The following is a 288,358-nucleotide window of genomic DNA, read 5'->3' on the forward strand; positions in this document are numbered from 1 at the left end:
TTGTATTAGGATGTTGTCTCAGTGACTAGGAGAGCTTGATCCCCCAATTTGACATGGTATCAGAGCTTAGGTCTAGTCTCCTAGATTAGGTGTAGGCTTGCCTTAGGAGCACATGTTTTCTCCTAGGTTAGATTTTAGGATTTAGATTGAAAGAATTCTGTCCATGAGAGTTAAAAATTTTCGTTCATATACTCTTTCCTTTGTGAGAGATAGATAGGGAAAGAATAGACATTCTAGTTTGAGGGAAATCTTGTCACCTTTCATCTCCATCCCTAAAGAGCTATGACACAGCAAAGAAAGTGCTATCTACAAGCTTTACAAGCTCCCAATCTTGAACCATGACGACGGCCAATGCGCAAAGTGCTTCAACCTTCTGCAGAGGCTTCAATGTGCACACACTTCAGCAGATGCTACGACTGTAGCAAAGCCTCCTTCAGTGAGACTAGCACCTCCCAAAGCCTTCTACGAGGCCCTTATCTACTAGCCCACAGCTCCAAACAGCTCATAGTCTTTTGCAACGCCATTGCCAGCCAGCCCACCGATAGAGAGACGAATGACAACTAGGGCCGTGCAACCGCAGCTCAAAGGCTCTCCAAGGCTTCAGATCTCACAAAGCGCCTGGCTCTACGTCTCTTTCTCCTCCAACTTCTTCCCAATAGCAACGAGCACAACAGCTAGAGTTAAGGTAGCATCGGGAAGGCTCTCTGCATCGGATTGCTCCAAAGCCTTCACAGCCCGCTTGCAGATGAATTCATCCAATTGAGCATCGCAACGCACACGCAACAAGAGTATTGTGTAAACGAGGCATTAATCAAGTGATCAGAAGATGCATACCTACCCATGAACAAGAAGTTGTCCTAACAGAGGCTCATGAGGGGGCAGCAGGGGGTCACTTCTCAGGAGAGATTACAAAAAGAAAAATTATGCAAGTTGGCCTATGGTGGCCAACAATATTCAAAGATGCACATCAATACACCAAGGAATGCTACCATGCCAAAGGGATGGAAGACCCATGGATGTTGATAGGATGCCACACCAACCAATCCTGCCACTCAAACCCTGTCAAAAATCAGGACTCAACTTTATTGGTCCAATCAAACCTCCAGCAAAGTACACAAAAAACCAGTATATATTGCATGAAGTGGGTCGAAGCTATTGCTCTCAAAGATAACAAGGCGAGTAGTGTGGAAAAATTTCTATATTAAAACATTATTACAAGATTTGGAGTTCCAATCAAAATTGTTTGAGATCAGGGCACACATTTCATAAACAAGGTCATCGAAAAGCTTACAAAACTTCACATGATTATTCACAAGAAATCTACAACATACTACCCTAAGGGAAACGGCCAAACAGAGAGTTCTAACAAGATTATGAAGAAGATTCATAGAAGAACCATTTCAGACAATCTGACAAATTGGGACCAAATGCTTGATTCCGTGCCATGGGCCTTCCACACAGCATTCAAAGTCACCACCACTAGGATGAAGCCATTCATACTAGTCCACATAGCATTCAAAGTCACCACTAGGATGAAGCCATTCAGACTAGTCTATGGGACTGAGGCTATTGCACCAATGGAGTTTATCATTGGGAGCCTCAGAATTGCTCTTAAAAATAGATTATCCAGAAGATTCACTACATCACTGCATTAAACAATTGCTCAAGTTGGATGAGGACAGAATACAGAGATCTGCTATTTTCGAGGCCATCCAGAAAAGAAGACAAGGCTGGGTCGATCGAAATGTTAAGTTTAAAATATTCCAAAAGGATGACTTGGTACTGATGTACAACTCTAAATTGGGACTATGACTAGGGAAGTTCAAACTAAGGTATGACGGTCCTTTTAGAATCACTGAAGTGATGCCTCAAGGTGTGTTCCTTTTATCAGACCTACACAATAACCATGGGCAAACCAGTAAATGGTTTTTGATTGAAACCATATGCTGGACCTGATCCAACCACAACGCCTGTCAATATAGTGCAATCTCATAGCTTTGAAATAGTGGAGATCAACATGTTGGAAGCATATTTCCATCCTCAAATCTAGCTCACATTGCAAAAGCTCAATGGGCTAGTTCGACCAACTGATGTAGTCCGTGGTAATCCGCGGACCAGTCCGATGAAGTTCCTCCCAAGAGCACTAGTAATAATACCTAATCAATCTCAACAACGGCACGGCCTATAGTAAAATTGATTGGTCACCCGAGCACATCATTACGACCTATTTCGATCACCCCTTTCAACAGTTCAATCAGCTGATGATGAGTCGATGACCCACGGTGAACACACACCAGGTATTAACATTCTTGCATGACCAATTCTATAATCAATGCAGATGGAGTATTATAGCACTAGCAGTATCAAACTCGAGAAGACTGAATGAGGGAGATCTTACAACAAATAGAATGAAAGGTCCACCACAGTTCTGATTGCAGCAAAGTTTTACAACAGGGTTCATGTAGATAGACAACTGTCTAACATGGACCCAATTACTCCATGGTCCGACTAGCTGCATAACAACGACCAGTGGTTCGACCACCTTCACCAACCCAAACTCAAGTCCAACAAGCTTCGCCGACTCAAACTGGAGTTTGACCATCTTTGCCGACCCAAACTCGATTCCAACCACCTTCACACACTTAAACTCCAGTCTGATCTCTCTAAATCTCCTCATAATATTCAACTAGTGAACAGAGAGATAGTTGTTGCACTTATCATATTACCATGACTATGTTTTGTAAAAGTATAAATAGTTATAACTGCCCATACGACTGTTTTCCCCACTACTACTATTACTTATGTTGATTACAAAAGTGTGTTCCACTTGGTTTTGGTTTATCCTAACACCTGGCACTCCCGGTGGACCACTTTTCTTGACACAAAAAAGTGTTGACTTGAACCGCGGAGAATATTTTCTTTACATGAAATATTATTTGACATGTTTCAAGTCAACTTTCTAGGTACACATGATTTTAAGGTCTTCCTTCATGTTCAGCAAGTCTGCGGGCTCTACTATGGGAATCTCTGGATGTGGGACTGTTGCAGCACAGTGTCTGCCCTATTGTTCAGTCTCCATGCTTTGGTCCACTGAATTGGTGTCTTCCATGCCCCCGTTCGAGGATTCTTTCTCCTCAAGTTTGTTATTTTCAGGACCCTATGTGTCATTATGAATCTCTTCCCCTTGAGTTAGTGGTGAAGCATCTCTTATATCTGCCATGGCGTCTAGGCTGTGCAGTATATCTTCTCTGTGTGGCTCTTCTACAATGGACATGTTAATATGTATATTCTTCTCTGTGTTGTCCTCTTGGGCTGTGGCATAAGCAGCTAACACTTCTAGCTTGTCTGAATCAGTAGGATCAATTTGTTGTAGTGTCTCTAAGTCTGTAAGGCGATCAGTAAGATGCTAGATTGTTTCTATCAGTTCAGTAAGCTATGAGGCCATGATGTCATGGGTGTAGGCAGCCGAGGAGAACTCCTCATAGGGCCTCTTAGCAATAATCATCATTCTGATCTTGATGGTAGCCCACAGTCCTTGTGAAGTTGCCAACAATTGGATCCTCATATCATTCAGCTCCAAAGGTGACATGAAGACACCATTAATCTCTACATCTTCCTCAGTCATTTTTTAAAGTTGTTATTCCACAACTTCCAAGGCCTTGACTCTGTCCTTCAGTAGTGTGTTCTCCACCTGGATGTGCATGTAGTCACTTGTGAGCCTTTTAAATTGCAAAAAAACTTGGATTTCATTTCGGCAAGCCAGCTTGTGACTGTTGGGAGGTGCTCTGGTTGCAGTGTCACTTGACTTTTAAATAGCTGCACTTGGGCCTACTTGACTACCATTGCCTCTTCATGGGCTTTTGTTTATGTTGTTATCTTCTCTTGTAGCTTGGTCAGCTGATCACCCTACTTTTCTAATTCTACAATGCAAGATAACAATTGTTGTTTCTCTTCTCTGTCGGTATGTGTCTACTTGAGGAATTTTTCCCAAATGTTGTTCTATTGCTAGTGGAATACATGGACAATTCCCCTTGCATATTCAAGCTATACTATGTTGAGTAAGATAGATTTGATTGTCGGTCTCGAGGCTGAAGGCCGAGTTGGGGCTGTTGGGGTTTCACTAAGCGTCTGGGCATTGGAAAATATGTCATGAAGGTTGGTTGTTGTAGATTTCTTCAAATTAACTATGATCCATTTGTCTTTCTTGGTGCTTGGTGTTCTGTAAAAAGGTCTCTTTCTCCAAGAGGTAGTTCCCATAAGGACTTTTCTAAAAGTCTGTTGAAGACCATTTGATGTGCTTGGTCGATGCTATAATTGACAGCTGTGAGGTCTTTTATTATCTGCCATTTCCTGGCCTCTTTGTCTATATCCTGTTTGTTCTTGGAGCATAGCTTTGCATTGGGAATTTCCTTGATTCGCACTAATGAGACTGCCGACGGAATTCAAAGAGAGATGAAATAAATGGCCTGATCTTAGAGTATTGGTTAGACGTAGATAACTCCTTCCTGGTCACCTCGGCCATCACTCATTTGTAGAGGACATTGGCCCATGAAATCTGATCACCCTTCTCTGCGGCTTGGATAATGGCATAGCTCTCCCAAGACATTGTATTCATCTTCACGAGTAGCTACATCTGCTCAAGATACTGTTCCAACTGTTGTCGTCAAACAGGGTCCTCCACCTTGTACAGTAAGAAGTATTTCTTTGTAGATTTGGGTTCCCCAAATTCTCATAACATATTTGCCTTGACTTCCTTTTCTACCATATCTTCCTCATAGACCACTTGAGAGATGATACATGGATTCACCATCACACCAAGTGCAAGCATCCCACTTGTCCGTTGAAATTTTTCATACTGTTCTAGGGTGCCAGAATAGCTCCTTCATATCTACCAAGGGAGTGTGGCATAGTCCATCAACCTAACAATTGTGAGCCATTTGCTGTGTCTTTTGAGATCGACGCTGATGGCGAACGTTTTTAGTGACGATGGCATGGAAGTTTTCCCTAGGCTTTGCACAAATTGCTTCTTGGTGACTAGCATTGTATCGTCATCTATTTTGTTGTCCATCGAATTGTCAACAATCGGAATGGTTGTGACCTCCGCTTGCGTGCATTGGCTCGGGTTGGATGGTTTTGGAGCTCTTCTTGGCTGCATGCTTGCCTCCCATGTTGCTGTCTTTATTGTTGCCAGTGGTGAGGAGAGGAGTTGTGGGAGTAGGATTGTGAGAGCTTGGACCGTGGACGAAGGTTTTGTCGTATTGGTTGTTGGAAAAAGAAATATTTTTTCTCCTATCTTTCTCTTTTATGTCTACTTTTGCCTTGAATGATACATTTTTGAGTTAGTACACAGTTTGACTTGTATTTGACTACCTTTTGTTTTCTCCATTGTAATGTTGCCTTGCATAGCTGATACATCTTTCTAGTCTAGGTAAGTTTAGCCCATAATAGTGTATTAAAATATATTTATGAGTGAAAATTCTATCCATAATCATGAAGACAGTCTAGTGTATATGACTACATAAAGTATGAGTACAACTGCATGTCATATAATACAAAAAATGTAGGCTTTAGTGCATAGTAGTAGTCTACATAGATATTCATACATTAAAATGCTCTTATATATACTCTTATGTACGCTATTAAGAGTACATTTATTAAGTATACGTAGGAAAATATTTATGAGTAGATTATTATATATGTTTTCATGAAGAAAGTCTTGTGTATATGACTACAGGTATAGACGAATAATGGATATGACTACATGTATAAAAGAATAATGTATGAGTGCATAGGAGTACACATAATACTCTTTATATATGTATGAGTGCAATTGGAGGTATACGTACATATCTGGATCTCCATATATGAAACATATGTGAGTCCTCTTTTAAGAGTCTACACACACACACACACACACACACAAACATATATTGCAAAAATATGTAAAGAAAGAATCCTTCCCTTGAGTTAGATGGAGGGTTTTTTGTGCTTTTGGTGGTGAGGAAAAGAAAGTCCAATCCTATAGGAAACATAGAACAACTTTGAGCCTTAAAATTTGTCTAAGATATAACAAGAGAAAAGAGAGGGAATACCAAAGAGTAGATGATTAAGGGTTACCTTTACAGGTCTGCTTGTAGAGGTTTGAGTTCAACAAATCCATGACTTGGAGAGGCAAGGGATCATAGGGCTTCTTGGAGACAACAAGGGAGGTGGGGAGCCAAGTGGAAATCAAGGGGCACAGTGAGGAGGGAAGGAGGGAGTGGTTCAAGGAGTGGAAAGAGAAATTGGAGGGAGGGAGGGAAGGAGGGAGGGGCTGCTATGACGGGAATGAGGGGAAGAGATGGGAGGGGGCAAGTGGAAGAGTGGGATGGGGAGGGAGTGGAAGAGTGGGACAGTAAGGGTAGGGAGCAAGGATGTTTTTATCGAAGCTATGCTTATATATTAATATCAAATCTTGGCGAAAGTTTTCAAGATCGTTTTTTTAGTTTCACAATATTAGTAGGATGTAGTACTTTTTTATATATATTCTTTGGAATTTTGAAGGGAAAAATGTAAATCTTGGTGAAAGTTTAATTTTTTTTGCATAAAAGTTTCAAATTCAGGCGAATGCTTCAAACATTTATTTTTCTTAGGGCATACAAACTTTCAATTCCAATATAAAAGTTTAGCTTCTTAACGAAACTAACTTGAAAAAATCATCCTTAGTAGGGAGTTGAAGAGTGGAGGAGGAGAGAGAGAGAGATAAGGGAGGGGTTGAGAGAGGGGGAGGGTGAGACAAGGTGAGGGGGTGGGTGAGAGGAAGGGAGTGAGAGATCCAAGGTAAGGGGGAGAGAGAGGGGGCGGGTGAGAGGAAGAAAGAGAGAAAGATGGAAAATTTCATGAGTATGAAAGGATTGACAAAAGATGTACGCTATGTTCCAAACCTCAATAAGGACCTCTTGTCAATTGGGCAAATGCCAAAAATCAACTATCAAGTCATCTTTGATGGAGAAGAATGCACAAATAGGGATATTAAATGCTTCTTCACAATTCTAGCATCAATATCAGACTTGCATGCCACAACAACCACTACCACTTTCTACAATTCTGCATAAGAGATATGGAGATGTGTATTTTGAAAGCTTGATGTCACTAAGAAATTAAAATATGGCACTTTACATTCTAAAAATTTAGAATCTAGGAAAAGTTTGCAAAGCATATTGCTTCCTCAAACAAAAGAGAACAAATTTTGGCAAAATCACCCCTTGAGCAAGAGGTATTCTTGATTTGATACATATATATGTATGGGGTTACTACAACATCAATAGTTCACTATACTACTTGATTTTCATCATCAACAAAACTACAATAGATATTATTGGGTCTAGTTTTTGAAAGAGAAATATGTAGTATTTTCTAGATTTCAAAAATTGAAATCCATGGTTGAGAACTAGAAGAAGCAAAAAGATCAAAGTCAAGAGATAAGACAGAGGAGGTGAATACATGTCTTCAACAAATTTCATAAACTTCTATAGTAATAATACATATGTAGATACTCCTCGGTAGAATACAATAGCTAAAAGGAACAATGGGATTAAATTAGTGGACAATGATAGAGCAATGCTCACTAAGAAGAATCTTCCAAATCAATATTGGATAGAAGAAATTTTCACTATAAACTACTTGCTTAATTGGCTTCTTACCAAACTGATTCGGGGTATGACACCTTATGATGCATTCACTGATACAAACCATGAATTGGAAATCTTCGCATATTTGGTTTCATATCATATACCCACATACATTAGGATCATCATAGAAAGTTGGATGTTAAGTCACACAAATCGATCATGGTTGGCTATAGTGAAGAAAGCAAAGAGCAAGTTCTATGGTCCCATAAACCGCAAGGTCATAATCTCTAGAGATGTAATCTTTGATAAAGAATCATAATGGAAAACATCAAATACACATGAGATGGTCGCACCGATTACTCAGTCACCTTCAGTAATAGTTGATGAAGAGGAGCAAGAATTGCTAGAGAATCCACCAGAAGAGTAGCAACTTAGAAAGTCTACCAGAGAAAGCAGACGACCAGAAAGATTCACATATGCTAAGAAAGACAAAGAACTTTAGATTGAAATAACCAATTATGCTCTTATGACTATCATCATGGGCATATAAAAGCCAGTGTGCTTTGAAGATGTAGTTGACAAGCTGGAATGGCAAATTGCTATGAATGAAGAGATGGAAGCTTTGTACAAAAACACCTCATAAACAACACTTGGGATTTATGTGACCTTCCACTAGGAAAGAAGGCCATTCCAAACAAATGGGTTTACAAAGTGAATTACAATCCAGATGGAAGCATTTAAAGATATAAGGCCAGACTAGTTGCAAAAGAATTTGCACACTAAAATGTTCAAGTTTATGATGAGACTTATGCTCTAGTAGCAAATATGGATTTCATAAGATTTTTGACATCATTAGTGACACTCAACATATGAAATGTGTACCAGCTAGATGTCAATATTTCTTTTCTCAATGGTTACCTCGGCAAGGAAGTCCACATATAGCAACTAGCAGTATATGTTAAACTAGGGAAAGAGAATCATGCTTGCCATCTTAAGAAAATTCTCTACAGCTTAAAGCAAGAGCCCTGAAGTTGGTATAGCATGATTGACATGTATTTTGCTAATATGTGATACATGAAGTCATATGCAGATCATACTCTTTACTACAAAGTTCAAGGGGAAGACATCACTTTTGCACTTTTGTATGTAAATGATCTGATTGTGAGAGGAAGCAATGATAGCTTCATTATCAAGCTGAAACAAGACTTATCTGAAAGAGTTTGATATGAAAGATCTTGGATATATGCACTTTTGTCTTGGTATTGAGTTTTAGAGGGAAAGCCTACTTCATGATGTTGAGTCCTTCCATTCCCCATAATCATCATCTTGAGGGAAGGCTTACTTCATGATGTTTATCTTGAGGGATGCGTTGAGGATCGATCTCAATATCATGTATTATCACATGTGTATAACACCTCCATAAGGGAAGGCTTACTTCATGATGTTTATCTTGAGGAAATGTGTTAAGGATTCATCTCAATATCATGTATCATTACACTAACCAAAAGAGTGCTAAAAGGCAACAAGGGTTGGAAAACCTAACCCTAACCCCAACCCTAAAGGGATTCGTATATATTCATTATTTTCAACTCAACCTAGTGTATAGTTAGTCATTTGTGGTGTGCTCTCTAGCTGTTCCCTCCCTCCTCATCTCCACTCTTCTCATCTCTACCCTTCTCTTCCTCTCTCCATATTTGTTCACCCTCCCCTCCTTCAATAGCCATTGTGTGAATCTCACGACAACATGAATGGACTAATATGCTAGTGGACATGTCTATGCCATACGCACAAGTGCAAAGCACCCATATCTACCAATATGCTAGTGGACATGTCTATGCCATACGTGCAAGTGCAAAGCCATCATACTACCAATGGCCTTCCAATTGATGAGCCACGAGTATGTTCATGCCATCATACATGTGTGTACAACGCCCTTGTGATGCCATATCTACCATATTTTAGAGTTTTGAAACTCTAAAAGCTATTTATTAACATCGTTATGATGTCTTGGAGATTTTAGAGGAATCTTATAATGGTAAATTGATGTCACCTTAACAACACACACACACACACACATAAATTTAATGCATTTAAATTATCTTTATTAATTTAAATTGTTGATAAGTTTAAAAAAAGTTAAGTTCAAAGGAATATTCTTTAAAAGTAAAATTTATGCTAGAGTAAGGTGTGAATTATATTTCCTAGTTTTTTCATTAGTAGTGCAAAATGATTGTGTGAGTAAATAAACTTTTTGTGTGGAAAGGATACGCCATAAAATACACTTTTGATTTGGGAAGGATAATTACACAAAGTAAACTTTTCATTTGGGAAGAATTTTTTAACAAAGTTCAAATAGAAAAAAATAGTCCATAATTAATGAATTCAATGTTTACTACCCCTTAAACACTCAATGTTTACTACCCCTCAAACACTTTGTGACACATCACAAGACCAAATAATATGCAAAATTTCTTGTAAGGCTCTTCCACCCCACACAGAGGGCATAGAGGACTAGCCTTTGACCACCTTTGCATTTTTCCCCTCACTGGTAACCACTTATGCATTATCTTCTACAAAAGGAGGTTTATGAACTTAATTCTTGGTTCCTATTGAATGAAATTATCCTTGAAATACATTTTCATGATTTTTCACGACTAAGACATGAAATCATAAAGATTGAAGATAAGAAGACGAGAACGTCATATAAATTTTGGAAAAAATGGCTAGCTCAAAATTTTACTAAAAATGGTTTGGAAAAAAACCTTATTTAAAAAAAAGTACACATTCTAGAAGCTCATAGATTCTCCAAACTCCCCATTATTCTATTGACCTCTTTCCCAAAATCCCTAGGCCACTCTCTTGCATCCTCACAAATCTCATCACAAACTTTGCACACCAAATTCTTACTATTCTCTTAGTCCTTAAATGCACAGAGTAACTCCTTTTATGAGATTCATCTTCCTCATTTGAATCTTTATGGTGGTAAACACATTCTTGGGCATCAATCATCATTAGCACAGGAAACCATATCTTAAGTAAGACAAACAACTAGATCCATGGAACAAAAGAAAATTGTAACTAGGAGAAAATTCACCCTCTCTGCCTACTTTAGGTCAAAAAACCAATTGCAAAGAGAGTTCTCCTTATAGCTTATATTCTCCCTCTTTTGTGCATCTCATTCATATTCAATGTCTCTCAAAAGCAATATTAGATAGAATAGTAGTTTGTTGAAGGTTTTGGGGTAGGCCATCCTAGTTTTTGGAAAGTTTGGGTGTATTTTAATAAGCATAGTGATATCTAGAGTTTGCAATGGGTTCTCGAATCTCTCACTTACACCCAAATCATCCTCCTAATGGTGTCACTTCCACATCTTTTAGCTCAACTGGTACTCAATCCTCTTGGCATATCTCTTCTCCATGTCTTTTGGTGATAAGAATGAGTTTTGCTCTATAGAACTAAATCTAGTGTGCTTTTGGTCCATCCATCACATCAAGCCATTCTATGTCTATAGTATGCATCCCAAGAAAGAAAACATTAAGGAAGGGGAGTTAAATACAATGGAAGCTATATTGGGATGCAATGGAAGATGTATTGGGATTCTCGAGTACTTGTGGAGATGCAGAGGGCAATGGGCATATCTACCCTTGCCAATGGTGTCACTTCTAGAGCTTTCAGATCAAGTCGTACTCAAGAAAGATTAATTTTCTATGTAGAAGCACCTAGAGAGAGAGGAGCAAGAGAAAATAAGATACAGAGTGGGACAAAAACCTAGAGAGGGTATCCGTTGATTCGATACCAGGTGGTTTCTTTCCAAAAAGCAAGATTAAGTTGAGCTATTGATGTACCCTAATGAACCTGAATAGGTGAATTTTCTTCTTTCTTCACATACCACAATTATCACCATGCATCTTTCCTCTATCTTGTTTGTGGCTTCCATAATGGTATGGTTGCTCTATCAACATCTAAATCTAGGGGTGTTGAAACCATCACCCAAAACAAGGATCTTGGAGCAAAACCACGTGGAGAGTAGTTTACATTCTCAAACCATATTCAACATGTTGATAATTAGTTGGTCTCATGGACATGTTACTGTTGAATATAAAATTATGTCATGAACTCTAATCATATTGTTTTTCCACTCAAAAGGAAAAACTAAAGTATTGAAAAAGACTAATACTACAATTTTCACAATTTATTTGGTATTAAAATCAAAGGTTGTCAATCATGCATTGCTTTTTCTTTTTTCGATATCAACGCATGCTATTGCTAGACTAAAGATGAGTACAATGATCATATATTTTTATCTCCTCTTAACTTTCAAATATATATCTCTTGGACTTGAAACTGTGCCCCATAAACATATTAGATATCAAAAAAATATTGTAGTTTTAAGTGCATAAATGTCCGCTTTTTGCTTAACCCTAACACGAGTCAACATAGTGAATTCTTTCTAGCCCATACCTATGTGTAGTTGGAACACAAACTTTGTTTGAATTTCCCATAGGACCAACATAACCGTAACCCAGACATAAGTCCATTAGGTGCCAACATAGAAGGAAGTGGGTGGCTTCACCTGTCATAAGTAGCAACCCGCAGGATCCAATGAAGAAGTGCAATTTCTTGATTGCAAACTGTACCTTCCTACACACCTCTCGAGAAATGTAGAAGTTCTGCATAAGATGTCTTACAACCTCCATAGACCTACCACAAAGTGGACACATTGGTGAAAGGGGTAGGTGTTTTGCTAGCTTCTCCATGACAAAGAAGCCATTTTTGGTACTTTTCACAATAAAAACTTTGCTTTTCTAGCTACACAATGTTTCTAAATCTCTCAAAACCTCTGGTCCAGCCCCTTGTCAAGGGACACTTGGAATTTAAATTAGGAACTAGTGGCTTCTCCCAAGTTAAATAGCAATACCCAAGTGCCACTGTGTCACTTGCCAATAGGAAGACTGTACACAATTCAATAGCCACTATTATTAAATTCGCTCCAACACTCCATAGATTAAATCAATTTCCCCCAATTGATGCTAGATGTAGTCTAAATAGTCCTAATCTCACTGATTCTAGTATTCTATATATTCGTTCAGGCACCCTAATGCTCTTTTTGAATATGTCACGAGCTCTAACAGGGTTCATGGAGTGAAAACGGTTCTTTCCTAAAAGCCAAACTCCACCATAGGCATTCAAATAGGCTTGCATTCCCCCCTCAACCCATCTCGTCCTTTCCATGAAAGCATTTCGATATGCTCCTTTCAAGCTGAAGCTAGACTTGAAATTAAATCCAAACTAAAAACATGGAGAGGAAAACGTGAATAAAGTCAGTCACCAAGATATGTCACTTGCCAATAGGAAGACTGTACACAATTCAATAGCCACTGTTATTGAATTCGCTCCAACACTCCATAGATTAGATCAATTTCCCCCAATTGATGCTAGATGTAGTCTAAATAGTCCTAATCGCACTGATTCTAGTATTCTATATATTCGTTCAGGCACCCTAATGCTCTTTTTGAATATGTCACGAGCTCTAACAGGGTTTATGGAGTGAAAACGGTTCTTTCCTAAAAGCCAAACTCCACCATAGGCATTCAAATAGGCTTGCATTCCCCCCTCAGCCCATCTCGTCCTTTCCATGAAAGCATTTTGATATGCTCCTTTCAAGCTGAAGCTAGACTTGAAATTAAATCCAAACTAAAAACATGGAGAGGAAAACGTGAATAAAGTCAGTCACCAAGATATCCCTAGCCAAGTCCCTACCCCTTTTCTCTTTTTTATTCTCAATTAAAGCCTTAACAATTTCAAACCAAGGAGATTAATAGCCAAATAGTCTAGATAGTGACTTACAATCCAAAGAGATGTCAGGGATGCCTAGCCGACCTTGGAGTTTTGCGGCCTTTGGAGGCTCACATGGTATGTGATGCATCCTCCACTTGTTCCCATCCTTAGCCCAAATTTTCCACATTCAAGAGGCATAGGTTGTTAGTACTAAAGTGAAAATGGAGGAAAATTGCAAAAATTAAAGAAAGAGATTTCCCTCCAATCTCCCCTACCCAACAAATGCTAGGACTGTATCTTGCATAGGCTATTTTGTGGCCCACGAAAATTGTCCCTCAAACTTGTCAAGAATCATGAATTTGTAACACTCACTAGAGTGAAAAAATGGTGAGTAGTAGTCACATAGCTCTCACATTATGAGACACATGGGCACATGGGTTTCATGAAACTTGTTTGTTGTACTTATGGTCTTGGATAAAAACAAGTGTATGGATATTCTATAACCACGTGGGTGGAACTCTTGGATCTATTTAAAACATCCCAAGAGAGTCTTTCTTGTGGATGAAATACAAGGAACTTAATCCTTTTTATATTCAAGGGCTTCGCACCATCCACATCTTCCTTCTCCTTTGTCCACGTGATTTCTCCCTCTTGCAAGCTTCTTGGTTCTATGCTCAGCTTCTAGGACTTCTCGCATCATATTCACCGCTTACTAGAGACATCTAAAACTATTTGCTAGTTGCCTTTACCTCATTGTCTAATCAAGTAGAGGTATTTAGAGATGTTGAAGCATAGATCCAATGTAACCTAAGCTAAACAAGATTCGTGCAATGGTCCTTACATAGATATGGAAGGCCTTCAAGACTAAAAGCTTCAAGAAAAGCTCGTAAAAGGTGGCCAAAATCTGTGAAGACAAAGCAAACTAGTAGAGGCATTGAAAAGGATGAAGAGAAGAAGCTCCAAACAATAACAAAAGAAGTTGGCTATGTAATCCTTCATTAATAGAAGCGAAATATGCCTGAGCACTAGTAGGCAATGCTAGCAGCAACTTTCAAGACAAAGATCCACAATTTCCTTCCCAACTATATATGGCTACGAGCGAGATTCTTGGTGGCATCCTCTTTTCCACCAGTAAGCAAGGAAGTAGGTAGTGCAATGTGCCCAGCAATGGGGCATCCAAGTGACCAAGGGAGCAATTGAAGTAGAGAATAAGAGCAACTGTAAACATCAAATTAGTTCCCGCAAAAAGGAGATCATTCAACCATTGTCAGAATAGCGTTAGAACAAATCAATATTGAAGGAAGCAATTTCTCAATCTTACTTATCTTGGCAAGTTCTTGAGGAGTCTCAAAGAAGGCATTTGAGGGTAGAACAGTCCAAGCAAGCCTGATTAGAGCAGTAGCCACATCGTGTTCTGGAATCCACAGGTAGAGAGCACATTTCCAAATCTCTTTGTTCCATTGTGTTTGGAAGGGTCTAAAACCCTTTGATGCAACCCACAATCTCTGGTTTCTTTTAACCAGTGTAAGCTTCAGGGTGTGGCAAATTCTTCATGGATGCATGACATAGCTTCTCTATTTCCTCACAAAATTTTGATAAGCCAAGGTTGAAGAAGGGATCCCACATGCCTTTTTTTCATTAACCATTTTTTCTCAAAGGCTTAAAGTAATTTTTTGCACTCAAGGATCCTTTTCCTTTTTACTAAGCAAGAGGGAAGATGCCTCTAGCATTGTTGTAAAAGGACAAACATTGCCAAGCAATCCATAAGCCAATAAGACCTCCTTCCAATGGACAGAGAAATATATTTGATCAAACAATTTAACAGAGAGGGTTTCATTCATGGCAAACCCAAGTTAAATACCTCTTTATGTTTAAGGGATTATGGCCATACGTAAATGGAAGAAAAACCTTGGACCTAAGCCAATCAGATGAGGTTGAAGATGATGAAGGGTGCAAGCCTCTACACATGAGATCAGTGAGGTAGTTCTTCATGGCAAAGAGATACTTTGTATATCCACATCTTTGCCAAGTAGAGCAATAGACCATTTCCTACTGGCACGACCATAGTTTTTGGTTGCCATATGAAATCCTCACTCTAATACCTGCGAATTCAAAGAAATAGACAACAAAATAGTCAGACATTATACTTTATCACTCTGAAGTATTTTGCCCAACGTAGTCGACGTTTAAAAAAAAAAACTGAACAAAACTCCTACAAAACTCAGAACAAGCGAATGAAAGGTGAAAGGAGCTTATTGTCTTGAAAGTTTAAGAGCATCACAACAACAGTAATGCAAGGAGGAATGCTTATCGAAGAGAGAATGGAATGGCTCGTGGTGGCGAAAGTAGAGGAATGCTTGTTGAAGAGAGAATGGTGCCTGAGAACAAGAGAAAGTGGATGGTTGTTTTGGGTCGCCACACAGGAAGGTTTCAAAATAGAGTTTTATTTCGATTTTGGGTCCACATCTCTTGATAGGGACAGGAAAACCGTAAAAGAATAAAAAACAAATCTTCTCATTAATGCCACACGCTTGTAGCAACATAAAGTACTTTTTTTTCTCATAATTTTACCTTTTTTTGGTGGAATTTCTATGTTGCGTTGGCCTTCTCCTCATTGGTTCAAAGACATTTTTCCCAAACCCTAAAAGGCCCCAAAATCAGCTCCATTTTTTCGTGATGATCCTAGGTATTGAGGACTAACATAAGTTGAATACAAGAAGATCCCTCTATACAAGGCATTATACGCCTTTAATTGCACACATTTCAACATTTTTAGGCATGACTAAAGAATACGGCATTTGCCCAAGTAGTGCATTTGACACAAGCATTTCGCGTATGGCCTTCACTAGTGTCCTTTTATGAGACATTGGTCACATGTTTCACTCTAAAGACACAGTTGTCAAATCTCTAAATGAAAGATGGTGATCTAGTGATGGATATCCTTAAAGATAGTGATTGAGAATGGATTTGAAATGCAAGACTTATAGCTTTAGTTGAGAGTATACCGTCATCCTTTGCTAGCCACAATGTGGTAAAGATTGCCAGAGGCATGATTATTAGTGGAACGATCTCATAAGCCTATCGATCCAAGAGGAGGATCAAAGAAGAGGATTAGGGAAAGACCATGTTAAAGATTCATGCAAATATGTGTTATATGCACTTCAAATGCATGGAGCCTTAGAAGAATGCAAAATATGGTGGAAGTTCTTGGTCCAAGGTAAATAAAACAAAGACAATAGCTTTATGCAAGTCTAGGAACAAAACGACGCAACTCCCACATGCATCAAATGCATGCATTGAAACTCCCCTACAACAGCGAATGAAATTGAAGAATTTTTTGAGATCCAAAAACCCCTATTTTTCCTTTTTGAAAGAACTCGAACCGTCACTAAGACGTTAGTAAAGGGCAGGCCAAAAAAGAGAAGAGAGAGACGCCGCGTATGAGGGGTGGGAGGTTGAAAAGTATGGGTGCAAGTTTGAAAGGTAAAAAAAAAGAGAAGGTTCGAGGAATACAAACACACACAAAAACAGCTGCTTCCCATTAAAACACCGCGTCCGCAGCACTGAGCAGCCTCTTCTATTCTGTCCACAGCCTGGGCTCCACAAATCCCCACACATTCTCTCGACTCCCACTCTACACCAGAACCGCCATTCCCCTTCCCTATATATACTCTCCTTCATCACTTGCTTTCTCTCCACCACCTTCTTCTCATTTCCATTGCCTGTCGCCTCCCTCCCCTCCTCCTCCTTCCCTCCTTTGCCTGCCTTGCCTCCGCATCTTCTCCCCCATTCCTCTGCCTCTTCCTGCTCCCCATGTCACCTCCTTCCATCCTCCTCCTCCTCCTTGCTGTCCTCTCTTTGCTTGCACCCCTCCCTCTCCAAACCTCTGCCCTTGCCTCCTCCTTCACGGACGACTTCTATGTCACCTACGGCAATGCAGACCACGCCAGGACTGTCGACAATGGCCGCGTGATGCAGCTCTCGTTGGACCAATTTTCAGGTACCGTTCTTGCTCTTCGGGATAGCTTTTCGCCCACTTTGAGTATTGCTTTAGACAGGGCACGACAAGCAGCGATGACGAAATATGTGGCAGCGTAACAGTTGCTCATGTTCGTACTTTTCTCCTCTTGATCGATGCAGCGTCCGGGTTTGCCTCCAAGAATCGATACCTGTTCGGAAGCATTGATATGCAAATCAAGCTCGTTCCTGGCAATTCTGCCGGCACTGTCACCGCCTACTATGTCAGTTCTCCTCCAAACTCAAACATGTTCTTGTATACGCTGCCTTCCTTTCTTGTTGGCCCCCACGCAACGCTGTTTGCTAAATAGTCACTCGTGGGTCTTGCAGCTGTCGTCCGAGACTACCAATCATGACGAACTGGATTTCGAGTTCCTGGGCAACGTTTCCGGCCAGCCTTATATCCTGCAGACCAACGTCTTTTCCAATGGCGTGGGTGGGAGGGAACAACGAATCTATTTGTGGTTCGACCCTACGACCGACTTCCACACATACTCTGTGCTATGGAATCCTCAGCACATCATGTAAGTCCCTTCCCCTCAACTTGCTCTGCACCAGCGATAGCAATCGCTCTTTTTACTTGCTCCTGACGCTCGCATTTCCTCTGAATGCAGTGTCGCTGTGGATGGAACTCCTATCCGAACGTTCGCCAACAATGAAGCGGTTGGCGTCCCCTATCTTAATAAGCAACCAATGCGGATATATTCCAGCATCTGGAACGGAGATAGCTGGGCAACCAGGGGTGGATTAGTCAAAATCGATTGGACCCAAGCACCTTTCGTTGCATCCTTCACCAACTACAAGTTGGATGCGTGCGTAGAATCCGCAGCTCCAACGTGTTCTTCTGGAAAATGGTGGAACCAGGCGACCTATCAGACGCTGGATACTGAGCAGGAAAGTAAACTTCAATGGGTGGAACAAAATTACATGATATACAACTACTGCACTGATGTGAAAAGATATCCCGTCGCCCCTGCAGAATGCACGCGAACGCCTCAATGAGCCTCAATGCTGGCGCCTCAATGAGCCCAAATGACCAGCATTAAAAACAGCGGGTAGCTCCCAGTTTTGACCAATGGGTGTAGGAAATTATATGTTATACAACTATTTGGTGCACTCGGATTACGTCGGTAGCTCCCAGTTTTGATCGTGGATTCTTTTGATTCAAAACACAATAAAATTGAGGGTAGAAAACCCTTGTAGCCAATGTATATCGACATGATTTGAAATATAGCCCATTCTTTTAGGATTCATTCCTGCTACACCTACCCGAAAAAAATGTCCTTTATTGCATTTAGCACCATCTAAAATTTCTGAGTCTTCATAATACCAAGTAAGGTTTTGAATAATCTAGTAGCAAAATTGACCAATGTGTGTGAACGGTTGGAGGGTGGTATGAAATTGACTAATGTGTATTTTGTAGTATTAAAACTGACTAATGTGTGTTTTGAAATGGAAAGGTTTGGAGGGTGTCCTAATTAAGATTGGCTAAAAAAAGGCTTTTGGCTCCTCAAGTGTATTGAATGTAGAGAGTATAGTGATATCTTCAACTTGTCTCCCTCTTTTCCCTCATCCCCCCCCCCCAAAAAAAAAAATTTGACACAATTGGAAGCCTCCATTCATTAAAGCATTCAAAGTTCTCAATTGCACTTAATGAACATTTTTAGGGGTTTAAAAAAAAGAAAAACTTAGTCATAACCCTCTCTCCTATTGTTATCTCCTCACCCCCCCTTGCCCTTATTCTTTTTAGTTTCAAAATTCTCAATTGCATTTACTAAAGACAAACTCTTTTCTGTATTTTGAGAATGAAACGGTTGGTCAAAACTTGAAAAAAGTTCAAGATCTACATAAAAAGGACAGCAAACAAAACATGCTCAGCAACTTCATACACCAACTTAGAGCGTCCAAATAAGAGCTTGTTGACGACATGAATTTTGCCTTTGATAACCCAATTATAACAACGAAAAGTTTTTTTAGTCCAACCAAAAGGTTAAGCTCGTCACTAAAAGACTTACCCCTAACGTCAAAGGCCATCAATAACACGAGAGTTTCTCCAAACAAGAAGGATGTCTATAGGTTGTGGAGTTGATGCAAGCAAGAACGAGAGCACATCATACACATGGTTGGCACAAGACACATCAATAGTAGTCAGACTTCCTATGCTATCTTTGGCTATCTTTTTTCCTCGCAAATCATGATGCTGGTCAATTTCCATTTACATCTTATGTTTTATTTATTTATTTATATGTATATATTTTTAGAGAGAGAGAGAGAGAGAGAGAGAGAGAGTAATGGTTGGAATAACAATCACCGTGCTAGTCCTAGTTGGGGATCTTTATAAGTGTGATACATTGAATGTGCTATGTGGTCTAAAGTCCCAATTCTAGCACATGAAAAGAAACCCCCAACCGAGCCACAATAGCAAATTGCTTGTGTTGCTGGTTAGGAATCTTGACTATGCATAACAATGATTAGTCATAGGATGTCTTCTTTCATGACTAGGGGCCAATGCATAATTAGGTGTAGCCATTTTTTGTGACGTTAGGGTGATTATGGATCAGAGCCAATATTCATTTGCTAGTTTCAGACACCATGCCGGGTGCATTGGTTGCAAAGGAAGATACACAAGTTTGACACACTATCTTTGTATGAAAGCCAGTGGATTAACCATATGGAGATTTTAAGTGGCACTTGATTGAGTGCATTCGTGGAAAACTCCCACAATGTGATGTAAAGGATGGTGTGAAGGAGAAGCAATTTCTCTACGCAAATGAATTCAAGAAAGAAAACCCTGTGGAAATAAAATGGAGAAAATATGAAATGTCCCAGGTTGTAGGATTGACAAGAAGAGATGGATATTCACATATAATACCACTCCATCGTGGGAGCTTATCGACCACATAGGAACATCCATCCCAAAATATGTGGTTCATAATTTTAGGGGATGGCCAAAATTTGAGCGACTATGTTTGAGTGAGGGCTCTTGTTTATTTTTATATTCTAATGCCTGATTTATGTTGCAAAAGCAGCATGCATTTTTGTCTTTTATGTTTGATGTAAGAATTTCTCTTATTCAATTTACCTATATGTTGAATAGAGTGGAAAATATGATATTGTCTTTGCATTTGTTAGACCTTTGCCACTAGAACTTTTTGCACACACATAGAGAAGATGCATTTCATTTGGACTTATTATTTTCTCTCGGATCATTTGAGGAGGAAGTATAGTGAGCTTCAAGAATCCTCTCTTGAAAGGATTTACCCAGCTTAGATCTCCACTCCACTATTCTATTATTGCACTGGCTAGGCCAAACATGACTCATTGCTGGGGGCACATTCAAACTTTCATTCTCCTTAGCTTTTTGCAACTGATCCTTTTCAAGATTTTTAATAAAAGTTCAAAAAAATTCCCACATAATTTTTCCTATATCTAGGTGAACGACCAACACACGAAGGATAGATAGATCCACAATCCATGTATGGGCTATAGACGTATTGAACTATGTAAAACCTAGTATGTTCACCTAATATTGAGAATTCAAGAATATTACGTTAGAACAATTTTACCAAATATAGAATAAGTCCTTAGCTCAACCCTCTATATGGAATATCTACAAGAGGCATGTGATACATATTTTGCATGATTGTGCTACACTCCAATAAGGACAGATGTTGAATTTTCTTCTATAATAAAGGGGAGCAAGTGCAGTACTCTTAATTTTCTCAAGAGTGATCAAACTTTTTCCAGCCTTAAAATTTAAGGAAAATAACTTTGATTTCCATATATCTCGTAGTAGCTAAGGGTCAAAGCACTGAAGGACCTATATGACATCAACTTAGGAGTCAAAAAGCTCAAGATTCTTATGCTATCAATTATAATAGTTGAATGCCAAACAAAGAGTGTACTTTAACCTACCCATCTGATCTAATATTCTTCTTTACCCTACCCCTTCTTTTGTCAGCTTTTATCTCATCCATGGAAACTATAGCTGTAATCCTCTCTAGTGATTTCTTAACATCCTTACTAAATTCAACCTATACCACATTGCAAAAGCAAAGAGAGTGTACCACCATACAAAGATACATAATTTATGAGACAATAACCCAAAAAATCAACATGGTCCATGGAAATTAGAAAAGACAATGGCATTTCTCTCTACTTTAAGGGTACCATCCTACATTCCCTTTCAACTCCCTATTCTTGAATTGTTTATGACACTGTTAATTTCAGTGACATCAGTCTTTAAACCCATAAATCTAGCATAATATGTAATAGGTCACATAATAGATTTAGGAATATTATGCCCGCACAAGAGATTTTGGAATATTATGAGTGCCCAAGGGACTCTTGTGTCTATACCTAAGACTCTCTATACATAAACTAAATTGTGTATCTTTATCACCATATGTATTCATGTAGATCATTTCCATTAACTTTGTCATCATACTCATTGTCCTCCATTGTTTTCCCATTTTTTGACCATTCCCCCTCTAAAAATGTACCTCCTTTCCTTGCCTTTCTTAGGTTTCCCATCATCTTCCACGTCAAGATGTACCTCCTTCCCTTGTCTCCCTTAGCATTCCCATCATCCTCCATCTCAAGATATACCTCTTTTCCTTGCCTCCCTTAGCTTACCATCATCCTCCAACCTCCTCTCCGTGTCTCCCTTAGCTTTCCCATCATCCTCCATACATTCATATATGCCTTAGGATCTTTGAAAATCTGATTTCAATGGCTTTGGTACTGACATAATGAAAACGAGTGTCCCAACCTATGGCTATGCATTGCATGAACTCTAGATTGATGTTGTAAGATGATCTTCTTGTCCACATGATCATATTGCACTAGACTCCCTTGTTTTTTGACATCTGTAGCTCTTTGCCTCCCCTTTGTCCCCTCTCTCAATTCTTAGTGTTCACCAACAAGCACCACCACCAGCTCCACACAAAGGTACATGAGTGCATTGGCCCTCAACTACACACAACATGAGCACAAGGTTCATTACTATATTGGATCAACAAACACCTTCATGGGCACTAACAATGCTTTGTACCAGTTAATCACTCATAGTATGACTCTCAGAAAAGTCTCGTTGCCTCTCACACTCGACCTATTACCTCTAACTTTCACACTGACTCATACTCTCTAACTTGACCTATTACCACTAACTTTCACACTGACTCACACTTTCTAACTTACAACCTCATTTTGACTCTCTTGCTCTCACTTTCTCTCTCTCGTTCTCTAAGTCTCTCCTTGATTCTCACTCTTGAGCTCCCCTCATTATCACTTTTGCTCTCTCACTCCTCTACTCCCTCATTCACTCTCCAACATGTACTCACTCCCTCGCTCATGCTGACTCTCTCAATCTCGCTCACTCTCACACTCTCCCTCCTCCCCATTCTCACTCTTGCTGCTTCCACACTCTCATACTCCATACAACTTGCTCTTGCTCCCTCCCACTCACTATTCCAATTTCCTTGACTCTTGCCTCCCTCACTCTACCTTTGGCCTTGTTCCACTCGGCCAAGCTCGGTGGCCTCTACCCTCGATCTTGTTCCATACTCATCCAAGCTCGATGGCCTCCCACATCTTGGATCCATTGGGGCCTGCCCTCCCTCCCATTACTCAACTAGATCAATTGGCGCGACTTAGGGATTTCTAATTTTTGAGCAAAACCATCTGAGCATTTGAGCAAATTGGATCAGAATGTAGTTTTTTTGTGTCAAAGTTTATGAAAACAATCCAAGTGTATGGACCCCTTTTGTAAAGAAAGGGGTCATATTGCTTAAGAAAAGAAATGGATATCCTCACTTCTGACTAAACAAGTTTTCTAACTCTTGAAGTTCATGAAATGAGCCCATGATTATGAAATCGTTTTGTAAATGAAGGGTCCATATTGCTCAATAAAAGAAGTGGTTATCCTTGTAAACTAATAAACCACAACAACCAATAACCAAAAAACAAATCTTCAAATAAGTTTTCAATCTATGCAAATGAAAATGAAGACATGATTTATCACAGAAGACATGTTCAAACTTTTGTGATGTAAAATCATCCTTCAAAATGTCCTACCACAATTATCAAGTGGAGAATAATTAGCACACTATCCTTGTGGTTCAAATTACTTATGGAAAAAAGGATTTCTTATATCCAATCCAAGGTGCAAAAGGAAATGTAACAAATATAGCCAAATTTTAAGTCAATATTTTACACTCATAGTTTGGTATTTTGCTACTAGTTGTGTTGAGTTCATGTTATTTCAAATAAGTTTCCTACAAAGCATCCTGCCACAATTACCAACAAGTGGAGAAACAAACCAAAAATTTACACAAGGAGAAATGCAAAAGGCTCCAAAAACATTGTTCTTGTGGTTCAAAATCTTCATGGAAAAAAGGATTATTATAGATATCTTTTCATTTTGTATTCAACATCATGAAGGTTCAGTCTTCAAAAAAATACTATTTTTGTGGTTCAAAATCCTCATGGAAAAAGGATTATTATAATAGCCCTTCCATTTTCTGTTGACCATCATGAAAGTACAGTCTTCAAAAACTAAACCTCAAGGCATGCGGGACAATGCCTGGAATATCTTTTTTTACTCAGGGTGGCTTAGTGAACAAACATATTATTTCTACTATCCAATCCAAGGTATGAAAGGAAGATGTAATAAATATGTTTGCATGGAATATAGGCATCCAATTTGCATGATCATCCAATGAAGTCTTCACAATTGTAAGAAGGAAATGGAGAAATGTCAACCTTGTATTCAATACCTTTTTGCATTGATCCTTCTGTAGAAACAATGAACTCAGCATGCTCCATGGCCTTCACGACTGTTGCGTCCTTAACAATGCATTTCATGACCAATGACCTCTGAATTCTATCTTCCATTTCTTTGGAGATTTTGTTTTGCCATCTAATTGCTTTGCCATCTTGACGCCGAGGTCGATCTTCATGCAATACTATTGTTTCATCATGGGCTTGAATTGGTGAAGCACAACTTGCACCCACCATCGGAGTTGACACTCCTAATATGACAAACCCCGAGCTTGTCAACCTGGCAATCTCTACACTTGTCAAGGATGTTCCTGATTGAACCTTCCACCTTCCTGGTGATGGTCCTGGAATACCTATAATGCTAGTTGATGGCTTCCACGTGTGGGTTACATCATTTCCACAAAACCAAATCATTTGGGAGCACACTCCAATTGGTGTTTGAATCCTCCCAAAGAATGATGGTGCAACAACTCCACGTCGACTTTCACGATCCTTTATATTGACAAGCTTGCTACATTTTCCTCCTTGTCCAAGCCAATCCTAGCAATGGACTTGGCTTGTTACCGGAACTCTTCATAATGCCCAATTTGCATCATGCACTTTATATTCTTGTACACTCTTGGAATCATCATCCTCAAAACTCTCTGTTGCAAATTTAGTACTAGATTTTGGAGACATGGAGTATCTTTTCTTATTTGCATAATTGTACTCAGGGCGGTGACTATCATCCTCACATATATTTGAAGGCATTGACTTTGGCCTTTTCCTTCGCACAGTCTTGTCATCTCCATCATTAAAACATACTTCAGATGCAACACCCATTTCCTTTGCAACATCACTTGTTAGATCAACAATTGTTTTGGCACTAATGTCAATCCGAGATTTTGAAGATCTTTTTTAAGGTCTCTAGACTCGGTCCACTTTCGATGAACTGGCCCTTCGAAAAAGATGTGTATCTAGAGCTTTGTAAAATTGCATTTGAGAGGTCACTAATAGAGGCATTGTAGAGACCAACATACTTGACATGGTTCAATCCAGCCCTCCAACTACCATGAATAGACTCTGCTAGATTTGTTCGAGGTATCAAGTACTTCTCGTTATCTAACATACTCTGCAAACCAAGAATTGCAGAGATATTGTAATGGCAAAATTACATTATTAACATGATTTTAAAAAAATTCAAGAGAAAGACAAAACCAACCTCTATAATGTAGTGGCCCCAATGGGAAATCCTAGCATGCCACCATGCAAACCAAGTTTCAAGCCATGGCAAGTCTGAATCACTTGCATGGCCTGCATTCCACCATGCCCTTAGGCTTCTCATTTCGACTTCTGCAGCTTACTCTATAGAGGCATCCTTCCAACGTCTACATCAGATTTTAAATTCCTCTTGGCTGCCAACTTTTATACATGCCTTTGCATGGGAATGAAGACTTTGCTCCCAATGGAAAAGGCAAGAACACTCTTTCCCTTCCATTATATTGTCAGGGCCACCATTGAAAGTGGCACGCATAGCTCTCTAGTTGGCTTGGGCCTCATCTGCCATGAACTTTTTGAAATCTACATTGTCAAACCCTTCTGAAACCATTACTTTGTTGAGAGTATCCCAAAATAGAATTTGTGCGTTAGTATCTTCCACCTTGAAGTCACAAGTTGCAATTGTTTACAACTCTTGGATAAAAGGATTATACACATGGCAAGCCATGGTAGTCCAATCTTTCATTCACTTCAAAAAGTCAAACAACACCCAACAATAACCCAATTCTCCTTCGGGTCTCATTTTATTTATCAAATCAACCCTTGAACGAGAACCTTGGGTAGACATTTTAAATACATGACACCTGCTGAATGAACTATGTTGCAATTGTCTAGGAAACACTACACTTTGGAAATAATTATATCTACAATGTCTTTTCAAGTATAAAATTCCATCTAGCCCATCTGACACAGGTCGAGAGTCACGTCGACCCTTCTCAATCCATCTTGATAATCTATACACAGACATAAAGTTGGTCAATATTCATTGTAATAACATACTTTAATAAACCAATGCAATAACAAATATTATGGTAATTACCTTCTTTTGTCAAGCAAAGGTTCACATTGTTTTAGCAAATCTTGTAGCTCAACATCTGACATCTTAATCCCATCTTGCACTTTCTTAGACAATAAAGTTTCCATAATAATGTCTTGGACAATTATATTTTGTATCCCTTTAGGGCGTACAGCACCACCAACCCTCACCATTTCAGAAACTTTGGTTTTAATGGCATCCTTTGTTCTCCTAGTCAAACCATCTCCAATGGGATGGTTATGATGGCCATGGTGTATGACTGCATGAGTAAGATTCACACCATCTCTACATTCTTGCATGCAGAGTAACATTTCACAGTAACATCTCTCCAAGCAAATTGGTGGACGACCACATTGTATACATGATAAGGAGCCATATGATTCAATTGACACATTTGTTGGGGCCACTCTAATCAATCTCCCATCCCATTGTGTCTCATTCTCTATCCCAATTCTTGTTTTATAACCACAAGTTGCATTTATACAATGGAGGTCACCTCCACATTCCTTTCTATGAACCACACCAGGAAATACTATATTTTTTGTAATAGGATCACTCCAAACATGACCATGAAATTTTGACTCCGTACCTTTTGTGCAATGTTTCACTGAAGTAGCTGGTAACTCAAAGAAAACATCACCATCATAAGTAGAAGGCAACTCATCCACAGTGACATGCATTTCAACCTTCTCATAGGCCTCACACAATCTATTCTTTATAGGTAGTTGCATAATAATCTCAATGACACTATGTTGTTTGTCATTCTCAATGTTGCTAGCTGAATCATGTTTCCTTGCCTCATCATTTTTGTTGCAAACAGAGTAGAAATCTTTTTTGTTTACGTGCACTAGAGTCTTCTAAAGTTCATTGTCATCAAGCTTGAATCTTTCTCCCTTCATGGTGAAAATATCACAAACTGCGCATCAAGGTGAAACATTTTGTATCCATCATCATGGACTTCATATTGTAGCTCCATTGTCAAATTAGACCCATTATCACCAAAGTGTTGATGGACAGATATGGACCCAAGTGTGAATTGAAAATGGCTAGCAAGCACCATCTCTGACAACACTCCTCTACTTACGGAAGCGCGAACAAACATATGCAAAGATCTATCCTCATTCTGAATTGTGACAGATTCCATAAGAACGGAATGGTTAAGCTGTGCAACTCAATGAGATGAAGCCTAAAGGGTGAGATCAAGAGCAAAGTGTTCGTTTCAAGAACTCATTTGAAACAAGAGTCTACCGCAAGAAAAGTTGCTCACAAATGCTTTGCACACATTGCCCATTGTTTATACTTACAACTTTGTAAGATAATTCTTGTGAAAGTCGGCACAAGTGTGACAATGGTACTGAACCATGATGTAAATTTTAGCCATCATTTGTTAACAACAATACTATAATACCATGGACTCTTAGACCTTTTAATCCCCAACCTTTCTTTGACACGTATGGGAGTTATTGCAAGCCATTCTTGCTAGCAATGACATTTCATAATTGCTACATATTCATTCTGACAATTTGACATAAGTATTTTAAAGTTGATAGATAGATATAAATTATAATTGTGGTGAATAAGAAATGGTTGATCAGTAATTTTCAAAAACAATTATGAAAATTTATCAACCTCACATAGTAATGATGTTTAATTAAATGATCACTCATCATTGCTGCATTCTCATGAGCAATCGAATTCGTATGATAATCATTATAAGTCATGGTTCCTATTAACATCATAGTGTGGTAGCATTTCTATAGCCAGTATATCGTCCCGTCATGGTGAATAAAATAAACGCATTAATTGTATGTCGTCCCATCATGTGTGGTAAGGAGTGCTAGCTAATAAAGAGCCCTCATGAAAATGAAAGGCCCATAGACCGATGAAAGGGGTCTATCGGCCTTTCATTTTCATGAGTTTATTAAGAAAATGAAAGGCCAATAGACCCCTTTCATCGACGAAAGGGGTCTATTGGCCTTTCATTTTCATGAGAGCCCTTAAGCCCTTAAGAAATATAAAAGCCAATAGACCCCTTTCATTGACGAAAGGGGTCTATTGGCCTTTTAAGCCCTTAAGAAATATAAAAGCCAAAGCCCTTAAGAAATGCCAATAGACCCCTTTCATCGAGGAAAGGGGTCTATTGGCCTTTTAAGCCCTTAAGAAATATAAAATCCAAAGCCCTTATGAAATATAAAAGCCAATAGACCCCTTTTGTTGATGAAAGGGGTCTATTGGCCTTTCATTTTCTTAATTAAACTCATGAAAATGAAAGCCCTTAAGAAATATAAAGGCCAATAGACCCCTTTCATCGACGAAAGGGGTCTATTGGCCTTTTAAGCCCTTAAGAAATATAAAAGCCAATAGACCCCTTTCGTCGATGAAAGGGGTCTATTGGCCTTTTAAGCCCTTAAGAAATATAAAAGCCAAAGCCCTTAAGAAATATAAAAGCCAATAGACCCTTTTCGTCGACGAAAGGGGTCTATTGGCCTTTCATTTTCTTAATTAAACTCATGAAAATGAAAGGCCAATAGACCCCTTTTATCGATGAAAGGGGTCTAGGGGCCTTTCATTTTCATGAGTTTAATTATCTCCCTCCCTCCCTCGCTCTGCCTCCGTCACCTTGCCTCCCTCCCTCGCTCCCTCCGTCCCTCCCTCGCTCTGCCTCCGTCACCTTGCCTCCCTCCCTCGCTCCCTCCCTCCCTCGCTCGCCTCGCCTCCCTCTCGCGTGTTGCCTCCCTCCTGCGCCTCACTCCCTTGCTCCTTCCCTCTGGCTCTTTCTCCCTCCCTCTGGCTCTTTCTCCCTCCCTCGCTCTACCTCCCTCCCTCGCCCGCTCGACTCGCCTCCCTCCCGCATGCAGCCTCCCTCCCTCGCCTCACTCCCTTGCTCCTTCCCTCTCGCTCTGCCTCCCTCCCTCACTCTGCCTCCCTCACCTCGCCTCCCTCCCTCGCTCGCCTCGTTTGCCTCCCTACCGTGTGTAGCCTCCCTCCCTCACCTCGCTCCTTCCCTCTCGCTCTGCCTCTGTCCCTCCCTCCCTTGCTCTACCTTCCTCACCTCGCTCCCCTCCCTCCCTCCCTCCCTCCCTCGCTCGCCTCGCCTCCCTCCCGCATGCAGCCTCCCTCCCATGAAACGGGCCACAGTTATACATGTAGAAAAGGGTTCTTCCTTATTATGGGGCCATTTTTTCTTCATGGTTGCAGTGGTGGGAGTGATGCATTTGTGTATACGAGCTTTGGATGAAAGACTTGTATCCACACGATTTCATGGAGAGGTAACTATAGACTGTATTGCTGCATTTACACTTATGATTCATGGGATTCCTAGAATGTTAGCAGCAAACACAAGACCACTACAAGAGTACTTTGAACACCACTACCCTGGCAAAATATATCGTGTTGTTGTGCCCCTAGATCTGTCTTCTTTTAGATGTCATGGTTGCAAGCAGAGCTTTTCGGGGATTACAAAGAGGATGCAAACGGTTTTGTGAATTTGGCAGGGGCACGAAGGAGTAGGTTTGCGGGGTTGAGGGAGGGTTGGCATTTATGAAAGCTTATTCTAGAGATGCTGCTGGTTCGACCTTCCAAGGCTACTGGTATTCGTGATAACCAAGTAAGAATTTCGCAATAGAGAATAATTGAAAAAAGAAGGGGTTGCGAAGGTTTTCCAAATTATACTCTTGATCTAATACAATTTTCATTCTCACAAAAAAAAAGAAAGTAATGTAAAGCCAATTTTATGTTGAGCTCAAAAAAGGCAGGTCTAAGAAAGGCTTTGAAGGGTGCATAAATTTGTCACTGGTGTCTTGCCCCTGAAGCCGCTCCCATTTGATCTTCTTGTCCTACATCAGCCGTGATATGCTACCAACAACCATCTGCCTCCCTCCCTCCCTCTCTTTGTCCCTCTGTGTGGCTCCCTCCCTCGCTCGCCTCCCTCCCTCCCTCTGCCTCACCTCCCTCCCTTGCCTCTGTAACCTCTTTGTTTCCCTCCCTCCCTCGCCTCGCTCCTTCTTCCCTTGCCTTGCTTTCTCCATCACGTCGTAAGTTCTTCTCACCGATTTTTGTCACGTTGGCAGGATGGTAAAAATAAGAACTTCTGAGAGAAGAATCTACACCAAATTTAGAGATTCAAAAAGAGGTTGAAATTGGAGTTGAAGAGGATAAGGAGATTGAAGACTTTGAAGACACTACTATAATTGTGGAGGAACCTTCTAAGAAGAGAAAGAAAGAGGATAAACAACTAGATGCGGAGTTTGAGCAAGAGTTTCCTGCTGCACTTGATATTGGCCAGGGGAAGGATGTTATTGAATCTCTTGCAATCAATCCTGGAAAGATTGCTCCCTTGATCCCTTTATGTCGTTGTGTTGTAAACACAAGAGTGAGAGGCCTACGAACTGATATCGATAGCCTAAAGCAAGCTCTAGAGGTAGAAAAATATATTCAACAGAAAGGAATGTTTATTTTATCTACAACACTTCCGGATGGTGTTTCGCAAGAGGTGACAGATGAAATTAAACAATCATGGGATTCTTATTGGAGGGATGTAAATGCAGAATTTGAGGCACAGATTGTTGATGATGATGAATGGTCATTTTTGTCTCGAAAGATGTTTTTTGTGTGGGAGGGGAATCACTGTACTATTGCATGGATGTCTCTAATTGAAGAGAAATTCAAGACATCAAAGGCATGGAATATTCAAGTTTTAGCAAGTTTTATTACTCTAGAGAAAGAAACAGAAATGAAGCTAATAGCTGCTCTTCAAAGATTCAATCTGTAAGTGCGAGTTCTTGCTTATATGTGTTACCTTTTTTCGAGCTTTTAAGGGTTTTGTGAACAATTCTTAATATGTTTGAAGCTATGTATTTTTTATTTTTCAACCTTAATGAAACAACAATTATTAAAACAAATCTCAAGGATTATTTGTACAACACAAAGACAATGTGTCTGTGTGATGAGAATGAGTACTTATCACTATTTTCTGAGGAAGAAAAAAAGACACTTGAAAAGCATAGGGCAAATGAAAGCCTCGGGGGGGTCACTCATCATATGTAATCCTATCACGTGAGTTCAACAGAAGGATAATTTTTATTTCTAAAATTTACATAAATAAATATACATAAGGGACTATTTAAAATAGTTTTGGGAAAAATTTACAGATTTGTATAGAAAAGGGGTACATTTTATTAATGAAAAATTTACAGATAAGGGATTTTAGAAATAGGCCTTGAACGCACGTGGTATAGAGGGTTTATACATAGTGACCCCCCTGAGATGAAAGCAGTAAAGGATCAAGTACTTGGTATCCTTTGACATCTCTGATGCTAGGGAGAATGGTATTTATAGTAAGTTCCATACCATTTGTCATGGATGTCTTTTGAATTAGAACTAACTAATTCATTGTACTCATTCATTTCTTTGGAATATATTTTAGCCACTATACAAGCAAGATTATGAGGCAAAGCTAAAGGAACTTCAGCCAAATTTGAGTGTTGCTGATATGGAGATAGCACTTAAAAGTATTCGAAAGGATGTGAATCTCAAGTATGGTTGAAAAATGAACAAGGTATGGTTAATTTAATGATTCTTAACATAAAGTTGACTTTTTAAAGTGTTCAAGTGTTTTTTGAGATTGGTCATATGATGTTTGTTTACAAAATGATCAAGGTATGGGATATGCATGTATTGTATGACTAAAAATTACAGTTGAGTGTGACGATTGCATGTATTGTTTATATGTAGATTCTGTCTATTGTCAAACCAACAAATGGTGAAGATTGGTTTAATATCTTGTGGAGCCTCCCATTTGATGATAAATCGTCCATTGTCACATTGGAAAAGTTGTATAACATCTCCATTGCAAAAGTCTCAAAGGAGACACAACTAGCAACCCTCAGAATCTTAGGGTCAGATTCAAATTTGAGAACAAGTTATGGGATGCCAAAAGCTGATAGAGAATTCATAAAGTGGATGGCGAAATAGAAAAAGAAGGGAAGCAAGTGTTCTCTGAGTGGGAGAGAAAGAACTACCCGTGGTGGCTCAATATGAAAAAAGGATGTTGCATCGAGGAGGAGGTAGAGCTATACATACAGCATAAAAAGGGAGAGATGGGTTCATCAAGCTCAAATTCAGTCCACGAGGATGATGCAGTCATTGAGGTTCAAAAAACACTTGAGAAGATGACTAAAAAGGACAAAGATTCAAGTATGGAACTAAAGAAGGGTGGTAGGCCACCAAAAAATCCTGGTACTAATAATGGTAAGTTCTCTTGATCTTTTTTCAAGCTGTTATTTGTTTGTGTAACATATGTTGTTATCACTTTGTGTCTTTACATATGTGGTGTGGGTACAGATGTGCAGGTACTGCAGTCTACACTCATTTTGAAAGGATGTAAATGGAAAGATAGGTCTGTCTGCTTTTTGTACATTCCATTGACCTCTCTAGCTTTGAATCAGAGTGGCACATGTGATGCTTCACATTGCAAGGTTTGGTGCTATGATTATGTCGAGTTTGGGAAGCAATTGTCTGTCTCAAACTTCACACAAGCTTATATAGACATGAAGGAATACTTTGTGGGTCTTGGAGGTGAAAGAAAAACAAGAAATGGTAAGAGTGTTGCTTGGGCTGCAGGTTTTGTCATTATTGATCTGCCTACACAGCTAGAAGCTCTTGGAGTAGAGGATTCCATATCTCCATCTTGGAATTTATTAACAGAGGACCATGTACGTACTCCTTGCTAGTAGCGGCCATAGTTGTTTCAGATTCTGGCTGGATCCTAGTTATGTGTGCTCCTCATGTTCTTCATTTGGTTGAGCATTATGCTAGGATCAGTAGATTGGAGTTTGCATGTCAAATGTACATGCAATGTTTGGATGCACATTGTATAATCAAAGTTGGTGGTATTGATCATAAGGTGAGACAATTGTTATACAATGACCTGCTAAAAGAATTTATGCTCTTGTATAATGAAATGGCTTGTACTAAGTATACGTTTAATTCTTTTCTTGTCTTTAGGTGGATGTTGTGGTTTTATGCCTTCTTCATCGGGCTGGTATGTCTTGTGTTTGTAATCCTAGAAATGCTTCCGTGGTTGGTACTATTAGCCGGAAAAGAAATCGAGACCAGAGGCTAGAGGCTAAGCATGGCGACGCTCAAGGGCCATAGAGAAAAGGAGATCATGAGGGCGAACGGTTGTCATAGGAGGGAAAAAGGAATTAGAAGTGGAGGGAAGGAAGAGGGAGACTATGACACAAGGGGAAAAGGAGAGGGGGAAGAGAAACATGTACATGATAGGAGGAGGAATGTAGAGATGGAGACATCAAGGGAAGAGAACCATACTTTATTTGGAAGAAGGGATGAGAGGGAAATATCAAAATACTAGCTAGGTGGCTTTACAAGAAGGAGTGTGTCTCATCAAGGAATAGCCCCTTCCTTTTATAGCCAAAAGAGGGGGTCTCTCCCCATTAATGTATCCTCCCACATGCATGGTGTGTGTGGAAAAGTCTCCCATGTGGGCTAGGCGGTTACGCACTCTCAATTGTGTGCGACAACCCTTTGCCTCAATTTTCCACATAAATCAAGCCCCATATCTCAAGTCTATGATACTCCCTTGGTCTCTTTCCAATTTTATAATATGTTCAAACCTCTAGGAGGACAAGTGGAGGGTTGACACAAGGAATCTTGCCACCTCATCCTACTTTCCCCATTATTTAACTTGCTCTCTTGGACCTTCTATACCTCCCCCACATGGGCCTATCCCATATGGAGGGAATAACTCAATATAATAGCCATCTCCACCTATTTTATATTGCTTCTCCCATGGACTTTGAGCCATATCTCACTAAATGCAACCTAGGTGGAGGGGTGGCACATGGAGGAGCCATGCCACCTTACATTTTATAATATTACTATCATGGATTATGTACAACACACCTTATGGGTCCTCTTACATGGAAGGGTGGCACATGGTCATGCCCTGCCACCTCAACCTTGGGCCCTATGCACACCATATTTTATTATACTATTGCCACATATACAAACACACATACATATTAATGCCTTTTTCCTTAGACAATTTTATCCATAACAGTTCCCCCCCCAGGCAGGGAATGCACAGCATTTCCATGCCTGGGTCCATCACGCACAAAGAAAGGCTTGAGGTAACGCTTGTTGATCACCTTCTTGCCATATGGTTCATGCAGCTCCTGAACTTGTACAGACCCATTGCTATGTTCTTTGATGACTTTGTATGGATCAGCCCACAGTGGCAGAAGCTTCTTATCCATTTGGTGGTCCAATCTGTTATCAAAGCATAGCACAACATCCCCCTCAGCAAAGTATCTTTCCCATCCCTTGCGAATCTTAGCATCCAAGCGGGCCTTTTGTGTTGGGATATCTCAAGGTGTATGCCTCAGGCACACCTTATGTTTCTATGTGTGAGTGCTAGAGGCACAGTTAGGTGCCCACAAGCACAGTTAGGTGGTGGAAAAGCCACATAGGATGATTGAGTGAATCTAGGAGCAGATTGAGGAGATGATTGTGGAGCTTTGAGGTCATCAGTGATGTCAGTGACCTTGTATGAGGTGCCTACTTAAGGACCTCTTTCTTCTTCATTCTATAAGCAAGTATTCTGATTTTGTGTCCACTCTACTCTTTCCTTTCAGTATTCCAACATTTTGTCGATTCTTGTGGATCTCTGTTTGGTGTAGTGCAAGGCGTCGGGTTTCATCTAACTTCTCAAGTTGTACCAATCTGGCCTCTACATGTTCATCTTCTGTCATCCTCTGTTCCTGTGCCAATCTCAAGGCTGGAATCTCTATCTCTAGTGGTAAAACTGCCTCAGTACCATACACCAACTCAAAAGGAGTGTGACCTGTAGATGTTTTATGAGTTATGTTGTAAGCCCACATAGCTTCAGTGACCTTCTGATCCCATTGGCTCCTATTCCCTGTGGCCATTTTTCCCATGGTTTTACAAAGGAGGCCATTGGTCCGCTCTGTTTAACCCATGGATGCTAGATAATAGATGCTAGAAGTGTGATGATCAATACCCATGCGATCCATGAGTAACTCCACTGCTTCATTTAAGAATGGACTTCCATGGTCAGAGACTATCTCCATGGGTATCCCAAACCTTGTGCAAATACGTTCAAATATGAAATTTGAAACTGCCTTGCCATTTGTAGCAGGGAGGGCGATAGCTTCAGCCCACTTAGTGACATATTGAGTGGCTACCAAAAGATACTTCTTTTTGTGGGCAGTCATGGGCAAGGGCCTGACAAAATCTATTCCCCACTTCTAAAACGAATGGATGGACATCACTGGGTGATGTTGCCCAGGACGCAAATCCTTCCTACCAAAGAATTGACATGGTTCACAGGTTTTACAATACAAAGTGACATCCTTGAACAAGGTCGGCCAATAGTATCCAACATGTAAAATCTTCTTAGCTGTATAGTCATTGGCATAGTGACCTCCACAAAATCCATCATGATAATGCTTCAATACCTTAGGCACTTCATCTACATCAATGGCCCATCTTAGTACCCCATCCATGCCTTGACGGTACAACACCCCATCAAGGAGGGTGTAGCGCCTACTATCTCTGTGGATCTTCTTTCTCTCATAGCTAGTACTTTCTGAAGGAAAGGAGAAAGCATTCAAAAACTTGTAGATACCACCATACCATGGATCCCCAACTTCTATGGCTGCTACAAGGGTTACATCAAGGCACTCCTCTAAATCAATCAAAGCATTCTTCAAGTTGGAACAACCCCCTTTTACAATTTTGAAAGAAAAATCATATTCTTGTAGAATTGCCAACCATTTGGCCAACCGGCCCATGGGATTTGGTGATTGAAGAACTTGCTTTGCAAGACCAGTGCCAGTGAGTATAAAGAAGGACTTTCCAGCCACATAATGCTTAAATTTCTCAATGCAAAACACCAAAGACAAGGCATGCTTGTCAGCCTCTGAATAGCGTCGCTCAGTGTCGAGCAATTGTCGAGAAGCAAATCGAACGGGATACATGAACCAATCCTCCCCTTGCTAGAGAAGAATACCTACCAAAGTGTGCTCACCAAACCCAAGATTGATATAGAAGGTCTTTGACCAATCTGGATTGCGTAGAATGGGTTCTGAAGCCAGAGCATTCTTGATTTGTGCAAACCCATGATCACAATCCTCATCCCAAGAGAAATCAACCCCATCTTTTAATAGCATAGTCATGGGTCATGTCAAAGCAGCATATTGATTAATGAAGCAGTGATAGTATCCTGCTAGATTGACAAATGAGCGTACCTGACATTTGGTTGTAGGTGGGGAGTGCTTGAGGATGGCTTCTACCTTCTCGGGGTCAGGCTTGACGCCCTTGGATGAGACAACATGTCCCAATAACCTCCCTTGAGTGGCTCCAATGGTGCATTTCTCAGGGTTGAGACTGCCATTTGCATCATTGACCCTTTGGAAGGCCAATCTAGCCTTCATGATGTGCTCCTTACGTGACGAGAATATACAAAAATCATCTAAAAACACCTCTAAGAAATCCCCCAAATAAGGAGCAAACACCATCTGCATAAATCTTTGAAAGGTAGCAGGAGCATTGGTGAGGCCAAATGGCATTACTTTGAATGCAAATGTCCCCCAGGGTGTGGCAAATGTGGTTTTAAGCACATCTTCCTCGGCAATTCTGATTTGATAAAACCTAGAGTAACCATCACAGAAAGTATACATCTCATGACCACTTACCTTCTCAAGAATGAGGTCTTGAAAGGACAGAGGATGATGATCCCTCTTGGTGGCAGCATTGAGCTTCTTATAGTCGATGCAGACCCGCCACTTGTTGTTTTTCTTTGGGATGACTACCACTGGTGAAACCCATTTAGTATTGTGAACCGAAACAATAAACCCAGCCTCTACAAGCTTCTGCAACTCTGAGCACAAAGCATCGGTATGCAGGGGCCCTAATCTCCGATAGTTTTGAGCCACAGGCTTCGCATCAGGCTTCAGCTCTATCTTGTGCTCTATGGCAGTCACATGGCGAAGGTGGCGGTAGCTAGTTGCAAAGAGGTCAGGGAAATCTTTGAACATTTCTAGAAACTCATCTTTCTCACTTGGAATGAGATCTGGGGAAAGCATAGATTCAAGCTGTTAAGGATTAGCTGTTATCTTTTCTATAGGTGGCAGGGTCGGAGACACCCCCATCATGTAAACTTCCTCCTCTGAGAATTCCTCCCCCCCGTTTGTTTCTTCCATGGACTCAGACACTGAGGATGAGAGAGTATCACTGTCATGCTCCTCTTCTTCTTCCGGTTCCATGGCACCAGGTTGCACCAGGATCTTCTCCTTAGAAGCACCAAAAGACATGTGTCCTATCTTCCAATAGCTGACTGCATCACTTTTTCTCAACCATGGTCTCCTGAGTATGGCTGGGTAACTTCTACCTGTATCTTCAATGTCCACTACATAGAAATTGATAGTGGTGGTCACCCCATTGATAGTGATGGGCAAATCCTCAATGACTCCCATGGTGGCGAGTCGTCGACCATCTGCTACCTTGATTCGAGTGGAGGAACGCCTTGTACATTTCAAATTCAATTTCTTCATGATTCGGGGCACCATGATATTACATGCAGCTCCCCCATCAACACACACATTTTTGACACGGCAATTATCTATGATGACATCTACTGTATGTGGGTGCCGATCAATTTCTTTAGAGATAGAAGATACCTCTCGTACCTTTCCCTTTTTCTTGCTCTTCCTTGTTGAGAGACCTTGCTCCAGCTCACGTCTCACCTTAGGGCTTAATGCTATTAGTTGAGGGAGTGTGATGCTCAAAGATCGATGAGCAAGGTCCTGAACAACCGAATAGTCCTCTTGCCCTGAGCCGATGGGAAAATCTGAGGGTGACCACTTACTCCTACGAGATCTTTTAGTCTTCTCTGTTGGTGGGTCTGCCATCTCAACATCTGAGGGCTCTGAGAAGGACACCTTCTTCCTGGGGCGGCCCGGTCCACGGTTTGGAGAGGGGTTCGAGGTGGCACGACTTCTTTTCCCGAGGTCAAGGATCTCTACATCAGAATCCTCAGTGCCCGACTCACTTAGAAGATTCACCCTTGGAATATTGGGGCATTCTGTGTGATAATGACCCTTCTGGTGGCACTCGTAGCATACAACATTAGCACGGTCTCTTGGAGGGCGGTTGGCTTGATTTCTGATGCCCACCATCTCAAGCCGAAGATTATTCAGGGCCTTAGCTAGGTCATTGACTCCAGGTTCTGTTGCAGGGGGGGCCTCTTTAGTTGGAGGGGCCATGGGAGTAGAGAGGAGGAGGGCTCGTGTGCGAGGCTGGGGAAATCTTCGAGGCGGAGGGTGAGGATATACACCTTGTTGAGGGTAAGCATCTAAGGGAGGACCATACATTTGAGGTGGAGGTGGTGGATACATCCTTGATGAGGGGTGGGGGTATGCCCCTGAGTTAGCCCCCCCAGGTTGTTGTTACAGGAATTGAGGGGGTTGCGGAGGGACAATCGTCTTCTTTGAAGCAGGGTCAGAAGCAGGGTCAGACTGAACTTTATCAAACTTTTGAGCAATCTTATGTGCTAGCACCATAGTTTCTGGATTCTCCCATTTAAGCTTGAGGCGGAATTCATCACTCGCTCCTGCTACAAGGTAGCCCAGCACATGCTGAGTCATTCCAACTCGAAATCCGGCATTGTCCTCCTGTGTGGCAATCAAACGGTCCAGGAGCACGGCTGCTCGATCCACATATCGACATGCCGTCTCACCTTCTGACTGCTTCAAGTTTGCCACCTGTAGGTACACATTCTCTAGCTCCTCTTCTTTGCCGAAATACTCAATCATCGCTGCTGTCAACCTTGGCCAGCTTTGGCGAACGTCTTCAGCTTACTTCTCATACCACACTTGAGCCAAACCCTCTAGAAATGTGGGAAGAACCAATAGCCATCTGTCTTCAGTAAGAAAGTTGAGAGAAACACAACGGTGATACTCATTTGGATTTTCTTCCACCCGTCCACAAAACACGGGAATGTCAGCCATGCTTGGAAGATGGAAAAGAGAGGCTTATCTATGGACGAACAATAGTAAGAGGAAGCTTGAACTGAAAATCGGGTGAAGATACATCCACAAAGCACACATAGGCAGGGTAGGGTGTGACTGGTGTAGTGTGAAATACTACACGAGAAGAATCTTCAACATAGAATAGCACATAGACAATCTTAAAAGGACCAACCCTCATGATATCACATCGATCTTTACAAGCGAGGGTTAGAGGCATGGCGTTGCATGAGGTTGTTCATCAAGGCAAACAAGAATGCCATGACAAATGTCAACAGTTGGAGAGCTTGCACATCACCTTCAGCTTCTTCCAATTCTTGTAGTCGCCATGCTATTTCTTCGAGGGGTGTGTGGTCTGGAATCCTTCTTTTGAGAAATGTCCTTGAGAACCCTCCTAATGATCTTCCGAAGTTGGTGAACTCGTATCAAGTATGCCCAACACTTAGTTTCATGATGACCACAACCTTTGCATTCCTTACAAATGATCACCCTCCTTTGTGGCTTGCGGCTTTGTTGGGGTGGCGCTTCCACTCGCGTCATGCGTGATTGAAGTACAAGCTTCACGTGCCAAGAAATCAGCAACAAGATTTCGAGCTCGAGGAATATGCTGAATTTTTACCTCTTCAAATTGGTTGCAAAGTTCCAATGCTTGTTGATGTCATGGAACCAAGCCTTTGCTCTGCACCTTCCACTAACTTGTTCACACACTAGTTGAGAATCTCCTTGCACCTCCAATTGCTTGGCATGATGTTCTTGTGTCTTTTGTAGCCCAAAAATGAGCGCCGAGTACTCAGCTTGATTGCAAGTATTTGCGGGTGAAGACTTGCTGTAACAATACTCCTCACCACCCGGTGAAGTGAGCTTCACACCCACGCCAGCCGCCTTGGTCGAAGGTTTGTAAGCTCCATCAAATTGAAGAATCCAAGATGTCATCACACCAAGACTAAAATTCGAACATCCCAAGTTTCTCGGTAGTCCAAGATAGGTAGGAGGAGAGGGTGGGGAGAATTCAACACTTGAGCCAAACGTTCAGCACCAAATAAACTTGCAATCCTTTGTTGATAGTTTATCTTAAGACCAAAAAGAATTACAACTTGAAGCTCGAAATGAGGCACAAAAGGTTGATTAGGTACAAATGGATTCCTTGGTCGAAACATTACCAACCATAGCCGAGGCCTAGAAACCTTTGTAGTGAGATTGTGAATATACCATTTAGGACGAGCTTATCCACAGGAATCAACAAGCAGATGTGCCAAATCGCCCCCCAAGCTTGGGGAGCATCCCACCCTTCGATGAAGGACATCGTTTTAATTACCTCTGAAGCAGCAAGTAGTTCGATCACCGCACAATGAGTAGAAGTAAAATCAAAATCCTCCCAGCATATCAGTAGTTCTTCACCATGAATCATCCACAGTGTATCATTCCACCCGTCATCTCCTTCAACAATGCACTGGTCGACATGAAGATCAAGGAAGACATCTCGTGCATTGGTAGCCGTAAGGTGCGGAGGACCAGGCACCAATTCCTTAAACGCGTGCATTGGTAGCCGTAAGGTGCGGAGGACCAGGCACCAATTCCGTAAGATCAGCCGTTGAAGGTCGACATGAAGATCAAGGAAGACATCTCGTGCATTGGTAGCCGTAAGGTGCGGAGGACCAGGCACCAATTCCTTAAACGCGTCGAGAAGTGACATAAATGTCCACCCTCCTCGTGTGGCATGCATCCGTGAAGTGAGCTTGGAGAAGTTTTGAATCGGCGATCTAGTAGGAGATGTGGATAGAGCACATAAAATGAAGTATTTTTGCTTTTTATAGCAAGAGAAAACTCCCTACGGTTAGAGAGTTACAGTTCCCGCGATTTCAATATATGAACAAAAATCATTACATTTTTACCACTTGCAACTTGTTGGCCCAATGATAAGTCTTTCTTTTGTGAAGGGGGAGATCTTGGGTTCAAATCCTACTCTTTAATAAAAAGAGAGGAGAGGAGAGGAGAAGGAGAAGAGAAAGAGAAGAAGAAGAAGAGAAGAGAGAGGGGGGTGCAGGATCTGCTGTTACAGTTTTGCAGGAACTCAGAAAACTGTCCGCGACCAGAAGCCGCAGCAATCCAGAGAACTATCGGAACTGTCACGCAGGTGAACGCAGAAAACTGTCCGCAACCAGAAGTTGCAGTAGCCTAGAAGATTGTCGCACGAGTGAACACAATAGACAGGCAAAATGAGAAAAGTGTCGCGACCAGAAGTTGCAGCAGCCCAGAAAACTGTTGCACGGTCAAACATAGGAGATGCGCGAATCGAATGCATGCGCAGTAGCTTAGAAAGAGCACAGATGGTATAGTTTTATAGATGTGACCAGTACGAGTAGAAGATTCACCACTAGCCGTGGAGATTCGTATCCCAGCAGCCACACCAATTCTATTAGCCGGAAAAGAAATCAAGACCAGAGGCTAGAGGCTAAGCATGGCGACGCTCAAGGGCCATAGAGAAAAGGAGATCATGAGGGCGAACGGTTGTCATAGGAGGGAAAAAGGAATTAGAAGTGGAGGGAAGGAAGAGGGAGACTATGACACAAGGGGAAAAGGAGAGGGGGAAGAGAAACATGTACATGATAGGAGGAGGAATGTAGAGATGGAGACATCAAGGGAAGAGAACCATACTTTATTTGGAAGAAGGGATGAGAGGGAAATATCAAAATACTAGCTAGGTGGCTTTACAAGAATGAGCGTGTCTCATCAAGGAATAGCCCCTTCCTTTTATAGCCAAAAGAGGGGGTCTCTCCCCATTAATGTATCCTCCCACATGCATGGTGTGTGTGGAAAAGTCTCCCATGTGGGCTAGGCGGTTACGCACTCTCAATTGTGTGCGACAACCCTTTGCCTCAATTTTCCACATAAATCAAGCCCCATATCTCAAGTCTATGATACTCCCTTGGTCTCTTTCCAATTTTATAATATGTTTAAACCTCTAGGAGGACAAGTGGAGGGTTGGCACAAGGAATCTTGCCACCTCCTCCTACTTTCCCCATTATTTAACTTGCTCTCTTGGACCTTCTATACCTCCCCCACATGGGCCTATCCCATATGGAGGGAATAACTCAATATAATAGCCATCTCCACCTATTTTATATTGCTTCTCCCATGGACTTTGAGCCATATCTCACTAAATGCAGCCTAGGTGGAGGGGTGGCACATGGAGGAGCCATGCCACCTTACATTTTATAATATTACTATCATGGATTATGTACAACACACCTTATGGGTCCTCTTACATGGAAGGGTGGCACATGGTTATGCCCTGCCACCTCAACCTTGGGCCCTATGCACACCATATTTTATTATACTATTGCCACATATACAAACACACATACATATTAATGCCTTTTTCCTTAGACAATTTTATCCATAACAGTACCAAATTGGGCATTGCTTTTGGAAGTAGTTTGTTTCATCATTATTTACCAACAAGTGAGCAGACTATAAAACATGGAGAGAGTATTCCATGGAGAGGTGCATTGAAGAAGGCTCCATGCATGATGTTGTACTTCTTAGAGTTCTTGTGTCCAATTTCTAGACATGTGGTGGACTTAGATGCTGGGACTGGTTCTATGCAAAAAGCATGCGTGCATTCTAGGAGAGCATGCTTATCTATTGAGAATGATCCTGACATTTGCAATTCTATATTGCAACCATTTTTGGATGGACAGAAAGGAAAGGGAAATGTGTTAAGCAACTATGGGACTCTAAATGTTTCCGAATATGTGGAAATGGTTGTTAATCTTCCAGATGACTAGTAAGTATGTTACTCTCATGTTTTATCTTTTTAAACCTATTTGTTGGAGAATATTATTATCAATGAGGCATTGATATTGATTGATCTATTTTAGCTTTTTGCCTTCTTATGCAGGTGCTATGGCTGAGATGATGTGTAATGACATTGCATTCGATGCCCCCATCAAAGAGAGAAAGCATCATCGCAGTATCTATGTGGATGACATCAGTAAAGAAGATTGAGTCTAGTGATTTGACATGAACTTTTCCCTTCAAGCAATTCGTTTTGCTTGTGATGCCCTAGTATTAAACATGCATAACTTTTGTGGTGTCTTGCACCTATTTCATTTGCTAGAGATGTAGTAATCATATTGAAGAACTATTAGTACATCATGTGAGTACCCACCATGAATATTAATCTCAATATCGCATATTCAATTTTGAGCATGTTGGTTTCATAAAACTTTTTCTATTTGCTAGAGATGTGACAATCATGTCATATCTCAGTTAAGGTTTGCATGTCAAAACTATTAGTTGTGTACAAATGATCATCATGGTGAATTGAATCTTAAAGTATCTCCTTGATGCAACTAATAAATGTTTTGGCATAGATGCATGCAAATTTGCACCCTAAATTCGTCACCATGTGACTTGCAATCATTTCATCGATAAATCACTATCTATCATGATAGTATGAATGATGGATGATATAGGTGGAGGGTGTTGAAATGAAGTAGACATGAAAAGTAGTTTTGTGAATAAAGGGATCTTATAAGCCCTAAATACTATTGGAAAGAAATGTAATTAAATGTATATAACAACTTTGTGGGGTAGTTATATGACTAAAGGGTGTGTGATGTTAGCGGCATCTTTGTGGGGTAGAAATGTATATAGTATCTTCTTAGGGTAGTTTTATGACTAAATGGTGTGTGATGTTATGATAAAATTGTCTACGAAATCACAATATAGGCCATGCTCAGAAAAATGTGCTCAGACCAAGACGCTCAGAGAAAAGACGTACCCGCGCATGTTGATGTCATTCATCACTCGTTCTCCACTTCCTTCACCAAGTGATTCTTCAATTGTTCTCTATCTTGAAGGTTCAAAAAAATTAACAACGGAGGCTTGAAAGGTACTATAATATCACTTCTCATCCAAATCGGAGGCCAAAATCTTGTTGCATTTGATGTGTTTTATTCCATTTAAAAAATGAGCATTGGAGGCTTCACGGAGCCCGTGATATTGCGGTGGAGTCCTCTCCACTCTTTTTTTTTGCCCTCCAAAATCTGCCTTAAGAGAGAAAATCCATTACCCACCATCATGGATAATAGTTAAGGGAAATATTCTTGGAAACCTATTTGGCAATTTGAGGGATGGGTCGAACACTTAAATGCAGCATAAGTGTCATTGTTGGATACAAAAGGAGATCTCAATTAAATGTTGTGTAAGTGTCATGGTTGCATAGCAAAGATAGATAAGAAAATGGATAATTGGGGCTTGAAGGAGACAGCGATGTTGCAGCCTCCTAGAAATACTCTGCGACCAATTTTTTGGCCAATTTTTTGACCTCAAAGAGCTAGCTTTAGCCTCCAAATGAGCCCAACAACTACGCACCTTTTTTACTTTTCTTTTTGTGAATTCCCATTCACATAAATGATCTTTGGAAACGTTCCTTGGGCCCTTTTTTTGGTTGCTTGGAAGAGGTGGAATTACATAATAGAAGTCAAGGTTTGAAAGCCCAAAAAAAAAGCAAATGGAGGTTCCAAGGAGGCTATGACATTGCGGCCTCCAAATACCTCATTTTGCCTTTATTTTCACCATCTTATTGGTTTTTTAGGCCCATCCATGGCCAAAAAAATAGGTAAAGGGGACTCCCAAGAGGCCACAATATCACAACCTCCTAGGAGCCCCCTTTACCTATTTTTGGGCCCCTATGGAGGCAAAAGCTTTGCCTAAATGGTAAAAGAAGAATGCCCATTGGAGTAGCTAATGCAACAACAATAATTGGTAGCACATGATATTAAACAAAGAGAAGTATTTTAAGCAAAAATTTCAAAACTTATAGAATTTTCACACTCTTATATGCAAAATGGCTTCATTCAGTTTATTCCAATCGTTTTGACTATAAATATGACCCTATTTAAAGTCCTATTGACAAAGTTATGGATGAAGTAAAATTGGCAAGAGGAGCATCCCAAGAGGCCATGACATCGTGACCTCCTTGGAGCCCCTTTGCCTATTTTTTAACCCTTATGAGGGATCCCTTCAATTCCCATAGCTTATTTATTTCGGGTTATGACATGCTTTGGTCAAGGACCTACAAACTCTATATGAGAAGAATCCATGCTCATAAGAAAATCTAGAGTTTGATCTGGTCTAGCTCTCATGAAACGAAGATAAGTATTTTAAACATAACTTTCTAAGCTTGTAGATTTTTCACACTCTAACATGCAAAATGGCTTCACTCATATCATTCCAATCGTTTTGACTATAAACATGACCATATTTGTTCAGTCCTATCAAAAGCGACAAAATTTGGCTGAATTAAAATTGGCAGGAGGAGCCTCCTAGGAGGCTGCAATATAGCAGCCTCCTTTGAGCCCCCTTTGCCTATTTTTTAACCCTTATGAGGTCTCGCTGCAATGCCGATAGCTTATATATCCTTGGGTGGGATACTTCGTTCAAATATGAAAACTACCATGTAGTCTCAAGGCCATCATTTTCCAACCCACACTAAGTCCATTTCAATTCTCCATGGCAGTTTTATGCTTGTCATCCTCTATCTCGATGACCTCAACCAAAAGTAATCTTGGAGGTTCTCATAGAATAATGCAAGGCTAAGTGAATATAGGGCATTTGCAATAATTTTTATATATTAAAAAAGTCTTTGAAACACCCTTTGAAGAGAAATCCTAAGGCCCTTTGAATGGCAAAACAAGGTCTCACAAATGACCAAAAAAAGGGTAGAGGGGCCTCACAAAAGGCCGTGATATTGTGGCCTCCTATGAAGCCCCTTTGCCCTTTTTTTTATCTTTCATATATTCCCTTTACTCCATTTAAAAAAATGAGAAAATGGGGCTTCACGAAGTCCATGATATCACAGCCTCCAATGAGTCCTCTCCACTCATTCCTTTTTACCTCCACAAAAGCTACCTTAAGAACGGAAAATTCCATTTCCCATCATGAACATCAATCTTGTTGTGGTGATAAGAGTGCTTGTACATTGATTTCCTAGATGCACATTTGCATCCTTCATAGGCACAAAGCAAATGAAGGGCCATACAAATGAAGGACAAAGCATTCCTTCATGCCACTTTAGCCCCTTATGAAAACTTTTTGAAGGGGGGGAAATTTGAGCAAAGGGGGATCCTTGGAAACCTTGATATCGTGGCATCTAGGAAGCCCCCTTCTCATTTTTTCCTCCTTTCATAGGGCATTTGTAACAGCATATTGCACCTTCAAATCTATTAAAAGTCATGCACCAAAAAAGGACCATATAGTGTCTTCCATAAGGCGGAGACATTAGGAAAAAAAGGAGCTCATTTTGAGGCCTTTTAGGGTTTAGAAGATAGGCTCTCGACCAATCAAAAGAGGGCCAATGTAACGTTGGAAAATACCAAAAACCATGTAAATTTTAAAAATAAGTCATTCAAAATCTTTTTCTCTTATTATGTCTGACATATGTGATCTTCAAAAGATGATTTTCTGTGCAAAATTTGGTGATTTTGACATCGCTAGTGCATCCGAAGCAGGCTAAACCCCCAAAGCGATCCCAGAGACACCGAAAACTGATGCCTAAAACCCAGAAAAGGGCCGAAATGCCCATAATGGTGGATTTGTAGTAATCCCCCATTTTGGGTATTTTGGCCCTTTTTCGAGCCTCCAAGCGTCAGTTTTCGCTGTCTCCAAGGTCGATGTGTGGGTGTAGGCCTGCTCTGGACATGTTGGCAATGCCAGAATCAGCAAATTTTGCACAAAATATCAAGGATCTTATATATGCATTTAATGTGAAGCCTGATTACTCAGTAAGAAACAATCAACAGTGGATTGGAACTGTCTTGTCTTTTCGTGCATTCAACTTCTATCCATCCTGAATTGGCAAAGCGAGAAGTAGTATCTTTTTACATTGGAAGGGAGAAGATATGCCTCTAGCTTTCTGCGCTGCTGCCACATAAGATACTGTGGCCCCCCCTCTCCTAGCTCGGAGAGCTGACGAGGAGTGTCCATTTTTGTCATGTGGTGTTGGAGCTTCTTTCAAGATGGAAGATGCTCTGACTTGCTAAGGGCCCCTGTATCACTTTTTAGAACTGACTGGCGGCGTTCAGAGGAGAAAGTATTCTCTTTGGCAAGTTCAGGGAAAGTGTCCTCAAATGTCAAATCAGCATACCATTTTTTATGGGATCGAAGATCCGGACGTGACAGGCCGCCACTTCTATCTTCTTCTTCCATGTCATCATCAAAGTATTTTCCAAGGTCTTTTCAAAAATCAAGTCTAAGTGGTGGGTGGGGGAATCTAGCCTCTAGATCTCTATCCCCATCTTCATCTCCATCCTTTATTTCCATCCTCTTCCAATTGTTTCTCTTTGATGCACTTTAGTACTACATCCAACTTGAGACATTTGGAAGTACATATTATAGGAAACAATGATGTGTCGGTAAAATTGAAATAGGAGTTAAAAATGGGTTAATTTAAGTGGGAAGAATGTTACCTGAATCATTTTGTGCCAATCATGTGAGCTTTAGACCACTTGGTTTTCCATTTGAAGTAAATGCACCCTTTAAGTTATTCATGTACCCAGTTGAGAATTTCACACCCACAATAACACTCTTCTCCTCTGCTTTTGTCAACACCCTTGATGGCATTAGTAAAATCACCTTATCAATGTGGTTTTGTTTTTGTCCAAAAGACTCTTTTGGTTTTTTTCACTTTCAAGTTAGGTCATGCCTTTGGGTTGTCTCTATCAATCATATGTTTCCACAAACTTTTTGACACATTTTTGAATACATGCGTTGGGTCCAATAGATATGTGACTTTATGTTGCCTCCCAATCCAGCTCCGTTAACCCACTATGAGAAGGATGACTTTGCTTGTCAAAAGGGCTTAGAGGAGGAGAAAAAAAAAGTATGGCTACTAGTGAAATAGATAAATTGCAGTCATATAGGAGAGAGCTGACAGACTTTCAAAGTGAGATATCTTCACGTGTGGCTCACTATGGAAGATTTCCACCCCAGGAAGTGCAAGCCATTTGGAATAAACAAAGTGTTATGCAGGAGAAAATTCATCAATCCTTACTTCTCTTCTATAATCTTAACTACATCGATGAGGATGAGATGAGCTCAACTCTTGAATGGGTTGAATTTAGGATAGAGAGAGAAAATAGATATGCCTTCCAGTGAGAGGCTTATTGTAACTTTTGGTGTTTTTCAACACCTTTATAAATATTGTGAAAGTTTGCTACTTCCACTTGTAACTTTTGAAAGTGTTCCCTAAACACTATTGCAAATATGAAGAGAGTTTACAATTTCTGAATCTTATTTTTTTGTGTAACTTATCTCAGGCTTATTGTAACTTTTGGTGTTTGTCAACACCTTTATAAATATGGTGAGAGTTTCCTTAATACTATAACTTTTGAAGGTGTCTATTAACACCATTAAATATTAAGAGAGTTTACAACTGCTAAATCTTATTTTTTCGTGTAGCTTATCTAGGCTACGTTAAATTTTATAATTTTAGTTTCATCTCCTTTAAAACTATATGAAAAAATGCTTGTTTTTATGTTTTTATATATGCTTTGAAGATTGGGTTTCTCTTAAATTTTATCCGAAAACTAGTCCAAAAGTATATGTAAAAATGAATTTATACATTGACAAGTCCAAAATTAATGAAATAAGTGTTTATCGAGGTCAGATGGCTAGTGGCCAGTTGGCCAGATGAAGGTGCCAGAGCTCATTTGCATAGCGTTTTGTATAAAACTTTGTTTGGTGGTTTTTGAGTAATATATGAGTAGACCTCCTCAATTTTTTTAAAAAAACCACAGCCATATATCATAATTTATGACAATGTATTATGCTTTATGGCTCACTAAAAGGCAACCCAGCCTTGCAATGAACTTTAAATTTGAAGAATGTTTCAACCCTTTAGCAAATTTAGGGCCAGTATTCATTTTCATTGGCCAATACACAAGGACATTAGGCTACACAATTAGATTTATGGATAACGCTAATTGGCTATGTAAGGTACATGATGTGCCATAATGTGGATAGTACCAAACTACACATGCTATGTGTCCAACTAAAATCAGCTCAATGTGCATGAAAAAACTTATGTACAATAGGATTATTGCAATGGTTGATGTGGCTAATTTGAGCCATTTTGGCCACTAGTTTGAGCCACTACTGATGGTTGGTTTGAGCCATCGTGATGGTTGTTGTGGCTAGCTAGGGCCATTGTTGTGCATTAGGAGAGAAATGGGGTCTCAAAAGGGCCTCGTAAGTAAAGGATTAACAAATGGATTAAGGCTAATGAAAGGTCCATGGTATGGTCCAAAAGAGTCCTAACCCCCCCCTACCTAGGTCGGTTAAGCCCACAAGCCTACCCCACCTCTTAGGGTTAATGTTTGCTTGGGTGTAGCAATTTTTTGTGAGGTTCAGGGCATCTTTTGTATATAGTTATTTTGCTTAACCCATAACTTAGGCATTGCTCAATGGAATTTGGCAAACTTGTTCTTCAAGTGAAAGTTCACATTCCAAACTTGAACATGAGACCAGCACAATATGTAATAAAGATTTGGAATGAGATCATTAAAGCATTACAAGTGCTACCTTGCATGTGAACCATGCATCCTAAAGAGTATAGGATATAATAATTTATTCAAAAGTTTACATCAAAAATTTGTTCCACACATACATGCAACCAAGTAATCATTCAAAAGTAAACTACATGAGGTTCTTCTCAACCAAATGACACACCCAATTGAGAACATTAGGTATGGTTTAAGGGGCCTCCAATGTTGTGCTAAAATTATGCATACCCATTTGAGGGAACACTCTGTAACTTTTTCTTGATTTGTTGAAATTCAAAACGATTGAAAAAATGAAACCCAAACTAGTGGGATTACTACATGGTGGTCTTAAAACATTGATAGTTAGTGATAGTGGTATTTAGATTCACCCTAGAATGGAAGAATTTGAAAATTCCTGGTGGAAGGTCACATAATTCCCAAGTATTATTCTTGTACAAAGCTTCCATTTCTTCATTCATAGTAGTTTGCTATTCTGGCTTGTCAATTGCATCTTCGAAGTACACTGGCTCTTTTGTAGCCATGATGGTAGTCATAAGAGCATAATTGGTGGTTTCAACCTAAATTTCTTTGCCTTTCTGAGCATATGTCAATTTGGCTGGGGGTCTGATTTCCCTAGTAGACTGACTGAGTTGTTGTTGTGGTTCTTCTCAGGATGCTTTTGGCAATTCTTTCTCTTCTTCATCAACCTTTTCTATAAATAACTATGTAATGGGTGCATCTATCCCCTGTGTATTTGAGGGTTCCATTTTGATTCCTCATCAAAGATTACATCCCATGAGATAACGACCTTTCGGTTGATGGGATCATACAATTTGTATGCTTTATTTTCTTCACTGTAGCCAACCATGATGCATTTACGTGACTTTGTATCCAATTTCCTACGATGGTCGTCATGTATGTGGGCATATAATATGCGGAGATGCCCAATGTGTGGCTTGTGTCCAGTGAATGCTTCATAAGGTGTCATACCCTGAATTGGTTTGGTCGGAAGCTGATTAAGCAAGTAGTTTGGAGTGGTTATTGCTTTTACCCAATACTGATTTGGAAGATGCCTTTCACTGAGCATTGCTCTAGCATTGTTTGATAAAGTACCATTCTTCTTTCAGAACTTACATTCTGTTGAGGAGTATCTGCACATGTGAATTGTCTTCAAATGCCATTGCTTCTGCAAAACTTCATGAATGCTAAAGACATGTATTCACCTCCTGTGTCAGACCTCATGACTTCGATCTTTCTAGCTATCTGGTTTTCTACCATGGCTTTGAATCTAGAAAAGACTTCAAATTTCTCTTTCAGAAAGTAGACTTAACAAAATTTACTGTAGTCATCGATGAAAGTCAAGTAGTAAAGATGACCATTGATGTTGTGGGTCTGGGGCGGGTCTGGGGATAACCCCATACATCTGAGGATAACCCCATACATCTATGTGTATCAAATCAAGAATACCTCTTGCTTGAGAGGTAATTCTGCCAAAGTTGGTTTGCTTTTGTTTACCGAAGCAGCATGCTTCACAAAATTTTCCAAGAAACTGAAGCTTAGGAATTCCAATTGCCATATTCTGATTTTTGAGCTCTATTAAGCTTTTGAAATTGACATGTCCATATCTCTTATGCCATTTTGTAGAAAGTGGAATCTGTTGTGGTTGAGCTGACATGGAATGCAAATCTGGTACTATAGTAGCTAGCATTTTGAACAAGCATCCTTCCTTGACTACTTTTCCTACTAGCTGATATCCTCTAAATTTGTTTCTGATTGTGCATTCATCTCCATCGAAGATGACTTGATAATTGTGTTCCGTCATTTGACCTACTGACAAGAGGTTCTTGCTGAGCTTTGGAACATAGAGTACATCTTTCACCAATTCTTTCGTACCAATGAAATTGTTCATAGGGACAATGCCTTTCCCTTGAATGGGATTCGGTGTATTATCTACTATGTAGATGACATTCTTCTCTCCTTCCAATGGTTTGGTCTCTACTATGAACCAGGGCTTGCTTTTTTGTCATATGAGATGATGCACCACTGTCAATGTACCAAGGATCGTGATTTGGTTGATCGACTTGACAACTTAATTTCTCTTGTGAATTGCAATCTTTGTCAAGATATACTATTTTAGTCTTCTGCATATCGTCGTTTGCAAGGAACATATTCTCAGTTTCATTTACATAATGACCGTGAATAGAATGTCCACCATGATGATTTACTCTTCCTCAAAAATTCCCTCGATTGCTGCTAGATTGATCGCCTTGGTTGTACTGCTTCTTGTGGCAATCTCTTTCATAGTGTCCAAACTTATGACAGTAATTTCACTAAATGTTTAACACATTGGTGGATGCATTTCCTTATCCTTGGAATCTTCCTTGGGTAGAATGATTTTCTCTTTGCTGATGCTGATGTTGCTAATGCTGATTCTGACTTTAATGCTGACTTTGTTGTTGATGATGAACACCTCCTTGGATTGATCTACCTCTGCCTCTACCTCTGCCTTTGCTTCTATCTGAAGCTATCACTGGAATGACCTTTGCATGTGTGAATGGCTTGCGTCCTGAGTTCTTTACCAAGTAGTAGTTCTTCCAGTGTCGGAATTTGCCATTGGATGGCAATACTCTGGACTAGATTCTCGTATCCCTCTCCTAGTCCACTGCGGATGACTTGAACCATTTATGTTGGATTCATGGTCTCTCATGTTGTGCTACTGTGAGTTGATTGTTGTAATCTTTGATCCTGAGTACATAAGAATGACCAGTTTCATGTTGTTGTGGAAACTCTGGTTGACTTGGTTTCTCAGTGTGATAATCCTGGAAGTGTTCTTGGACTCATAGAGAGCTACGAACATATCCTGTGCTTCTTTTGATGTCTTGATGGTGTTGAGCTGTCCTAGCATGACATCTTGCATATTCTGCTTGATCAAATGATGTGCATACTTGTATTTCTTGTCCCATTCTACCTATCCTTGGGCAATGGCAGGATCTGCTACAAGTGTGGACATTGTTGGTGTAGCTAGAGATCCCACTACTAGTGCTGTGACAACAAGTGGAGTAGAGGAGCTACTGGTTAGATCGTCCAACAATCTAGGTGTAGATCCATCGACATACTCCCATTTTTCTTGAAGTACAATAATGGTCTCCATTCGGTATTTCCATGCGCCGTAATTGGAGTTGTCTAGCTTAGAAGATGCCTCCATTGCTAGTCATACACATGGTGCAAGAAATCTACTCAAAGTGTCTGTGAAATCACTAACTAAATCAACTGCAAAACACTAATTGTATCAAGTGAAATATGAACCATTGGAGAAGATAAAACTTCAAAATATAATCCAATCTATTACAAGGCTTGTGGCAAAGGATGTTAGGAATAGCCAAAAGACTTTACAAGACTTGATATAACGTGCAAAATACCGGAAAATAGCCAAATAGGCTTTACAATGATGGCATGTGTGTGTAAAATCAAATCATGTGCAATCTGTCTACTGAACAATTGGTTAATGTCTCTGAACACTTTGAATTCTGCTCATGAACTATGGAACGCCAGGTCTTAGGTAATGTGATGATGAGAAACCACATGTGAGCATTGGGACTAACTCTGAATAGGAACTATTTAGAAATTTTTTGTCATGGCTTCGATGTTAGAACAAATTGATGAAGGTATACCTATGTTTGTGTGTGCTTGTGTGTCCACGTGTGTGACCACCTATGTGGTGAGTGTGCTTGTAGTAGGTGTGATTGATGATGTGTCAGTCAGTAGGTGTGAGGTTGGAAGGTTCTAGTGGATGATTGAGAGATTTATAGAGAGATTAGTGGAGTGATTTGTGGATCTGGGATGCTCTCTCTTAAGCTCACATACAATGTATCACTGGCCTATATATTCGTACTTACTCTCATGAATAAATAACACTTTCTCCTTCATTGTTGATCTCATCATGTCTTCCTTTGATTTACTTCATTTGGTGTCAGAGCAATATGATCCACCATGAGCCTAGTATCCCAAATCCTAGTTAGATGCCATGTCATCATCCCTACCAAACCTCTTTCTTCCTCTTCACCATTTTCCCCAAATTTGAGCTGACCTTGGGAGCTCAAATTCTTAGCATATACTACACCATTTGGAGCGTCCTTCTAGCTATAGAACCTTCATGATAAGATGAACTTTTGGCTAAGAGAGATTTTAGAATAGACGCTTCTATTGCTCATGCCGCATCTCTTCCTACTCGGCAAAATTGCATCTCATCTAGGACCTATGGTTGCAATCTCTAAAATTCCTTCCGGCTTGGGTTTAGCAATTTTGTGAGGAGGCTTCAGCTCAAAGCTGAGCTCATTTGGTCGCTTACCCAAGCCGGCAAAGTTCAGGTTTGCTATTGCTGCCCCTGGAAGAAGTGTGACATATTTTGCCCATGCTTTGCTGAGCACCTTCTTTGATGAACCAGGCTCCTTTCTACTACGAAAGCCCTCTGAGATCTTGCTCCATCAGGTCAAATTTCATGGTCAAAGGAGTGTTGCAATTTCTTCTATGATTTTGGTCAAAATCTGTTGCAAAAGGTGTTTACTAGCCAACAAAAATTGGGGCTTTTACTATTTTCTAGAAGTATACTGAGTATTTGTGTTGCTTGAAGCAGTTGTTGATGCATGACAAGTACATAATCATCATTATGTTCAAGATACGTCTACTCAAAACTTGATAAGTTTGAGAGAGGGACACTTGTAGCTTGGACACTTGTAGATTGGCAAACTAGAATCAAGTTTGTCCTCATGACTATCTTTGATGAATGTTTCTTTGATCACCTCATGACTATCTTTGATGAATGTTTCTTTGATCATCTTCTATTGTTGCTTGAAATGAATGTCATATATATGGATGACATAATCATGGCATTTGTGCCACTTTTTGTAAAGGGAGTAGACACTACCTACAAAGGTAAGACCTTCCTTATGACTACTGGAGGTAATTATCCATTATTGGTTTCATTACTCACAAATCAAGGGAAATATTTGAAGATCAATATGAGTGTTGAAGATGCAGTAAAGGACAAGGATCAGAAGGGCTACACCAAGAACCTCTCCAATGATCATGTACCCCACACTATGGTAGCTTGGAAGAGAAGAAGAAAAAGGACAAGACATGCCACCAAAGGGGGATATTTCCCCACATCTTCAATTTAGAATTTTTGTGTGTGTGGTCAATAAGGGTTCTCTGCCTTAGGATGTCCCCCTAAAAATATTGTATTGGGTTTTGTAAGGGTTGCTAGTTATTTTGTCAAGAAATCTCCAAGAGAGATTGTAAACTAGGGACCAAAATTGGAGTGAGATCATGTTGGAGCTAGGGTGTCCAAATTAGTCTACTGCCAATGGAACTTAGAGTGAGTCTAGGTTGGGATCATGTGTGTTTCCACAAGAGATGGGCAAGCCATGAAGTTTCCCATAGACTACTGCTAGGGGTCAAGGTCATCAATTTGTGGAGGGTGTTAGAACAAATTGATGAAGGTATACCTATGTTTGTGTGTGCTTGTGTGTCCATGTGTGTGACCACCTATGTGGTGAGTGTGCCTGTAGTAGGTGTGATTGATGATGTGTCAGTCATCAATAGGTGTGTGTGGAAGGTTCTAGTGGATGATTGAGAGATTCATGGAGAGATCAGTGGAGTGATTTGTGAATCTGGGATGCTCTCTCTTGAGCTCACATACAATGTATCGCTAGCGTATATATTGGTACTTCCTCTCATGAATAAATAACACTTTCTCCTTCATTGTTGATCTCATCATGTCTTCCTTTGAGTTACTTCATTCGATTGGCTGCTTTGGAGTTCTCTCCACTATGGATGATCTAATCTACTCTAAACTAGAACTAGACCAACTATCGAGCAATGAAAAAGCAGCAAATAATTTCTTTTCTTTAGGTGCTGGGTCAGATGTGTCGATGTAGAGGCCGATGTACATGAAGGAAGTGGATTTGTCATCGAGTCTCAAAAGTGTGTGATACTTGTGCCAAAATGTGCATGTGATGTAACAAGCACGTAGAGCACAAAAAAATTGAGTGTTTTTCCTTTGTCAAGCACCCTCAAACTATTCTTGGATCAAGAGATATCACTTGATCTAGGTCGAGGGGTAAAAGGAATGAAAATGATGATGTGTGTGTGGGTTTTGGCGGTGACTCACGTGTCATGGGGATGTTGAAGAGATTGCGATGAAACCTCCACTCCAAGCTACTCCTTGTGAGAGCAATGCAATGCATGAGCCATCCACAAGTGTCACTCAAGCAGCCTCCGAATTGTTGCAATGTGTTTCCACGTGAGAAAGAGGGAAGGGGAAGAGGGGAGAAGAGAAGGGAGAAGGGAAGGGGATGGAGAAGGAGAAGGGAAAAGGAGAGTGAAGGGGGATGGAGTGGCAAACACGAGGGCACTACAATGGAAACAAGAGAACACCCGAAATACTCTCTTGGAAGAGAAGAGGAGCTTGTAGTCAAACTTGTGCAAAAAACAATGAAGACCAAAGTCAACAATTTGGCCTCGTTAGGGGAGAAATGGGTGTTAGATATCAATGCTCCACTCTCGTGTAACTACGGGGGAACCAGCTAACTCTACTTGTAAGCCCCCCATATGAGGAGAAGGCATTTGAGTAGCTCGATTATCTGGTAGGTCCTAGTTTGGACACCAGATGGGGGCCATGTATGGCCTGATGGCTAGATGGAGTTGGTACACTATCAACTAGGCTACATGCAAGTGCAGGAAGGCATCCCATGACTGACTGCGTTGAGGGTAGATGGAGCATTTCGTGAGGCAACCCACTCTCGGGTTGCGGGGCCTTGGAGCCCAAATGATCCCGGATGGCCGAATGGAGACCATAGGTTAGTTGCTCTATTTTATGCCACAGTTCTATCGTGTGGTCGGTGGCCTATTTCGAGACTGACCCCCAATCGACCGTTTTGGGCGGACTGGGTCGGTCACCCAATTGGGTCCAATTGACTATGACTAGTGGCTATATAAGAGCAAGCTCGTGAAGCCCATTTCATCACTGGCTATAGTAACCTTGATTCCTTAGCATCCAACCTCTGTCCTCTACTTTTTCCAGCTTGCCATCGAAGCTTCTTTCATAGGAGTGCACGGCTGGGAGGCAGCGCCATCTATTGTATCAGTTCTATAGTAATCAAATTTTTGATTCTCCATACTATCTATTTTTCTCTCTTGCATACAAGATCCTATTATCTGTTGAGCACAGATGTTGTATTGTTATCTTACATGGTATCAGAGCCTGGACTCTAGCAAGAAGATTTGGTAGTGTGTTTCTGTTTGCGAGCAGATTGTGAGAGATGGCCCAATCCACATGACTGCGAATCCTACCATTCGGCGAAAGTAGAAAGTTGGATGGCTCTAACTATCCACTCTGGAAGTTCAAGATGAAGACCATCCTAAGTGCATACGAGCTTTGGGATACTGCTACTGGGGTGGATGTGAGGCCGGTTGTGAGATCGAATCCAGCCAATGCAGGACAACAGATAGTACCAACTGTGGATGAGATTCTCGCATGGACAAGAAGAAATGCAGATGCACTGTGTTCTATTGTCTGCAGTGTAAGTGATTCCGTCATGGCGTTAATGTCACCATAGCGGAGGAGGCATGGACAGTCTTGAAAAATCAGTACGAGACCATGAATCAGATGTGGATTCAGAATCTGGAGACTCAACTCACGAATGAAAAATTGTTTGAGTCTGAAGCGGCAGAGAAGTTCATCACTAGGGTGAAGAATCTGCGCGATTAGATGACTGCGATTGGCATCACCATCACCAGTGAGAATCTAGCATGAAGGTGCATACAAATCCTCTCACCAAAGTACGATGGTCTTGTTACGACACTGAATACGCAGAACCAAAATCCACCCCTCAACTTTTAGGATTTCAGTGCGATGCTTTTGGAGGAAGAGATGCGTCAAAAGATGAGGACTAGAGAAGATTCGCGGCTTTCTGGACCAGATCAAAGAAAGGTAAGGGTAAGGACTCTGGTAACCCATTTTCTTCTAATGATAAAAAGAGAAAGAAGAAGATCAAGCGCTTCTATTGCAATAAGGCAGGGCACAAGCAGAATGAGTGCCGAAAGGAGATTGCAGATGAGAAGAATGGAGTAATGAAAGAGTCAAGCAACAGTGCGCAGGCAGTACTAGTAGAGTTGTTCGTAGCAATTGAGGAGATTTGCACGGAAGCAATTCATGTACCTGCAAATGAACATTGGATTATTGACAGTGGTGCATCACACCACATGATCAGTCAGAAGGATTGGTATACCTCTCGACAGCCGGTGGGGAATGACATCCTGGTAGTAGTCGGCAATGATGCAAAATGTCCAGCAAAAGGAAAAGGTACGATTGCTCTCAAGTTAGATGGAGTTGTAAAACAGTTGTCCGATGTTCTTTATGTGCCAGATATCAAGAGAAACTTCTTGTCCATTTCTGCGATTATAGATCGGGACCTCAAAGTTCAATTCGATAAGAATGGTGCACAGATTTTGGATCTTCAAGGGAAGGTCGTTGGTAAAGGTACACGGTGCAACAACATCTATGAACTCTCAGCTTTCAGTGCTCGAGCCAATGTGTAGAACAGTAAGCTGTGGCATGAGAGGTTTGGGCATCTAAACCTTAGTTCTTTGAAGGAGATGGTATAAAGCAGCAATATTCATGCAGTCATACCCCACAGCAAAATGGAATTGCAGAAAGAAAAAACAGGCATATTGGAGAGGTATCTCGGGCTATGCTAAATGAAAAAGATCTACCAGATTATTATTGGGCTGAAGCAGTTGCTACAGCAGTCTATATAATGAACAGGACAGTGGGAGTCCTGTTCATTATATAGACTGCTGTAGCAACTGCTTCAGCCCAATAATAATCTGGTAGATCTTTTTCATTTAGCATAGCCCGAGATACCTCTCCAATATGCCTGTTTTTTCTTTCTGCAATTCCATTTTGCTGTGGGGTATGACTGCATGAATATTGCTGCTTTATAGATCGAACTCCCCCAATGGTGCTTGGGAGGATTCAAGATAAAGAACAGGAAGAAGAGCCTACAGAACCACAACGGCAATGGCCATTCTCGAAGTGGGTAAAGCAGCTTTTGGACGGCAGAGAACCTCCAGCCATTGAGGAGGAAACATCCAAACACCGCCGGTCCAAGAGATTAGAGGAGCAAAGAAGGGCGCAAGAACACTTGGTCAACTACGCTTTGATGACAAAGGTGATTCGTGCTGATGAACCCAAGTGTCTTGAAGAGGCACAGGGTGATGATAGGTGGATGGAGGCTATGCAGTCGGAGTATGGCTCCATAATGAAGAACAACACTTGGGACCTTGTGGATCATCCACCAAAACGCAAGGTAATCGGCACCAAGTGGGTGTACAAGACCAAGTACAAGTCCGACGGCATGGATAAGTACAAGGCTCTCGGCTCGTGGCAAAAGGATTCACACAGGACATGGTTTTGATTATCAGGATCCTTTTGCTCCCATAGCTCGACTAACCACAATTCGTAGTGTTTTGCCTTTAGCAGCACAGGAAAGTTGGCCCGTGTTTTAGATGGATGTAAAATCCGCCTTTCTGAATGGAGATCTCAAGGAGGAGGTATACGTGGAACAACCACCAGGTTTTGTGATCCCCGGTTCAGAAGGTAAAGTCTATAAACTGAAGAAGGCACTTTACGGGCTGAAACAGGCCCCACGAGTGTGGTACCAGTGAATTAATGCCTACTTTCTACAAAACGGGTTCAGGAGGAGCCCATCTCATGCAAATTTGTATATCTTTAGAGAAGGAGGCAAGTGTATGATCGTGGTCCTTTATGTGGACGACCTTGTCATAACAGGGAACCATGAAGAGAAGATCTCGCAAACAAAGCATTTGCTAGGAAGAGAGTTTGACATGACAAATCTCGGACTGATGCATTTCCGTTTGGGGATTGAAGTTTGGCAAGAGCCGAAACAAATCTTCATTCCACAACTGAAGTATGCTGGAGAGATACTAAAGGCATTTGGCATGGCTGAGTGCAAGATAGTTGGTACCCCTATGAAGGTTGACGTGAAGCTCTCAAACGAGGATTCATCACCACTGGTGGATGAAGCGAAGTACAGAAGACTTGTGGGCAGTTTGATTTACTTGTGCAACACGCGGCCGAACATCAGCTTTGTGACTGGTGTACTAAGCAGGTTTTCCAATAAGCTCCGAGAGAACCATTGGAGCGCAGGGATGCAGGTTATGGCATCACCTATACCAAGGGCAACATCTTGACCAGATTCTGTGACTCGAATTGGGCAGGAGACATGGACAGCAGGAGCTTAGTGACAAGTTATTGTTTCTCACTTGGATCTGGAGCTGTGTCATGGGTCAGCAAGAAGCAACCCACAGCTGCTCTTTCTTCTACCGAGGCTGAGTACAAATCAGCATGCTTTGCTTCTTGCAAGGCAGTGTGGTTAAGGAGGATTTTAGGGGACATGGGTGCAATGCAAAACAAGCCTACGCAGTTATCATGTGACAATCAGAGTAGCATGGCGATTGTAAAGAACCCTGTGTTCCACGCTCACACAAAACACATTGAGATTCAATATCACTTTGTACGCGAGCTCATCATGGATGGAGAGGTCGACTTGGTGTACTATCCGACTATAGAGAATGCTGCAGACATCTTCACGAGGCTCTTGGAAGAGACTTGCTGGAGAGGCATCTTCATCGACTTGGCATTGGGCCGAAAAACTAAGTTCACTTGCGGGTGGACATTGAGGGGGGGTGTTAGATATCAATGCTCCACTCTCGTGTAACTATGCGGGAACCAGCTAACTCTACTTGTAAGCCCCCCATATGAGGAGAAGGAATTTGAGTAGCTCAGTTATCCGGTAGGTCTTGGTTTGGACACCAGATGGGAGCCATGTGTGGCCTGATGGCTGGATAGAGTTGGCACACTGCCAACTAGGCTACATGCAAGTGCAGGAAGGCATCCCATGACTGACCACATTGAGGGTAGATGGAGCATTTCCTGAGGCAACCCACTCTCAGGTTGCGGGGCCCGTTTGGAGCCCCAAATGATCTCGGATGGCTCTAGGCCCAAATGGAGACCATAGCTTAGTTGCTTTATCTTTCGGGACCGACCCCCAGTCGATAGTTTTGGGCGGACTGGGTCGGTCACCCAATTGGGTCCAACTGACTACGACTAGTGGCTATATAAGAGCAAGCCCGTGAAGCCCATTTCATCACTCTGGCTACAGTAACCCTAATTCCTTAGCATCTAGCCTCCGTCCTCTACTGTTTCTAGCTCACCATCGAAGCTTCTTTCATAGGAGTGCATGGCTAGGAGGCAACGCCATCTATTGTATCAGTTCTACAGTAATCAAATTTTTGATTCTCCATACTATCTGTTTTTCTCTCTTGCATACGAGATCCTATTATCTGTTGAGCACAGACATTGTATTGTTTTCTTACAATGGGGTCTCAAAAGGGCCTCCAATTAGTGTTTCGTAATTTCAAGGGATTAGAGAGGGATTTGAGGTGTACCAATGAGTGCTCCTTTGTGTGGGGCAATGGTATGTTGAGGTGGAGGGATGGCAGGCATGCAGAGATCCCCTATTGGCTATTCCTCTTACATTTGAATTATAGAATAGTGACAAATAGTTTACTAGTTTATTTTAAATTTTATGTAGGAAGCAATGTGAAGAAAGTAAAAGTTTATGATTGCCAAGTTAAAAAATGAGTTCAAAATAAGCTAGAGCCATTACACACTTCTCATGAGTCATGGAGATGTGGAAGCTTCTATAGCATAGACATGACAATGGTAGGTACATCTAGTTATACTTGAATCTAATTTGCTACATTTGGTCTTTTTTTGATGAAAAGCCAAAGGGGGGAGAGAGGGAGATGGTGGATTAGATTTATATTAAAATCTATTAAGGACCCAATAACTTCCATATTCAATTACTTTTAGAAGATTAATCATTGTCCCTTTTCATGTCCATATACCATCATACATACACCATCCTTGAAATTTGGCATCATAGGAAAGTCATGAAAGAGTCATGAAAGTCATGCTAACTTGTTTTCAGGATAGTCTAGTAAAAATCACCCACTTATGGTACTAATGATCTAGACCCATCCTATCTCAAAAGGAAATACAAAGCCCAACTCAAAAAAGGATGCAAAGAAAATGCTTGCATCATTATGAATGGATTACAAGTCAATTCATGCATGTCCCAATGATTGTACTCTTTAAAGAGGAACATACTAGCACTCTACAACTTGCCCACATTGTGGTGCACCTTGCGACAAGACACATAAGGACAAATGTTTTTGGGAAAGGTACTGCGATACATGCCCATCTTAACATGCATCTCACACTGGTTTTGTTGTGGATTGTCAATTGGGGAGTTATGGATTGGCATTCTTGCAACCACTCCATGGATGGAATATTAAGGATCTCTATAGATGGAAAGGCTCGGGGAAATGTAGAAAAGAAGTGGCCTAATTTTGGACTTGAGCCTAATCATTTGCATCTTGGGCTAGTTTGGATGGTGTTAATCCTTTTGGACATCAGTCCACATCATGATCCATGTGGCCAGTCATAGTCATAATACACAACCTTGGTTGACCATAAAGAAGGGGCATTTCATGTTGGCACTCATTGTGCCAAGCAAGAACAAGGTGAAGAACATGGATTTGTATGTAGCCCCTTTGGTGGAAAAGTGGCAAATTTTATGGAATGGCATGCAGGTTAATTACATTCCAAGCCTTTCAGTCAACGTCATTTTAACATGGACCATGCATGATTATCTTGGATTGCATGATTGCTCATGTACAAAAATTATATTCCTTGTAGCTCACCAAAATTGATTTGCAATTGACTGTATTTGTATTTCACTTCTCAAGGATCTATCTTGTGTTCTTGCATTTTAATAGGTTAGCAAGTGCCCGGTAGGTACAAATTGTGAGATAGTTTTTGTAGTCGATACTCAAAAGATATTTTGAAGATAGTACACAAGAAGCACAGGAAGTTTCTTCCTATGGGCCATCTATATCATTTGGATCCTATCTTTTGGGGAGTAAGAATTAGCTCCTATTCCTCCAGTTATTAGATCTTGCAATTCTGGACTCATAATGTGAGATGAAAGATTTAGAATAAAGAATTGGTAGAGGCTGAGATGACTAGATTACTAAAGTAACAGATGCAAGACCATAATGCGAGACATGTGAGACATGTAAGATGGTGAGTACATTGAAATCTATAAAATAAAATGATGGAACACAAGAATGATATAATTATTAGAATCTCATCATGAGATATTCTTTTAATATAATAAGTTAGACTTGCTGATGCAAGACCGTAATGTAAGACATGTGCGATGATAGATTTTGAGTACATTGAAATCTATAAAACAAAGTGATGGAACACAAGAATGATATAATTATTAGATTCTCATCCTCAGATATTTATTGTATATAATAAGTTAGACTTCAAAAAAAGTAAAACCGATTTAATAAATTTAGAGAGGTGAGTTGTTCATTGAGTGAAGTAAAAAATGAAAGACCGTAAATGTGAGAGACACATGAGATGATAGATTTTGAATCGATTTAAATCTATAAAATAAAGTGATTGAAGACAAGAATAATATAATTAAACTCCCTTCTTTCATCCATCCTAGTCCTTCTACAAGAACATTCTTTGTTTATCACTCTTAATTTATCATCTCTCCACCCACCATGGATGTCCTTAGCATCATCGACGAAGATGTGGAGTCTTGAACCGACAGTCTCAAACAATGGGTTGCTGACCAAGGAGCAAGGAGAGATGCAAGAATTCGACAAGGCTCTCCACTGACACGGATGGAGAGAGAGGAATTTGATGCACAGAGGTGGACAGAGAGGGAGGAGACTCATCAGAAGATAGAAGAGAGTGAAAGACTTTAATAATGTATTATAAAAGCACGACAAGATCTCTTGGACTTCTTAAGCAACCTACTTATCGAAGCACTCAGTATGGCCGATTTGATCGGGATACTGAAAGAACAATAAAGGCCTCCCAAAGAGATTATAAACAAAAAATCTGTGACTGCTTGAATTTCTTCCTTCATTGTAATTATGTTGAGGATACGGAAGTGGAGTCCGTGGAAGATTGGATTGTTGAGAAGATAAGAGATACTAATGATAAGATCTTCTAGTGTGATCTCGGCCTCTATGTTCTGTCCATCATGACTGCTTGAATTTCTTCCTTCATTGTAATTATGTTGAGGATACGGACGTGGAGTCCGTGGAAGATTGGATTGTTGAGAAGATAAGAGATACTAATGATAAGATCTTCTAGTGTGATCTCGGCCTCTGTGGCTTGTAATAGTTTTGTATTCTCTGCAACAAGCTTGGTAGGGATGAGCAGATCATATTAGAATTGCTAATACAATTTATTTTTTTAGAATTGCTAATACAATAATAATACAAATTGAATAAATATCATAAGTAAATATCCTAATGTATTGTAACATTTAACATAAGTCTAAAAAGCACTATCATTAGTCAACACAAACAAGATAAAAATATTCCAGAACTCATGTTTCTTTCTACATGCTTTACAACTGAATAGAGTCTAATGAGTCCTCTTGAGGCTACGATGCTCTAAGAGTACATTGAGTCTCTACTTCTTGTGTGGATGGTGTACATTGAGTTTCTACTTCTGGTGCAATCGGGATAAACTCAATCTCTTCCTCCTTTGCAAGATGTGATGTTGTAGATGCACATTGAGTCTCTACTTCTTGTGTAGGAAGAATGTCTTGAGTCTCTAATTCAAGTGGAGACTGTAATACTTCTACTTGAGGCTCTGATGCAGAAGGAGACTGAATTGTCTCTTGTTTTTTTTGGCTCCCTCGGGTTCTTCATTGAGTCCATCATGTTGTTTCCCAATGGTAGCAGTTAGGTAGTGAACAGTCTTAGCCATAAAATCTTGTAGCTCGAGCTTTGTATATGCTTCTATTGAGACATGTTCAAAATTTTCATTGAGGGACAACATGAAGCTATAGGAAACTCTCCACCCATGACTAAACTTGTCTTTTTGCTCCACTGTGAGGCGTGTCTGATTGGTCTTGATGCTCCCTGATTTTCATAATCACAGATACTAACTTGTTTGCAGACCTGTCCATCATCACATATGACAAAGTGAATTTGTGTAGTAAATAGTAAGATGCATGTTCATAATGATATGATAAAAGAACACTTACTTGAACACCCTGTGAAAGCCTGTAAATGAATTGACAAACCAACAATGGTTGTCATCAAGATCCCATACTATCAGGCTCTAATGTGAGCTACATCACCAATAAAGAGCGATGAGATTTATCACAATATTAAGTATTAATTGACACAATATTACAAATAAAAGAGTAAAAGAAAGATTGAGATGATAATACTTCTCATAATATGGCGTAAAGATGACTAGCATGCCATCCAAGTCTAAAGGTTGTAGCATTGAACAAACATCATCTACCTTCTTCTTGGTATCACTATGTACAGCTAAAAGGAGAGAATCGAGCATACATACGCGATTCTGTACTAATCTAGGAAAGTGAGATATAACTGTAGTACAGTAATAAATAAACAAATGTTAGAAGTAGATTGAATCAAATGATTGAAATATCAAGCCAAGAGATGTTCATATCAAACATGAGGATGGCCATCATGACTTTGTCATTAGCCTCTTTCAAAGGTTCAGAGAGGATTGTAACTTTCTCGCTACCAAATGTCAAAATATGAGGTGGCTTGCTAATGATAACCCTGACCTCAGAAGAGCTCCCCATTTCATCTAATACGGCGGTTACATTAGGACAACTTATGGGCGTAGCAACCAATGTTTCCTCTGGATGCTCCACCATGTTATCAATAAATGCCTTAATGATAGATGACATAAATGCATGTAGATGCAAGTCTGTATATGTCGACAATGAGGTTTCACTGCCGCTCAAATTAAATATTTTAGCAAGGAGCAAAAAGCAGTTATATCCGACTCTCCACCCACAACTGTGGCCATCATTCTGCTTCATTGCGGGGCATGTTACATACTCTATTTGATCTTCTAAGTCACCTTCTATTTGCATAAGTGCATCTATAGCACCTACCAACTTCCGAGCCGATCTACACATCAAAATAGATAACATAAATGAATGTGCGCATTGCATAGGATGCATCTCATTGACGTAATTGTGACACAGGTAGGTTATACTTCTTCTGACACACTGCCATGGATAGATGCTATTAAATTGACAAAGAAACATTGCTTGGCTAAGATGTCCACAGTCACCAAGCTCCAATGTGAGTTGCATTATCCAATTAAGAATAATTATTATTTGACATAATCCTCCACAATGTAAGAGATAAGCTAAGTAGGGATTGATACTCACTCCTCATGATATGCAATAAAGATAACTCATACTGCAGTCAAATCAATAGGTTGCAACCACTTAAAAACATCATCTATGGTCTTTTGCTTATTGCTAAGTTTTTAGAAACAAGAGGATCGACCATAAATGCACATCTCTGTATATATATAGGGGAAGCTATTCTAAAACCATACTGCAATAAAAAGAAAAGAATATTAGTTCATTTGATCCAATGGAAATACAAAAGCATAAAGTCAAGAAAAAGTTTGGACCACATTCTCTCTTGTCCCTCTTTCTTGAGTATATACCATTGTAAATCTTAAGCTCATTGCCATATTGTTTTTCTAGGGTAGCAGACATTTTTTCCTTGTCATCTTTATCAGCAAATATGACTATGTTACATAGTCCCACTCTACCAATGGTGGTATGTAATATTCTGTCAAGGAGTTAACGAATGTCATCCGGTGATATTTCATAGACAAAGAAAAGCTGAGGCCTCCCCCAAGCAGTGTCATCAGACAAGAAATCATTCAATGAAACTCCCTTGCACTCAACACTCTTTCCAGACTCTGAAATGATCTCATGTATGAAAAAAAAGCCCTTGTTCAAAGTTTTTTCTTTTCTGAGAGTGTGCTTATTGATGAATTTTTGTGCATATGCATACACATTTTCCGGAATGTCACTTGCCATAGAAGGAATAATTTTAGATCCATCATCTTCTACCTTCACCCATTTATGCACCCAAGCCTTCTGTTTAGCCCACAGTAAAGTTGATGCCATCTGCCTCACAATGCTATGATCAATTTTACATTGGCTAATTGAAATATTTTTTTCTGCCAGCAAATATTCAATTGCACTCTTTACTGCATCACGGTTGACCTGTTGGATGATGCAATCTTCCATGCAATGATCTTAATTTTTTTTGCCAAAAAACCATTCTTTGAACATTAATTTCTCTGCAGCAAGACTTGCGTATTTGTCTGGCAAGTTTCTTAGAGGCCTCCACATCCAAGCCGTCATCTCTTTTTTCTCAATCTTCTTTGCCTTGTCTTTAATCAATGATGGAGTCTCATATGTGACATCTCCCTTCTCACATGCAAGACACACGTCTTTTATCTTATTAAAAACTTCATCACTACGGAAAAGTATGCTTGTGTAGTCTTGATACATGTCCCTTACTGTCTTAAATCTTGTAATCACCTCTGTCCTTTCCTGCTTTCCCCTTGGTATAATGGCACATAAGCATGTGTAGAAGTCAACAAGATTATCCACTTCCACTTTAGTTGCAGTTCTTTTGAGAGTGGTCATAGGAGAATGAAAAGCTCTCCATATGGTCCTAGCTTTGAGCAACATCTCTGAAGCGGAATTGATCTTTTGTAGTGCATGAATGTCATGATTAAGTCTTTTCGACTCAATCAAATATTTTTTCTCGTTCTTGAAGATACAAATGCATGTAGAATAGCAGTGGAATTGAGGCACACTCGTGAAGGTTTGATAAGTAATTTCTCCTTTGTTGTATGCCTCTCTAGAACGCTCATTACAAGCATAGGCATAGTGTTGACCATCTATTGCCTCAAATGTGCAATGAGCTAAGAAATTTCTCTTGGCATCCTTTATATGTCGTTCTGGATCATTCACTAAACTCTGCCCTTCTTGAAGTGAGGGAACTTGTTTTCCGAGGAACTTAGTGAATTGCATCTCAAAATCTATAGGCTGAAAGAAATTGATGGATTGACTAGAATCTCCTTTGACTGGCCAAAATGCCCTTAGACGGAGTACCAAATTAGAAACAACTAGTTTTTTTCCATCAATCAAAGCCTGAAAAATCTTTTCAGCATAGACAATATCTAAGGTCCTGCTGTTGGTGAAGATGCTTGCTTTGACCACCATTGAAGCATCTATAACTTGAGTCTTCTAGCCCCATATATATCATGGATCCTCATCTGCAGCCTCATTCAAGCAAAGATTTAGATTCTTTATTGATAACATTTCTGCTTCTGAATCTAACTCCATTTCAAGACACTTCGCATCGTCTTCGTGTTCTTCCTCTTCTCTTCTTTGCCCTTTCTTTGTATATGAATGACCTCTTTTTTGAGTTATAGGACTTGGAACTGTAGCTCGTGAAGTACTCGCCTTTTGCATTTGACATCGAGGTTTATTTTTTAGGGGCTCTATGTGAACCGCTTTAGATCGCCCTACTTCTTCTTCTATTGCCTCAACTTCAGGTATACTCAAGCGATACACTTGTTCTGTTATTCCATCAACTTCATGAGTTACACCATCTAAGTGAGCAATACCATGAATGAGAGATGCATGTGCATGTCCTTTGTCTCATCTGATGCATGTCGTGTCTCAGCCAATTCAATTCCTGTCTGAGATGCATGTGCATGTTCTGTATCATTTGATGCATGTCGTGTCTTAGCCAATTTAATTCCTATCTCAGATGTAGATCCCTTGTAAACATCCATGTGTACAAGACCCTCATCCAATGCTACAATGTGTTCTGTCTGATCCACTCTAGTTCCTCTCTCATTTGTATTACGATGAACCAGGTCTACATGGCGTGTCTCATCACTTCCTTTCTCATGTGTGGATTCTTGCACCTTAGATCCCTCCAATGAAGTTGAACCTTGTTTAATGACACCCTGAAAGTATTCAAAGATTCTCTTTGACTGCGTTTTTCTTGCTTCCTCAATGGGAAATTCCTCCCACACATGTTGGAGGATCTCCCATGCAGGAACCAATTCAGGAAATCTAGGAGCTTTTGGTGGCGGCATCACAAAGTGCACTACATCTTTCTTTGAAAGAAGAAACAATCTGTTGCTCATTCTTGACTTTGTGTAAATCATCATTGTATTGGTATCTTTTTCAATTTTTATTCCTAGTAAGGTGCCCCCTTGAATCAAATTACTCTTTGAGAACGATACATCTCTGATGCCCACTCATCTTTCTCCAACTCTCTCTTTGTCATCACTAGAATGAGATTTCCTTTGCTCAGTACCAAGAACCATGCTTTCTTTGTTGTGTCAACAACAGCCCAGTTTGTGAAGTCCTTTGGGGCATAAATTCTTTTGTATTTCAATGTCATACCATTGACAAATGCTATAGCCTCAAGATCCATCCTATATTAAAGCACAACAAAAATTTTAGGTACAAAAAATATAATACTTTTGCATGAAAACTACAATGACTTTGATAAATCAAAAGTACAATGAGTCCCATTGATACACCTCAAGTTTTCATTCTTCCCAATCATATAAGTGTCAATTTCATGCTTTGGGAATAGCCTAAAAGGCTTTACAAGGCTTAGATACATGCATAAATGTGAAAAAAAATGAGGATTTACAATGAACTTGTGGATAGTGTAAAATGAAATAAAGTACAATCGAATACAAATCTGAAGTCTGTTTGATATAAGTGTAATATGCTCTATCAACTCCCACAACTGGTACAAATATAATCTGCTCTGTCCAATCCCATAACTGATTCAACTGTAATCTGTCCTGTCCACTGATACAACTTCCAATCATCTTAAAAGTTTTAAAACCTTAATCCTTGCTTAAATGGTAGGGTTGTTGTGAGTGTGAGACTGAATGTGAACGAATGGACTGACTTTGATTAGGAACTAGTCGGGAAATTTTGAGCATGGCTTTGATTGGTTTTTTTCGAGTTCTCTCCTCTAAGGGCAACTAATCTATTCTAATCTAGACTACACCAACTATCGAAGTGAAGAAAAGCAAGAAATAATTTCTTTTCCATTGTTCTTTTTAATATGCTTAGGTTACGAGTTAAAAGCAAGAAATAATCTATTTTCCATTGTTCTTTTTGGTTGCGACTTTAAAAAAGATAAAATTTTTATTTATAAAAACTAATTTACTTACAACTCATAAGAATTTAACATTCACATTAATAAGAAGTTAAAATCTTAATAAATTTAAATTTGACTTTATGAAAAATAACAAAAACTAAAAATTTAAATTGACTCCAAACCCTAAACCCTAACCCCTAATCCCCAATTCTGAAACCCAAACCCTCAAACCCCAAAGGAGATAGAGCAACTGAAGAATGCCCATGATAACACCATTTAAATATTGAGAAAGAGTGAAGGTGGTGGTGGTGGTCAGATGAGAGTGAATGAAGATGGCACCCAAGTGACAAGTGACGACAGAAAGGACATTCTGAACAATCAAATATTTGGATCGCTCATTTCTGTGATGATAGAAAAGGACATTCAAACAAGCAAATGTTTGGATCGCCCATTTGTACTAAACTCACTGTAAAGGAAAAAATAAATTATTGAAAAGGCCACAACAGATCCTTTGTACAAAGACTCATCCAGAGCAATATTTCTTGTAAAACTTATGATAATGTAAATTTGCAAGCACAGCTATTGGTATTTTTTGGAGTACAAAAGAGGCTTCCATCATGTCTCATGTCTATATAAACCTTTTAATTTCTTGAATATTCAAGAGTGTTATAGTTTTTTGCATTGAAAGTAAAAAGAGTCGTGCAAGTCTCTTGTGTAGATTTTTTTTAAATTTTGCAAATCCTCAATAGCATGGTTTTTTCATGGATTTAAACTAATAACTCAGATTTTTTAATTTAAGAATACGATTCTTATACAAGAAATACAAATTTAGGATTTAATAGTAGTTTTTGCAATATTAGTGCAACATTGTAGAGAGATATTTTGAAATGTATTATGTGGAAATGACAGTGCCAGAAAGTAAACTTTTGATTCTTGAATGACATTTTCATAAAGTAAACTTTTCTTTTGGGAAGGATTTTAAGGAATAGTCCAAATGTAGACATATGAGTCCAAAATTAATGAAATAAGTGTTGATAGTAGCATCCATAACAGCCTGCTTACTGGACAGGGAAAAAACAGCATTCCTACTAACCGAAGCCTCATATGTGGCTACCCAAATCCTATGTAGTATCGCGTATCTGATAATGTTCCATAGTTCAGTTCTATCCGCTCCTAGATCCACGCCAAACATAGCAGCTCCCTTGGATATGAACTCCAAACCCAGCGTCTTAGCACAGAGTGTTCGAACGGTGCTCCACACATTTTTCACCCACAGGCACCCCCAAAATAGGTGCGTAATGGTTTCAGCAAAGGATCTACAGATCTAACATCTATCATCCACCTGTAGCCAAGGGACATGGCTGCCAACCGGGAAGTGGCCACCCACTATTCTCCACATAAGAAAGTTCTTCTTACTAAAGGGGGTAGCTTTCCAGGCCCGTTCTACTCTTCCTCTCCAAGTGTGCTTCAAATCACTTCTTAGCCATCTGTCATTGGCCTTCTGGAACCAATCCTCATTATGCGTTAGGAGTCTGTCCATTATCTTCGCAGTTAGCTTATGAAGGGGTATTCCCAGCCGCCATTCCCACTTGTCCGCTATGGAACCAATCGAGGGCTGAGCATTAGAGGGCCATTCACGTGGGATCCTACTCAAGTGTGTTTAATCCTAACTATTTTCATTAAGGCATTAAGCGTCATAGACAATGACTAATTACAACCAAGGGAGAAGTGAAATTTTATGATCATTTAACCATGTATTAAGATATGACAATTTGATATATGAATAGTTCCGTTCACATTTAAGCCATCCGTAGTTTCATATGGTCTTTATATTGGATTTTCATACTTATGGCCCCTTAGGAATGTTATTTATGGCCATTATGACTCAAACGTCCTAACTTGAGATATAATAGTCCTTAAGACTTTAGGGCCATCTGTGGCTCAGTGGAAAGCCAGCCTTTGTTATGCTCATGTGCCGTCCAGAGCCGTCTTTTAGTTTAGTCGGGAACTCTGCGGGGTGTTGCATAAAATCGTTGCGGATGCTGGCAATTGAACTAACCTTATATTAAGGTTGTCGAGTGCATTCTGTAGGCGCAACTGCATATCTCTTCACATCAGTGCAGTAGTTGTAAATCATATAATTTTGCTTCACCCATTTAAGTTTGCTTTGCTGCTCTGTATCCAAGGTTTGGTATGTTGCTTTGTTCCACCATTTTCCAGAGGAGCAGCTCGGAGTTGCAGATTCCGTGCAGGCGTCCAGTTTGTAATTGGTGTAGGATACAGCGAAAGGTGCTTGTGTCCAATTGATCTTGACAAGTCCACCTCTAGTTGCCCAGTTGTCTCCGTTCCAAATGCTGGAATATATTCTCATGGGCTGCTTGTTGAGATAGGGAACGCCAGCGGCTTCGTTATTGGCGAATTGTCGGATAGGAACTCCATCTACTGAAAAGCTGCATTCCATCACTTCAGAGCGTCAGATTGTGTAAGGGAGTTTCCTTAATGGCTGGCGAATACGGCAACTTGTATTGAAGATGCAGTGCAGCGGACGGAGGCGTACACGATTTGTTCTGGATTCCAAAGCACAGAGTACATGTGAAAGTGGGCAGTAGGATCGAACCACAAGTAGGTTCGTTGCTCCCTACCACCCACCCCATTGGAAAAGACGTTGGTTTGTAGGATGTAAGGTTCGCCGGACACGTTACCGAGAAATTCAAAATCCAGTTCATCGTGATTGGAAGTCCGAGAAGCGAACTGCAAGCGCCAGTCAGCAAACGCTTTAGATCCAGAAGGCAAGCATGCGAGAAGAAAACAAACTTAGAAAGGTCTATAAGCGTGTAAGCGGTGAACAAAATGATACAGAACTTACATAGTAGGCCGTGACGGTGCCGGCTGAATTGCCAGCAACGAGTTTGATTTGCATATCAAAGTTTCCAAATAGATATCTGACTTTGGATGCAAACCCGGACGCTGCATTCATAAAAAAATAAACATGCAAAGAGGTAAAGGGTGAATTCGCTACTATCTTTAGGAATCACTAGACCTGATAAGCTCTTTAGAAAGGCTGGAAACATTATCATGATAAGCTGTTCTAAATGGCTGGAAACGTTACCATGGGAAGGCTAGAAGATTACCAGACGATTGGTCCAATGAGAGCTGCATAACTTGGCCATTGTTGAAGGTCTTAGCGTGGTCTGGAGCGCCATGGGTGATATAAAAATCGTCAGTGAAGAGAGTGGCAGAATTGCCATGGAGGGCGGCAAGGAAAGCGAGGAAAGGGAAGAGGAGGGGCGCAAGACCAAGTGACATGAAGGGAAGCAAAGGAAGCTAGCTGAGGAGGTGGGTGGCGGACAATGTTTAGCGTAAGGTTGATAGAATATGGGATTTATATATAGAGCGTGGGAATATTCATACCTTGAAGATGGTGGAATCCAGCCTGCCCTTCTCTAAATTGACTTACACTTATTTTCTTTTTCACGCGGTATTCTAGCCACTTTATGCTCACCAGCTGGCTCTCCTTGAAATTGAAATTTGAGGAAGAACCTTGAGACCCATAAGATCTAGACCCACTAAATCAAAGCTTGTCGCTCTTTTCCCACAAAAGATCTAGACATGCTAGATCAAAGCATTTTCCAATACAACAAACCTCCTTTAATGAAAGGAATTCTAAGGAGAAAGGCAACCTTTAATGACCATTAACAACTAGCAGAAAATTAAACACTAACCTACTTTTAATAAGGTGATCTTGAAAAAAAGAAAAGAAAAACTTACCCTGCCCTAGATTAGATTTTAAAAAGAGTACTTTTCATAGACCCTTAGTAGGGCCAAAAAACTTTGTAGGTGCATACTAGGGGCTAAAATTAGCGAGGGGGATACTGCACCTCCACAGCCTCCAAGACACAAAAGAATGCCTTAGCGTTGGATATTCCCTTTGAGAAAATTGAATCCCAGCTACTTGCTATTTCTCTCTAGGGAGTATCCTCTCCAAGGAAATCCCCTTATACATCACCGAGACATAACCATCATAAGGGGGCTACAGCTCCACTGAGCTAAACAATCTAAAAATACCCAAAAATATTTTCCTAATAGTGCTCTAACTACAACTAGTCACTATTTTCCAAGAATCATCCATGTTAGGTGATGTCAACGTTGCAGGTTGCGTGGTGCACTTGGATTTATCACACTATTTCCTCTCCATTGAATACTACCAGTGAATATTTTCATGTGAATACTATCGATGAAAATTTTCCAAGAATCATCCATGTTATAGGCTATGACAATTGCAGATCACATGGTGGTAATTGGATCCATCACATTACCTTCCTCCAAATGCTGGCCACGTGACAAAACCCAACAACATTAAAGGTTTCTCTCCAATACAACTTCACCCATTTTGAGATTTCATGCTTCCTCTTCCATCAATTCTTGGAAACAAATTGTGGACAATTAGCTTTGGGAAATAAATTATTGTTCTCTACTCTAAATTAAAGCACATTTGTTGAAGAAAATCTTGCATCGGGATCTTTGCCTAGATTGGTTTCCAAACAAGAATTTAGGTCAATTGGGCAATTTGGAAGGATGGAACACCAATCCTAACATTGCAAAATGACACACATATTTTGAAGGTTTTAATAAGAGCATGCTACATGCACTATTAGAGAACCTTAAATCATTGGTATCCTAAGAATCAATTTGGAAAGACCCTTTTACACAGGCTATCTTACACGTTCCTTAGATATCATGACCTCCTTGGGTCCATACCATCTCATTGAGGTCTCATTTAGCCACTATACGGTCACACAACTATTTGCCACTACTTGCAGTGCATGTTTAATCATGGGCCTCCAATTACCCTTATTCTACCATTGCCACATAATGGGTCTCTAGTTACCCTTATCACATCAACATATACATAATTTTCAATAGATGTTAAAGGTGGTTAAAGGCTCACTCTTGCTTACCAATCATTCAAGTCATGGAACCTTAGGTCATTGATCCACTAACCCTCCTCATTCAAAGTTAATTGAGAAATGCTAATCACAACACCTGAATGTTTTATTAGTGGACCACAACAAAAACTAAGTCAAGCCTATCATAAGTGACTATCAAATTTATGAATGCGTCTAGGCCATGCGCCTAATATGATGATCCTAATTGCACGTGCTCTTACACAAATTTCAGTGTCATACAACCACTTTATGCAAACTTGGGGCTTCTTCAAAAGCAATGGTAAGCTCACCTAGAATTTAAACTCTAAAAAAACAATTACTTTGAGTTTCGCTCCTATGTCTAAGACTATAGTAAAATGATGTAGACTAAATGATGCACTTGCAAGCCATAAGGGCTACATCTCCACTTGTATCAATTAGTGGGGTAATAGTGCTTCCACCATAACATTTTACGTGGCTCTCTCTCTCTCTCTCTCTCTCTCTCTCTCTCTCTCTCTCTCTCTCTCTCTCTCTCTCTCTCTCTCTCTCTCTCTCTCTCTCTCTCTCTCTCTCTCACACACACACACACACACACAAGCACGCACTCACGCATGCATGCATGCATGCACATGTGTGTCCATTCATGCGTAGAGCATATGCGCATGCGCGCACACACACACTTGTTGAGATTTGAGATGGATCTATAATGAATGATGCAGGGTATTACACATTCCAACATACTGGGTTCAATTAAAGTCCACTAAGAAAAGCCATAGTATGAAGAATAGATCATCAAGATTTAAAAACCTTACATTAAAAATTTCTATATTTTGAAAATCTCAGAGTCAAACATCATTCATATGAGTTTGTATGGTTGTAAGACTTGTATCAACAATTATTCAATAGTATACGCTAGAGCATATTATTGTCTTTGATACCCTCAACCATCTTGTACAATGCCTAACATTATGATCTTTAAAGTTTATCCCATGTCTACTCAAGAAAGCAGCATGTCTAATAAGTACATATGTACTTTCCACCAAATATAAGAAAGAAAAAGCCATTTTTTATGGGCCAATAAGTCTTTTAAAGCATTTTGTAATACATCTATGTCGTCATCATGAACTTTATGGTGAGAGGTCATGAGCACACTCTTCACGGTTGTGTACATAAATGGGTATGGATTAATTCCCCAGACACATCAAGAAGGCTCCATTTAAAATAATACCACATGCATGTAGATAGCTTTGTGCCTGATTCTTTTCAACAAGCAACGTTTTTTAAAACCTCTTGCAAATATGTACTTGATGAATTTTCTCCATTTGGAATGCCCCATCCCAATACTAAAATTTTTCAATGGATTGAAAAAGTGGGCATTTATATACTTGATTTCAAACCATGAAACTTGATAAGACTTTTTCCATGTTTGTCCCAAAGCATGTTTTTTTGTGGATAATCCTTAAAATAATGACCCCTATATGGACTACATCATTAAGAAAAACCAAATGTATACAACAATTTCTTATTTGTAGTCAAACCTCTTCTTTACTACATAATGTCACATGTAGGTTAAAAAGTCATGACTAGTATATTTGAAAGTATCTATGATTATTAATCATGACCTATGGATGTATCATAATCAATGTGGAGGAATTGCAAATGCGATGCACATGTTTGATGGCCCATAAATCTTTTCTAGATAGACTTTTATTGTATTTTTCAACAGCATAAAGTTTGAGATCATCATATACATTTATAATACATTATTATATGCACTTTTAATAAATTTGCAATGCACAAAAATGAGGATTTTATGTCTATATTATCACATGTGAAAACTATTCTCTACCCTTTTCTAGTATTTTCTTTCAAAGAGACTCATGAATTCAAGACTTCACTTTAAACTAAAAGAAATTTCTAGATCTCAAATATCTCTACTAGCAACTCTTTCCAAATAATTTTCTTTTTAAAAGGCTAAAGTAAGTCAAAGCGGAGTCCCAAATAATGCCACGTTAGTGAGAATTTGTAGCTATCATGCTGGAAACCATTCATTTAAATGTTATATAGTTTACATTGGCATAAAGATCATAATTCACCTTTATTGAATTTGAGGCATTGTGAACATTATTGACACATTGTTCTAGCTTGAAATGTAAACTTTGGCAATTTAAATTTACAGTTGTTAATTATCAAACAAGGAAACATGCTCAAGTAGTAAAACAAGCAGGATGATTTGAAACTTTTGTACCTGAGAGTTTTTAACAAGTTTTTGTTCACATTTTAAAAGGAATAGATATACTAGTTTTCCTTATCAATATTGAGAAGACAAAAGTCTCCCTGAGGATGCATCCCATGATATTTGACCCTAGGATGTAGTTCAAAAAATGTAGGGTAACGGTTAGTCCCCTAGTGTACTAACACAAGCCACACACTAACCTATATAGACCATGTGATCTAGGGATGTCTTGATCTAAGATATGGTAATATAGTGCTATAACAAACTAGTAAAGCTTTCCATAGCTTATTCTTTAATATTGTAACCATTGGTGAATTTCATATTTTGTTAGAATTTTTGTTTCAAAATTTGGCAAAATATTCTCAAGCATTCAAAAAATTTTCACCAAACTTAAAAAAGAAATAATACTAGAAGCTACCACTTTTTATCATTCATAGGACACAATCCATGAACTAGGTAACATTCATTATGTTGTACAAATTGTTTGAGGATAACGATTTGACTTTTACAAGCATTCTAATAGTGAAATTCTAGATCATGTCAAAAGACTGATGTGTTGCTAAGGCTATATTACACAAATATGCATCAATTAGATGAATTAATTTTCATAAGCATTCTTCCACGAGAATCACAAACCATTGCCAAAGATTGTAGTGCTTCTAAGGCTAGATTTCCCAAATACACTTCAATGAGATGAATTGGTTTTCACAAGCATTCTGGCAAAGGAACTATAGACGATATCGAAAGGATGGAGTGCTTCAAAGGCTAGATTGTAGAGATAGAATTCAACGAGATGAATTCATTTTCACAAGCACAAGGGAATTATAGACATGTCAAAAGAGTGGAGTGCTCTTGATAGATTGCACAAGTGCACTTCAATTATATGAATTGACTTTCACAAGAATTCCCTCGTGGGAATTGTAGGCCATGTCAGTGGACTAGAGTGCTCCTAAGGCTAGATTTCAGGGTAAAGAATAAGAAGGGAACATAGTTATGGTAGTGTAGGTCATTGGGAAAAGATTTTAGGAACATAGATTTGGAACAATATGTCATTCAATATAAAGTTACAAATATTAGACCATGCTGCCATTTTCAAGGATTCAATGGGTATACAAGTTTTTATAAGCTCAAATTTCAAAAACCTTATAGATAGGTTTAAATAACTTGTGTTGATCGATTTAAGTACTAGGAGGGCTGAATTTGGAGCTTGTATGAAAGAATTATGTCAATTTTTTGGCATTTTATCAAATTTAACGCGATAAATATTTTTGGAGCTTATATGAGAAAATTATGTTAATTTTTTTACTTTTTTATCAAATTTAAAGAGATAAATATAAGCCGAGGAAACTTGGAAAGGCCCTGGATTCACCATAGGTCTAATATATGCCCCTATTTTTCTCCTTTTTTAAACCTTTGCTAGATCATAGAAATCACTTTAATAAGATGAGTTGTTACATTCTTAAATTTATGCCACCTTGCACACTCCCTTTCATACAATACATGTGAGCTACTTACTATGTGAGCTTGGTAATTAACCTAGTAGTCGTGATCATGGCTACAGTTCAACACCCCCCTTACACATAGCTAATCAATCAAAATTTGAGCCGCATAGTTGTGTCTAATGCATGCCAACTAGCTACTTACTCTACAAGAAAGCCCAGTGGTTCATTATACTTAAATTGGTGCCACCCTTGTAGAATCCCTTGCACTCAGCCATCTTACTCCCTAGCACACTCCCTTGCAGTATACTCCCTTACACTCAGCCATCTTGCAACTTCGATCCCCTTAGTCTCACAATGGATCCCTTAGGGTACAACAAGTTCCAAGACTTTCCACCCAACCACTTCTCCCCAAAGGATCCCTCTGGCTTTCCATCCATCCCCTCCTTCCCAATGAATCACTCGAGCTCGCCATCTAGCTGCTCCCATCTTGAAATCATGAGACATGATCCCATCCAACTTCCCTCCAATCTTGAAATGGTGAGACAAAGTCCCATCCAGCTTCATATTCCCAATCTGGGCTCTCTTATCAATGCCACCAACATGACAAAAGAAGTGAATGTGAAGGAGGGATATATGTCTATCATACTCAAAAGTTTATATTAATGCAAGGATGATTGAAAAGGTGCTCAACATCCTTGGAGGGAGTTTGCAAGGTTGTTACTTTGAGAAGGCATGGAATAAAAAGGACCTTTTAGATTTATTCCCCAAATCTCAGATTAGTTGAGATGGTGGATTCAAGGCTTTGAGGTTTCCAGCAAATGTTTAGGCTTTTTTGAAGGAGAAAAGGCATTTCTTTCCTAACACAAGAGTAGAGAAATTGAATGGACATCCTGTGTCTTTCTCAAGGGAGATCTCCAAGAGCATGCTAAACAACTTGAAGAAGGTGAAGGATGGAAAATCCTTGAAATTGACATCTGAGCTAGTGTTACAACACCTAGTAGAGGAGGAAAAAGAAAAGGCTATGCAAGCACAATAGCAAGCTGAGGCCATTGAGGACCAAGAAAGAGAAGCTTTAAAAATGGTTGAGAAGGAAAGGGAGGGGAGAGAAGTTGCAAAGAGGCAGGTCAACACCTTGAAGGCACTAGAATGGATGAGAACCAATTAGAGGCCGATCGAGAAAAAAGGCCTACGCTAAAGTTACTGAAGAATTTCAAGACGTTGAACTAGAGATAATAGAATCAAATAGAGCTTTTACCATTAGTGAGAGCAAAATGGAGGAGTTGAAGGAGAACATCTGCGCTCTCAATATGAGGTAGGAAGACATCAAGAAACAACTTGCCCATATACAAGGTGAGATTGTGCTATTGACAGCCACATTAACTCCTGATCATGTAGCACTCATCATTGTCCAAAGCCTCTTTTAAAAAATCCTGAGCTATTACTGTAAGGTCAGTGCTAGTTTCATTGCGATCCTGCAATATGGTTAAACCAATATGGTTAAACCAGAGGAATATCCTCTTATGATGTGCAAGGCCATATGAACATGCACACTCTACCGTGGGCACATTATAGATGAGTGATAGATCCGATAGCCCTAGTGTGGCCACCCTATGCATGTGTTTTACTTTGGGGTGTTTGTGCATGCAACTTGTGTATGCAAAGATTGTCATATGCCAATGCTTAATACATTGAGTTTAGACCAATTGTCCCTACCTATTAGAACTATCTATCCAAAGAAAGCATAGGTGTCGCATGCATTGGCCACAAAAGAAAGGCTCCCTTTAATGAAGGGAAGATACAACCCCCTAATGAAAGGAAGAAGGAGCCCTTGTTTGATCAAGGGAAGATATAGCCCCCTAATGAAAGGAAGAAAATCCCATTGATGAAGGAAAAAAACAACATCAAAGAAGAGGCCCTTGCTTGATGAAGGGAAGGTACAGACCCCTAGTGAAAGGAAGAAGAAGCTCATTGATGATGAAAGAAGAAGCCCATTGATGAAGGGTTCTTCCCATTAGCTTCGAGCCATCCTCATGGTTTTACAGTACATTTTGAGATGCATGTTTTATTTTCATTACTTTTAATGAAACCACTTTGTTAGAGTTCTTGTATTTTTAAGATCTTCTAGACCAATTTTTAGCACTTTTGAACACATTTCTAGCACTGTTTAACTAGTTTGTAGCACTATTTTAGCACTATTTGACCACAATAAGTCTATGATTTAGCGGATAAGCATAATTCCAACTGGGGCGGTGGATTTAAAATTAACATAAATATTAATTTCAAACACGTTGTTCCCAACCCCACTAGTCTAGTCTTAAACATTAAATTAAACATGTTGTTCCAACCATTCGACTGGTTTTAAAATATTAATTAAACTATAGCAAGTTCCAACCACTCGAGCTGGTTCAAACATTGGCTAGATGTATGATAAGACCATAAATTATTAAACTATAAAAAAATGCATCTAACAACCACTGGTTTTAAACTATTAATTACACTCTCATTTCACTAGAACAACATGCTATTCCAACCATTGGGTTGGTTTAAATAACAAGTTTGTTTTAAACCTGTGATGGCACGCTAAGAATATAAGTTAGAAAAAATGTAATTGCATCAACCACCAAAGCTGGTAAGGTAACAAAGAAAATCAATTAGACTATAACAAATCATAATAGATGGTGGTTGTTTACTTCTGGCAAACTGTGAATGTAGCTTGTTAATATGGCCCTTGTCCCTAAAGGGGACCCCTCAAGGCTATATTGACTTTGGCCCTGTGTGAAATATAGCAGTGACATCATATGATGCAAAATATATACAAAGCTCATTACAGTTTTGTATATATTAACAATCTTGTATTCATAAGACCTACTGCAACCACCATGCTAGCTGGTGATGCAAAATACATGGCACTGCACGCGACCATTACAATGGCTAAAATTATTGTAGGCATTGTTGCCCATGTCAACCACCACGATGGTCGAGCGCACCAACCAAATGCATACAAAAGAATTTTTGAAGCCCTCAAATTAAGGCCAATCCTAACAAGACCAAAAGACCTTAAAGGTAATCCTAAAGCTTCACTGGAATTGGTAAATATCAGGATGTTTCAAATAAGACGAGCAAGTATTCATAAGATTGAAATTCATAACAAGGTTGTATATATTAACAAGCTTATATCACAAAAGGTGTTTTGTTGATAAAATTGCATCATTCATAAGACCAAGATTCATAATAATTTTGTATGTATTAACAAGCTTATATTACAATGTGTTATGTTGATACAAGTATGCTCAGTGAATCTTCTACTGAAACCCTAACAGTCGCTTCTGAACCTCGACGAAGGAGCAGGGTGGGTCCGTCCTGCTGCCCAAGTCATAAAATGCACAGCTTGCCTTGGCTCACAATCTTGCAACATTAAACTAGTCGTATCCATGATCAAAGGAGTTGCAAGTTAAGGAGACAAGAAAAATGGATCCTGCTAGGCACCAGTGGGCTACCTAATCACATGAGGCAGTAAGCACCATAGCCATGACCAAAAAAGTTGCAAGATGAGAAACCAACAGACAAGTCCCATTTATGCACGGGCGTCATACTATGACAAACGGGCTAAAATGTTAGATGGTGAAATTAGTTACCATAGCAAGTGCAACAACATCAAGAAGAATGACTAGTTACTCCCTCTTTTCCATGACCCATCATCTCTTCTTCTCCGAAACACTAAGGATGATGAGGTCAAAGCCTTCAACTATGGCAAAAGCAAGAGGCATGAAAGCTCAACCTTCAAGCAGTCACTGTTGCAAGTGCCATCAACAATAGGACAAAAGACACTGAGATTCTTTTAGGCGGGACATGAAAGTTGGTAGCTAGATTAGTATAAAAGGTTATTCTTATATGGAGTGTAGCCTGAGCACTATTGTAATCTAGCCATTCGGCTCCATGTAACTGAAGCTCTCTCTCTCTCTCTCTCTCTCTCTCTCTCTCTCTCTCTCTATGAAATTCTGGGAAAGAATCCCTATGTTTCTTTCCAAGACAACATGATTTACAAGCTTTCTTGACTTTATTAGTCACATGTGATAGTCCATACAATCATCAACTCCCTATGTAGCTTCACCAAACTTTAAAATTAACATGTCCAAATATTATGTGCCAAAGTTTAGTTTGATCAAATCTGACTAATAGCAACAAAATCATGCATGCAACTAGCACATAAAACATACTATGTTATATATTTGAGGTCACCATCAGGTAACCAATTGGAATATCATAGGTTCTCTCTATTACAAGCTTCTAACAATTCCCATAAGTCACATTGGGATCTTTCAATTGAATGTATGTACCAAGTAAGACTAAACCCTCTTAAGTATCATACGACAAGAGGAACTTGAATCCACCAACCATGACTTAGCACTTGAAAAAAACTATGAATCCTCCTTTTAATTTGAAGAAGAAGAGAACCTAGGCATATCAATGGCATGCCCCTTAGGGCAAGTCCAGTAAGTAACCTCAAGAAATACTAGAAACAATTCTTATCATTTTTAATAGGTCCATGAGATTCATCGTCAGCATACCCCTGGCTCTACATCTACCTCTACTAATAGGTGCATTGGCATTGCTTCCTCTTCGGCTATCTTTGCCTCTACCTATAAAGGTTACTTCACCCATGTAAGGCTTCAACTCGATGACATGGATTACTGCAATAAAATCATGGCTTTCTTTTCTTTGCATCACTTTTTGGTGATTGCACCTAGTATTTTCCTTTAGCAATTAAAGCATTGTCTTCTATGGCATTTTCAAGATTGGCACTCACTTGCTCCCTATGTTCTTCCTAAAGAAGATAACCAATTAGTTGTTCCCTTGCAGTAAGACTTGACACATATCATTGAAATGAATGATCCCTCCCATTTAAAAAGGAATGATTAAGTCTAAATCTTCAAATTTCTCCTTCACCTTAGTATCATGTGTTTAATACAACTTGGGGGTATAAATCCTAATTTTCATTTTAGTCACATAAAAATCCTACAAAGCCTTCCAACCCTTTGAAGTAGCTTTACATTACCCTCTCTTTCAAAAATATGACTCAATATGTAGAAGAACACGAAATAATTTGGTTCACTGTATGAATGCAAGAAAATAATTTATTGGGTTCCATATCTTGGGAAGAAGGGACTTTCTTAGTTAGCATGAAAGAAATGATATTTAGAGTGCTCAACACCGAGTGGAAAATATCTAACTGCAAGCAATGGTGGAATAATGGAGTAATAGATTTGGAAGAATCTGGAGTTGGTCTATTCTAAAAAAAATGTCTGCTCTTCTTTAGTTAATACTATATAAAGCAGTGTGGATTAACTCTAGAAGGAAGAGTATTGGTAAGGGAGATGGCAAACATGAAAGGTGATCTGGTCACAGAGCGGATAACTTTCACTTGTTTGTGGCTTGTCTCAATGCAAGAGGGTATGGAAGGCAACATAGATACACCTAGGAGAACCAATAAATTGTAAGAGAGTTTTACTTGGGAAACCTACATAGGTTAAATGGCAACTATGGGCTTCATAGAAGCTCATGTTTTGGTTTATTAGAAACTATTTTCATTTTAATTATAAGTTTTGATGCTGATTTTTTGTCCTTGAATTGGTTTAATAAGAAAAGAGTAGAATTCAGAAAGTTGCAATGACTTATAATGAAGCACATGACAATTGCTTAAAAAATTAGATGAACATGAAGCTTAGTAACAAGTAAATAGTTCCCATGTTGAGAAACAGAAGAGACTGGACACTTCTTGAAGGATCATCTAGTGTTTTGGGTTTACTTATTGACAAGGAGAGGAGACAAACCCCCCTAGTATACCTATTGTATCTAGATGTATCCAGTGTTATGCACTACTAGAGATGTTTATGTTGAGGATTCATCTCAACATCATGCAGTATCATATGTGCATAGCACCAACACATAGAGTGCTAAAAAGTCACAAGGGTTGGAAACCCTAATCCTAACCCTAAAGGGTTTTGTATATATTTATTATTTTCAACTAATATAGTGTACAGCTAGTCATTTGTGGTGTCATGTGTTCTCTCTAGTTGTTCCCTCTCTACTCATCTCCACTCTTCTCCTCTCCCACTTCATATTTGCTCATGGTATCAAAGCATGGTTACGCCTTTCGCTGAGGCAACATCCTTGTTGAAATTGTGAGAGAGATTGAGATTGAGAGCTTATCTTCTATCATTCCATTAGTGAGAGATATTTCTATCATTTCCAATTTTTCATTCATTTTCTCTTGAGAGATTTCTTTGAGAGAGAGTTAGTGGTCCTAAGGGAGAGAAAGAAAGAAAAGAAAATGAGAGAAAGAAATTTGTCTATTGCATATCGAGAGAGACACACATCATCATTGCCACATCACCCTTTTGGTCGCTCCACCTTGATCAAGGTGTATCTCTTGTTCCAAGATGAATTTGAGGGTACTCCAAAAAGGATAATCAATCAATTTTTTTGAGATCTACGCACTTGTTACATCATACACAGGTTTTGACACTTACATCACATACCTTTTAGCCTCGACACCAAATCCACTTCTTTAACATATTGAAGCCTCTTCGTCAATGCATCTGACCCCAACACCTAAAAGGAACACAGGAAAATAAACTATTTCTTGATTTTCATCACTCAACGGTTGGTCTAGCATAGATTAGTTTACCATAGGATAGACGTTTGAATTTTTCCAAGAAGCCAATCAAATCCATGCCCAAAAATTCCCGACTGGTTTCTACTCAGAGTCAGTCCCTTTGCACACATGTGATTTCACATCATAACATTTTCCTAAAACCCTACCGTCTACAGATCAATGAGTATATTTTAGATTTTTCAAAGGTATTGGCAGATTGTTCAGTTGGGAGATTGCACATGATTTCATTTTGCCCTCACATGCCGTCATAGTAAAGACTTATTGGCTATTTTCAATACTTATACATGCTGTTTGAGCCTTGTAAAGCCTCTCGACTACTCTCAACATCATTTGCCACATAAGCCTTGTAATAGATTGGATATATATTACAATTCTAGCTTCACCAACAATTTTAATTGCTGATACAGATAGTGTTTTTCACACACTTTTTGAGTACTATTTTGCATCATGTCTACCACTAGCAACCTCAATTTGGAGGCATCTGCTAAGCTGGACAACTCCAATTATAGTACATGGAAGTATCAAATGGAGACAATTCTTGTACTTCAAGTCAATTAAATTATGTAGATGGGTCTACACCAAGACCATCTAGTGAACCAACAACATCTCCCGCCATTGCCTGAACATAAACGGAAGGGTCTACACCTGCACCAATTGGGTCTACACTTGCACTAGATCTTGCCATTGCCTGAGCGTAGGCATATTGGGACAAGGAAGACAAGTATGCATATCATTTGGTCAAACAGAACGTGCAAGATGTCATGCTTGGACAATTCAATATAGTCAAGACATCAAAAGAAGTATGGATACGTTTGCAACTCTTTATGAGTGTTAGAACGCTTCCAGGATTCTAACACTCAGAAACTAGATCAACTAGAGTTTCTGCAACATCAATGAGTGGTCATGCTTATGTACTCAAGAATAAGGATTACAACAATCAACTTGCAGCAGTAGGAGAGACTTTGAAACACGGTTCCATCCTGAATGGACTAGGAGATGGATACAAGACTCTAAAGTATTGCCATTCAAAGGCAAATTCCAACCGTGGAAGAGATACAATCAGTGTTACTTGGTGAGGAACTCAGGACGTAGGCCATTCAAGCAAGGAAAGTTATAATAAAAATTATATTTCTGATATATATCTTGCTTTGGACATTATTATTGTAGTCGAGTGTGACTATGGCAGAGTACTCCATAGGAGCGCACCGGACGTGACGGGGGTCCTAGTGGATACTTTATGTGGTTAGTTGGGGACGCCTGACTAGCTGTGTTTTGCCATGCTAGATGGTCGGTATTGTGGGTGATTCCATTTTAATACTGATGTCACTAGTGTTATTAGTGTTGTGCTTGATTATTGTGCTTTGTGCGCGGTTATGTTGGGATCGGTTGATTCAGTGATTCGTTCAATCGATTGTTAATAACTAATGTAATTGGCGGCTTGAGTACAGGTGATGGAACTCATAATGAGGATTGGAGTAAGTGCGAGGGTACTGATCGAGGTGTCGCAAGTGCGAGGGTACTGATCGAGGTGTCGCATAGCGCATTATATATGGCCATGGGCCAATTTTGTATTTGTTTTATTATTGCAAGTTTGAACAATATATTTTGTAGTGGACATATTTCATTTTAGGCCCTAAGATGGCTATGTAAAGCAAATCCCTCATTTTTGGATGAGGGGGATAATTTTGGCTCCTTGGTGCTTTTATGAAATATCATAAATACTCTAGATGAGGAAGCGTGAGCCACTCATCTAGGGGGGAGATTGTGCCCAGTCTGCTGTCGCTCTCGTGCTGTGATTGTGCTCTTCTTCTCCAATTGATTAAGTGGTCAATTTGTGTGTTGAAAAGATTACCTTTTGGTTTCAGTGGTATTAGAGCCTTGGTGACGCTCTTGTGAAGGAGGAAGGCTACCTCATGGTTCGTGTGAGAAGAAAAAGACACCTTGGAGAAAGAAGTTTTGTGGAGATTCCTAGAGGACAAGTTCATTTCTGTGCAGAATCAGAGCTCGTGGGGAAAGAAACTCAAAAAAAAAAAAAAAGATTGGCTGCGCATGTGTTTTGAAGGACAACAAAGCGTCGTCTGTGGTGCCTTGAATCAAAATTTTCAAGGAGCTCGAAAGCTCTACTAAAGGCTAAGGACTTCAACTTTTTCTTTGCCCACATGCCGTGTCAACTTGCATGCCTTGTTCCTTGCGCTTGTGACAGTCGCCTGCAGTCTGCAACAACTAAGGAGCCTAGAGTCCTCTACTCTAGAGTCTACGGCTGAGCGGCTCTATATCGAGCCCCACTGCCCCAACATCAAGGCAGTATCTGGCGCTCTGCCATCACGGACAGCAAACAGCAACGCGCAGCCATGCAGAGGCTATCCGAGCCTCTATCTCTACACCTTAGATATCTGTCAACGCGGTGCAGTCCTGAAGTATTCATAACTCCGCCATTTTATTTTTGGGAGAAGCAGCTTTACAGCGCATTCGCATGACGCCAGAGGCTATCTGAGCCTTTATTATTTGTTGGCAGTCCCCTAGAGACCTTGGTAGTCTCTTTTCTTCCTGCGCGACCCCGTTCGCAGGACCTGCAGCCGCCTGCAGGATTTTTGGCTTGCATGCCATCTCGAATTCCAGCCCTTGAGACCCGCGCTACCCTGCATCGCTTTCATAGCCTTGTATTAAAAGAAAAAGAGAGCTTTGAGTCCAGCTTGCAATCAAGCAGCCATCGCACGTCACCTCAGTAGATTTTTGGCTTAAATACTCTTGGACTCTAAATTCTGAACAGAAGTATAGTGAAGTAGGGACTCTACCCATTGCATGACGCACTGAGATTTGAAGGCTTGTTGAAGACAACGTATCAAGTCCAAGGATGCTTTGACTATACATAAGGTTCAAAAGGCCCTTTAAAGAGGTTTTTTTTTTTTTAAGAAAAAGAAGAAGAGAAAAATTCAACAAGCTACAGGGCTCCTATTAGCAATCGGAGCTCAACAAGGCAAAGATCAATACCAATTCTGAACGCTTGAATTAGGAAGGCGATTGGAACCACGAATCACCGAGCAATTAATTGGAGATCAGTCGAGCGCGGAGACGACTATGAGCGACATCATTGGTCATATATCTCCCACTCTAGTTCTTCTTTCCTCCAATCAAAGAGCGAGATAAGTGATTTCTTTGCTTTATATTTCATACACTTAGTATCTTTATCTTTCTCCGCTCTGCTTTATTTGTACTTATCGCATTATCATGGCACATTAGCCACAGCCACCCACGCTCCAAGAGCAACTAGATGCACTTCAGGCACAGTTGGCCAATGAGTGTGAGCATAGGGAGAGATTGGAAAAGAAAATCAATGGTAAGAAAAGGAAGAGACATTCATCTGATGATGAGTCATCCGACGATGATTCCGACGATGATACTATTATCAAGACAGTCAAAGCCACACTAAGAGCACAAAATTCGAGAAAGGAAAGCAAGATAAGTAGAAAAGCTTTCTCATTTCAAAATTTCGATGGAAAGAAAGAAGCACGCATTGTCTTGTCTTGGATCAGTCAGCTAGATGATTATTTTTCAGGGGAGAAATTCTTTGAAAAAGACAAGATAAAATGTGCTGCAAAACATTTAGTAGAGAGTGATGCACTTTGGTGGAACATCACTAAGCATAGTAAAAGGTGACCAAAATCTTGGAAGTGTTTTCAAAAGCTCATCAAGAGAGATTTTCTTCCCTCACATTTCAAAGCAAAAGCTAGACAACAGTGGGATACTTTCAGGCAATTCGATAAGGAAACAATCTCCGCATACACTGATAGGTTTTGGTAAACGTTGATCCAATTACAGTCCTTAGAGAAAGTTAATGAGCGAGATCAACGCAGAAAGTATGTGGCAGGTCTAAAGTCTAAGTTGAGAGCCGAGATTAACATGTTTCATCCTCGCTCACTGAGCTCTGCAATTTCTCTTGCAATGAATTGTGAAAGGAAGAATGGGATCCCAAAAGAAGGGAAAGATTCAGAACGGCATGTACCTTTCCATAAGAAAAAGAGATTTGATAAAAAGCCTTTCTTTAAATCTAAAAATGGTTTTGCTCCACAGAAGGCAGATTCTTCTTCAAAGCCGAACAGTGGAAATTTTCCAAAGAAAGAAATAAGGTGTTTCAAGTGCAACAAGGTGGGACACATAGCCACTGAGTGTCCTGAAAGAAAGAAGACCCCGAGAGCGAAAGTGCACATGATTGACGACAAAGCAGCCAAGCAAGAAGGAGGTAAGTATAATTGTCATGCTCTTCTAAAAATGAAAGGTTTCATTAATGACAAAGAGGTTGTTATTTTGTAAGATGATGGTAGTACTCATGATTTCATTTCGGAAAGAACCTTAGCAAAGCTAAACCTAGAGTCTTTCCCATCTAACTATAAGGTCAAAGCTGCTTTTACCAAAACAAAGTACAATTGTACTAGAGAAGTCAAGAATCTTGAAATCTCAATCAAACCTTACAAGGATACACGAGACTTTCTAGTGGCACCCCTACAGGGAGTGGACATCATCTTAGGAATGCCATGGAGGCATCAATACAATCCTAAGATAGACTACGATTCACATCAGATGTGGTAGTACTCATGATTTCATTTCGGAAAGAACCTTAGCAAAGCTAAACCTAGAGTCTTTCCCATCTAACTATAAGGTCAAAGCTGCTTTTACCAAAACAAAGTACAATTGTACTAGAGAAGTCAAGAATCTTGATATCTCAATCAAACCTTACAAGGATACACGAGACTTTCTAGTGGCACCCCTATAGGGAGTGGACATCATCTTAGGAATCCCATGGAGGCATCAATACAATCCTAAGATAGACTACGATTCACATCAGATGTGGATTGAGGAGGACAGACAAGAAATATGTCTAAAAAGCTCAATGAAACCTAAGATCAGTCCTTTACTCAACCACACACAAGCCAAAAGAGCAATTAGGAAATGTGAGAAGACATATTTGATTTTGGTGAATACGGTAACGGCTACTCAGCCAAACACTAAGCCTACACACCAAAAGTTTCTTTCTCAATTTTCTGATTGTTTCTTAGAGGATTTATCGCCTGGACTACCATGTTCTCGACCTGAAGATCATAGGATAGAAATCCTACTGGGCAATACTGTGCCTTGCAAAGCTCCTTATAGAGTCAATCAGCTAGAATAAAAGGAAATTCAAAAGCAAGTGGAGGAGCTGATAGAGAGAGGATTGATAAGACCCAGCAATTCACCTTATGGAGCACCTGTCTTATTCATCAAAAAGAAAAATAGAACTTATCGAATGTGCATAGACTATCATGCACTAAACAAAACACAGTGAAGAACAAATATCCAATCCCTAGGATTGATGATCTTTTGGACAAATTGAAAGGGGCTAAGATCTTCAGTAAGATAGATCTCAAATCTAGCTATCATCTAGTTCGTATGGTAGAAGAGGATATATACAAGACTACCTTTAGAACTCAAACAGGACATTATGAGTTCTTAGTTATGCCTTTTGGGCTAACTAATGCTCCAGCTACTTTTAGTAGAATGATGAACCGAATCCTTCTTAAACACCAAGATTGTGTGGTAGTATTTTTTGATTATATTCTAGTGTTTAGCAAAGATGTTAAGGAGCATAAGGAACATCTGAAGCTAGTCTTTTCACTCTTGCAAGAAAATCAATTGTACATAAATCCTGAAAAGAGCAATTTTTTTCAAGATCAAATAGAGTTTCTAGACCTCTTGGTCCTAATTTCTCAAAATGTCATTACTCAACCAAACCCATAGACTCCCCCCATCCAGAGTACGGTACTAGAAACCAAGGCATTTGGATATCTAGATTTTTGTACCTTGCTCTTTAAATTACTCCACGAAAACCCTAGCTCCAAACCTCATTGGACCTTGAACGACTTAGCTTCCCATATCTTTTAATATATGACTTGACCCCAAACTAGAGCCAGCTAAGTATATGGGGCCGCTCGTAAGTATATGGGCTATTGTAAGTAGCCAATAATAGGCCGGTTATCTAATGGCTTAGAATGTGTCACATGGCTTCGTAGGATTTTTGAGTTTCATAAAACGCTCCAGTGCTGGCCAAGTAAAAATGATCAAGGTCACCTACCTCCTAGATGATGATGTGGAATTGGCCTTGGATCTCTCCCAAAATTCTCATCTTAGATTATCTCTGGATCTTGGGACCACTTTGAAAATCAAATGACTATCAACACTTCGAAACCAAGGTCATGGACCTTGGATCTATCCCAAAACTCCTATCTCGGATTATCAAAAATTGAATGACTATCAACTCTTCAAAACCAAGGTCCTAGACCTTGGTTCTTTTTTAGATCCTTGCTCCAAAATCAAACTGAATGAACTGGATTACTTCTTGACTCCATATTGAACCTCCACCATCCTTTCATATTCAACCTTGAAAAAGGCATTGTAATACTTGAAAATTGATCTCCAACAATCACAACATAACACACTGGCTCATATGGGCAAGCCAAGACCCTTTTAAGAATGGATCTTCGTTTAGCCCCATTGTGCAATAGTAAAGGAAGTGCACTGAGTAAAAAGGTTGGACATGAATGCATAAGAATGCAACTTGGATGGACACATGCATAATGCAATGACAAAAAACAAGGAACAGCCCATCCATAGACACTCTTTCTGGCCAGGATGCTACTGTGAGTAGTGCTCCAAGGCATGAGTGCAAAACAAACAACAATCATACCCACCTGCAAATGTCCAAGGTAGATCAAGAGCAACTCCAACTTACCATCTCACATTCTCTTATCTCAATGCAACTCCACTCTACAACTCCTTACCATGTCTCTAATAACCTAGCCTCTGTCACAATTATATGCGTACTCATCTCAGGCAACCCTAAATATCACCCACAAAAACCTTGAGCCATAGTGCACAACATGCTAGCACCCTGTGAATAACAAGAGAACTATGCAAGTCCTCAATTAATGAATGACAAGTGTCGTGTAAGTGTAATACTGTGAGCAACCCCAAACCAATGAGTACATATTGGGAACCCCTTCAAGAGCCTAACAATAACTCACTCATTCACTCTCGTTCACTTCAATTCGAAGCTCAAACACCTGTGACCATGGTTAATCCATCCCTTGGGCATCTAAACCCGCATTCAACTCCAAAACAAGTTGATATCCCATAAATACTCCGTAATAACATGCCGTTTCAACTCAAAAACTTGAGAAACTCAAACAAGTAAGCAAATCATAAAATCCACAACAAGCAAGAGCTTGTGTCAATTAATGAAGCTATCAAAAGCCAAGAATGGCAAGGTGCCATGGGTTTAACTCAATGAAAGATTGAGCATTGGAGTTTCGTGAGTTACCACATGATAATCAAACATAAGCACAAAATTTGTTAATAAGATCAAGAGGACTTTGATGAAAATTTTCAGAAATAAGATTGCAAGGGCTATAGTCAAAGATAAGGCAATGATTATTCAAAGATCTTTCCACCTGTGGTGTGGAACCCAACGCTATTAGAACACTACGTTTTATAGGTACGCAAAAGAGCTAGCCTCTCCTAGATGGATGCAAAATGGGCATTAAATAGCTTAAGAGTTTTGTTCAAAAAAGGCAAAAAAAAGCTTGAAGGCTCTTCATGGCTTAAAGAGCGAGCACCCAAGGCATGGTATGACAAGATAGATGGACATTTCCTTTAGAGAGAATTTGAAAAAATTATTGTTAATCCCAATTTGTATTATTTCGAAGTAGGGGGGGGGGGGGGGGGGGGGGCGGGGGCATTCTAGTGTGTTAGTTTGTACGTGAATGACATGCTCATAGCTAGCACATATTGCAACAACACAATTATGCTAGACTAGGATTAAAGAACTATTGCTTGGGCTTTGAGATATGGCTACTATTTAGAGCATGCTCTCCCAAGTAGATATTTTAAAGAGATTTAATATATAAAAATAAAATCCTATAAAGATGCCCATAGGTGACAGCAACAAGCTGATAATGTATGACATCTTAGCTTTGGTTGATGCCAATTTACATAGGTAGCTTGTGGTCAGCCTTATCCACTTGACCACTACAAGGCTTCATATTAGTTAATAATCCAAAAAGTCAGTTTATGCAGGAACCCCCGGAACTACAAAAGAAAGTAGCCAAAAAGATATAGAGATGTCTAAAAGGTACAATGTAGTATGGGCTGCAAAAGCTGAAGACATGGATATTCATGACTTTACAGATGCAACATCTTCATAGATTTACAAATACAAATTGGGCAGGTTCAGTGAATGGCAAAAAGTCTACAATAAAATATCTGTTCTCTCTTAGCTCAGGTGCAATTACTTGGAGTATAAGAAGAAACACACAGTTGCATTGTCTTCCAATGAAGCAGGGTACAAACAGTCAGCATGGCAATATGAGAAGGCCCATGGGTAGAGCTTCCTCTCGAAAAAACTAAGAAAGGATGATAGTACAAGTATGCTCTGTGACAACAGAACTTTTGTAATAAATCCTGTCTTTCATGCTAGTTCTAAGCACATTAAAATCAAGTTCCATTTCAGTAGGGAAACGCTTGCTTCACAAATGGATCTCGTATTTCGCCCCACAATCAGCTAGGTGCTAATAGTTCCACAAAGCCATTAGGCAACAGAAAGTTTGAATGGTGCAGAGACATAAGCTTAGGCTGTAGGACATCAATTGAGAATTGAGAGAGAGTGTGTCAGAGGTTAATGCTCAAATGATGCTCTTTTACCTCATTTCTGGACCAACCAGTGGTTCGTTTTAAAATCTGACATCAACCCTGCTTTTGTGCCTACATGAGTTTGTTGCATTTTCTTCATATGTGTACTTCTCAAACACGTTTTATATGCTATCCCCCTCTAATTGCGAGAGTCCACTTGCTTCACGCTGTTCCAACATTGGAGGCATATGCTATCCCTCTCTAATTGTGAGAGTTTCATCAATACAAGCCATCATTTCCACTTGCTGCCCACCTGTTCCAACATTGAAGGCATAGTCATCTGAAACTGATTTTTTATTCCATTAGTTTTAGAAAAGGACAAAGCACTAAACGCAATCTTAGCCAAAGAACAGTAGTAACATACACCTTGAAGACGTACTTAGATATACAATTTCTATTCTGAATCATGCACAACAGCAGGTAAACCAAGTAACATCATGAGTAAAACAGCTTTTGAATGATGACAAGTTTTAGTAAATAATTCTCTGCTATGTATTCCCTACCTTTTTATCCCAACAATGTTTGACACGTCTACAACTACTTATACAATTTTCACAGTATGTGATTTGAAAATGGGGTCATCAGTGGTCTAAAATTAAATAAGTGTACTAGACAATTATTACAGTAGAACTACCATCAAAATTGAACAGAGCTTGCTATATCTATCTGTATAAAACCTGACGGTGCAATGTTGCAACCTGAATAATGGGTATAAGAAAACTTATAGATCACTTAGGTGCTTTCCCTTTATAAACTCCAAAACTTGTTTTGAAGTGTTCAATAGTTCAAGCGACGCGGTAGACAGATTTTCTAAAAACTCCTCTGAAGTAGGTCTACCACCATCCACAATGTCGGAGACCACTTTTATTAGTATCACAGGTACGGCAAGAAGATTTGCAACATAGAGGATTGCAGCACCCTGAAATACAAGTCGTGTATGAGCCAAATTAAGGTAAGCGCAAATTACTGATCTTTATAACCATCCTGCCTTTAATTAAGGGCTAAATTCCCTTCCACTCCAAGGGTCTTCAAAATAGTATCATATACTCCAGCAGGAAGCTCACTTGGGCAGGCATTGGGACACTGCATTATACATACCTCCATGTCCTTGACAGACGCATCATTTGCTTTAATGATCTCCTCGTCCTGGGGTGTCATATCTAGCGAGTTACCAGTGGACAATTTGCCTTCCTGAGAAACATTACTGCTGCTTTATTAAAATAAACTACTCAGTTGCAGGAACATGCCTCCAGATTTTAATATCTACAGATTCGGCCAAAAACAAATGAAATTCAGACCCATGCTCACATTTCAAACCCCACCTATTTTCTTCCATGTATTTCTCAAATTTCCCTTCTGCTCAGGTTTGGAGAAAATGCTCACCAACCGAAAGTGAAACAGGGAGCAAGATTCAGGTAAAGACCTTCAATTGTAGAGCTTTGATCAAGTTTGGAGTGGGAGTAGCAGATATAGCACCAATGCCATAATTATCAAATATCTGCGAAAGTTATGATCTGTTATAGCATTATCCAATAGACACGACAGGTTTGCACAGTGGAGATCCAAACCCCATAAATTATCTTGAGCTTGGAAATATACAGGAGGCTAGCTTCTTGATACAACTGTTAAGACTGCACATGTATTACAGTTAGCATCCTTTTGTAGAATAACTTTTATCCAACTTACTTCCTAAAGACAAACCCTAGTTCAAACCAATGTTTGGATTGTACATACAGGTATTGGTATTCTCCGATCGTGGTTGACTGCTTCTGTTGCTACAAAAGTATCACCAATCCTTGCACCTTTGGCCTATCCAACACAATGAGGAACTAATAGGTTAAAAGCTTCAAGGGATTATTAAACCTTTGACAGCAAATAAAAAGAATATAAAATGCTATTTATTTACAGCAGGGGAACCATCTACTTTCCGACAGCAAGATAAGAAAGGAAAAAGCAAAGCCATCAACTGAAGAATTGCTGATCGGAAGAATTGCTGATTGGAGAGGATGGTGGCATCAGGCTGAGGACATTATTACACATACAGATCTTGTAAGATCTCTTTCTCCATGGTGACGTATATCATCAGCATGTTCTTTGAAGATGTTGTCCACAATCAGCACAAGCAGAAGACAATCGAAAACAGAGGAAGATTGTCCTGAACATGGCGGGGCCGAGTAGTGCAATAGCTGAATGACAAGCAGAAGGGAGGTAGAATATTAGAGATCCTCCATTGATAACAGTAGCACCTGAAGCGGCAAAGTTTAGTAAGGGAGTAAAGCTGAAGGTGTATGCACGCAGGCAATGGCAAAGAGAAGCTGCAGAGATACGGGCAGTTCGAGAAGAAAAACATGTTGGGTGAAGGAAGGCTTGAACTTGCTCTAATACGATGTTAGAATCCATGGTCAGAGAGAGAGGGAGAAAGAGAGAGAAGCGAGGTCAAAGACTGATGTGATAGATGATAATGGGGCAAGTAGAATGGCCTCATTCATAGGCTGGGCAAGCCTCACATTCTACATCACAAGTCAGGTCACTGGAGGAATATATCCCAACCTCACATATAATGCCACACATTTGAATCTAATCTAGACTGGACTTGGTCCACTTGCACAAGCGGCCCAAGGACTCTTCACACCCACACAACTTTAGGACAATCTAACTGTAGGACTCTAGGACACTCGCACTAGTACTCAGATTTCCAACAACGGTAGCCTGGCTTCGGAGGGGCAGCACACTGTCTCCAGAGACGATATCCCTGCTTACTCAATTGAGTGAGAAATCAGTCACACATCAAGAGATCCATAATGCCACTCCTCCCTCCAAGACGCACCCCTCCAGTTTTCCGAAGGACAGTCTAGGAGACTGTTTCTAATCACAATACTGCCTTTTCAGGATGCCTCCAGCAACTTTAATTACCTTTGAGTTTTCCTAGTCATTTCGCATAGCGCTTTTCTGTCATGGGTGCTTACAACTGTCAAGGTGCTATAAGATCATAAGCCAGCTGCTAGTGCCTTCCAGCCATAGTTACCAGGGAATGGGAATGTTCCGGAAACTCAGGTAACAATATGGGAACGTTTCAGCAAGGGGGACCAGGAGAACGGGAACCGCAACGCCATGTCATATGACACATCATCAATTCATATGGAAATATACCAAATTGTGAAAAGAAAACCCCGTTTAGCAGCTCTAAATTTTCCATTTCAGCTTTAGACTATTAAAGACACTCTTAGAAAACTTAGAAGAGGAGGCTGATAGAGTGGGATGAGAGAACTTAGAAGGGGGAGAGAGTGGGCTGAGAGAAGAGGGAGAGAGTGGATAGAAGGGGGGACTGATAGAGTGGGCTGAGAGAATAGGGAGAGAGTGGAGAGAAGGGGGCTGAAGCCTAAAGCTTGAGAAAGAAAGATATATTGACATCCACGGGAGGCCTTACAGGCCTATGGGACAAAGTACACAGAAAAAAAGCGAACTCATACAAGCCTCAGTGAGCTGAAGCAAAGGGTACGCTAGGACCCTTGCTGAGTACTAATCTATGCTAACAGAAACATAATCAGAGTGGGCCATATCAATCAATCTATCCAGGCTCTGGGACGAAACCGAAGCCTGGTACAGTGATGGCTCTCTGGTGGCTGCGAAGATGTCTCGTATCTGCGTCTATCGAGCTGTCTCGCATGAAGAGAAGGGGAGGGGTTGAGAGAGTGGAGGGGAGGAGGGGCTCAGAGGAGAGGGGCCAAGGGGGCTTGGAAGAGGGATGAGGTAGCGTAGGAGCTGGAGGACAAAGGAGCAGCCAAGGAAAAGGCGCGGTTCGGGAGTTTTGATCCAAGCCACGTGGTTATCTGTGCATACCATGCCATATCAATACCGCTCTCTGCTAGTCGCTTGGAGGACTCTAATGCTAACCAAGGTAATCTCCACTGGGGTAAGGCCCAAACTTTATGGAGGAACGCCATTGTTTGAAAGAGAGGGGTCATGACAAACTCTGCCTGTATAATCTAATGGGGGACTGAGGGTTTACTCCGAATCATCCTGGATCCCATAGTCACCTGTAGCCTCTCAAATCTCCTCCACTCTGTCGCTGAAATATCACTCCCCCAAAAAGGTGCGGCATACATGGTAGTCGGTCTCATCAACGTGTCAAAAAGCCAACCCTTTGCCGGAAGGTCCTATAAGTGTGCCTGGAAGCATCGCCTCTGTTGGGGTAAAGGCACTGGCCACCCTATGTAAATAGTAACTTTATGTTGTACTTTAGTGTAGGACACTTAAGTAAGCTAAGTACACATTTGTACTTAGCTTTACTTAAGGGTTACTACCATAATATAAAAGTGTGTGCTTGGGGAGGTACCACTCACTCATTGTGATTATCCCCACAAGTGTGTGTGTGCAGTGAGTCTCCTCACTCCCGACTCTATCCCCCTCTCTCCATCGATCTATCAACTGGTATCAGAGCCAACGGGCTCTCTCCCCTCCTCTCATCCTCACGGGCATTGCGGGTTCTCTCTCTCTCTCTGCCAACGGGCTGGAACAGGGACGCATTGCGGGTTCTCTCTCTCTCTCTCTGCCAACGGGCTGGAACAGGGACGCATTGCGGGTTCTCTCTCTCTCAGCCAACGGGCTGGAACAGGGAGCTCATTCTCTCTCATCGCGATGGCAAAGGCACGTGAACAGTGCGCGAGCTAAGGCGGGCGACATACACGTAGACAGCGCGAGTAGAGAGCGGGTCAGCGCTGCAAGGCTGAGCGGGAGAGGCGTGGGCGAGCTGCAAGGCCGAGCGGGAGAGACGTGGGCGAGCTGCAGCGCGCGGCCCAGCGAGCACGGCTGCAAGGCCGATAGTCGTCGGCCACCAGGGCCGACACCAAGTCGGCCAGGCCGTCGCCATCCTTCAGCTATACGCCTTTCCACCCTCCCTCATCCTCGATTACAACTCCCAGTCGTCGGCCACCAGGGCCGACACCAAGTCGGCCAGGCCGTCGCCATCCTTCAGCTATACGCCTTTCCACCCTCCCTCGTCCTCGATTACAACTCCCAGTCGTCGGCCACCAGGGCCGACACCAAGTCGGCCAGGCCATCGCCTCCTTCAGCCATACGCCGTACCAGCCCTTCCCTTTTTTTCTCTTCAGCCTCTAATAGGCAGGGCACCGTGCAAAGGTACACAGGGTAAGACTGCTGTACTTTCTTGCACTTCGACAGCACATTTTTTTTATTTTTTGTGCTTTCCCGCACATCGAGGAGGATCTTTGAGTCTCACTGGGCTCATACATTGAGGAGAAATTCTTTACTGTTTATTCGTTGTCCACGGGACAGCACTGTTTTTCGCCATTGGCATATGAGCCAGGTGTTCTACTTGGGGCAGGGCTTACACTCGCACTGAGGCATTATGCCGCAAACAGTGTTGAGACAGGTCTTATCACTTGGCCAGTGATTGTACACAGTGTTGGCACTGGGTATATGCATGGTCAGATCTGTTTAGACACATGCAGTGTATGCCATTGGATGCAGGTCAAACCACATGCAGTCACATGCCTTGTGAGCAGTATCAGTTGATGCCATTTACTGTGTTAATGCACGGAATGTGCCGTCAATTCAAGGGGCTTTTGATGCTATTATGCGTGGGACAAATGCTTTAGTTTGTTGCTGCAAGTACATCCACATTTGGTACAGATTTGGTCGATTTTGACCAAGTTTGACTTTCGTCAAATTTGGGGCTTTTGTTGCCTGACCGGCAATCTGTCAAGTGGAAGCACTCTACATGCATCAGACTATCTCGTGGAGCACTACTATGCTTTGAAAGTACAAATTTGACTTACAGTGTTTGGTCAAAGGTCAATTTTTTCCAGATTGGATGTCAAATCTCTGATTTTCTTCATGCATTCAAAGGGCTTTTGAGCCACCTCACTTCCAAACTGTAAATTCAGTTGGGGGGGAAGTTTCTGAAGCATATGGAGGTCTAAAATCAGGGATTTTCATCAAAAATCAGAGATTTACAGTTCCTTTTTTTTTGACAGTCCGGGACTGTCAAACATCAGGTTTGACCATCTTTGACTATCAAAAAGTCAAAAAGTACTGCTGTTTTTTTTTTTTATATCAGTTCTGGGATTTTTCTGGAGCGATTTGACGCAGCCGTACCGCACTTTCGCCAGCGAAAAAGACAGGAACAGTTTGCTGTACTGTTTCTGCAGCAAGTGGGAGAAAAATATTCAGTTGGTTTTGTGCCACTGAAACAGTACCAAATTCACTTTTGATCGTACTTCCGCTGCGGGGAAATTTTCTTGGAGTGACTAGTGCTTAATTGCACGACTACAGGGAGTCAGGCGGTTCCATTGAGGAACAAACTCTACTTTCTTTACCATGAGTTCCGGCAGCGACGTGTCGTCCTTGTTCCAGATAAAGAAGCTCGAAGGAGCTAAAAACTACGACATATGGAGGACACAATGCTACAATGTGTTGATGCAGAAGGACCAGTACAAGCCTATAAAGGAGAAGGGTGTTAAGCCCTCCAACGTTACTGATGAGCAGTGGGAGAAGATGGACAACTTGGCCATGTCGACCATTATGCTTACAGTTGTTGATTCACTGGTTGTAGGCATCAGGGATGAACCTACTGCGTGGAAGATGTGGAAACGTCTTGAGGATACTTATGCCAAGAAAAGTGCCACGGGAAAAGCTTACTGGCTGAAAAAGCTTGTTGGTCTTCAAATGAAGGAGGGGACACCTATGTCCACTCATATTATTGAGTTTAACAGCATATTCAGCCAGGTGATCAACCAGGGGTTGAAGCTTGATGATGAGCTGAAAGCTACACTCATCCTATGTTCTCTACCTCAGTCATGGGACACATTCAGGACTTCTACCAGCAACTCAAATGCCATTCTGTTATTTGCAGATGTGGAGAGTGCTCTTCTACAGGAAGAGATGAATAGAAAGAACAATGTTGTTGGGAAGTCGAATGCTTTGAATGCACGCAGCAGGTCCAAGACACGTGGAAACTACAAAGAAAGAGAGAGGAGCAAGTCCCGCTCTAAAAGTGATCTTGTATGCAACTATTGCGGCAAAAAGGGACATATTGAGAAAAAGTGTTTTCAAAAGAAGAACGACCTGAGAGCCAAAGAAGGCAAGACTCAAGGCAAGTCTAAGGGCAAGGAAAAAGAGGAGCTGCATGTTACTTATGTTAGTGACAGTGACAGTGGACGTGAGATATGTTTCACCTCTTCACTGGAGGCTCATACACTTCATGCTGGTGATGGATCAGATATGCTTTCCTGGATTATAGATTCAGGTGCTTCCTTTCATGTTACACCCTACAGAGATCTGTTTGTCAGATATGCAGGAGGGCAGAAGGGAGTTGTCTTTCTTGGTGATAATCATGCATGTTCAATCATTGGCATAGGTGATGTCAGGCTTGTTCTTGAAAATGGTCAACAGTTAATGCTCAAAGGAGTCAGGCATGTCCCTGAAGTGAAGAAGAACTTGATTTCCACAGGTTTATTGGATGACGATGGTTATCAGACCACCTTTGGCAGTCAGAAATGGAAAATCAGCAAAGGGGCAATGGCTATTGCCAGGGGTCCTAAGGTTGATACTTTGTATTCACTTCATGCTGGACATTGTCCGCATTCCGATGTAAATGCCGCCGAGCTGCCAAAGATTTCATTGTGGCATAGCCGGCTTGGCCATATGAGTATTAAGGGAATGGAGCAATTGGCTCATTTTGGTTACTTGCCGAGTCTAAAATTTTCAGATTTAAAGAAATGTGAATTTCGTCTCTACGGTCGTCAAGTACAAATACCTCATAAGAGAAGGTCAGATCAGAAATTACAGCTCTTGGAGCTTGTACATACAGATGTGTGTGAGATGCCTATACTCTCTTTAGGAGGTTCTAAGTACATACTGTCATTCATAGATGACGCCACCCGCAAAGTGTGGGTTTACACTCTCAAAAAGAAGAGTGATACGTTCAAGGCTTTCACTAAGTTTGTTGCAATGGTCGAAAATGAGACAAGCAATAAACTGAAAGCTTTACGATCTGACAATGGTGGAGAGTATTTGTCCAAAGAGTTTCAAGAATTCTGTGAGGCAAAAGGTATTCAAAGGGTGTTGTCTGCACCATATGATCCTCCACAGAATGGTACCGCTGAAAAAATGTTCAGGACCATTCAAGAGAAAGTCAGATCCATGTTGTCACATGCTGCACTGCCCCACACATTTTGGGCTGAAGCTGCAAAGACAGCTGTGCACCTTATTAATAGGTCACCAAACAAGAGACTATGTGGCGGCGTGCCTGAACAGGCATGGACGGGTAAGCCTCCGTCTTACAAACACCTACGGGTCTTTGGTTGTGTCGCGTATGTGCATGTACGCAGGGAAGACAGAACTAAACTGGATCCAAAGTCTCTTAAATGCATATTCCTAGGTTACGGTGACAAAGGTGAGATGGGCTACAGGATTTGGGATCCCAAGAACAGAAAACTTATACGCAGCAATGATGTCGTGTTTGATGAAACCATCATGTTCAAGGAACCTGTTGTACAGCAGGGACCTTTAAAAGTAACTATTGATGATGACAGGCATCATGGGCAACACGAACAGGCTATAAATCAGCCACAACAGCAGCATAACCAGCCATTAAATGATGCTGCAGCAGGTCCTAATGGACAGCCAGGTATGGCAGAAGACATCCCAATGGATGAGGCACAGTTAGGTGATCTTCCTGACATGCAAATGCAGCCAGGAGACATGGGACAGCCACCTTATCTGGGTGATGAACAGGCTGGACAGCCAGCTCAAGACGATGGTCATTGGGTTAGAAGGTCAACCAGACCGACGCGGCAGCCAGAAAGATTTGTTCCAGGCATTGATTATTTGATGCTCACTGATTGTGGAGAGCCTTCATGCTACAGAGAGGCTAGGCAGAGGGCAGACAAGGTTCAATGGGATCTTGCTATGAAGGCTGAAATGGACAGCCTTCACAAGAATGGCACTTGGGAATTGGTATCCTTGCCTACTGGTAAGAAGGTACTGCCATGCAAATGGGTTTATCGACTTAAAGTCACACCTGGTGAAAAGCCAAGGCATAAAGCCAGACTGGTTGCCAAGGGGTTCAAGCAGGAATATGGTGTTGACTTTGATGAGATATTCTCTCCTGTCGTTAAGATGACAACACTCAGAACTGTATTAGCATTGGTTGCACATGCAGATATGGACTTGGTCCAAATGGATGTCAAGACGGCATTTCTTCATGGTGATTTACATGAAGAGATTTTTATGCAGCAGCCAGAAGGTTTTACAGTAAAGGGAAAAGAGAAGCTTGTGTGCAGACTGAAGAAAAGTCTTTATGGTCTTAAGCAGGCACCCAGAGAATGGTATCATAAGTTTGATACATTCATGCGAATCCAAGGTTATAGGAGAAGTGACATTGATCACCGCTTGTATACCAAGAAAGCTTCAGATGGCAGTTTACTGATCCTCATTTTGTATGTGGATGATATGTTGATTGCTGGAAAATCTCATAAGGAGATCAATGCCTTGAAGAAAAGATTGCACCAAACCTTTGATATGAAGGATCTTGGTGATGCCAACCATATACTGGGCATGCGGATACTTCGGGATAGGGAAAAGCGGTTGCTATACTTGTCTCAGAAGGAATACATTGGCAAGGTCTTGCAGAGATTTCACATGGAAGGGGGGAAGAGTATTGGTACTCCATTGCCTCCTTATGTGAAAATCAGTGCTTTGGACAGCCCTCAGACAGATGCTGAGAGAGCTGAGATGTCAAAGATCCCGTATGCATCAGCGTGTGGCAGTCTCATGTATGCTATGGTTGCAACCAGGCCCGATATTGCGTTTGCAGTGGGAGTGGTTAGTAGATACATGGCAAACCCCGGCAAGAAGCATTGGAATGCAGTGAAAGGTGTCATGCGATACCTGAAGGGTACACAAGATTTGTGTATATGTTTCGGCAGTCAAGATGCAAAAGTGCAAGGTTATACAGACTCTGATTATGCCGGTCACCCTGATACCCAGAAGTCTACTACCGGATATGTTTTCACTTTCACTGGAGGTGCAGTGTCGTGGGTATCTAGAATGCAGCAATGCATTGCTTTGTCTACCACAGAAGCTGAATATATTGCAGCCACTGAGGCATGCAAGGAGGCTATATGGCTATCTCGGTTAGTGGCAGATTTGGGTTATCCATTGGAGATTCCATTGTTGCATTGTGACAGTCAAAGTGCCATACAGTTGGCACGTAATCCTGTCTTTCATGCAAAGACGAAGCACATAGATGTGAAATATCACTTCATCAGGGAGGTGCTTGAGAACAAGCAAATTCAGCTTGTTAAGGTGCATACAGATGACAATCCGGCAGATCTGTTAACCAAAGGGTTAGCTGCAGAGAGGTTTGCACACTACAGATCTCTTATGGGTATTGGTTGAGGCCAATATTCTTTCTCTCCTTGAGGGCACACTGCCTTTAAGTGGGAGGTTGTTGGGGTAAAGGCACTGGCCACCCTATGTAAATAGTACTTTATGTTGTACTTTAGTGTAGGACACTTAAGTAAGCTAAGTACACATTTGTACTTAGCTTTACTTAAGGGTTACTACCATAATATAAAAGTGTGTGCTTGGGGAGGTACCACTCACTCATTGTGACTATCCCCACAAGTGTGTGTGTGCAGTGAGTCTCCTCACTCCCGACTCTATCCCCCTCTCTCCATCAATCTATCAGCCTCTCTAGTCGGGCCAGAGCACCCCGTCCTCGTGTGAGTCGTGCCATACCCGCATGGATCATCGTGAAACCTGGTCTGGTGAACACTATCCCCAAATATGTGTAAGACAGCAGTATCTCCACAGGCTCGTCACGATATGTGAAGCTATGGCGACGGGACACTACCCGCATAAGGACTATGTCATCGGCGTACAACAATATCTGCACCATCAAGTCAGCTAGAAGCGAACCCTCTCCACCTAGGCGATTGACAAAACAAATGATCTCATCGATAAAGAGCTCGAAAAGAGTCGGTGATAGGGAGCAGCCTTGCTTTACTCCGATAGTCTCTCAACCCAATCTAATAGGCCTCTTGGGGCACGTACCCTCCCTTTGACGGACTCATGCAGACCCATGACCCCCCAAATCATGATCTGTGGACACTGCAACTCCAGTAACCTCCTGATTAGGCAAGAGCATGGGACAGTATCAAATGCCTTACAAGTCTACGAAGCAAGTGTAGTCTTTCTTATGCCTCGACTTCGCCTTCTCAATAATAGCCCTAAGGATGAAAATGTGGTCCATGGTGGAGTGTTGTCTCCAAAAACTTGCCTGCCCAAGTGCCCGCTACCCGTGACCCTCTGTGTAGTTGTTGATCTCCCTCTCGAGTACCGACCCATATATCTTAGCCAAAGTTAGGCCTTTCATAAGAGTGCGGTAGTTTCCAGTGCCCATGGGATCACCTGCCTTGTGTATCGGTACTACGGTGGTGGTGCTCCAGGTAAGTGGGAAGCCATGGCATACAGCTTGGTTGAACGGCTGTGCTAGGATCGGGGTCAAGATCTCTTGTCCATGCGCAAAATGCTCAATGCGTAGTTCGTGATGATCTGGTGATCTCCAGTTATGCTAAAAAGCCAAGAGGCTCACGTACACCGGGGCAAGAACACGGTCAAAATGAGAGAGAGAGAGAGAGAGAGAGAGAGAGAGAGAGAGAGAGAGAGAGAGAGAGACTCACACACAAACCAAACTGAGAAGGAGAGAAAGGAGAGAAAGGCACGAGAGAACTGCAACTGATCTCTGGAGAAAACCCTGCTACAACTGGGGGAAAAACCTCGGAACAAACGGGCTGCTCAAGAGTTCAGACGGACAGCTCAACAACCACAAGAACGGGAGGCACATAGAGTGGAAGAACTGCTCCATACGTCTGCCCTAGGACTGCTCCTGAGGTGCTACACTGGGCTGGATATCCTGCTCCACCAGGTACCACATTCAATGGCTCAAAACAAGTGGGAGGGGGCTATATATAGCCCTCCAGCCTCCTAGTCAGCCAGCAAGGGGCAGGGTCGACCAGCCTGCTGATGTGGGTTGACCCCTCCAGCCCCCTATATAGGGCTGCACAAGGCCCAAAGCATGGGCCTGACAACCGACAGCTAGGGCTCTAGGGCCAACTGCCCCTAGCCCTCCACAAGGAGCTGCATTAGCCTATATGAGGGGCTATGCCCTCTGCCCTCCAGCCGACCTGCGAATTTGGGAGCCGACATGACAAGCTAGGAGAAGGCTAGACTCTACCCTTGGTAGTCACGGCATTCAGATGGACAGACTTCCCCCTTTCAGTACAGTTTGTATGCACCACCCAAGATGATCCCACAAGATGAGATCAACCCTATCATACGGTTGGACCTCCTCCAGCTCCATACATCTAGGGCTTGGGGGGGGGGAGGAGTTCTCCACCAAGATCCAGTTCTACCATGACCACTGCCTGAGGGTCTCAGAGCACGGTCTTGTCATCAAACCTCAGTATCTCAAGGACAGGAGAGTCTCACATGCACTGAGGGTCACCATCAGTCACTTGCGAGTCTCATCACATCAGCTGCGGATTGAGGCAGGGAGATCTGTGGTATTTTGCTTTTGCTACTCTAGTATTTTGACACTTGATTCACTAGTATTTTGCCTTTGCTACTCTAGTATTTTGACACTTGATTCACTAGTTTAGCACTTTAGCTTTCAGCGAGGGTCTTAGTGAACCCTTTGCTTCGGCCCTCAATGGCTTGTATGAGTTACTTTTTGGCTTGTACTTTGTCTTATAGGCCCACGAGGCCTCTTGCAAACGTTAATACATCTTTCTTTCTTTTTTCTCTCCCCCATTCATTTCCGCTGCACTTCTCACAAAGGCCTCACCCCAGGAGTGAAGCCCTGAAGCCTACTCCAGCAATGGCTTCTTGAAAATGTGCCTCACACCGGCCGACAGTGAATGCGAAGCCTCTATAGAGTGTGGCAAAGAATGGCAGGAGGACTCATTGCGCTAGGTCGTCTTGCAAAGAGGAGTTTGAGAGAAAGCCGTTCATCTGGCACCCAGAGGTCAGGGACTCGGAGGGACGCATGCTTGTGCACAGCAGACTCATATCGGTTGGGCACAGTGGGACAGCGGACTGGCCAAATCCTTCGAGACATGGAGACGACTTTCTAGAGAGACTGAGGAGCAGGCAACAGGATGCAAGAGATTGAGGAGGTGATCCTAAACTCTTGGTGGGAGGGATTACGGAGCCCTTGGACCCCCCATTGCTGGTCAAGACAGTTCTCGCGGAATGGGGTACCGCTTCTTTCAGGAGTCTCCCAGTCTCACTTCTATCGGGTGGGACTGCGGAAGGCTCATTGCAGATGAAATCGGAGATGGATGAGGAGACAGAGGTGCACTTGGAGGACTTGGAGTGGCAGAGGGTCAGAATAGTGGGCCGCTTGGGCAGGACTTGGTACATCGTGTCTCGCCTTTGGATCTGGGAGGGCAGACCCCTGTGTGATATTCAGTGGGATCCAGGTTTTGGGCCGCTTGGGCAGGACTTGGTACATCGATCCCTCCGTAGTCTTATCAACCCCAGAGGGAGCAATGCGGCGCCTTTGGATCTAGGAGGGCAGACCCCTGTGTGATATTTAGTGGGATCCAGAGGAGCGGTTTTGGCCTACCCGCATTGGGCATTCAGACCAGGTGGAGGATGTTTCCTTCTTCGCGTACACCACTCACATCAGGTGTCATCTACAGCTTAAGGCAGCAGCATGGTCCCCCATGAGAGAGCGCCATTGGCTAGAGCACGATGTCCCGAGGGAGGTCATAGGCCCTTTTGACCCCACCTTTGGACGAGTTTGCGCCCACGAAAGATTTCTTATTTCTTCAGGCTATTGACGCATGGGGGCCTGCCCATCGGCCCTTGGCTAGAGTAGATACGAATAGATGGTAGATGTCCTGGTTGCGTGGATGGAGTTTTGGAGACGGTTCCGCACTGTCTATGGGGCTGCCCTATTGCACAGCGGATTTGGCTGGCTTCCTTCACGATTGTTGCTAGCACACAAAGGTTGAGCAGCGATTTCACGCGGCCTAGCTCATGGAGGGAGGCCATGCCTTTGTGATCGACCCTGTCACGCCGGCCTACAAGTTACATGGACAGCAAGTTTCCCGGATTGATATTCATGACGCAGTTCGGCCCTCCCGGAAGATGGTGTTTGGGAGACTTTTTCCACCATCACTACCTGGAACGTCTGGGTGGCTCGATGCAGCCGGGTGATGGGAGGCCAGACAATCTCTCCGACGGCTATCCTAGTAGCGATTTAGCAAGATGTCATCTTCACCTTGCGCACCATTTGGGAGAGTGGTACTCGAGGCTCGAGACTCGAGAGCGACTGTCGAGAGGGGGGAGCGCTTTCGCAAGATATGGCCGGCAGGAGTATTCTACGCCCTTTCGCTAGGGAAATTCGCTGGTATATAGACCACCATCATGGTTGCTAGCTCCTGTTCGGAATCTCTCTAGGCAATGAGCCATGAGATCCAAAAACGGGTGCTTGTTCTTGTAGCTTGCAACCAGTTTTTCTTGTTTTGATCGACAGCTCCTTTTGAAAGTTGGTTGTATGGTTTTTCAAACATTAATAGAGTTTACCTTTTTTTGGGAAAAAAAAAACAAAAAAACCTGAGTACTTTGCACGCTTCTCCAATTTACTCAGAGACATTGACCACATACCACTCTTAAAGGATCAAGCCACCCTGATAACACACCACACGATCCACACGTCCCCCCACCTCTCAGCTAAGTACCCTGCAATAGCTGGTATGATCATGAGTGTAAGCCTTTACGCTGACAGCTACGACTTGAAGCTAAGCATCCTCTTCTGAGTGAGGCAGAGAAGATATGTGAGTACCATCGTCTGGCTCACCGGAAGAAGCAAGCTTTCGTTCATCGAAACGAGGAGTTAATAAGCATTTTCTTTAGTACAACTCTAACAACTTCTGGAGGTTCCTTGAGCCGCACGCCCCATCTCCTCTCATGGACACCAAAACCTAGCACTCCTATGCACACACACTATATGATGTCACTAACCAACCAGCACCTAATCTCACATGTACCGCCCCACTTCATGCACGCTTTTCACAACTGATGGTGTCAAACACGAATCCATGAAGTTTCACAGTGGCCTAGCGAAAGATCATGAGGGCCTACGAACTAAATTCATTGCATACGGGATAAATACCTTGGCCTTGATCTTAGCGAAGCTCTTCAGCGAAGCGGTTTGCATAGGCTTCCGACACATGTGGACCCTTAACACCATCACCCCATACACAAGGCAGGAGATACCATTAGCTCGGAAAACTATAGGACCATGTCATGTCCAAGATCTATACATCCGTACTCGACATGGAGGTTAGCCTGGTCATAGAGCTTCAGGGATTCAAAGCCGTGGGACAGGGCAGGCTTCCAGATAGATCACAGGACCATGGATCATATACTTACTCAAGGGGTTGAGGAGGCCAGGGCACGGAGAAAGAGGATCTATTGCTGCTTTGTGGATTTCCACAAGGCTTTTGACAGAAGGCCAAAAGCCCAACTCATCAAACGTCTACAAGAGCTGGGAGACAATCAGGAGATCACTTGGGCAGCATTACAATACAAGGGTTGAGGAGGCTAGGGCACCGGAGAAAGAGGATCTATTGCTACTTTGTGGATTTCCACAAGGCTTCTGACAGAAGGCCAAAAGCCCAACTCATCAAACGTCTACAGGAGCTGGGAGACAATCAGGAGATCACTTGGACACTCATGACACTTTATGGGAGAGCCTCAGGTAGGGTTCGGAAGGTGAAGGGTGAATAGAGGAGATCATGAGCACCATGGGGTCAAACAAGGTTGTATGTTATCACCAACCTTGTTCAGCCTGTACATAGATGAGCTTGAGACCTTTATTGGGACCCTAGGAGGGGTTGGTTGCTCTCTAGCCGCATCCTTGCTCTAGATTCTCCTATACAAAGATGATGTGGTCTTACTCTCTTCCTCAGCAGAGAGTAGCTAGCAACACTTGGATACGCTTCATACCTTTTGTGTGACTTGAAAATCAACCTTGGTAAAACCAAGGTCATGAACTTCAACACGTCCCAGGCAGCATGCACAGAGATCTGACTCAATCTCACTCTCACTTCCAAAACCCTCTACTCGCTGACTCTTTGGTCCGACCAACACGTATGTATTGCAAAACCTATCAGAGACAGATTGGGCTCGAGTTGAGAGGCTCCAGGTTCTCATGCTTTCATGGATGATTCGTAATAAGCCTTTAGACCCACATCAATAGCCCTCGCTAAGTTTGGGGCATCCCCACTACTGCTCGATGCAACATTCCAAGTCATCACATATCTCTACCGCATTAGACAGTCTGGGTCTTGCACCACAAGGGGAAGTAGGCTTGGTTGCTTTATCCTCCTCCATGGCACTAGCAGCAAAGAGTGACCAAACGTGTTGGTATGCACATACATGCAGATGGTTTGAGAGCCGAGAAGGGCTTCACATAGACAGGTTACCTCCCTTTCAGTATAGCGTTGAGGCCCCCTTAATCCCACTCTCACATCACAAGGTGAACCAAGTCATCCGAGAGGGTCTTTTACAATTACACACATTCTAGACCTGGTTGGCACCCTGCAAGCTCCGTGTGAAGCTTAGTTTATACAAATACCATTGCCTACAAATTTCAGCAAAGGGTTCCATTGATCCACCAGGGTACACACAGATCCACCTCCCCCACTCCCTGAGTACATCTATCGAGTGCAACTCATTGTCTTGCAGCTTCAGGAACATATGATCAGTTCATACTGACATCGCATTGAGAGCAGACAAGCACAAAGTATACCTAGAGAGGGTCGCATCTACACCCTATGCGATCATCAAGAGATCGAGTCGGAGGAGCATTTCACTTTCAAATGCCCAGTGTATTATGCAATCACAGGCCGCTATCACTATTCGTGATGCTTTCGGATCTCTATCCAGCCTTTTGTCTTACCCAGATCAGAGGTGCTTGGCAGCCGTCATCCATAAGCTCATCTGACACATGGAGCATTTGCTCAGATCATCTGACACATGGAGCATTTGCTCAGATCACAAAGGCGAAACGAAGACGCACAACCAGACTCCACGCAGAGTATAATCACTAAGTTTTTCCAGCCAGACAGCACTGACCAGCAGTGCTTAGGGAGACAGCATACCTGTGGACCAAAGGAGGAGGGACGTCAAACTCACCAGCGGGGACTAGGGGACCTTCCTTCCTTGCTCATCAAATCGGAGACACGGCTGACCGACGTGACAGTGGCATTGGTTCATCACGGGGCCATGCTAGGAGACCACAGTGAACCACACATACTAACAGTCGTTAGCGCCCCGTCACAGGTTTAATGCCACCACACCAGCCTTGCACACCGCCGACCCTCTCTTATGCTCGATTTCCCCACCACCCCTCCCCGAATGGCCGCTAGCCCTCACCTCTCCATGAGCTCAGAGAGTTCTCTCTCTTTATGTATTGGTGTTGCTATGATCATGGTTTTTCTTTTGTTCATCGCGGGTGTAGATACCTGTTTAGAGGCTCCACCCCTCAACTCATTGTATCATGTCTTTTTTAGTCGCATGGAACCTTTGGCCTTCCAAAGACTTTTAACAAACTCTCTCTCTCTCTCTCTCTCTCTCTCTCTCTCTCTCCCCTGTCCTACCTAAATGAGAAAATGTCTTGCGGCTTTCATCCATGGGGCCGCCTGAGACAAGGAGCATTTTTCAGCATATGTAGGCGAGATCAGGATGCACAGCCAGACCCCACTCAAGGCATGATCAAATGAGTTTTACCAGCCAGACAGCCCCGACTAACAGGAGTCACGGAGACAGCAGATCCGAGGACCAGAGTGAGAGACATGAGACTCGCCAGCGGGTCAAGGCATAGATCAGACTAGGGGACCTTCCCTCCATGCTCACCGGATCGGAAGCATGGCAGATAGGAGTGACAGTGGCACTTGTTCGTCACAGGGCCATAGCTAGGAGACCACAGGGGACCACACAGGTTGACAGCCGTCAGCGCTCTGTCACAGATTTCATGCCACCACAGCAGCCTCACACATCGCTGATCCCTTCTTAGATTGACATCTCTGCTAGCTTCCAAATGATTGCTAATTGCTACAGTGCCACCAGTCCCCCATCCTCACCATGAACTCAGTGATCTCTCTCAATGTATCGGTATCGTTATGATTATGGGTTTCGTTTGTATTCGTCTTGGGTGTTCATGCCCACTTAGAGGCTCCACCCCCCTGTTCATTGTATCAAGTGTAGACCCTTTGGTCTTCCGAAGACTTTAATAAACTTTCTTTCTGGTGCACTTTGACAAATCATCATCCCTCTTCCACTTGTGCACATGTGCAGCTACATTCTTATGCTTGAGGTTAAGAAGGAACCGGATTGTCTGCAGGTAAAAGCAACTAATCACCTTAAAACCACCAGCAGTGCCCATATTGATAAGGAGATCTGGGTGTAAGGCTTGTATAGCAGCATACGTCAGCAAAGCCCCAGGCACAGTTCCTACATTGTCAACACCTGCACACATCACAAGTAAATAAGTAAAACAGCATGATATAAATAAGAATAGAGCCTTTGTAACCATGTGCAAAACTAGGTATAACTCCATGTAAAGAGAGGCATGTTCTTTATATGCAGAAATTTCTAGGGATCGACTGTTTGCCTCATTCTCACTTCCCTCCAGCTCTGCTAAGAATTGACCATGCCAGAAACAGTCCTAGCATAGCTCTCTCTTCTGAAACTGATCCATACAAGTATGGACCCCTGCATACATGTTGCAAACTTGCAGTAGAAATATCACTGCGATAGGAAGCTATCAAAATTATTCATGAGAAATTCTGGAGAAAGAAACATTAGAAGATAAAGGAGGCATGGAGTAAAATCCTGGATCATCTAGTTATGTTACACATCTGCAGAGAGATCAACACCATCAACATTTTTTTAACACCCAAAGAAAGGACCCCAAAAAAACATTCACTGAGCCAAAACCAATTGTCTACATATTTCAAAAACTAAAAGCAAAAGACACCTCACTCACCAAAAATCAGGCATTTCCCTGGCACCACTACATTAATGTTCAAGCCCTCATGGATTCCATAGTATCTGACCCAGGGAACGCCTTGAGGAAATCTGCTATGAGGAAGGCAATAATCATATCAATGGCAAATCAATCTCTCTCTCTCTCTCTCTCTCTCTCACTCTCACACACACAAAGTGTGTACATGCACGGCTGCATGCCCACATGTACGGCACATGCACACACACTACTTTTATTTTTATTTGTTTAAACCAACCTTCACATGCCTCTCTCACTGTGGAGCATGCACATCAGTCTGACATCAACACAATGACTTCACTGTCTGCATATCCAACCAGGAGAGCAACTCTTGTTACCTGATGTGCTTCACCTGACTCTGACTCCTCTTTGCCAAATTGTCGTCCTTTTTATCTGATCTGCCTTCTTGCAGTCTTGTGCAAAATGTTCCACCTTGTCACAAAAGAGACACTACTTTTTCTTGTCCCCACTACCTAAAGAGTTCCCTGCCTCATCTGATCTGAGGAATCGTGTCATTATCCTTTCCCTTGGGCTTACTCTGTTCAGGCTTACCACAGTCCTTGCCTTTGCCATGGCAACAGGGACTTCTCATCACCACCTCCATCTTACTGCTTCTCTCGAGCCTGTTCTCCAGCTGCAATGATTGTGACTAATGCCCAAGTCCTCCTTGGGAGCTTAATGATCACATGCATGGCTAACTCGCTAGTAGCTACCTTTTGACCAACTGTTGCCAGCTGATCTATGAGAATCTTCACTTTGAACAGTGGGACATTGGCAGAGTCTCCTTTCTCCATCATCATGGTGAACTATGAATCCTCAAGATTGTCCACACCTCAAACGTAGGTTCCAATAATCAAGGAAAGTGCTTCAGCATCCCTATGCACCTAATCTCTAACTGTTACCAAGTGCTTCAGCATCCCTGTGCCCTGACCTCTTTTACCAATCTGCACACGTGGTAACCTTATCCATGGAATCTGTTCACATCCTTGGGCTTTAACTCCAATCCTCCCATCCCAAATTAACCCTTGTCACCAGATGGTTCCGAATCTTGGCCTTCAAAACCAAATAGTTGGTCCCATCCAGCTTTCCCATCTCACCAACCTTAAGGGTTGTCATGGAGGTTGTCATTAGATCTCCTTGGCCCTGATACCATGTGAGAGAGTACATATGCTTCCTTCTACAACTAAACCCTCCCAACAGGAAGTTGCTACAGACCACACCACTACTCAATATCCCACCCACAGGATTGTGCACAAGAGTAAACCATAGAGCACTTACAGATCTTAAAGGAAGAGACAACATGTAGGTAGCAAACTGTTGCCTTTATTATCTTTCACAATAGTGGACAGAATGGTGCAGCAAAAGAGCCTCACTGTGTACCTCATGCCTACAACAAGGGACTGCTCAAGACTGGAGACCAAATGCTCCTACACAGCGGAAATCTCCCTCTAACTACCAAGTCCCCTCAAGGGCTTCAAGTAGCTACTGCTTGATGGGAGACTAAGACCCATGAGGCCCCATTTAAAGTGGTGGTTGCTAGCCAGCTCCCCCACCTATCCAGATTCCAATGGTTGATTGGGTCAGTGAAAGTTAAGCAAACCGACAAGGCCTAGACCTAGCCAGACCAGGACTGATGGAGCTTTGTGAGAAGGAGAAGCAAGCTAGAAATCAGATCGCACCTGAAACAACATGAGTGCCCTGAGAGAAAACATATACCTTTGTACGAGTAGAATATATCCAATCGTACAAATTTAGATTTTTTGTTGTTCTAAAGTTCAAAATTCTGCAAAGAAAATAAAAGAGAAAATGAAAGAGAATAAAAATGAGGTAACAAAATTTTGAAGAACAAAGGTAGACATACTTAGCAAGCAAAGCAACACTTACGTCGTCATCACTGCCCAAGCATAAGCAGCTATAATGGGTTTCTAAAGACCCACGGAGTCTCTTGGGCAAACCCCGTGCTTACTAAAATGCGTCAAATATACAAAAGAGAAAGATAACAAGAAATAAAGAAGATGATCAAATCCTTTTGAGAAACTAAGGCAAGGGCGTAAGTTTTGGCAAACGAGTTCACTTCTCTCAAAAGACATTTAAGTAAAACTTTTTGCAAATAAAAACAGAGTTATTGAAACATTTGTCCATATAAGATATGACAAAATTCCTTAGTTTTGAAAGAAGAGTTTCATCTTATTTAAACAGATGGTTACTTTGCTATGAGCAATTAACTGAAGGGACTTCTTCTAGGTTCAAAGCAACTTTCTTCAAAAGAGACCTTTTCATGAAAGGCATGAAATTTCGATTGTACTCTTCAAAAGAGTCTTGCCTTTAAAAAGTTATTGATAAGGGAATCTCAAAGTTTGCTTTGCAAATAGAAGAAAGATGTGTTGGGCAAATAGGTCTACTGCATATACAGAGAGACAGTACACAAGTGAGACTGAGATGGAGCCCAAGGAGGTAGAGAGAGAGAGAGAGACACACACACACACACACAGGGCTTGATGTAGAGTATGGAGTTAAGGTGACATCAAATTGTACAATACAATGAGAGAAATCGCTTTTGCACTTCTCCAATAGGCCTCCTTTTAGCCCATTAGGCCTAGCCCCCACTAACTAAGTCTCCTCCATCGAGTTAAGGTGACATCAAATTGTACAATACAATGAGTGAAATCGCTTATGCACTTCTCCAATAGGGCCTCCTTTTAGAGCATTAGTCCTAACCCCAACTAACTAAGTCTCCTCCTACAAAAAGAAAAACAAGGTGGCAAAACCACTATGGCCCTGCTTTAATGAAAGGAAGAGTAGTTGAGGTAGTACTAAAGAAAGGCAACCTTTAATGCCTATTCACAACTACTTTCCATAATGGCCAATGGCCGTTTTTATGTCTATGATCATCCCAAACAGCTGGTCAAAAGTATCACTACTCTCCATCATAGTGGAATGGTTTCTGCCGGCTCAGCCTGAAAACCAACGGGACCCCGTGGCTGAATTCAACATACAGTACTCAGTGCTTTCTTCTAGCAACTAGTCTCCTATCCCTTCTACTGTCGAAATGGAACACTGGAATCATGAATGCATCCTTTTGAACAGCGACTCTAGAAGCTTACTCACGGCATACATGCGTGCTCACATGGACACACACAAATCCTTCGTACGGAACCTTCAAATCCTTCGTACGGAACCTTCAAAGTGGAATTCGAAAGTATCCAAACGCTGCATCTGTCGCGTTCAGATTGCCGAATCTTCCTGACGCTCAAGGTCGATGGAGCGTATCGCACAGCACGTGAAGAAACTCGTGTAAAGCATAAAGTAAGCCGTGTTTTTAGCTTCAGCTGCTGAATTTCTTAGTTTACTTGGTTTGCTTCGGTGATGTGCCTGGCTGATAGTCAAAAGCACATCGGGACGCTGTAACATGCAATCGGTCAAGAAGGTTCGCTCAATCGACGTTCACTGAGAAACAGTTGACGAAAAACAAAAGCAAAGCTTGATCTTACATGGAACTGTCGTCTTGCTCGAGCTTAAGGGATTCCACCAGAGGAAGAGCTTCCGCTTGCATAGCTGAAGCCATTCAAAAACAGTAGATGAAAATGCTGATTCTGAGTTGGAGTGTGAGCTCTCTCGCTCTCTCCCTCTCTCCCTCCTCTTTTCCTCTCTCAAGGCATCTGCGACCTCAAAGTATACGTACCAACAACAAAGACGATCGTGGAAATGGATTTTGAGTCAGCTTGAGCGATTTCGTCTGCTGGAGGAGGGGAGTCAACAGAAGGGGGAGCCATGAGGCCAGAACGAGCCTGGGCTTAGAGGGGGCGCGCAAGGCAATGGAGCCAAAGCTTACAGAGAATCAAAGATGCAAATCAAGCATCGGAAATCCAACTGTGTGAAGAAGGCAATTCTAATTGAATAAGCCCAGAGGGAATAAAAGTTGAAGGATGTTGAAGATAAGCATTTGAGCAAAAGAGTGGGCAAACGGTCCCAAAGTTGACCTTTGTATCTAAGGAAAACTTTTGTCAATTTATAGGGGGACATACTCATGGATGTTTCTAGACTCACTTGAGGCACACCTCCCACCGCCACTGGCCCCAGCCCAGATGCAATCCATGCGCCATGGCAGCTCTAGTCTCTACGACAACGTTCCCACGTCGATGCCATTTTGGAGGAGGATTTTATGGTTCACCATCGTGAGAACACGAAAAAGTTTTTCTCCTCCTGTTGCCCCCCTTTGTCTCCCACTGCTCTCACACGCTCGTCAAAGCTTGCCATTCCCGAAATCCTCCGAATTCTTAGGTGTACACCTAGCATCGCCATAATCATCGATGTTAGCGAGCACTCTTCTACAACCGAGCTAGGCGGCAAAGTTCTTGGAGAATGACTATATTTCTCCTCCCCACCGCAGAAATAGAACGTAAGATTTCGAGACATGGGAATGCCCTCTAAACAACCTAAGGCACTTAGTGTGCACTATAGAGCCTCTTGCTCTTGTGGTGGTGAAATTTCAATTAATGTCAAAAAGTGCTCACCCGTCTCTGATGTGCAACATCTCGTCCACCATCAAGACAGTGCCCAATGTATCGACCAAGAAAAAAAAATTGTAGATTTGACTCTCCATTTGTCGGCCTACATCCCCCTTTGTGTGAATGGAATGTCCATCCGAATGGAGATACTCAATTCACTCGGCCACCTATGTGCGAAACCTGCCTAAGGGTTATTTTGTCAACAAAATTGAATCATTCGGTAAATCCCTTCATAAGCACATCAAAAACCATTTCACCCATTGGATAATTCACTTTTAGAAACATTACAATTTCATCCATTGGATAGTTGCTTCATAAGCACATCAACAACCAATTCATCCATTGAACAAATTGAGTTTTACAATTATTTATTTTAAAATCAATTAAAAACTACACACCATGCGTTCTCGTGTTAAGGTTACAAAAGAAGCCATTTGGATCTTAAGCTTGAAGTATGGACTTAAACCTTGTAACATATCAAAATTCTTACTAAGACCACTTATTGTATGATTAAGGTAGCTTTAATGTTAATTAATTTGTTTACGTACCTAATCCAACCTTTCCCAATCATATTTCACTATGCATTAATTTATTTATGTGCCCTCTACCCTCCATCGCTTGGTGTCATATTCTGATAATGTTTCATAGTCTTCAAATTCAACACTTGTTGTCAACCAGTAGATCCCTCTTGATTTGGTAGCTTGGATTTTTGTGACTTACTCTCCCTCACACGTACTTTGATCTCTCTTGATCTTGCAGCTCAAATTTTCATAGTCATGCTAATGTAGCCCTGCCTCATGCACACTTATTCCTCACCATTGGATACTCTAGATCTAATGCTCTGAAATTGTCTAGACAATCATTCCTACTCCTTAATGTCTATAAATCCAATGCCTCAGATGATCTTGCTCCAAGACAATCTTCAACGCTAGTCAATGGTCCCATTACAAAAATCTCCCCATTACAATAATATTATTCATTTTGAAGTCTCTGTCATCATAAAATCAATCTATCTTTTACTCTTTACATTATTTTCGACACATTTATGTCTCATTTGCAATGGTAGGATGTCGGCCTACATCCCCCTTTGTGTGAATGGAATGTCCATCCGAATGGAGATACTCAATTCACTCGGCCACCTATGTGCGAAACCTGCCTAAGGGTTATTTTGTCAACAAAATTGAATCATTCGATAAATCCCTTCATAAGCACATCAAAAACCATTTCACCCATTGGATAATTCACTTTTAGAAACATTACAATTTCATCCATTGGATAGTTGCTTCATAAGCATATCAACAACCAATTCATCCATTGAACAAATTGAGTTTTACAATTATTTATTTTAAAATCAATTAAAAACTACACACCATGCGTTCTCGTGTTAAGGTTACAAAAGAAGCCATTTGGATCTTAAGCTTGAAGTATGGACTTAAACCTTGTAACATATCAAAATTCTTACTAAGACCACTTATTGTATGATTAAGGTAGCTTTAATGTTAATTAATTTGTTTACGTACCTAATCCCAATCATATTTCACTATGCATTAATTTATTTATGTGCCCTCTACCCTCCATCGCTTGGTGTCATATTCTGATAATGTTTCATAGTCTTCAAATTCAACACTTGTTGTCAACCAGTAGATCCCTCTTGATTTGGTAGCTTGGATTTTTGTGACTTACTCTCCCTCACACGTACTTTGATCTCTCTTGATCTTGCAGCTCAAATTTTCAGTCATGCTAATGTAGCCCTGCCTCATGCACACTTATTCCTCACCATTGGATACTCTAGATCTAATGCTCTGAAATTGTCTAGACAATCATTCCTACTCCTTAATGTCTATAAATCCAATGCCTCAGATGATCTTGCTCCAAGACAATCTTCAACGCTAGTCAATGGTCCCATTACAAAAATCTCCCCATTACAATAATATTATTCATTTTGAAGTCTCTGTCATCATAAAATCAATCTATCTTTTACTCTTTACATTATTTTCGACACATTTATGTCTCATTTGCAATCGTAGGATGTTTCAATATGGTACATATTACAAATTTGAGAAGTTGGGATACGTATTTCACATTCAAAAGAAAAAATCAAATTCTCCAAGACTTCTTATTCATGGCATGCTTGACTTCAATTAATAGTTCTTGCAAAAAATTCTAGAGAAACCTAGGATAAAGTGATAATACATGAAATAACTATTTTGGCAATCTATTTAAATTCATTTTTCTAGTAGCTTTGAATAGGATATTCTCTTCATTATTTTTAACATAAGATTGATACTCTCTTTAAAAGGTTCAAAATCAATATGTGCCCATGACTATTAGTAAGCCTCAATGTGGTACTTCTAAGCATTGAAAGAGGGACCAAGCTATTTGTTTATTAATTGCAACTATGCTTTTTGCATGCATCAATTTTCTTGTGGATCGACATGTAAATTGTTAAAATAGTGTTCTAAAAGATCCCCATGAGACGTCATATGCATCATATTACGTCCTTGCTATTGCTTTGTATTGCATTGTCAATCCATGCAACAAACTAAACCACACACTTTCTGTATTATTGCTATTATGTTAAAAGCGTGACATCGCTATATCTTGTGGGTTGCATCTATTTATCATAGTTGGCAAAGGGGGTGTGTGTGTGTGCGCGCGCACGCGCGCATGCATGCATGTATACATACATGCATGTGTGTGTGTGTGTGTGTGTGTGTGTGTGTGTGTGTGTGTGTGTGCATGTGCGTGTGCGTGTGCGTGTGCATGTGTGCATGTGTGTGTGTGCACACGTGTGCATTGCATTCCCACCATCTACCTATCACTACTAACTATCTATCAATGTCAACTCTAACATAATATGTTCAAGGTTATTCATAAGTTAAGTTAAAGTGCCATAAAAAGACATCACCTTGTTTGCAAGGAGCAAGTAATGAAGTATCCATGGAGTAAACAAATGATTTTCTGATCATTATCTAGGCTCAATAGATCCATTCCCAGAATAAAGTGTAAGTACCATGTTATCTATATATCCAAAGTACATCAAACATTATAAAAAAGTATGACACAAGTCAATTCATAATAAGATATTCATTCTGTCTTCCAGATAGAACTTGGCAAGACCATATTAGGCTCTGAAATATTGACTGCCCATCAACATTTGCTTTCAATTTTATGCATTACAGCAATCTACAGTAGTGGCTCAACCTCTAGCTTCATTATCTTCATTATGACTGACCCGCACCCCACGTGACAGCAGAGTGTCATTCTCTAAAGGAACTCTTGACCTCATGCATGTATCTAGGCCGACAACGCTGAGTTTCCTAGCAACATTATAAACACAATAACTCATCAACTAAAGTATCGTGTGATGAAACCCTTCGCAGGCGGTGCTGGTTCAACCATTTTTGTATTCTTAACATATCAACAGCCATTAAGGCCATTCGCTACTTGTTCCCTCTGGTGGAGCAATACCTTCGAGGGCACCAAGTCATTCTTTAACTATGATACTGTAGTCATTCGAGCCCAGTCATTCCATAAAACAAGCGTAACCATGTCTATTCTACTGGCCGAACATGGTGTGCTTCGCCGTGGGCCAAAGCATCATGAGTGGGAGAAAATAGTATGCAGTAACATATCCACCCCCCTTTCATAGAATGGTTATAAACATGCTTGGGTCCAAAGCATAGCTAAAAACAACCTCTGACAAAATATATGGATCCACAAACAACACTATCTCAAGTTTAGCTCCTAGTACTGCATTAGCTCAAATGCCCTATATCAATTTAGAGAATCGTGATTTTCAAGATGTGGTTGCTTTGCTTTAAGCAAGGAAAGGAGAACAGAGTCTAGTCTACTAGGTGGATAGTTGGCATATAGCATGAAGAATAATGAAGGGAAGTTGAAGGGCAAAGAAAAGCCAAATAAACTAAAATGTGAGTATTGTGGTAAATACAAGAACTGAGAGAACTATTGCTACAAAGAGTAGCATGACATGTAATTCAAAGGACAAGCACACATGGTTGAAGAATCAATGCCTGCTGATGCATTTGTGAGACTGGCCCTTTGTGTAACCATGATTCTTTCACTTTAAATGCCTTAACTCTTTGCAAGTGGATCATCGACATAGTGTAGGTGTTTCAAAGATGTTATCAAAGATGGTATCAAAGACAAGTTGTAGGATATGGAAAACAAGTCCAACTCTACAAAGCTTGACATGTTCAATGGAGCAAATTTTCTAGTATGGTAGCTTTGTTTGCATCTATACCTCATGGAGAACGGTTTATGCCAGTTTCTTCTGGATCTAAGAATTCAAGGTACTCTTCGCGAGATTGGAACCCATGCAATGCATGTATGAATTCCAAAGACAAACATGTTTCTAGAAAATTCACTGCTTGTTCATCATTATTTTGCAAAGATGCTATAAATTTTTGACCTGCTGCAACACAAAGCTCCTCAGATGTCAAACTTTTTTGTAGTAGAAACATTATTGTGTCAAACAATTGTCACCTACTATATCTTCATAATTACTTACAAGGAATAGGCCCTGTAATGTGTCAAACAACTATCACCTACCATATATTCATAATTGCCTATAAGGTATAGGCCTTGCTTTTGCATCACATGAGTGCGAAGTGTTGGGGGTGCAAATGGTGCTCTAGTCACCTAAAGACTGACTCTCTATGGAAGGGACTCTTAGTGGACCACCTATTATCACCTAGATCCAAGGAATATGAGTGGAATCAATCTTGCGAGGACTTAGTGTACCTAGCATCTCTCCAAGCCGCATATTTGCTAAGTGCGCCAGCAAAGAGGGCAGAGAGTTGTGCCTTGGTTGGAGTTATGAATGGATGCTAATTTCAGCTCATCCTTGTCGAGTTGCATGGGTTGGGAACCAACATCTATCAAAAGCAGTATGGCTTGAAGGTCATGATAAACTTAAGGGAGTGCTTGGGATTCCATGGCACTTGTGGAAATGTTGGTGCTTGTGGTTAGTACCTCCCCCATAAGGATGTTGGTGGTTTCTTGTGGTGCTTCTCCCTTCTTAGGAGCAGGTTCTTGTGTATCCATCGTGATAGCCATTGATGTGGGAGTAGAAGTAGAGGCCAGACTTAATGACTTTTTCTTGGGCACCCATCGGGAGTAGCATTGAGCTTTCAGTAACCACTTAGGAATCCATCCAGAAGCGGTCTCATTGGTGAACCTTGTCTGAGGCCCCCCTCACAGGGAAGGGCCCCCTATTGATGTGGAGTCTTGACAGGATCTGGTAGTGGTTAGCAAGAGGACTCATTCAGGCTCGCCCTCAATGTAGGAAGGAGTTTGAGCGCTAGCCTCTTATTTGGCACCCAGAGATTCATGAGTAGGATGGTCTCATGCCAATTCAATAGACTCACATAGGCTAGGCACAGTGGGCTAGTGGCCTATTGTGATCAGCCTAGATATCTTGTGTGAGACTACCAGAAGAAGAAAGCGGATCAAAAAAAGGGCAACTAGCCCAAATCAAAAGACTCTATTGGTGATCTAGCTCAGTTGGTATAAAGAAAGGGGAGTTCTTCTTGATGGTTATATGCAATAGCCCAAAGAGAAAATTCATTGATCCGGGATCAAATGGGGATGCTGTGGTCTTTGATGTTCACCCTGGGTGCAGGCTGTTTAGATCTACAATGATATTCTTATGCATATTGCATTTCAACCTTTTAGGGTTGTTGGTCATGTGGAGCATATTTTTTGGGAGTTAGGATGGTACTTAGACCCTACCCCACGTCACATTCCCTTGGAATCATGGAGAAGTTGACTTTATGGAGGTGTGCCAAAAAGTATCTATAGAGGGAATGGGAATGGATTGATGTAGGGCACCGAGAGAAGAGCCTCCCCTTCGTAGAAATTCTTTTGGAAGAGTCTCTAGAAATCTCTCAAGAATAGAAAAATCACTCTTTTCTTTTGGCTCTCTATTCATGGAGAGATCGTAGTGAACCAGTGGGGGTCAAGGTTTAGGGCAGATTCCACTTGTTCTCATTGCCGCTCTGTTGATGAGTCTATTCAACATTGCCTATGGGACTACAAACAAGCAAGGATCATTTGGAAGGGGATCGCTATACTTTTGAGCATCTTTATGCGTTCTCCTTTCCTCATGACCTGGGGCTCATTACCCATTCAAGTCATGAACATGCTGGAGTCTTCAAGATACCTAGGCATTATCAAGTAGGCACGGATTGGATCTTGTCAGTTACCAAAACTTGTTCCATTTCAAGCTGCATCCGCAACCTCAATCCACAAAATTGGTACACGAGGATTCTTGTGGCCACCAACAGGCTTCCGTCTAAAGCTCTAGAATTGCTTTAGAATGAAGTTCTTGTCGAGATTCACTCAAGTTCTACTCCTAAATCAATTAAGGTAACCTATAATCCCTCCTATTCTCTTGGCTTCCCGATCTCTAACACTAAAAGACCCACATTTTCGCCATCTCTCACTCTTGCCTTGAGAATTCCCACTCTATCTATTTGGAAGACTTTCACCTTCCACCTAGACAAAGACCATGACTTAGTATGCAATTGAAATCAACATCAACATACCCTGGTCCATCGTTTTGCTTGCCATCACAGCAAGCCATCCACCTTATCGAAGTACCCACCCAAACAACTTCCTGTTAATTCTCTGGATCCTCATATCCATCTATGTTTTTTATTCCCTCACATTTCATTTGAAGCTGACCTTCTACATCCTTGTTTTCAACATGATATGAGCAACATTTGTTGTCCTCCACCTCACAAAAGAATCTAGATCCTTTGACCGCTACTCCTTTAAGGCGGACATATTCACAGTCACACTTGGGTCAATGAATTCTTTTTCCCCCCCCCCCCAAAACGAGACCTCTATTAAGTATGAATAAAACTATAAGACCAAAGCTCAAGGGAGAAGTTCATCATGCAAAGCACGAGAGGACCAAATAAATTCAAGCCTGTAGTAAAAGAGCTAGGAAATAACCAAGGTTGTGCCATGTCAACCCGGTGGGGGCTTCCAAGAAGAAAGGGGGCCCGCTCCATTCCCTCAAGAAAACCTTCCTCCAAGTAGAGGCTAGTTGTGAAGGCTCCTGCATGGACCCCAATATCCAAATATGCCATTCTACTATGCTCACCAAAATCTCCCATGAAGTATCCTCAGATGCATGCGCAGGTTTGTACCGAGAACCCGAAACATTGTCTATAAAACATGACTCAACTAAATGCAATCGAATCAAAAGAGCCCAAGTCGCTCATAAGACCCCTGAGGCTCTGAAAGAGAGAGCCATGCTACTACCACGGGTATTTGGTGCAATGATGGTATCAATGTTCCAAACTGGTTTTGATTGTTCCTGTACAATACACAGCAAAACCTAGAGGTACTAGGGGTGCAGGTTCTTGGACCAAATGATAACATTGTCGGCTTGTTCCTGTGAGACTTTGATTGGGACTTGACGGAGCTTCTCTTCGACAGAGTCGGTATTAGACCGTAGTGGGTCATTGAGAGGGGGCCTTGGACTCTAGGGTTGATGCCCCACATGTGTTGCCATATTAGCACATGTGAAACGTTGGCACGTCGGCACAAGACTGGAACATGAAGAGGGAGAAAGAGGAGCTGCCATGTGGGCGGGAAACGAGCTGCAACATGGGTAGAATGCACACATCCCTCTTATGTTTCTTTTAGGGAAGCCATGTGACCTACCTAGGCCAGCACACAGGCTTGGCAATAGCACCTGGTATAGGGCAGGCACTGGGGCTGGTATGCACCCAGCCATAAGCCCTAGTAGGGGGCAGATGGGCTGGGAAAGAACGAGCAGAATGGCGCCCACTGGAAGGCCTATTTTTAGGCAAAGGCAGAGAGTCTGACTGGTCAGCAGTCAGTCAGGTGGGCCTCCTCATTGGTACCAGAGCCACTATCTTGGCCTTCTCCCAGCTCCTTCATCTGCTCCTTGCTTGCCCCTGTTTCTTTCTACATTCTGCTCTCTCCTTTCCCTATATTTTCCAAGTTCCTCCTCTCATTCTTCTCATCCTCCATTGCTCCCTCTTTCTCTGCCCCATAGCTTCTCATTCTCCCTTGGCATCTTTTCTCTTTCTCCTCCCTCCCCCCTCTACTCTATCCTTTCTCTTGCGCCTCCCCCCACTCCTATATTCTTCCTCTATCCTCTTCTGCTTCCTCTGTCTACTTATTCTCCCTCCTTCCTTGCGTACGTTTATTCCCATAATCTCCCTTCTCACACCTTCGTTCCCTCACAATTATCACCCCCCCCTGTGTTCCCACTCACCATATCCGCCAGGCAGCCTCAACACATTTTCCCATCCCTTCACAATTCACGCCGCCTCTACCACCTCCTTCCAACCATGCCTCACCACGCTCCATTGCCACTCTCACACAACGCTTCACAGCCACTCACACCTTATCCAATCTTTGGGCACCTTACCACCCCCTCAGCCTCACCTGAGCTAACTCTTCCCAAACGAGCTCTCACCCGCTTGGCTGTCCCACCTGCTCAGCCTTCCCTCACTCCTCCTGTAATTCATTTTCCCCCATCCTCCTCACCAATTTTTCGCTTCATCCTATCAGACCTCAGCAATCACGAGGTCGTCAAAGTCAAACGAAGGGGGTCCATTAATGTAGTGCCTGCATCCGCTCTTAGACGATATGCAAGCCCGAAACCCACTCCCTGGTTCAGGGTCAAGGGACGGGGCTAGGTTTATCCAAGGTCAAGCTAACACGTCAGTTAAAAAGAGTAAGCTGATCAAGGGTTAATCTGACCCAAGTTTTTAAAGAAGAAGAAGAAGAGCAGCAGCAGCCAGAAGCAATCACCTAGCAGACGACGACAACTTACAAATGCCCACAACTCAATCTGAGCATTTCAACAGGCAACCATCGATTTGCAAGGATGGACTGTCAATGATGGATGCTATAGCACTAGATATTTAATTTCTGAACATAATGGAGATGCAAGCAAATGGGGTGCTTCTTTAGAAAGGATAGCTGGCTGCAGATTACCTCGATCTTCTTGGGATCTATTGAGATGCAATTCGAAGAGATGATGTCTCCCAAATACTCCAGTTTGGTGCACAAGAACCCACTCTTTTCGACATTGATGTCAAGCTAGCTTGCAAAGAGCAAGAAATACCTATTGGAGATGCTTTTTATGTTGAACCAAGGATCGGCTGATTTGGGTCGATGATGACAAAATTAGGCTGTAAAATGTCGTTCTAAAGGTCATGAATGTGGCTGAGCATTGTTTAATCCAAAAGGCATGACTTTCGTGCAATTTATGACTCCACAATAATAAATATGCCTCCTTAAAATCGAACACCAAGCTAGCACGTACACATTATGAACATCAGGTAGAGTTGGGAAAGTAGCATATAATTGGAGCTACAGCCCATTTCAAAAATTCATGACATGTTTCATGTCTCTCTCCTAATACTGCCTCTGGGTGAAAATGTGGAAGTCTTTTCTAAGCTACCAGACCACAATCATCATGGGCTTCAAAAGTCATGTCCTTCGTAACAAGGTCTACATATAGTATCTCATTAAATAGAAGGGCCTGCCTGAAGATGAGAAATCATGGCAGCATCCTGCAGGTGCACCCAGATTGATAAGAAGCATTTGTTGCTTTGGACATTCCTTAATGGAAAGCCAGCATAAATTATTTGAGGAAGGGGACAATTATGCTAACTTAGTAAAGTTAGCAATAGGAGAGGGCTAAATAGAAGACTAAAGAGGAGGTCTATAAAAGACTCAATGCCACTCCATTGTACTCAGAGTTGATGTAACACCTCAATTCCCTAATCTACTCCAGCTCACTGCTGCTCTCCTTTCAGCCTCAACGTCCCTCTCTCTCTCTCCCCCCCACTTAACCTTTCATTATCATATCCTCCTTTTCCCCCTTCCAGAGTCCAGACAAAGTTACGTCGACCTGCGCATGCCTTGAGTCCATTTGTGGCTCTAACTCTACTTTCAAACAAATGCTTTCAAGCTCAATCTTAGCAGTACACGCAAAATCCCTCATATTTAAGTCCCCGCACATTGCAGCTGGAGCATTCTGACCTGAATGTGGCGTGGAATTGATTCTAGAGGCTACATGTGTAGCTCTAAGAGAAACAAGCAATCTCAAAGTGACACTCGGTTTTGATCTTTATGATGCTATGTTGATGATTCAATGTTACATTGACTGGTGCATGCCTTGAGTCATTCTGTGGCTCTCAACCTCAAAGTTAAAGCATATGCTTTCAAGCTAATCTTAGCATGTGCACGCATAATCCCTCATATTTTAGTTACCACGCATTGCATTCTGGGCTGAATGAGGTGTGGAATGCATTCTAGAGGCTACCTGTGGAGCTCTAAGAGTAACAAACATAATGGGTTTTGGATCTCTGATTGAGGGTAAGTTTATGGCCTCTAGATGGTTGAATGAGGCGTGCAATGGATTCTAGAGGCTACATGTCGTGCAGCTCTATGAGAAAGAAACCTATGGGTTTTTGGATCTCTAGTTAGAGGGTAATTCTATGGCCTCTAAATGGCTTACAATATACATGGAAGGATGTCGTATTAAGGGGACTATGTAAGGGGGAATGGAGCATGAGAAGGTCCATTCTGCTGGCGGCTGCGCTTCAGATTCTAGCTATCCAACGGGCTGCCATGATAGAGCAACGAAGTGTGGCTGGCAATATATGGCCTGAAATAGTGTAAATTATCGTAATTGGGCTCAATGTGAAATAGACTCAGGGCATCACTTAAGTTGAATTCGGTCCTCAAGCCAAATAACAGTTATCTTTGCCCTCCTTGGCCTTAAATATCCTGTGCTAAAACAGCGCGACTCATGTCGGCCGGGTGCTTTGGTTGAGAAGCACTATTTGATCGGGACGCTGAAGAGGGTCTCTGACTTGCAGAAGAGAACGTGCAAGTATTTGGTAAAAGAGCTTCCAAATAAGGTGAAACAGAATAAAAAGCCAACAATATCATATGCCAAACAGATCTCACAGAGCAACATGAAGACCCGATTACCTGAAGATGATGTTAAAATAAGCCACAACGGTAATCCTACGATAGATGACGATCAGGAACAATCCTCCTTGGGGTTTTGAATTGTGAGGTCCGAGCCTTGGGCGGACCTTCCAGAAATTCTCTACGTCCCCGTGAGGGGCGCGTAGAGGGGGGTTGGAAATAGTTTTCAACCAGCAATTGACGCGTCTCGGAATAACCTCACTAACTGCGTCATTGCCCCAAGCGCAAAGATAATCTCAGAGATGCAGCGGACGTGATCTATATAGTTCTTTCTCGTTGCAAATTTAGCCATTTCATTTACGGGACTTCACGTTCATCCCTCCACGTGCCACATCGAGATTGCTCTCACAATTGCTTTTTGGCTTCCATACTAGGTCAATTTAAATTCATAATTAGATAAGGAAAAATAAATAAACTAGGTGAAATACGTCACTAGGCCTCCTAGGTGCAGGTGCTTGAATGGTGATAAAATGTCGGATGATTGCACCAGCGTGCCTCGGATGATTGCCCGTCCATCCATGCTGGTCCAGATGTGGTCTAATGTGGATCCATAAATTCTAGTCAGCTCGTTGATCAATTGCGTGCATGAGATTTGCTTGAGAGCAGGGACGACAAGAGCAATAGCTTGCGCTGGTCGCGGCTACTAGTCGGCATTGAAGTTGCCGATGATGATAATTACTTTAATGAAATTTGGTTTGGTGATGTCGAAGCTTAGGATGAGTTCATGCAAGGCTGTTGTAAAGCTTATGGTGCTTGACTTGGGCGATTTATATGCAGCCAGAATTTGTATTTTGTCATGTGTTTCATTCTTTAAAGCTGCACTGATTAGCTCCTTGCCATTTTTTGCTACACATGTGCTCAACAGAAGATGCTACATTCCCTTATACAAGAGAGAGAGAGAGAGAGAGAGAGAGAGAGAGAGAGAGAGAGTCAGCAATGGTCACAACATCATAGCTCATGTAAGCCATGCAATGCAGTTGGAGTTGTCGTTTTCTTCTTTGTTTCTTGTAGATAGAGAATGTCGATGGCCATGAGGTTGTTGTCTGCTTCTATGTCTTCACGATGTGTGTTGAAGGAGATAGTGTTTATGGATTCGATGATGATGTGGGAGTTATTGTGTGATAGGACATTCTTTTGGAGACACCCCCATCTTGCTGATGTTTACAGTTGTCACATCTTTGCAACAATGCTTTTGTTAACCTTGATGTCGATCTTCTCCAATGGAGCACAAAACAATTTGAGAGGGAGTTGTGTATGCCAAGCCATGTGTACAGATCTTCATTGGGTCGAATGCGACACTCAACGTTGACTGGAATCGCATGTAGGATGGGCATATAGGAATTGCATCTAGCATGTGCATATAAGTAGGATTTGTGAGATAGATTCTTGAGAGATTATTCCTAGGCACATGTAAGTACAAGTGGAGGTTCGCCACCACTCTGCACACACAGTTGACATAGTTCACTAAGTCCTTGCTAACATGATGTTGACAAGAGTAGCCAACCTCTAGGAAAGATGACTACTGTTGGTTTAGGTTCGCCACCACTCTGCACACACAGTTGACATAGTTCACTAAGTCCTTGCTAACATGATGTTGACAAGAGTAGCCAACCTCTAGGAAAGATGACTACTATTGGTTTAGGTAGTTACATATCAGCCACTATAGATGAGTCTATTGAATGGCTGCATTCCCATGCATCAGTTATTTTTTTTCCTAGGTTCTCATCCTTCAACTGTTGTCCTTGAAGCTTGGGTGAGGAATAACTAGGTTAGAAAGGGTCTCCCTATGACAAATGCTACATTCCTTAGTAAGGGATATCATGTTTTCCTTTTTGAGAGAGCATACATGGCTACGAGTGCATTACATCCAAGCCTATGGACAATTAGGAACCACCTTGTGCTCTACAAAATCCATCCTTGACCAGCAAAGGTCTACAAAAATGCGTATTTGGGTGGAGTTTCTACACTTGGCTCTTTCTCTGTGTAATCAAGCAATAGCACTTTGTAGTGGCCTAGGGGAAGTTGTAGGAGTCGAGAAGGAACAATTCATAAACACAAGGGGAAATTTGTGTTTGACTAGATGTGGTTGAGGATCTATGACAAATCTACCTAGCACTTTAGTTATCCTCAACAAGAGGGGGGATGTTTTTAAGGAACAACAATTGATTTACATGAACCTCCCTAGAACATGTTTTTTGTGTGGGTTATCTAACCACAAAGTAAAAAACAATCCCAAAAAAAAGACAATAGGTACGCCCATCATGGCAGCCTCGTCTCCTCCATTGGTCCCAAGAGACAAGTGGGTCTGAAAACCTAACCAACCTCAGGTTTGCCCATACCCTAATCAATACAAAAAATTTTATGAATATTTGGTAGACCAAGAGATAGATTTATGGATCCATGAACATCAAGATGAATTTGATGTCATAGAGGTCAAACCTAGGTGGTCCAAGGATTTTGAAATAATATAGTGTGGATGCAATGGTTACTGAAAGAAATGAGGACAATGAATCTAAGGAAGAGCTCCCAAATCCTTTGGCAAGAGAGAAAGATTATGCTATTCAACATAAGGTGTTTAGCTATTATGCAAAGCAAGAGTAGGATATCCCAGGTAAAAGAGCTATCCTCATAAGTGAGAAGCCCAAACCCTAGGGCAAAAGAAGGGGAAAAAGAAGAATGGTACATAAATCAATATCTTTTATCACACAATGTGTGTGGCCTTATAAGACCCTTCAGAGGGAAGTTTCTTCCCAGCTAGCTAAGCACGCTAAATCAGTCTATCCTACCTTTCTAGCAATCCAAAAGTCCATGGTCACAATTCATACTTTAAAATCTAGACTAAAGTCCATAGACAAAGGGAGACTATGATTCTATACTAAGCATGAAGAGCTCAGGGGTGGTGGTACTTCCATAAGAATGATTTCACGATTTATGGAGGGTATAATTAGAGAGATGAGAGATAGAAATAAAAGGTGGATTGCTTTATAGTGTGTCATGAAAGGTCTACACCACACAGTTCTTCTAGTTTATGCCCCTACTAGTATGCAATGCACAACAAATACTTGGGATCCTTTGACAATGATAAATGGAAGTACCTTTGTACTATGAGATTTTAATATGGTTGAGGATAAAAAAGATAGATGGCTAGGTAAGGGAACAATGATGAGCGGGACTAAATTACATGCATGAGAAAAGCTTAAGGACACACTTAGATTGATTGAGTCAAGAAGACATGGTATTTTCACTTGGATAATAGATAAGTAAAAGATCACAAAAGTAAGGCAAGATTAGCTAGGCTTACGTCTATGAAGTTATTCTAAGTAGATCTAGTAGGATCACATCTCAAATTTCTTCTTCCCTCACATTGTTAGACCATAAACCCCTCTATGTGGTCCATGACTTTGGTTGGGAACAAAGAGTGCCCTCTTGGTTAAAGCAGACCCTAGCTTATTTTGGCTAAGTGTTCAAGAGAAAAAATTTGAGGTTTTGATAGCAACCTTTGCAACTCCTAGACTTGCTTCTATTTGCTGGTAGTCAATAGTAGAAGCACTCACATGCTACTAAAAAACACCAAAAGAGATAGGGCTAAAATCAGAGCAAAAAGAATAGAGCATATTGTAGCCACTATTGAAAGCTTGGAAAATTCAGCAAAACAAGGTGACACTAGGGCACATGAGGAACTTACCTTGGCAAAAAGAAAGTTCATAAGGCAATATCAAATCAAGATAAATGGTTCTAAGCTTTTAATCATCTTTAGGGTAGGGAAAAAAGACAGGCCCACCAATGAAACCTTCAAATCTATCAAAAGAAAGAGAGTCAATGAGGAAGCCCCCATTCTAATCAGGAGTGATAACTATCAAGCTACCACATTTGAGGAAAACTTATAGATAATACACTAGCACTTTTACGCTCTTCTCTCCGTAGTTGTCAAAGCCAATGATAAGGTTAAACGTCAAGAGTGAGGGAGATAATTGCATAAAATTTTGACAGTTTTTTTCTTAAAACCCCCCTTACTCTTAAGGAAATCAAGGAGGACGTTGAGGTCATGGGCAAATCGAAAAACCCCTAGGGAGGACATTTTAAATGCTTAGAGAGCTTTATAAATTCTTTTAAGATATAATTCGTCCTTATCTTCTATTAGTATAGTAGGAAAGAAAGCTTACAACAATAGCAACTCCCTAGCTAGATTAAGAAAGACTTATTCATCTCATTCTAAAAGAGGGAAGAACTTTAATTTGAACTGTAGTTATAAGATTTTCTCCAAACCCCTTGCTCCAAGGATCCTAAAAAAGGATAGACACCTAGGCCTCTAGGACTAGAAATGCTTTATCAAAGAGAGACACTTATTTGAAGCAATCGTAAACCTGTGAGAATGGAAGAGACATACATTGAGATATGTGTTTCCCAAAGGTGGAATTCGATAAGGCCTATGATAGATTAAATATTCAAGCACTCTAGGACATGGGGCTAGGACCCATTTTTGTATCCTACATCAAGATCTTGTTGGGGAGTGGGAGAGTAGAAGTGCATCATGGAAAGAGGGAGTGGGAACCTTGTACTACATAATCACCTGTGTCATGGTCCAAACACCTCATAGCACTAAGTGTGCTTCACAAAATCACACACACATGATCATATGACTACTACTAGAGTAGCCCTTGATCACACAATTCCCAACATACCCCCCCTCAAGGATTTGCCTCATGCTATATCATCTAGTCACATAGTTTCACAGGCCATCTCATGGTGGTCAACGATAAATCTATGGCTAGGATCTCATGCTAGCAAAGGTGCCCAAGGGGCAAGATTTACAAAATGGGATATACCCCCCCAAATGGTTATCTCCCCAAAGCGATATACCCCCCCAAATGGTTATCTCCCTTGCATATACAAGGATTAATCTTAGGCCTTTGTGTGGATCTAATTTCTCATGTCTGCAAGAGGTACCATGGAGGAAAAGACATATCACATGGCCTACATCATATGCTGACCATAAGTGATTTACAAAGACTATAAGGACAAAAACACAACATTCTTTTTGGAGTACTAGTCCAAGTAGAGAACCTCAAAATTGACTACATGACTAAGTGATGACAAAAGCTCAAAGATATTGAGCCTTAAAAGATACAATTTTTATTTTCTTCAACTACAAAATTTGTTACTTCATTTGTTGATGGAGTTCTTTATTTAACCAGATTGGCCTTGCCTTTCTTCTTTTCAATGCAAAACTTCTTAGAGTGATTGTTTTTGCCACAATAAGTGCAAGGATTGATCTTATAGCAATCTTTTTCCAGATGATTAGTCTTTCCACAATGCTTGCATGCTTTGTACTTGCTTTTTGAAAACTTCACTGTAAGTGCTTGAGTTTGATCTTCGACCTTCCTTGAAGTCTTCTTTCTCTCTTCTTCTTGTAGAGCACTGATGATGCCCTCTAATGTTGGTTGGGGAAGATTCTTCAAAGTAGTCACAACATAGTCAAAATCCTGAGGCACACTCTTCAAGAGCACAGCCATTGCATCATCTTCAATGACTGGAGAGTTGATTGAGGCCAATTGTGTCATAAGACTCCTCATAGTGTTAACATGAGCTGCAATAGTGTCTCCATCCATCTTAAGTTCAAAGAACTTGATTTTTAAATTCAACTTAGAAGTATGAGAGCTATCACCAAATAACACATCTAACTTATGCCAAGTCTCAAAAGGAGATTCCAAATATGAAATATGATGCACATAATCATATCCCAAACCTAATGCAATAATTGCATAAGATTTCTCTAGCCTTTTAGCATCTAATGGTGTAGTTGAAGTAGATTCACTTGCCTTCCCTTTACCTTTGGTTGTGGTGGATTCTCCTTCTTGTGAGATGATTGATTCCCTAGCATGACTAAATCTCACAAATTCTCCTTCATAGGCAAAAATTTGATTTTCATTTGCCAAGTATGGAAGCCTTGGCCATTGAATTTGTCTATCTTAAAGGTGGCCATGAGAGGGTCTTACCTTTATGTTTAGGCAGTGTTTGCTCTCTTACAAATGGCTATGAGTCTCAACCATAGCATATTGCAAGCCATAAAATCAGAAAATTTTAATCTTTTTGCATCAAAATAATAATATGGTTTATATGACTTTTCCTTCACAAGTTTTGTTACCTTCCTATTGACATATCTAGGTGCTTGTTTCTTCTTCTTTGCTTTCACATATGAAGCATTGTAAGAAGAAAAAGAGCTAAGCATTTTGAAAAACTTGACTAAATGAAAGTGTTACTAACAGTAAATCATCCTCAACACCCACATGAACTGAGTTTTATCATCAAATGCCAAAGTGACTTGTAGAATACTAGATCAACTTGGAGGGTAGAATGCACACAACCAGAAGGGGATTTCTATGCAAAAGTGAAGCTTGTATACCAAAGGAAATCCAGCAGAGAGCATTGGTGAAATTGTGTCTGGAAGAAGTGCGCCATTTCAGACTGCTCTTTTGCTTGTTTCTCCATGCTTACTGTACCATTTCATCTCCAAATTGGACAGCAAGCTCCTTATAGCATTGCAATACTGTGGCTTGAAGCAATTAGCACAATTGCACTCTAGCACGGAGAATTTAATGAAAGTTTGCCAAACTGAGATAGTGTCTGACATGTGCAGCAAGCTCTGCAAATTTTGAAGAAAGAGGATGCAAAATGGGGAAGAAAGTGGAGGGTGGAGAAGAAGATGACAAGGTGGCATTTTGGAGCTAGAATGGGCTTAGATCAAGGTGGCTCTGATACCACATGTTGGGGAGTGGGAGAGTAGAAGTGCATCATGTAAAGAAATTCAGAGGCTACTTATTGGATGTCAGTTACACCTAGCCCCACGTTCTTATTTAAGCCTTGTGCAAAATTTCCACAACTTTGGAAATTATTTTATTACTTCCCCATAAAAAAGACATGTATCTGCTCATGAACTTGTTAAGATCTATTTTGGAGGGGGAGCAACACGACAAATAGAAAATGGATATGAGGTAAATGTAGTGATTCAATACCATCGTTCTTGTTGCTAGATTTTCTTGAAACCCTTCCCATCTATCTAGCTTCTTACTAAATATCTCCATGAAACAATCCCATCTAACCTTCATTGTCATCTCAAATCCCATAGGGATACCAAGAAGTCTAAAAATACCCCCTTTTTGTAGTCAAACTACTCTAGAATCATTAATCCCTTTCACCAAGAGTTGCATACCAGACTTTGCACGATTGATAACTGAACTTGAGTCTCTACAAAAATGTTGAGGCCCTCTATACATCTCTTGACATCTTGTTCATCATTTTGTGGAGTAAAGTTAGTGTCATCTGCAAACTATTGATTGACCAATTGCTTACCTGAGGGAAGTTCAATGCCTTTTAATCACCCATCCTGCACTTTTTCTTAAAGAAGAAACCCAAGGAATTAGTAGCCACAAAAAATAGAAGGGGAGCTAGAGTGTAGCCTTATCTAATGGACCTCCTTCTAAGAGGGAATGTCTAGGTTAGACATAGACTTTAGCTATGGCATTCATAAGGGTGATCTGTTGGGAATTGTGTGATCAAGGGCTTGCTCTAGTAGCAGTCATATGATCATGCGTCTATGTGTGTGTGTGTGTGTGTGTGTGTGTGTGTGAAGCACACTTAGTGCCACGAGGTCTGGAGGTCTGGACCATGACACAGGTGATGATGTAGTACAAGGTTCCCACTCTTGGTAGCCTGTTGGATTATTAAAGCCATACCCACTCTAGAGCTTGACAAGTCCTATTAAGGAGCTTGTTCCTCACACGTGTCCATCTTGTAAGGGCCTAGAACTTGAAAAACTACTTTATGTCTGCCTTCTGCAATCCTAAACCCTGTTGCATGAAAGACAATTCACTTTGGAGGTCACTAAGGATTGCTTTTCAATTTGGAGGTCACAAAGGATTGCTTTTGAGGCAATCATGCATCAAGTCATATCCTTAGGAAAGGGGGAATTTATGAGCCTAGATTCTATCTGGGTGTCTCTCATACACAAAAATCCCCTATTAGTGATGGGAATTATATCACAACCACCCTACTATTCAAAAAGAGACTACAATGTTGGGGCCGGTTGTGAGATAGAGAATTGTTTAGTGGGGAAACATGGCTAGAAATAAGGACAAAATTGAGATTACCAATCAAGAAGTTGAGATAGTCAAGCACAAAATGGATCTTTGGTCTAGAAACATTCAATGGAAAGGGGGCTCTTCCTTGGTCTATAAGAAAGAACTTACTTGGGTGGGATACCCCCATTCCTACCCCTTCAAATGACATTGAAGAAATCTTCAAAGTGTTGAACTCTACCTAGAGTTTGGTAGACAGAAGGTACCACTATTTAACTAGACTTGAAAGAATATGGTTAAGTCCATTCTAGAAAAAATGTATGCTCTCCTTTAGCTACTTCTTCATGAAGCAATTTGGATAACTGCTATAGGGGAAAGAATTGGAAAGGGAGATGGAAAATGTAAAATGTTGCCCATGAATAGAGAGGATATCTTTCATCTTTTTGTTGCTTTTCCCAATGCCAAAAGAGTTTGGAAGTTAATGCAACTACATTTAGGTGAGCCAATCAGTTGGAAGACATCTTTGCTTTGAAACTAGCACGTGTCAAACACGATGTGTGGATACATGTTCTTAAGGAGGCTCCCTTCTTTCACCATATGTCACCTTCAAAGTTGAAGGCCATAATAGGATTATCATTAAGTTTTTACCTTCACATCCCATCTTTGCTTGTCTAGCCTAGTGGTAAATGCCTTAACCTATATGGAAGGATCTTGAATTCAAGTCCACATAGTACACTTTAGGAGACCATTTTGCATGGTGTAAGATTTGGAACACATATTATGAAAAATCCTCTATGTGGAGGCTCCATTCCTCAAAACTCCATCAACAAAAGTTGATCTTCACCCAACGAAAACCAAAATTCGATTCTTCATGTATGTAAAGGAGGTGATCACTTAAAAGAGCATACTTGCCTTGTCTTTGGCATAAAAACGAATCAACATTCATAGGGGCACAACTTTTTTCATAGAACTTAGAATTTAGAGCTTTTAAAACCAATCTTGCTCTTCATTGTGCATTGCTCATTTGGCATTTTTGAGTAGCTTAGTGGGTACGAAAATCAGAAGAGCAAGTATTAGTGTGCTCGTGGATATAACTTGTGTAATCCAAGTGCTTGAGTCATCACCAAGATGACATCAGTGGTAGAATTTTTTGTGCCAGACGGTTTAGTATTTGATGGCAATAACTTCTACATCTAGACGTATTGGATAAATAATCTCTTTGTAGGGTGAAAGTATGGGCGCTTGTTGATAAGGAAGTGCCACACACCACACTCATCACTCACCTGCCCCTTAGGGAGGTGTGTATCTTTAAAATGTCAAAAGCCCCGCGAGTAGGGGAGGTACCATCCAGTACTCCTCGCTTTAGTAGTGGCCCCCCTTACTTGGCCTAAGCATTGGCTCTAAGAGTTCTCTATGTTCCACAAAGTTTTCGAAAAATTTTAAAACAAAAATTAGGTCATAGTTATGAGTCGATGACCGTAATAACGGAATTAACAAAGGCCATTTCCACCATGCATTAGTGCTAACAAGATTTTAGCCCTCCATAATACGGGCCCCCTTTCCCAGGTGGTCCATTAGGTTTTGGGGTAGGCGAACCAAGAAGAGAGAGAGAGAGAGAAGTTTTCAGGGGTAGGACTCGGGAGGTTGAAAAGTATGGGCGTTGTGTTGGCAACTTGCAAGTTTGAACGGTAAAAAAAAAGAGAAGGTTCGAGGGGGGTGAACTCTTATGAATACAAACACACACAAAAACAGCTGCTTCCCATTAAAACACCGCGTCCGCAGCAGCCTCTTCATTCTGTCCACAGCCTGGACTCCACCAATCCACACACATTCTCTCGACTCCCCACTCTACACCATAACCGCCATTCCCCTTCCCTATATATACTCTCCTTCATACTTTCTTCTTCTGCATCACCACCTTCTCATATCCATTGCTACTCGCCTCCATCCCCTCCTCCTCCTTCCCTCCTTTGCCTGCCTTGCCTCTGCATCTTCTCCGCCCATTGCTCTGCCTCTTCCTGCTCCCCATGTCACCTCCTTCCATCCTCCTCCTCCTCCTTGCTGCCGTCTCTTTGCTTGCACCCCTCCCTCTCCTAACCTCTGCCCTTGGCTCCTCCTTCACGGACGACTTCTATGTCACCTACGGCAATGCAGACCACGCCAGGACTGTCGACAATGGCCGAGTGATGCAGCTCTCGTTGGATCAATCTTCAGGTACCGTTCTTGCCCTTCGGGATAGCTTTACGCCCACTTGAGTTTCGCTTTAGACAGGGCACGACGATCAGCGATGACGAAATATGTGGCAGCGTATGCTCATGGTCGTACTTTTCTCCTCTTGATCGATGCAGCGTCCGGGTTTGCCTCCAAGAATCGATACCTGTTCGGAAGCATTGATATGCAAATCAAGCTCGTTCCTGGCAATTCTGCCGGCACTGTCACCGCCTACTATGTCAGTTCTCCTCCATACTCAAACATGTTCTTGTATACGCTGCTTTCCTTTCTTGTTGGCCCCCACGCAACGCTGTTTGCTAAATAGTTACTCGTGGGTCTTGCAGCTGTCGTCCGAGACTACCAATCATGACGAACTGGACTTCGAGTTCCTGGGCAACGTTTCCGGCCAGCCTTATATCCTGCAGACCAACGTCTTTTCCAATGGCGTGGGTGGGAGGGAACAACGAATCTATTTGTGGTTTGACCCTACGACCGACTTCCACACATACTCTGTGCTATGGAATCCTCAGCACATCATGTAAGTCCCTTCCCCTCAACTTGCTCTGCACCAGCGATAGCAATCGCTCTTTTTACTTGCTCCTGACGCTCGCATTTCCTCTGAATGCAGTGTCGCTGTGGATGGAACTCCTATCCGAACGTTCGCCAACAATGAAGCGGTTGGCGTCCCCTATCTTAATAAGCAACCAATGAGGATATATTCCAGCATCTGGAACGGAGATAGCTGGGCAACCAGGGGTGGATTAGTCAAAATTGATTGGACCCAAGCACCTTTCGTTGCATCCTTCACCAACTACAAACTGGATGCGTGCGTAGAATCCGCAGCTCCAACGTGTTCCTCTGGAAAATGGTGGAACCAGGCGACCTATGAGACGCTAGATACTGAGCAGCAGAGTAAACTTCAATGGGTGGAACAAAATTACATGATATACAACTACTGCACCGATGTGAAAAGATATCCCGTTGCCCCTGCAGAATGCACGCGATCACCTTAATGAGACTCAATGATCAGCATTGAGAACAGCGGCTAGCTCCCAGTTTTGATCAATGGGTGGAGCAAATTACATGTTATACAATTATTGGTGCACTCGGATTACCTCAATGTCCAGCATTGAGAATGGCGGGTAGCTCCCAGTTTTGGTCTTGGATTCTTTTCATTCAAAACACAATAAGATTGAGGGTAGAAAACTCTTGTAACCCATGTATATCGACATGATTTGAAATATAACCCATTCTTTTGAGATTCATTACTGCCACACAAGCCAGGAAAAACCGTTTTATTGCATTTCGCATCGAATCTTCATAAATACACATTAAGAGAGGTTTCACAAACAAGCACCTCGACTTTGGACCATGGCCCCTACATGTTCTACGCCCAAGGAGGAGTTAGGGCATAAGCACCTTCACATATGGTTGTTATATCTTTACTATCAAGCAAATGAGAAGTGGCTAAGTACTTATCATGGCAAATTCTCTACTCTTGAATGCCTCTAATTTTTTATTGGTGGTCTTCAACTTCCGCTCAAGAAAAATCTTCCGCCCAAACTTTATTTGGATGCCACTAAATGTGTCTGCACCCATTTGTGAAACCATTTGAGGAAAGACACACAGAGAGTGTATTGAGGTCTTCAACTTTGCCTCCCTCATCTTCCCCTACCCCCCAAACGAACCCAACACACACAAATATATTGACATAATTAGAAACCTCCATTCACTTCTCAATTGCACTTAATTAAAATTTTGGGGGGTTTTAAAAAAAGAAAAAAATTAGTCATAACCCTGGCTCCTCATCCCCCCCCCCCCCCCCTTGCCCCACACACACATGCAAGCACATAGGAAAATGTATTATGTAGATACAAATATACAATTGCCATTCCTTTTAGATTCACAGTTCTGAATTCCATTTACTAAAGACAATCTCTCGTGTATTTTGAAAATTGAAAATGTTGGGCAAAAATTGAAAAAAGTTTTGAAAGTTGGAATGGTTGGGCAAAACTTGAAAAAAGTTCGAGATGTATAAGAAAAGGACAAACATAATCTTAAACATGCTAGGCAGCTTCAGACACCAACTTAGAGAGTTCGAACAAGAGTTTGTTGACCGCCTGAATTTGGCCCTTCATAATCCAATTATAATTAACAAAAAGTCTCTTTAGTCCACCCAAAAGGTTAAGCCCATCACTAAAAGACTTACCCCTAATGATAAAGGCCATCGCGTGCGCTCACCTAAATATCTAATAACATGGCACCATGCACATAAAGTGGAAAATCTATCAAAATTGGATATCTTGAGAGTCACCAATAAGTATTGTCTTCCAACCCAATTGGCTACCACTTGCAAAGAAAAGTCCAACAAGGCATAACACACAGTGAACACAATGCCTCATACCCCCTATGTCCACACAAGGCTATTGTAGTAAGGACTGAAGTAGCTACATGATGTTGGACGACATGCTCAAAATAATGACTATCTTAAGACACGATGACATGAGCACAAATAGTATTTGTGTTAGTCCAAGATAGGGTATTAAAGAGAGGGTACATCTACAATTGCTAAAGGTTAGGCCCTATTGATGGGTCATGCCAAGAAGAAGTTAGTTAATGGGTTGAAGTGTAATTTTGCAAAAGAAGGATCATTAGTTTCACATTGTTTCTTAAAAGATCCTTCACCAAAAAAATGTCATCATTATGGTGAAATAGGTCATCTTGTAAGAGGTTGCAAGAAACTTCATGAAGCAGGTAGCTTTGTAAGTTGGAATCCTTAAAGTGTAAGAGGAACATGTATGTTGTAACATTGGCATTATGAACATATGTTCTTGCCACATGAAATGTAATCTTGTATGCAATACTCAATATGTGGGTACCACATGTTGGCATTGAGAAGGGATGTTAGAATCTCCTTAGAATGTAATCAAGAAGAGTGCATGGGTCAGTGGGATTTTGGCTAAGCATGTGAGGAGCCAATGAGATGCAAGTTTGTATGGGGACACTAATCCAACATCATTTTTAAGAACATGCATTGATGGAGTGAGCAATGGTGGAATGAAATCAAACTGAGTTGGATAAACTTGACTCTCTCTCTCTCTCTCTCTCTCTCTCTCACACACACACACACACACACACACACACACACACACACACACACACACACACATACACACACACACACACACACACACATTTGGTTCAAGAGCCTCGTTCTTCTTGTGAGCTTCTCACATCTTGTTTTAGAGACCCTTTCATCTTGTTAACTTCCACTGCTTTGAGAACTTCTCTCCTTTGCCCTTTGGCTTTTCTATAGAGACTGCGTACTAGATGTAGATGACCCAAATCAAGGAATAGAAGACATGGGATAGAGATGCTAAGAGGCTACATTTGCATCCATGACATTATTTTAATGTTAGAGCTCATACGACATTACCTTAAGTTTTCTTAAATTTAAAGTCATTCATCCTAACCAAATAAAAATAATGATTCATATTACTAAGGACATGCATATCACTTTATCTCATGTGCAATTAGGAGAAAGCATACAATGTTTTATGTTTGCAAAGAAAACAGTTGCATCCCAAAATTTTAATACATCAAAAGGGACCAATGCATGATTGGGTGTAGCCATTTTTTGTGAAGTTCATGGTATATATTGTATGTGGCTAACTTGCTCAAACTATGCATTTTTCAATAAAATTTGACAAACTTGGTGTCTAAACTAATCTACACATTCAGAACTTGAATTTGAGATAAAAAGATTACACAATTGGCAACTTGAGAGATCGTTAAACTATTGCAAATGCCATAATGCCTATGCAGCATGCATCTCCAAAAACATTTAAAAATATCAAATAATTGGTCTACACACATATGGAAACAATTGTTTGTTTTAAAGTTCACTACTTGAGCTTCCCACAAACTGAAGGAGGCAACCAATTGATAACCTTTGCTATGGTTTTAGGGGTCTCCTATACTATGCTGCAATTATGTGCCGCACATTTGAGGGCAAGCTCAATAACTTTTTCTCCTTTGGTCGGGAATGCAAATTCTTTAAAAAAATGTACTCCATGAATTATGGAGCTAGTACATGGTGGTCTTAAAGCTTGGTATTTTGTGAATTTTGTAGCTTAGTTTACCCATAAATGGATGCACGAGAAAAAACCAAGTTCATAAATGTGCAATGCTTTTTGAACAAGGGTGCATGTATGCATGAAAGCACTTGGCTCCAACTTGTGAGTTTTACGGCTCTTTAGACACTGTCGATTGTTTAGTAAGAATAATTTTAAAAAACCTCTTTGAGGACTCGCAAGATCCGTTAGGCTTTGCCAAGGTTCTATAGCTATTTGCATGCTCTCACATTGATTGCAAAGCCACTGTCTTTTTTATTAAAAAAACTATAAATTAAAACTAGAAGGTAAATCGACATTATTTTCCTTGCAAGTTTTATGAATGATACCTGTAAAGTTTTGATGTCAACTTTCTGGGGTTTTTTTAAGCTTTATTTTTATAAACAAATCTAGTAGATGACAATCTCTTCATCATCAGGCATAAAGCTCGTTTGGTTGGCATAAAGCCCTTTCAACAAGAAAATGATTTTTTTAAAATAGGCGAACCTACTTTTCTGGCAAACAGCTTTCTGGATAGCAATTCTTTTTTTCCAGGAAACGGCTTCAATAGTTAACAGGCGAACCGGCTTTTTCTGGCAAATGGTTCTTGGGATAGTAATTTGTTTTTTTCAGGCAATGGATTTAGCAGTCGTCCTCAACTTCTAAATCCTGCAAGGCACATTCATTTTTAGGATCTCATTGTAAGTAAATGGAAGATACTCAAGGGCCACCACATATTGCCTTAGTTTTGCAAACAGATTGCTAAAAAATCTTGCAAAGCATCCATCTGCTTCCCGAAGATTCATATGCCAGTATCAGAAATTGAGAGTTAATTGAACTAGGGTGCTTGAACGATAATTGTTTACTTATGATAATCTGATAGAGTAATAGATGTGCGTAAGGTTCTCACATTGATTCCTGACTTGCAGGAGCCTTCTTGATGGAAACAAACACATGAATTTGGTATCGCCTTGCTCACAAATGAGCACGCGAGACTTGGATGAGAGACCGAAAAGCTTGAAGTGACTTGAAGACTTGTAGCTTGAGGAAGCCAAGGCAATCGTTCTAGGAAGAGCTCAAGCATGGACGGAGAGTGGAGCCCCTGAATTGATTTATAGCCATGTTGGAGGGGGGTCAAAAGTACACACAAGCTAAAAGCTGAAAAGCCAACAACCACACACAAGGTAAAAGCTGAAAAGAAGCCAACCATCTAAAAGTAGAGGTTAAGAATTTTTAAAATTCCTAATAAAAATTCCTAAAAACTAAGAATAATCACAAAACTCCCACTCAACTCAATCCTAAAACACTATCTCTAGGAGAGCCAGTGCTAATAAATCCCACATTATTTATCATTTTGCATTAGTTCCTTTTAGAGTCACTACCTTGCAATGAGGCCCACAAGCATGTAAAAAGTTGTTCCATTTCTTAATCCATAGCGTCAAACGTGCTGGCGATCCATTTTGCCTTTTTCTTTTTTTAAGCCATTTTGAGCCTCTTTGCACTCATTTAGGAGGCACAATTTGGTGATATGTAAGGCCGAAAGCAGCAAAACATGGCCATTGTTTTTCCCAATTTGACAACTCTTGTTATTGCAATTAAATTTTTTACTAAATTTACTTCTCTTGTGCTAGTAAGTCCTAAATAAAGTAGACCCATATGTCTTTTGTGTCCTGGCCTATCACTCCATCACCTAAACATTCTCCTAGAATCCAATTCACTTGCATCAGTGACCTCATCTTCTTTCCCTCTCTGCTTATTTTTGAAAATTGTTTTCCTTGGTTCCCTCCTCCTTGGGGGCAGGCTCTCCATGCTTCTTGGGGTCTCTTGGAAGTTGGAATGTGCATGAGTTTTGAATCCTGAAATGAAGCTTTTAGGCGAGTCCTTGTTCCTCTTCACAAGATTGCTGTCTAATAAAATAAGTCTCTTCATGTTTCTTTGTTCACTTTCCTTACTTAAAATAAAGAACCACATGGCTCGATGCAATTTGTCATGGGTTGCAAGAGAACTACACAGAGGCTATACAATAGGAAAGTTGATACAGTTGGTCAAGGTATGAGGAGGAAGTTGAAGGCCATGAAAACTGTTGATACAATATCCAAATGGCAATGGAAGGCACATTTACAACGAATGAGAATGGAGAGACAATGCTAGAAAAAATGATTCCTTGCTAAGCAGCTAGCTTTAGAGGTAGCAAATGCACCCATTTGGGTAGTGCCATCAAAACGAAGAACACAACCTGTGTATTCGAGGCAGCTACATTAAATCATTTAGGGGACTACTAGGCTTGTGTCCTTAAAAGCTTTACCCTGCACCCGAGGATTCATTGAGTGTCATTTCTTCCAATGCCCTAGGAATTGCATGCCCCAAGAGGTCAACTCTTTAACTTGAGGGATGGCCTCGACAATGTGAAAGGGGTGCATAGCTTAGATTAGTGAGCTCCAAAGAGAGCGACATTAGCTATGTTATTTTTCTATGAAGTAAACATGAAACAGCTTGGGTGCACAACGTCGAAGATGTTGTCCATTAGAAGGACCAATGGGATTCTAGTGATTGGCCATCGAGTGGGGTAGTCATGCGTGATGTGAGAAGCCTGTGGGCATCAAAGTTAATCAAAAGAAATGGAGAGACTGCTTAATTGAGAAAGTCATTGCAACAGTGATTTTATATTCTGGCACAAGAGTGATCAAATTTTGCCTTAAAATTCAAGGAAAATAACTTTGATTTCCATATATCTCACAGTTGAGGTTCAAAGCAATGAAGGACCCATATGACATTAACTTACGAGTCAAAAAGCTCAAGATTCTTATGCTATCCATTATAGTTGAATGCCAAACAAAGAGTGTACTTTACCCTACCCATCCAATCTAATATTATTCTTCGCCCTACATCAATCTCCTTCTTTTGTGAGCTCCTATCTCCTCCATGGAAACTGTAGCTTTGATCCTCTCTAGTGCTTTCTTAACATCCTTGTTAAATTCAACTTGTACCGCATTGAAAAAGCAAAGAGAATGTACCACCATACAAAGATACACAATTTATGAGACTTTAACCCAAAAAATCAACATGGAAATTAGAAAAGACAATGGCATTGCTCTCTCTACTTAAAGGGTGCCATCCTACATTTCCTTTCAACTCCCTAGTTCTTGCATTGTTTATGACTTGGTACTCCTAGGGATTCAAGGAGCTCATCAACTCTTCAGCATCGCACTCACAAATGTTATCCCTCTCTCAAGCTTTAGATGGTGGCTTTTTCTTTTTGGTTCAAGGTTGAGTAAAACATTTACATAGTGCTTGTTTACATAGTGATTGAGTTGATTGTTTACATAGTGCTCGTTCAATCTACAAACATAAAATTTTAAACAAAATAAATCAATAAAATTTCAAACATAAGTGTGAACAAATATGGAGAGAGGAGATGAGGAGAGAGGGCACAACTAGAGACTATATACAAACCCCTTTAGGCTTAGGGTTAGGGTTTTTAGCCCTTTCCTTTATAGCACTCTATTTGGTTAGTGCTATGCACATACCAAACATATGATGTTGAGATGGTTGCCCAACACCTTCCCTCAAGATCAACATCATAGAGTAGGCCTTCCCTCAAGATGATGATTCTGTTGAATCAAAGAAGGACTAAACATTACATTCCATTACACCCCTTTAATGGGAATGTCCTTCCTTGCTTTAAGCTACAGAGACTTTTCTGAGATGGCAAACCTGATTCTCTTTCCCTGGCTCAATATAACCTTTTGGTTGTTGCATGTAGATGTCCTTTTCTTGGTAACCATTGAGAAAAGCATTCTTGACATCTAGCTAGTACACATTCCATCTGCTGAGTGTCGGTAGTGATATTAAGAACCATATGGAATCCATCTTTGCTATTGGAGCATAAGTCTCATCATAGTCTTGACCATATACTAGTCTGGCTTTGTATCTTTCAATGCTTCCATCTAGATTCTACTTCACTCCGTAAACCCATTTGTTTGCTATGGCTATCTTTCCTGGTGGAAGGTTGCATAATTCCCAAGTGTTGTTTTTGTACAAAGCTTCTATTTATTCATTCATAGTAGTTTTCCATTCTAGCTTATCAAAAATGTGCTTTTGCTGTCAGTAGAGGTATTCTCTTGGGACATATTATCTCACAAGAAGGCATGGAGATTGACCCTAACAAGGTCTCAGCAATCCACAATGCTAAAGCTCCCAAAAATGTCAAGCAACTACATAGATTCATTCGCCAAATAAAATGGCACTACAGATTTTTGAGATACCTTGCTGATATCTGTTATCCTCTTACTAAACTCACACGGAATAATGAACCATTCATTTAGGACACTCCTCAAGAACAAGCTTTCAACATTCTCAAGAAAATATTGATGGTTGCTCCTATATTACAACCAACATTCTCAAGAAAATATTGATGGTTGCTCTTGTATTACAGCCTCCTGATTGGTCTCTCCCTTTTGAAGTCTTTGTGGATGCATCAGATTCAGCAGTGGGAGCAGTCCTCATGCAACAACAATCACCGAAGTGGTTCAGACCTATATATTATGCAAGCAGGATCCTGACAAAACACGAAAAGAACTATGTAACAACAAAAAGAGAAGCACTTGGTACGGTATATGCTTTGAATAAATTCAGACATTATCTTTTGGCTAACAAAGTACATTTTCATGTTGACCACTAGGCTTTAATTTACTTGCTTAACAAACAGCATCTAACAGGAAGATTAGCAAGATGGATGCTATTGTTGTGAGAGTTTGACTACACAATTGTCCATAGACCAGGGAAACAGCATCCAATTGCAGATTATCTGAGTAGGCTACAGTCAGGAGAGCCTCCAATAGGTATACCAGATGAACTTCCTGATGCAAATTTGTTCATGGTACGAATTGAGGAGTAGCCAAACTAGTATGACAAAATGTTATTTTTTCTCACTGATGAACTAATCCCAAAAACAATGAATCAAGATCAAAGAAAGAAGTTGGTGTTACAAAGTAGACCTTTTCTTATCATTATTGGAGTGTTGTACAGAAGGGGCATTGACTAGGTCATCAGGAGATGTGTCCAGGACCATGAGCACAAAGTTGTATTAACAAAAGCACATGGAGGTGCAGCAAGAGGTCATTTCTCAAGAGATATCACAGGCAAGAAAATCTTGCAGGCTAGATTATGGTGGCCCATAGTGTTAAAGGATGCCCACAAATATGCGAATTCATGCCTACCTTGCCAAAGAGATGATAAACCAATGGATAGTGATAGGTTGTCACACCAACCCATCCTTCCATTGGGTCCATTTCAAAAGTGGGGATTGGACTTTATTGGACCAATCAAGCCTCTAGCAAAATATTTCGGTAATCAATATATACTTGGTGCTACTGATTATTGCACAAAATGGGTAGAGGCTATTGCACTCAAAACATGTAAAGCTAGAACAGTTGCACATTTTCTATACCATAATATTGTTACCAGATTTGGTATTCCAATTGAGATTGTATCTGATAGAGGGACCCATTTCATAAACAAAACAATCAGAAAGATGACAAAAATGTACATGATGTTGCACAAAAAGTCTACAGCATATTACCCACAAGCCAATGGTTTGGTTGAGAGTACAAACAAGTTAATGAAAAAGGTTTATAGAAGAACCATAGCTGATCATCCAGAGGAGTTGGGATCAGCGTTTAGACTCAGTACTTTGGGCACTAAGGATAGCTCACAAAGTAGCCACAGGATTGACACCTTTCAAGCTAGTGTATGGATGTGAGGCAGTAGTACCCATGGAATTTATTGCAGGCAGTCTCAGAGTAGCAATTGAAAACAAACTTTTCGAAGAAGACTCCATAAATGCAAGATTGGAGTAGCTTTTACAATTGGATGAGGATAGATTGACAAGCTCTCACACAGTTGACATCATTCAAAGAAGAAGAGTAGCATGGATAAATAGAAACATAAAGTTTAAGCTTTTCAAAAATGGAGATTTAGTGTTGATGTTCAACACCAAATGCGGAAAAATGCCAGAAAAATTCAAGCTCAGATATGATGGTCCATTTAGAGTACTTGAGGCATATGAACAAGGAACATTTCTTCTCTCAGATCTCCATGGTAATCCATTTGACAAACCTGTAAATGGCTTCAGGCTAAAACCATACATTGACAACCCTACAACAAAGGCAAAAGTAAATATAGTTTCTCTGCATGATTCTATAAATACAACATAATATTTTCATTCTGTTTCAACATTTCAGGTTACCAAAGTACCAAGCATCTCCAAAGTACAAATGCTATGTATATCACATAGCCAAGGATCTACAGAAGAATGTCACTTACAAGGATTTAAGAGATTACAACTGTTCAGTCTACAGAAAATCAAAGCAGAACTATCTCTACTGACAAATAAAGACAATAATGAAATATCAGAATTATTTTACACACCGACAGATGGAAGAAATCAAGAGCAGCAACTAAAGAGCACTATGCAAGGCAGCAGCAACAAAGATTACTACAAAATCAGCAGCAATAGCAGACATCTCTCTGCCACTCTAATAGAATGGCTATGACATCCAGCAGTAGCCCACCCTGCAGGACGCTGAAACCAACTACAAAGCATCAAAATATCTACTCAAGTAATTTTATTTTCTCTTGGCAAACAAGGGGTTGATTATAATGTCATCACAGGAGAGCTGGAACATACACAAAAGCTATATGCAATCGAAGTAGCAGTCTTTGACTCCCTGGACAACGCGGTTCGACATGCATCCAACTAGGTTGGGCGCAGTCCGACAGGCATCCGACAGCACATCCGGCTTAGTCAAATTTATGCGACTCACGTCCGTAGGCACTCTGCCACAATTTGTCCAGCCAAATTCCATTTGATCCTAAGGCAACGTGTCATGTCCGCTTGACACATACAAGGTCCGGCCCTTCTTCCGACTAAAGGTTCGCACATCGCCAAGCATCCGACTTCGCCATGACTCTAGTCAGTCAAACATCCGCACCCTCGACTATCACACGCCGACTATCCATTGCCAAGGGAATTTTGTCCCATCTGATGCACGATTCGCAAGATTCATCGTACTCTTGCCTCTAAATGCGAGCATACGACCTCACCATCCACACTATGTGGATAATTCCCCACTTTCATGCAAAGCTTCAGTCTCGGCGTAGCCAATCATGGCACTTACAAATGACACTGATGCAATCCTCACAAGGACTCTCATAATCCGACGATGGGAGCTCGATGCAACTCTCCCCCAATCACCGACTTTGACTGCTAGTTGACAACAAGCAAACTCCACAAACATCAGCCAGAAAACGCTAATTCCTGCAAGCTCTACGCCACACGAATTGGTACATATGGCACCAAAATGTAAGTCCTGCCCCATAACCCCGATCTCTTCTCAGCCTCAACAGCCATCCCTCGACCTCCTCATCTCTACCGCCATCCTCGACTCCGACATGGCTCCTAGGAAGAAGCTGATGACCCCCGCACGAAAGAGCCCACTCCAGAGCCCTGCTGTAGAGAAAACCACCATGGTGGAAGCAAACGAAGATAGAGAGAGTGACTATGAGATGCCACAGCTAACACTAAAGAAGCAAATAATTATCTTGAAAGGTGAATAGCCTTAAAGAGTCATTTTTGGGTGTGAAGTCTTAGTTTCCTAGATTCGACCTATAAAAAATGCACAGCATAGGAATGCCCAGCCTTTTGTCATTTTACACCCACCCCCAAATATTCCTCACAGAGATGTAGGTATAGCTCTTTAAAATTCCTCACCCTTTTGGTTTCTTACACCCACCCCCCAAAATTTCCTCACGTATTACCTTTTATCTTGATAAGTTGCAATTATCTTGTGATGCAAGATTAACTTCCAAAAGGTAAAAGGTCTTTGAAAACTCAACATTTCTCCTTTTTATGGCACTAGTGTTTGTTGACATCTTAATACAAAGTTATGAACTTGTGAATTGGAGGTGTGCTCACGAATGCCATTAAAATAGTGTTTCCAAAAGTTTGCCATTGCCCATTCTAGAATATGATCTCACAAAGTTGAAGATTGTGAAAAAAGATCACTTGCCCCTTTGATAGCATTGGCATTTAACACTCTAACCAAAAGTTGTGACCTCTCAAATAAAACTTTTGACCTCTCGCATAAAAACACATTAAACATAAAATGGTGGAGTTATCACATGGTCATATAGAAGGATACCACGTGTCAATTAGAAAGCTCATGGGTCTACCACATGGAATTTTGTGGGTCTTCCACATGGTTGTGTAAGGTTTGGTATGTTTCTTTTCTTTTCTTTCCCACCATCGTAGTCCTAGGGGAGAGGGTGGGGTGGCAGAAAAACCATGAGGAGTCACCAAAGGACGCTAGATGTTGAGGGAGAGAGGTAGGATGAGAGGGCTAGGGGGTCACCAAGAGGGACATGAGAGGGAATGGGGTCCGCTATGGTGAGGGGGGTTGAGCAACTATGTGAAGGGGTGTTGAGTGAGGTAAAGAGAGGGGGAGAGAGTGGCACAAAGAAAGGGGGTTGGGGTTAGACTCAGGTTAGCTAACTGGCACAAAGAAAGGGGGTTGGGCTCTACTAAAAGTGGCACAAAGAAAGGGGTTGGGGTCTGCTAAGTGGATGACTATGAGGGGGTTACAGGAAAGCCTCAGTAGACACCTGAGGGGGTAGTGAGGGGAGAGGGGGTGAGGAAGCACAAGGAATGAGAGGGGTGAGGAAGCATAGGAAATAATGTTGTGAGTGAATGAGGTGGGGAGGGATTGTGGGGAGTAAAATGTGTAGACAGTGGTGGCAGGGGGGAGGAGAGCTAGTGGGATTGTCATGCAGGGAGGGGGAATGGGCAAGGAGAGAGAGACACCAAGAGAGGGCTACAGGTGGTGGAGAGGGAGTGTATGGAGTAGCAGAGAGGGGGGGAGGGCTGGTGAGAAAAATCATCCTATAGGGAGAGAGAGAGAGAGAGAGAGAGAGAGAGAGAGAGAGAGAGAGAGAGAGAGAGGGGGTCAACGTTTGCTTGGGTGTAGCCAATCGTGAAACTATTTTCGGGGCCATTTTGGGGCCGCGATACAATGCGCTTCTAGGTGAATATTTGAATTTTGCATGGACCGCCAAAAAATTTTCCAATGCCATGAAGGTGCACTGGCGTAATAATGAGATGCAATCTATTTGTTCTGAATACCACATAGCTCAACACACGGCATCTCTGCACTGCTTCGCGCAGCATAGTCTCTGGCCTAAGCTGCCTGACCACTTATCATCACACAACCTTTTGCCACATAGCTTTGCCACCTGTCGCTGGGCATCGCACCCATGCAGATCATTAAAATTTAAGGTTGTCTTGGAGAGACCACCACATTGGTTCTTGGCGTAATAATTAGATGCAATCTATCATTCTGAACACCGCCACAGTGCATTCTCTGGCCTGACCACCTGCCATCATGCAGCTTTTTGCCGCATCTTTGCTCGTAGCCCATGCAAATCATAGGTTGGCTTGGAGAGACCACCGCACTAGTTTTTGGTATAATAATGAGACACAATCTATCATTTTGAGCATCACCTCAATGTATTCTCTAGCCTGATGACCTATCATCACCGAGAATTCAAGGTTGTCTTGGAGAGACCACAGCATTGGTTCTTGGAGTTATAGCTCCATTACCTATTTTTACGTATTACAGGAGGAGGTCTATGATGACTAGCACGCTGGCAAACAAAAAGAGATCTATGATAGCCACTGCGTTGGTTCTTGGAGTTATATATTTGTGTACCAAGGAAAATGTATTCTGTTGTGCAACCAAGCAAAATGCAATTGACAATATGGCCCTTGAGGGGTCCCCGCTAGGGGCATGGGCCATATTGACATGCCATTTCTATCCAGTGGCATCCTAGATATTGTAGGGATATTGTATAATGCATGTCGATATGGCCCGTGCCCCTAAAGGGGACCCCTCAAGGCCCATATCGTCAATTGTATTTTTCTAGATGTATGTCCATGCAACCATAACGGTGGGTTGTTGGAGTTATTTTAACGTTATTTTGGTCATAAACCAAGAAAATTGTAGTCCTTCTTTCCTGGTATTTTAGTCCTTGTTGTAGTCAATATAAATGAGGGCAAAAGTGCAATTTATCGAGTGAAAATTGAGCAAAAGAGATTATAATGTACATCTTTGTCCAATAACAGGTTATATAAAAATTAACAACTTATACCTAGCAAAATTCAAAGAGGATCTTACATTTATAAAAACTCAGCAATTGCTGAGAGCCTTAAAGGCCAAAAGATTATAGCTAGCGACCATAACCATTCAAATTTAAAAATTAACAATAGTGCATACTAAGAGCCTCAAATTGAACAAAAAAGAGATTACATAAATATAATAAAATCTCAGCAATTGCTAAGAGCCCCGAGCTGAGAGCCTTAAAGAGCAAAACATTATATCTAGTGAGCCAAAAGATCATTGAGAGTCTTAGAGGCCAAAAGATTACATCCAGCCATTGCTGAGAGCCTCATTTGAGCAAGAGGAAATTCATACAACTCAATTTTCTGCCAGTCTAGCTTGTTGCATTAAAAATTTTTAGGGAGCCAAAGGAGGATACGACGGAGAGGGTGAAGACCATGCACATTGCCAAGACTCAGATTATGGCCCCCCCCAACAAGTCGAGAGTACTTTGCTCTAAAAATACCGAGGCCTTTATCGACATCTAGGGGGAACCCAAACAACACAGCCATAAAGAGGCCCTCTGTGAGCATGTCATCTAAGGTGGTGACATGCAAATGTGTGGGGAATCGACTGTGGGAACGAAGGGTCTCCACTAGTGCTAGTATTTCTAATCCAGGTGAGTGCAACACAATCACCTTATATGAGAAGGCAGATAACATTGGGATCACAGAGCATCGAGGTGGGGTGGCAGTAGGCATGGTGAAGATGAGTGGGTGAGCAACAGATGAGCAGGGGAGCAGATGAGTTACGAGAGTTGGAGGAGGGAGCATGGAGAAAAGTAGAGCAAGGGTGGAAAAGAGCTGAAGGAGGGGTGTGGAGCAAAGTAGCAGAGTGTGTGGATCAAAGTAGCAGAGCAGGGGCGGATGAGAGCAACGTAGTAAAATGCCAAATGCCACAGATCTTATATATATTATAAAGTTTGAGCCACTGTGGTGGCTGGAGCCTGCTGGGTTCCATCCATATTTATTGTAGGCCACCACGGTGGAATCTTAGGTGCCACCCTAGATGGGATGGTAATCATGAAGCAGACGCCATGTGGTGGGTGATCAGGCCACTCCGATGGCTGGTAATTAACTACCAGCTCAGTGGAATCCTAGCCACGATGGACGTGGTTGATGAGAGCCACCACCACCGGGCAGTAATTCCCACAAATGTAAATCATGAAGCTCTAATCACTCATTACCATGCACTCTAGTTCTCTACTAAGCATGTGAGCCCTATGACTGGTAATTTTTACTACTCTCATAGTGATCATGCATGCTTAAGCTCGGTGGTGGGTGAGCGGTGGCTGGTAATTTTAACTGCCAACCCAATGGAATTGTAGCCACGACAGATGTGGCTGTAATCACTCATTACCATCATGCACTCTGGTACTCTACTAAGCATGCGAGCTCGATGATTGGTAATTTTTGTTGCACTCGTAGTGATCATGCATGCTTAAGCCTGGTGGTAGCAGTGGTTGGTAATTTTAACTGCCAACCCGGTGGAAGCCATGACAGACATGGCTGATGACAGCCACCACCACTGGGCAAAGGAAAGGAGTCTTTGAGATGTAATCTGTGTGTAATCTATTGAATTGTTAATCTTCTCCAGAGTTTACTTGGGCAATGTTTTCTCAGCTATGTGACTAAATAGTATCCTTTGATCCACGCCAGCGCGGTGATAATAGTGAGACAAAAGATTTTGATTTGACAAGTAATGTGAGACGAAAGGTTTCGATTAGACAACTAATGTGAGATGAAAGATTTCGATTAGACAACTAACATGAGACTGAAGAATGAGAAGGTCAGCTCAATGAACTCAAAGATTTTGATTACCAAACTAACATGAGACTGAAGATTGAGAAGGTCAGGCTCAATGAACTCTCTCCCTATTTAAGTGCAGTGTAGACACAACTAAGAGTCCATTATGAAATCTAGCCCCAAATCTCGGTACACCAATCCAAACTCTGTACACCGATTCACCTATTGCTGATCCACCTACAACTAATATATGGCATACCCAAATAACTTTGGAATGCTTTTGTTCTATCTGAAAACGATGTTGGATGGCATCCTCATAGAGAAACAAGCCCGGAGAAGGAGGAAAATAGTTGGAAGGAGGACATGCTTCGGTGGTGGGTGTATTACTTGGAGTCGACAAAGACGATAAATATTAATTTCCCTGGCTATTGTTTTTCTTGCTCCTTTAAGGTACTTGTCAAGCTCATGATGTAGGTTTCTTTTGGCAGGACATGATAGAGGTGCAAAGATGTATAGAGCGCAAAGACCAGGATGAAGAGGACCCCCAGTGAAAGGAGGAGTTACTATGGGCAGATAAGTCGGCAGAGTCAAGCAAGCAGTGTGTAATTTGAGTGTGTGAAGAGGTCTGCCAATGTGCATCAGGCTGGCCTAAAGAGCTGGGAGATGCTTGCTATAGAGAGGCTAATGAGATAGTTGGGAGTCTGGAATTTCCTTGAGCCGCAAAATGTCGTATTTTGAAAAAATAAAAATCTTGCAGACATTTCTTGGACTTGTGGACTTTCTCATGGTACTCGTAATACGTGATTTTGTATCGACCTACTTCCATGTTAGTACTTAAATGTGTGCAACAAATTTTAGGATAGCACAACAGTAGTGTAGGGATAGCACGTTAGTAATGGAGGATAAGTTATCACCAATGTGGTGGTTGGTTGCACTAGGATATTAACAACCACTAGCCTAGTGGTTTTCTTCTATTATTACAAGATGAATGGATTTGTAGGATGTTCGGATTCATTATGGGAAACCAACGTAGAGGTGGTTGGGATATACTAAAAACAAGCATGGGATGAAATCTGATGGTTAACGAAACAATAAACAGTCTAAAGGGCATTGTTTTAGTATAGCGCTGTGCAACAAATTTTAGGATAGCATGGCAGTAGTGTAGGGATAGCACGGTAGTAGTGCAAGATAAGTTATTGCCAGCGCAGTGGGTGGTTGCACTAGGATATTAACAGCCACCAACGCGGTGGTTTGCTTCTATTATTACAAGATGAATGGATTTGTAGGATGTGTGGATTCATTATGGGAAACCAGCACGGGGGTTGTTGGGATATACTAAAAACAAGCATGGGATTTACAAAAAAAAACTGCAATGCTTGCATGTGCCGTGAATGCATTCAATCCTATGCCACTCATGGTCTCCCTGGCTCCCACAGAGACCTTAGGCTATAAAACCTGCCCTCCCTTGCAACACATGAGGAGGATCCAGGTGGCCTACATAATGTGCATTCATCGGGGAGGCATGGGCATCAATCCCCATGGAGCAATGCTCCAACACAACCAGATCTCAAGTCATTCATAGCTTGCCGAGCTAGGTCAAAGTCTATGTGTGTTTTGCAACAACAACATTCCTCTCTTTGAGTTTCCTGACGTACCGAGGCTTACAATGCTCAAAGCTCCTCTGCCCAATTAAAATGTCTGGATTCTTATTCATAAAATTGAGATACAACTCCGTCTGTTGACCCAACATGCGGGAACAATAGAACAGTGAGCCCCCTTTTTACTACTACTAAAAGAAGACAAAACATAGTCTAATTAAAGTATATAATGAAGCAAAACAATTTTCAACCACCGCACTGGTTTAGGATAGTCACAATTTCAATCATCGGACTAGTTTAGGACACGTTTAGGACAGTCACAATTTCAACCACCGAGATGGTTTAGCCTGACGGTCTCAACTTCACATATTAGACAATAACAAGTATATTGCTTTTCATTTCTGAATTTCACCATTAGAAAATAATAATATATTTCTTTTCATTTCTGAATTTCACAATTTAACTGTGGTATATGACCTGAATAGCAAGAAATTAAATTTAACGAATTTAAGTACTAAGAAACACAATAATTTCAACCACCGCGTTGGTCAATAACTAATGTCTGCTCAACCACGCTAGTTCAGGACAATCACATAATTGGTGATTGAGCTGAAGCAGCCACAGTTGCATGATGTTTCAACCATCGGGCTGGTTTAGTAAAATAACAATATATTGCGAAATATATTGATGTTAATTTTTGCTCAACCATGCCACCGGGCTGGACAACAACTAATGTCTGTTCAACCACGCTCGTTCAGGACAATCACATAACTGGCGATTGAGCTGAACCAGCCTACGGTTGCATGATGTTCCAACCACCGGGCTGGTTTAGGACAATCACATTTAGTCCAAGCGTTTAAGAAATAAGACAAGTAAACTATCCCAAAGCTCAATCACAAACAACCAGTGGGCTGGTTTTAGGCACCACTGACCTGCTTTGTATCTAGCATGTGTATGATGTGCTCCACACCTTGTGTCCCGTCCGCTTCTTACAGACGTCCTTTCTATTTAGAGAAACTCTCGTATTTTTGTGCTAAAACATCATCACTATAGTAAGGACTTTTGCACTTAGGCTGTCTCTCCTTTTCTTGCATTTAGTTGAAGCCCTAGTTGAAGCCCATAGACTTCTCGGATCGGGATGATCGTGCATTGCTTCTGCTCTATGTTCAATCACTGGAGCCACGTTGGTCCTTCTAATTGACAACATCTTCGACATTGTGCACCAAGCTATTTCTCCTTTGTTTCAGGGGACAGCAACATAGCTAATGTTGCCCTCTTTGTAGCTACTAGATCTAAGCTGTGCACCCCTTTCACTTTTTGTAGGCCATTTCTTAGGTTAGAGAGCATCGCCTCTTGGACGTGCATATCCCGAGGTGTTGGTAGGGTTGTTACTCTATGAATATTAGGGTGCAGGCTAAAGCTTGTGAAGACTCGAGATTGGTAATCACCTGAATGACCCAATGTTGCTGCCTCAAATGCTCCCACCAATCGTGACACCACAACTCGTGTTCTCTCCATGAGGCAAGTTTTCATGAGCAAGTTTCACTGTTATAGCAAGTCCGATTCAGACGGGCACCGTGAAGGGGTAGGATGTCCCTAGCAGGGCAGTGCGAATCCGGTCGTACTCACTGAACCCATGTCAGACGTGTATGAAACCTCGGAAGCAAGAAGTGGGGGGGTGTCTATGAAGGAGGAAGATTCCATTAACTAGCGGAGCAGTGCGAATGAAAGGGCCGGATGGGGATATACGCACTGAACCGATGTGAGGCGTGTTTGAAACCCGGGAAGCAAGACAAGTGGGGGGGGTCTTGAAGGAGGAAGATTTGAGGAAAGAGGGGGGACTTTCCGTGTCCGGTGAAGGGTGAGGGGGTTTTCAGTTGGAAGGTAAAATATGTAGCATAAACATAAAAACAAACAAATAAGCAAGCCTTCCTATCATATCACTGCGCCAACAATCATCGTTTTTGCAGCACCATTCTCATCTCCCTCTCTTGCAGAGAATTCTCTTTGCTTTCTCATCATAACTTCAGCATTTCCTTTCAAGGTACGCGTTTCCACACAGACTTGCCATAAATGGCCCCTCCTGGTTTTTGGGTGCCCCCATGTCGATTCGTGCCCTTCTTTATGATCGCTGCTAGCTTCCATAGTTGCCTTTACTTCGGAGCACATGCCCACCATACGACTATTGCCCGTTCTGACAACCACGTCTTATCTTTCAATTCTTTCATTTGTGCATGTATTGTCGCTTTGCCCCTCCAACGTGCCTGGAATGAGACAGAAACTAACACTCTGCGGTTGATGTATCGGAAGATAAACATTAGTTGGAACTACGGCGACGAGCCCACATTTGTTGTGCATTGGGTGCTGCATGGTATTTTACTCTTGGCTTTTCGACCAACGGTGCGGTCAAAACGTTTGCGTCTAGACGTTAGACCATAGCATTGAAGTTTTGTCTAAGTCTAATAACCTACAGTATGTAAAGACTTCGTTTTTACGTGCGAATACCAGACAACATCAGTCTCGTTCACTTTAGATAACTATTTGGCGGGTTAGACCATGCTATAAAAACGAAAATTTCTTAAACCCTTTGTGCGCATGCCTTTTTTGTCTCGCCTTATATCTTTGGTCCTATCCTAGGGAGTTCATTGTGTCTATCCTTGGTTGCACGAAATGGAATGCTTATTCAGATGGTTACGTGACATGTGAAACCTTAATGTAAAAAGTCACTCTGTACGTTGTAAACCAGCATTTAGAGCATGAAAACATGCAAGTCATTATGTAAATGCAAACCCAGATTAGTCCTTGATCAGGGATCAAAATATTTGTAGTCTTTCATCCAAATATGGAACATGCTTACTTGCAGGCAGAATCTGTCGATGTCAGAGCTGCTTATGAGCATGCCACATGGTAGGATTCGCTAATTGGATCCTCTGAGCAGGGTTCATTATGGCAGATATACCTACAGATCAGGTTGTGGACACTCTCAGTAGCTCCGACAATGAAGACAAGAAATATGATAACGACGACCATGACATTGATAGCAAGGATGTAAATAGCGATGGAGGATCCAGGGACGTATGTTTAGCTGATGTAGCTGATTCCAGGGGTAACCCGGCAACCATTGATGATACTTATGAATCAAAGAAAATGATTCTGGATGAAAGTTTAGGTGAGGCTTTCAGGGGAAAAGAAATTCATTTTAGCAGAGGGAGTACACCAGAATCAGACATATCAACTCAGTGTATGAGGATTCCGTTCAACAATGCAAGGGCTGCGAAATCTGGTTTGAAAACAACAAGCAATGTGGATAGAGGTTCAGGTGGTACAGCAGATGGTCACTCAGAAGCACCTTCCAGTAGCTGGGCATTTTCTGCCAGGGCTTCTATTGCTCCTTCCAAGTTTGACCATATGGCTACTTTGAAGATGACTTACTCTGCTTATAAAGAGAACAATGAAGAAAAGGAAGGGGTGCCTTTATCTCTGGTAGATTCTCTAACTATCTCTGTTTATTCAATGATACCAAATGTATTGACGTGTGAAAATAACTTGGGAAAGCAGTAAGATTGCCCTTTTGTCCTTCATTGGTTTCACAGAAAGAAAATGGGAGCAAAGAGATTAAGAATATAGCTTTGGACAACCAATATTTTTGCATCATGAGCCTTTTTTCTCTTTTCTGGACATACACAGATTTACTATCGGCAAAGTTTGGGTTGCTTCTATTAACAATAAAACCAAGTGTATTGACGAGTTTCATAATTTCTTTCCAATGATGTCACCTACCTAGAATTCATGTTCTGATGAGATTCACGAGCGAAATAGGGTGCTTAGAACTCAAACTTAGAACCATGCACTTATCTGAAAAGGAGGTCCCTATTTTAACACATCTAGGATGCAAGTGCCGTAAGTTTCTGAAATTGAGGATGGACGTCTTCCTTGCCTGAGAATGCAACTCAGCAAGACAGTTTAGTAACCCAAAACCTACCTGGGATTTACTTTTCTCAGGCAACGCCCCTACAATCATTAACTCCTTACTCTGTATCTACCCCAAAGTTACTATACCAGTTGCATCCCTAAGAAGCAGGCAAAGTGTCAAGTGGGGTACAATTTTTCTATGTTTTAACTGGAGGTGTGAGTGCCTTAGTCTACGCAGCCCCATTTCTTTAACTCATGCAAGAATCATGAGAGGCAGTATAGGTTTTTATGTCTAAGTGGGCAGGCTTATACTATAACAGGAGCTTGCTTCACCGAATCCATGCTGATATATATATATATATATAGAGAGAGAGAGAGAGAGAGAGGGTATGATATGATGTGTTAAATTCCACTTGAGACCTTTCAGGATCTATGGGACTGGTAACCACTATTGACAAATAGTCTTTCACATCCAAAAAATGAAAAGAAATCTTTACAAAGCTTGCTATGTTGTGAGTATTTCCCTAGCTAATTGATGTGCCAGCCTGAGGACTTTGTTGCAGTGTCCCAAAACTTTCTTTAGGTAGCCCCCAGCAGTTTGGCTGGTTGTTTCAAGAGGGTTTTTAGGTTGTCATTGCTGCTGCTATTTTCCCCCCCGATGTGTGCATAGGCTCAACACTGTAGGAGCACATGCTACTCATTTTCTATCTCCCCTGTGGGGCAGATTTGCAGATTCTTGCATCCCTTGGGATCCTGGGTCTTGCCCACCTGCCCCTTTCCACTTCTAGGTCATGGGAGCTGGCTCTGATTTTGCAGATTAAATGCCTTTTGAATAGTCATATATCCTCCTCCAGTTTTTTCCCCCTTATATGTCCATAGGGTTAATTTCCTGTTTCTAGAGCTGCATTTTTGCTCCCGTGTCTTGCCATAGTCTCTGTAGCATTTTTATGTGAGCAAATTTCTGATTTTCCCCATATCTTTTGGGATATCAGCAGGCTGTATGATCCGTAACTCCATCCATTTCCCCCCTACCTGTGCCATCCATTGGTCTCTGTAGCCTCCATTGCGTTGCATGGGATCCTACTTGCATCCATCTTCTCGAGCTTGTTGAGGTAGACCATGTATTGGGCATAATGCTTCCCCTTCGAGAGGTATATATCAGTCTCAGCCAACTGGATGGGATAGGGTGTTTGTACCTTGGTCCCTAGTTTTCCTGAACGCATTCATTTAATATTTCTTTCTTCTCAACAAGCTCTAGAGAGTCTGGGTGCACAAGTTGGGCATCCATAGAGATCATTGTTGCACAAGCATGGTGTAGGAACTTTCTTATTAGTTCCATATGAATGCCTTCCTGCACTTATTTTGGAAGGTGTATAGAGCTATAGCAAGGTCCACCTGGCTTAGATTTCCCCTTCACAGCAAGGAGTGATGAGGTGTGGTCTCCGCATACTTTTGACTGGATTTTTAGAGATTAGATGTTGTTCTTTATGGGACACTGGTTAGGGGCAACGGGGCATGCCATGTGGATTATGTATGGGGATAAGGCAAAGGGTGAGAGCTGACCTTTTTTTCGGACATGCCTAGTATGGGTAGTTGTCGATTGCTGACTGAGTGGACAATGCCCTCCCTAGGCCTCTCCGAATGGTGGTTTTTGACCTCCTCAAGCGGTGGGGTCTCACCTTAGGGAAGCGTACACAGATCTGTTAACTTGGGCCCACAAGTTTGGCATGACATCTATGATACCTCTTTCCAGGCAACGGATGGACTGGGACTACCTGCCAAGGCAGGCCGCTCAGAGCATTCGATGACATAGGCTTCTAGCTCTAGGAAGATTCTATTCTCTAGCCCATGAGTTGGACAATAGTGAGCTGGAATGTGCATGGATTTCATGACTGTGTACGTCAGCACCCACAGAGGTTGATTGTGAGCAGAGAGTTGTAGCCATCCTTGGTTGTGTGGTCGGTAGATGTAGAAAAGGGGTAGGGGTCAGATTGGAGAAAGGGGGATTAAGGAGAGGAAGGGGGAGAGAGAAAGGGAGAGAAGGAAGGAGAAGGGGTAGGAGAGAGAGGGAAAGAGGTGGGAAGAGGAAAGAGAGAGAGGGGGGGATTGGGAGAGAGAGAGAGAGAGAATAGGCTGGAAGGAGGAGGAAGGAGGGAGTAGATAGAATTAAATGCCACATCAAAAGGTACAAATTGAGGGTTGGATGGGGACTTACATAGTCCCTCCCCCATTCCCACCTAAAGGACCACTAACATAGCCCTTTCTCCCCCTTCATTACAACCATCCCTTCATTACAGCCATCCCTTCCCATAGAATTTTGCCCTCAAAATTACATGTACTGGCTGCTACGCAGGTCCTAGGACATCCAAGTGATGCTGATCAGCCTGGTAAAAGATAGGGGTATGACCTGTGGGTAATTGGCTGTCCACTTTATTCTGTTGGCAAGGCAAGTCTTAGGGACACCCGCATGTCCAGCCATGGGAGAGGAGTGCATTTCTTGCAAAACCAGCTGTCTATATTGTGAGTCTGGCAATAAATAAATCCTATCCTTGCAGCACGACAGCCCATTATGCAAATTGAATTCTGGGTGACCCTGGCTAGAAGGCTTCTGCATATCTGAAAATATGGGAGCTGCCTTAGAATTCTGCATATACTCTTCCTGAATGCCATGAATCCACTCCTGATATATGCTACAGATAGCAGTCAAATTGCAAGCCCACATTCTAGATAAGGCATCTGCAACCACATTATCCTTTCCTTTTCTGTACTCAATGTCAAAATCATAGGACTGAACTGCAGCCAACCACCTCTTCTACTTATATGACAAATTTGGCTAGAGTGAGGAAGATTCTGAGTGTCCTATGATCTGTTTTCACCTTAATTTTGCTCCCCTACAGATAGTGGTGCCGTTTCTTGAAAGCATGCAAGATACCCAACATCTCTTGATCATAAACACGGTGCTTTCAAAGGCTGCTACCCCATGTTTCTGCCTCAAAACAACCCCCAATCCTTTGCCACTGGCATCTGCCTCCACACTAAAAGGACGTGAAAAATTAGGACACACCAAACACACCAAGACATGTGCATGAGTGCGAGCAAATTTCAGATCTTTGAAACTGCATTGTGCGTCCTTTGACCACTTTAAAGCATCCTTCTTCAAGAGGTCAGTAAGAGGAGCTGCCCTCTTGGCAAATTTGCAAATAAAGTGCGTGTAGAAGGAAGCAAGAGCTAAAAATCCTCTCTACTAGGTGGAGTTTTGTGGCTGTGGCTAATCTTTAATGCATTTCACCTTTGCGGGATCTACCCAAATGTCATGTCTATTGACAATATGCCCCAGGTACTCAACCTCCTTTGCCATAAAAGTGCATTTGCTGGCCTTTGCATACAGCTAGTGCATCCTCAGAATTTCCCAGCACCTGCTTCACATGCTTAATGTGCTCTTGCCTATCCTTGCTAAAATGAGGATATTATCAACGAAAATGTGGAAGGAGTGGTTGCAATATCTTGCTTCATGAGCGTCTGGAAGGTGGCCAGTGCATTAGTCAACCCATAAGCAATCACCTTGAATTCATACAAGCCCCGTTTTGTGCGGAAGTCCGTCTTGTGCTCATCTCCTTCTTTCACCCTGATTCGATGGTAGCCAGACCTCAAATCTATCTTCGTGAAAACTGAGCACGCTTGAGTTCATCCAACGGGTCATCAATCCTGGGAATAGGAAACCTGTTCTTGATAGTGGCCTTGTTATGATCCCTGTAATCAATGCACATGCGGTACTTTCCATATTTCTTCTTTCCCAAAAGCACTTGGGAGGCAAAAGGAGAAGTGCTATAAGAGATGAAGTTCTTCTCAAGCAATTCCCGCACCTGTACTGCCACGTCGTCCTCTCAACTTTAGAAAGATGTTATGGGGCTTTGTTTATGGGCTTACTATTAGGCTCCAGAACAATGGCATGATCCACATCCCTCTTGGGAGGTGGGATGACATATCAGCAAATTCAGAGAGCAATTTCTACATATCGAAGTCATCCACATGGGGAATGCTTCCCTTCTGAGCTGCTACAAACACATTCGGGGCATAGATGGCATTTTCGTTCTTGAGCTCTCTGGCCAACTGTCTTGCTGAAATGACGTGCATTTTCGGGGCTGTCATGCCCTGTAATACCACTTCCAAGATTTGATGGACAAGAGGTGTGAAAAATCAAAATTCGCGAGAATACCAAAATTTCAACCGTCGGTTTTTTCCCTCCGACGATACACGTCAACAGAATCAGATATCCCAAACAAGTGCAATCTGGTCTAAAATGCTTCAAAACACAAATAGGCCAAAGGGCACGCTATCGGGTTTGATGCTGTGTATTATTAAATGCAATGACCTTTGGCATGCTTATGAGCCATATAGTAAGCGAGTGCATGGAACAAGAAACAATTCAAAATTGTAAATAGTGTTGGATTTATTAAAATATCTTTGCACATGCACAAATTGCACTATCAATACCAATACCAATAACTATCAATGTTTTAAGACCACCATGCACTATTTGCTTACCCCTGAGTTAAAAGTCGAGTGTCAAGGCATTCAAATTCATGCTGAATTTTCCCATAGATTTCATCCAGCTGTAGCCCAGTCCAGTACAAAAAGATCTCCTACGAAATCATAGTCATCAGAGAGCCTAATCCTTGTGCCTTGGCAACAGAGTCTACTAATTATATGCTGTCCATTAGCCACTTCCACTCCCAGACCGTAGCAATCAGTCCCACCTTCTGCAAGGTCTTGGTGGTCTATCTCTATAGCAATCAGCCCCACCTTCTGTAAGGTTTTGGTGTTGATAAAGCTGTGAGTGCTCCCGCTATCCACAAGCATGTGAACAGTCCGGCCCTTGATCTCACCCTTTAATCTGATAGTGTCAGCACTCCCGGCATCCATCGATGCATCAGGTGACATAGCATATAGTTCTGGCTGAGCATCCCAATAAATCTCCTCCTCAGCCACAGTAGCATTCCCATCTGCATCATCCCGTGCATGGAATGGCATGGCAACATGATGCTCCACAAAAGAGGCTCTAGGCATCAATCCCACCTTTCTGCAAGGTCTTGGTGGTCTATCTTTGTAGCAATCACCACCTTCTGCAAGGTCTTGGTGTTGATAAAGCTGTAAGTGCTCTTGCTATCCACAAGCATGTGAACTGTCCAGCCCTTGATCTCACCCTTCAATCTGATTGTCTCAGCACTCCTGGCACCCATCAATGCATCAGGGCACATAGCATATAGTGCTGGCTGAGCATCCCAATAAATCTCCTCCTCAGCCACAGGACCATTCCCATCTGTGTCATCCTGTGCATGGAATGGCATGGCAACATGATGCTCCACAAAAGAGGCTCTAGGCATCAGTCCCACCTTCTGCAAGGTCTGGGTGGTCTATCTCTGTAGCAATCAGCCCCACATTTCTGCAAGGTCTTGGTGTTGCTAAAGCTGTGAGTGCTCCCGCTATCCACAAGCATGTGAACAGTCCGGCCCTTGATGAGTTTTTAGAGGATGAGTTTGGGATTGTTCCTGGATTCATCTAGGTATATGTGAACAGTCTGGCCCTTGATCTTTGGTGGGACATAGGGCATTACTGTTAAAGTTGCCATTGAACTCTCTATCATCCTAGCCCAATCAGTCCCGAGTCACCACTCACAAAGCTGAGAGAGTCTCGACTCCCCACTTGCTGAAGGCCAGGTAGCTCAAGGTGGACATACGGTCGTTAGGCTTTAGTTTCGTCAACAGTTGGAGGGCTGGCTGTATGGCTGGAACTTGTACGGAAATGTGCACGTTACGGCTGGTTGGAGGGTGGAGGAACGCGCCTCGAAATGCAAACGAATGCCCATACGGACGGCGTCACTTGCTTGTCATTCAATTTTTTGGCCAAAAAACGTTGATAAAAGAAAAGGGGGAAAACCGGACAGCCCCTAAGCAATCTAGAATAGCTCGATGACCTTACCCACTCCTCCCAAACCAAAGGAAATGCTCCCTCACTAACAAGACTTCAGATATTTTATCCAATAGTGAAACATTTAACAGGAAAAAAAAGTGATAGGTTTCCAGATAAAAGACACTTGATTTATTCAAGAGAGGTTCTCTTCATTACAAGATTGAAACACTCCAAAGAACACTTCATGTACTTAAGGACATAACTCAAGGAATAAATATATCACACCATTTCCGAAGTACACCTTGGAATGAATGAACTGAGCCGGGAATCAAGTAGATTAGAACACCAAGTGAGGCTCTCAAGACTAGAGCCCTTACACCACTTCAGAGCAAAGTATCCGGGCACCACTACCACAAGACTCCCTCACAACAAATAATCACAAGACAACACAGATCTTGCTGTTAATTCAGGAAAACAATCCCCAAAACAGAGAGCACTCAATCCACCAATGAATCCCACTCCTACGATCAAAATTCCCAAGTCGTCAGTTCAGAAAAAAACAGTGAATCCTTTGCAGATTTGAAGGTACTCCAGCCTGTCAACACCAAATGAGAACTCCAGCCAGAGATAGGCTGAATCAAACTATTTGATTCTGAAAACTCAGCAGCTTCACACCAACAAACGGTCCTCCTCCTGACTGCCAGGAGTCACAGAACAGCAGCAAGTCGATACACGATTCCAAGGCCCAAACGTATTTTTCAACGCAACATCAACTAGAAGCGATCAGCCTAGAAGAATCGAAACGCTTTCTCTGAGTAGCATCAATCACAACTGACTCTCGTACAACTTGCTCGATCAACAGAAAGAAATGGGAATCAGCTCCTTTAGATTCTCGTTCCTTCTTTCCTAACGAACTCTGCACGCCCTCTTTGCAGCAGCAAATTGATGCAGACCAACAAGGTACTTCATTCGTCAAAAACCCACGTACATATCAAGAGATGAATACCTTCGGGACCAAAATGATGAGCGATGGCTTCGCTTTCTTGCTGGTGTCCAGAGAATGTAGAAAAAAAGCCACCTCCTTTGGTAAGAGATGTCGATCAAGCCCACAATTCCTCCTTGCAATCTTCCACAATCAGTAACACCATTGCATGGCTTCCAACAACCACATCAGGTGTCGATTCTTCCCCCAGGTGGAGCACTGAAATCAGCACGTCGATCATCCTTCTCCACATCGCACAGGTTTCTGGAATTCTTTTACCCACATATCATTTTCGATTTCTTCCTTGCCTAGAGTAACCTTGGCATACATTCTCATTTTTCTCCAAAGGTTTTTTACCACTCTCCTTTGCTTACATAGAATCACCCCATGGCAAATTTAATTGCACATTTGGCCCCCTAGGCACACTTTCTACACACACTTTTCACATGCAATTTTTGCCCTGTATGCAAACCCACATGAACCAGCTAAAAGCCCCTTGACTTGGCAACAAAAAACCCCATAATCCCATCCCATCATGAACATGGTGACCCGGAAAAAACCCCACAATTACACACAATTTTGGACATGTGACCCCCAACACGTGACCCTTGGATACCCTTGCTTCGATGTGATTGGTGTACCACTTGAAGATTCATCATCTCCCATTGGGGCCCTTGTAGAGTTTTATTCAACTTTAAAAAAATATTTACATCACATCATATATATTTTTTTGAAAAATGTTATTGGAACAAAAAAGCTCCATCATTTGCTAGCTAAGTGTACCTATGTGCCTACCCCTTATTATGTACAGTGCACAAGAGCTTACTACATTTTTTGACCTATCATATTTGCCCACACCCAAGACTGCAGACATTCATGCCTTGCAGCTAGGAGTCGAACATGTGCTTCAACTCAAATGAAACATTTTCATCCGTAAGCCTTTCTGCTTTATCTGCTACTAAACATTGGTCCACACAAGCTTACTTGCATGATCCTGACAACATATTTCTTCAATCTTAAACCATTAACCCGATTCTTATGCGTCTTGCCATCCAAGTCTTCAAGCTGATACGAGCCATTGGAGTACCTCTTCAACACACGGTACGGTCCTTCCCACTTGGTCACAAACCTTGTCTTGAATGTAAAGTCCAGCTTACTATCATAACGCAGAACTAAATCCCCTTCCTTGATCTTTTTATCCTTGCATTTCAGATTTACCTTTTGCTGCTTTTGCTCCTGAGCCATGGCATGGTGTTCTACAGCTTTTTGCCTATCCAACTGAGCTTCCTGCATGTCAAGCAATTGATTCTGATAAGCTGTACTTGGCTTTTCTTCCATCTTCATTAGCATCTGGAGAGCTGGAATCTCTACCTCTAGTGGCAATAGTGCTTCCTTCCCATAAATTAAATAAAAAGGTGAAAATTGAGTTCCCTCTTTTACTGCAATCTTGTATGCCCACAAAGCTGAAGGTAAAGCCTGATCCCAACTCTTCTCATTAGTCCTCATCATCTTAGCCATGATATTTGAAACTTCCCCATTAAAATGCTAATTCATAGCATTACATTGGGGGTAATAAGGAGTAGCATATCTGTGCTTGATTTTCAGTTTTTCACAAAGCAAATCCATTAATTCACTCCTAAAGCCTGGTCCTCTGTCAGACACCAATTCTAAGGGCATGCCATAATGACAACAGATATCCTCATACACAAACTTGCAAACTGATTTTGTATTTACTGCTTGTACCACTTTTGCTTCAGCCCATCGAGACAAATAATCAACAGCTGTGAATAGGTAACAGTTCCCTCTCGCTGTCATTGGTAGTGGACCAACAGCGTCGATTCCCCACTTCTCAAAAATAGTAAAAGCAATCACTACATTTCTTAGTTTTGGATGCAAGATCCTCTTTCCCATTTGTTGACACTGAAAACAAGACATACACCAATGTCTTATATCTCTTTGTAAGGAAGGCCAAACATAGCCTCCTGTCAAAATCTTCCTTAACATGATCTTAAATGCAAAATGGCCACCACAGATGCCTTCATGATTTGCTTCCAGTATATGCTGGATGTCATCATGCCAAGGTACTCTTCTGAGTATCAAGTCAGCTCCTTTCATGTATAAAACATCACCAATCAAACAATAAGGCTGACTTGTCTTCACGAACCTATATCTCTTTTGTTTGGGAACTTCTTCAGAAACTTTTCTAGACAACAAAAACTTTTCCACCAAAGCTAAGAATTCTCTACCCCTATAAAGAGGTTCCTGTACTCTCACTGCTTGTATATGTGGCTCAGCCAACTCTTGGGCAGCATTATGAGCCTCCAAGTTTAGACAACAAAAACTTTTCCACCAAAGCTAAGAATTCTCCAAGTTTAGACAACAAAAACTTTTCTAGACAACAAAAACTTTTCCACCAAAGCTAAGAATTCTCTACCCCTATAAAGAGGTTCCTGTACTCTCACTGCTTGTATATGTGGCTCAGCCAACTCTTGGGCAGCATTATGAGCCTCCAAGTTTAGACTCCTCTCTACATGATGCAAGCTCCAGGCCTCAAGCTGTTTTAACTGCTTCCTAATGACATTCAGCCAACTCCTTAAATGCAAATGCTTTGTCTTCCAGACTCCGAAGATTTTCTTGACAACTATTAATGCATCACCCTTGATCATTAATCTCTTGATTCCAAACTGATGCATACCTTCAAGCTTTCATATAATGCTGCATATTCAGCTTCATTATTACTGCATGCTTTAAGCTGAATACCCAATTTATGAATCTGCCTCCCATCTGGATCTCATGCACAACAACACCTCTTGAGGCTTTATTCAAGCTCTTCTTAAAAGACCCATCAAAAAACAGGGTATATGCATTATCTAATGGCTGCTCTTCCTCCTTTGCAGTATGCTCCTCAACTTCCTTCACCAGAATCGGACTTTCTTTGTAAGTAAGCAATTCAGCCAGCGTAGCCCTGGTAGAGTCTTCAACAAGAAAAGTAAATGAAAACTCCTAAAGTTCAGTAATCCACTTAATCATGCTTCTTGAGAGGTAGGTGCTGTTCAACAAATGAGGAAGTAAAGAGGAATTAGTGAGAACCACAAAAGTTTGAGACAACAGATAGGAACGAAACCTTCTACAAGCATAAACCAAGCTGGCCAGAATCAATGGAGTTGCTGTGAATCCTCTTTCAACCTCACTTTTTACCCTACTTGCATAATAAACTGGCCTCATATACCTTGAGCCCTCTCCTTGCTGTAAAAGTATACCCCCAATAGCATCGGGACCCACCGAAGGATTCACATAAAAAGTTTTTTGGAAGTCTGGTACCTTCAAACTTGAAATATGACCAAGCATCTCCTTCACTGCTTCAAATACTTCTTCACTTTCACTTGTCCATTTCAGTGGCTCATGCTTCTTCACCACCTGTCGAAGAGGATATAACACCTGAGATAACATATGAATAAAACGAGACAAGTATTTCACCTTTTGCAAAAATGTGTGTAACTGTTTAGTGTTTGTGGGAGCATCAAGCATAATCAACGCCTTGATTTTACTTGGGTTGTGGATCAGAAATTTTTGCCCTACTAACCATATCAAATCTCATTCTCTTTCCTGAAAGAGCATGAACAGTAATCACCCCATTTTTCCAATCTTGAATTGCCCCCACCTTGCGTAACCAAGGTCTCCAAAGAATCAGAGGATAAGCCCCTAAACCAGCTGGCATCACATGGAAATCCATCTTGCAATGCACCTTAAAAGCTTCCACATCCAATTCAGCCACAATCCCCAAAGTCTTGACTTTTGCATGGTTAGCCATCCGAATCTGAAACCTTGAAGGAGAAGAGATCTATAATCCTAATTTGCCTGAGTCATCACACATATTTGGGCTCCCCCATCAATATATGCCTCACCAAGTTCTTTCCCTTTATGCTAGGCCTCCATTGAGGGCAAAATATCTGAAAGCTCAGACATGAACATCAACTTCACTGTCTTCTTTCGGGCAGCCCTATTGTCAAGATTCACTGCTCGCCTCCATTCCTTCTTCAATTTGGGACACAAGCTGATCATTTGCCCAAAAGTAATATCAGGCTTTCTCCTAGAGAGATCTCCCACAAGATCATATTCTCCTTGTTCTCTTCCAATAGGATAATCAAACACCTTGTATTTTCTTCTGGGATTCTTAGCTCTTCTGCTCTTCTTCCTTTGATAAGTGACCATCTCTTTAGCATGCTCTTCCTGCCTTGCACTCGGACTGGCTTCTTCTTCACGGACTCTTTTCCCTGCAAGCATAACATCTGCATGATCCTCCTCTATTCTAAGTAAACTCACAAGCTTTCCTTTGCCCTTTTCTTCAGCAGTGAATTTACCATTACCACTTGATTGACCTGCTTCCTTCACCTCCACACTATGATCATCACTCCTGTTATTCAGCCCTAGTGGCAGTGGATAAATATCTCCCCCCTCTCGAGGTGTGTTATCACATTGTGAACTATAATGACCCATAACTCCACTCTTAAAACATTGCACATTGGGAGCATAAACCCCTCGTCCTCTTCCTGCTTGCCACGGAGCTGAACCACCAGGTAAAGGCAATCTACCTATACCTCTCCCTGCTGGAGCCCTACCTCTTCCCCTACCACTCATCAGATTTAGAGAAAGATTCTTCATAAGTTCTGACATTTCATGAATCTCTTCCTTCATGGATTCTTCCTTTTTGGGTTCTGACTTAAATGGCTCATCCGGCAAAGGAAATGTAGCAGTAGGATTAGCCTGTGCCATAGGAAGATCAATACTAAGCTGTATCAATCTCTTTTGTTTCCTTTCCTTTTCCCTAGCTACTCGCAGAGCATCCTCAAAAGTGGGCAATTTCTTACATTCCACCTTAATTCGAATTTCAGACTTCAGTCTAGTTATGAACCTGTCCTTCTTTATCACCCGAGGAGGCACCTCTGGCAACAAAGCAGTCTGCCATCTATTCCACAAGATACTAAACCTTATTCATCCATCACCACTGACTGGTACGAGTTCTGTTGCAAAGCACATAGCTCTCTCCACAACCCATCAGCATCACGCACACATGCGAACCGTGCCAAAAAGGCAGCCCTCACCTCAGCATAACTCGGATTTCTATGAACCCTTGGCTCATCTTGGCAACCAGCTTGGAACTCTAACTCTATTCCTCAGTAGTGCTCTGACTTGCAGCTAACTCAGATCTCTGTTTCTTCAGGGCAATCTTCTTGAGAACTTTCTTAATTATTGCTTGGAGACGAATCACTCGAAGCTTGTGATCAATGCAATTCTGCCTTCTATGCCCACACCCACTACATAACTCACAATGTATCACCCGCATGCGAGGCATTGTCTTCATAGCTCATCAATTACACCCAAGATTCAGAAGAGAATCTTCAACCAACCCACAAAAAACAGATTAAATCTCACCCAACCCTTCCAGGCTGTCTTGTTTCGAGTGCACACTATCTCAATCCAAGACCCAGAGTGTTTTTGTGTGTCCCTTAGCAGGATCGCCAAAAAAGATGATAAAAGAAAAGGGGAAAAACTAGACAGCCCCTAAGCAATCTAGAATAGCTCGATGACCTTACCCACTCCTCCCAAACCAAAGGAAATGCTCCCTCACTAACAAGACTTCAGATATTTTATCCAAGAGTAAAACATTTAACGGGAAAAAAAAGTGACAGGTTTCCAGATAAAAGACACTTGATTTATTCAAGAGAGGTTCTCTTCATTACAAGATTGAAACACTCCAAAGAACACTTCATGTACTTTAGGACATAACTCAAAGAATAAGTATATCACACCATTTCCGAAGTACACCTTGGAATGAATGAACTGAGCCAGGAATCAAGTAGATCAGAACACCAAGTGAGGCTCTCAAGACTAGAGCCCTTACACCACTTCAGAGCAAGGTATCCGGGCACCACTACCACAAGACTCCCTCACAACAAATAATCACAAGACAACACAGATCTTGCTGTTAATTCAGGAAAACAATCCCCAGAACAGAGAGCACTCAATCCACCAATGAATCCCACTCCTACAATCAAAATTCCCAAGTCGTCAGTTCAGAAAAAAACAGTGAATCCTTTGCAGATTTGAAGGTACTCTAGCCTTTCAACACCAAATGAGAACTCTAGCCAGAGATAGGCTGAATCAAACTATTTGATTTCGGAAACTCAGCAGCTTCACACCAACAAACGATCCTTCTCCTGACTGCCAAGAGTCACAGAATAGCAAGTAGATACCCGATCCTAAGGCCCAAACGACTTTTTCAACGCAACATCAACTAGAAGCGATCAGCCCAGAAGAATCGAAACGCTTTCTCTGAGTAACATCAATCACAACTGACTCTCGTACAAATGGGAATCAGCTCCTTTAGATTCTCGTTCCTTTTTTCCTAACGAACTCTTCACGCCCTCTTGGCAGCAGCAAATTGATGCAGACCAGCAAGCTACTTCATTTGTCAAGAACCCATGTACATATCAAGAGATGAATACCTTCAGGACCGAAATGATGAGCGATGGCTTCGCTTTCTTGCTGGTGTCTAGAGAATGAAGAAAAAAAGCCACCTCCTTTGGTAAGAGATGTCGATCAAGCCCACAATTTCTCCTTGCAATCTTCCACAATCAGTAACATCACTGCATGGCTTCTAGCAACTACATCAGGTGTCGATTCTTCCCCCAGGTGGAGCATTGAAATCAGCACGTTGATCATCCTTCTCCACATGGCACAGGTTTCCGGAATTATTTTACCCACGTATCATTTTCGATTTGAGCTTTGGGATAGTTTACTTGTTTTATTTCTTGATACAATGCAGGTCAGTGGTTGCCTAAACCAGCCCGGTTGTTTGTGATTTCGGGATAGTTTACTAGGCTGGCTTGGACTTAATGTAATTGTCCTAAGCTAGCCCGGTGGTTGGAATATCAGGCAACCATGGCTGGTTCAACTCAAACACCAGAACTAGGCTAGCTTGGACTTAATGTAATTGTCCTAAACCAGCCCGGTGGTTGGAGCATCATGCAATGGTGGTTGGGTCAGCTCAAACAGCAGTTATGTGATTGTCCTAAACCAGTTGAACAAAAAGTAGCAGCAATATATTCTCCCTCCCTCCCTCCCTCTGTGTGTGTGTGTGTGCATGCGTGCGCAATTTCTTCCTTGCCTGGAGTAACCTTGGCATACATTCTCATTTTTCTCCAAAGGTTTTTGCTTACGTAGAATCACCCCATGGCAAATTTAATTGCACATTTGGCCCCCTAGGCACACTTTTCACATGCAATTTTGCCATGTATGCAAACCCACATAACCAGCTAAAAGCCCCTTGACTTGGCAACAAAAAAACCCATAATCCCATCCCATCATGAACACGGTGACCCGGAAAAAACCCCACAATTACACATAATTTTGGACATGTGACCCCCAACACGTGACCCTTGGATACCCTTGCTCTAATGTGATTGGTGTACCACTTGGAGATTCATCATCTCCCATTGGGGCCCTTGCAGAGTTTTATTCAACTTTTCAAAAAAAAAAGTCCTTGGAACAAAAAAGCCCCATCATCTGCTAGCTAAGTGTACCTATGTGCCTACCCCTTATTATGTACAGTGCACAAGAGCTTACTACATTTTTTGACCTATCAACGTGTACGGAATCGTATTCTGTACGCGTATGGAATCCATGTATGAATCCGTACGGTACAGTCAACTGTACGCATATGGTTCCAACCATGCTTCTTAAGATATCAAAGGTTTTCTATAGACTTTTTGCAAATTTTCAGCTGTTTAGGTGTTCTTGCTAGTGTTTCGGAGGGTTTTCTACATATTGTATGGATTTTTTGCAAAAGTTATGGCATTGAGATCTACCCAACTGCTCTCTAGATCTGTTACACTTTTGAATTGTTTCTGGAGGTGTTTTCACAATTTGTAGGCTATTTTTGATCTGCTTTTAGGGTTTCAAGCTTGCTGCAAAAACAGATTCCAAGGTTTGCGCATTTATCTAAAGTAGTCCATACAGTTGATCATTTTAGGTGTAGCATTTGGAAGCAGATTTTCTGCTGTTTTTGATAGCTGTTCTGCGTTTTGGAACTGTATAGGTCAATTGTGACATATTGCAGCCTCATTTCTGGAGTAGGTTGCACTCTTGTTGAGGGCCTGCAAGATATGGAACAATTTCTACAGTTTGCTGCAAATTCTTGATGCCTTTGGAGTTGTTTTTGTCCAAGGAACATGCTGCTATTAGTGAATAAAATAAAATTTAAACGTGAATTTAATTAGAGGACTAAGGGGGTTAAGGGGAGCCTAAGGGAATAGTTAAGGAGGGGTGGTTAAGGGGTCAAGTGGTGGTTAAGGAGGGGGTGGTTAAAGAAAGGTCTAAGGGGTGGTTAAAGAGGGAGTGGTTAAATAGGGGTCTAGAGAGTGGTTAAAGGAAAGTGTTTAATGAGGGGTGCTTAAGGGTTGTTCTGAAGGAATGAGTGTTACTTGGTGACATCATATTGCAACATTGTGACAACAAAGAGAGTGGGCACATGTGATTCTGGATCGGTACTGCTCAGTGCTCAAACAGTCCACTTTTTCAGTTCAAAACATAGGATGCATTTTTCAAGCCGAGTATTGGCTTGTAGAATGCTCTTCTGTTGGTGCAATGTAAAAATTCACAATAGGTGAAATTTTGGGACTATTTGTGCATTCATTTTTAAAGATGGCTCAGGATATAAATCTGGGAGATGCTTTTGGATTGCCAGCCTAGAAGTATAAATTGGATGGCACCAATTATTCCCTATGGAGCTTTACGGAAAAGAGTCTATGGGGTTTTGTTATAGGTGAAGATGCCTGTCCTGGAGGTGCACTTCGAACACTTTAGCAAGGGATAATCCACATGATAGACAACAGCTCAAGTGAGGCCACAGCTACACCAGTTGCATTTGCTGCCCAGGCTTTGTTAGTCCTGCTTTGCCTATTAAAGTGGTTCATCATACCTCATATCCATTTCTCTAGGACTTCCAAGCAAGCTTGGGATACCCTGGAGAATATGTATTAGGCAGGGAATGAGGCCAGGGTCTCTTACTTGAAAAGATAGCTTGACAATGCCAAGATGCTGAAGGGTGACTCAATGTTAGATCATTTGACTAAGATCCGGGTTTTAGAGAACAACTAGCGGAGATTGATAAAGATATAGCTGATAGTTAACTTATATCTACAACTTTGAATTCTTTCCCAAAGACTGTTTGTCTTTTCCTACTTGTCTGATATTGTCCATGAGGGGTAGTATTGTTCCACTTAATTTTTAGGAACTTGTGAGGCCATTATTATAGATGGAACATACAAGGAAAATTATGTCTGTTGATGTGCATGATGGTGATCAAGCCTTGTTGGCTAAAGTCAGAAATAAGCCTCATTTTGGTGACTCTCAGTGTAGGACTGATTTAGCTCAGCCATCCAAAAAATGTAGGTCAGCCCAATGTGTAAATGCCATTTTTACTGAAGCTCAAACACCACATCAAGGTTGGAGAAAGAAAGGACAAAGAATAAAGCTAGAATGATTCCATTGCATCAGATGCAAGGAGGGAAGTGCTTCAACAAACCTTGTTATTGAAGATTTTTTTGGTTTGCAGTTATGATGCCGGGTGAGGTTGCCTCACTTAGTGTGAATGATGCTTCAGATGCAGTTTGGTAATTTGATGTCAAAGTTGTGCTTATGCGAAAGCATGTTTCAAAGGATTTATTTAATAAAGAATAAGAAATTCATAACTATGAACTGAAAATTAATATTACCACATCACATTCATCACACATAGTCATGAAACTGAAAATAAAGAATGGATCACAAAAAAAGCAAGCCCACGTGGGGTGTGAACAAGGGTCACCCTCAAGCTCTTGCCATATTTCTGCATCCTAGTAATGTTGAATCTTAGTACAAAAGTATTCCGGAATTTAGGGTGGAACCTCTAAAAATTTTAGGATAACATAAAATGAAACACCACTCCTTTGCAGATGGAGGAGGGAGTTGCAATGCTTCCATGAGTTGAACAACAATAAAAGATGAAGTTTGTACCTTGGTATCTCTGTCAGATGCCCAAAGCTCAGCCAATAGAGCAGGCTGAAATCAAAGTCCTCATGCTTCCATGATCCCCCTATCAAGAAGACATTGTCACAATCACTTCCCATGTTAGAAGAGTTAGGAATCCAATTCCCACAAATGAATTCAAGTAAAGACACTGGAAACCTGTCCAAGTTTTTGAATAGAAACTAGTCCACAGCCTCAACCTCAGTTCAGCAATGAGATAGTCAATCAAAAAGAGCCCAATTGATGTCCGAACCGAAGATTATCAACCCAATAGTGACGAGAAGGTGTCCTGGAAGTGAAAGACATCAACTGAATGGAGGAATCTGTCGAATCACAATACCGGATGACGCTTGAAATGTGACCAGATCACAGAAATAGGAACTTGGATCAAATGGCGATTGATATGGGGCTGTTTCCAGCAAATCGCGATTTTGCGAGATGTTGATCTTGTGAATAACCTGGCTGAAACAGTGCTAGTTTCCCAGCCACTTGATGAATTTCAACATTTCCTTTTCCGGGTGTTAAAATAAAAAATGAAATCGATTTGCGATGATGCTAAATATTAACAACTGAAACAAGAAACGTGGAAAGAGTGGAATTTGTTAAAATCAGCGACTAAATAAGCTCCAAGATCAATTGCAATTTTTCTAGAGTAGGATTTCAGCTTGCAGGCAATGTCTAGTGGTTTGCTTCCGTTTTGTGGTGAAACCTGGCGCCGAACAGCAACAATAGGCTGGAAATTCAGTCACAATTTTTGCCTAGAGGTATTTGCTGCATGAAATTGGAGCCTAGGAGTTAGCAAGAGGCAAGAATTCAATGCAAGTTTGCTATTTTAGAATTCAATAGCTTCAAAACCGAGGAAGCATGCTCTCTGGCGCTACCCATGCTCTCTTGCTAATGTTCTTGCCTCATCCTTTAGAGCTGTGCATGCATCTCTATGGACCCTTCTTAGGAGATATTGGCGAGTATTGCAGCATGGCATATTTGGAGACCTAGATGCAGAGAGGCATTGGATGGGTCCCAAGTCCACCCTTCTCATACTTTGGCCAGTATATGGACGGACGCTATACATACACTAATGACCATTTGGGTGACCATGTAGTGATCCTCTCGGGCTAGGAAGGCTATGGTTTTTAGAGATGGGGGCCTCCCCCTTCTTCTCTGAGACTTACCACTGGCCTGAAAAGGTAGATATGGAGCAGCACTAGATGGTGGAGTGACGTCTGGAAGTGACACAATATATGACGGAATATCTGCAGCAGGGTCAATGATAGATAGGTAGGTTTGGGCTGGACAACCAGGTCTAGAATGGTGCAGACCAGGGGCATCCAATGGGCCAGGTGCTAAGCAAAGGGAGGGGCTGCAAGTGGGCAGCACCCTGCCCTTATATAGGGCCAAGAAGGCTGGTCGGCTGGCCAACCAAGTCGGCCAGCCCACAGCCCCATATAGGGGAGCTGGTGGGGTCGGTTGGGGACAGGTTGAGTCGGCAAGAAGGGGCTGCTAGTTGGTATTTATGGAGCCCCCTTGGGGCCTATAAAAGGAGCCCTTTGGCAGGGCATTACACATCCAGCAGCCAACAGTTTTGGGGAGCAGCAGGAGCAGCAGCAGAAGACACATCATCAGGCCTACATCCAACAGGCAGGGGAGTCCTAGTGGTGCTGCAGACTGAGCTCATCTAGGGCTGGAGCTTAGGCTGGAGACATCCGGCAGATAGTTGAAGTACTTGGTCAGAGGACCACATCCTCGTGGGATTCTAGATCTATCTTTTGTATTGTGTCCATAGCTTTGGACGGAAATATATTGTTTTGGTGGTTTCTATATCTGGCTGGATCTTTGTCTATTTACTAGTCTGCATATTTATTTGAAGCACATAAAGTTAAGAAGTTTATGAATCCATCCACCACACACACTGGGTGAGCTCTTGGGCTATTCTATGAGTCTTCCGCTGTGCATACCTTCTGTTGGTTGATTTCTAACATTGTATCAGAGCACAAATAGGAGGCTCACAAGTGCGGGACCTTGAAGGTAAGGGGTCAGGACCTTGCTAAAGGATGACCCTGATTCAAAGGCACTAGGGAATCGACTTCCACGACTAGAGGACTGTGTCCTTGTGAGAAGGAGGGTGACTCAGGTTCAGTCAGGTGTGTACAGAGTTCTGGTCTACAGACGATTGAGTTTGCTTTTCAATTTTGCTATATGCCCAGTCGAGTTCCTTCTTTCACCATCCCTAACTTTGGAGAGTCCAGGAAATTGGATGGGACTAACTACCCTATCTAGAAGGTGAAGATCCGGAGTCATTTAGTGGCTTGGAAATTGTGGAAGTTGACAACAGGAGCAGAGACGAAGCCGAAGGATATGATAGACAAAAGGGGGAGGATACTTATACTGGTAGATGGAGAGGAACTCCAAGCATGGGAGGATAGAGATGCCCATGCCTTGTCATTGATCATAGGGACTATGGTGGACTCTATGATTCCTCACATCCAGATGCTTGGCCAAAAGCTACTGGTAAACTTGTTAGCTTTTGGATGAAAACAATTAGCTTCTAGATGTGGATAGCTTGGGGGCAAAGCTGGAATTTCCCCCAAGTTCTCAAATAATGCTCGCCAAAACTGGTAAAGTTATTATCATTATCAGAACGTAGGTCTTGGGAACTCCATGATGTACAAAAATGTGTTTAATACATAAAGAGGTGGCTTTTGTAGATTTTAGAGTTTTCTTACATAGAATGAAGTGAGCTTGCTTACTGAACCTATCAATAACTATCCATATCATGTCATGTCCGTGGGGAGATCGCAGAAAATCTGTGACAAAGTTGGAAAGCTTGTGACAAAGTTCATTGTTCGCAATGTCCTCTCAAGGTGCCTTTGGAACTTGTAATAACCCTTATGGTTTTGTCCAATCATACTTTAGTCTTTTGGCAAATTGGACAAGATGCCACATACTGAAAAAGACAAATAAAAGTAACGTTCAAGTTGAGCCAATGTGGGAGACATACCTCCATGATCGGCAAAGGGTGGATTATGGAATTCCTCCATTGCCTTCTATCATGTGCGTGGTAACAAAGATACAATTTTGATTCCAAAAATATCCATCACGCAAAGAATAATCTTTATGCCCATTGCCTACACTCAAAATCCATACATGAAAGAAATCTAGATTTCTTTGCATGCATCTTTAATGGTAGCCAATCATGACGAGCTTCAAGATGGCATGAACCTATGGCCTCCAAGATAGAGTATCTGCTACAACATCATCTTGGAGTATGATGTATTAAATGTCACTAGAAAATCTGCCCATCTCATGTGTTTCTCCCTTACCAATGGGTGTTAAGAAAGTAACGCGCACTTTGGTAGTTAGTCTGAATCAAGTCCCAAAAGATAATGCTTCCAAACTCCAAGTGCATGTACCACTATAGGTAGTTCTTTTTTATACACATCATAATTGAGCTCAACATCATTCAAGGACTATCATATGCTATAACATGACCTTCTTGCAAGCAATTTGCTCCAAAACATCCTCCACTAGCATCTACTTAAACCACAAAAGGTTTTTGCAAATCTTGCATGACTAAGACTAGGATGAAGTAAGAGACTTCTTAAAGTATTCAAAAGCTGACTCTTTCCCTCTTTCCAAACAAAAGCTCTAGTAGTTCTGTCAAATTATGCAAAGGAGAAGCTTTATGAACAAATTCATGGATGAACCTCCTACAAAATAAACAAAATCCTAGGAAAGATCTGACTTCATGTACACTTTTTAAGTCTGGCCATTCAAGTATTACTTTCAGCTTCTTTGGATCGGTTTTAATTTTACCTTCAGCTACTATATGTCCAAGAAACTGTATAAAAAACTCACTCTTCTTAGCGTTTATGAATAACTAATTCTTTTTCAGGAGAAACCTTCAAATGTCTTCTATGTTCCTCGTCATGCTTGCTAAAAACAACGACATCATTAAAGAATGTCCCTAGAATAATCTATGTTTCTGAAAAGATAGCTGGAGCATTACTTAAACCAAAAGGTACTACAAATACTCAGTGATGTTTGAAAAGCAACTTTATGAATACCTTCAGGTGCTATCCTTGATGATAACCACTCTTCAAATCAATGTTGCTGAAAACACATGTTCCCCTTAAGCTGTCAAGTTTCTCATCAATCCAAGGGATTGGAAGCGTAGTGTAGATAATCATGTTATTTAGAGCTCTGTAGTCCAAAACATACGCCAAGACCCATCTTTCTTGAAAGATAGAAGAATTGGTGAATAGAAAATTGAACTGCTACGTCTTATCAACCCATTCTCAACAATTCTTGAACTCCTTTTTGAATTTCGTCATGTTGCCCTCACCCTATACGGAGATCTGTTAGGAGGTGTGCTCCCTGGAATGAGGTCTATGGATAAATCCTCCGCAGTAAAGTCCTAGGCAAATTTCTAGAAAGAAATCAGCATATTCCATTAGGAATTGTCTCCTCTTTGTAGTTTGACTATCTTCATTACCTTCCTTATCTACTTCCCTTTCATAAATGAAGTAAGCGCAAACAACATTCTTAAAAACTTTTGGTACTTGGACATGGCTCACCATAGAATAAGACTTCTTGTGACTCTGGCTGTAATAGTGATGTCACGTCCATTATGTCAAAGTGTTACTGTCTTTTCTCACTAATCATATGAAGGCTATGTCTGAAAATGCCATGGCTGTCCCAAAATGACCAATGGACCTAACAGAAAATCCAAATGATCCAAGCATCCCTGGAAACACTATCAAGCTAGTACGTCTATCACTTCCTTATTCATGTACCTTCCTTGTGTCTCACTCCTCTTTAATAATTTTCAACATTTGTGCTCCTCTTTTCAAGCCTGTATCTTCTGCCTCCAGCCGATCTAACTTACAACTGTGAATGGAACCTTAATTCATATTTTTTATTTAAGGCATGGTGTCTTCGAGAAGAAACCGAGGCGTTTTAGTGCTATCACTATCTCAGCTGGTTATATCTGTAGTCTATGTGCATATAGGCCCAATAATCCTGTGATGAATGTACATTGATAAAATTTTGTTGGAGATATCGTATGGTTCACTTTACTTACCTGCAGTTAAAATTACTATGCTTAAGTATGGAAATATAATAAGGTTACATATATATTTTTAGATCTTGTGGTGCCTTTTATTTGCGTTACTAAATGTGATTAATATTATGCCTATTGAAAGCTGCCAGAGATCCTTGAGTCAGCAAGATTTATGGTTCCCCCACCTCGAGAACTTGTTCCGTTACTGCAAAGGATTGATGTAGAATATAAACCACGAGAACTAGTGAGATGGAGTTTGCTTCAAAACCTTGCTTTGCAAATTGAACGCAAAGAAGCCAGATACCCATCTGTTTTCAACCCAAGGTATTCATAGTCACATCAGTCCTACTACAGTGGGAAGTGGCTTTACAACAACTAAGTCATTGATTATGGCTATCAGAAGTATAAGTTAATTTGTTGGCAGAACAGTGCTTACCTTTAATAAAAGAATTATCAATAACTCACTGAGTTTGATAACTTATTGTTCACTAACTGAAGAAGAATTCTTCCCAATTACAGATGTGGTGTAGCGAGGACAAGAAGCACTTCACCAAACAGTTGGAAGGCGTTGCAAAGGAGTCCCAGCCGAAGGACCCATCCCGAAGATGATTGTCCCGAATTGGAACCTGAGGTTGTCTATTAAACGCATGTGCAGATATGGTTTTGACTCTAATGACTACGTTGAGGCTTCAGAAAATGGAAGTTTTCAGTTTGGCATTATAATCATGTTCTTTAGATTGGAAAGAAGTGGCTGAATAATTTTTGAATTGAGACGTAAAAGAGGTGAAAATAGGAGAACATATTATGCAGATAAAAAAAGAAGATATCTGAAAGGTGGTTCCTATAGAATTATCTGCAATAGGGCCAAAGTATATGGCTGGAAGTTCTCTTTCCTTTTTTAGGGAGAGTAATATTCCCTATACATTTTACAATCCTCTAATTTTCGTATTCTTCCAAAGCAGCCTTCATGTCCTGGGAAATATAGTAGCCTCGGTTGGCTTTGAATGCTGTCAAATCCTATTATAACTGCAATTCTTGCATCTGTTCCTGTCATTGGAGCTGGCTACGATCAGACCTTGAGGCTACGAATTTCATGCTTCACTTTTTGAATTTCTTGAAATTCTTGGAGATTAAAATGACCTCACCTAAACATCAACAAGACTCAATTGGAAAGTTGAGAAGAAGGATGCACATTTAGAAACTCTCCGTCCCCTGATCCCTCTTTGCAACTATGCCCTCTCTGTTAACCTCTAGCCCTTTGTGCTGCTATGGGGTTGCCATTTTTCTGGTAGTTCTCCAATCTTTTTCAAGCACCCCTCTGTTCATCCCTCTTTTCTTCTCCCTGCTCTTCCTCTTCAAAACTTTCCTCTTCTCTCCATTCTCCGTTTTGCATGCAACTCTTCCTGCATGCACAATTCTTTCGCCTTGTCTATGATGTCCTTCTGGTTTTCTTCCCTCTGTCCACTGTATCCTCCTCCTTTTGAAAAATCCCTTATCCATGGACAGTTCTCTGCTCTTACCAATAACCTGCACAGTCTCCTCAACTCTCCCATCTTTAACGTGCTGATTTTCTGAAAAATACATTATTGATCTTTCTCGTATTTGCTTGCACCCCCCACCCCCCCTTCCCCCCCCCCCCCTTTGTAATATTGATTTCCAGGAATAATATTCAATTTAATAATACAGATTCACAATCTCACAAAAGGGGCATCAGGCCTTCCTTAAAGTACTGCTGAGACCATTCTGTTCATGGGTGGCTTGTTTCTACCGAGGAGACACATGTGGTTTTCTAATTTTGAGTTGACAGTTTTTTATTTGTGAAGAAAGTAGTTCAATCATTATAGGGCAGAGTAGTGGTAGGCAGGATAGTTGTCTCAGGCCAACCAAGAGCCATGTATGTGATTGGATTTAGGCGAACTTAGCATTGGATGGAGACCATATAGAGGAGGTTACCATTAATGGCAGAGGGGTTTTCCTTCTCCATTTGAGCTCCCCCGACACCACCCGGTCATTTGTGGACTGGAGCCCCCTTTTACAGGGCCCGCATCTCCTCTTCCTTATCCCTTGGCACCATGGGTTTACTGTTGATGACATGCACTCGACTCGACCCATCAGGTGCCTCATTTTCCCATGACGTTCCTTTTTCCGGGGCTGCCCAAGGAGTATAGATCCATCCTTCACTCTATTGGTTGTGCCTTTGGCACGGTGGTGGAGTCGCCACCTCAGACAACAACGTCAGTGGATGATGGCGTCCCCATGCTGAGGTTGATTGTGGAGTGTCCCGAGACTCTTCCAGAGGAGATCTTTGTAGAGACCCTAGACGGTGCCGAGCTGAGATAGCATATAGAGATGTCGAGGCTGCTAGGCTAGTGCTTATGATTCAGGCAAATCGGACACCGGCTAGGGACTGCAGGAGGGGTTTGGGCAGAGAGATTCCCCCCAGCCGCCAGGAGCAGAGGGATGCTCGTCTAGAGGGAGCGCAGCATGAAACAAGCTATTGGATGGAGTCTTAGACACTCTAGGTAGAGCCTTCAGGTGGGGCTTGGACAAGGATGAAGTGCAAGAAGTCCACACAGGGCCATGGTTGGCCGCTCAGTGGAAACTTTTTGATCTAGGAACATATGTTTTCAGTAGCATATATCAGCCGAAGACATCATCTTTTGCCTGGGCGAGGCCCAGAGGTGTGGTCTCCAACAGTAGGCAGGAATGGAGGGGTCTACATCTCAACATTGTAAGCGGTGGCAACAGATGTCCTTTACCAGAGGGAGTTGATTAGAGGTAGGTGTTGGAATACTGAAAGGAAAGAGGAGAGTGGACACAAAATCAGAATACTTGCCTTTGGAATGAAGAAAAGTGAGGTCCTTAAGCAGGCACCTCATACAAGCTCACTGACATCACTGATGACCTCAGAGCTCCACAATCATCTCCTCAATCTGCTCCTAGATTCTCTCAATCATCCTATGTGGCTTTTCCACCACCTAACTGTGCTTGTGGGCACCTAACTGTGCCTCTAGCACTCACACATAGAAACATAAGGTGCGCCTGAGGCATACACCTTGAGATATCCCAACAAACCCCCCCTCAAGGAAATGCCTCAGGCTATGTCAAGGATACATCTAGTCTCATAGTTTCTCATGCCATCTCATGGTGGTCAAGGATAAATCTATGGCTAGGTTCTCATGCTAGCAAGGGTTCCCTTGGGTGTAAGGTAAACAAAAAAGGGATACAAAAAGACCTTCCAATGGTTATCTCCCCTACATGTACATGCACACAATGTCTGCAGGAGGTACCATGGAGCAAAACATACACATGGCCTACATCATAAGGTGACCAGAGGTGTTTACAAAACACACAAAAACACAATAGTTTATTTCATTCATTTTGGAGGACTATCCACGCTGAGTATCTTGACATAAAAAGAGAGATCTGGAGCATACATAGAGATGTTTAAAATGCATAATCTTCATGGGATGCCTCATCTTGTGGAGGCAAAATATCCATGTCAAGGCAAGGTCTTACCACATGGGTAGTGTCTAGTGCCTTATAAGATGGTACTATGATAGAACAAGTGGATCTGAAAGTCATATCCTTCAAGAGAACAATTATCTTGTCATCTCCATAGTTGTGTAGAGAAGCATATCTTAGGTATCTGACCTTCATCTTTTTCTTGTACTTGGAGTCAAATAAAAGTTCCATGAGAGGGTAGATCTCTGTAGTTGCTTCCTTTTTGGCAACCATTGTTTTGGCAATCTTCAACAAGGAAGTCAGGTTGGCATTTTCATCCTTTGTAGCATAACAAGACATTGCTTTATGTTTTGGCTTTTCACATATTTTGCATAAGCAAGCCATGAGAGGCTCTAACCCAAGTATTGGGTAGTGTCTTATCTCTTACAGGGCTTAGAATAACAACTGAAATGCTTCAAAATATAAGCATTTAATGTAGCAAAGTCTTGTGACCAAATTTCAAACAATGATGCTTTCACTTACATGCTTCATAGAAGTGGCTAAAATGAATACTTTCCAGTCAAAACCAGGTCTAGTAATTCAAAACAAAACTGAAGCCACATTTGTACTGAAGTTATTGAAAGCTTCAAAAAACCAGAAATGCTAGAGTAGCATTTTATGTAGCATCATCTTCAAAAACTTGTCCAAAACTGTCAAAACTGAAAAGCTGAACTTGGAGAGCTTGTAGCTCACTCTTCAAAGCAAGGAAAAGAGGGCTTTCTGAAGCAAAAGAAAGCTCATATACCAGAGAAGGTCCAGCACAGAGGGTTGGACGAAATGGTGCGCACTTTTGCCCGGGAGAGTTGCTACAGGCTGAAACTGAGTTTTGATGATTTCTCCCTCGTTACTGAACCAAATGACTTGAAAAATGGCTCAAAATCTTCGTCTTGAGGTCGCCCATCTACTCCTAAGAGGGCTCAGGCAATGGCGGAGCAGGCAGGGAGTATTGAGCAACAGAATAAATTCGCTATTTGGAGAATGGCAGCCACCACAGACGTTTTTTCTTCAATTGCTTGCAGGTGGAAGTTCACCCATACTAGAGGAGTTTCCAGCTCAGAGGGTTTGGGCAATGGTTGTTTGTAGATGGAGAACCAAGCTCTCAAAGATTTTGGGAAGAAAGAGGAAAATGGAGAAGAAGAAGATGATGATGTGGCAGAAATGGGCTCAAGGGGGATCAAAGGGCTCTGATACCATGTTGGAAAACTGAAAGGAAAGAGTAGAGTGGACACAAAATCAGAATACTTGCTTTTGGAATGAAGAAAAGTGAGGTCCTTAAGTAGGCACCTCATACAAGCTCACTGACATCACTGATGACCTCAGAGCTCCACAATCATCTCCTCAATCTGCTCCTAGATTCTCTCAATCATCCTATGTGGCTTTTCCACCACCTAACTGTGCTTGTGGGCACCTAACTGTGCCTCTAGCACTCACACATAGAAACATAAGGTGTGCCTGAGGCATACACCTTGAGATATCCCAACAGTAGGGCGGCTTGGATGGGGATCCTCTTGTTTTTCAAGCATTAATAGAAGCTTCATTTTTTTGGAGATGAGACTCCAGGATAGGCATGTTGAATGTCTACGCCCTCGCTTGTAGGCAGCATCGGCCCCTTTTGGAGGGCCCAGGCCAAAGCCATGAGTAAGGAGCTCCGTAATTAGGCCAATAGGGAAAGGACAGCTGTGTCCTACTCTAAGGGCAAGGGTTGAGCGAATGCAATTAAAGTGGGCCCGCGCATAGTGACACCTGGCCTGAAAGAGAAGTTGAGTTTTTGGAAAACTCTACCTCTCTCCAGAGATCATGAAAATGAACTGATCCCATGTGCTCCTCTCTATAGTTCTTTTGTGAGTCTCATGATTTGAAGGTCAACCTGGGTAAAACCAAGGTCATGATCTTCAATACATCTCGAGCCATCATGCGTCAGGAGCAATTCACATTTGAGGGGTCACTTATTGAGATAGTTTCATCATACGCTTATCTTGGCGTTATCTTTTCCGGACCCAGCTTCACTATGAGACCCGCGATGCAGGCGAGCTTGAGCAGAGGGTATGCTTCATTGGCTAGACTAGAGAGGCAGTGCTTCTGCTCGCACTTTCAGGATGCACGCACCAAGGGGTTGCTTTTTGACTCCTTGGTTCGTCCAACGGGGATGTACGACAGCCCTTGTTGGGGGCCAGACTTGTCGGATACAGAGTGGGCCTGTGTGGAGTGGCTACAGGTTCTCATGTTATCACGGATGATTCGCGGTAAGCCATCCGTTCCTCACTAGATCATTCAGGCTGAGTTTGGGTCACCCCTTTACGGCTAGATGTTGCATTTCAGGTCATCACGTATCCGTACCGAGTTATGGAATATGGGGATTACACCTTGGGGTATAGCAGGCTACCATGGATAGCTCTATCCTCTTCTATGGCACTTGCAGTAGGAGGGGACCAGAGGTGCTGGTATGCACGTACAGAGATGCTTACCTTGCTCTTCTGCTTCTCCCCTTCGGCTCCTCTTCTGTCTGCCAGCAAGAAAGACAACTCTTGCGATTGCTACAGCTCCTCTCTCCCTCTGTCTGTACTCTCCTCTCAATTCACCTCGGTCAACTACCGCATGCAACAAGAGAACTGGCTTTTTGAGGAACGAATAGATTCGCCTGCCCGCTTGAAATCCAAAGAGCACAAGCTCACGAACAACAATGGCTACTCAATCATCCAAGTAAGAAAACGAAAGAAATCGAAAGTGTACCTAATTCTTGCATGTTCTCTATCTTTTCCATTTTGAAACACCACGATTTGAAAGCAAGAGTCTTGTAAAAGGAGGAATCTCGAAGTGTGATTTGAAAGTAGGGTCTTTAGTATATGATTTGACTTTTAGATCTTGAAATTTAAAATTTGAAATTTGAATTTTGTATCTAAGATTCAGAATTTGAATTTTGAATCTTGAATTTTGAATTTCGAATTTTAAATCTAAGATTTTGAATTTTGAATTTTGAATTTTCAGACTTGAAATTTGAATCTTAAGATTTGAATTTTGAATTTTAAATGGGGAGATTTGGCCATGTGGCCAAATCTTCTTGGCTTCTTTCAAAACATACAAGCAGCCAAATCTCCTAGATGGTTTGAGCGACTGGGGCTCCACATGGATAGACTACCTCCCTTCCAGTGCAGCATGGATGCTCCGTTTTCTCCCCTTCTATCACACGAGGTCAACTAGGTTATCCATGAGGATCTACTACAACTACACACACTTTGGACCTGGTTGGGACCGAGTGAACTCCCAGTGAAGCTTAGCTTCTACAGAGATCACTTCTTACATATCACAGCATAGGGTTTCATTGACCCACCAGGATACACGCAGATTCACCTACCCCACTCGCTGAGGATCTCTCTTGGGCAGTTCCAAGTCTCTTCACATAGACTTCGCATCGAGAGCGGCAGAGCAAAGCAACTACCTAGGGAGAGGCACATATGCACACTGTGTGACATGCATGAGGTTGAGACAAAGGAGCATTTCATCTTCAGGTGTCCTGTTTACTATGAGATCTAAGGGCGTTTCCACTGCCTCTTCAAGGATAGTTATGGGATTTTGGCCCATTTCCTCTCCTACCCAGACCAGCGGTGTTTGGCAGATTTCATTCATGAGGCACTTAGACACCGTGAGAGGATACTCTGAGCATGGAGACAGGAGTAGACTTCTTCCTCGGCAAATACCTCTCAGAGCTCTATCATAGAGTTCATTCAGCTAGATCACATGGACCCCCACGAGACGAGGCCTCGACATGACCGTGACCTGAAGCCTGTGGCCCGACAGCTCAAACAGAGGGTCGACACACAAATCACACTTGGGGACATCCCCTCCTTGTTTAGAGTCGGAGCCCGACTGACGGGGGTCACAGTAGCCCTGGTCAGACGCAGAGTTACGACCAGGAGACGTGCTAGGACCGCACCTCTAAGTGGCTGCTGACAACACTCTATTGCCGACTTAATGCCTCCACTGCCTCATCCATCTTGATATCTTGCTTCTGCCGATGATGATGATGATGCTGAGATTGATATATAGTCAACCATCGACATGACTATGTTGTACTTAGGACTTAGTACTGCCATTCTGCATTTTTGCATTTTGCATTGGTATGGATGCTCGTTTAGTAGCTCCACTACCACAGCTTGTTGTATCAGGATTTTCACAGTCTCATAGACCCATCGGTCTTCCGAAATCTTTCTTTCTTTCTTTCTTTCTACCACAGGCATCTCCGCAAAGGAGGTTCCATAGACCACAATGCTTGTCCTTTCCGAACTCTAGATTGTTGAAGTCCCCTTCAACAATCCAGGAGTCGACATCAAGGACTTGTGCTTGGTGCTGGTGATGTGATAGAGGGGCACTGGGAAACAATGGTAGGGAGGGCTAACAGGGTACGATAGGCCTTGAGTATCCAAGGACTTGCATGAGGGACAATTGCACAACCTGCATGGGGAGGAAGGGTAACCCACAGGGGAAGTATGCTGAGCACAGCCCATGGGTAGGGAAGAGAGGGGTGGGGCATATTAAAGTAAGATGAGCTGGGTGGTGCAGCAAACCCAATCAGGAGATGGGCAAAGAGAGGGCGCATGGACAGGAAGTTGAAGAGGGCAGTTGCACGGGTTGCATAGGCAGGTAAGGGGTTGGTCAGAGGGGGGAGGCAGAGCGTGGAGTAGGCTGGGTTGAGTCAGGCGATGCCTAGTAGGAGAGAAACAGAGGGAGTTCACTATGAGTATTGTTGAGTGGTCCTCCTAAAAAGGCACTATGCTCCTAGGTTGTAGCCAACTTTGGGTGTGCTGGGTTTCTACTGTATACATCCATTCTTGTAATAGAATCTTGAGGGAGGGGACATGAGCCCTCCCTTCAAGGTTCCTAGATTGGTCAAATGGGGGGCTCCTTACATTGTCCTCTTTGTACGTGAGGCAATTGTCTATTGCATGAGAGGAGCCAAGGTTCCTTAGGAGGCACTTCAGTCCCACTAGATGAGGAGCTTCTGGGCTTAGGTTTGTAGATGATGATGCAGTTCATTCACAGGGTAACAGGTCTGCTTTGGACCAGGTGAAGCATGCAATAGACCTTTATTACTTGGTTCTAGGAGGCAAAGTCAGAAATGGCAGAAGAGCATTTGCATGACTTTAGCCTTGGAAGCAGCTCTTTCTTCATGGCTACAGATCTTCCATCATGGAGGTTAGTTCGTTCCTCCTCCTTTTATTATCCTTGTAAAGAGAGCAGATTCACAGACAGTCTTTGTTTTGAAATTCGCTCATTCTAATCGATGGACATCCAGTGGGCTGAAAGTTGAGAGCATGATTTTGTGTGCGCAAAAAATAGACTGCTATTAAGCATGAAAGAACATCCGAGAGCAAATCTCAGTGGAGTTAAGTGCATGTTGGGATTTATGAGGTAGAGGTTCTACTTCCTCAGTGGGGTGACTGGTTTCAGTGTGGTCGTGGTCTTTCTGAACACCTTATGTATGCCGACTTACTATAAGATAATTATTGTAATGGTACAGACCCACAGCTTGGTCATTCAGACAGCTCTTCTCAGGATTAGTGACAGACTTAACCACTTTTCTCGGAATCACTCACCCAGATCCAGCTCTTAATACTGCTTTCATCCTCTCTTTAACATTGTAAGTCTGCATTTTTTTTTACATGGAGTCTTTTATCTCTGCCAAATTTATAGATTGCTTTTGATTTTTCTCTCTATGCTTCTGCCTAAAACTCGTTAGCTATTCTTCCAAACTCATTGAATACTTGTTTGATGCAGAGTATATGATGCTATCAGGTTACTTCTTTTCTGTGCAGGTTTATGAAATGATGAGGGAAATTGATAATCACAGGCGCAAGTCTGTGAAAGAAGGCAATTACTTGGCTGCAGATGCTGCAGCTCAACGTCTACTTGAACTCAAAGTGTGTCCTGTTCCTCTTAATTTTTAAGAGAATTTGGCAAACACAAATTGGACTACCATGACTTGATTGAAAGTGTGCTCTTTATAACAGTTTCTTTATCTGTATTTCAAGGACTAGGCCTGGTTAGTGTAACGTTATTCCCTTGTAAAAATGTCATTTTTAAATATTTGGTTTATTTGTTGTGTATTGGCTTGTATTACTTGCAGCTATTTGAAGATAACAAGAGGAGGGCAGCCATGCTAGAAAGGCATGCTCAAGAAAGGGAACAAGCTGAAAAAGCCTACAAGGAAGAGCTTCAAGAAAGAAATCGTGTATGTTTTTCATCTAGAGTTGTTACACCTGTGAACATTGGATGAGTATCAACATCATAACTCTTATCTTAAAACCGCTTTCTTCATAAATGCTGGGATCAGCCTTGCATGGGATGACTTTCACCCTTTTAGAGCTTATTTTCATATGGTGCTGGGAAGACAGTTGTTACATGTCATCTTGGAGCAGGAGGCGATGCTATACTTTTCTAGTTACATTTTTACGTCAGTTGGTGTTATTGCTGGTGGAGATTTCTCAGTTATGGAATCTGAGTCAAGAAAGTTTCATCCTGGGACTGTGGCATACAGCACGGCCACTTTAGCAGGCAGAGTACCAGCAAGAAAGAAGAAAAGGGCTTCACATCTATCCAATCTTCTTCTCCCCACACATAAAATTTATCGATGCAATTCAAGGACACAAACTTGTGCATTATTTGCAAATGGTTTCTTCCAAGTTTCTAGAATGACTTATTCTTGTATCTCAGGCTTGGGAGGGTGGGGCACGAGAGAGGGGGGGCAGCGGCGGGGAGGGGTGGAAGGGCCACTAGAGCAAAAGGGGAGCATAGTTAGCTTTGACAGAAGGGGAACAAGCAACAGAAGGGCAGTAGTAGGAGGCGGGTGGAGGCAGAAGGGAGGAAGACATAGGAAGGAAGAGACGGGGCCGTCATGCAGGTGCTCACAAGCTCATAGGTGCCATCCGGACTTACCTGTAAGCCACCATATTGTGTCAGTACACCCCAGCAAGGAGATTCAAAGCAAGAAGAGTCTTTAGAGAATCATTTGATCATCCAAGTAGTTCACGGTTACTGCTCGCGTGTGATACTCCTCATAAGAAGGGATGAATACATGGCATTAGACAAAAGTATACATAAACACTAGATAGTCAGTTAGAACTCTGTGTGTTAGTGAAGTTTTAAATAGAATGTGAGTGTCTAGACTAAGTTATGACCCTAGAAAGTCTAGAATAGGTAGATGTCCTTTGTAGGTTAATTGTTTCGTGACATGAAATTTCGGGTAATGGAACTTTATATACTTCATAGCTCCTTGCTTCTCTGAAGTCCATCAAGTTTACTTACCTCTTTTTTCTTTCCATGAAAATTTACTCTCAATGTGTACCCAACATGTGAGCTTAACATATTTTGACACTTTAGAAGTGATCCTTAACCTAGATCTAGTTTCTCGCAATCTTTTTCTTGCTTGCACAAACTATAGGAGAGCAAACCCTTATTAATGCAGGGCTACTTAAATCCTATAACACACCTGTCAACTCCAAGAGGGGCATGTAGCGAGGGATTCTATAGTCGATTTATGAACGGTACTCAACATTCCTTTATTTGCTAAATCTGCTTGTAAGTTTGTGTATGAGGACATCTGCTGCCGCTATGGAATGCCCTTGGAGTTGATGTCTGACAGAGGGCCTGGCTTTAGGAGTGAACTCATGGACTTGCTTTGTAATTAAAAATCAAGCACAGGTATGTCACTCCTCACTATCCTCAGTGCAATGCAATGAATGAGCATTTCAATGGTGAGGTCTCAAATATTATAGGCAAAATGATGAGGTCGCATGGGAAGAGTTTGGATCTTTCTTTGCCTGGTGCTCTGTGGGCTTACAGGATTGCTGTGAAGGAAGGCACTCAATTCTCCCCTTTTCATTTGGTATTTGGGAAAGAGGCTTTGATACATCTAGAGGTTGAGATTCCAGCTTTGCAGATGTTAATTAAAATGGATGAGAAGCCAAATTCAGCCTTGAAGAGTAGGCTGCTGGATTTACAGGAGGCTCAAATGGACAGGATGATAGCAGTTGAGCACTATGCCTTAACACAGAAAAGGAACCAGTTGGGGGGTAATTTGAAATTCAAAGATAAGAAAATTAACGAGGGGGACTTGGTCCTTCGTTATAACAGTAAGCTTGATCATACCTTTAGAAAAAGGCTTGTGACTAAGTGGGAAGGTCATTTTTGTGTAGTGAAATGTTTTTCAAATGGGTCATATCAGTTGGCAGACTTGGATGGCAGCCATCATAGAAATAGGGTGAATGGCTTAAGGTTGAAGAAATACTTTGTGAGGATCATGCAAGTGAGCACATGCAGACCTGCTATGAAGATAAAGAATAAAGCTGAGAGTCTTGTTGATGAAGATATATGAGATGAACTGCAACATATGTTCTTGGAACTGCAAGATATGACTGTCTGCAGCCAAGGGGTGGGAATAATATGATAAGACAAAAATGTATTTGGATTTTGTGCACCATCTTGTAGATATGGGTAGGCACTTAGAGTATGCACTGAGCCAGGGGATAGGCTTTGGGGGCACTAGGAGTTAGTTTTTCTCATTTGATCATGCTGATGTAAATATTTCAAAAATGAATATAATGTGTTTCTTGTAGGTTCTCGGGGAAACGATGAGCATAGGTGATGTGGGCCCAAGGTCTCCAATGTACTGGGTATTCATTGTTCAGGTGTTGATTTGTTGGCTTGTATGTGAAAATGGATAATAATATATGTGTGGAGTGATGTTTTGAAAGGGTTAGGTCCCTTGGCATTTTTCTTGTAAAGGAAATGCTTGGAGGGGTGAAAGGGGTGTTATGGGTTCTGCATGGGATTATTAGGTGGCAAAGAATGTTATCTTGGTGGATTGACGTGTTGACAGCGTTCGCGAGCTTGGTAACAGGGAGAGGATTTTGGATAGTGAGTTGGCAATGGTACGTGGTGATTACATTGAAGGAGAGTTCCAGACTTTGGATCGAAGAAGGAAAGGAGAGCATTTTGCTGGATCGTTCCTGGCCTTTGGAGGCTTAGATGACGGTGTTGAGGGTGCTACAGGAATTACAGTATCATAGAGGGAGGTGAGGATTGACAACCTCCTTCACATCATTCCATTGAGCTATTGACAATCCCCTTCACATCATTCCATTGAGCAGCTCATCCATGATAGTGGTGGTCCAATGCATGGTAGAGGAGACTGTAGAGCAGTTAGTTACATTAGGGAGCAACAGGCTCGAAGAGCCATGTCTAAGACTTCTCTCTCCCTTCCTCTAGGAGAGTCTATCCTTTTTATTTGGGTTACTTATAGGTGTTGGGAAGCCAACTTTGTATTTTGTAGTTCTAAAGTAATTTGTATCAAGTTTCTATAGTTGACACATTTCTGTAGTACTTTTTGTTCTTTTTTTGGGGGGGTTGGGGATATACTTGAGGTTATGTATCTCAGTTTAGTTGCTTCCTTTGCCAATACAAATTGTCATAAGTTTCTTTTCTCAAAAATAAAAAAATTAAGAGAAAAGAAAGAAAAAGCATAGGGATCGGTACATCTGTTTGTCAAGATGGTACATGTTAGAAATGAGGAATCTATACAAGAGGTACGAATAGTGAAGCGAAAGACAGAGAGGAAGTGTTTATCTGCGAATCACACAGTTGGAGAGTGGCTTGGCAACAAGCCATATTGGAGGGGCTCAGCATTGAGCAAAGTGCGTTGGACATCAATGCCTCACAGGGCAGATTGATGATGTGGCATTGAGGGATGACCTAGCAATGGACTGAGATTGGGCTTGCAAGGCTAATTAGAGAAGGTCTGCCTGATGGCAAAAACGGATAAACTCCCTTGAGAGGAAGGGGGAAACAACTTAGATAGGTTGAACGTGGAGATTTGGGGTTGGGAAAGGGGGAAGGGGGGGGAGATAGCTTGGAGAGCTTGGGAGTAGAAGATTGACAGGGAGGAGCATGGATTGGAGGTAATGACTCCCTTTGGTACAATGTTCTTTGGCCACAAGCAGCACCATGATGGCCCGATGGCCAGGAAGAGCATTTGAACGGGGCAAACTAGGCAAGGCTTCCAGTGGCACTTTCCTACTTTCATTATGCAATAGTTTCTTTAACTTTATGGAAAATGTCAAGTGGGTTGAGCGGAAGTTTTACTGCTGGCCTAGGGCCGCTTGCTCAAGGAGGTGCTCAAGCGATCAAGTGTAACTGAGATCTATGGAGACGTGGAGAATACAAAGCTTGAAGGGATTGTGTCCTAAAGAGGAAGGGAAGAACGTCTAAACAGGATTGTGAAGGAATGGAATAACATCCAGTGCTCAGCAGTTCTCAGCACCTTATGTATCAATCAAAGTAAATTTGACTCCACAAATGGATTCTGCTATGAGCGACAAGCCTGCCCCTTGTTTCATTCATCCACCTAGGAGATTACTACATCAAAAGTGCTCTCCATATCAACAGCCTGAACTCTAAATATGTCAGTGTTCTTTTTTTTAAAACACACCACCTCTTTTCATTTTACATAGTTTTGGGTGTCCTACAAGGTCATATTGCCCTCCCCTCTTTCTAAGACCATTTCATTGAGATGACATTTTCTGTAAAATAAATGTATTGATGGCATACACATTTTAATTTAAGTGGTTACCACAATCACAGACTGAACTCTAAATATGTCAGTGTTCTTTTTTTTAAAACACACCACCTCTTTTTATTTTACATAGTTTTGGGTGTCCTACAAGGTCATATTGCCCTCCCCTCTTTCTAAGACCTTTTCATTGAGATGACATTTTCTGTAAAATAAATGTATTGATGGCATACACATTTTAATTTAAGTGGTTACCACAATCACAGACTGTTCAGAATGTAGTGACCAAGTAAGATGTTTGGGCCTTCAATCTGCTTGGATCTTGGAATATTTGGAGTCATAAAATCCTGAATCTATATCACACAAGAGTTTGAGTATATTTTGCAGTATCATTACTTTTTGTATAAAATATGCAATCAGCGTTAATAAAGCTATGTCATTCTTTCTTAAATGTAACATGTTGTAGTACGTCATGCAGCTTTGGGAGGACAGGTTGAAGAAATTTCAGAAGGAAGTGATAGACCATGCTCAACGTCTAAAACAACAACAAATGGCTGCATTGCAGCAGTTTAAAGATAACATGACATCTAAGGCTCCCACTAAAGCACAATGGTCAAAAGAACTACTGAAACAACGGCGCATCCAGGTGGGATCTTTTACCAATTTCTGACTGTTCATGTTTCTACAGCTTTGTTGCTCTCAATAAGAAACTCCTTTAATTCTACATTGCAATTCTTGCCTTCAATAAAGAATTCTTGTCAGATTGTTAATGCCATTGATATGATGTCTTTGATTTGAGTCTTGGACACTTGAATTAGTCCTCTATAGATGCTTGAATGGTAGAAACTATGTTTTTAGAACATTAAATATATGCAACATTTAAGGTCTGTAAAGTTTTAAATAGCTCATGTTTCACGTACCAATGTTTTTGTGTACATATGCTATTACGAAGGTTTCACATTCCCCAGAACCTTTCTTTCTTCTCCCATATCTAAAGAAGGGACTTGGAATTGGTTGAGAGGGGCATGCATACACAAACATAAACATACATACAGACATGTCTAACAGCTGGCACACCAGATCCTGTAGGTAAATATGTTAGAGAGAATGTTGCTTCATCCTTTGTAATCAGCAAAGGTATTCTTTTGTTAGAGAAAGGTATGGATCAATGGTGGGATAAGCAGCCAAGTTTCAATGTTATTTGGAGAATTAGCATTCCGTCCAAATATGATTGTCGTGTTCATGATCTGATATCGATGTGTACCAAACATCATTACTTAGTCCCTGCCAGTGTTTGGTCAATCGGCATGGTGCGCCATATAACAGCTTAGGTACTTTAATCATTTCTCAGGCTGTTTTCTATGTAGGCGAAGAATACCCAATTACTTGTTCTTGAGAGAGTAGATCCACAAAGTTTTTCTTATATCATTGATGAATATGAAATGTTTGGTGGCACAATAATTTGTCGTCTCTTATGAAGCATGCAAGCCTCATGCACATACACAAGCCTCATGCACATGACACACACTCATGAGGCCATACAATGTTGTTGGGAGAGGGGGCAGGCAGAGGTGAGACGGGTTGAGGGTAAGGGAAACAGAGCAGTAGGCTATGGAAAGGGGGAGCAGCTCAAGTCTGAGACATGTTCACTTGACTCTACTCTTGAATTATAGCTCTTTTTATTTCTCTATAAACTTATCCTAGGCCTAGGTCAATGCAGAGATGTTGACAAGGAGGGGTTGTTCCATTCCTAAATCCCAGCTATAGGCATATGAGGCGTCTTTGCATGATTTACTAGGTTTTTGATTGGCTCCTATATGGCTCTATATTTTATTGTCTTATCGCCTTCTTTCATAGCTGTACCTTCTTGGGATAAATTCTAGGGTCTTATTGCCATATCATCTTTCTATGCACATTCATTTTCTCTTTCATCTTTAGTCCATCAGCCCTCCTTTAGTGACTTCGTAAATGTGTTCTCATCATAAAGCAAGTTTCTGTTCTGGAAACACAATTTGGACTGCACCTTATTTGCTATTTTAATGGCTTCAAACTCAGATCATTTGATTAAGAAAACACACTCTTGGAATTGGATGCTATATTTTGATTGCTTATGCTGATTGAGCATAACTTTCAAGCCCTATAGAAGAGGAAGGCTTTGCAATTGTTGACAAGGGTAAAATTATTAACCTTGCCTCGGTGAGAGATATAATAAGACAACCATAATGAAGACGCTTACTTTCCATTCTGGATTCGGTTGTGTTGGCCCTTAAGCTTTTGTTATTGGGTTTCATTCCTCTTTTGCAAGAAGATGATTTGTTTTTGTCCGTGAAATACGCTTCCATAAAGTATGGAAGAAACGAGAGAAGAAACTCAAGGCATATCATGCGGAGCATGAAAAACTGTGGTAAAATACCACTGAAAAAGTTTGAGCAATTGAAAAAACTGATAAGAACTAGGATTGTAGTTATTCCATGTCATGCGTGTGATGGCATCAAAAAAGAAAGGGCAATTGCTCCACTCTCTGAGAAAAGTCATCCTCCTGGCCAAAGCAGACCTAGAAGATCCCAGCATCCTCAACCAAATAGCCATTAGAGCGTGTACAATATCTGTATAGATATTGGGCAAGGTAAAAGCTGGGTGAGCTTCAGTGCCATCAACAGCCTCTTTGGATCTCCGAATGTGCTAGGTATTGATGCTCACTGTAATCTCCCAACGTCCACTGATGCATGTGCTGGTCTATACTCAGAGACAGGGATGGCATGAAGTCCAAAAAACTGTACATCAAGGTGTCAAACCATGATAGCCTAGGAGTCCTGACTCTCATAGAATACCTGAGGCCAAAGCTAGGTCACTGAACTAATGAAAAAAGGGGAGGAGAAAAATCTGCACAAGTTTCTAAACTATCCTTATCCAAATTATCCAAAAATGCTCTAGACAGCCAAAAGGGAAGGCTTTCAAATTATCCTGATCTGTTTCCACTCCCATAGGCAGTGCTGAATAGAGTCTTGAATTGATAAGCATCGACGACAAGAGGCATGAGCTCCAAAAATGCTACAGACAGCCTAAAGGGAAGGCTTTCAGATTGCTAGGCATCCCTATGGGTAACCGTGAAGGATAGATGGGACCGGTTTCTAGAGAAATTTAAAAAGATGGACAAGTGAAGAAGCCATCAAACCAGCTTGGCAAGTAGGAAATTAGTGCTGAATCATTATATTTACCGTGCGTCAGTATTTTGCCTCTCTTGATGGTGTCCCTCTCCTTCTAGCCTTAGAAATTCATTGGGCTATGTAGGGCCTTTCTTTGTGAAGGATCTATTGGCAGAAGGTATATCTCTTTGGTTGGATGGACCAAGGCAAAGGGTGAAGGAGGTTAGAGGATAATTGATATTCGCCAAGAAGCCTTCCAACTGTCTGCCTCTTGGATTATCAAATTGTGCTGAATCCCGACTCTACATGGCCTCAACTCCTACTAAGGGACTTCTCCACAATCAGACCACTAAGGGGCTAGTAGAGAGCTGAGATCGAAGACTAAGCTGAGAATTTTGCCTATCCAATTAGGACTAACAGCTGGTGACAAGCAAATTGGATCTTTGGCAGGGCAACACCCAATGGAAAGGGGCAGATGCCCTGGATTTCTAGACACAGGTTGCAGCTTACCAATGTGAATGTTAACACTGATTAAAGTTTAAACAGGAAAAATCGAGGCTGATTCAGGAAATACAGAAGTTAAATGATCATCTCTCTTACTGAGCCTTATGACAAGCTCTCTTTGTTTCCAGAAAAAAAGAACGTTCTATTAGAAACTTTGAGAAAAACAAATTCAGCTCTCCAAAAAGGGAAATGAAGGGTGCTGGTTGACCTACGGTTACCTCTCAGCGTCTCAGCTCACTACTTAGAGTACCGCTGAAGCAACATGAGGGGGGGGGGGGGGGATTTAAACAACCAGCAGATACCTCAATCCGTGAAAAAGTAGAAGGTGCCTGTAGGCCAAGAACCACACACGCCTTTGGGCTCTCTTCCTAGAATCCTCTGGACCAAATGGTCCGCAAGGTATAGATTCGAGTCTCTTGCCTTCCCATGACAAGGCTGCAGACAGCAAGCCACCCGAATATGCTAGGCTTTGATGCTAGCAATAGTCTACCAAGCACTGTCCTTTGACGAGGGATCAGGATTCAGGATCTCCATCTAATCAAGGGACAGGCACAAGCATGTCTTGGCTAGTGAACCACTCTGCATCAATGAGGTAAGCTGGCGATGTAGCCTCGACGGCGGAGAAGGCATGCCTCTCCATCCAAGGCACCATGAAATGCTGACGGACCCTCCTCTTTGGCCAAGATCCTAAGAGATCCCAACCAAATCCTTTGAGCTGTGGGGTGGATCCACAACATTAGTTCCTACAAATGCCATTTCGAAAGGTCCAAAACGGTATTGGCATTTCTGAAACACAAAATGGCATTTTGGATAGGCTCTTTTCTTCCCCTAGTTTTCCCACACAGTGCCTGACAGACCATTTCCCTGTGTCGGTGAATCGTGATTTCTGCACCTTCCTCTCTCCTTTGCTTCTTCCTCCTCTGCTTGTCCCTTTCCTTCACCTGCACCACTTTAGGCTTCTCTCCCTGTTCTTTTCTTTCACCTGCATCAAGCCCGGATGTGGTCCTTTTCCTGTGCTTGAATCTCCACCTTCCTTCCAAGTTCCTTTACTTCCTAAATCCTCTATTAGTGATCTTCCTCTTCCTCTGCCCTACTACGCTTTCCCTCTTTGAATTTGATAAAAAATGTATCTCAAGATTTTGTAGTGTTTTCATTAGTGATATATGTATGTATAATATATAATATATACATTATTAACCTTAAAAATAGACTCTCCGTTTCCAGTGTTTCTTGAAAATGTCCATGCAAACAAGAAGTGTCAAACAAGGTTAAACAACATGCAATGGAGAAGTTTCGCACAAATTGAAAGTTGGTGGACAAACAAGCCACAATGTGAAAGAAAATGACGAATTGGAACCCACTGTCCACAAATGGAGCATGTGAGGACGAAGTCAATGGCAAGTTAGTACCCAACTCATGATTGAGGGGGGCTGTCGAAATGTGCAATCATGAGTGCATGAGTTCATAGAAGGGAGAGGGCAACTAGGACCTCACCCACGGGTGACACGTGGAAAATATGCAAAGGGTATAATCCCCACATACAAATTGGGTGTCAAGGTACATAATCCTTGGATGGAGAGGAACCCCACTACCCCAAATTCATTTTGAGGGGTCAAAGTCCTTGGAGTGGCTAGGTGGCTGATGGGTTGGGGCACACTTGGACCATTAACACTATCTCACCCATCCACAAGGTAGGGGATCCCATGAGCCTGGAGAACTACAGGACCATTATGATTGGACATGTCATGTCCAAGATTTATGCATCAATACTTGACTCCGAGGTTAGCAGACTTGCAAAGTGTCGAGGACTTAGAGCAGCAGGACAGGCCGGATTCCGGCGTTATCATGGAACCATGGACCACATTCTCACGCTTAGATGTATCATCGAGGAGGCGAGGTCACGGAAGCAAAGGGTTTATTATTGCTTTGTGGATTTCTGCAAGGCATTTGACACGGTTCCGAGAGCCCGCCTCATACGGCGCCTACAGGACTTGGGTTATGACCAGGAGATCATTGGGGCTGTCATGGCACTTTACGAGAGAGTTTCAGGCAGAGTTCGGGCAAGAACCGGATGGACAGACGAGATCATGAGTACCATCGGGGTCAAACAAGGGTGTCCTTTGTCGCCTACCTTGTTTGGCCTTTACATTGACGAGCTTGAGACAGTGATGCAGACACAGGGGGGTGTAGGTTGCTCTCTTGCGGGCACGCTAATCCAGATTTTGCTCTACGCAGATGACGTGGCTCTCTTGTCTTTCTCAACAGAGGGGCTTTAGAGACACCTAGACGCACTACAGTCCTTTTGTGAGTCTCATGATTTGAAGGTCAACCTAGGTAAAACCAAGGTCATGATCTTCAATAGATCTCGAGCCATCATGCATCAGGAGCAGTTCACATTTGCGGGGTCATTTGTTGAGATAGTTTCATACCCACTACTGTGAGAAGCCGAGTCACCTCATGGCCCCCTCCAAAAAAGGCCTCATCCACCCAGTCATAGGCCTTTTCTAAATCCAAGAAAATAGCAAGTGGCTGAAGCTCCTGATGTGCTCACGCGGTGGCTTGCCAGAAAGTGAAGACATTGTCCATGATACAGCCAGGAATGATTGCCATGAATGTTGTCTAGCTGTGGGAGCAACCAGAAAGTCAAGACCTTGCCCAAGGTCTTGTATGCAGTGCCTAAGTGACTGGGTAAACTGTCAAATGTTGGTCCGATACCCTCCCTTTGGGATCAAACACAACTTACCCAAGGGCAAGAGATAGGGGCAGATTCCCTGAATTGAAAATCTCCTGAAATGCTAGGTGCAGTGAGGTGATTAATCATTACATGCTCCCAAAAGGTGCGGACGAAGAGTGGCGAGGGACCATCTTCCCCTGGGCACTTCTGTATGGGGACGACCTTGAGGGCCTCCAAAAGCTCATGATCTGTGAAGAGGGTCTCTAATTGCCTCATCAAACATGCCTGCCAAGATGCCTATGGATTCTCCTCTATGCAGAGCCAAACCAATGTGGAATCTGTCCAGTTGGTCCCCACTGTTGGGACCCGAATGCTGTATTCATGAGGACTTATCACATGGTAAAGTGATCGAAATCTCATACTGGACCTTGTTGGATGCCACATACGTTTGGAGAAAGAGGCTCACTAGCTCCTGTAATTAGAAATGAGAGCAACACCTACTTAGCTTTTGGAGTGTCGGATTATGATTCATGCCTATGGTTTGTGGACTGGGAATACTAGAGTTATGCTCTTGCCATTTGTAGTCATTGATGTAGTCTCATTTGTGAGGATGCCATGCACGTACAGATGAATTCGTTTTTTCCAGAGCATGTTGAGAGCGAATCGGCTGCATCATTTTCTTTCACGGATTAGTTTTGGAGGCAGAGATTTTATCTCAACGAAGAATCTGTGAAAAAAGCTACTCTTAAGGGAGGGTGAAGGAGTACTCCCAGGAATTTTTCACACATTGTACAAGTGATGTTTGGAGGGGCATATTTGTACTGCACACATCTGATTGTTTGAAAATAGAAGCTGCATTCTCATTTGGAGTAATGATAACAATAGACTAAACATGATATTTCTTGGATGCCTTTCCAAAGTCTCAATGCAGTCAATAGTACCGATTTTCTCTTTATAGAAATCACCCCTCATATTTTTTGATGCAAGGTTTACTGGCACAAGGTAAAAAATCTTTTTTTTTGTGAGATGTCGAGTAAGTCCTTTCAAAAAAAATAAGGGGTGTTGGATGAAATGAGGGTTTGTATATTTATTATAGAATTTCGTTTTATAATCTTACTAAATTTTTTTTTTCCAGGTCCACCTTGGAAAGCAAGGCAAGTACTTGGAAGCTCAAGAAGTAAAACAGAGTGCTGACCGAATGGAGCAAGCAGAGTTGCAGGCAGCTATAGCAGCATTTCAAGCTGAAGTTATTGGCAAGGAACAAAATCTTAGAGTAAAGCAACAAACAGAAATGGATATTTTGTTGCAAAGAGCAGCTCGAACTCGTGATGAAATAAGAAAGAGTAGAACTTCTGATCTCCAACGTTGTCACCAGGCAAGCATAAGAATCCCACTTTACTCTTCCATGCTACACTCGTGATAAGTTACAACCTTAATAGATGTCCTTTTCAATTCTTATTTACTGTACTGAGAATAGAAAATGTAAACATGCGAAATATAATAAATGATCAATTAAGTATAAGAAGATTTGATGTGGCTGCAGAGACATAAGAATGTTATGAGAGAACTTGCAGCAATACAGAAACAAGAAGTTTTTCGCTTTGATCAGCTCATGCAGAAGAAGGTACAGAACCAGTATTCAGGCATTATATGCAATCAGCGCCTTTCACAGTCTCCTTCGTCAAGGTCTCCAGGAAACGCTCCTGTATTTAGTACAGACGATGCTTTTTATTCTGGTGGTGATGAAGACTATCCTGCAGAGGGATGATAGTTATCTACTATTTGCCTTTCTATGCTTATCTGACAGAAAGGGCTTGAATTCCCCAGCATAGATAATAAGGCAGTCTGTTTCGACTAGTCTAGTTTTGGAAATTAGCTCCTCTGTGCTGGGATCTATAGAGTATAACTCTGCGGTAATAAAATAAGTTTAGTGAAAGCTGAAAAGCTGTGTTTCGATGTCTACTCTTGCTGAGTTTTCCAGTATCCTGAGGGCTATCCTACCAGTCTCTTTTGGAGTGCAAGAATGCCATGTTTTCTCAGAAATTGGGCTTCCCAACATTATTGCAAAGCAAGTTCTAGGTACATGTACCATGTTGAAAAATGTCTCATTAATGAGCAATGATGAGAAAACCATTTGTCTGATATTTATGTTGAGAAGTCCCATTCTACAGCATCTGTTTTGTAGCACATGCTTTAGTGCTGTTCGAAAGGCATCAGAGAGAAATATCAGCCTCTGTAAAGGACACTGTTAATAGGGTCGTGTTGATGATTTAGTTATACAGACTTGCAATTGCTTGCGTTATGGTGTCATTGTGTGATGTACTTTTAATTTTGCAAGAAAATCAATTAATGTAACTGATCCGTGAGCACCCTCTTTTGGATTGCTTAGCTCTTCTTCAAGACAACAGTGGAGCTTGTGTATCTCTTATTTTAATTCTGGGAAAAAGATCCTTCTAACAAAAAAAGGAAAACCCTTGTTCACACAAAAGATAGGCTACCTAAGGGAAAAAGATAACAACCCATTGAAAAGGTTGCATAAATGTTGACTCTAATTGTTGGCAATCTGGGAAATTGTAGAAGCAAAGTAATGAACAATGTTAGTGACAGTCAACACGAGGAGAGTTATACCAATCAAGTTATGCACACCAGGGGTCAAAATAAAGTGTGATGCGTATTTTGAAGGACTAATCTTATCGACCTTGGGACTATTAGATATCAATGCTCCACTCTCGTGTAACTACGCGGGAACCAGCTAACTCTACTTGTAAGCCCCCCATATGAGGAGAAGGCATTTGAGTAGCTCGGTTATCCGGTAGGTCTTGGTTTGGACACCAGATGGGGACCATGTGTGGCCTGATGGCTGGACGGCTTCAGATAGAGTTGGCACACCGCCAACTAGGCTACATGCAAGTGCGGGAAGGCATCCCTTGACTGACTGCACTGAGGGTAGACGGAGCATTTCCTGGGGCAGCCCACTCTCGAGATGTGGGGCCCGTTTAGAGCCTTAGATGATCCCGGATGGCTCTGGGCTGAACGGGGTCCGTAGGTTAGTTGCTCTGTTTTGCGCACTGGTTCTATCGTATGGTCGGTGGCCTATTTCGGGACCGACCCCCAGTCAACCGTTTTTGGCGGATTGGGTCGGTCACCCAATTGAGCCTAATCAACTATGACTGGTGGCTATATAAGAGCAAGCCCGTGAAGCCCATTTTATCACTGGCTACAGCAACCCTGATTCCTTAGCATCCAACCTCCGTCTTCTACTGTTTCCAGCACACCATCGAAGCTTCTTTCACAGGAGCGCACGGTTGGGAGGCAGCGCCATCTATTGTATCAGGCTACAGTAATCAAAATTTTGATTCTCCATACTATCTTGTTTTCTCTCTTGCGTACGAGATCCTGTTATCTGTTGAGCATAGACGTTGTATTATTTTCTTACATGGTATCAGAGCCTGGACTCTAGCAAGAAGATTTGGTAGTGTATTTCTGTTTGCGAGCAGATTGTGAGAGATGGCCCAGCCCGCAAGACTATGAATCCCACCGTTCGGCGAAAGCGGAAAGTTGGACGGCTCTAACTATCCTCTCTGGAAGTTCAAGATGAAGACCATCCTAAGCGCATATGAGCTTTGGGACACTACTACTGGGGTGGACGTGAGGCCGGTTCCGAGACCGGATCCAGCCAATGCAGGACAACAGATAGTACCAACTGCGGATGAGATTCTCACGTGGACAAGAAGAAATGCATATGCGCTGTGTTCTATTGTCTGCAGTGTTAGTGATTCCGTCATGGCGTGAATTCAACATGTCACCACAGCGGAGGAGGCATGGACGGTCTTGAAAAATCAGTACGAGACCACGAATCATACGCGGATTCAGAATCTGGAGACTCAACTCGCGAATGAGAAGTCGTCTGAGTCTGAAGCGGCAGAGAAGTTCATCACCAGGGTGAAGAATCTGCGTGATCAGATGACTGCGATTGACATCACCATCACCAGCGAGAATCTAGCACGAAGGTGCATACGGATTCTCCCACCAAAGTACGACGGTCTTGTTACGGCACTAAATACGCAGAACAGAAATCCGCCCCTCAACTTTGAGGATTTCAGCGCGATGCTTCTGGAGGAGGAGATGCGTCAAAAGACGAGGACTGGAGAAGATTCAGCTTTCTGGACCGGATCAAAGAAAGGTAAGGGTAAGGACTCTGGTAACCCATCTTCTTTTGATGATAAAAAGAGAGAGAAGAAGATCAAGTGCTTCTATTGCAACAAGGCAGGGCACAAGCAGAATGAGTGCCGAAAGAAGATTGTAGATGAGAAGAACGGAGTGAAGAAAGAGTCCAGCAACATCGCGCAGGCAGTACCAATAGAGCTGTTCGTCGCAATTGAGGAGATTTGCACGGAGGCAGTTCATGTACCTGCGGATGAACCTTGGATCATTGACAGTGGTGCATCACGCCGCATGACCAATCGAAAGGATTGGTATACCTCTCTACAGCCGGTAGGGAATGACATCCTGGTAGCAGTCGGCAACGATGCAAAATGTCTAGCAAAAGAAAAAGGTACGATTGCTCTCAAGTCAGATGGAGTTGTAAAACAGTTGTCCGATGTTCTTTATGTGCCAGATATCAAGAGGAACTTGTTGTCCGTTTCTACGATCACGGATCAGGACCTCAAAGTTCAATTCGATAAGAATGGTGCACAGATCCTGGATCTTCAAGGAAAGGTCGTTGGTAAAGGTACACGGCGCAACAACATTTACGAACTCTCAGCTTTCAGTGCTCGAGCGGATGTGAAGAACACTAAGCTGTGGCATGAGAGGTTTGGTCATCTAAACCTTAGTTCTTTGAAGGAGATGCATAAAAGTGGAATGATTGCAGACCTACCAGAAATTTCAGATCTGCCAGATGTATGTGAAGCTTGCATGATGGGCAAGCAGCATCGGCAGCCCTTTCCTAAAGAGGCCAGCAGGGCAAAGGCTCCTCTAGAGCTCGTTCACACGGACCTCTGCGGAAAGATGGAGACGGAAGCTTTGGTCCTACTACTTCATGACGCTGATCGACGACTACAGTAGAAGGATATGGATATACTTCCTGAAGACGACAGACGAGGGTTTCAGTAGGTTCAAGGAATGGCATGTAATGGTCGAGAAAGAATCGGGGAGGAAGGTGAAGAAGCTGAGATCAGACAGAGGTGGAGAGTTCACATCGACTGAATTTGAAAGTTACTGCAAAAGTCACGGAATCAAGAGGCAGAAACCCCCGCCACATACATCACAGCAAAATGGAGTAGCAGAACGCAAGATGCGCGTCATCTGCGAAATGGGCCGGAGTATGATGAAAGGGAAAGATTTGCTAAAGACTTTCTTGGCTGAAGCATGTAACACTACAGTTTACATTCTCAATCGTAGCTACACGAAGGCTGTGAACAGGATGACTCCACTGCAGGCCTTTTCTGGTAAGAAACCTTCAGCTGCACATTTCAGAGTTTTTGGATGTGACTGTTTTGTGCATGTCCCTGATGCTACTAGGACCAAATGGGAACCGAAGAGCCGGAAGTGTATTTTCTTGCGCTACAGTGAAGAGGCGAAGGGTTACTGTCTCTATAACCCTGTTACCAAGAAGGTAATTGTAAGTCGCGATGTGGTCTTCTCAGAACAGCCGCATCAATTGGAGGAGGATGCTTCCTTCCCAAACAACCAGGACCAGGATATCCATCCAGTACCGCCACCAACAGCAGACCGAACTCCCCCAACGGTGCTTGGGAGGATTCAAGACAAAGAAGATGAAGAAGAGCCTGCAGAACCACAATGGCAACGGCCATTCTCGAAGTGGATAAAGCAGCTTTTGGACAGCAGAGAACCTCCAACCATTGAGGAGGAACCATCCGAACACCGCCGGTCCAAGAGATTAGAGGAGCAAAGAAGGACGTAGGAACACTTGGTCAACTATGCTTTGATGACAGAAGTCATCCGTGCTGATGAACCCAAGTGTCTTGAAGAGGCACAGGGCGATGATAGGTGGATGGAGACTATGCAGTCGGAGTATGGCTCCATAATGAAGAACAACACTTGGGACCTTGTGGATCGACCACCAAAACGCAAGGTAATCGGAACCAAGTGGGTGTACAAGACCAAGTACAAGTCCGACGGCACGCTGGATAAGTACAAGGCTCGGCTCGTGGCAAAAGGATTTGCACAGGTACATGGTTTTGATTATCAAGATACTTTTGCTCCCACAGCTCGACTAACCACAATTCACAGTGTTTTGGCTTTAGCTGCCCAAGGAAGTTGGCCCGTGTTTCAGATGGATGTGAAATCCGCCTTTCTGAATGGAGATCTCAAGGAGGAGGTATACATGGAACAACCACCAGGTTTTGAGATCCCCGGTTCAGAAGGTAAAGTTTGCAAACTGAAGAAGGTACTTTACGGGCTGAAACAGGCCCCACGAGCATGGTACCAACGAATTGATGCCTACTTTCTACAAAACGGGTTCAGGAGGAGCCCATCTGATGCAAATTTGTATATCTTCAGAGAAGGAGGCAAGTGTATGATCGTGGTTCTTTATGTGGACGACCTTGTCATAACAGGGAACCATGAAGAGAAGATCTCGCAGACGAAGCATTTGCTAGGAAAAGAGTTTGAAATGAAAGACCTCGGACTGATGCATTTTTGTTTGGGGATTGAAGTTTGGCAGGAGCCAAAACAGATCTTCATTTCACAGCTGAAGTATGTTGGAGAGATACTGAAGGCATTTGGCATGGCTGAGTGCAAAACAATTGGTACCCCTATGGAGGTTGACGCGAAGCTCTCAAACGAGGATTCATCACCACTGGTGGACGAAGTGAAGTATAAAAGGCTTGTGGGCAGCTTGATTTACATGTGCAACACACGGCCGGACATCAACTTTGCGACTGGTGTACTTAGCAGGTTTTTCAATAAGCCCCGGGATAACCATTGGAGGGTAGGGATGCAGGTGCTGAAATACATCAAAGGCACACTTGATTATGGCATCACCTATACCAAGGGCAACATCTTGACCGGATTCTGTGACTCGGATTGGGCAGGAGACGTGGACAGCAGGAGATCAGTGACAGGGTACTGTTTCTCACTTGGATCTGGAGTTGTGTCATGGGTCAGCAAGAAGCAACCCACAGTTGCTCTTTCTTCTACCGAGGCCGAGTACAAATCTGCATGCTTTGCTTCTTGCAAGGCAGTGTGGTTGAGGAGGATTTTGGGAGACATGGGTGCAGTGCAAAACAAGCCTACGCAGTTATCATGTGACAATCAGAGTTGCATGGCGATTGCAAAGAACCCGGTGTTCCACGCTCTCACAAAACACATTGAGATTCAGTATCACTTTGTACGCGAGCTCATCATGGATGGAGAGGTCGACTTGGTGTACTGTCCGACTACAGAGAATGCTGCGGACATCTTTACGAAGGCTCTTGGAAGAGACTTGCTGGACAGGCATCTTCATCGACTTGGCATTGGGCCGAAAAAAGTAAGTTCACTTGCGGGTGGACATTGAGGGGGGGTGTTAGATATCAATGCTCCACTCTCGTGTAACTATGCGGGAACCAGCTAACTCTACCTATAAGCCCCCCATATGAGGAGAAGGCATTTGAGTAGCTTGGTTATCCGGTAGGTCTTGGTTTGGACACCAGATGGGGGCCATGTGTGGCCTGATGGCTGGACGGCTTCAGATAGAGTTGGCACACCGCCAACTAGGCTACATGCAAGTGCGGGAAGGCATCCCTTGACTGACCGCACTGAGGGTAGACGGAGCATTTTCCGGGGCAGCCCACTCTCGGGTTGTGGGGCCCGTTTGGAGCCTCAGATGATCCCGGATGGCTCTGGGCCACGCACCGGTTCTATCGTATGGTCGGTGGCCTATTTCGACCCCCAGTCGACCGTTTTGGGCGGACTGGGTCGGTCACTCAATTGAGCCTAACCGACTACGACTGGTGGCTATATAAGAGCAAGCTCGTGAAGCCCATTTTATCACTGGCTACAGCAACCCTGATTCCTTAGCATCCAGCCTCCGTCTTCTACTGTTTCCAGCACGCCATCGAAGCTTCTTTCACAGGAGCGCACGGTTGGGAGGCAGCGCCATCTATTGTATCAGTTCTACAGTAATCAAATTTTTGATTCTCCATACTATCTTGTTTTCTCTCTTGCGTACGAGATCCTGTTATCTGTTGAGCACAGAGGTGGTATTATTTTCTTACAGGGACACCATGAACTCACTGGCAGTGGCAGGATAACAAGACCAGTGCCATGTTTGTAGACTTCTCAGGTAGAAGAAGCTCATGTCCCCCTCGAGACGACAGGGTACTTCCACTGCTCCTGCACCTCCTTGGCAGAGTGTGGGATGGCAGGTTTACAGTTTCAGATCCACTACATCAGGATCTGCTAATTCTGTTCAGCCATAGTCATCCCAGCCTCAGCACCACCCTTCTCCCTCCAGCACAGCAGGTGTTCCTTTAGTGGAGGCTCCCCCTGACCTTTGCTCCAAGAGAGAGGCCCATTGACATTCCTACCAGGGCAGTCTTTTGTTCTTTCGAATTTGTCTACCACTCCTTGGGCTTTGGCCCATGATCACTCCCTTTTCTTATGCAGCGTAGTGCTTTCTCCCCTTTGGCTGATGGTGGAGCCTTGATGGATTTTTTCCCTTCCTCGTTCCCCTTGTTATGCAGTTTTAGATCCTTCTCCTTTCGCTGGCAACATCAGCAGGTTGTTTTTCTTTCTCTAGTGGACTTCCCCTCGGCCCCCTTATGCGAGAAGATTAGGTGCACATGGGGCGGATGCTTCCACAACTAGGTCAGGGAAGCTGTTCCAAGCTTCTTCCTATATCCATGAGGATTGCTAGTTCAAAGATTCAGGGTCTTGGCTGTATTCCTTATCGCCACCATAGAAAGGTGATACGCAATCAACTTCATCCAGGCTCTCGGGGGGACCCATTGAGGTTTCCTTTATCGAGGAGCACAAACTGGATGAAGGGGATTCTAGGAAGCAGATTCCCTTTTGGTTGTACTTTTTGGTGGCATTAGAGGAGGAACTTGAATGTTTCAGTTTCAGCCACTATTCTCCCCCGTGTAACCGGTTGGCCATGACATCATTGTTCCTTCTAGAGCATAGTGGATTATCCTTTTGATTGATGGGGCCAAGATTGGATTTCTTAAGATGCATGTAGAGCATTGATTTGGGCGGGGGAGGCAGAAGGAGGGGAGTGGGGGGGGGGAGTGGTCTTCTCATTCTTAAGACTCGAATTGCACCTTTCCCTTCTACGCTCTGTCTACATCCACGTATATGTAGCACTCACCTCTCATAGACTGACAATCCCTCTCTCCACATGTACATTGGTTAAACCACCCTAGTTGCTATAGACCGTGGTGATTGATATCATGTGGCTACCTTACATGTTTAAGCACAAATTGCCTCTCACTAGAGCATCAAATGAGGCCATTGGCCTAGATGAGCTCCAACATCATTATGCATTGAAGCCTAAGCCATGTCCATATGCACCACACCAAACAGCTTGGTTAGAACCGTCTGGTGAGGAAAAATAACCATTGCTGCACTTTGGGATGAGCCCTTGCATCATTGTGCATTGAAGTCTAGTCCGCGTCCATAAGTACCACACCACCAACTTGATTCAAACCGTTCTGTGAGTTAAAACAATCATTGCAACACTTTGGGACTATACAATTTGGCATGTCTTTTGAAATACCAAAGTTTTGATTGTGAAGAAAAAACAGTTATCTCACATCTTGCAAATTGACTCAAGGCACTTTTTAAACCAAGACGACACCTATAGGCCACATTAATTGTTCATCTCTTTACACATAATTTGAAGCATTAGAACAAGAAGCTCACGTCACCATGTGTAATTGCTACATAAAGTACCACTTGTCACTACCACACCATCTTATCATCACATCAACATATTTCACCCTAAAGTGCCATGTCATCCATCTATTTTTAGGTAAATTCACTTGGTTAGTGGAATTGTCATTAGTATTGCTATGGTGGCAATCAACCATGGTCATTCAAGTAGGTTAGGACAACGAAATCAAGTTCTCACAATTGAATCTAGATTGTAATTAGCTATGTAAAACCTCGTCTTTAGGTCTACATACACAAGGACTTCAACCACCAAATTTTGGCACTTTTAAAAGGTTTTTTCAAGCATGTTTAATTCTTTTTAAAATCATAATTCAATGCTGTATGCACTATCCAATCCAAACTGTTACAAGGATTTTCGATAAATTTTCAAGCAGTGATAGAAGTTTTTTTTCAAATCATTAATCATCATTCTTTTAGACACTTGGATGATGAGGTCATTAAGTGTTACCTACTTTTTGGGCCTACCCTAAAATTTGGAGTTAAGCATGGTAGGTATTTTTCAGGAGGGAGAAATGGAAACTAGTCCTAGGGTTAATCATGTGCATGGTTTTGCCAAGATACCAAGAAGCAACTAAATCATCGACACATTTAGAACGTTCTTCCTTTTTACTTTGCTGTGATCCGAGTTACTTTTAAAAGTTACGGTACTTTAAAGTTGTATGATTTAAGAAGGAATTGGACCATCCTGCAAGAGGGGTCAAATGGTAAGGAAACTGAGGTTTGTGACCATCCCACGTGCCAAAGGTCCAAAGGGCATGGGTTGATTCTCGTAGTTTCTAGTTATGTGGTGTTAATCGCGGATTGGTACTTGAGCGCTGCGGATGTTCGCTAGGGGTTGTAAGCCCTTGGAAGATACGTCCTCCTTTGCTAGGAAACGCCATCGCTTCTCCAGCTCTGGCAACCAGCGTGATCAGGAACAGTGTGGAAACCAGTGCACCCAGGAATGGTTAATGTACAATCACGAAGCGTTGATGCAAACTCCACGACTAACAGCGACAACCCAAAACGGCAATCAAACAACACCCAGTCGTAGCTGCGCAATCTAGAGTGTAAGAAGCAAGAATCTGATCCGATTCAACTCAGATACATGAGATATGGTGTAGACCATCAATAAAAGGCTGAAGCTTGTGAAGGAATAGTGGGCGTTTACGAGGAAACAGAACCACTTGAAACCTGTCCCGCAATTCATCACAAAAACATGCCTATTTGATGCTGAGTGCACCTCCAAGCTATCAAACAACTCCCAAATACACTTCTCTATACTAGAGCAACGCAGCCTCTCCAACGACCTTGCAGAACCTATGTGGCACCGTTTGAATTTGAATTAGCAGCAATTACCCAAGGATTACAAACACTTCAAATCGATGAAGAGCTAGGAGAAAAGAGCATGGCTCCGGTTTGTGAGTCTCTAGACACCTTGAAGACTTATTAGGCTATGTAGTGCCGATCAAATTGATTAGGGTAGGAAGTTTTTTGTTTGAAGGCTAGTAAAGCTGGTGCTTTTATAAAAAAAAAGAAAATCTAAATATTGGAAGGTAATTGAGAGCTTTGATCATTGGCAACCGCGCTCGGAACCGGCATGCAATGTAGATGGGGTCATGATCAGACCAGTACGTTTGCGTTGTTCCGTAGTAACTACACGTCAAAGGTGCGTTTGTCCAAATGTGGTCCGTAAATAGTTGTGGAGGTTTTGTTCACTAATAGTAGGTGATTTTCTTCCATGAGATTTTGTAGTTGCAGTTGCTTTTGAGAAGTCTATAGCATATTAATGTTGAAATCCCCCAGCACGAAAGTTGGATAGAGTGATGGCCTTTATTGTAACACACATTCGAGGAAACTCTGGAGGTTGCATGCCTCGGTACGGTATATTGCCACTATAAACATTGCTTGCCTCAGATTCGGTCAAAAGTGAGCCATGATCATTTCGAGGCCGGCCATTATAAATGTTTCGTGTGAAACCAAAGAAAGCTTGTGTTTGTATAAAAGTGATGTACCGATTTCTGCAAGTGCTGTAATAGTAGAGAATGTTGTTGTGTTGATATAGTCTTCTGTGTCTATGATTCTAGCTTCATTAAGGCAAAGCAAGTCAAAGGCTTGGATGCTATAGTATGTGTTAATATCCTCATAATATAGTTGTAAAGAGCGAGTATTTAAGGTTTATATAATGGTATGTGTTCGGCTCCAGTTTTTGAGACAAGGGACGTCGAATTGCCAAGCTACATTTGTAAGGAGTCGTTCCATTTCAGTGGCCACAGTTATGTCCACATGCAATGCCGTGTTGTGGACGGCCTGTAGGTTTGAAACACAATGTTTCTAGTGTTCAGCCCTATGCACGATGAACGGTTCTTGCTGAAGTCGGTTGAATTGGGAACTGTGTTCGTGAAATGACGTAGTTGCTATTCCTCCCTATTTTGTATTTCCTTTGTGATTGGCAATATTGTAGTCCAAGATTGCTCAATATGATTTTCGTACAAGTGCCGAGTTTGCTGACGTGTGCATGCTCTGGCGGTGGGGCTAGAGAATTGCACCCACATAACTACTTTTGAGCTGGACGTTATTATAGCCTCAAGTGGCTGACGGCCCCATTCACAAGACCATCAGCTGTGTCATAGTCCCCCTGCACATAGCTCGACAATAATATTTGGTTTTAGCTTTATTTTTTTGTGCAAGCCAGCAGTTTTGCTAGGGTCATTCGTAAGGAAAGAGTGCTGGGGCAATTGCCATGTGTGTTATCCACTACTTGAAAAGTGTAAATGTTACCGGCTGTATGATAGAACACCATTTTATTATGCGTACGCACTAGTTTGTTTGTGCAAAACATATGATGCATTGTCAAAGTCTAGTGTTGGCTTAAGGTAACATACTGAATTGATTGTGTCAATGTCTAGTTGACTTTGTGTGTTTGTTCGAAATTTGTTTAAGATGTTAGTGAACAATAAACATTTTGGTGCATGACAATGATGAGTTGGTAACACTTGATCTGTTCTTTCCCAAAAAAAATCTTTAAAGGGTTTCGATGTTAGAATACGCACTTATCAAAGGCAGGGGGTAACTAGTATAGGTCTCCTGTTATTAAAACATCCAAGCCCCCAAATGGAATGTTGTGAATGCGCTTGATGGCACGCAACCACTTATCCCTGATGGCATGCAACCACTTATCCCTGATGGCATGCAACCACTTATCCCCACAAAGTTAAGTATGTGTTTCCCAATGAGTCCAGGATAGCAGTTCGAAGGTCCAAGTATTGTTATGTGAGCCTATCTAGCTTGTGCGCTACCAATTCAGGCAAGTTTTTATAGTTTATCGATATATTCAACGTGGAATGGAGAGTAGCACCATTCATACGGCAAGCGGCCCTTCTTGTGTAAGCCATTTTTAATATTTTCGCAATCAATGGGTCAGAGGTAGAACCTTTATTATACAAACGCAGTAGCTCTTGGTGAAGAGCGTGTATGAGCATTATCTTGCTTGCTCCAAATCCTCTAGTCAAGAATATCTAAATTGGCTCATCTAGTCTATTTTTAATTTTCCACATTATGTTGTCAAACACATGCCTTTGTTTTGCATTTAGTTGTCATCCTTGGGAGTAATGCTTTAACCCTGCTGATGGATGTAGATACTAGTAAGTGTCAGCACCTTCTCTAATTTTTATCGTTTCTTGTTTCTAGAGAAGAACGTCAATTGGTTGATCTTCGACACAATCGTAGTGCGTCAGGTCTACCATATCGAATGAGTCCAACAAAATGGCATTGTTGAATTTTTCATCCCATACATTATCATTTGCGTTCATAGCGATCTCATGCACTTGTTGCTCGAAGTTTGTTCAAGCTTCCACATTTTGATCGTTCGGATCTATCCGAAAATTGGTTCTTTTACACACGTCGTCAAACTGATGGGTGTGTTTGCTGTAAGCTTCTTGCCATGTTTCGTGTGGCCGTTGTAAGGTTTCTTTTAATTTGCGGTAAGGAATGTAGAGCATCAACTACTCTGTGTAATAGTTTTCTGGGTATCGATGCTGATCGAAATGTGTGAACCTAATCACTTGCAATTTCTTTAGCCTTTTGTACATTGTCCTGTTGTATTCCTATACAAATTCGGCAAGCGGAATTGGCCCAAGACTTACTGGTCATGCGGCGTACCGATCTGTAATTGAAGCACACATGATGTCGGTTGAGTCATTGGGTAATGTTTGCAAGAATTTATCAGGTTTTAGCACATCTACATGCTACTACAATGGTGTTGTATTTATGAACTGTACTATACGAGAAGTGTGGTGCATTGGTGGTGAAAGGATTAGGTAGACTGCCTACTATGCCAACATCTGTTACAAGTTTAAAAATAAAGCTCCCATTTTCTTGATTCGTTCAACCATGTCATTGCTATCTTGGTTTGATTTCTTTATTATCTCATTAAATGCTCTAGCTATTGTGTTTACTACCTTTGTGAGGTACGAAGTGCAGTATGCGGCCGCTGCATATGGGTCTAATATGAATTGAGCAGCATCAGTGTTGGCATCCCATAATGGTGCCAGCAACTTTGCAAAATGGGTTTGCCCAAGCATCTGATGTCTTCCTCTGTAGAAAGAGTGTTAGTGGCCGCTTTAAATTTGCTCGCAAACACAGCATATATTCTTTCTTGATTAGTCTGAATTTATTTAAAAAATCTATGAAATTGTCCAATGAAGCAGAGTTCCAGTCGTTCAGCTCCCTATACATGCTCGCAAGGTTAGATTTGATATGCAAGGAGTTATCATGGAGAGGTTCCAAGATTATTGTTTCATCCATTAGTGGTATTGGAAAATGAAACCTGCAAATTGCCTTGCCTTTTTTTTGGCATGTGCATGTATGTCTATGGCGTTGTGCTACTTGCAATGACTTGGGGAGAAATGCCAGAAAGGATATGTATTGATCCACAAACCCTATTACTGGCTCACTTGATTTACCATCGAAAATAGGGGACCCCTCCACCCAAAGCAGGGCATGATCATGGTTTGCTACCACGGTTTTGAAATTCTGTCACAAAGTAGAAATCTGTTATCTTCTCAAAGAACTATGAATCAGCCTTCAAAAGCTTTCTTAAGGCTTTCATACGGTGATCATAATACTGCACACAAGTGACAAGGTCATCACGGATCAACTGGTGCGTTGGAATTTATGCCTTTTGCATACGAATCCATACTAAACTAGCAACAAAGTGTATCCTACTTTGAAGAAAAGGTTTTGGATGTGAGTTGCAAAGCATCGGTCCCTATACAGGATCTCCCATTGGGCAACTTTTTGGTAATTGAGGATATTGAGCATATGGTCATAACTTGGAAACCGTTATGACTCTCTAGAAACACCCTTTCAGGGCCAAGCACTACCGTATATTATTAGCTCAAGATGTCTGTTTTGAATGCTCTCTAAGTTAATTGCAACAGTTATGATACTCCCTTTTAATTAATACTGGCCAAATTATAAATATTATCGTATTTGGCCAAAAGTTGCTTGTGGTTTAGCGAGCCTTTCTTCAAGTTCAGTAAGTAGTTGTACTTGCTTGATTTTGTATTCCTGGGCGATGCTAAAGTAGGCACTTGGCCATGCTCAACTTGCCGCTTAAAGCTAGAACATATAGAATTAAATTTTACAAGGGTGATATGTGAATTACAAATAAGTGCAACTATGCTATATCTAAAAGTGCATCAGTCTACAAAGTGAATCATTGACATGGTGAACTGCCCATTGTAATGATATTGGTGTGGTGTTGGATGTATTAATATGAAAAACAATTATATATATAATGGGACTAATGCCAATAGGAATTAATATGGTGTTTTAGGTAAGGGATTACTTTGGCCCTTGTCTATGAGGAGTTTGATCTCCTCTAGAGATATGCTAGTCTATACTTAGACAACATGTTGAGATGAGAAATGCAGAAAGATATTTTCATTTCTTTGTTCTTTTTAAGTGCGGGTGGTTTGGTTAGTGAAGAGGCTTCAATGAATAAAGATATGGGTTTGGTATGATGAAGCTAAATAAAATTGCAAGGTGATATGGTCAAAATGCACATCTAAGGTGATTAAAAAAAGAAAATGAAATGTCGTACACTTCTTCTTTCCACAACACCTCAAGATGTTTTATATGAAAAAGTCATAGAAAATGAAATGTTCCGCACTTCTTCTTTCCACAACACCTCAAAATGTTTTAGATGAAAAAGTCATAAATTTTTTAGAGATAGACAACCCAGTGAATAGAAATTCTAGAAATAGAACACGTAGAGATAGAAATTTAGAGATAGAACACGTAGAAATAGAACACATGTATAAATATATCCTAATGGAATGAAGCCCACACTCGATGGGGGGGTTCAATGTTCACTTCACTTCATGTGTTTATGTCCTTGATCTCCTTGTTCCCATGTTCCCTTACACTCTCAACATGCATTAGCATTCTCTCACCCTTCACTCCATATTATTGCACTCCCTCCACTCCCTCTTTTCCTCCTCCATCTCCTCCCACTCCTCCTTGCCCTATCTCTCTCTTTCCGCTCCTCCCCCTTCCCTCCCTTCTCCTCCTACTCCTCCTAATCCTCCTTCCTCCCTCTTGGTATATTGTCCCTACCTCCTCTTGCACCTTCACTACTAACCCCTCTTTTCCTCATGCTAACACTATTGGCTCTTTCCCATGGCTTCCTATGTCCAAAAGCATGTCCTAACCTTGAAACTCCTCCTCCCCTCTCCTCCGACCTTGCAACCCATCCTCTCCCTCTTCTCCTCCTCCACCTCCTCCCTTATCGTCCTCTCTCCTCCTCCTCCTCCTCTACCCCCTCTTCCTCCCTTATCCTCCTTCCTCCTCCTCCTCCTCCTCCTCTCCCTCCTCCTCCTCCCTTCTCCTTCTTCCTCCTCCCCCGTCCTCCTCCTCCCTCCTCCCTCCTCCTGTCCCTTCTCCTCCCTCCTCCTCCTCCCCATGCTCTTACACCTTCTTCCTCTCCCACTCTTATGCTCCCCCTAAACCCTTGACCTCCATGATCTACGAGGGAGACGAGTTCTCTGCCATGTTGTACTCTACCCTGAACCTTAGATCCTCCTTCTAACCCTTAAACCCTTCTAAAACCCTGGAACCTCACTCTAAACCTTGGAACCTCCTTATAAACCTCTAAACTGCTCTCTAATCCTCAAACTCCTCCTAAACCCTTCAACACCCAATGAAGGAAAAATCATTCATTACTTCAATCATGATGATGCACGTCCCTTTCATACATGCATGCACTATGTTTGCTTACCACACTTAAGCCTAGGTCTTTCACTGAAATATGACCCGAGGTCCTAACCTACACTTATACTACAAGGAAGAATAGACACTTGGAGATAATTGCTTGGAATACAATGCCCCAAAGAGTGTGGGCTTCATTCTATTATGGGGTATTTATACAAGTTGAAGAGCTTCTCTCTCTACATATAGGAATTGTAAGACATTCTCTCTCTACATGTAGAACTTGCATATAGAAGTTGCATGTAGGACTCGCATGTAGAAGTTGCATGTAGGACTCACATGTAGAAGTTGCATATAGGACTCGCATGTAGAAGTTGCATATAGAAGTTGCATGTAGGAGTTGGAAGTTGCATGTAGAACTTGCATGTTGCATGTAGGAGTTGCATGTAGAACTCACATGTTGCATGTAGAACTCGCATGTTGCATGTAGGAGTTGCATGTAGAACTTGCATGTAGAACATGCATGTAGGAATCGTATGTAGAACTTGCATGTAGAACATGCAAGTTGGATTCCTAAGAGGATTATTCCTAGCCTTATGCAAGTAGAAGCGGATCTTTGCCGCTACTCTACACACACATTCTGTGCTACCTAAGTCCATGTTGGCACAGAGACAACATACTCCCAGATCCATTTTATTACCCGTCCTTGAGGTATGGCTTATTTTGATTTCGGAGTTGGGATGCCATGCGTGTAGCCCAGTGTGGCTATTGAGCTTGTGGCATGCCAGTCGCTCCTGCTGTAATGCTTTTGCACCATACAATTTTTGGTATGTAATCAAGAAGCTTATCTCCACTTGAGGGAGGTAGACGACTATGAATTTTGGAGGGGATCTCATTGTTGCTAAGGCTATAGACTCTATCATCGAATCTTTTTGGGAAGAGGTTTGGTGGGGTTCTCATTGCCGAGGCTAGAAATTCTTGCTATCTTGTATTCATGTTGGATGTGATTGCACTTGGATCATTGAACTTTAGATCCTTTTGTATGCAAGTGTGATATTTGTGCATTTAGGAGACGGCTGTGATGTTTGGCGGGGGTCTCCTTGTTGTTGAGGCTATAGAGTCTTTTGACAATTCATCTTGAGTTTTGGCATAGCTTCTTGTCCTGCTTGTGAATTCATTGCATGCTTTGGGAGTATGGAATGAAAGTGTGTGATACTGTTATTGATGCAATCTATTATGTGCCTATGCAAAATCGTGTGAGTGCATGTGATCTGTCGATTAGGTAGGGACTAACGATATCCTTATTTGTGGGATTTCATAGGGCAACTAAGACTCAATCATCCCTAAGTGGAAATTGATTAGGTCTTCCTAAATGTGCAAAAACGTGCATATGCCCTGAGTGAGTGTGCATGTAACAATCTAGTGCAAACTATATGTGCAAAAATGTGCATATGCTAGTGAGTGCACGTGTAACAATATAGTGCTAACTATTGAAGAGTTGGGGCTCCCCAAACTTCATTATTGTCGAGGATGGCTTGCGTGTTGATGTAGTATCGCTTCAATCGGCTCCTGTTTATGGTTGTGTTGAATTGGAATCCATCTAATGTTTCTAGCAGCACAACTCTGATGGGATTCATTTTTCTTACTTGATAGGGTCCTTGACCTAGATACTTGAGTTTTCCCTTGTGTACTTTGGCATTGTATAACAAGACCAGGTCACCTTCCTTGATGTCTTTGGCTTTAAGATTTTTGTCAAACCATGTCTTTCTTCTGCATTTTTTTGTTGTCATGGCATGGTAGGTGACTAATCTGGTATCTGTATGCTTCTCCAATTGATAGAGTCTTTCTTTCAGGAATGTATGATCTCCCATGTGTTCCTGTATTGCTATGTGCAGGCTTGGTATTACAAATTTGAGTGGGACCATAGCTTCAAGCCCATACACCAATTGAAAAAGTGTATACCCTATACTGACCTTGAATGTGGTTCGGTATGCCCATAAGGTTGCATTTAGTTTCTATGCCCAATCAGAATGTTGTGGTTCTACTACCTTGGTGAGGATAATGCATAATATTTTGTTCGTGGATTCGGCCTATCCATTCCCTTGCGGGTTGTAGGGTGTGCTTTTTCTATGGATTACCATAAAGCCAGACAGGAGTTCTTGGATTACCTCACAAAATGTGTGCCTCTATCTGACAGAATTTCAATGGGGCATCCAAACCGGCGGGTGATCACATTCTCTATAAGAATCTTGTTGTGCGGTGTGCTTTTTCTATGGATTACCATAAAGCCAGACAAGAGTTATTGGATTACCTCATTGACAAAATGTGTGCCTCTATCCGACACAATTTCAATGGGGCATCCAATATGGGTGATCACATTCTTGTATAAGAATCTTGCTGTGCATCTGGCATCTACCTTTTTGACTGCTTTAGCTTAAGCACATTTGGTAAAGTAATCAGTGGCCACAATGACATAATGTGCCTGTGTCCCCTTCAATCCCCCATTTTTCAAATGGTTTTTGTATAACAATTGTTGTTAGGGGATTGAAGTCCTTGTGTTGTGGTTTAGTAGTCCATTGGCAACCACCAGTAGCCTATGAGGAGGACTTTTCTTGCTATGGCTTCCCCTTGGAAGTGTCCTCCTACAATACCCTCATGGACTTCACTCAAGATTGGCATGATCTCATGAGGCAACATTACACATCTTCTTAAAACCTGGTCCTTGCCCATCTTGTACAGTTGTCCTCTGCAATGAGTTGATAGGGTGCAACTTTTAAAATTGGTTTTTTAGAATCCACTGCTTTCATTTCAGGGGGTGGTCTACCTGCCATTAAGTACCCAATGATATTTGCATACCAATCTGAAACAACATCTATCTAAAACAGCGTGGCATCTCACAAGTCATTTCTACTCCAGTGGCTTCTTCTCCTAACTTAACACGAGACATGTGATCGGCAATGTAGTGTAGGGCACCTTTGCGAACAAATATTTTGAAGTTGAATTCTTGAAGCGAGAGGAGCCATTTGGTTATTCTTCCTATTGTACGCACGGATGGTTCACAAGATAAAGCAATGCTTGATGGTCGTTGTAGAAGACAAAATCATTTTCCAATAGATAGTGCCAAAATTTCTTAACACTATACACCATTGCTAGGGCTTCTCTTTCTGTGGTGGTATAGTTGATCTCCACATCATTGAGTTGTCAACTGGCAAAGTAGAATGGGTAGTCTTTCTTATGTTCTCCAAGTTGGCAAAGCACACTCCCAATTGCATACTTGGATCCATCAATATGAACATGAAAATCAACATCCCAATTGGTAGATATAAGGATGGGTGCTATGATTAGGTGCCACTTTAAAATATCAAAGGCTTGGTCGCACTCTTCTATCCATAAGAATTCCACTATAATAATTTGTAAAGTGGCTTGGCTATAATGGTATACCGCAAGATAAATCTTCTATAATAGCCGACATATCCCATAAAGACTTGTACACCTTTGGAATTTGTAGGAGGAGGCAATTACATAATGATTTTGATTTTGTCCATGTCAATTGCAATTCCATGTTGAGAAACGATGTGTCACAAAACAACATTATGGGTGACCATGACCTAGCATTTTGTTGGATTTTGGGAGATGCCATACTCCCTGTATTTGATTAGAACTGCTTCAAGACATTTGAAGTGATATTTTTTGTTTGAGTGGATGCACAAATCATCCAAGAACACTTGTAGAAACTTATTCAAAAATGACTTGATAGCTTTGAACATGACTCTTTGGAATGTGGCCGGGGCATTACAAAGGCCGAATGGCATGACTCTATAAGCAAATATACCCCATTCTATGGCAAATAATGTTTTTGATTGGTCTGCAGGAGCAATTTGCACTTGGTTATAGCCACTAAAGCCATCTAATAAGCTATATATCTCGGAACCTACCACCTTTTCCAACACTGTTTCTGTTAAGGGTAGGAGATAGTGATCCTTGATTGTGGTGGCATTCACATTCTTTAAGTTAACGCATATTCTTAGCTTCTTGTTACATTTAGGCATGATGATGATGGGTGAAACTCAATCCGTGTGCTCAATCTCATAGATGAATCCAACATCTAAGAGTTTTTCCAATTCATCATAAACCATGCCAGTGCCATATTTTGGATTTGTTCAATAAGGTCCACATACCTTAGGGTGGGCACCTTCCCTTATAGGTATCGCGTGTACTGCCACCACTTCTGGTGAAATTCCTTTCATTTCCTTGTATGACCATGCTAGGGAGTCTCGGTATTCCATTAGGAGTGCTTTGAGCTTGGTTTCATTGACCTGTGTAAGATGTTTCCCAATGAAAACCAAATTTTCTTCCTCCCCTTCAAGGGCGAGGTTTATTGTTTGAGTTTTTTCCAATCCCTCATAGATTGGAGTCTCTCCAATGCTATCAGTTTCTTGAACTTCAAATTCTCTTAGTGGTCTTGGCATTGCTATGGGGACACTACCACTTGTGTAGTTCTTGAAGTACTCTGGCACCTCTCGAAGATCAGCCTCTGATAGTGTTGAACTAGCCTAACATGTGCTATGAGTACTACATGGCATAGTATCATTAACCAATTTTTGAGGCTCTTGGGAACTTTCTTTTCTGAAGTCTCTTGATCGAGCTGCATCTGCACATGTGGCTTACACTTTTGAAACTTCTTACATTGGGAACTATGGCATAACTTTTCCACTAACAAAGTATTCCTAAGTAAGGGTTCATTTGCTGTGCATACTCCTTCAAGTCCATCAGTTGACCATTCAAGAGGAGGTGGCTCAGATTTTGAGGTAGTTGGCTTGGTAAGATACAATTTGATGATCCTAGTTTGGACTCGTTCAAACTCATTGAAGTGTTTGGCCTTAGCTTTGCGGTGATATCTTCCTTCAGCTTTCTTGTGGGATCTTTTGCCTGCTATTCAACTTTGGAGTTTCAACTTTGGGAAGCTCGACCACCATTAGGGCATGCAAAATGGCTGTGTCATTGTCAAAGACTTGATCTTCAAATTGAGCATTCTCAACCTGAGTTTTAAGGTCCCAAGGAAAATCTGAGTCTTTGTTGGTTTGGGTACCTTCTTCAGGTTCATTATTCCAGTCAAGGTCAACCATAAAGAATGGCACCTCTAGATCGATTGGTTCTTCATGTGCGAGTGGAGGATCTACCTGCATGACCTTAGCATCAATCTGCGAGAAGATGGGGTCTACTGAATGGCAGTTGTCAATGGTTGCCAATGCGTGTATCCAATTATTGACATTGCTTTGTGTATCGCCCGCTATGGCATGCTATCGCAGGGGAGCTGATTTGCTTGAGATCATCATTGAAGAGGTTTCATCCAACGCTCTAGGCACAATTGGTTTTATTGCTCTTGTCCCCACATTGACACTTACTATGGTGTCGCGATTTTGGATTGTCAGTCTATCAGTTCCCCACTCATGGAGGACTGATGCTTTCCACAAACAAGGACGTCCCAGCAAGATTTGATAGGATTTGTTGGGGAGATCCAAGATTGTGAATTCAAGGACTCTTGCAACTTTTGTTGAGATGCCATTCACTATTCCCAAGGGTTTTGCCTCTGAATCATTGGCAAGGTGTATGTTGAAATTAGCCTTTCGCATTGGTGGGAGACCCCATTCATCGTAGAGTTCCTTAAATAGGACATTCACACCTGCTCCACCATCCACTATGGCTTGGACTTCATCATGTGCCTTGTGGATCAAAGGCACAGTGATGTTGCATATGTCATCTCTCTCACCCATCCGCACAAGGATATCTTCTATGTCTTCCATAAGTGGAGGGGGATTTGCAAGTTGAATCCAGCCTTCGAAACTCTCCTAGATATTGGGTCGATTCTGTAATAGGATTCCAATGGAGATTCACACAAGGCAACTTAGAATGCTAGAGAGTGCAGCTCCTTTAAGTTGGCATGGCGGTACATTATGTTGTAGATTATGTTGTTGGAACAGAGTCTTGAGTACAGTATCAATACTCAGTAGGGCCAAGTTAGGGATTGGATCTTGTGCTTGCTTCTCAGCCTCAAATTGAGCTTGTTCCTTTTGTACCCATTGTTGAAGTGCCTAAAATTGAGCCTTCTCCACTTCTGCATTTGGGTATGGAGATTCTTTTATTTGAGGATCGGGAGCTGATGTGGATGAGCTTGGCTGCTCATTGCTTGGCAGAGGTAGAGGCACTTGTGCCTTCTTTTAAAGAAGTCGTCTTGATTCAATTGGAATATTAGGGTCCTTGGTGGCCTCTTTTTGTTGGCATGTAATTACATTCACAGGTTTTGATATTATGCTTGCTGGCCCTAGACTTTGTTGGTCCACCCCAATAATTCCGATTGGGACATTAAGCTTAGCCTCATTTTCTTGTGGGACCTTATTTTTTTAGATATTAGGCTTACTGGCCCTAGATGTCAAGCTTAGCCTCATTTTGTCATGGGACCTTTTTTTTTCATGGGACAATCCATACAGGCATGGCCTATGCCACAGTCTCTGTAGAGTGGTTGGAAAATAACGGGGCTAGCACGATGAGGGCACTTTGCGATTTGGCGATTCTCTCCCCACAACCGTAGCACATTGGCGCTTGGTATGTATTGGACCAAACTTGATTCGCATAGACTGGTATTAAACCTTCTTCTCCTTCCACATAGTACACTGGGTACTCAGCTTCATACTCAAATGGTGAATCCACCTTCTCAGCTTGAAGTTGTTGTATTGGAACTACCAGAGTAGCTGGATTTGGCGCTCTTGGATATGGTCGTGGATTTGGATTCTTGAGTAATTGCAAAACTTCGGTCTGGATGGGAACAAGATTCAGCCTCGGAGCTAGGGGTGCTTGTGCAAGTGCTGATTTCCTGTACACTGGGATGGGTGTTAGTTGGTATTGTTAAGGTCAAGGCAGGTTATTGCGCATGTAGAATATGTAATTATTTATGTCATGACCACCACAATGACTAAGCAAATATGGCACCACAACCTAGGCGATGGATTTACTTGTGCAGTGATCCTGGCTCTTAGGACCGGGCATTCATTTATTGTATGATTGGCCATGTAGTGTAGACACCATACATTTTCTCGCCGTGGATAAGTCTGAGGTGGTGGCTAAGACATGTGAAGCTTTTATTCCATTGCCTGCATCATTTCTTCTTTTAGCTTCATGGTCATGGCCTCTAGGCGATCTTCATTAGATGTTTTAGCAGTGGACTTGGATTTTTCCTTTTTAGAGTGCTTATCTCATGCACTGAATCTTCCATCATCACTGCTGGTGTCAGAGTCAGTCATACCATCCTCCATGTCAATGGCTACTGAATGAGAAACACTGAATGTTTCCTAACTGCTAATCTTTTTCATGTCTTTGTGGATTTTCTTCTGTAGCCTGTGCATCTAGACTTGCTCGTCTAAGTAGGCATTGAGAAAAGCATTTTTGACATCTAATTGGTACACTTTCTAGCCACTTAATGTGGCTAGAGATATAAATAATCTTATGGATATATCTTTGCTTCTTGGTGCATATGTTTCATAAATTAAATAATCTTTCTGATACTATTGTGCAAAACCTTTGTGATTAGTCTACCTCCATATCTTTCAAGGATACCATCTCAATTGTACTTGACTCTGTAAATCTACTTTTTGGAAATCGCCTTTGTTCCTAGTGGTATGGCACATAAGTATCAAGTGTTGTTTTTGTACAAAGTGTCTATTTCTTTGTCCATGGTAGTTTGCCATTCTAGCTAGTCAACTGCACCTTCTAAGTGCACTGGCTCTTTTGTAGCCATGATTGTAGTCTTACGAGCATGATTAGTGCTTTCATATTTAATTGCTTTGCCTTTCTAATAATATGTTAACATGGGTGGTGGTCTTTGTTATCTTGTATGCCACCAAAGTCACTTCTCTTCTTGGGGATCTTCTAGAAACACTTGCTCTTATTCATTAACCTTCTCTAGATGTAACTAAGAAGTCAGTGTGATTATCTTTTGTCTGTTTGATAACTTACATTTTTTGATTCTTTGTAAATAGTACATTTCTCAAGATAATGAAGTTTCACTTCATGGGATCATACAATTGTATGTTTTGTTCTCACCACTATAGCCAAATATGATGCATTTAGGCTCCATTTATGTGACTTTACATCTAATTTCCTAGATGATCATCATGTATGCGGGCATATGCTATGCATTAAAATATGCAAAGATACCTAATTGGTCTCATATAGTCTTACCTTAAGTTGGTTTGGTTAGAAGCATATTAAGTAAGTAGCTTGCAGTGTGGATTGCTTCCTCCCAATAGCAACTTGGAAGATGTTTCTCATTGAGAATTTCTCTAACACTTTCTGTTGAAGTCTTGTTCTTCCTTTTAGCTACTTCATTTTGTTGAGGATTATACATGTATGTGAATCTCTTTCTATCTCCCTCTCACTCTCCCTATCCCTATGATTCTCCCTCTCTTTCTGTCTTTTATAGTTATCTAGTGATTGAAGTTTACTCTAGGCTCTGAGGCTGAACCTTATGTGTGTGTTCTTATTATTTCCATGGGAAATATTGCAATAGAAAGGTACAAAGTACTGTAGTGATTGAAGTTTACTCTAGACTCTGAGGCCAAAACCTATGCGTGTGTTCTTATTATTTCCTTGGGAAAGATTGCAATAGAAAGGTACTAAGTACTTACTTCATTCTCTTCATCATCTATCTCCATAGCTACAAATAGGTGTGCATATACAATGAATCAAGGATATTGCTCTCAAGGGTACCGATGACTCCATCCTTAACAAATATTTTACCTTGTGTTGAGGATAGGTGAATTCTTGGAGTAGCAACATCAACCTCATCACCATCAACATAGGATAGTAATGTCTAGACTTTTTCATGTTGTATATCATGCCCAAAGGTCCTCTTTTAGTGGTGATGTACTTTTTTGACTGATTGAAATCCTTCTTGCATAGAAAATGCAGTCCCTTTCCCTCTCTCCCTCTCCCTCTCCCTCTCCATTTGCCTCTCCCTCTCCCTCTCTTTCTATACCCCTCTACTTTTCCTCTCCACACAGATTGTAAATCACAAATATTTATATACTTATCCCTCGTACACCATAGAGAGCCATCAATTAAAAGTCTTAAATGACTTAACACAATGAATGAAACGTTATGTTGCATTATTTGTTCTATTCATACATTTAAAAATGCCTTATGGCCAAGTGCATTGTTCAAGAACTGAGAATCCAAACACTTATCTCAAATCTCTGGAACAAAAAACATGATCCCCTTCCATTATGTTTCTATTATTTCAAGAGTATGTGGGGACAACAATTCTTATAAAGGATGTTTGTCTCATCCCTATATCTAACTTTTCGATTGCCAAGTCTAAAAGAGTAGTCCTATGAATGAATGAAACATCACTTTGTATTATTTTTTATGTTCATACACCTAACAATGCCTCATATTTTTTTCGGTTCATATTTTTTTTGCTCATACACCTAAAAATGCCTCATGGCCAAGTGCATTCTTGAAGCACTAAGAATCCAAACACTTGATCTCAAATCTCTGGAACAAAAAATATGAGCCCTTGCCATCATGTTTCTATTATCTCAAGAGTATGTAGGGGGACAACAATTCTTACAAAGGATGTTTGTGTAAAAGTGAGGGATCAAGGAGGATCAAAACACCAAAAGAGAGACATAAGGTATAAAACACTCAATCTATTGCAGTATATATAAACAATACAAAGATAGGCTTCTTACATAGAGAGAGCCTTTAGAATAGTCAACACTTCTGGGATCCTCTGATCCACATCTCTCCTAGTGGATGTCATTGCTCCACATCTTCACATCATGTAGTCCACATCCTTGGGTGGATAATTTAATACATTCCTACAGCATACCTTAGCCTATATCTCAACACCTTCCCTTGGTGCCATGATCCATTGGCTACCGCAAGGTGTTCAGATGTGAATTACAAGTCCATCACCTCCCCTTAGTGAATACCTTGCTACTTAAGGTGGTCAAGTGTGGTTTTTACATGTCAATACCTCCCCTGAGTGCTTGTATGGCTACTTGTAGGTGGTCAAGTTTGATTATAAGAACATAGGCTAAAGGTGGAAAAGGATTTTGCTTCTCAATACATGCTATTCTTATCATTCTTCTCAGGGCTTGATAATGACTCCACGTAGTTGACCTACTAGTTTATCAATCTGCAGTATTCTTCTTTGTGTCCTAGCATCTTGCACTGGTGACACTTTGGTTTATTCTTTAGTCTGTAGTCACTTTGATAGTGACCCATCCTTCCACAATGGTAACACTTCATTGATGCTTTGCTGAACAATGCTTGTTCTTCATCATTGCTGTTGCGTGTTGATGTAGATGTCAATGTCGATGCCTTCAACTCTCTTTCTTTCGATACACATTCCTCAAACCTTGGATTTGGAAGATTCTTCAAGGTGGTTGTCAGTGCATTGTACTCTTCAAGCATGCTTTTAAGGAGGATTGCAAGTCCATCCTTTTCTCCTACTTTTGCATTTATGCCTTCTAATTGGGTCATAATGCTTTTGATCTCGTTGACAAATTGTGCCATGGATTCATTGAAGCTCATGTGCAAACCATAGAATTCAATCTTAAGATGAATTTCTTGGTTCTTTGCTTTTGCACCAAACATTGCATTCAACTCATCCCATGCATCTTTGTCATGATCCCTAGAGTCTATATGATGAATTATGTTTGGATCCAAGTGTAAGCCAATGAATGATAGTGCTGCTTCATCTTTTTCTTTTCAGGCTTCATTTTGTGTAGTGGGTATGTCTTCTTTTATAGTCTTCCAACGCTTCTGATGCATCAAGAGATACCTCATTTGTGTAGACCAAGTGTGAAATCCTTCCCCACTGAACTTCTCAACAGTTGGGGTGTGTATTGCCATTGCAAAGGTCTTACCAATTGAAGAAACTTTCAAATATGGTAGTGTCTAATTGCATACAACAAAATTGACTTGACAAGCATGTAGAGCTTGAAAAGGCGATCACTTTTCATTTTTGGAGCAAGTGCAAATTCTTTTTGGATTTGCAAGTTATGGCTTGTCGAAGTTTTAACCAAGAAATGGCCCTTGATGATGTGGCTCAAGGATTCACATGCAGAATACAAAGTGTGCCTAGTAGGGGCTATGTGCTTAGGTGGCACTCATCTGACTGAACCCTTGACCTATCCCAGCTTGACTGGTGAGTTAACTTAACCAGACATACTCAACCAAGGTTAAAGACAATGAACCATTGTTAGTTATGATCTTGCCACGTGTTAATTTGTTGACCACACAGTATGGTGACCCTTATCTATGCTAACCCTACATGCCATGTGTTAGGTAAGGAAACCTTGGAATGAACCTTTCAAAAACCAAAGAAGATTTGATGATGAATATGGACGAAGGCAGGCAACATAGTCTGCACACACACGCACATGCGAAGGTGGCACAGAGGCATGAAGAGGCACGGGTCTGCTCTTTTGAAGGTAGTGTTGCCTTTTGGAGTTGCTGATCAGATCAACTTGTTGTTCCATTGGTCATGAATGCCATTTGCTTGGTCTATGGTTGTGCGTGTTGCATGAGTCATGTTGAATCTTGGTCGTTATTGGTCAATGAAGTAGGCTAGGCCAGTGGTGAAGGTGTTTCTGTGGTAGCTCATCGGTGGTAGTCTGGTAGTTGGATTTAAAGCCTTTGAAGAAGGCTATCACGGGTGGTCATAGGGCAGCGTTCGAGCCAAAGGCTTGGCTGGTCGACAATGCCAGGCATTGGAGGTCACTACTAAATTTGGCATGTGGCAGAAGAGCTGAGAGCTGAGCAGTGCTGGAGCCAAGTGAATTCTGGAGCTCGCTTGGAGCTTGGAGGCTTGCCAGGGATTGGGTTGCTAGCTCATAGATGGTGGCTCTCAAGTTGTCATGTGATGAAGCCATTTTGCATGCAAGGATTTTGTTGTAGAGAGGCCACTGCTATCATATATAGTTGAATGGCAGCCTATTGGGAAGACCTACCTCGATGAAGATCTGAAGTCAGTGGTGATGGCTGCCAATGTGTTTCTTTCTAGAGAAGCTTTAGAGCGTCAAGTGCAAACCTTTCCAGCAAACTCTCCTCCATATGTGTGTATAGCTTCCTTCAAACATAGAAGTGGTGCAATGTGAGGATTGGCTTGGCTAACGATGATGTGGTTGACATTGAAGAGTTCCTTGAGATGCATCATAGGAAACCCAGCCTGAGAATAGTAAGTCTGTCAAGTAGAAACCAAATAAGAGCACACAACCTTTGAAATTCTCTTGAAATGGATCTCACTCTCGTCTCTCTCTCAGGCAAAAATGAATGGAAAAGAATGGATGGAAATTTCAAGAACATCACACAAGAGACAGCATGAGAGAACATAAGTACCTAAGGTGTGCCTGTAAGTAATCAAGGAGAGCTAGTAGACCTAAGCTCTGATACCAAGAGAGAGACATAAGGAGGATAGAAACACCAAGAGAGAGACATAAGGTAGGAAACACTCAGTCTATTGCAGTATATATAAATAATACAAAGATGCTTCTTATATAGAGAGAGCCTTTAGAATGGTCAACACTTGTGGGAACCTTTGATCCACATCTCTCTTAGTGGATGTCCTTGCTCCACATCTTCACATCATGTAGTCCACATCCTTGGGTGGCTAATTTAATGCATTCCTACACCATACCTTAGCCTCTAATTCATGTGCTCATGTCACCATATCTCAACAGCTTATCTCATCCCTATATCTAACTTTGCAATTGTCAAGTCTAAAATAGTAGTCTTGGGGAGGGCTTGTTATTGCCAATTGCATCTCTTCTCCGATGAACTGCATAGTCCAGTCCTCTTCCAATTCCAACATTAGATCACGCCATCCTTTTGCTGAGAAATAAATACTTCAACAATGGGACTTTGAGCCCCATATCACACAAACCATCATCCATTGCTTGCCATTGTAGATTTTTCCATCTAAACCTTCTATATGTGAAAGACATGCAAATATTTTGCCTTCTGATGAAATACCTACAAAAATTGCAATCTGTCAATACATACTATCTTGTAACATAATAATTTTTATACAAACAAGAATTATTAGGCCTTCTTACCAAAATGTCACATTTGAAGTGTTCAATTGACATTGTACCAAGTCTTCACTATGACATGTTCTTGTTGTCCATCCATTGTCAAATAATTTAGACAGCCACCAATCCAAGTCTAAGCTCTTGCAAGTATATATTCTCTTTGTTTTTATCAATTGCATACAGTCAGCGTAGAAATCAACAAGACATGGGAATGGAAGAACCTAGCTGAGCCTAGCATCATCGAACATTATATTTCTATATGATTCTCTGATCTCTATGCTTGGAAGCGGGTACTCTGGACTATCAAAAGAAGGCAAGAGAAGCGATTCTAATCTTCCATACTAGCCTTCTTGAACCGGCACTATGAACATTGAATCATAAAAGGAGGTCACGTCCTTCTTCAACTCTGATGGTGTGCGACCTTCATACTCAAGGGTTATTGTTTGCTTGGGTGTAGCCAATTTCAAAACTATTTTTGAGCCATTTTTGGGCTGCAACATGATACACTCTTGGGTGAGATTTTGAATTTGGGGCGAACCCGTTCCGATTACCAAAATTTTTCCCGATGTCATGATGCTGCATTGGCATAATAATGAGAGGCAATATATCATTCTAAACACCACAAAGCTCAACACACGGTAGCTCTGTCCTGCTTCATGTAGTCTCTGTCCTGACTACATCATGTAGCTCTGTAGTGCTTCCCACAGTGTAGTCTCAGGCCTGACTACCTATCATCATGCAACCTGACTACATCGTGCAACCTGACTATATCATGCAACTCTGCATTGCTTCCTGTAGTGCAGTCTCAAGCCTAACTACCTGTCATCGCCCAAACTTTTGCCGTAGGTTTGCCACTTGTCATCAGGTAGCATGTGAATACAAATCATGAAAATTTAAGATTGGCTTGGAGTGACCACGTGCTGGTTCTTGGAGTTATAGAGTTATCTATTTTTACTTCTTAAGCACCATGCTAGTTCTTGGAGTTATGGAGTTATCTACGAACAAAGGGGAGTACACGTGGTAGATTGAACCATATGTCCTCCTTGGAAGCTTGAACAAATGAATAATGGCAAACAGAAGCAACCACCATGCTGGTTCTTGGATTTATATATTAGTGCATCAAGGAAAACGTATTTCCTTGTGCAACCAAGGAAAATGCAATTTTGGATATGGCCCTTATTTTCCAGTGGCTTCCTGGATATTGTATAATGCATGTCAATATGGCCCTTGCCCCTAAAGGTGACCCCTCAAGGGCCATATAATCAATTCCATTTTCTAAAAAATTAATTGTATTTTTCTAGATGTATTTCTATGCAACCACTGCTGTAGTGTTGTTAGAGCTATTTTAGCACTATTTTGGTCCTAAACCAAGGAAAATGTAGTCCTATTGTAGTGGTATTTTAGTCCTTGTTGCAATAAATCCTAAATGAGGGCAAAAGTATTCCAAGACACCGCGGTAATTGGAGGCCCATTGGTGCCATCCAAATAATCATTCAAGCCAAAATTCGAGCCCAAAGGTGACTGGAGGCCTGGTGGTGCCATCTAGATAATCAACTATAATTCATTGGGTAAAAATTGAGTGATAGAGATTACATCTACAGACGATAGCCCATCTCTCCACTTTCACCATAACCCAGAAAGATGCATTTCCTAGACTTAGGATCTAGCTTCTTTCGAAGCTCTTTTGGCACATGTGCATATGCCTCACACCCAAATATACGCAAATGAGAGTAAGAGGGCTTCTTGCCACTCCATGCCTCTTCAGGAATACCACCATCCAAACTCTTACTAGGTGATCTATTGATCACATGCACTGCAGTCTTCATTGCCTCAGCCCAAAAACCACCAGAAAGACTTGCATTGGAAAGCATGCATTGCAACATTTCTTGAATGGTACGATTCATCTTTTCTGCAACTGGATTTTGCTTTGGAGTACGAGGGGATGTGAGCTCCCTCTTAATCCCACGTGTATCACAGAAATGCTGAAAGTCATGAGAGAGATACTCTCCACCATTGTCAGTCTGTAGGCATTTAAGCGTTCTACCTGATTGATTCTCAACCAAGGCCAGCCATTTCTGAAATACCTGGAACACATCACTCTTCCGAGCTATAGCATAAGCCCACACTTTCCTAGTTGCATCATCAATGAATGTCACATAGTATTCAGCCCCGCCTAATGACCGTGTAGGCATGGGACCACATACGTCTGAATGCGCCAAATCAAGCTTTTCAAACTCTTTCTTTCCCCTTCTTTTATGGGCTGATTTAGTCTGCTTCCCATAGAGACAATGCTCACAAAATTCAAAATCAGAGAAACTCAAATGCGGTACATAACCCAAATGGCATAAGAGTTTCATTCCATTCTGGCTCATGTGCCCCAACCTGCAATGCCACAAAGAAGTGCTTGGCTGCTCGGTTATTGCAACAACATGATCAAATACCCCTGATACATGTAAGGGATACAAAGTCCCACACTTGGCACCCCTGGCCAAAAGCATAGAGCCCTTCTGAATTTTCCAACTCTGAAAGCCAAAAGTGGTGTGAAAACCAGCATCATCTAGCTGACCCACTGAAATAAGACTCTTGGTCAGCTTAGGCACATGTCTCACATGTTTCAAAACAAATGCAGACCCATTTGCAAAAGAAAACTTTATGTCACCTGCTCCCACTATGTCACATGCATAGTCATTTCCAAGATGCACACAACCTGTCTTTCTACTATCATAAGTGGAGAACCATTCCCTATGGGGAGTAACATGGAATGAAGCACCAGAATCCAAAATCCAATCCTGGGAATATGCATCATCTGAAGTGGTAAGCAACTCTGCAGATAAAGTAGACATGAAGAGAACATCATTGTCACTATCATGTGTGACTGCATTGATCTCCTCGATCTTCACTTTTCCTTTGTCCTCCCTTGGATTCTCTTCCTTTTGATTTGCACCCCAATTTGCATTCTTTTTCTTATCCTTTTGCTCTCTTTTCAGGTTGTAGCAATCCTTTTTCATATGGCCCTTCTTGCCACAGTGGTAACACTCAATGTTCCGTGCCCTGGATTTGCTACGAGACTTCCCTCTTTCTTGGGACTTCCCCCTGAACTGTGATCTGCCCCTTTGCACATTTAAGGCTGCATCCTGCTTGTTGCCATCCATAGACTTCCGTCTAATCTCCTCGGCCAACAAGCTACCCACAACATCATCAAATTTCAGTACTCCACCAGGTGCAGAGTTACTGACAGCTATACGGAAGGTATCCCATGAGGATGGCAATGAACATAAAAGAAATATTGCCTTAGTCTCCGCATCAAAATTCATTTTCTGAGCCTGAAGTTGGCTGAAAATAATATTGAATTCATTCAAGTGAGAAGCAATGGAGACCCCTTCCTTCATCTGCAGCTCAAACAACCTCTTCATGAGGTAAACTTTATTAGAGGCAGTTTCCTTCTCATAAGTGGCACACAGTTTCTTTCACAAATCTTCCGTAGTCTGCTCATTTACTACTGTGAAATAAACTGACTCTGCAAGATGAAGTCTAATAGTAGACTTTGCTAATGCATCCAACTCATTCCAATCATCCTCAGACATATCCGCAGGCTTAGCTTCAATCCCTGCCAAGGGTTTAATCTGCTTCTTTTGAATAAGCACATCCCTTATTTGTTCTTTCCACAAAGAAAAGTTTGTCCCATCAAACTTTTTAATGCTGAAAAACTCCTTTTCAGACATGGAAGAGGATGCCATGATGCAAATAAAGCAAAATCCCAAATGCTAGTGCCTGCAAGAGAGAATCACACCAAATACTAGGTGCACCCAAATGTGTATGCCACAATAGAGTGAAATATCACCAAAATTCAAAGCTCAAAGCATCAAAAGATGCATCTGACTCATGTGCATATACTATGCATCCATATGAGCAAATCTAGCCCAAAAGAAAATGCCAATAAGTGCCAAATGACTCAAGCATTAACACCGTCCACTGGCATATGCATCAATAATATCTCATCCAAGAGAGCATAGCACTATCAGTGCATCACCTGCAATGTGTCAAAGTTGTCCCTCAGCTTAAAATAGCATCCATGTTCAAAGCGTCCATAAAAATAGCATCCCACAAGGCAATTTAGGCCTATCAGCGCATCCAATAAGGACCGCAATGCATCCAAATGGCCTATAAATCATCCACTGCAACCCAATGCACACCACGAATGAGCGCACACTGCTCAAACTGCAACCAGAGTGATCTGCATAAGGTATGCTCAAGAAATCATAGTCCCATGGTAATGAGCGCTACTGAAAATAGAACCTGAGATGCCTCGAAACATGGGTGCCATTGCATAATCGGAATCAGCAAGAAAATCTGCAAATATCTCTCTTCTGCCAAAACTCCAAATTCCCAACCGATGAGTGAGAAATGGTAGTCAACACTTATCCACTGCCATGTGGCATAAATCTAAGGTTTCAAAACCATAGAATGAAAAATGCATAACAGAGAGACGAAATCGAATACACAGAGATCTATAACTCTGAAAATCCTCCACCAAATCGTGCAAGAACTGTAGGTAGGGGTTTTTGGGCGTCCGGAACGCAATGGGATAGACGGTTTTGGAAACCGTGGTCTCAATCACTGGGTCCAACACACGGACTGAAAAACGTTTTTGGAAACAGAGCTGTTTATAAACTCCACCGGAGTGCGAATGATGAGCAACATAGAAGTTTTAGGACTCGTGAGTCCACTGGAACTGACAGATCTGCAAATGGTTACTCCAAACTTGAGTTCCAACACCCGGGCAAAAAACGCAGAAACTGACACAGTGAGTCAGAAATCCAATGAAATGATCCCAGATTCAAGAATGAAGGTGTTTCCAAGCTCCTGAAGTAATGTGGACACCAAAAGCAAGCAATAGTTGCCTCTACAAGTCAATACGGAGTCTTTGTCATCGAACGGAACAGGGAAAAGCTCAAAAAACGACTTTTTCTTTGAAAGCTCTTAACAGGCTCTCAAAACCACTTTGCAAAGCCAAAGTGACTTTTCCAAAGGTTCCTCCGAGGTCTTTGCACACTCAGATGCAAGTAAAGTCACCCACAAAGCTTCTCCTTCCTCCCACAGAGCTGCTGAGCTTCCAAGCATTCACGCACACTCAGCTAGATCACCCGGGCTCTGATACCAGTTGAGAGTGCTCTCAATGGAAGCAAGAACGAAAGAAGGAGAGAGAGAGAGAGAGGGAGGGAGACAGAGAGCCACACAAGTTTTGGTGGGTGCAGAACCACCCTAGTCTTCTTTTTCATTCATTTATATATGTGTTTGAGTATTGTACATAACTGGGGTAAAGGCACAGTGACCTTTAACCCCCACAGTGGAATCTTAGCCGCCACCACAAACATGGTTGGTAATCATGAAGGCAGATGCCACCACTGGCAAAAGGTGACAGTAATTACCATAGACATAAATCATGAAACCTAATCACCTCTAATTACTCATTAATGTGCAAGGTAGCACCACCGCCTTGAACTAATCAAAATTTGGGCCAACCACCATAGTGGCTCTCACCTTGACAATTCCATTCCCTTCATTGTTTTATTTGATATCCATCTCGACCATTTCTTTATCCCTTGCAGTCGGGATACAAACTTAAGCCTCCACTATTCTATTACCTTCACTGTTTTGTCTTCTATCCCTCTCTACCATTTCTTTCTCCCTTGCACTTGGACTACAAAGTTAAGCCTCCATTATTCCATTTCCTTCATTATTTCATTTTTTATCCGTCTCAACCTTTCTCCCTTGCACCCTCCCTGCAACTTTCTATCCCCTTTCATAATGGATCCCCTTGGACACAATAAGCTCTAAAACATGTATGGATAGTTCAAAAGCTCCTTGTATTATCTTTCCTCCCCCTCTACACAATCTGGGAGCTCCTCGCACAATCTTTTCTCCCCCTCTATAGCATAGTGTGAGAGCCTCTCCTCCCCTGATCTTAAAATCATGACATATGGGAGCTCCTCAGTCACTCTTCAAAAGCCCAATTTGGATGCTCTCACTAATGCCACTAGGTTGGTACAGGAGGTGAACGTGAAGGAGGGACACATAGTCTGTCAAGATCATAAGATTAACATCACTGAAAGCATGATTGAAAAGGCGCTAGGCAATCCTGGAGGCGATTTGCAAGCATACTTCTTGGAGAAGTAGTGGAAGAGATAGGATATTCTAGATGCATATCCCAATGCTTAGATTAGTGCAGATGGTGGAGTCAAGCTTTCTAGCTTGCGAATAGACCTCTAGGATGTGCTGAAGAGGACAATGCACTTCTTTCCTGATATGAGAGGAACCGTGAAGTTCTAGCATGTTCAAGCAGCAGTAGAGCAATTGAATTGACGTGATGTCCCTTTCTCAAGTGAGATCTCCAAGAGCATGATAACCAACTTGAAGAATTGCATGGATGGCAAATCCAAATTGTATGCTCGATCCAATTGAGTTGCAATGCATCTGATGACATCTACCCTCAAAGGGATTTTCGAGCAATGCGATAAGAAGATGTCTCAGAAGATGACTTTCATAAGAGAAAGCCACCGATGCAACAAAGGTAGTGCTACATGAGAAAATGCTCAAGAAGGGTGAAGAAGCCAAGGTAGAGGAGGCAGAAGCGAGGGCCTTGTAGGCACAAGAACAAGCTGAGGCTATTGAAGACATCAAAATAGATGGGGACATTGTGGAGCAGGAGCTAGCAACGATGCGAAAGGATCTTAAAGATTACAGAGCTAGAAAGGAGGCTCTTTACAAATGGTTCTGTAACATGCAGAATGCATTGAACATTGAGAAAGAGAGATGATGGAGGAACTGAAAATGGAGAATACAAAAAGCAAAGCGGTGATGCAGGAGCTACGAGAGAGTTTCAAGGCTAGGAGGATGGGATAGAGAGCAACCACTTGAGAAGACAATGAGGAAGCTCTCCAAGAAGCCAGGAAGGATGTAGAGAATAGCCACGGTGGAGCAAGTTGTAGCAGCCACAGTGGAACTTGTTATCTAGAACCACTTTTGTAATTTTGGAAAGTTAGGCACAAGACCCTACAAGAAGATTACGATAAAGTTGTGCATGAGCTTGTAGTGGATTTTTAAAGTTTTGAGAGAGATTTCCAAACTAGAGTGGAAGTCTTAGAAATGGTCCATCTTGATACTATTGATCAACAGATGCTGAGGGAAGTAGATGGAGCTGTTGCATGGAGTGAGCTAAGAGTGGAGGAGCTAAAGGAGAACATCTACAGCCTTAAAAGCGAGGGGGAAGGAATCAAGAAGCAAGTTCTTCATGTACAAAGTCAGATTGTGGTATTGATGGCTACAATAGTTAAATCAAATTCCCACCATGCAACAAGGTCCAAAATGGTATATCTGCAAGACACATCATAGATGACTGCATGATCCGTTGGCCTTTGTGCTACCACCTTGTGCATGTTTTTGGCTTTGGGGTGTTTGTGGATGCAAGCTCGATGTGTAGACTATGTAAGGTGTGACTGCCCAAGTCATGGAGAGATCAAATATGTCTACCTGCTACATCTAGTATCAGAAGCCAGAAACTAGATGCTGCAGCTCAATTTGCCATTTGGGAAAAATTGCAAAAGACAAGGAGCTTGAATTGAAGAAGCCCAATCCTGATCCTGACTGCAAAGAAAAGGAGCCTGAAGGGAGGAACCACCCCCTTCAAGAAAGGAGCAAGAAGGGCCAATCTTGCAATCAAGGATCTCAAAGCAAAGAAAGAGGAAGCGACAAGAAGGGAGAGGCTGAACCCTTGAAGGGAGGAACCAGCCCCCTTGAAGAAAGGAGCAAGGAGGGCTGAGCTTATAAATAGGGAGCTCAAAAAAGCGACCTACTCAAAGCAATGCAGAACCAGCCCCCTAAAGGAAAGGAGCCTTTGATATGTAATCTATATTTAATCCACTTAATTATTAATATTCTCCAAAGTTTACTTGGGCAATGTATCTATTTTAGGATAGCACTTTGCAGCAATGCAATTCATTTTAGTATAGCACTGGTTGGTTGCAACTTAGAGGTTGGTTGTACACCAGGATTACAAGATGAATGGCATACAATCCATTCATTTAGGATTTGTGGTCACCAGCTTGGTGGTGGTTGAAATTTCTTGAGGGCATGCTAATTGGTGTTTAAATAGAGCTCTCTTAATAACAGCACCACATCCATCATGCTCACCCTTGCCATGGATAGACCCAAAGAAATTCCACATCATATCTAGACCCCGGTCAGGGATTTGAACCTTGAGACAAAGTAAAATCCATAGGCTAATTTAAATTATGAGGTAGCACCATCTGACCACACTGAATGTTGTTTTATATTTTCTACATGGGGATCTTCTTTTTTTAGCCATTCCCAATGCAGTAGAAAAGCATGCTAAAAAAATAAGGTGTCATGTTCCCTATCATCCGAAATGTAGAAATGGTATGTGCGTTGCACTAACTTGGAAACGTGTACTAGCATGGACTCCTATGACTTAGCAAAATAGATTGGCAATAGTCGTAGAAGAATCAAGAAAATGACTATACATGATATGCACAAGAATTGTTATCTGCTTGTCATACCAGTGAGCACTTTGTATCTCATCTTGTTCTTGAAATGAATAATTTCTACAATCTATGATAGAGAAAATAGTGTCATGGGGAAAATTGGTAAGGCACATCCTGAACTGCCTATCCTAAGCTGGCCATGAAATTGTGAAGCACTAATATGAGGAAAACAAAACAAGTGACCTATAATCTCCCCCGACTAAGTGCTCTTATACGATACTAGCCATCTCTTTTTATCAGATCCTTCAACATTGACATTTTCAAATCTCCTCCATTTTAGAGCAAAAGGGATGTCTTCCCTCATTTCATTTAGATAGACTCTTCTTAGGATTTAGACTTCATTGCTTGCATGTACCATGAATGCATTCAATCCGGTGCCACTCATGGTCTCCCTTTGGCCAAACCTTTGGCTCCCACAGAGACCTTAAGCTACAAAACCTAGTCTCCCTTGCAACACATAATGAGGATCCAGGTGGCCTACAATTTGTGCATTCATCAGAGAGACATGGGCATCGATCCCCATGGAGCAATGCTCCAACAAGTCTAGATATCAAATTCATAGCTTGCCGGGCCATTTCAAAGTCTATGTGTGTTTTGAAACAATAAACATTCATGTCTTTGAGTTTTTTTACGTACCAGGACTTACAATGCTCAAAGCTCCTCTGCCAAATTGAAACATCAGGATTTTGATCCATAAACTTGAGATACAGCTCCATCTGCTGACCCAACATGCGAGAACAACAATACAGTGAGCCCCCTTTTTGCACTACTATGAGAAAAACAAAACAAAATACAGTATGTGCAAAAATGCAGTCTAATTAAACTAATAACCTACAGAAAACAAAACAATTTCAAACCCTGAGCTGGTTTAATATAGTCACATATCATATTAGGAAAAAAGGGAGCTCATTTTGGGGCCTTTTAGCGCAAAAGGAAAATAGCCCTCTGCCAATTAAAGGAGGGCCAACGTAATGTTGAAAAAATCAAAAAAAGGAAAAAAAAAAGAAATACTATCGAGTTTGCATTCAATGAGGATACTTGAGCTACTTTATTATATCTGACATATGGTAAGGAAGTTGGTATTTCTGACATCACTGGCGCATCCAGAGCAGGTGAAAATCCTCAGAAAGACTTTTGAAATATCAAAAATGGGCCTCCGCAAGCCCGTCTGGGTCCAATGTGTCTAATCACTTTCATTTGTACAGGTGGCTTTCCGGGCCTTTTTAGCCTTTTTTAGGCCTTCGGAGGCCCATTTTCGCCGTTTCAAAAGTCTTATGAATCCAACACTATTGAAAATTATGAATTTTCTTTTTCCATGCACTTACTTGCTATATGCTCATAAGCATGCCAAAGGTCACTACATTTCATAATACACATCATCAAACCCAATAGTGTGCCCTTTGGCATATTTGTGTTTTGAAGCCATTTAGGCCACATTACACTTGTTTGATATATTCAATTCTATTGATGTGTATTGCCAGAGGGAGGGCCAACGATTGAAAATTTTGCTACTCCCATAAATTTTGAATTTTCACACCTCTCGCCCATCGACTTTTGGAATATTAAGTACCTGCCCCTGCCCTGCAACCCGCACACACCTCGACATGACCTTACACAAACTTTGTTTTGGCATTATCATCTTTCGAGTAAGTTGTCTGTTATTCTTTGCTTGCCTCACAAGCTAGATTCTCTTTGTTCTAGAGGGTCTATTATGGTTTTTCACTTATCGTTGTTGTCATGGCGTCAATGGTAACATGTAGCTCGCCATGGCTTGCAAGAGAAGCATACAAAAATAAATGTTGAAATGATGTTATGGCTCTAAATATCATCCACCTATGTCTTCTCTTCCTCTCTAACTTTTTGCAACAAACATATAGACAAATTATAAGATGAAAATGTAATAAAGAGACAATTTTCAAAGAGAAAGTGCATCGTTACCTTGAAACTATGTGTTCTTTCTTCTGAAGTTGATTCTCTATGCTCCAATAAGGTAGAGAAAGAGGCAAAAATGATAGAACACCCTTTTTTTGTACTTCTTCTGAGAAGAATCAGGTTGCACTTTTGTTTTCTAAGAATAGAGTAGTAATGTACGGCTGAATGAAAGTGATAACGAAATAGAAGAGGAGGGGCGAATAGAGCATGGACAAAAATTTTCTCCTAGAGATTTTTGCAGGTGTAAGGAAAACATGAACAAAAAGGAGGGAAAGTGACTAATCAAGAGTAGAATAGAGATAATTTGAAACAAGGTGCTAGAAGATGTGAGGAATGTGTTTTTTGAGTGCAAGGAGGAGGTGATACATTTTGGAAGAGAGAGAATAGTGAGAGAGCTGGTTTGGAAGTCAAATTTGGTTGAACTAGAAGAAAAACATGAGCATAGTTCTAGTTTAGGGCTAGTTTGGATGGGAGAACGAGACCTAACATGGTTAAGCCAGACCTACCATGGGCAATATTTTATTGTGAAGCATAATCTCCTTGATGGATTCCATATTCCCTTGTCCAAACCTCTAATATTTGAATAGTTCTCTAAAGGGCCCCTTTTTTAGTCCAAAATTTTTGTATTTCTTATTTCATCCAACATTTGGACTAGTATTACCAATTGACTTTTCACTACTCTAGTGCTACAGTAATGAGCAATGAACTAGGGAGTAGTTGACGTTTCACTACTTAAGTGCTACATTAATGAGTAGCTCATGGTGGGAATTGGGACGCCCATCTTCCTTTTCCAGTAACTTTTTCAAATTATCTTATTCATCTAGCACTAAGACTCTTTTTGGGGAATTCTCTCTCTCTCTCTTGACCTACACCTTTTGCAAGGCCTACAAGGTAGGCAAGCACAGAAATCTATTAGAAGATAATGGACTTAGCCAAAGATGGAACTGACAAGGCACAAGAGACAAACAGTAAACACCATATGAGATGACATAAAATAGAAACCTCCCTGTGGAGAGCTTCACAAGAGAGGCACTTGCCCCACCAACAAGCCTACCCTCACTATTTTGGATCCAATATTGTGCTAGCCACTAGCCATGAAAGGTCTTCTTGTTTTGGTTGCTAATAGACAATGAATTGCCTATTGTTCCCTAGCTATAGTAAATAAGAAGAGATAGCACCTACCATCATTGCATAAAAGGGTTGTAGGAGAGATGATCCAGAATTGCTTATGGCATGACCCTAGACATTTGAAAGTCTCCTATTCTCCTCTTATGCACATGGAACACAATTGAATGGTTGCATTTTCATAAAGGGAGTATGTGTGCCCTTTGTTTCAAGAAACAGAGGTGGGATTCCAAATCTATTTGGAGAGCGGGGATTAAGTGGTGCAATAGGAGCTTCTAAAAGTGGAGAGGAGATAGGGCAAGAGTGAGTGAGAGAGTACACCATAGAAACCTACAAAGTTCAGCTCTGTCGAAGAATTATTAGAAAAGAAATTATGGATTAAGAATAAAGAATAAAGAGAATGATGGATTGAGAATGAAGAATAAAGAATAAAGAATAAAGAGAAACGAGAATATATACTACTTTTAGTTAAAGTTAGGGCTAACTTTAGGGTTAAGTTTTTTCTATATCCCCTTTTTGGGCCCTCTCTAAACCTTAGTATATGATAAAATTTACACCATTCTCAACACACCTTCTTAAACCTCATTGAATAGTAGAGGGTGATATACAAAGATATTTCACTAAAAATTTGCATTATGAAAACAAAATTTGACAAAGAAATAACTCCAAGAAATTAGAGTATACAATGACTTTGCAGAAAGTCAATACATAAAGTACAACTTAGCCATTATTGTTCCTCTCAATTTGTACTTAGCATATTCCAAGCTATTTTTAAAAGGATAAGTACTTGCCAAGGGAAAGTGGCTTTGTGAAGCTATCTGCAACTTATTCTTGAATCAAATAGTGTGGATAAGGCTGATTTTTTCAATGACAACCTCTTCTTGGATTAAGTGATAATGCATTTGAAGATGCTTTGTTCTGGCATGAAATACTAGACTCTTTGCAAGTTGAATGTTGCTCATATTGTTAGAATATATCACTATTGATTTTCTAAAGACTTTCAATTTTTGAAAGAAATATTTTGAACCAAATATAGCATTGGTTGATTCTTTGTGTCATGCTTATGTTGATGATAACACAACTATTGATTGCTTCTTTTGTTTGCCAAGAGAAAGGTATTGAACCATGGTCGAAATTGCAACCACTTGTACATCCTCTATCTTCTACACTACCTACTTAATTAGCATAAGTGTTTCCATTACAATCAAAATTGTTGTCATATTTCATCCCATAATCCCATAAATCTTTCAAGTATTTAAGAACTCTTTTAGCTCCAAGAAGAGGAGTCTTTATTGGGATTCTACATGAATTGATTATGTACACAAACAAAATAAGAGATTCCTAGTTTTGTGATAAATCGAGCTTCCAGTAAGCTATTGGTACTGATGATCAAGAGATTTGTCATGAGCTAACAATTTGATCTGCATTCCATTGGAAGTATCTTGTAGTCATGTAATTGAAACTACTAAAGAAACTTTTGAGACATATGACTGCTTACATCTGAGGCCGAGCACTGAGTACCTTTATCATTGTCCAAATGCTTGGACTTTTTCATTTTAATATTATTCAATGAGAACTTGAAATAAGAACTTGAGATCTTTGGGTTGAGTTTGATTTTGATCATTGTCAAAGTTGGCAAATTATCTTTGACTTTAATGACAATCATGTTGCTGATTTATGTTTATATTGTATTGTCCTAGCAATACTTCTCTGTTTATTTATGCATTTGTATTCCCACGTCCTTAGGTATATACCCATAGGGGTTGAAGTATGCAAAGTTTTTGCGAGATGAAAGGATCCATTGGCACTAAGTCCAAGTGTGATTTCACCAATGATTTTTCCAAATTACCAACACGATAATGCTTTTTCATGCTATTTTGGACTAAAAAATGACTTTTGTGAATGACGTGTTAACACAAACATGACAATGTCAACAAAGTCCCTGTGCTACCCATTATAGTCTGCTACTAGTTGTCTTGGTCTCTTCTTTGAATTGTACAAAGCTAACTCGATAGAGGGGGCATCAGTCTAATGCTCTAAAGAGACCTTGTAGTTGCAACTACTATAGTATATCGAGTAATTGGAAACCCGAATGCATGAAATGTAGAGAGACATTGCAAATCGATACTTCAAGAAAATTGGAAATCAAAATTGAAGGAAAAATGCTAATTTTGTGTATGAAGAACATGAAATCAACCCTGAGATGGTTTTAAGGCCTTCTGCAAGTCTATTTCCAAAGGGATATTTGTGAATTATATTGCATGGGAAAGCAACATTGATATCCTTTTACTCTTCATGGTCTAGAAGAACTGACATACTCCAAATCATACATTCAAATATTTGGGATTATGCCTCCACAAATCATTTTATTTCATTACCTTCATTGATTATTACTCAAAAAGACTTGGGTCTATTTTCTTAGAAATTAGATGCCATCAATGCATTAAGGTTTGGTGGAAAAAATATTTAACAAGTCCCTAAAAATCCTCCAATATGACAATGGAGAAGTAGAAGTTGGATAAGTTTAATTAGTTCTACAAACAACATAACATAAAGAGATAGTATACATGTAGGTATACTCCTTGGTAGAATAGTCTACATATAGGTATAGCACTTAGCAAGATGGAGTTGCAAAAAGAAAGAATAGAGTGATAGCAAAGTCTTCTAGATACATGGTAGACGAGAAGAATATTCACCATTTTATTGGACAAAAACATGTGAAATTGTACATTATCTCAAGTTCAACATCCATCTCATAGAGCATTTCGGTAGAAGAAGCTTTCACATGTATAAAGCATTTTAACATTCATTTGAGATTTTTGGCTCTTGTATATGCACAAATTCTAGATGAGCTTCAAAAGGTTGGCTAAGGAATCCATCAAATGCATATTCAAAAGGATGCTTATCATTTTCAAAGATTTTTTATTTATGAGACAACATCGTCTTTTGGTGAGCCTATAATAGTTTTGGTAGCACATATATTACCTTGTTAGAAATCAGCCAACAGAGGGTACACATAGCGGAAGACCGTGTAGACTCATCAATAGACAATGATCCAACCAGATATAGAAGCTACCAAAAGAATATATATTTCCATCCAAAGCTATGGACACAATGAAAAGAGAGAGATCCAAAGTCCCACTAGAGCGTGGTCTTTTAATCTTACCACAAGGTACTTCTACTATCTGTCGGATATCTCTAGACTTGAGCCCTCGTGCTCCACCTCGAGCATATATAGACTCTCTGTCCAAATCTCAACTTCTTGCTGACCTTGTAGACAGCCAAGTCCCAGCCCCAAGGAGAGCTCACTCTGCAGCCTCTATTGCACTTTTCTGCCCCCTGGAAGTAGGCCTGAAGATGTGTGCGCTACTGCTCCTACTACTCCAACACTACTGGTATGTTGGATGAACCGTGAGGGCACAATGGCCCCTTTATATAGCCCCCAAGGGATTGGAAATCCCACCGACCAACATCCTCATTCTGGCCGACTTTCTCCCCCCCCCCCTTGGTCAAGTTTATGCAAACATCCTTGTATAAGGGCCCTTTGCTGGCCCTCTTGTACTACTGCCAAGCCCCAAGGGCAGCCCCTGTTGGGCCCCACCCTGGGGCACATCTATGGCCAGTGGTTGGCCCACCATAGCCTCCACCTCTGCCCCTTTGCTGATCCTCTTTGCAGGGTCTCCTTCGCGACCATGGAAGTGCTCTCCCAACAACCGTACGGCATGCTTACATCATTCGTACTTTTGATGATATCATCGCCACATGGCAACCCTGTTTCTCTTGCGCAATCAAGTCCTCTCTCCATGTGGACAGAGCCTCTAGATCTCCTTCTTTCCAATTTGCCTTCCAAGAAGCCCTTCCATTGCCATGTATCTCTTCATATGTGTTGGGCACATGGCAACCATCATGTTGTCCATGTGGCAGTCCCTTCTTTTCACTCCTTTCTCTGGGCAAGTGCCCTAGGTCTCCCTCCCCCATGCTCTCCTCATATGGGGAGGTAACCTTTCCAACACCACCTCTCATCGACACATCTCGACCCAAAGCCATCACGTCAATGAGGATGCTCCAGTAACTTCCCGATCGTAGTCCTTTGCAGCATTTCGATGTCGAAATCTTTTCTTGGCTTCTCATCCAATGTCTCCTGCTTCACTAGGTCTGGTTCTACTTCCCCACACCTTCCTGGTAAATAGGTTCATCTCTGGTAGCACCTCCTAGCACCACTACCTTCACTCACGTTCTTGCCTTCGAACTCCAGAAAATCCAAACGCCACGATCTTCTAGTTGTCCCCCTCATAATGAGTAAACAACATGTAGTCTTCCAGGCACCATGCTCTGAGGGTCTGTTTCAACCCATCCTTCCTTTGACAAGGTTTGTAACAAATGAACCATCTCCAGAAATGAAATCCCAAGAATATTTCCAAATAACTTGGACCACGAACTCTCACTGAGCTCTCAAAGATATATTCATCTGGCTTCAGTACACTTCGTCCATCACCTTCCAACAATCTTTGTTCAAGATTTGAAGAAGCACCCACAATTCCCCTTCTACCCTCGTAGAAGGCCCATTCCTTCCAAACTCGCATTACTTGAGACATATGAAGAGCAAATTCTCTCCACAGCATGCTATAAAGGTTCAAATTACGAATATCAAGTATATATCAGATCGTTGTACTGCCTGTGTGCTTGCTCTAAAAGCAAACCATGCACCTCATCGAAGCACATACCAATAACCTGTGCAATCATATACTACCCCCTTTTGAATTACAGCTGAACATGAAACCCTAGGACTCTCCATGGAATCCATCCTCGTGTTAGTATCAACCACACACCTGAAAGATTCCAAGCACTCCCTACTGTCCTTCACCTTCACAAAGGTCTTTGACTCCTCGTCGGCCCACATCTCAATGTCAGACATCATCACTACAGTTTCTAAGTCTGCATATCTGACCTCAGTAACACACGAAGATGTCACCAAGAACAATTCTTCAATTACCACATTAGCTTTGGCTTTTGTGTTGCCCTTTGAATCCGAGTCGAGGACTCGTTTTTTGATCCGCCGCCTTCTTTCTGCAGTCCTTCGCAAAATGGACTGGCATGAGAAGCACTTCTTCTACTTTCTCTTTCGAGAAGTGTCCTCGTCATCAGAGTCATCCTTCTTGGACTTGCCACCGTTAGGCTTACCCTTCCCTTTGCCAATGTAATCCTTCGCCAATGCCTTGTCCTCTTTGTCATTGTAGAGCTTCTTCCTAGCTTCTTCCTGAAGCAGTAATGGACCCAACTCCTCAAATAATAGAGATTTGGTCCTCTATCCTGCTGTCGCACTCATAATGAAGCTTTTTAAAACACCAAGGTAGGCTCCTCAGTACCATCAAGGCCAACTGCCACGAGTCCACCCTTTGACTAACTGATGTTAGTTTATCCCTTACCACCTTGACCTTCGTCAAGTGGTCATGTATCAAATATCCCTCATCCATATCCAAGTTGTAGAGCTAATGCTGAAGAAGCAAGATCCGAGATGTGTTATCTATCTCGTGTAGATCCTTTCAAATGACCCACGCCTCTACTGACGTGTCGACCATCTAGATGTAAGAAAGCACAGAGTCTGTCGTACTCCCTATGTTCAATGCCAAGGCATGGGCATCTCTATCTTTCCAAGCTTCGGGCTCCTCTCCATCTATTATTATGAGTATCTCCCCCTTATTCACCATATCCTTCAACTTCGGCTCCACTCCCGTTGCTTCCGAGCCACTAAATGACTCCGGATCTTCACCTTCAAGATAGGATAATTTGTCCCATCCAGTTTCCAGACTCTCTAAAGTTAAGAATTATGAACGAAAGAAATCTAGGGGAGGAGGGACGAAGAGAAGAAGCTGAAAAGGCTTCTGAAATCGACATCTCTACTGCTAAACCACACAACAAAGTTGAACAAACTCAACCTTCTATAGACCAGAACTCTATATGCACGCAACTGAACCTAAGTCGCCCTCCTTGCAAGGGCGCTATATTCCAATTGTGAAAGTCGGTTCCCAAGAGCTTCTGAATCAAGGTCGTCCTTCAACAAGGTCCCTGCCTTCAAGCTCCCACACTTATGAGCCTCCTACTTGGGCTCGATACCATGTTAGAAATCAACCACTAGAGGGTACACATAGCGGAAGACTAATAGAATAGCCCAAGAGCTCACACAGTGTGTGGGGAGTGGAATCACACACTTTTTAACTTAATGTGCATCACATAGATGTGTAGATTCATCAATAGACAATGATCCAACTAGATATAGAAGCTACCAAAAGAATATGTATTTCCATCCAAAGATATGGACACAATACAAAAGAGAATATATATTTCCATCCAAAGATATCGACATCTCTACTGCTAAACCACACAACAAAGTTGAACAAACTCAACCTTCTATAGACCAAAACTCTATATGCACGCAACTGAACCTGAGTCACCCTCCTTGTAAGGGCACTATATTCCAATTGTGAAAGTCGGTTCCCAAGAGCTTCTGAATCAAGGTCGTCCTTCAACAAGGTCCCTGCCTTCAAGCTCCCACACTTGTGAGCCTCCTACTTGGGCTCGATACCATGTTAGAAATCAACCACTAGAGGGTACACATAGCAGAAGACTAATAGAATAGCCCAAGAGCTCACACAGTGTGTGGGGAGTGGAATCACAAACTTTTTAACTTAATGTGCATCACATAGATGTGTAGATTCATCAATAGACAATGATCCAACTAGATATAGAAGCTACCAAAAGAATATATATTTCCATCCAAAGATATGGACACAATACAAAAGAGAGATCCAAAGTCCCACCAGAACGTGGTCCTTTGATCTTACCACAAGGTACTTCTACTATCTGCCGTATATCTCTAGACTTGAGCCCTCATGCTCCACCTCAAGCGTATGTAGACTCTCTTTCCAGATCTTAGCTTCTTGCTGCCCTTGTAGACAACCAAGTCCCAGCCCCAAGGAATCTAGGAGAGCTCAGTCTGCAGCCTCTAACACACTCTTCTGCCTCCTGGAAATAGGCCTTAAGATGTGTGTACTACTGCTCCTGCTGCTGACAAAACTGCTGGTGTGCTGGATGAATTCTGAGAGCACAATGGCCCCTTTATATAGCCCCCAAGGGGCTGGAAATCCCACCAACTTTCTGCCCCCCCACCAGCCGACTTTACACAGACATCCCTATAAAAGGGCCCTTTGCTGGCCCTCTTGTACTGCTGCCAGGCCCCAAGGGCAGCCCCCGTGGGCCCCACCCTTGGGCACATCTATGGCCAAGTGGCTGGCCCACCATAGCCTCCACCTCTGCCCCTTTGCTAGGCCCTCTACTGATGTCATCGCCACATGGCAGCCCTGTTTCTCCTGCGCAATCAGGTCCTCTCTCGATGTGGACAGCCTCTGGCTCTCCTTCTGCCAGATCTGCCCTCCAGGAAGCCCTTCCATTGCCAGGTATCTCTTCATGTGTGCTGCCCACATGACAGCCATCATGCTGTCCATGTGGCAGCCCCTTCTTTTCACTCCTTTATCTGGGCAAATGCCCTAGGTCTCCCTCCCCCATGCTCTCCTCGTATGGGGGCTTACAAATGGGGAGGCGACCTTTCCACTTGACTATGCAATCAATTACCTTTGGTAATTCCTCAGTCAGAAAGTGTTTAGTCCACTGTGATGACACATAGAAAAGGCAAAGAAAAGTTCCTAGATACAATTTATAATACAACCACAATGGTTATCATCAATATACCGAACAATTGCATTGCTAATATTAGCAGATCTACTTATTGTTAGAAGGATCTTAAAAGCAAAGCAAAATTTGGATTCATGGCCAAAGTCATGGAATTAGAAGAATGAACATCATTCCAAGAAGCAAAGCAAAATTAAAATGGCAACAATGGATGAAGAGTACAATGCTCTTATCAAGAATCAAACATGAACTTTGACAAATATCCCTAAAGAGAAACATAGGTTGCAAATGGCTTGCAAGGTCAAGCTCAACTCAAATGGAGTGATTGACGAGTACAAAGCTTGCTTTATAACAAGTATACAAATTTCAACTTTTTGAAGGTTTTAGAATCATGCAATGCACTCACATAATTTTCGGTAAAGAAACTTCAACTCTCTGAAAAAGAAGCGAAGATAGCATGCGATAAATAACATTTTACAACTAGAAATTCTCACCTTAAATGGCAATGATAGTCGTTGCTGCAATTCTCACAACTCTCTCAAATCAAGCGACACAGTAATAACACTCAAGAGACCATGTATTAATGTGACTATCAAAAAGACTAGACTCCTATGATTGTAGGTTACAAAGAAAAGATGCAACTAAGGACTCCTATGATTGTCATGTGCACGGATTGGTATCTAACGTGTAATGGGTACACGAGACTAGCTCAGGTAGCCTGGGGAGGCTTAGAGTTAGGCAGGCTTGATTCTCGGGTTGAGTGGCAAGGGTACGAACTAGTTAGAGGTCTTCGCTATTTTTGGCGCTTGGGGCCCGAGTCTATAAAAGGGGCCCAGAGGTTCAGTTCTCAGAGGAGCCGATGGGAGCAAGTTTCGTTCCCAGGTGCTAGGTCTGATCCTGGATTGAGTCGCGGACGCGCGCTTGCATCATAGCGTAGCCCAAGGCCCAATAGCAGATCCCAAGCTTCACAGCGCCACCTGGTGGTATGGGACACCAGGCTGGTCTGGATCTGGTTGGGAGTTCGTGCCAATAGCTCAGCTCGTGGCTCAGAGGGGACATCTCCTGATTCGGGATCACATCCCGTAGATGTCATGGTTGGGTGGTGAGCAGCCTGCTCAGTTTTCTCACGTTGTGTGTGTTCTTGTGTTTGCTTGCAGATTTAGGAGTGCTGGGCCGTGTCAGTTGGTATCAGAGCCAACTCCTGAGGTAGGAACTTTTGTTCCAAGAATTTTGGACAATTTGTTCCTCCAGGTATGCCCTAATTTCGAAATTTGTGCTGCAAGATTTTGTTTGGTTCATCGATTATGGGAAGTGGTCAAGATTTAGGGAAAAGGTAGGAAGAAGAGAGTGAGGATGAATTCGAGATTGCTGAAGGTTTAAGTGAGAGAGGGTGTGAGGTGTAGCTAGGAGAGAGTAGAGAGGATTGGAGGAGAGGCGTGAGAGGGGCTGTTGGGTAGACGAAGGGTTGACAGGAACCCTAGGGGATTCCGTGCTTTGGTCGGGGCTGCGCAAAGATTAGGTGACGCAGGTAGGTGAGGCTGAGGGTGTGCCTTAGGCTGGAGCAAGGTGCGGCCAGGCTCCTCGGGGAGGCTGATGCGCGAAAAAGCACCACCCTCCAAGTTGGGAGGGTGGGGCGAGAAAAGCATCGACCCTCCAAGTTTGGGAGGGTGTGCATGCTAAAAAAAGCATCAACCCTCCAAGTTTGGGAGGGTGGGCTTTTCTAGAAAGCATAGCTTCCTAGAATAGCTGCACTATCTCCTTTATAGCCTGGCGAAATCCCAAGCTCAGCCACAGCTTATGCTAGTGTGCGCAAGAAGATCCCTCTACACCTCTAGCGGATTTTCGTCACCTAGGTACGGTTCGCAGCAGATTACCGTACGGTACAGCCAGCAGCGGAACCAGAGTCTCCGGGTTCACCTACTCGAGCTGATCGTCAGCTTTGTACCCCTTCTTCTCGGCCAGCTTCTTTTCTTCCGTCACCTCCTCTTGGGACAGTTTTTCTCTCTACTCCACTCTCCTTTAAGCTTCGATTCCACCAATCACTTCTCTCAGTTTACTACTCTTTTCAGATCAGATTTCAGACATGACTGATTCTGTAAATCCTGAGTTTGCGATGGGTGACCAGGATTTGGACTACCCTGCGGAGGAAGACCAGGGTCTCTACGACGATCTGATTACGAAGAAAGCCTTCAGTGAATTCACCACTGCTATTGATGGAAAGTTTGAGCAAGTTAATGCGAATCAAACGAGGTTGACACAGCAACTCCAAGGGATTCAAACTACCCTCACACTTCTGACTAGCACTGTTCAAGCGCTCACGCATGTGGATGCCATGGCTTCAGTGTTAGGTCCGAACATCACTCCAGATCCTTTTCCTGGAGATCAGAAGTCTCGTACCAAGGAGGTTGTTGACACTTGGTTGCACAAGTGGCAAGTACACTTCCAGTTTCACCCGTACCCAGATGACAAGAAAATACAGCTTGCAGCCGGGTTCATGTCAGGAAAGGCTTTACTATGGTGGAAGGAACTCCAACCCAAGCCTGCAACATGGATAGATTTCCAAGGGGTCTTCAGGAAGGAGTTTCTGAAGAAGGAGGACGATTATGATATCGTAGGCAAGCTCAAAGCCCTCGATATATCCAAGCTGAACTTGACTTTTGAGGTTTATCTTCAAAGGCTTTGGGATTTGCAGACTAGAGCTACAAAGATGGATCCAGTGACCTTGTTAGGTTTCTTTGTGGATGGTTTGCCGGACTCGTACAAGTTGCAGATCAAGAACAACAAGTGTACCACGTTGCAAGAGGCCATGAATTACGCGCGTATTTATGATGATACCATGGCCAGTGCAAAGGGAACCACAGTTTCCGACACGAGTGGGAAGAACAAACGGAAGTTCTTCCAGTCTACCACTGGTACCGGGGAGACGAAGTCTATAGGCAACGCCTCCAAGAAACACTTGACTCAGGTGAAGAATGGTCGTGCCCGTTTTCTTCGTACCTTGAAGCTAAAGAAGGAAGGACGTTGCTTCTTCTAGGAACGGGGCCACACTAAGAATGATTGTCCTAAGCACAAGAACCAAAAGCAAGCGCTGGGACCGAAGCTCCAGGCGGGTCCGGGTACCAAAGCCAAGGGAGCGAACCAAGTTTCGATGACAAGTATTTCTGTAAATGTCATTACCTGCCCACTTTCTTGTAATTGCACTTTTAATACTTCGTTATTTGGTTCCCATGATCTTTTCCGAGTTTATGGAGAAGTTAGCGACCAAAGAGTTCACATTCTCTTTGACCCGGGCAGCTCTCATAACTTTGTTAATTACAAACTTGTGCAGAAGATGGGGCTGTCCACGATACCTAGCGATCACACCTATGAGGTGCAGCTTCCAACTGGGAAGCAATTTTGGGATCGCAAGATTAAAGTGCTTTCTATCCGGATTCAAGAATACACAGGAGCTCTTACGTGCTATGTTATGCACTTGGAGCATGTGGACTTGTTAATCCCACGATATTCGGATTGGATGGAAGGAACATATCCTTTCTTTTGTGGATAAGGACACCCTTGTATTCAGTGTGATAATATTCCCTCTTCTCAGGGACCTATTGTATCTGCGATGCAACTTCAGAATATATTAAACACTTCTCATTATGATGTCTATCAGTGTGTTTTGATTCCGCTTTCTTCATTTGTTGTCTCTGTAAATAACAAGAATGATTTAAGTGTGTTTGAACACCGTGAATTGAGAATGTTGTTAGAAGGTTTCAAGGATGTATTCCCTGCTCAACTGTCGGAAGATTTACCTCCAGAACGGACAGTAGATCATCGCATAGACTTAGTACCTGGGGCTCAACCTATTAGTGGGCCACCTTATAGGATGAGCCAGCTTGAGGAGGATGAGCTAGCTTCACAGCTACAGAATTACCTGAATATGGGCTATATTCGCCCAAGTAAATCACCTTGGGGAGCACCTGTCCTCTTAAGGAAGAAGAAAGATTCTACATGGAGAATGTGTATGGATTATAAACGATTGAATAAAGTGACAATTAAGAATCGATACCCTCTATCTCGTTCTGATGATCTGATAGACCGTTTGGCCGGAGCGAAGTATTTCACTAAGATTGATTTGCGTACGGGTTATCACCAAATCCGTATCTATGCTAAACACATAGATAGAACCGCATTTCGAACTAGGTATGCCCACTACGAGTTTCTTGTATTACCTTTTGGTTTGACCAATGCTTCTGCCACCTTCCAGCAAATGATGAACGATTTGTTCCGAGATTTTCTGGGCAAATTCATTGTAGTATTCTTAGATGACATCTTGGTATATAGCCGAACGCTTGAGGATCACATAGGACACCTCCGGATTGTCTTAGTTATTCTAAGACAACATAAGCTCTATGCGAAGATGAGTAAATGTGACTTCTTTATGAAGGAGATCATTTACTTAGGACACAAGATTTCTTCTGAAGGTATTAGCATTGATCTGGATCGTATCCAGAAGGTTTTAGAATGGCCTATCCCTCAGACTGTGAAATAACTTCGTTCTTTCCTAGGATTTACGGTATTTCTACGGAAGTCTGTGCGTGATTATTCACATATCACAGCACCCCTGACAAACATATTGAAAGGTCGTGGACGCAGGTCTACCCAGAGAAGGGAAAGCTAGATGGGCAGAATTAATGCAAGATTTGGATTTTAAAATACGTTATCGAAAGGCTTCGTTGAATAGTGTGGCGGATGCCTTAAGTTGAGTCAAGTTTCTAAATGCTATGTCATTTACGAAAATATCCTCAGACCTATTTCAATCCTTGAGAGGGCTTTACGCAACTGATAGTCATTTCAGTTCTTATTGGCAGAGAGTCCAGGATGGGAGCTCCATGGTTGACCAAGACTCAGGGATTGTGCCTCCTACGGTACAGGCGGCGGGAGGTCGGTGGATGATTAGGAACGGCTTGCTGTTCTGGAATGGAAAGATTTGTGTGCCAGATGTTCTGGAACTTAGATCCAAGATTCTCTGGGAGTGTCATGATGCTCCTAGTGCTGGACATCCGGGTATACATCGGACTCTGTCTCTTGTGAAGCATACCTTTTATTGGCCTAAGATGCGTGCATTTATTGAGAACTATGTAGTAGGTTGCCGGGTTTGTCAGGTTACTAAGGCAGAACGCCTTAGAAGCCGGTTTATTACAGCCATTACAGATTCCAGGTAATAAATGGGAAAGTATTTGCATGGATTTTATTACTGGTTTGCCTCGAACGCGCAAGGGTCATGACTCCATTTGGGTCATAGTCGACCATCTGACAAAAATGGCTAGATTCTTACCTACTAGAATAACTATTTCAGCTGTTCAGCTAGCTCACGAGTTTGTGGACCACTTGTTTAAGCTGTATGGTTTACCCTCTGACATAGTCAGCGACAGGGACTCAAAGTTTACAAGTAACTTTTGGACACTTGTTTTTGAGAAGTTAGAAACTACTCTAAGTATGAGTTCCTCAGATCATGCACAATCCGATGGCAGTACAAGGAAGGTTAACCAATTGGTTGAAGATATGCTTCGGGCATATGTATCTAAGAGACAGTCTTCATGGGAAGATTATCTACCTATGATAGAATTTGCTTATAACAGTGCAAAGCATTCCAATACTGGAGTCTATTAGAAGTGCCCAAGATCGGGACAGATTTTATGCTAATAGACATCGTTCACCTAGAGAGTTCTCTAAAGGAAAGATGGTATATTTGCGAATTCCCAAGGAATCCAAGAGCCTAAGTACTAGTTTGGTTCCGAAATTATCCCCCAGATATTGTGGTCCGTTCAAGGTCATTAAAAGAATTGGACCAGTTGCATATCGACTAGAATTGCCTCCTGATGTTAAAGTACATCCAGTCTTTCATGTCAGTAGACTGAAAGAAGTCTTGGGTGCGGATGATCAACTTGTTTCTCCTCAAGAGATAATAGAACTTACAGATTTGACTTTTATTCCACACGAACCTGAGGGTATTCTTGAATTTCGTAAAAGACAGATTCGAAATAGAACTATCACGGAATACAAGATCAAGTGGAAGGATCGTGTTGAGGAGGATGCAACATGGGAGACATTACAAAACCTCCAGAGAACATTTTCGGGTTTTTTAGCGAACTCAAGAGTGAGTTCTTAGAGGAGGGGAAGTATGTCATGTGCACGGATTGGTATCTGATGTGTACTGGGTACACGAGACTAGCTCAGGTAGCCTGGGGAGGCTTAGAGTTAGGCACGCTTGATTCTCGGGTTGAGTGGCAAGGATACGAACCAGTTAGAGGTCTTCACTATTTTTGGCGCTTGGGGCCCGAGTCTATAAAAGGGGCCCAGAGGTTCAGTTCTCAGAGGAGCCGATGGGAGCAAGTTTCGTTCCCAGGTGCTAGGTCTGATCCTGGATTGAGTCCCGGACGCGCGCCTACATCATAGCGTAGCCCAAGGCCCAGTAGCAGATCCCAAGCTTCACAGCGCCACCTAGTGGTATGGGACACCAGGCTGGTCTGGATCTGGTTGGGAGTTCGTGCCAATAGCTCAGCTCGTGGCTCGGAGGGGACATCTCCTCATTCGGGATCACATCCCGTAGATGTCATGGTTGGGTGGTGAGCAGCCTGCTCAGTTTTCTCACGTTGTGTGTGTTCTTGTGTTTGCTTGCAGATCAGAGGTTTCAGGAGTGCTGGGCCGTGTCAATGATGCAGAGATCAGCAGCTCTAGCATCAATACTACATGCCACACACTTTCAGCATAGGCTCATGGCCTAAAAAGAGTTCCATGAGGATATCATCTATGTAGATGATGATAAACTTGTCAAAAGGGGTGAAGTGTCATTAATGCCCCTCATGAATGTGTTGGACCATTGTTGACTCTAAAAGGTAGGACCATCCATTCACAGAGTCCTTGCCATGTTTTGAAGTTCAAGTGTCCAAAGGCAACCACTTTTGAGATCCAGCTTGGTGAAGACGGTTCGCTCCTTGGAGTTGTTTCAATGCAACATACTTGTACCTTACAGTGATCGCATTCAAAGCCCAATTATCAAAACAGGATCTATAAGACCCATCAAATTTAGGGACCAAGATAACAAGGGTTGCATACGAAGAGCAGGAGGCTTGATGGAGCCAAGAATTAAAATTTTCTAGAGCTGCCTCTTGGTTTCCTAATCTGAAGGGAGCTGAGGCATATTGAGAAGGGAAGACCCTGGAACAAGGTCTATAGCACGTTCAGGAAGCCTCCTAGGTGGAAGACGTTGAGAAGGTTGCCAAATGCATCAAAGAATGAATAAAAGCTGGAATAGGAGCTGAAATAGAGTGGCATGTGTACAGCAGACTGCAGTAGCAAATGAAATCAGGGTTTGCTTGCGTAGGGTGCATCATTGCTCAGTAGAGATAGCAGATTTTGGTGGGGACTGTTACTGGGTTGTACAAAAAAAGTCCTTCCATCTCCATAGGAACATCGCAGACTATCAAACTTGACAAGATATTGATGAGTCACTTTTAGAGATGGATCTTTGTTCATCCAGGACATTAGGGTCGTTCCACTAGGCTATATCATGATGTTGTGAAAAACATAAGAATGGGTTTAAATTTCTTTCCCTCATAGTAAGAGGGGAGGGGCGTCCTCAATAATCACTCCTCTTTCCAACCCCTTTGCCCCTTGCCTTTCCCACCCCTCCCCTCGTCCCTTTCTCATAATTAATGCAATTCAATTGAAAGGACCAGTCTGAAAGACACATGCACACTTCGTAGCTAGCTTTCATGTTTTTGCCAAGTTGAAAAGGTGTACATACTCAAATATTATTTTACTTTTTCCATTTCAATCCGATTGTTGACCTGGTGGGAAATTCTAAGCGAGGCTTCCCTATACCAAATGATTTATGACTAATAAGGCTAGTATATCCCTTCTTCCCACCAAATTCAATGCCGCCTTCATGAATTTGTTCGTCTCCAAAATCGTTTGATTCAAATTATGTTCCCTTTGGAACACCCAAGTGCAGTGTTATACCTTTGAAGGAAGCACCTTCCCACTGCATGTGCCAAAACCCACCAAAAAGCCATCTCCCTAGACCAAACAAAGAATCCCATGAGAAGCGAGAAGGAAAATTATTCATAGTGTTTGTAAAGCATATGGACTCAATTTGCAAAAAAGGCAACAAAGAAATCTCCACCGCGCACATAATTACCTTACAAGAACCAGAGAAAATAACATCATCGCCATCTTTAAGAAACCTCCGAGTTCCACCATGTTCAAGGATTACATCTTCTGTACCATTCCAAGACTGTTCAAGCAAACAGCCAACGCTACTTTTTTCCTGTACTTGATCAAAACATAACGTAAGTTTAAAAGTCTTAGAGACCAAGCAGGCCACCAATGAAAATTTTGGTTTACATGCACTCGAAATCAGAAACACATCAATTCACTGAATCAGCCAGAAAAGCATTAAAGAGAGTGGATCAATCATGTCAATTATGAAAGGTAACATCAAGCACAAATTATCAGATCCTTCAGTGCACCAAACAGTAAGAATAGAATATTCCAAGAATATCAGAAGGAAGAATATAAACTGGATGATCCATAAAACAATTATATGAGTCACACTGCCTCAGTAGAACTCGTGCTCTGGTATCAGGTCTATGGCATAAAATAATTCTCTGTCACCAATCGACAAATCAAACCACAGGTTGGATCACCTAGCCATAAAGCTGCTTAGTGCTGAAAATCATAAGAAAATCCATGGCTCGGACCTCTATGACCCATACAACAGAAGCCCAAGAAAGCATTGAGCTAGCTCTCATGCCAATATATAGACTCAAACTATTGGTTAGATATAGCACATGGTCTCTATTCCATTAGAGACCTCCTTACACACACGTGCGCGCAGAATAGAGATTTTATTTTATTCACATGGGAGACCAAACATGGTAGTAATTAAGGTAGCTACGCACTAAGCAACACAATGCCTATGATCTCATCAGTACTCAAGAATAAGCTGTCCATTACCTCAATGACACGACCCCGCAAGATCTGACCCTATCACTCACCTAGAATCTCGTCCTCAATACAACCAGAATCATAGCGCAGGTGCCTCGATCCTCCCGACCACCCCCGAGCACATGGGCTACAGCTCGACTCATCCATAGGCCCGTATCTAACCCAGGCGTCCCATACCACCTAAGCCCGTCCAGAGGACCTTCGATTCACCACCTATGATCCGCCATGTAGATGGCTAGAGTCCCGGCCTGGGTCCAAGCCCCATCCATCAGTTGAGGAGCGCTCAACTGATCTACACAATAGCACTGGCCCTCCCTCTATATAGAAGGAAACCCGCTATAGACAGCACAATGCTGTGAATAGCTCCCTCCATATAAAGCGAGCACTATATATGAATCAATCACTATATATAGCAATCTCGGCTAAAAATAGCCATCCAGCCCTATGCTATCCTGTAACCCACGTTCACCTGCTATCCAACCCTAGGTACACCATGCACATGACATACTCCCCTTCCTCTAAGAACTCACTTCTGAGTTCACCAGAAAGCCCGAAAACTCTCTGTGAAGATGAGTCAATGCCAATAACTATACTTTGACTATCAATTTGAGTGTGCGAAACTTTCCATGAGATTTAAATCAAAGAAAATCTAAGGCCAAAGCCACAATCTTTGATAACTAACCCAAGGAAAGTAAATCTCTCAATCTAAGCAAGGTTACATATCGTCGAGAATTCTCCTCGAGAAATCGAATAACGCCTGAATCCACAGAGTTAATTTCGTTGACATATCCGTACCCAAGCATGGAAAAATCCGTACCTAAAGGTTAATGATTCTATCAACCTTATCTATTGAGTATCCTTGAACTCAAAATCTTAGGTTGAGATCGAGGAATCATTGTTCGAACAACCCTGTCAATTGAACCCCTCGAGGTCAATTTTTGGGTTGCAATTTCTATCAACCCTAATGTCCTGAATTACTTAGGATTCTGAAAATCCCTCAACACAATACCCTTGTAATTCAAATTCTTGGGTTGAAATACATGACAGACTTTCCATCGCAGAACAATTAGGTATTCCTTTGGAACAAAAGTACACATTATATAATTTGAAAAAACCAATCAAATTATAAATGCCACTAGTTACAAATCAAACCCAAATTAACCAAAACTTGGTCAATTTAATAACAAGACAGTTTGCAATTCATACAAAATTGGGGAGCTTCTTGAACCAAACGTGGTTCAAAAGATCCAGCCAAAAATAATTGGGTGTCGGTCAAAACTGAGGATGTCAACCTCTTCATCGCTTCTCAATAGCACGGAAGCGGTATAAAGACTCTAAAACAAGCTGTCTACATTTGCAACAGCATGAGCCTTCTTCAATATATTTCTGGTACTGAGGGGTTTTATAGTAGTGAAGAGCTGCCCAGAGTTCATCCATCAAGGAATCCATCTCTCGTAGCAGGTCATGACATCTACAAGGAATAATCTCCGATGTAGCCTCGTCCTCCATCTCAATAAAATAGTAATCCAACGTAAGTGTTTCATTACTTTCATGTCCTTCCATGGCTGGAAAATATCTCACACGGGAGAGAGACTAGAAGAAAAGCAGCTGTGTCCAAACGTGTGCTCTTCACACTAACAAAAGGGAATCTGGTGCTGCGTGGAATCAAGGAAGAAGGCGAGTAGAGGACAGCAAGAACGATGGCGGAATCTGATAGGCTGATCTCAGACGGAAAGAGGGTGAGAAATTCGCCTTCATGCGCTGAAGTGCTGAAGTGAGAAAGAGAGAGAAATCTCGGGTATATAAATAGCCATTAAGGGCCAACAAAAGCTAGGCGAATTTAGGGTGGGTGCTTGATTTAGAGCAAGTGCTTTCCTTGCTAGAGAAAAACAAAAAAGCAATCTGCTTTTTAACCAAAGAAACAGTCTCGCTTTTAATAGATCCTGTCCCGCTTTTCTCCAGCCAGCCAAAAATAGTCAAAACGCACTAAAATCAGGCCATACGCTCCTTCCCAAAGCCAAGGGCCTGCCCCAATCATATCGCCCCTATCTCTGATGCCCGAATTTCCTAGACAAGCCGTTTTCTAGGCTTATGAACGCTCTCTTTCCTCCTACTTCTCAACTGCAGAAAATCTAGGTCTCTAGGGTAGGAATCTCATCCTTGAGAACCCAGAGCGAATTCTTTCCCTAACCAGCCCACTCTCACGTGTCCCCACACAGCCAATCACATCAACAACCCAAGCGTGGGTAGTTATAGGTCTGAAACGATCCATCCTCATATCTCTTGCTGAAAGCATCAAGTCTTCTCATCGCCTACCCTTCTCAGGGAATCACGATTTCCAAACACGTAGCAACCGAGAGAGAGCACACAGCCTATGGACTTCTATTTCTTCCACAACTCTCCCAATCATGAGCGCACATCATCAGCCAACGATTCAGCCCATACATGAGCGGAAATTCAGATTTGCAAGAGCAATCTCAAAAAGCGTACCTGGAAGACATCTTCTCTACATACCTCGCGTTGAATTCAATCGTGATAGGACAGCTCTGATACCAGATGACATGACCCCGCAGGATCTGACCCTATCACTGACCTAGAATCTCGTCCTCAATACAACCACAATCATAGCACAGGTGCCTCGATTCTCCCCACCACCCCCGAGCACGTGGGCTACAGCTCGACTCATCCATAGGCCCGTATCTAACCCAGGCGTCCCATACCACCTAAGCCCGTCCAGAGGACCTTCGATACACCACCTATGATCCGTCATGTAGATGGCCTGGGTCCAAGCCCCAATATATCAGTTGAGGAGCGCTCAACTGATCTACACAATAGCACTGGCCCTCCCTCTATATAGAAGGAAACCCGCTATAGACAGCACAATGCTGTGAATAGCTCCCTCCATATAAAGCAAGCACTATATATGAATCAATCACTATATATAGCAATCTCGGCTAAAAATAGCCATCCAGCCCTATGCTATCCTGTAACCCACGTTCACCTGTTATCCAACCCTAGGTACACCATGCACATGACACTCAAGTTAAAAAGTTAAGGCATTATGGCTTAGGCAAAGATGCTACACCGTGCTAATGACTGTCAAGATAGAAAACAAGAAAGGTTACTGAGAAGCAAAGAAACCAATCCAAAGATCCCATTATAATTGTAAGAACGAGCTCCAAGGGACTGTACAGGAACACAATTCCAAACAATGAATGGATGGATGAGGCCTCCTAATACACACCCAGACATTTTGGGAATGTTATTGGAATGCCATCTACTTACATCTGTCCTGGGGATCTTAAGCACAACGGGATGCCAAGTACAAGTCTTTGCACATGCCACAACATGTGTCCTGTTGATTGAATGACCAAGGCACAAAATTTAGGCCACTTCGGAGGCTAATCCAAGTTAGTGCAGATAAATGCTTGTCAATCAGGTACCTCTCAAGCCAAGAAGGCCTAGATTCTGGTTACACTAGTTGGCCCAACTTGGCTTCCCATGTTAAACAATGGTAGAGGCAGCCCAGCAGCAAACCATCAAAGACCACTCCCTCCCTCCAATGGAAGCACTGATCTTCCAAGAAAAATTGTGGTGAACATAAAAAATAACAGTTCTAGCAGATGAAGAAAAGAAAAGAAGTCTGCAAATAGGGGAATCTGGTGTGGTCTCTGGACCTGAAGTTGATGCAAGGAAAAATTCGGAGATTCATAGACCATCTTACAACAGTTCTACTGTGGTTCAACGCCTATGGATACCCTGGCAGAGCCAAATTTTCTTAGATACTCTATCTAGATATTCAATATTCCCAAAACAAAGAAAAAGTTTTCTGTTTTTGAATCTGCAAAGGGGCTGCACTTACTGGTCCACTGATAGTTCCACTTGCCAACAGATCCCCTGGTCTTAAATTGCAACCATTGACAGTATGATGCACAAGTTGCTGTACAATTGTCCAGTATCTGCACAAAAGCACAAAGGATACTGCTAAGGGAAAATTTTACAAAAATTATCCAAATTTACAAGTTGGATGTTCTTCCAGGCATGGAAAGACAATGGACATGTTGAAAAAACCAATGCTGAAACTAACCCCAAAGCATCCCTAAAACATTGCATTCAAGCATTTATTACTTTCTTGATAATAAGATTCATCCATGATCTGGAGTAGATATGACTTACTCTAGTTGTAGGCTGTCACATTGATACAGACTCATATAAACAATTAAATATAGATTTTCAGGTGGATACTATTGTATATGATCTAGCAGGCTACAAGCAAGAGCTGGTCAGAAGTTTTATCAATTAGTCTAGATGACTACATCGACATTTCACTACAGCTTTTTACCACCAAGTGGACCGAGAGTGGAAAAGGAGAAGCTTTGGAGATTCAGGAAACCTGACACAGCAACAAGTATATTGTTTTCAATTAGGAAGGTTTTTGCCCATGTGGCAGATATTGTACTTCCCTTTTGGAAGCCCCAAACCCTAATGCTAGTGTGGGCGTCTTGGCCCCTGTCCTCTTCATATAGGGGCTCATGTGTGGGGGTCTGATTGACACCTAGAGTCACAGCTCAACATTGTTACAGGATGAATCCTTTTGCTTGGCAATTTGATCAATACTACAAACACAAAGCTTGAGTACACAGTTTAATCACTATGAAATCTGAATTCTAGAATTTTCCAAGTTCACGAAAAGGAAGATTGCATGCTAAATCAGAACTTTAACGTGAGATGCAGAAAGACTCCGCAAGCCTGAACAGCTGAGTGTCAGATTCAACTCCTAAAGTCTATCATTATCAAAGTGAGGTGCCTATCTTCCAATGAATTGCATAGCTAAACAATTTGTATTATTTTTTTCCTTTGAAAATGAAATGGAGCAACCACATTAAAAGTGGCTCTAAGTACTTACAAGAACTTGAAATTGCTCTGGCACACAACAGATGCTTTGTCTTCTCCTTCTGGTCTGATCGCAACCTAAAAGCAGAAAACAATGCCAAGGACATGATACAACAAATGTTTCATTATAGATCACAGAATGTCCTGTAGACATTCTACCTACAGATGGAAAAAGTAAAAGAAACTCCGATTATTTGTATGCGTATCCAAACAGAAACACATTGACAAACCTCAATTGGAATGTCATATGTAAAACGGCCGGGTTCTCTCAGGTAAGGCAAACAAGGTGGATCCTGCAGTCAGCACTATGACACAGATCACAAACAAAGAGAAAATAACAATATAGCCCCGACCAATCAGTGACACTTGAATGAATAGACACCTGAAATCCAGATCACCTGTTTTGGAGCTTCACATTTGAAGGGTTCTAAAGCTTCCAGTGTTATGATCCAGGGTGAGATGCTAGTTGCTGAAAGATTCGTTAAAAGGTGCACCAGAGAAGCACGTATCAGCATTTGTATGGCATATTCAAAACTCCAAATGAAAAATCTGAAGCTGAACTCACCAAAACTCTTCCCCAAAAAGGGTCCAAGAGGTTGAGACTCCCAAGCTTGAATGTCCCTAGCTGTAGACTCATTCGTAGTATTAGTATTCTGACTTTCTTTAGGCAAGGAAAGAAATTAGAATATTAAGAAAGAACAATCCAAAACGTGGACGAAAATCAATGCATGCAAGCTTGTGAAATACAGAGGACAGCCAAAGTTTTCAATTTCTCACCACTCCAGTCATTCATAAGAACTAAACCAAAGATGTGATCATATGCATTGTCCACATTTATAGGGCATCCCAGATTATTTCCTGGACCCACAAAGAAAGCCTGCAGTAACATAAGAATTCAGAAGAAAAAGAAAAGTCTATTGAAGTATACCTATGCCTCCTGAAACCATGAGCTTTTTATAGAAAACATACATACTTAGCCATTTACTTCATGAATTTTATGCAAGAAAACCTACATCACTCAAGCTGAAATTATTCGTATGTGAGAAATGAAAGAACTAAGGCAATGATATGTGAGAAATGAAAGAACTAAGGCAGATGTATTAGATAGAGGAGTGTGTTTTATAATTAACTTCGTCTACAAGCATCCTAAATGAAAGATGAGCTGGCCTCACCATTTCTAGCTCATAATCTAAGCGTGCAGAAGGTCCAAAAGATGGCAAAGACTTTCCATCGGCTGATGGTGGAAAAGACTGTCCCCTACATACAATCAGTCCGGTTACCATCTAACATCAGTGCCCTTAAACTCTTAAAAGATACATGTTAAAATATATTCCAACATGGACAACATCACATTGATCCAAAGTGTCACGAGCTCCACAATGTAAACCTCCTCTAACTTCCCTGAAAAGGTTAAGCACAGAATATACCGAGGTCTAGTGACATTCGTTCCTGATATTACAACCGAAGAAGCTCTTCCATGGTATGCTACTGGCAAATGTAACCTGAACAAATAAACAGTTTGCCAAACACTTCAGCAAAGAAAAAGAGGAGGTTATGACCAATAAAGAACTGTCCATGTAATCCAAAACCTGTCCATGTATGCCATCACTTGATCTACCTCTAGAGAGAGGGGAACCAAAACTAAAGATGCAATGATTTGACACACCCTAAAAATTTTCCAACAAACATCTTGATTCTTTCTAAAACGAACAAATGAACCCCATATTTATCACACCTTTCTCTCTTATCCTGCTACAAAAAAAAACCTTTTTGGATTTCAATAGCAAAGAAGTAGAATTTAGGTGTTTCTGACGAAAGATACTTTGTTTGTGTCATCGATTTGTAACTGACATTTGTGAGGCCCCACAGAAATATTCCTAATGGTATGGCTCTGGGAGGGAAAACAAATGTCCAGAGGATCCAAGAGGGAGGCGAGACCAATAATTGAGGAAGCCTAAGGATGCATCAATATGGACATATTACACATCATTAAGAGATAAGTTTGCATGGGGCATCCCTTGTAGGGGAGGGCTACCTATCTTAGGTCCCCAGACTACAAGATTGCATGCGAGTTTTACATCTCAGCATCCCTGACGGTGCTCACTGCTGATAGAAATAGACACCAATGTTGGGAAACAAAGTTTGTATGGAGACGTTGAGGCTTCACCAAAATAGAACAGGCATCTTGTATCTAGATACAGAAAACAGAAATCTCGTAGAATAGACATCTCATATCTAGATACTGAGAATTGGATAAGAAGCTGTTAGACCTTATAATTGGGCATCATTAATTAACAATTGTCTGTGACTGTCAATGTTCCCTACCTAGGTCCCTTATAGTCTGTCATGTCCAGACTTACACCTTGTGATATCCCTTGCATAAATTTTCTGTACAAACCCTCTTTGCTTGTATTCCAACCATGTAACTCACAGTCTACCAGTCTGTGCCTCCCAATACAATAACAAAACCCTTACGTCAATTGAGCTGGAGCAGGAGAGCAAAGTGAATAAGATGCTAGACACATAACTTTAAACTAAGACTATATATATTTGCTTTTGCCTTCCAGCCTTGAACACAACTGCCGACTCTGAATGAAAGGCTTGGAAGTTGATGCTTTTTCAATTTTGTCTGTATTTCTCACGAATTACCCATTCGAGGCTCAATTTAGTGATGTTATACTTGCCCAAATCTTAACCATGATCAAACTAGAATACACATTACGGATCCAGGATGTGGAAAGAACCAATTTGGTGGAAGGCCAGTTTCTCCTCGAAATATTTTTGAGCAATTTCTAGTGTGGTACTCTGAAGAAAAAAAGTCTGTATAGTCCCCTATGGCTGCTGGCACCTCCATTTTAACTTGACTCTGCAAAAATCAAAGGGAGATTTTTAACACCAAAAGAGGCAGAAATCTAGACCTCCATTGTACAACTATGAGGGAAAGGAGATTCTGCTCTGATTTACACATGATCACAAAGATTTTGACTCCCAGCTAAAATTGTACAGAGATTGATAGACGCCTTGTAGATAAGGATATTTCCCAGACCACTGACTAGCTTACCATAGGAATCACTGCCTTCTTCTGGAGATCCAAGTTATCTCGTAAAGTAGGCTCTTCAGCTATTTAAAAAAATAACAAATATTGTAGACAATGAATTAGGAAACTATGTCAAAAATTCGAGTGAAACCTTTGAATTGCCAAAATATCAAACTGGAAGCTTCATAACATCTACTTTAAGAAAATATATATATTGGAAGGCTGATGTTTAGTTAAAACATGAAAATTGTACATTATAGGCATCCTTTGCAAGCCCATGTCAGCCTTTCAACATAGAATTGTGAAGTGTTCCCTGTGAAATAACTAAGCCCCGAGTGAACAATGTTTTCGATACGAGTTATAATTTCACATAATGCAGAATTCTGATAAGAGGTAGATACAAACCAGCCGCTTGACAATCTCACTACAAAGGCGAGATCAGAATGTGAAGTCCTTCGACGTTACAAATATTTCTGAATGCAGAGTGTCGTTTTCCTACTCTTAATTGAATTAAGCCTTAACAATGATCGTTGAAGTAGAGAGAACCAAAATTAAGCAAACAGCGACTAGAGGCACAGGATAAATTTCTAAAATTAAATTGCAAAGCTCCACAACAATAATATTGAAAAGCTCGCCTTATACCTGACAAAAGCTTCTGAATAGTAGACCGTGCCTCTTTCCAAGCGGGTCTTCCCATAGCCATAAACGAATTTAAGGTTGGCTGCAGCGCGGATGAAGCAAGGTGTTATCAAGCTAACTTATCGCGCATGTAGCAAAAGTGAATAACGATTTACTCGCGATTTCACGTGCAGTTACGTTTATAATTCGGGCTTAAGTGCCGGCACGAGTTGAGACACACTTTCACTGCGGGGAATGACGATGAGTTGGCTGCGTTTTTCAAGCGATGATAAAAAGGAAGGAACAGCATTGTATCGTCCAAAATTCAGTCTAGCTTAAGACTACTTATGAAACAATTGCACGATCGTCAGCAAAGTGTGGGAAACTGGCGTTTGCTGTGTACAATAAACGCAGGCGGGAAAAAACGCAGCGTAAGAGGAGCTCCCCGCGTCTCGCTAGACGCTGGGGACTCGGCTGCGTTAGCAGCAGGCTTTGGGAGCCAGATCATGTCCCCCCGTGTCTGCTGCTGAGTATCCCATGCCTGTTGCACCTCTGCAACCGGTTCAAACTGCCTCTGTATGCGCACCACTGGCAGGAGAGGACGTTGAGACTTATGGTGGTAGCATTTTCTGAAGCCGTCGACAGGCTGCACCAGTCCAGCATTCCAATGCTGGGCTGGAATCAGCAATTTTCACTCTGCTGGGTTGGCAGTCCACTGCCAGGGGAAGCAGGAAGCTGGCCTCGTGGGGATGTAAAACCGCGGGGAGCTCCTCTAAGGGAGGAGGAACCGCTGGAAACCGCATGCACAGCATGGCAGCCGTGTCACAGTTTCCAAAAGTGTGGATCTCGGCTCCAAAGTAATGAGAGCTCCACAGTACATATTACGGACGGCGAGAGCAAAAAAGCTGATACAGACCTGGAGGAAGCAATCGGAAGAGGAGAGCAAGGGGCCGTGGAAGAGGCCGGAGGAGGCGAGGGCGCTGAGGTCGAGGACGAAGTCACCGATAGCAACGCCGGGGCGGGGGGGGGAGGAAGGGGAGGGGCGGAAGATACCATAAGGGAGGTTATGGAAGGAGAAGGGGGAGTGAGGGGGGATGGGGAGGAAGCAGGGGGAGGCAGGGGAAGCCATGGAAGCTGAAGCTGAAGCAGAAGAAGAAACTACTTCACAGTGACGAGTCCGACATAGCCACCACTTCTGAAGCTTTTTATTTGAAAAGAATTGACGTTCATCTTTTTTAATTGAAGACGTCAACTAGTTACACGTCACCCAGCACGTGACCCTCGTCCCCCCCCTCTTCTTTCTCCTCACGAGGAAGTCACGTGAGGACGCTTTTTCCACCCTCAGTCGCGTTCACTGCTCCCTTGCTCTTTTGGATCGAACAAGCACTGGGTGGCGGAGGCTTGCTCAGCCGCCCCCTCCCGTCGCTCGCATCCAGTGCATGGAAACAGCCCCCTAATCACACTTTTCGGAACCCCCTCCTGCACACACACACACACCCGTTTTCCAAATTTTCGCAGAAGCTCGAGGTTCGTAGCGCCACGTGCCCCACGTGTCACGTCCAGAGAGAAAAAAACAAGCTGAACAAAGTTCAAGTGGCCTGCCTTGGAGATCCAAAATAAAAAAGAAGATGAATTGGATGAGTAGCACGAGAGAGAGAGAGAGAGAGAGAGAGAGAAACAAATGACTCACCAAACAAATTATCAGAATTTAGAAAAATACACAAATCTGAATTTTTGTTTCTAGTGAAAAGCCTTTACTAAGACCTGCACCTACAGTAGGCCAAAAAACCCTTGACATTTTGGAGGAGCCCGATTTCTTTTCCCCCCCCTCCAATTTGGAAAGGTCGTTTCAACTTACATTTCGATGTCCATTTCTTAATTTCCTCAAGAATCCCCATCTTTTTAAACGTTTTCCTTAAATGCCCCATCATCTCTTACTAGGATTTTCCCAAATGAGCAATTAGTACGATAACCTATGGCTCATCTTAAGCACAAGTTCTATACCCATTAAAGGCAGTGAAACTCAATACAATAGATTTGAACATTATGCAAGGTCATTGCATGTTAGTAGATTTCTTTATCGTCTACAAGCTAGTCCTCAAGTTCCCCATGAAGCCACTTGGCACATTTCTATTGGTTGGTTTTTTTCCTCCTTTTGTGAAACTTTATTTTCTCTCTCTTAAATCAATATCAATAGCAAGCATAACACTACAATGCAACTCAAGTTCTCCTCAAGCTCTCAAGTTATAAAGGCGTGTCAAATAAGAGTTGCTCTTGTCAAGTCAACTCAAGTTGTAAAGGGCATTGACGTTATAAAAGCACTTAATTTGGACAATATGAAGTTCAAGTCTCACTTTTAAAATATAGTGTAAGATCCATATCCACTTTAGAAGTGAAGCTCAAATCAAGATTTGAACGTCATGCAAGGTCATCACATGCAAGCAATAATGATCTTACCATCAAGAATCTTTAAAACAATTTTTATGCCATGTTTAAACTAAATCTCTTTGGACGTTGCATAAACCAAGAATGGGCCACATTATAGTGGATGAAAATAGTAAATGTTATAAATGAATCTCATGTCAAACTTATACAATAGTAAATGATATAATAGAATCACATGTGTTCCTTGCATCAAACTAAATTTCCACACTAGCTCATTAAAGGCATCGCATGTTTTTGCATTCAACCCCATTTCTACACAAGCTTCTCATTGCATTGAACCGCATTGCCACACACAAGATTCGCATTGTCTACCATGAAAGGCATATGCTCCCTTTAATTTGCTTTATCTTTTAAAAGCTTTTCCAAAATATCATCTCTCACTAGGATTTTTCCAAATGAGCATTTTAGAATATTGGAATTTGTATTCTTATTTATGTAATGATAATGGCCATGGCTAGCTTATCAATATTTTAGAAGTGTGAAGACTTAGAAGTTTATTGCAAGGTGTATCTACGAGATTAATGTAGACCTTACATCCTAAACTCTATACCCTAGACCCTAGACTCTAAATCCTAGACCCTAGACCTTAAACCCTTAACCCTAGATCCTAAACCCTATGCCCTACATCCTAGATCCTTAACCCTAAAACCAAAACCCAAAATCCTAAGCCCAAGACCATGGACCCTATCTTTAAAACAATTTTTATGCCATGTTTAAACTAAATCTCTTTGGACGTTGCATAAACCAAGAATGGGCCACGTTATAGTGGGTGAAAATTGTAAATGTTATAAATGAATCTCATGTCAAACTTATACAATAGTAAATGATATAATAGAATCACATGTGTTCCTTGCATCAAACTAAATTTCCATTCAACCCCATTTCTACACAAGCTTCTCATTGCATTGAACCGCATTGCCACACACAAGATTCGCATTGTCTACCATGAAAGGCATATGCTCCCTTTAATTTGCTTTATCTTTTAAAAGCTTTTCCAAAATATCATCTCTCACTAGGATTTTTCCAAATGAGCATTTTAGAATATTGGAATTTGTATTCTTATTTATGTAATGATAATGGCCATGGCTAGCTTATCAATATTTTAAAAGTGTGAAGACTTTTTGTTAAGAAGTTTGTTGCAAGGTGTATCTATGAGATTAATGTAGACCTTACATCCTAAACTCTAGACCCTAGACCCTAGACTCTAAATCCTAGACCCTAGACCTTAAACCCTTGATCCTAGATCCTAAACCCTATGCCCTACATCTTAGATCCTTAACCCTAAAACCAAAACCCAAGACCATGGACCCTATGTTGAAATATAAGCCTCGTGTGGCCCAACCATCCCCCTTGGTAGCCTAGTCTAAGTCATTAATTGAAGATAAATAGAGGCCAAAAGGGCCTTGTGCCCTTCGCACCTTAGCACATGGTAGCGGGCTTGGGAGAAAATCCCACAAAGCACATGGGTAGGATAAGTGAAGCCTCCTCCTCATATCCCACCCGAGGTTTTGAGGATAGTTCATGGCTATGGGGTGAGGTGTGCAACCCCCGCGCCTGATGCACCTCCCTGACCAACATGTGGAGCACGTGGCAGTCCTCGATGGCATTCCGACATGTTATCAAAGTGCCAGTGAAACCTGTAGGACCCTGTGTGACACTGACATGTCGTATGCGCACGGCAACTCTATGACCTATCTTTGTGACCATGCAGTATTTCGGTGATTGGATGGTACACTGGTGACGGCGCATGCTACATTGCACTATTTGTAAAATGAATACAACTACATGCCACGTGAAGTGGCGATGCGCTCATGCTTTGACTATGATCTGACTTGGTGGCAAGCTATGTGGTGACAACTCGCGACACATGCGCGGGAGGTGGCGGCCCACCAGTGTGTATGTTGCTAACTCTGATTGACGGCATTAAATTGGTTGCGGCTTTGCATGAATAGCCGTTGTGTTCTAACTTGCAGATCTGTGTGATTAATTGGTAAGAGTCTTCTGTGATTGGTGCACCCCTAGTCAAAAAGTCAAACATGTGTTAGGACCAAGGAGGGTGTTGAAATATAATCCTTGTGTGGTCATAACACCCCCCTTGGTACCCTCGTCTAAGTGATTGATTGAAGAAAAATAGAGGCCGAAATGACCTCGTGCCCTTTGCACCTTCACATATGGCAGTGGGCTTAGGATAAATTGCATAAGCACATGGGACAGCTTTGTGACCTGAGATATATATAGGCTAAGTGAAGCCGCCTCTCAAATCCCTCCTCGAAATATTTGTGGCATGAGGAGGACAATGTGTGGCTATGGGGTGGTGTGTGGGACTCCCACACTTGATCCACCTCCTTGACCACCATGTGGCGCATGTGGTAGTTAATGGCATTTCCAACATGGTATTAGAGCACACGCAAATCCCATGGGACCATATGTGATGCTGGCATGTGTTGACTGCACAGGGGAACTCTGTGACCTGTCTAAGTGAACCTACAATATTTTGGTGGCTCAATGGTGGGTTGGTGGCAGTGTCTACTCTACTACACATGTGTACAATGAATGCAACTGCGTGCCATGGTAAGTTGTGACCCACGAATGCTCTGACTGCAATTGCAGCTATCTAACTTGGTGGCAAGCTATGTGGTGACAATTAGCCATGCATGCACAAGAGGTAGCGGCCTGCATGTGTGTGCACCTTCGATCTTGATTGGTAACACCAAATTGTATCTCTGCGTGATTGGCCTATGTTTGCTGACCTGTGAATCTACATGATAGAGTCTTTTGTGATTGGTGCACCCTTAGGCAAAAGGTCAAACAAGTGTTAGAACTTAGGACCAAGGAGGGGTGGTGAAATATAAGCCTCATGTGGTCCTAACACAAGAAAAATAGAGCCCAAAAGGGTCTCGGGCCCTTTGCGCCTTGACATGTGCTAGTGGGCTTGGGAGAAATTCCATAAGCACATGGGACGACTATGTGGCCTAAGATATATATAGGCGAACTAAAGCCTCCTCCTCATATCCCTCCTTGGGGTTATCCGAGGAATGCAGAGGGTAGTGCGTGGGGGACCTCCGTAGTCGATGCACCTCCCTAACTCGATTGGTAGCCAATGGCATAAACCCTAAACCCTAGATTCTAAACCCTTAACCCTAGACTCTAACCTTTAGACCCTAAACCCTTGACCTTAGACCCTAGACCCTAAGATTGTGAACCCTAGATCCTAAAGCCCAAACACTAGCTAAACCCTAAACCAGAAGAAATAATTTGTAAAATACCTTGATTTGAGCAATAGGTTTTGGTGCACCCAACATATTGCTTGAGCACCAAATTGGGGAAACACAACTTCTTGCTCAAATCAATAAAAACCAGAAGAAATAATTTGTAAAATACCTTGATTTGAGCAATAGGTTTTGGTGCACCCAACATATTGCTTGAGCACCAAATTGGGGAAACACAACTTCTTGCTCAAATCAACAAATTTACTCATTTGAGCATTATGTTATATCGTACCAACCTATTATGAAGGCAACAAGTTGTCTTTACCTTTTATAGCATCCAACCTGTTGAAACAACATCTCTTGATTCAAGCAAGAGGTTGTGATGCACCCCTGACCTGTTGCTCAAGCAATAGGTTGTCTCTTTGTTGTGTATCATGAATTTTGTTGCTTAAGAAACACCTTATCTAAAACTCACCTTGACATTGCTTAAATCAATAAGTCTTAGATATTTTGATTCTAGCAATAGGCTCTATTGTACCCCAACCTGCAATAGCTTGCCTGTTGATCAAGCAACATGTTACAACTTATTCATCAAATCAACTAAATTTTTTGATTCTAGCACGAGGCTGTATTGCATACCAACCTATTGCTCAAGTGACATGTTGGTTCTTTCTCCAACCTATTGCTTGAGCAACACCTTTGTTGCTTAAATCAATAAAATCTGTTGATTTTAGCAAGAGGTTGTGTTGCATGAAGCAACGGGTTGTTGAATGTTGTGTTTCATGGAACCTATCATTCAAGCAATACCTTGGAGTAAAATTAAGCTTGTTGCCTAAATCCACATTGCTTCTTAATTCTAGAAAGAGATTGTGTTACACTCCAACATGTTGCTCAAGCAACAGGTGCTACAAAGACCCAACAAGCTACTCAAGGAACAAGTTGGATGCAACCTAATGTACTCTAGGGTCTAGGATCTAGGGATTAGGGTTTAGGGTCTAAGGTTTAGCGATTAGGCATTAGGTTATAGGGTTTAGGGTTTAAGATCTAGGGTTTAGGATTTAAGATCTAGAGTCTAGGGTCTAGGATCTAGGGATTAGGGTTTATGGTCTAAGGTTTAGCAATTAGGCATTAGGTTATAGGGTTTAGGGTTTAAGATCTAGGGTTTAGGGTTTAGGATCTAGGGTTTAAGGTTTAGTCTCTAGGGTTTAAGATCTAGGGTTTAGCATATAGCGTATGAGATTTAAGGTTCAAATTTAGGATCTAGGGTTTAGTGTCTAGAGCTTAGGATCGAACATTTACGATCTAACGCTTAGTTTATGGTCAAGGGTCTAAGGTCTAGGGTCTAGGGTTCAAGGTCCAAGATCTAGGGTTTAGGGTTTAGGGTCTAGAGTTTAGAGTCTAGGATCAAGGATTTAAGGTTTGGGGTCTATGGTTTAGGTTTTAGAGTTTAGGGTCTAACATTTAAGATCTAGGGTTTAGGGTTTAGGGTTTAGGATTTAAGATCTAGGGTTTAGGGTTTAGGGTTTAAGGTCAATGGTTAAGGGTTTAAGATTTAAGATGTAAGGTTTAGGGTCTATGGTCTAAGGTCCATAATTTAGGGTTTAGGAATCAAGATATAAGGTTTTGGGTTTAGAGTCTAGGGTTTATGGTCCTAGCATCTAGGGTTTAGGGTCTAAGGTATAGGTCTAAAAATTAGGGTTTAGGGTATAGATTAAGGTGTGGAATGGATTTTTTTGCACGATTTAAAAGAAAATTTGAGGATTTCTTAAGATTACGAGTTGCTAGGCCTTTTATTTTGGAGTTGCTACTCTATTTTTCCTAAAACAATTATTCACCTTAACAAAGGGTTTACAGATGGCATTAGATGGGAACAAAGAAGTGGTGGCCTTTGGACAAATTCTTAGTCTTGATTCTATGAGTGTCTCATTTTTAATGTTTGTGGTGAGAGTAAATGTGTGGTGATAATCACAATTGTGATCAACCCTGAAGTACAATTTCAATATTCACATGGAGACTTTGAAACTTTGGGTGATATGATACAACATGACATTTTTTATATGCAAGTGCATAGAACCTTTGGGATCGACATTCCAAAGATATAATTTCATAATATCAAGAAAACTTAATTCAAGAGGAAAAAACTTGAGATGTTACCTTGCTTTGAAGAAGTATTGTGACTATTACAAATTCAAGGGATATGCTCCAAATCTTCTTTGTATGGTAGAGGTAATTAAGTTGACATGTGAAGGCGTAGGTAATTAAGTTGACATGTGAAGGCATCATTCAAAATGCAATGCGATGGTCCATCACATTTAAAAGTCCATAACACTATCAAATGGGGATTAGCTTTCTTGAGATCAAATTTGCCTAAGACACTTTCCTTCAATGTGGTAGAAGACATAGAGCAGTAGTATCAGAAGAAAAGAAGTACGCATGGTGGCATTGTAGCAACTGTGAAGACTAGAGGAAGACTATCATAGTGACATGGTAATAGGCATTAAGGAAATTAAAAGTGATGTTGATACTTATGATGTACGTGACTCAAACATGCATACAAGACTTGTCTTGTTTTGTGAATGACAAAATGGAACCACAAAGGAAAATAAATGAAGCGGTTGGTGGGATAAGTGTTGTAATAACGCAGATTGATGATATTAGTGATATCATTTGTTATGTTCTTACTAGAGTGGAGGATATAGATGGTGAAACGTTTAACTGTGATGTTGGTCATGATGTTCCCACTGGTGCTCCACTGGAGTGGAGGGTATAGATGTTAAAACATCTAACTATGATGTTGGTCATTATGTTCTCATTGCAATGGAAGATATAGATGGTAGAACATCCAACTATGATGTTCGTCATGATGTTCTCACTACGGTGGAGCATATACATGGTAGAACATCTAACTATGATGTTCGTCATGATGTTCTCACTAAAGTACAAGACATTGAGGCCTTCATCCTCTAATCCTCTGGAAATATCTCCCAAGTGGCTTTGGACGTTGCTTTCATTATGACCATACTCATTCCATTTGGGTCTAAGAACAATATGTTGTCTCAAATAGTACTATTTTTCACCAAATACTAAATGTATTATTTTGGTACTAGTTGTGCACTTGTGTGTACTTACATTTTTTTGCACGTCATACTAGAGCACTTTTTAGGTCTTGCTATGTTAGATGCAATGTTTTGTCAAAGAAAATTCTTGAAACTTTATTTTTATATAAGACTTTAGTACTCTTCAATCTTCACCCACTATAGTTATTTCAAATCAAAAACATCTTTTCATCACTTGGGAAATAAGTAGATCCTCCTTGATGGCATGTTCTTGCACGTGCCATTACCCACGTACCAATTTCACCATTAGAGTTACTTCAAATGCAATGCATATTTCCATTGCTCAGGAAAGTAGATCCTCCTTGATGACATTTTTGTTTTCCTTGGATTCATCTGGCGTAGCTTCTCTTGAACTATTTTATTTTGGACTTGCTTTTGGCTTCAAAAGTTTCTAGCAAAGTGTCTAGTTTTCCACAATTGAAGCATGTATTTAGATTCCTATGGGATATGATATTTTGAGAACTTGAACCCTCATCTAGCTTGCTCTTGTTGAGTATCCTTCTATCAATCCTTTTTTCAAGGAAGGCCTTAGGATCCACCATGCTTTTCTCCCAAGGATATTCATGCAAGAGTAATGAAACCATCTCTTTAGATGCTACTAGAGCTGACCTTTGTCCTATGACCATGGTTATTATGAACCTTTAGTAGCTCCAAGGAAGCATACCCAACATCAATAAGGAAATTTGAGATGAATCCATACTTCCACACAAGCCAGTCTCTAGCTTCTTTCATCGTCATAATGTAGTTCTACATCAAAACTTTGTTGCCCATGAAGATCGATCTCAAGGTCGAGTGTTTGGGTTTTTTGCTGGGTTTTTTTTCACCTCCAGGATCCTCAAGTAACTTCCATGCCTTTGTTAATGTTTTGGCTAAATGTATGTGTGGAAGGACACCATCTGTAGTGGTGACCATAATGATTTCCAAGGCCTCCACATCTCGCAATACCCAATCTTGCATTGCAATCGGATCTATTCAAGTTCATCATCACTCTAGTGGAATTTTTTTCCATTCTGCCATATTATTTTGCCATTGGGTGGTTTGCAAAGGATCTCTTTGTGAACAACCCACTTTTTACAAAAATTGATGCATGTCTTTGAGGTGTATCAACTTTCTTTTAGCAAGAAGCATAGTAATTATTTCCTTCATATCAACTGACCAGCTATCTTTAACAATAATTAATGGTCTTGAATGAATTTTAATAGTTATTTGTCAAATTTCTTAGATGCCTCTACTAATCAAGTGACTTTGGATCTTCATCTTCTGAAGTGTATAGCTAGACCATCTAAATTTTTTGATCTCCCAAAAGTTGGGGATCAAAAATTGATTATCCATTTTGAGGTAAACCAAGTGAGTGGTCAAAACTTTAGTACCTAAATATATGTTGTGCTTCCTCAATTTGGGAGGAACTCCTTCATTTAACAATAATGTGGACTATGAGAGCTTTCAACAACTAGGCTCTAATACCATGTTGTGGAGAACACGATATGCTCAAAGTACCATGTTTGAAAAAATCATCCAACTATTCCATCAGCGGAAACTCTTCATCAAGGGACTCTAATCTCAAAATTCTCTCTTTGGTCATTGTGGACTATGAGAGCTTTCAACAACTAGGCTCTAATACCACGTTGTGGAGAACATGATATGCACAAAGTACCATGTTTGAAAAAATCATCCAACTATTCCATCAGCGGAAACTCTTCATCAAGGAACGCTACTCTCATAATCCTCTCTTTGGTCCTACACCAACAAAGATAGAATGATGCACTAAGAAACAATTTTGCTTCATTAATCAAACATCATACCAATTCGTACATAGTGCTATTAAGAAAGCTCAAAGCTTTCAACCCTGTTGGAATATGCAATAGCACTTTGGCTACAACTATGAAGGGGTGGTGTTGATCTTACATGCCTCCTTAGAGGGCTTCAATGGGATTGTGTGTCTCACTCAACTTCACAGCTCCTCAAGCTACTCTAACTCCACGTACTAAGCTTGCCATAGTACGTTGGTTTTGGATCTTCTTTTGTAAAGCAAGTTATGCAGCTTAAGTGTTTGATTTATTTATTGTCACATGCTCTCCTTAAATATTTTTTCGATGCACACAAGGGTTTTGTCTAGGTAGACTTATTTTTGACCCATATTGTCTCCTAGCAATCTTTAATAGGCCAAGCCTCCCCCAAGGTTGAACCATGGATCACATGTAAATGATCAGCTCAAGATCTGAGTCATGGGATCCCAATCTTGATTGATTGCCTTCCAAGACTTTGTTTGATGTGTGGTAGGTGAGACGGGCACTCTAGGCTATTGCATCAAGTAAAGATACAAGCATCGTGCTTGCAAGATATATGCACTTGGATGAATGTGCCCCCTTCTACATGGTCCAACAGTAGAAATGAGGACGTATATTGGCGCTCATGTGAGTTTTGATTGTCAAGCAATTACTACTATAAGCCATCTAATTAACTTAGCTAAATTAAACTCTACAACATCAACAAATGTAGCATGATTATTAAGTAGTTGTGACATCATTGAGCATAGTTCTAATGGGTATTTAGAGCCTCATGTATGTGTGTCCATGTGTGAATGTGTGACACTAGGTGTGTATAAGTCTATGACCATGGGTGTGTATGGATGAGTGGATAGGATCATACACTTTCAAGAGTACAACGGAAATGGCCCACCTACTTTTTCTCACTCCGTACTCAAGTTTGGAATGATTTCACCCTGCTTCTACCTATTGGCATTGACTGTCCATGGACTATATATAACTCAACAACCTATGATTAATTCTTCAACAACTTCTCAAGTGCCTTTAGTCTATGAGCAGATCTTATAAGGTTGCATGTGGAACTCTTAGGGATGTCGATGATGACTATGGTAGTGGTTGTATTTATTCACTACACACTAGCTGACTCTATAGGCAAAGAAATATGATGTATCATTGACACTACTAGCTGAGGTGGAACAAAATCTATAGTTTGACTATCGAACCAAGTGTTCCTAGGGTAGTCATCTGTGAAGGTGGTGAAGTACAATGCCTTACCAAGAGATCGTGGAAATAAAACCCCATGGATCATAATGCATTATTGACGTTTATGCTTTGAGACCAAGTTGCTAGAAAGGATTGTCTGTGTTTCTTACCCATGCAATAAGGCTCAAGGATAGGCATCATTGCATCCTTCACATGCATATTGCCAGCTATCGGAGTCATTGTCATATGGCTTGCTACTTCGATCAATAAATATGACATCATGGTGCAATCAAGCCATAGCAAGTCATATGCATTCAAAAACAAAACCTTTATTTGTGTAACTGTCTTGAATTAGTAACCCAAATCTACATAGTGACTCAAGAAGAGTGAATCTACCCTCTGCCAGCAAACTTAGTGGGTATCAGTTTGTGCAAAATGAGTACCGATGCTAGGTTTCATAGTTGATTGATGTCATTAGGAACTAAGCAAGAACTTTTTAGCTAGGTCTTCATTGGATTGTGGAGTTATAAGAATAGATAGCTTAGAGGAGATGGTTGAACTATTGATTGATCAAGCAGAAACATCAGCAAAATAAAATTTATCTTAATTCATTCTTAAGTGTTAGGTTTAGAGCAGCTGCAAACTGACAAGGAGGCATTTGCATGATGACTTCCACATGTTAAATCTATAGTGTGAGCGGGTCAAGCCTCAAATGAAAGGAATCCACTATGACGAGCTCAAAAAAGTGAGTGGTTCTCCTTTTTGTTGCTCATCAAGATGCCTCTTGGATCAAAGTTATGATGATCCAAAAGTGTGTGTGCAAAAAATAGTTGTTGAGGTGGCAGTGTGAGATGGCACTGCCATCTGGCACTGGTAAATTATGGTAATGTGGCATTGCCACATGATGTGATAGGTAGGTGTGTGACAGGTGATGTGGAGCTACTAACATGGCAAGTGATGATGTAGTGTGGAGGATAAGCTAATGTGCTACTTGCCATGTGTTTGGCACCGTGTGGCCTATCCACCACGTGGCTTATTTGCCACATGGAGAGACTCTATGGTGAGGAGTGAGAGGACTATCTTGCCATGTTTATGGTAGGTAGCCTAGGGAGATGTTTGGGTTTTCTCACACCCCCTTGAGCCACTTGTCATGAATCTAAGCCCTTGATCTAGTTTCATCTTATGCCCTTCATTTTGTTTGATGTAAAACCTGAGCTTTTGACTAAAACACTAAAAGCATATAGGTGCTTTCACAATAAAAAGACTATATAAACGTTTCAAACCTATTCGATTTGAAGAGATGGTCTAGTTGATTTGCAAGTTTGGGCTTAATGGCATGTGAAGCTTTGGAGAGCCTCGTGATTACCTTATGCTATACTCTCACAAGCTTGACTTACTAAAGTGATCAAGCCCCCATTTTCTCGAGGTTGGAGAGGCGCGTAATGCTGGCTAAGTGGAGAGTGAGAATGCTACGTGCTCTACTTCGGACTTCCTCAAATGATAGTTGTCTTTTTGTGCTGTCCAAAGTCTACTGAACGATCTAAGAATGTTGGAATCATTTCACTCAAGGACACATGCATATCCTCTCAGGGTCACATTAGCAAGTTTTTTCGATATTGTCTCTCGGCGTTCGACTACGATTACGACTATTGACATTCAAGCAATATGCAAGTTTCTTACCCATTCGTGAGATTCTCAGTGCCAAGCTCACAAGCCCTGCAACAATAGAGACTCAACCAAGTACAACCATCATGAGCTCCTCCACGCTTCAGCAAAGCACATGGCCCATAGCCACAAAACGAGCACCCCCACCGAATGGGTTACAAAATCCTAGGGACAAACTCTAAGCGGTTCCGATGGAATCTCAAGATTTTGTCAAACACGTCAACTCTATCCACAAGGTTACCACACACCTCAATCGTACTTAGAGGATTTCTATGTGGCACGTCATCCATTAGGCCCATGTCATCCCCAACAATGGCCACTTAAAAATTGGATAGGTAGCAACCTTGTCTAGATGCCATGGCATCAGTGGACTTATCCTCCACTTTAGTAGCATTGCCCTCATGACATATCATCATCTTATCTGCCATGTGAACTGCCATGTTGGCAATGCCACATCATCATAACAACTCACAAGCCACATCATTACCATCTCAGCTACCACATAGGCATGCCATGTCAGCATGCATAGCTATCTACCACATCACCATGGCCTAGTGCATGTTAACTTTTGCCACATCAGCAGTGGCTTCCAACTGCCATGTCATCATGACACGTGGTTATGACACATCATCATGTCATGTCATCAGAGTGCCACCTAAGCATGTGCCTAGAGGCACAACTTGTAAGAGGCATGTGACCACCAATGGCATGTCACACTGCCACATCACCTTCCATGCCAGCTCATCATTTTGATCACCTTCTCGGGATCAAAGTTTGGCCATCCTTCTGAGAGCCATAACTTTTGATCTAGGTGAAGTTTGGAGGTGATCCAAAAAGGAAAAATGATTGCTAGACCATGCTCTACATGGTGAGCAACTCAGATCTTTCTTCTAACTTTTCCACAGGTCAACATCATCCAATACTCATCATCAAAACCACCTCCTGATCCATTGGAGCACACCCAGCACATAAAATGAACGAACTAAAACTCATTTTGCTACATTTGATGCTTTGACATGTAGTCTAGCTATAGGCTAGCACAACCATATAAGAGATTCAACTCCACCAAGCCAAGTAATCCATTTCCATATTACCGATTAGTTCCCATCGGCGTCGATCCATGCGATTCTATCATTGGCGTACACATCACGACTTGGTTTGACCGTTTAGCATAAGCCCCTCGTGGTAGCTTTCTCAGTGTTCTCATGGGTAGACACTCTTGTAGGTACATGGGTAAGCCCCTTGCACAAAGAACTAGACCACCTCTAGCATGGATTTATTCGCTTCATGCAATTAATGATACACCAGTCATCATGACTTCAGATGAGATCTATGAGTGGAAAGAAAACCTACTTCGACCATTCATTGCCATAGGGTATGTACTAGTTTATGATGCAAACTCTAGCCCCATTAGTCTTGAGAGATTGGATGTAGATGTTCCACACATTAGTATGGATCAGCCCATAGTTTTTTATCATGCACATTTCTTGGTAAGCCCTTAGCACGAGGCACATTTGATGATAATCCCTCAGCATGAGGCAATCCCATCTTCATCAGAATAGTTTGATTCGAGGATGTATAACCATCACTTTCATGCATGGATCCAAATCCAATTATTGTCCTACCAAATGCAGATACATAGCAAGAGTTCAGTTATGATCATGTAGTTTATAAACAGGTAAGTCCTCAATATGAGGCACTCACATCTCTAGCAGCATGCAGAGACACATGCCACAATGCATTTGGCTCCTCAAGTGATACCATTCTAGCATCCATCACCTACGCTTATACCTCTGACATGGAGCATATCTTAGACACAGTTTCCACAAGCAGTATAGATCATCGGATTAGTCTCTAGGACATTCCAACGTCAACTCAGTCATGCCACATTGCATCACACTCCGGTCACCAGTGACACCACCATCTCTTTCGATCATCAGATCATTCCTTAGCATGAGGACATTTATGCATCAGTGCAGTCTTGCCTTAGTGCAGTGGACATCATTAGGTTCAGCCATAGTGCAACCTAGGGAACCTCAATGTTTTATCATGCACATATGGTTGTCGTATACAGTCCATACTTGATGCAGATTAGTAGTTGGATCTAGGACTATAAATTGATTCCGACATCAACATTCGGCACCGCATATGCCTCAGGGACATCTTATGCATTTTCAATTGTGTTTTAGGCTTCCAGGCCTTTGTATTGTTAGTCCCTTCTTGATGATCCTATGACAGATGCTACATCCCATGCCGATGGATGTTTATCCATGCACACATTGGATGACCTTTAGCTCATGACAGTGGAGCATACAAGGTTGACACCTCATCAATTTTACGGGCCTCTTTATCGGTAGGGCAATCACATCATACCTACACCTTGGGCCCCAGATTTTCAGCCCCTAGATCACTCTATCCACACTAACTATGCAGTCTTCTTTGACCCCGCACCATTTGACAGAGATTATAGTTTTGTTGCATCATACCTCCGACATTGTCAGTTCTTTTGGGTTGGTGACACCTTGTTCGTCACAACCTACCGGATCATATCTTCACAGATACACCGACTAGCTTCACATCTGGATGCCTCTTCTATAGAGCAGATGCATAGTCCATGATGACACATGACATGTTCAGCTTTGACATGTTCAATACATAGCCATACATACTGTTCTCCATGCAATCACCTTTTGATCGACTAGTCTTTGATCTAGGTGGACTTTATTACCTACATATTTCCTTCATCTTCCCTTTGGCCTATCTTCTGGGTTTTATTCCCAAAGGCAAAGGAAGACCCACAACTTAAGAAGGGGAAATGGACATCATGTACATGATCATAAGTTGTACTCATTGTACATGCTTCTGCTATGTAGTCAATGTGCTCACACATGCGCATACTACTATGATTCTTCTTAGTTTTTCGGTTTTGGATGCTATCATATGCACCAAACAAAAAAGATATTGTACATGCCCCCTCTACTTACCTAGTGCAATTTAAGAGGGGGTGTTAAAGATAGTGTAAATTGCACTATCTAGATAGGGTTCATAGGGAAAACCCTAACCCTAACCCTAAAGGGTACTCATGTATATATTCATGTTTATGTTCAATACAACATAGTGTATAGGTAGCTATATCATGTGCTCTCTCTCTCTCTCTCTCTCTCTCCCCCCACTTTATTAGCACTCTCTCTCTCTCTCTCTCTCTCTCTGTCTCTCCCCACTTTATCAGCACACTAGAATGTATTTTTGCATGATTTAATGGCTTATATGGTTGGACTGGTGGTATGGGAGACTCCCGTAATGTGAGGAGTCATTTGCCGAAGGGGCATAAGCTAGTTCCTCCCACTCACTGGGTGGCTCCTCAATGATCACCTAGTTTATCGGGGTAATCCAAGGTGGTGGAGGCAAGGGGAGGCTTTGAACCCTATATTGCCCTTGATTGGCAGAGGGGGCTCCTTGATTGGCCAACTGGTCCTTGATTTAATTGATTTGGTGGTGTGGTTAAGGTCAGGGGATGCCTTTGTTGGTACATTGGCTGGGGGTCTCCTTAGGATAGTGACACTGGGATGTGTCATGGTTTCCCCATCTAGCGCAATCCCAGTGCAATGGGCATAGTAGACTGCCGGCCTAGCCCTGAGGCCGGGGCACCCATTAGTTGGATGGTTGCCGCTATAGAAACCACACCACACATTACCTCTTCTAGTAAATAGGTGAGGATTACTTGGGAATTTCCTTGTCAATCCCCCCTTAAGTTGCTGGGCCACCCGAATCCTGGTTCAAAAGGGCGATGGACACCTCATCTATATTTGCGCCCTTGGCGAGTGGAGTTGTCTCCTTGTATTCCCCCGTACTAATGGTTTCACTAGTGTGGGACACATTATATGAAGCCACCTATGACTTTTCCAATTGGGCCTTGTCTTTCATGTTATCTAAGAGCACAGTGGTCTTGCTGCACAACTCAAATGACATGGGGTTCAGGGTGAAAAGATATTCATGAAGCTTTGCATCCCTTAGCCCAATGACGAAGTGTGGTAGTAACCACTCATCACTCATCCTCTCATGAGGCTTGAAGCACGAGTTCAAATGTTTGATTCTTGTAATATATTCCCTCAAGGACTCATTGTCCTTCTGCTTTACCTCATATAGTTGGTTAATGGGGCTCCACCTAGGACCATTGGGGGCAAAACCCCACATAAATGATTTTTTGAGCGTTTTCTAGTTAATTTTTTCATCAGCGCTTAGAACCCTATACCACTGGCTTGCCTTACCATCGAGGCTCATCATGAATGCGTTGAGCTTATCCAAATCATCTATGTCCCAAAGGTGTCACAAATTTGTTCAAACTTCTCCATATGGGACACTAGATGTCCCTCTCCTAGGAATTTAGTAATAAGCTTGGAGATGGTGAAGAGCTGATATCCCTTCCAACAAAGGTTGGCGACACGGCCCTCCTTCCTAGTGCTTGCATTAGGATCATCATAGGCTCGTCATAGTGAAAACCATTTATGGTGTAGGAGGAGTTGCTGGTGGGGGTGCAGTGCCATAGTCACGATGGCACTAAGGGTGGACTATAAAAGGTTGTTGCCTACACAAGTGTTGCATTAGCGGGTCGTGGCCCACTAGGTCTTGAAACTAGCACTCCTGGTTGGCTAGGCCATACTAGCTGCACCGGTGAGGGCCTAGACATAGACACACTCACGTTGGGTACCAGTCGATAGGGTGCAGGTGTAGTGTATGGAGTTCCTTCTAGGCCCTCCTACCCAAGCTATGTATACAAGGGGGTGTGAAGGAATTGTTCATGGAAGCATGTTATCCCCAAAGTCCATCTGCTCATTTCCTTACATCTTAGGGTTTGACAGCCAGAAGCTAGGTATCTTGGTCTCATAGGTTCCGATGAAGGAGGGCTCTCCCTCATAGAACTTAACCCGTGGCCTTGTAGGATTAACCGTTGAGGTAGGA

General features: G+C 41.7%; 6 protein-coding genes, 1 non-coding gene and 1 pseudogene across 8 annotated transcripts; 4 read left to right on the forward strand and 4 right to left on the reverse strand.

Moving 5' to 3' along the window:
* Window positions 1-17,141: 17,141 nt before the first annotated feature.
* LOC147884943 (xyloglucan endotransglucosylase/hydrolase protein 24-like) lies at window positions 17,142-18,407 on the forward strand. The gene is made up of 4 exons (XM_087397239.1): window positions 17,142-17,388; window positions 17,529-17,629; window positions 17,736-17,929; window positions 18,020-18,407. Exons 1-4 carry the CDS (start codon window positions 17,202-17,204, stop codon window positions 18,405-18,407), a joined length of 870 nt encoding a protein of 289 aa, XP_087253365.1. The 5' UTR covers window positions 17,142-17,201.
* A 13,872-nt stretch (window positions 18,408-32,279) lies between these two features.
* LOC147884944 (uncharacterized) lies at window positions 32,280-43,177 on the forward strand (annotated as a pseudogene).
* A 28,954-nt stretch (window positions 43,178-72,131) lies between these two features.
* LOC147884945 (xyloglucan endotransglucosylase protein 1-like) lies at window positions 72,132-73,355 on the reverse strand. The gene is made up of 4 exons (XM_087397812.1): window positions 73,198-73,355; window positions 72,933-73,033; window positions 72,624-72,817; window positions 72,132-72,516 (listed from the first exon to the last, which is right to left on the reverse strand). The coding sequence occupies exons 1-4, from the start codon at window positions 73,223-73,225 to the stop codon at window positions 72,132-72,134; spliced, it is 708 nt and encodes a 235-aa protein (XP_087253938.1). The 5' UTR covers window positions 73,226-73,355.
* Window positions 73,356-94,516: 21,161 nt separating this feature from the next.
* On the reverse strand, window positions 94,517-117,216 carry LOC147884946 (5'-methylthioadenosine/S-adenosylhomocysteine nucleosidase-like). The gene is made up of 8 exons (XM_087397665.1): window positions 116,851-117,216; window positions 116,660-116,723; window positions 113,151-113,242; window positions 112,524-112,630; window positions 95,798-95,872; window positions 95,487-95,561; window positions 95,162-95,254; window positions 94,517-94,982 (listed from the first exon to the last, which is right to left on the reverse strand). Exons 1-8 carry the CDS (start codon window positions 116,939-116,941, stop codon window positions 94,785-94,787), a joined length of 795 nt encoding a protein of 264 aa, XP_087253791.1. The 5' UTR covers window positions 116,942-117,216; the 3' UTR covers window positions 94,517-94,784.
* Window positions 117,217-128,780: 11,564 nt separating this feature from the next.
* LOC147884947 (U4 spliceosomal RNA) lies at window positions 128,781-128,924 on the reverse strand. Its single transcript, XR_015543600.1, has one exon. It is a non-coding gene; the product is annotated as a U4 spliceosomal RNA (small nuclear RNA).
* A 9,770-nt stretch (window positions 128,925-138,694) lies between these two features.
* On the forward strand, window positions 138,695-140,217 carry LOC147884948 (xyloglucan endotransglucosylase protein 1-like). Its single transcript, XM_087397615.1, has 4 exons — window positions 138,695-138,981; window positions 139,116-139,216; window positions 139,323-139,516; window positions 139,607-140,217. The coding sequence occupies exons 1-4, from the start codon at window positions 138,795-138,797 to the stop codon at window positions 139,989-139,991; spliced, it is 867 nt and encodes a 288-aa protein (XP_087253741.1). The 5' UTR covers window positions 138,695-138,794; the 3' UTR covers window positions 139,992-140,217.
* Window positions 140,218-159,791: 19,574 nt separating this feature from the next.
* On the forward strand, window positions 159,792-204,732 carry LOC147884949 (uncharacterized). Its single transcript, XM_087397240.1, has 8 exons — window positions 159,792-160,127; window positions 182,718-182,899; window positions 183,095-183,206; window positions 191,890-191,994; window positions 192,201-192,305; window positions 197,119-197,286; window positions 204,100-204,339; window positions 204,508-204,732. Exons 1-8 carry the CDS (start codon window positions 159,792-159,794, stop codon window positions 204,730-204,732), a joined length of 1,473 nt encoding a protein of 490 aa, XP_087253366.1.
* A 55,469-nt stretch (window positions 204,733-260,201) lies between these two features.
* LOC147884950 (fumarylacetoacetase) lies at window positions 260,202-271,162 on the reverse strand. 2 transcript variants are annotated; one of them, XM_087397374.1, is made up of 14 exons: window positions 270,912-271,162; window positions 270,020-270,098; window positions 269,402-269,460; window positions 269,085-269,206; window positions 267,768-267,842; window positions 267,513-267,597; window positions 267,118-267,217; window positions 266,906-266,965; window positions 266,739-266,809; window positions 266,571-266,633; window positions 266,354-266,418; window positions 265,310-265,406; window positions 260,639-260,767; window positions 260,202-260,513 (listed from the first exon to the last, which is right to left on the reverse strand). In XM_087397374.1, exons 1-14 carry the CDS (start codon window positions 271,122-271,124, stop codon window positions 260,418-260,420), a joined length of 1,314 nt encoding a protein of 437 aa, XP_087253500.1. In that variant the 5' UTR covers window positions 271,125-271,162; the 3' UTR covers window positions 260,202-260,417. The 2 variants fall into 2 exon arrangements, with proteins under 2 accessions (XP_087253500.1, XP_087253502.1); XM_087397376.1 differs by having other exon boundaries at window positions 260,202-260,517; window positions 270,912-271,158.
* Window positions 271,163-288,358: the final 17,196 nt, after the last annotated feature.

Source organism: Dipteris shenzhenensis, chromosome 26, assembly GCF_047967505.1.
Source record: "Dipteris shenzhenensis isolate YYH24624 ecotype China chromosome 26, Dip_SZ_1.0, whole genome shotgun sequence".
Classification (NCBI taxonomy): Eukaryota; Viridiplantae; Streptophyta; class Polypodiopsida; order Gleicheniales; family Dipteridaceae; genus Dipteris; species Dipteris shenzhenensis.

What these genes read in the sequence shown, in the direction of transcription:
- LOC147884943 (XM_087397239.1), top strand. Translation starts at nt 17,202, where the DNA reads ATGTCACCTCCTTCCATCCTCCTCCTCCTCCTTGCTGTCCTCTCTTTG. An exon ending in GCACTGTCACCGCCTACTAT is followed by an intron (nt 17,630 to 17,735) that starts GTCAGTTCTCCT and finishes TGGGTCTTGCAG; the next exon opens with CTGTCGTCCGAGACTACCAA. An exon ending in TGGAATCCTCAGCACATCAT is followed by an intron (nt 17,930 to 18,019) that starts GTAAGTCCCTTC and finishes CTCTGAATGCAG; the next exon opens with TGTCGCTGTGGATGGAACTC.
- LOC147884945 (XM_087397812.1), bottom strand. Translation starts at nt 73,225, where the DNA reads ATGCAGCTCTCATTGGACCAATCGTCTG. An exon ending in CTCATTGGACCAATCGTCTG is followed by an intron (nt 73,034 to 73,197) that starts GTAATCTTCTAG and finishes TTATGAATGCAG; the next exon opens with CGTCCGGGTTTGCATCCAAA. An exon ending in GCACCGTCACGGCCTACTAT is followed by an intron (nt 72,818 to 72,932) that starts GTAAGTTCTGTA and finishes TGGCGCTTGCAG; the next exon opens with TTCGCTTCTCGGACTTCCAA.
- LOC147884946 (XM_087397665.1), bottom strand. Translation starts at nt 116,941, where the DNA reads ATGGCTCCCCCTTCTGTTGACTCCCCTCCTCCAGCAGACGAAATCGCT. An exon ending in CACGATCGTCTTTGTTGTTG is followed by an intron (nt 116,724 to 116,850) that starts GTACGTATACTT and finishes GAATGGCTTCAG; the next exon opens with CTATGCAAGCGGAAGCTCTT. An exon ending in ATCGGAGAATACCAATACCT is followed by an intron (nt 95,562 to 95,797) that starts GTATGTACAATC and finishes TAACTTTCGCAG; the next exon opens with ATATTTGATAATTATGGCAT.
- LOC147884948 (XM_087397615.1), top strand. Translation starts at nt 138,795, where the DNA reads ATGTCACCTCCTTCCATCCTCCTCCTCCTCCTTGCTGCCGTCTCTTTG. An exon ending in CTCGTTGGATCAATCTTCAG is followed by an intron (nt 138,982 to 139,115) that starts GTACCGTTCTTG and finishes TGATCGATGCAG; the next exon opens with CGTCCGGGTTTGCCTCCAAG. An exon ending in TGGAATCCTCAGCACATCAT is followed by an intron (nt 139,517 to 139,606) that starts GTAAGTCCCTTC and finishes CTCTGAATGCAG; the next exon opens with TGTCGCTGTGGATGGAACTC.
- LOC147884949 (XM_087397240.1), top strand. Translation starts at nt 159,792, where the DNA reads ATGATTCTGGATGAAAGTTTAGGTGAGGCTTTCAGGGGAAAAGAAATT. An exon ending in CCATCTGTTTTCAACCCAAG is followed by an intron (nt 182,900 to 183,094) that starts GTATTCATAGTC and finishes TCCCAATTACAG; the next exon opens with ATGTGGTGTAGCGAGGACAA. An exon ending in TGAAACAACGGCGCATCCAG is followed by an intron (nt 197,287 to 204,099) that starts GTGGGATCTTTT and finishes TTTTTTTTCCAG; the next exon opens with GTCCACCTTGGAAAGCAAGG.
- LOC147884950 (XM_087397374.1), bottom strand. Translation starts at nt 271,124, where the DNA reads ATGGCTTCCCCTGCCTCCCCCTGCTTCCTCCCCATCCCCCCTCACTCC. An exon ending in CTTTTTGGGGAAGAGTTTTG is followed by an intron (nt 266,810 to 266,905) that starts GTGAGTTCAGCT and finishes CGAATCTTTCAG; the next exon opens with CAACTAGCATCTCACCCTGG. An exon ending in AATGTGAAGCTCCAAAACAG is followed by an intron (nt 266,634 to 266,738) that starts GTGATCTGGATT and finishes TGCTGACTGCAG; the next exon opens with GATCCACCTTGTTTGCCTTA.